The 288,358-nt window shown below is 46.0% G+C and overlaps 2 protein-coding genes across 3 annotated transcripts; one reads left to right on the top strand and one right to left on the bottom strand.

The window, feature by feature from the left end:
- Positions 1-6,824: 6,824 nt before the first annotated feature.
- Positions 6,825-66,885, bottom strand: LOC138246384 (DNA-directed RNA polymerases I, II, and III subunit RPABC5-like). Of its 2 annotated transcripts, none has more exons than XM_069200953.1 (3): positions 66,606-66,885; positions 10,782-10,886; positions 6,825-7,711 (listed from the first exon to the last, which is right to left on the bottom strand). In XM_069200953.1, the coding sequence occupies exons 2-3, from the start codon at positions 10,874-10,876 to the stop codon at positions 7,603-7,605; spliced, it is 204 nt and encodes a 67-aa protein (XP_069057054.1). In that variant the 5' UTR covers positions 10,877-10,886; positions 66,606-66,885; the 3' UTR covers positions 6,825-7,602. The 2 variants fall into 2 exon arrangements, with proteins under 2 accessions (XP_069057054.1, XP_069057055.1); XM_069200954.1 differs by lacking the exon at positions 66,606-66,885 and adding an exon at positions 66,309-66,475.
- A 61,065-nt stretch (positions 66,886-127,950) lies between these two features.
- Positions 127,951-284,773, top strand: LOC138246383 (tetraspanin-4-like). Its single transcript, XM_069200952.1, has 8 exons — positions 127,951-129,126; positions 212,121-212,199; positions 219,495-219,686; positions 222,137-222,211; positions 224,769-224,870; positions 264,890-265,018; positions 271,125-271,208; positions 282,625-284,773. Exons 2-8 carry the CDS (start codon positions 212,131-212,133, stop codon positions 282,691-282,693), a joined length of 720 nt encoding a protein of 239 aa, XP_069057053.1. The 5' UTR covers positions 127,951-129,126; positions 212,121-212,130; the 3' UTR covers positions 282,694-284,773.
- The last annotated feature ends 3,585 nt before the right edge of the window (positions 284,774-288,358 follow it).

Raw genomic sequence — 288,358 nt, 5'->3', positions numbered from 1 at the left:
ATCATCTTGACAAAGTGCTAGGCAGGACAGAAACCCCTAAAAACAAGTCTGGGGATCCACTGATTGTACTGTAGACTTAAACAGATATATCTGCATAGTGTCGTGGAACATTCAAGGGGTCCTAGACAAGATTAAATGTGAATCAGTCCTAAAATATGCTGGGTGCAAATATATTGATGCTACAATAAATCCATCTCCTTGGCAATAAAGCCCTCTGCCTTGCCAGTTATGGGTATAGTCCAGTATTTCATGCAGGGTTCACAAGAGGATCCAGAGGCACATGTGTCTTGATACAACACAGCATCCCATTTCAATTCGTCAGGGTCTGGTTGGACTGCCTCGGCAGGTACACTGTAGTCACAGACGCTTTATATGGGGAGCCTGTCACACTCTGTAGCATGAATGCTCCTTCTCTTGGACAGGCATTTGTTGATCAAGGTTTGTTTATGGGGGACCTCTTGAGGGGCTTGTCAGTGATGGAGGGAGGGCTGGAACGATGTTATGGACCCTCGAGCCAACAGGTGGCACACACATGGTACAGCAGAAATAGAGCAGAACCAGACTCTCCTCTACGAGATCAAAATTGTGGTATATAGATATATGGAGGGCTTTCCACCCGTCTGGATGGGGTACACTTGTTTTTCTGCAGCTGATGGGTTCTTTTCCTAGCTGGACTACTTGCACATCCCCACAACCTACATACACAGAATATCTGACATCGACAACTTAGCTAGAGAGCCGTCCGATCATTCCCCGATAGCTATTACACTCTGAGAGACCTTTAAGCCAGCACTTCAGGGGTGGATATTAATTACTGTGCAGGGGAAGGGCGTAACAGGATGCAAGGCCTAGTTGACTTTGAATCCCAGATACAGGATTTAGAAGAGCACGGGCGTCAAGCAGACAGACACGTGGCACAGCAGCGATTGGGGCTGGCACAACAGCAACATCAAGAACTACTTTTGGAAGAAGCTAAACAGACCTGGCTGAGTCCTCATTGGGTTGTGTCCAATACTCGCCTTGCCGAGGGCCTGTCTCTGTCTACTCGCCTGCTGCTATAGGCAGTACAGGTCTCAGATACATCTCAGTACAGCGCACGCTGCTGACGGAACCACCCCTGGACAGAGTTACATGCATTGCGCGCTGCCCCAGTCATAGGCTCAACTTGGCTTGTGGAGGTGGTGGCGTACCACTCCCCCACCCCCACTTAACCCTATTGTTGTGAACTAAATTGTTAATCTACTGGTTGTTGGGTAATTTTAGTGAAAATGTGATGGGCGGAGTATGCCTGATGGGATTGGGTCATCAGAGTGGGAGTGGGGTGGGTTCTGGGGAAGTTGTATAGCTCTGTTCTTCTCACTATGATTTGCAAAGGTCACAACAGGAAAAAAACTTATCTGGCGAGGCACTACCCCAGTCATTACACTGTAGCATCATACACTCATGTCTGGCCAGGGTAGGGTACACAACATGGAATCACATAGGTTCATCACTCATGAGTCCCTGAGGTGTGTAACGTACTGAAACTGGGAGACCCGCACAAGCACAGACAAGTATTAGCTTATCTTGACAGACAACATCCACATTGCCTTATTACAGAAGACGCACTCTGCACGAAAGACAGAAGGGACATTTGCAGCAAGATGGGCCATATGTAGACAGTTCTCTACATACTCCTCTTATGCGCGTGGGACAGCCATTGTTGTCCGTAGAGGGGTACCTTTCCGCTCCTGGGATTGCTCAGTGATGATCAAGGCCGATACACTATAATCTGCGATCTAATGCAAGTCTAATAGCCAATTGTTACGGCCCCAGAACAGATAATCATTCTTTCTAGGATAGGCTATGGGGGCTGATTGCGGACATTGGTCCCCTCCCTTATTCTGTGGGGAGAAGACTTCAATCTGGCCCTAAATGCAACAGTGGACAGTTTGGGCCGACTCAGTATGTTTTGCTGCCACCCTGCGTACATACTATTGATGCCATGGAGGAAAATCATTTAATAGATGCGTGGAGACTGACTAACCATGAGGCCCGAGAGGGCACATACTATTCAAGTGTACATAGTAGTTGGTACCGCATCGATTACTGGCTAGTCTCGAGAGGGGTGGGCCCTTGGATTCAGGAGACCAGTCACCTCACAAGAACGTACTCTGATCACTCACCTGTACTGCTGGTACTGAATATGCCCACTAATGCAGGAAGCACGCACACATGGAGACTCAATCCAGAGATACTACTCAATGCAACATTCGGAGAGGAACTAAAACAAGAAACTGCAGACTGAGTAGAAATGTTGATTCTGTCCCCAGTATTAGTCTAGTTTGGGAAGCTTTAAAAGCTACTATTAGAGGTACCTGTCTTGCCTAGAACTGTGGGGTTCAGCGCTCTCTTCACACTGACCTCCGGAACTTGGAGAAAAAGCTTAAAAGCCTTGAGCCTCTCTGGGATGGCCCAGTGGATCCTGCGGCACTGTCTGCCTTCAGGGAGAGTCTCTCAGAGTATAAGGAGGTGTCAGAAAGAGTGTCTCTACCGGGGTAAATATGTCAGGGATCGGGCCTGTCGGGGAAGGTGAAAGACCAGGCTGTTTCCTGGCTACTATAACACACAAAAACCCAGCAGCAAATGATGTTCTAGAAATTAAGACAGAGGGGGTTATACACAGAGACACGGCAAATACTGTCCATATTCACACTTTTGTTGCTTTATGGTTTGCGCAGGGCGTCACAACTAGACCTGACTCGATAACATAGTGCTAGGTAGGATAAGTGATGTGCAGTGTGAATTCCTAGCTGCAGACTTCACGGCGGATGAAATTTGAGAGGTGATTTGCAGGCAGGGAAGACCCCGGGGCCTGATGGCCCACCGGCAGACTTCTATAAATCTTATTCAAAGTTACTAATACCGGTCTTAAATAAGGTATACAATGAATCCAAAGAACTGGGCGAGTTGCCCAGCACGGATTCTTGCCCTACTGAAACCCGGCAAGCCCCCAGATGCATGGGACTCTTACAGACTGCTCTCTGGTCAATTGAGATACCAAAATATTGGCGAAAATGCTCGCCTATCGCCTCTCCTTGCTCCTCCCATTCCTGGTTAGACCAGTCTGGGTTTGTTCCGGGGAGATCCACCTCTCACAATTTGAGAACTTTGCAGTTATGCAGGATATAGATCTCGACTTGGATACAGTACTTTTAGACGCAACCAAGGCCTTCGACTCCCTGCAATGGGATTACCTGTTGCCAGTGCTGCACCTCATGGGCTTTCTGGCATGGATAGGCCTTTTATATACTAAGCCTACAGCGAGTTTGCGCATAAATGGTGCGCTGTCAGACTGAATACACATCTCTAGGGGCACCAGGCAGGGGTGTCTGCTATCGCTGCTACTCTTTGCGCTGGCAGTGGAGCCTCTGACTGCTAGACTCTAGCACAAATCACAGAGACTATGCGCTCCGCTACCCATCAGGGCATCTCTTGGTATCGCTATATGCAGACGATATGAGCCTGCATCGGAGAGAACCTCGGCTTAGCCTGAATGGAGTGCTCTGGGAGTATGCCTATTTTGGGGTTTTCTCTGGTATACAGATTAACTGGGGAAAGTTGCATATCTTCCCACGGGTGCCTCATACACAGCCCTTCACCCTTGACTACCCCCTACAACGGTGAGACACTTGAACTCTGTATCTGGGAGTAAATATAACGCTGGATAAGGAGGAGACCCTTAGGGCTAACTACGGGGTACCAATCTCTGATATTACGGATAGCATCACTAGATGGATATCCTGACCATTGTCATTGGTGGGCCAGATAGGTCTAATGAAGATGGTCATACTTCCCAAAATACTTTATTTTTGTTTTTTGGGGTAAAAAAAAAAAAAAAAAAAAAAAAAAAAACACATACCATACCGACCCAGGTGTGCCTTTTTTTTTCCCCCCAGGCACTATCCGATCAAATAGTACATTTGGAGTGGGCAGAGGGGAGGATCACATTGGTTGGGGCGTACATACCCTTCAGCTAGGGTGTATTTGAGGCCCCAAACTTTGAATTATATTATAGCGCCGCACAAACCCATTATGCTATACACTGGGTTAGACCCACCACATTGTTGCCTCACCTAGCCATGGCAGAGGGGTATATGAGCCCGCTTCCTTCAACAGCCTATTTGAGCACTGCACCACAATTTTCAGCTTTAGCGGACAACTGTGGCAAGCACTTCTGCAGCGTAGCATAGCCTAGCGCGACACACAGTGGCACCAATACTATACTCTCAACTATTCCCACTACCTTACAATCCTCTGCTGCTGGTCACTCAAGAGGTGGCTTGCTGAGCGCTCCTAAAGTGAGCAGGCTGTGTATGTTGGGGTGACTTGTACTTACAAGGCACACATAAAACAGAGGAGCATTTTATTTTTATTTTTTTAACGGAGGGTGAGCCAACTCCACTAGATACATTCCTGTACATCAGGATTAGGCACATCACTAAAGCTGTCGGCCCTGACTTCCCAGCAGAACCACGAACATTGAACACTACACACCCTACTGCATGCAGAAATGCCACCTGGTTTCTGCCCTTTACTGCGCCACACAAAAAGACCCCACCCCAGGATGCATCAGGGCTTGGGCCAGGTGGCAAGCTGAGCTTAAAACGGAATTGATGGATGCCATCTGGTCAGAATGTTGTGCACATACTGGTGAGGTAGCCTCCAGTAGCTGACTCCGCATTATACACTATAAGTATCTACACAGGGCTTACTACAGCCTGCACAAATTATATATATATGGGCTGGGAGAAGATGACAAATGACACCGCTGCAAGGCGGAGGGGGCTGACTTTCTCCACTTGGCATGGGAGTGTGGCTGTATCCAGGACTACTGGTGTGACAGAGAAAGCATGGAGAGAGATGACAGATCCAGTACTTACACTCACCACCACCCCCCTCCCCCCTTCGCTTACCCTGCTGGGATAGACACAACAAATTGAGACTTGCTACAGGAGGCTCGTGGCTCTGGCGCTTCCGCTAGCAAAGCGGAGAACTGGATGTAGAAGGGGGGGGGGGGAGAGGGCGAGCAACTAAATTTAAGGAATGGCTGTTTGATCTGGTCTACTTTAATGATCAAATTACATTGTTTGCGGATACCTTGTCTGCACAGTAGGCCCTGGGATATCTGGGAACCCCTGCGCGCCCATCTGTTCTCACATCCTGATGCCCACTTGCCTGATCGACCAGTCAGCTAATGAGCTGCGAACAATCCTCCAAGGGACCTCCCACAGGCGGCAGGCGTTATGCTGGTGGGTCGTTCCCAGAGATGATGCAGAGGCCAGGTATGCAGAAATCCACTGCAAGTCTATTTGTATGATCAAATAAATGCTAGACATTGATGATGCAGAGCGCATAGTGAGCAATATGTTGTGCAACAGGGGGAGCACTATAACGAGGCTGGTGAATCAATAGAAACAGACTGCACTCCTCAGTAACTAATGCTAAGTTTGTGAAATTTCCTTGTGACCAATGTATGTATACATTGTTCAGGCTATTACTGTTGCCCTCCCAATTTATGGCTTAAACTCGATGGACCTGTTCTTGCTTTGTTTTCTTCTTAAGAATCAATAAAAAAAGTATTTTTTTCTATAGCAGGCAGGATCGTTTCTAATTTTTTTTTTTTTAAAGAAAAAAGTGTCACTATCGCCTCATTTCAAGAAGCTGGGATTATCCCTTCCTTTACTATCCAGCGATGTATTGTGCAAGGTAGAGAAGACCACCAAATACTAGCAGACCCCAATATGCAGCCTGGCAAGTAATGTGGACTGGCAGCACAAAAAAAGTCTGTTTTCCACATTAACTGAGTTCAAAAGAGCTTCATTCTGTAAGTATTTGCATCCAGTTCTATTGTGGGACCATAATAAAGTCTGGCAGTCAGGTTTCAGCAGTTAAACATCAGAAAGATGAGTCCACACATCCCATTTAATGTACTCACTGCATCTTTTAATTGGCTAGCCATGAGCAGACTGGGCAAATGCAACAATGCACTAGCAGGTTCTCCAACATATTTTTGTTTCTTTTTAATCTAGAGAGAAAATTACCAATACATTACTTTTCGTCCACACTCTCACCATCCTCCCTTTACTGAAGGCAGAGCTCTGTTAAAAACTCCTCACCACTATGTTCCAAGGCCGCTCCTGCCCTATCCTCATACTGCCCAATAGCTAGTTGCAGGTCTTTACTTTAAATTTGATTCCCCAAGTCTTTACTTTATCACCTGTCACTTAATTTTACCATATTGCTAACTGTATCTTAAATCTAATTTTAAAGTTCATTATTACTAACCTTTATTGTAAAGGGAATTAGGTCATGCTTCTTTAATTAGCATTATTTACACCATTCTAACACCAACCTTAAAATAAAGCGAATTTTGTTATAGTATAATTCTAACCATGTCTGAATATATGCAATTAAAACAACTCAAAACCATACAGTAATCCCAATACAAAACCATATAAATAATTGTTTAAATCAAATTAAAACATATTGCTGTAAATTTCTTACACACTGTCCAATTTACGACCCTTATTCTAATCCCGGTCCTAACATTTTAAACGTAACTCTTTCTATTTATACTAACCCAAATTGTAAACGTTGGTGATTTTTTAAATTAAACATGAATAAATTGATACAAAAGCTTTCGAAACGCACCCTTTATATTTTTTAGTTAATAACAGTAATACAAGCCAGACATTAAACAAAAGTACATATGATATTTAGTGGTGTATTTTTATTTCAGTACTGTACTATGCTTGTATTAAAAGTCAGTCTCTGGACACCGGTTATGAGTTACAAGCAAACAAGCCTTTATTTCTTCCATTTCAGTGTTTTACATGCAATTACCAAGAGCACGGACCCACACTTCAGGAGGTGGAGGTAGGCGGTCACGCTGATCCTCACAAAGGGTGAATCGCTGTTTAAGTGTCCTCTATTTTAGTCATATGGTAAATTGTCTACTTGGACAGCAACACACTGATTTTTGGAACTCAAACTATTCTTTAAGGTTTCCCGGGGCTGCAGTCCTACAGTGTGCCTGCTTGGGTTCTTTCCACGTTGGGTGACAATATCAGCTGCTGACTAAAAGTTACTGCGAGAGGGTTGCCTACTGGCCAGAAAATACTAGTGGTGGTGGTTTGAATTTACTTCTCATTGAAGGCTGTGGAGAAGGGAGTACAGAGTGTGCTTGCGGGTTACTAGTTCACGGTGACCTGCAAACCAAAGTTACTTTTCACTGGGGTGAAAGGAGAGGTAATGGAGAGGAATTTTCTGTCATAGGGTGAGCCACCGCTGGAGGGGTACTGGGTTCACAGAGTGGGTTTCTCTTATGGATCTTAAGTCTCGGCATGGATGGAGGGATAACGTCTCAGGGGAATAAAACTACAAGGGTAGCTATAGAATATTTTTCCAAATTTGGCTGCAGCCCCAAAGGCTGGGAGGAGTGAAGTTACAGCTGCATGGTAGGGTACAGTAGCCGAGCGGAGCTTGGGGATATATTGCATCTACGGATGGTAAGGAGTTACTGCTGAGAAGTGATCTTCTCCATAAGACCTTGGAGTCCGATTACTTCTCTAGGGGTGCGTAGTTCAGAAGCTTCTCAATTAGGTCCACGTGCGACAAGAGCATCCGACGGCAGCAATACCGCTTCAAGCCCAAAGCATCCAGGGCATCTCTGAGGAGGGTAAGATGAAAAATGTAATCAGCACCTTCTGAGGAAAGAGTAATAATCAAGCAGCTGGATTACTTAATCTACCTGGGTGGTGCCAATTTCCAAATATATTCCATATAGCACATTACATATTTCATTTAGTAGCCAAAAAAAAAAAAACTGTATTCCGATTTTGCCTGTTAAAACATGATATTCGTGTTTTGTAGCTGTAAAAACACGAATTGATAGCCTGAAAAGGGTCAAAACAAGAGACCTTTACACAATTACATCAAATTAGGACACATAAAACAAAGACACGTGACCATGACCACAGATATTCCGCCGCACTTTCCAGAAAAATGCACCATTCACTGTCCCTATCCCATCCCTTGATTTACACCCCTTCTGGAATATACATTTTCTTCACCCTTTTCCACTAGTTTGTGGGATGTGTGTACCAGAGGTCACAATTGTGTTTAAATCTAGGTTCTGGACCCTCATTCACACCGTGGATGCTGTCTGTGTACAATATGATGTGGCGTTCAGGGAAATTCAGGGGAAGGCAATGGGGTTTCAAGACGAACAGACGACTAAATAAGGTCACAGAGGTTGCAGGGATCCGGGCATTTTGGGAGGCAGCGATCTGAATATTGCTACTTCATTTTCAGAAGCGCTAGGAGACAGTGCTGGGTTCTATAGAGGTTGCTTTGATCTGAAAGCCTGGCTGGTGGCCCAAGGTCACATAGCTCTAAAGCATCTTCTGAGCACAAGAGTGGTGTTACTGCTGCTTTCTGATCTTAAAAACAAAGCGCCATGGAATGTGTATTCTTGCAATAATCCATGCCCTGCACCTTTTACATCAGAGGAATGGGGTCGAACCTCGCACACCTACAGATCTTCTACAGGCATGCCCTCCACCACTCCCCCGTAAGAGGTCACCACATTATAGAAGCCGTTCTCAATCACATTCTCCTTCACATCACCTGGCAGCTAATGGGTGGGAGCAGACATTAGAACGCCTGTCCTTCAAACTAGAAGTAGCTCCTTACTATGGTTGTTTGAAATAATTTTGTCAGCATGCATATTTAATATGGGAAGCTTTCAAAAATGTGTTACAGTTTATGAACAATATAGGAATTCAGTGCAGACCCTGGGAATCTTCAACAGGATGGGGTGTAGAACTTCTCAAACTTCCCTTCCACATAACTGACAGTTGCCACCCGCATTAGACATGTCTAAACAGCTGCAGATGTTATGAATTTTTTTTATGTGATACAGAAGATGCTGTTTGCATGAAAGCCCCTTGAACTGCCCATCAACCTTCAGATCTAAGGGTAGGGAACCTGGTCACAATGCCTCTACGCTATGCTGTATTCCTGTGTAGAATTATGCACATTTTTCTCTCCCACGTCGGTCCAGCATCATTATTCTTATTTAGTCGTAACAGCCCTCTGACATCCAAGATAGGCCATGCCCTTTAATTACTCAGGGTCTGCATGAATAAAGCGCCAAAAGCTGTTTTACCCATTACTGGCCCGATGTTGTGAGTTTAATACCCATTACTGGTCTGATGGTGGGAGTTTAAATAAGGTGCCTGGGATGCAGAAACCTCGTATTGGGTTAGGGATGGGTAAGCAGAGGACACGCCTGAACAAGATGCCAGTGGTTGAGTAGGATCCTGTTTAAACCTTACCATATCTGAAGTCATAGGTGCACAGCTAGGATTTGAATTTTGAAGAGTGGCGACATTTCTTGGAGATGTCGGTCTTTTTGATTTGACTGAAGCAGCAAAAACAGTAAGGATAAAAGCCTTTTTTGTGTCTCATCCCACCAAATTTATTAGATCTTGGGGACTTCCTTAGCACGCTGTTCTCCCAGAAATATCAAGGTAAACTAATGGATGATCAAGGAAGTAATGAACACCCTTCGTAGACTCTCCATCGCCCCCCTGATACCCAGAGGTTTTGTCATCTCTCTGGCCCCACATGGGACTGAGCCGGGTAATTCCACACTCAACAAGCACTGGCAGAGACAATAGGTTCCATCTATGCGCTATCTATCGGCTTTGTCAATTTTTTTAATTTTTGTTTCTTTTTTTTTTTTTTTTTTTTTTAAGACATGTTGCACAGCGGTGTGAGCTTAAGGTAAATAAAAAGAGTGCTGTGACGCGGCCAGCATTGACTGTCATATTGCTTATTTTTAGCCATGTTGTACAGCAGCGCCTGCTGGTGTGCAGCATGTTAAAAAAACACGAGGGTGAAAGCCACACAACGGAGTTGCGCAGGAGGTGGATGGAAGCAGCAACAACTAGAAGGGGGAGGGGTGGCAGCACTAATGGACAGCGAAAGGAGGGGTGGAAGTCAAATAGTAAGTAATGTGGGGGGGTTCTAAGCCCATTTGAAAGCTTTTTCGTTAATTCATTTTGCCAACAGCACATACGTGCTATTCAGGTGAAACCTAAAAATAGAAGGGTTGTTGTGATCAATGGGCATTGGTTGGAACCGATGGGGTCAGTCAGTTTAGGCCCGCGTCAGGGGTTGGACCAATAGCAAAAGGGGAATTAAAGGGGTGTGGCCACCGTCACTTTTGCCGTGACGTAACATGATGGAAGCCGTGGTTCTCTCCTACTCAGTATGGTCCTCAGATGTCCCAAGCAGCAAGGGGTTGCCCCTCACCACACTCCGTGTACACTAGTCTGCAGTGGGCAGCCCTGGGTCTACTGTGACCTCAGCAGCCAAGTGCTGTGCCACACTGCAACGAATCCAGGAAAAACAAGCGTTCTGATACTGCAGTGCCACTAGCCGCTACCCAAAGCTGCGTTAAAGATGAACATTCACAGTGCAGTCCTGGGCCTGGGTAAGGCGATGCAAACAGGCACACCCATTCTAGAATGTAGAGACAACCCACTCAGCGACCACTTGAGACAGACATGCAGTGTTCCTGGCAGTGACGTACTGTCCCCGCTACTGACTGGTCATAGGTACCATGCCACAGTAGCCCAAGCCACAGCAAGCCGCTGTGACCGACTCTGGCCGATAGCAGTGCGGGGTGTGTGGGCTTTGTGTAGAGACAACACACGTCAAGCTGTACTTACCCCTCAGTGTACTCTGCCTGTAGAAGGCCCAGGTAAGCTTCCCATTTATTACCAACCACCTTTCCACAGGTGAAGCATCTCACGGGAATAATCATAGCGCTGCCACTGTGAAGAGAGGAGATGTGAGCAACAGGAGAACAGGGTGCGCGTGCCATTGTCTGCACCCCAAAATGTTCATCCCAGGACAGATAAAGTAGCCAGTGATTAGCATTGCTAGGCTGTGCTGCCGTGTATGGAAGACATTTCAAGCAACTCACATGTTGTAGCATAAAACAGTGCAGCACACAGTTAATTTACTTAAAAATAAAATACAGATTCATTAAACAGGTAGTTTATTATTGCTTTCCCCTCCAAAGTACGAATCGCCGTAGATTGGAGAGCATTACACTAGGGTGGGTTTTTCAGTTTGTATAAGCCACTAGCAAACGAAGTAAGAACAAATTGTATGTAAAAGCCCAGTCTGTGCGTTGTGTGTCTTAGAAGACATCTAGGCGCTATATAATCCAGCGCTTAAAGGTCATTTTGCAAAGCTGGTTGTGATACAGGAACAGGAAGCAACTCTTCTAGAAGAGTGGCTGAGACAAATCACAGAGGTTTCCCCTTTAGAAGGGATAAGGCTTTAAGTGTCTGAAAGAATCAAATTCGTCTTCAATGAATACAAATAAAAAAAAAAAAAAAAGCAGACCGAGTAACATGGCGTTCAGCAATATGTATGCACGCCGACGGAATAATACCCTAAAGCAGAGCCCGACAACCGTTCACAGATCCTTGTTACCGGGTCAGCTGCAGTACCCCAAAATACAGTGTATACCAGCTGCCCTTATAATCGCAACAGGGCTCACCTCAAAGCGAATAACCTTCGGCACTGCCACGGTGAACACTGGCCGGTGCACTTCCCAAGCACACAAGCTAATTAACCCTCAGGAAATATCCCAGCGCCTCTGGAGCAATCCTGCAGGCGCGTTTACTTACCGGAGAATCACAGTATTATTCTGGAAGCCGGAGGGATGGGAAGGGCATGGGTTAGGCTTGGTGGCCGGTGTCCCACCTCGTGGGCTCAGTCAGTGCACGGTCATCTTGTTTTTGGACCAACTGCGGGACCCTCGTCATGCCACACCTTCATCAGGCCAAAGACGTGAAGCCCTTACCACGTTCAGAATGGCAGGGGCGCGTTCACCCTACATCTCTACAGAAACAGGACGACCCCAGTAGCAGAGAGGAATAAACAAGCATTTGCAATGCACTAGGGTCTAGCATTTGTCCGAGTTACAGCTATTACCAGTTGTAAACTCCCAACCGGATTTTTCTTGCCACGTTGAAAGAAAAAAAAAACAGTTCACTCGTAATGAAACCTATCGGCAAAAGTGCAATTGTCTAGGTAACTGGCAAAAGTGCAATTAACTATGTAACAGGGTCGATATTATCCAAAGCGCTCGACTTCTGCCAAGCGAGATCGCGCTGCGAAAATAGAGAAAAAGTAGTCCACAAACCTGACGGGAAACAGCGAGCCACGCATGTTTTCAGTACTTGGCCGCTGCGTTCGAGGAGGGCTAACCACCAGAAAAGGCATGATGTATGCATGCATTCCACTAATGAGAGGAAGCAGATTTTAGCAGCAAGCCCACGAACTAATGAAAGACTGACGTGAACGGGGCTCCGAGCCCTTTTCTTACTCCTAAAGTGTCTTGCAGGTGCACATGATGCAGGCTCGACCCTAAAAAGGGAAACTACTTCCTATGGCTTTCAGCAAATGCCCCAGTCACGCTGAAGGCTCACAATTAGCCTCTCACGTACTCCACTTATTTCAAGGTGATAACACATGCTCCCGTGGACTTCTGCTCCACTGATGTGCCAAAGCCAGATACCAGTTGTGGTATATTGCTGTCTTTGTGAGTATCCAGCGCTGGTTTAAACTGGTTTAGATTGTAGAATGTGGAACTTGGAATGGTGAAGGTTGTAAGGAGTCAGGTGACAGTTGCGTGTGGCAGTTGTTCCTGGTCTCTGATGGGTGCGATGTCCTTAATAAACGCTCTACTCTGCTTGCCTGGATTGGCTGAAAACTTCTTACCTTCACATCTGGTGATCTTGTTACACCAGTCTGCTCAAAACACTTATTCCTCCATCTAACATGAACCTCTTACAGAGGCACCTTTCTTCTCCAGCAAACAGCTGCCTTACAGCTAATTATTAATTTATTTGCGGTTTTGCCTAAAGCCACAGCGGCAGGTGTCACTGCTTGGTGTAGACCTTGTCCATTACGATGAACCACTTTCCATTAATGTTACAGGAATTCAGGTGATCAATGGGAATGGCTACTGACCAGTGCTTAGAGCCAATGGCTACTTTTTGGATCAGCACTTACATTTCTGCTTCAGGCATCACCAAGAGCAAGAGAGACAAAAAAGAATATATATATATATATATATATATATATATATATATATATATATATATAAAAATATAATAAAGCAGTGTTTGAAATGACCCTCTACAGGATCACCCCCACACGTTTTGCCTTCCTCCTCCTAATTTTTGCTTGTTGGCCTTAGGACTGCTAACCAGTGCTAAAGTGCTTGTGCTCTCTCCCCCTAAAACATGGTTTTATTGGCATTTACCCGACTTGCATATTTAATTTACATGAAAGTCCCTTGTAGAGTGGTATACTATATAACCAGAGCCTGTAAAATAAACGCTACCAGTGGGCCTGCAGCACTTATTGTGCCACTCACTTAGGTAGCACCTTAAAACTTGTCCCACTGCCATGTCGACTTGGCACTTAATCCCTTGCCAAGCCTAAAACTCCCTCTTTATTACATATAAGTTACCCCTAAGGTAGGCCCTAGATAGCCCATAGGGCATGGTGCTGTGTAATTAAAAGGTTGGACATGCTCTTTAGTTTTACATGTCCTGGTAGTGAAAAACTCCTTAATTTGTTTTCTCACTACTGAGAGGCCTACACCCAAATAGGGTAACATTGGGAATTTCTTATTAAAATTAATAAGGTTTAATTCCTAAATCAGAGGTGGTAGATATATCCTGTTTAGTATCTATGAACTTGTAATGATAAACCTTTAATGGTAAAGTCAGATTTGTCATTACAAGTTTTAAAATGACACTTTTTAGAAAGTTTCCTGCCCTTAGCCCACTGTGGCTGCAGCCTGCTTTAGGTCAAATGACTGGGTGTAACCGATGGTTGAGACTTTGTGAATTCAACCCAGATAGTCACAAAATAGAAGGATTAGCAAAGCCTGAATGGGCCATAAACTGACTTGAGGAGGTGGGGTGGGGGGGGGGGGGGGGGAGGGGAAAAAACAGAGCTAATCACAGCCCCACTTGCAACTGAATAGGCTGGGCTCTCCCACTACACAATAAGCTTAACGACCCTGTATTGTCAGTGCAGCCAACAGGAGCCAGGGTAGAAGAGGAAGGAAATTCCCGGAACTTCAGAAAACCTTCTGTAAACTTCTCCCATCTTCTAGGAGCAGGTCACCAGGGTACAAAAAAAGTCTCTGAATACTGCCTGCTGCTGTGACCTGCTGTGCACTCTGCAAGACTGCTGCACCACCTGGAAGGACTGCTTTGCTGCCTGTAGCCTGCTTGGAAGTTTGAGGCCATCCGTGCATCACCACCTGCACCCAGGACTTCAGAAGTGACTCCAAGGACTAGTTTAGCTGGTCTCCTGTTCTGAGCCACAGGGACATAACAGGCTTCCACCATCTTATGCCTGCACCTGGTCCCAGCCTGAGTGAGGCTTGAACCCTCACGAGGTCTCCATCCACTCCTGGACCCTTGGTTGTGGTGCTAAAGGTGCCTAATTTCCAAAACTGAGGACATGCTATTTTGAATCTTAAACTTAAAAAAAAAAAAAAAGAAAAAGAAGAACTCTGGTTCTACTGATTGGATTTGCATGGTTTTGGTGTAAATAATGTATTAAAATTTTCTCTGTTTCTAAATTGGTTTGGGATTTTTATTGTGTTGTGTTTTCACTGTGTTGCTGTACTACATAAATGCTTAACACATTGCCTCTAAGTTTAGCCTGACTGCTTTTTGTGCCAAGTTACCCAGGATTAAGCACTGAATTCCTTCTTCTCTTAGGGCTCTCTTGACTGTCAGAAACAAAGCTCGCTTGTTTTGTACCTCCAGGGTAAAGTCTGGGAATAGTGTCACCTCCCCGTTTGCAACTTTAAATGGGCCCGATTCTCTGGCCCTCTGCAGCAGGGTGTCCCTGTCTCTGTAGTGTAACAGTTTAGCTATCACGGCCCGGGGGGGCCTACCCGGAGCAAGGGGTCTCGCTGGTACCCGGTGCGCCCGCTCCAGTGTGTAGAAAGGAGTCAGGCGCCCGGGCACCACTGTCGTACTGAACCACCTCTCCAGGAATTCAACAATGTTCGTCCCCTCCGGGAGGCCCACCATGCATACATTATTCCTTCTGTTCCTCCCCTCCGCGTCCTCAGCTCTCTTTTCGAGGCGCGTCACTCTGTCAACAAGGGAAGTCACTTCGGCCGCCAGGTCTTTCTGTTTTGGTGCGATGTCCGCCAGTGCGGTTTCTGTCTCTTTGACTCTAGACGAGTCTCCCCGCTGTGGCGGTGATGCCGGTTGGGGCCCGGGGGCCCAATTGAAGACACACCCCGTCGGGCGGCGGAGCGGCGCCACTCCTGGGCACAGGCGTGGCCACAGAGAGGGTCAGGGCCGGCACGAGGGAGACGGAGCAGCACGACGCCGAGGTGGCGGTGCGACCCGGGGGCATGCTGCGGGGCCGCTTGACTGGAGGAGGAGCTCTGGGCCCTGGCAAACACTGATGAAGCGGAAAGAGTAGCGGACAACGAACCCTGGTAAGCCCCTGTGGGCACTGATGAGATTGTGGCGGGACAGGTGGTCCATTTGAGGTGGGTGCCGGAGTGGAGCGGCCCGGGACCGCGCCGAGCCGAGACCCCTGGGAGCTGACCTGGAGACAGGGGCAGGAGGATCCAACTGACAGGATCAAGCCAGCGAAGCAAAAGGATCAATCGGTGGTGCTGGTGAGTGGCGGATCGCGCCCTGGGGGGGGAGCGATGGGTGGAATACCCAGCAGATGGAATTGCGGACTCCCCCGGGTGCCCGGGAGCGCCAGAGACCCCTAAACGAGCAGGATGGAGGACTGCATACAAGAGGAGAATAGCCCTAGAGGGGTGACTGAGGGTGCCTAAAAGTGACTTTGGCGCAATAAGGAGTGCAAGAGGGAGGCAATATCGGAGCCAGGAGGAAGGGGGAAAGATACGAGCCTACGACGCCCTAAAGGGCCCGGAGCTTAACACATTGCCTCTAAGTTTAGCCTGACTGCTTTTTGTGCCAAGTTACCCAGGATTAAGCACATGTTAAAATGAGTGGGGGCGTGGCCAAGGACCTGGAGATGGCGCACGCCTGAATTTCTCGCTCTGGAGGGGCCGGCGAGAAAACGGTCGGGAGCGTGCCTTCTCCGGGCCGATCAGGGTCTGAGCGGAGGGGCTGAGCCGACGGAAGTGGCCGGGCGTGATCGGGCCCCGGTGGCGAACCCGGAGGGTGGAATTGGTCCGTCGGCGAGATCAAGGGCAGGAGGCCTGGGTGGGTGGCCGAAGCCGCGGCCTTGCGGTGGGCCGCGACCCGATGCGGCGCGAGGGCGGATGGCCCAAAAACAGCGGGGGACTCTGGACGAGTCTCCCCGCGGCTGCGGGGGGCCGGTGGGGGCCCGGGAGCCCAAGTGAGGACGCGCCCAGTCGGGGTGCGGCGAAGCAGCGCTTCTGGATGCGGGCGGCCCCCTGAAAATACAGGGGCCGGCCCGTGATTGAGATTGTGGCCTCGCGCTGGGCTGCGGGCCGAAGCGGCTCGGGGGCGGTCGGCCCAAGGACAGCAGGGGACTCTAGACGAGTCTCCCCGCTGTGGCGGAGATGCTGGTTGGGGCCCGGGGGCCCAATTGAAGACACACCCCGTCGGGCGGCGGAGCGGCGCCACTCCTGGGCACAGGCGTGGCCACAGAGAGGGTCAGGGCCGGCACGAGGGAGACGGAGCAGCACGACGCCGAGGTGGCGGTGCGACCCGGGGGCATGCTGCGGGGCCGCTTGACTGGAGGAGGAGCTCTGGGCCCTGGCAAACACTGATGAAGCGGAAAGAGTAGCGGACAACGAACCCTGTTAAGCCCCTGTGGGCACTGATGAGATTGTGGCGGGACAGGTGGTCCATTTGAGGTGGGTGCCGGAGTGGAGCGGCCCGGGACCGCGCCGAGCCGAGACCCCTGGGAGCTGACCTGGAGACAGGGGCAGGAGGATCCAACTGACAGGATCAAGCCAGCGAAGCAAAAGGATCAATCGGTGATGCTGGTGAGTGGCGGATCGCGCCCTGGGGGGGAGCGATGGGTGGAATGCCCAGCAGATGGAATTGCGGACTCCCCCGGGTGCCCGGGAGTGCCAGAGACCCCTAAACGAGCAGGATGGAGGACTGCATACAAGAGGAGAATAGCCCTAGAGGGGTGACTGAGGGTGCCTAAAAGTGACTTTGGCGCAATAAGGAGTGCAAGAGGGAGGCAATATCGGAGCCAGGAGGAAGGGGGATAGATGCAAGCCTACGACGCACTAAAGGGCCCGGAGCTGAAGAGATTAGTGGCTAAACAGAAAGTGTCAGCGCGGAGCCCCCAGCGCCACAACCCGGAAACAGCGGGTCCCGATGGGGTGCAGGGATCCTGCTGAGGACTAACCGGGAACAAAGGTGCGGCCTAGGGAGAGTGGGGAGTGAAGACCCGGAGAGGAATTATAGACACCGTTGGGGCTGCTGTCGGGCCCCTGGGGTGCGGCCTTCCGCCGGTCCGATGTCCCCCAAGAGCCGCCACAAGAACAGAACCATGGACACCGCAGCTCCGGCCGAGAGCGGGGGACCGGGCCCACAGGACCACACGCAGGTCAAAGTCCAGGATACTCTAGATAAAATACTCGGGGCGATTGAGGACACAAAAGCAACGTTGCAGCGGGAGATCAGCCAAGTCGCGGTTGAGGTGAGCCTACTGAGAGCGGATCACCACAAACTGGTAGACAGAGTCAAAGAGACAGAAACCACACTGGCGGTCATCGCACCAAAACAGAAAGACCTGGCGGCCGAAGTGACTTCCCTTGTTGACAGAGTGACGCGCCTCGAAAAGAGAGCTGAGGACGCGGAGGGGAGGAACAGAAGGAATAATGTACGCGTGGTGGGCCTCCCGGAGGGGGCCGAGGGGACGAACATTGTTGAATTCCTGGAGAGGTGGTTCAGTACGACAGTGGTGCCCGGGCGCCTGACTCCTTTCTACACACTGGAGCGGGCGCACCGGGTACCAGCGAGACCCCTTGCTCCGGGTAGGCCCCCCCGGGCCGTGATAGCTAAACTGTTACACTACAGAGACAGGGACACCCTGCTGCAGAGGGCCAGAGAATCGGGCCCATTTAAAGTTTAAAACGGGGAGGTAACACTATTCCCGGACTTTACCCTGGAGGTACAAAACAAGCGAGCTTCGTTTCTGACAGTCAAGAGAGCCCTAAGAGAAGAAGGAATTCAGTACTCGCTACTCTACCCAGCCAGATTAAGAGTGATGCTGGAAGGGAAGACAACGTTCCTCCAGTCCCCTGAGGAGGCGTGGGAGTGGCTGGAGTCGCCAGGTGAGGGCCCGACTGGGGGCAGGGCTCGCCGAGCTCTGAAGGGACGGAAATCCAGAGACCGTCGACGACTGGCGCCAACGCAAACACAGAAGGAGAAAGGCAGGAAGGAAGCGCTGGAAGCAGCGGCACGCATGGGTGGTGAGGCGTCCCCCCAGGAAGGTTCTGGGGAGGAATCGGACAACACACTGGTGTAATCTGCGGGAGACCTGGAACACTCAGCCCGAGCCCCGAAGGTGACCCCACAAACGGCTCACGAACTTGGCTAACCTGGACCTGCAGAGGGCACCGGAGATAAGGCATGTCATGGGAACTAGCGGCCCCTCCAGACTTGGCTACCCCCCGGACCAGAACCTCATCTATCGAACAGAATGGCGAGTACTGCTGACAAGTGGTTGAACAAGTTGCACTGTTGCACAGTTTGCTGGGCAACCTACAGGTTAAGAGGCGCCCTGGGGATCGGGAGTTGGGATACACAGTTACAAGTTAATATGGCAAAGTGGGTGGCGGAACTAGTTTATGGCAAAGACATGAACATGCGAAAAAACAACTCCGAGGCCTGGGAGAGCCGGGGACAATGTCACCAGACTGATATTATGAAATGGCAGATTACAATCTCTTGACCTGGAACGTTAGGGGGATGGGCACACCAGATAAAAGGCACAAAATACTCTCCTATTTAAAGAGAAGGGGTGCACAGGTGGCATTACTGCAGGAGACCCACTTGGCGCCAGGGGAGGGAGAGAAGCTAAGACGCAGGTGGAGGGGGCAAGTGTTTGCATCGGAATACTCAGCCTATGCGAGAGGTGTATTGATATGGATCAGAGTGGGGGTCCCTTTCACAATGATCTCTTCCAACATAGACCGGGAGGGAAGATTCGTGATATTAGCGGGGAGGCTACACGGTATACCGATAGTCTTGAGTTGCATTTATGCCCCCAACCAAGACCAGGTACCCTTCATGACGGGCCTGTCGAGACACCTTACACGCCAATGCACCGGAGAACTATTAGTAGGGGGGGATTTTAACGCAGTGCTAGACACAAACATGGACAGGTCCACCCCGCCTCTACAGGGGGCAGCGACAATTAAAACAGCCAAAAGGTTAGGCGAGTGGTTGGACACGTGGGGGTTGACGGATGTCTGGCGAGTGCATCACCCAACTGCTAGAGATTACTCTTACTACTCGGGTCTCCACCGGGTGCACACTAGAATTGACAGAGTGGTCTGCACTGCAGGCCTGATAAATAATGACACGCTCAGAATATCTAGCCCGCACCCTGTCTGACCATAATCCCTTGCTAATAACGATGAGGGTGTTGGAGGATAGACCCCCAATACCGTCATGGAGACGGTCCCCCTCAGCACTTGAAGACCAGGCGTATAGGGAGGCCCTACACGGTCATCTAGCAGAATATATTGAGACGAACAGTGGGTCCACCTCCTCTAGGGCCTCGGAGAGGGAGGCACTCAAGGTGGTGACGAGGGGCTTCTGCTTGGGGCAATCAGTGGGGGTGAAGCGCACACTTGAAAAGGAACTGAATGCCCTGGAGAAGGATATGCATGAGGGGGAGTTGGGACAGGGGAAGGCAGCTCAGGAGAATGAAGAATATAACCGTGCCCGCAGGGAACACTCCCGGATTGAAGAACAGCTCAGGTACCACAATATGCAAAAATACTTAGCATCCCTGCAGGCGGAGGAGGGCAGATCGGGGAGACTGTTGGCATGGCTGGTCCGCCCAGGGGGGCAGGGTGAGCCTATCACATGTGTGCTAGATGGGGAGGGATCTCGCAGGCTCAGACCGGGCCCCATAAATGACGCATTCAGGGAATACTATACGCAATTGTACGGGAAACCCAGCGAACTGCGGACAGAGACCTTCGATAGGTACTTACAGCAAACTCCACTGCCAACAGAGTGCAGAGGAGAGAGATAGCCTGGGGGGGGGGGGGGGGGGGGGGGACCAGTGTCGGTGGAGGAAGTAAGCGAGGCCATTGCGCAGTTAGCACCTGGGAAGACCCCTGGGACAGACGGTCTCCCCATGGATTTTTATAAAAAATAAAAGTCCCTGCTGGCTCCCCAACTGACAGAGATGTATGCGGAGGCACTGCATCAAGGAGAGCTACCATGCACGCTGCGGGAAGCTTTGGTGGTGCCACTCCCCAAGACAAAAGTCAGGGAAGCTTCGGTGACAGACTTTAGGCCTTTATCAATGCTAAACAGCGATTTCAAGATTCTTAGCAAGATTATGGCGGATCGGCTGCTCCCCCTTATGACCAAGTTAGTGCACGCTGACCAGAACGGCTTTGTCCCTGGCCGCAGTACCTCCCTGAATCCGAGACGGGTTTTTACGGTTTTGCACATGCTCAAGGACCTGAAGCCGCCAACGGGGTCTTGCTCGCGGTAGACTTCGAGAAGGCCTTCGACTCTATCAGGTGGGACTATCTAAGGACTGTGATGCTTAAAATGGGGATGGGGGAGGAGTGGGTGAAATGGGTGGACCTGTTGTACTCATCCCCACTAGCAAGAGTTAAGACCGGAAGGACGATTTCCAATGCATACCCAGTATACCGGGGAACCAGGCAGGGCTGTCCCTTGTCCCCATTACGGTTTGCCCTGGCAATTGAGCCCCTGGCATCGCAGCTGCGGTATGAAGGCATGGGCAAGGGAATCATTTGGGGTCCGACTGAGCATATTGTTTTGCTGTCTGCTGATGGACGGGACAAGAGGACTCACGTGGGCATTGGGGATCCTGGAAGACTTCGGGGGCTTATCCGGACTTCGCCTTAATCGGAGGAAAACATTTGTGTTCCCCGTGCTGTCAGGCAGCGCGCGCCCTGATGCGTGCCCTGCGGATGTAAACTGGGCCCCGCGGACTTTTAAATACCTGGGCATACAAATATTTCACGAATTGAGCGACCTCAGGGACGGTAATCTTGGCAGGACACTCAGATCCCTGCGCTCCTTGGTGGGGTTCTGGAGATCATTGAAACTATCAATAATGGCCAGAGTGGCGCTCTCAAAAATGATCATGCTTCCACGCCTCCTCTACTACTTTGCTAACTTACCACTACAGATCCCCTCTGCATGGTTCCGAGAGTTGAACGCTCTGCTTAGAGAGCTGATATGGGATGAGGGTCGCAGGAGAACGGCGCTCTCAACTATCTGTAGACCGACACATCTGGGGGGCCTGGGCGCCCCTGACTTCGAGGCTTATTACTTGGCATCCCAGTTACAGTGGGTGGCCGGCTGGCTGGGGGGCAGGGGACAGCTGGACCTGTCTACTGCACACGGAGTAATAGACACAGCTCGGTTAGCAGCAAGTATGGCGGGCAGGAAGATTGCCCCCATAAGAGACAACATACTGTGCAATGTGGCAATGAAATGCTGGAAGCGGTGCACGAAAAGGACTGGAGTGGGGCCGCAATACTCTCCCGCACTGCTGCTGGCGGTCATCGCCCTGGACCCGGGAGTGGGGTGAGCGGGGGGGCTGGGATTGGGACCATGGACGAGAGCAGGGATGGTGACAATGGGGGGGCTATTCAAGGAAGGGGTGTTGAGGAGCTTCACTGATGTAGCAGAGGGGGGAGTGCCACGAGGACAATTTTTACTCTTCAGGAAGCTGGTGCACACCCTGAAAGATCATTGGGACACGATTAAGGCGGAACCCACTGTCCACGGGGTGTTGCACCTCCTGTTGACAGCAGGAGAGGAACCTCACCTGATTGCTAAAATCTACCGGGCCCAGATAGAGGCAGCGGTGGACCCCCTGCATTCCCTAAGAGAAAACTGGGTGAGGACAATTGGGCGGGACCTGTCTGAGTCAGAGTGGACCAGAGCACTAGCTTATCCCAGGATGATCTCACGCAACACGAGGCTGAGATACATCCAATACAACTACCTACACAGAACATACCTCACTCCTCAACGGCTGCACCGCATATATGGGGGGGCGCCCAGGACATGCCCCAGATGTGGGGATGGTGAGGCCGACTATGATCACATGATGTGGGGATGCTCGATACTCCAGAGGGGTTGGGGCGCGATGATGGCAGTCCTCACAGAGCTGTACGGGGCGAAGCTCCGGCCAGCCCCCGCCATGTGTCTATTGGGCCTTAGAGCTGGCGTCAAATGGAGTAGGGTTGAGGGTAGTTTCCTTGACTTGTCCCTAGCCCTCTATAAAAGACTGATTGTGAGGGGCTGGAAGTCACCCGGTTGCCCCTTTCTGTCTGAATGGAGAAGTGATGTCACAAGATGGTCCAGGGCTGAGCTGCATGTCCTTAAAGCCGAGGAGGCCAGGGGAGTTCGCCAGACCCCCATCGCTTCGGAGTGGGAAAACCTAGTGACAAACTGGGACGACCTAACGAAGAGACCGATAGCACCTGAGGGGGTGGGATGAACTAGCTGAAACGGCCAATGGATATGATTGCTGGGGAAGGTCCCTGGAACCAGGACGGGAGAAATACCAGATGCCCCGCCAGGCCAAACGTAGGGATGGATAGGACACAATAACTAAAAAGATAGAGGAGGGGGGGGGGAAGCGGAGTACTGGCCACCACTACATGATAAGAAACGCCCCGGCAATCCTCCCTTTAGAAATTAAGCAGATCCACCCATATAAGCCAATAAGTTTATTTACAGTTTGAAGTTGAGTTAAGTCTGTTATTAGGTCACCAAACACAAAAGGTAACAAGGGGCACTGAAAGAACTGACGCCCAAAAAACGGATTGATTAAAGAGCTGGAAACAATGATGTATAAATGTTAATTTGTAAGTAAAATGAACAGGTGATTGTGAAACACATTGCAAACAAAGCATAACAGAGACGTGGCTCAGTTAGTAGAAATGTACAATAAAGACAAAATGTTACAGAAAATAGACCTACATATGTAAAACAGCAAACAGTTAATAAAAACATATTTGAAAAAAAAAAAATGTTAAAATTAGTGATTTTTTGTGGTTCACTCTTCAGCGGACTGTGGCTGTTGCTTGACCAGGGCTCACACCCCAGTCAACCAACAACCCAATTTCTCACAAGCAGAACAACAAAGGAATAGAAAGACCAAAACACGTCAGAGACTGAAAGCAGGGACCTGCAAGTGGGAGATAAAGGGGCAGATAAAGAATATTGGACACACACAACTGTTAAGCAAACAAAGGTCTGAATTTAGCGAGTCCTTAGTCACCAGCAAGAGTACTCATTAGCCAACCCCTATTTTACATTCATATATAGATTTGTTGCCACCAAACAATGCCGGCTGTCCAACTAGGGGTGGTTTACAGGGGTAACTAAAGAAGAGTCCTCTCTCCCACTACTTTATGTGCTACAACCTAACCCAGAGATTGTCAGGGTTAATCTCCCAAATCTGACCTGTGGAGAAACAGAGGACATCAAGGGCTTACAAGGGAAACATAAGCTTGGAAGTGGGGCAGAAAGTGGTCAGGAACTTGAAGGGACACAAGAACTTAAAACTTGGGCAGCAGTTCCCTTTGATCCCTACTCAAACATTATTAAACTGCACCTAAGAGACAGTGTAGTTTCCAGTGTGGCTGAGACTACAGAGAGGGCGAATGTGATAGAAAAAGACAGTTCTCCATGTAACCAGCATGATTACACCTTTCATCAAACACAGCTACCAGATCTAGTGCTTTTTACAATGACTTTGGATCATCAAGGCTGCTGTGCAGCACCTCTTATTAAAGGAGCAGAGAATGAGGCCATGACTTGGGGAGTCCTCGCTTCCTAGACATTCTCAGGAATATTACCAGGGATATGGGGTCCATCATCCCAGCTCCCTGATGAACGTACTCACACTTAAGGAGACAGGCTTGCTGTTGCATGTGATGGTAAAATAGGTATAACTCAGTTTCAGATATAGGGACTTCCAGATTTTGGATCAGGATGCAGGACTCTAAATGAGCTTCAGGGTATCTTCTTCCTGCCCCTGTGGACCTCCAGATTTGCAGCTTCTTCCTCCAGTTACTCTACTACTAGAGCCCAACTACTGGAAAGCTTACATCACCCATATATAGTTGGGCATAATATCAATGGAAGTATTTTAACAAGCTTCACCTTCCACTGTACAAGTGCCTTGGCTGCCGTCAGCACTCCAAAGTTGCAGTCACTAACACCCACAATCCCCTCTGGTCAAGCTTGTCAAGGCTTTCCTACTCGCGCCCTAGGAGTTCCACTGAGAATGCCAACAGATCCACCATATCTGACCAGTTCAATATGCGAGCTCCTATAACTACAGCTTTGTTCAAGTTCAATTGTCAAAACAGTCCTCCCTGCTGAGCAGTTGCGATACAGAGGCTTGGTTGCGAAAGGCCTCTTTGCTGGCTCACAACCCTACTTCATGACTCTCAAAAATAAATATTTCCAAAGGATTTTCCTTTTAATCAGCGTATCGGGGCTTTAAGCATTTCAGAGAATGAGCACAGGTTATGAAAAATAGGCTTTTCATTAGGACATTCAGCACTACTGGTGGGCACAGAAAGGGATCTCTTCAATTAATGCTTCTAAAGGACTTGACAAATACCGTTTATCAAGTCAGATGCAGTACCCAGTCATACACTGGACAACAGTCTTATCTTTTTCTAAGAACATGAGCAGCAAACAAGACTATTCAGATCATCATCCACTCTGTAGCCTTTTAGATCCAGAACAGCGGCTCTGGTCCGTTTCTGGATACATTTACCTAGCCCAATATCAGAGTACTATGAGCCAGGGGCGTGGACAGGATCTTCACACCACGGGACGCTCCTGCCCTTCCCAACAAGTTGCATCAGGAGGCACAGGCAGTCGTGCCACATTCACGGCTTTTGCAGACTCCGATCGCCTGTTTGTTTCTTCTCCTTGAGACGGAAGCAGAGTCAGAATGAAACGCTAATGAGGGGCAGAGAGTGTACATGGAAGACTGAGAACAGAAACGACTCAGTCGAACAACAAAAGGAGCAGGCAGTTGTCTTGCCCCAGCTGTCAGCACAGTTAGGAGGCAGTCACCATCTGGGCTATGAGTGACAAAACACTGAATGATCTGCCCCTGCCATCCACTCCAATCAGTTGTGGGCGAGGCCTTTCCTTCTCCTGCCTCTGATCACCAGGGGTTCACAATATTGTCAAGACTTCTCCACTCTCAAGCATACATGAGTTCATCGCCTCATCCCATGTCATCTCAGACGCTGCTTCCAGTCCGGGACTTTTAACCACAAAGAGACGAGACAAAACTACATGCGATACTGGCCCTCAGGATTGGCATTTCTGTTCGGAAGGGCCGCCATGGATTTGGGTGAAGTAAAATTTCAGGTAGGGATAATGAAGACCTATTGAGGAAGGAGAGGTGTAGACACTGGTAGTTGGGGCGGAGGCACGTGTCCTGTGCCTGCGTAAGGAGGTCATTATTATGTTTAATAAGCATGGAAGCCTTGCAGGTTTTTACACCATTTAGGAAGGATTCTGGTTTAGATGTTGGACCATTCAGGATGGCTTTGGAGGATTGTGGAAAAATACAATGCATGACAGACTGAGAAAGCCTGTCTCAACGCGCTCTGTTGACTGTTCCTTAAGAAGCTCAGGTCCCAGCCGCTTAACTTAATTGAGGTAAGATTAAAAGACGAGGTAATCATTGTTTGGGAGAATGTAAGGATTCTCGCAGGTACCAGGAAAAGAGGGAGCTTGGTGAGATGGATGTTGTAGATACTGAGGAAAGGCTAGAGGCTGAATGGGCCTTTCAGCTGAGTTGTCGGAATGAAGTAACTATAGCAAGGAAGCTAATGCAGAAGTTGCTCAAGTGTATACGAGGTAGGACCACAGAAGGGATTTTTGGGTAAGAGGAGGCGAGGCAGCTGCTTTAAGAGGCCTCGTGCCTAGCCTTCGGCTAGATGATTAATCCACTTCTCCTCCCCCCTCAAGCATTCTCTCTCCAGCATCCAGGTAGAGTTTGGTGCCAAACTAGAGTCTTCGGAACAGAGGACGGTGGTGGTCAGAAGGACAAGGCCTTTTTGGGTAGTGAATCAGATGAATTGTTTCAGCTTTGCATTGGTACGAAGTAAGTTGTTGCCCAGATACAGGATTTGCACTTTGGGGGATGAAGTATGAGGAGAGAGCAAGTTTAAATGAGGACAGAGATACGTATATGGAATGAGACTTGTCACAAGTTGAGGCGGCACATTTGTATTGTTGCAGAAATGAATGAGAGATCAGATATTTGAAAAGAAGTTAAATAAAAAATCTGGAGACAGGTTGGAATGGCAAATTATGGGAGAACTGTGGAAATAGGAGAAGAGTGTGGGAACTGGGAGTGCAAGTTGGAAACATAAATGAGCATTTTAGAATGGTTTGAACTGGTTGTCATGTTTATGGTCTGGCTTAACAGCGCAGCGGTCAGCAGACAATTATGTGAGCATCACTACAGGGGATTTAGCTCTGTCCACATGTTGGAAATCAAGAGTGCATGTTTCAATCAGGCAGAAGTTGTGTGCTTCCACAAAAAAGTGCTTGGTCTCCAGCAGCTGTGATCATTTAGTTTTTGTTTATTGATCAAGCTCCCTAAGCTTCAGCTGTCAGGGGCACACACATAGAACTGGAGTGCTATTAAAGTGTCTTAGATAACTAGATAATGTATGTTTTCTCTGGCAGCAGCCAGATGGATAAGGGCAGTCATTTGCCTAGATAGATTTTTAGGTCTGGCTTGACAGTGCAGCTGTCACATGAACTTTTAATCTACACCAATATTATTTTACATTTCTTTGATTTTGCTTCCACACAATTACATATCCATTCCCATGCTATTTACTTCTAATGCTTCATATGACCATAGAACATTCCTTTAAAGCCAGTCCTATTGGAATTGTCAATGCTTGTTGGATGCTTTAAGCAGGGAGCTTGGTCGGCAGGAAGACATTTTATGGAAAGCTTTTCCTGTGTGCAGAAGGACAAAACCTCAATGTTAGTTGGGGTTGTTTAGGTTAAATTATGGTAGAAGGATTGGCTGTGTTCCTGGGTGGACAGGCCAGTTTGTGTGTGTGAGGGGGGGGGGGGGGTGCGGGGAATGGTGTAAACAGGATGAGGGGCCAACATGCTCAGAGGACCAGTATGTCTGAGAAGCATAGATTAACCTGTTAGGGTGGGCACGAGTAATTAGCAGAAATTAGCAGAAAACAGTAGGTCCTGGGGCTACTACGTAGCTGAGGAATGGTAGGACAAGTATGGGGCTAGATGGAAGTAGCAGAAGGACCAAAGGCAGTGGGCAGGCCACTAGGCACAAGTGGGTAGAATAATAGTGGTGGTTTATTAGGACACTTACTACTTTCTATGTAGCGTGTAAAGCAAACGGCCAGGGATATCATTTTATAATGCAGACCTATCCACACTGGAACATCAGGTTATATACTATTGCGGTCTCTGTTGTGGTTGCACTGTACTCCCCAGGATGCACCTGGTAGTGGTGGGGTGGTGGTTGTGTAACCAGAAGTAGCCCTAACCCATCCACCCATAAGCCATTTCAACAGGTGGTGCATCCAAGACTGCAAAACTATTTAGGTTTGAGCTTGTAAGGACAGTTCTAGATTTGTTATATTGAAGGTATGTTTGTTGGTTGGCATCCCACCCTTTTTGGCTGATTTAGTGTGATAGATAGGCCTAGGGGGATTGTGGTTTTAAATAATTTAGCTGTCAGTGTGAGGTGGCAGCAAGGGGTGTCGTCTTTGTGGAGGTAAGTTGATTCATTATTATTCGAGGTCGTTCAGGCTGAGGTGTTGCATGGCTGTCTGTGTTTCTGGGTGGACAGAGACCTGTTGGTAGAATTTTAAGTGAGGGATAAGCTCTCAAGACAAACTTTGTATTAAATAGATGTCTCACTAGTCTGTAAGCTAATATGGCCAGAATCATATAATATGGCAAAGGAATACCCATCACATTAAAGCTGTCACTTGCATGCTATTGAGGTGTCCATCATGGTTGCACTGACCCCGCCAAGGTGATAGGAACCAGCAATGTTACAGAGATGGTTGTGAACTAGAAACATGCTGGCAGACAGAAGTGTGGCTCTTTCTACCCAGCCCTAAGGAAAACGATTAAAAATACAAAGTTGCCAAGTGGCCTATTGGCCTGTGTGTCATGCCTTTGGCCAGTCCTAGCTTTTTATTCATTAGCATGTTGTTTTCCAGAACCTGCAATTTCACATTGTAAGGATAGACAAAAATAAAAAACTCACATCATGACAAACAGACTGAAATACTCAATGCCATCCAGGACCATAAAATTGGGAAAATGCTGGGCCCGGGTGGCTTTTCAGTCAAATCCCATTCATTTTGTGCACAAATCCTTATATATCAAATTCATGCCCTTTACAGACACCTTGGATACCATTTGAGGATTTGCCACTGAAGTTGTCTTCCACTAAGAGGGTAAGGATCATTTTGAAATCAAAAACTATCATCCCATCTCACTAATACATCTTGAATGCAAGAGCTATACTAGCTTCACGCCTAGAAAAGGTACTAAACCAGACCATACAGCCAGTTTAGTCGGAATTTCTTGAAGGTAGGAGGATAGCAAGCAATAATATAAGACTGTTTTGACACTTACTAAAGCATTGAACTCGCCACCCCCATAGTCGCACTTGACACAGAACAATCCTTCAACAAGATTTCTTGGACATTTTTTAGGGCTGTTCTCAAGTGTGATTTAGGAGAAGACTTTTGTAGGCTGACTCTGGCCCTCTACTCAAATCCCGAACTTAGTGTGCGTAAAAAGGGCACCCTCTCAAATTAATTAATCCTGAGGCAGGGTACAAGGCAAAGGTGTCCCCTCTTCCCCATTTGTATTTCTCTTATCAATTCAGCTCTTCTTAGAAGGAATTGGAGTCCATATTAAAATAACAGGAAATCCTTTCTCATCTGGGGCTCGCCGCTGAATGCAGGTGAGATGGGGGAGTAATTGTGACAAAGCCGAGGTCAGCACTGCTTCCAAACAGCCCAGTGCTATGTTTATTTGTGGCAGGCAGCCTCACCTTCTTTCCAAGGTACTTCTGCAAGCTGAGAACAAAAGGTTCAACCTTTGAATTTGACATGCAAAACTATTAGCTCCATATGCAACATTACCACTGGCTGCAGGAATCGTGTCTCGCCCAGGGCTGCTTGTCATTGCGAGTTAGACCTGCTGCTGGTCAGGGCTTTGCTCAGAAGTAGTAATGACATGCAGATACTGTGGAGTTAATTGATATTGATAATTATTTATAGAGCACTTGAATGCCCAAAGGCGTCTTGGCGCTAAAAAACTACCACTGACGTGATTCGGAAGGAGACAGACTAGATTAATCAACCATATCTTAAACCTCGTTGGCTGGATGGGAGAATGGCCAGGTTTTGAGCAGTTTTCTGAAGCCTAGAAGATCAGCTTGGCCTCTCACCTGAACAAGCAAAGTGTTCCAAAGATGAGCTGCAAAAATAAATCTTCTGCCGCCCCAACTTGATCTCCTAAATGTATATACCCTGATCATTCGACCACTGGAGGATCTTAATGATCTACTAGGGCTATAACAAGTATGATTTTCCTTAAAATATTCCAGAGCAGCTCCAAACAATGCTCTGTGCACAAGGTAGAGGGACTTAAACTTGACCCTTTTCCTCACTGGGAGCTAGTGTAGCTCTTTTAGAGTTTCAGAGACAGACTGAAATTTGTGTATCTTTTTCAAGATTCTTACTGCTGTGTTCTGAAGACATCGTAATTTATTTAAAGAATACCGATGAGCTCCTAAGTGTAGGGCATTACAGTAGTCCAATCTAGACAAGATCAATGCTGTAACCACTGTTTTCTGCAACTCAAAAGGAATATAAACCAGGATTCTCCTGATATTACTCAGCAAATAGAAACAGGAAGATGCTGATATGTTTATTTGTTCATTAAAAGACAAACGTGCATCAAATAAGATACCTAGGGTTCTTAAGGTAGATACTGGAGTTGGGGAAAATCCCAGAAATTGAGGTCATCAGTCCTGGTCCCATGAGTGCAGGTTATTTCCAAACCAAAGCACCTCAGTTTGTCGAATTGATCAAACTGTTTTGACTCATCATTGTACGATAGCCGTCATACATCTAAGAATTCTTAAGGCTGTCTCTTTTGTATTGTTAGCAATGAAAACAATGAGCCAGGTTTCATCGGCATATGCAATGGAGGGAAAGCCAAAGGAACGGATAAGTTCACTCAGAGAAGCCACGTAGATATTAAAAAGGGTTGGGCTTAAGGACGGGCCCTGTGGGACTCCACAAGGCAGAAGTAAAGGGAATTTTAGTACTCCCACAGCTACAAATTGTTCTCTTTGTAAAATAAAAGAGTGAAACAGCTGTAAAGCAGGTCCCCCTACTCTGATTTCTTCAGTCGCACTATAAGAATCTCATGATCAACAGTATCAAAAGCCGCCAACAGATCTAATAGAATCAATGGCTGCCTTCCCTCCGCTGTCCAGTATACTCCTCACTTGATGAGTAGCCACCACCAAGGTCAATTCTGTACTGTGATTGGGCCTAAAACCAAATTGTGCTGGGTCTAACACTCAGTTCTCTTCCACATATTTAGACAGGGTGACTTTTATATGTTTTTCTGGTAGCACTTCTGCTACCAGGGGAAGACAAGAGATGGGGCAATAGTTCTTCACATCTTTAGAATCCAAGTTAGGCTTTTCAGCAATGGGAGAACGGAAGCTTTCTTTCACGCCAAAGGAAAAGATCTTGCCTCCAAAATGGAGTTAAATAACAGTGTTAGAGGAGGAACCACCACTTCTTTAATCTCATGCATGATTTTTGGGGGACAAGGATCAAACGGGGCTCCGGATTTAGTCTGGCTAATAAGTTTGGGAACTCGGTCTTCTGTGAGTAAAGGAAGACGTACTAGGGAGCAAGGCTCTGACCGCCCCCACACACATTGGGACAGGCCAACCTTCATGTTATTATCCTTCAGCTTGCCATAAATATCCTCAACTTTTTTTTTTGTAAAAAAAAAAAACACCCGAGTTCATTACAGAACCCTTGATCAAAGCCAGAGATGGTGATTGGGGGTAGACTAGATTAGGAGCTCGAATGTTTTTAAAAGCTCTTTAGTGGAGTTCCTAGCCACCCATATTTTCTCAGAAAAGAATTTAGTTTTTCCAGACATAAGGTATTTATAGTCTTGAATACATTTTTTATATTTGACTCTTTCTCATTATACTCCTTCCTCCACAACTTTTCTTGTTTTCTACATTTACGTTTTCACTCCTTAAGCTCCTGAGAGAACCACAGGGTGGAGGGTCTTACCCTACGACTCCTAACTAATTTTACCGGAACATGCCCGGTAATCGCGGCTCTGATCCATTCTGCAAAGATCTCCGCTAAGTGTTTTTTCCCAAACTTTAATATTTATGGGGGATGTGGTCTTGTTTAGCGGATTGATCTGATGGGTCAGCTCCAAACTGATGTTCGCCACCATATGATCAGACCAAGAAATTGGTACAGTCTCATCGACCCTCAAACTTGGAATATTGGAGAAAATAACCTGCAAAATGTGACCCCCATTACGAGTGGAGGAATTCACCATTTGAGGGAGGTTAAAACAATTTAGAATATCCAAGAGTGCCTCCATCTCCTTGCTGGTCAAATTATCACAATTAAAATGTAAATCACCTAAAATTGTAAAATGTGAATACTGCATAACAGTTCTAGCGTTTCCGCCAATTTGTACAAAAAGCTTACTTTAGGACCCGGAGGTCTGAACACCAACAGACCATTAAAATAAGATTGGTTTGAAATTTTACACCTGAAAAACATTGCCTTTCCCTCGACTATTGAGATCAGTTCCCAGAGCAGCTCTAGGTAATCCCGAAAATATCCTAATAGAGTAGCCAACGAGAGAGCCTTCGCCAAGTCAGGGTCAGAACTCTCATCAGCCCAGGTTTCTGTTAGAAGTGCCATATCAGGAAAGTGCTCTTCCATATAGTTACCGAATTCAAATCTATGTGTGATGAGAAAGGGTGTATTTATTAAAGCACATTTAAGTCTTAATATGTTCCCTGTTGGCAATGGCAAAAGACAGGAAAGCTCTGTTTCTACTTCAGGTTCAGCTGGTCTAAACGAACTTAACCAAATACAGTGTGCGCAGTGCATAACATCTATGGCTGATTTAGGGGGGAGGAGGGGAAAGAGACTTACCCTTGTTTGCATCAAACAACTGGTCTCTGGAGTATTTAAAAGGCCCAGTTAGGGCCCGGACTTGGCACAGACAGGCTTGCCTTTGGCACTCCAGCGGCATGCCTGCTGCGCATTCGTATTGACAGTGTTGTTAAATACTGAGCCGAGGCACAAAAAAGACTAAAAGGCTAGACAAGATGGCGCCCAACAATGCCACCAGCACTAAACATGGCCGGAAGTGCCAAAACAGGAGGAAAGTCCCAAATACAAAAAGCGCATAGTGAATGAAACACAGCGCAATGTTAAAATCAACTACCTTTAACCCCTTTGCTGCCAGGCCTTTTCCCCCCTCCTGTGCCGAGCCTTTTTTTGGCTATTTGGGGCAGTTCGCGCTTAGGCCCTCATAACTTTTTATCCACATAAGCTAGCCAAGCCAAATTTGCGTCCTTTTTTTCCCAACATCCTAGGGATTCTAGAGGTACCCAGACTTTGTGGGTTCCCCTGAAGGAGGCCGAGAAATTAGCCAAAATACAGTGAAAATTTCGTTTTTTTTAAAAAAAATGTGAAAACGTGGCTGCAGAAGAAGGCTTGTGGTTTTTTCCCTGAAAATGGCATCAACAAAGGGTTTGCGGTGCTAAAATCACCAGCTTCCCAGCTTTCAGGAACAGGCAGACTTGAATCAGAAAACCCAATTTTTCAACACAAATTTGCCATTTTACTGGGACATACCCCATTTTTACAATTTTTTGTGCTTTCAGCCTCCTTCCAGTCAGTGACAGAAATGGGCGTGAAACCAATGCTGGATCCCAGAAACCTAAACATTTCTGAAAAGTAGACAAAATTCTGAATTCAGCAAGGGGTCATTTGTGTAGATCCTACAAGGGTTTCATACAGAAAATAACAACTGAAAAAGAAAAATATTGAAATTGAGGTGAAAAAAACATCAATTTATCTCTACGTTTTACTCTTTAACTTTTTCCTGCAATGTCAGATTTTCGAAAGCAATGTACCGTTACGTCTGCTGGACTCCTCTGGTTGCGGGGATATATAGGGCTTGTAGGTTCATCAAGAACCCTAGGTACCCAGAGCCAATAAATGAGCTGCACCCTGCAGTGTGTTTTCATTCTATACCGGGTATACAGCAATTCATTTGCTGAAATATAAAGAGTGAAAAATAGCTATCAAGAAAACCTTTGTATTTCCAAAATGGGCACAAGATAAGGTGTTGAGGAGCAGTGGTTATTTGCACATCTCTGAATTCCGGGGTGACCATACTAGATTGTGAATTACAGGGCATTTCTCAAATAGATGTCTTTTTTACACACTCTCTTATATTTGGAAGGAAAAAATTTAGAGAAATACAAGGGGCAATAACACTTGTTTTGCTAATCTATGTTCCCCCAAGTCTCCTGATAAAAATGATACCTCACTTGTGTGGGTAGGCCTAGCGCCCGTGACAGGAAATGCCCCAAAACACAACGTGGACACATCACATTTTTTTAAAGGAAACAGAGGTGTTTTTTGCAAATTACCTACCTGTAGATTTTGGCCTCTAGCTCACCTAGGGAAACCTACCAAACCTGTCCATTTTTGAAAACTAGAGACCTAGGGGAATCCAAGATGGGGTGACTTGTGGGGCTCTGACCAGGTTCTGTTACCCAGAATCCTTTGCAAACCTCAACATTTGGCTAAAAAAAAACACATTTTCCTCACATTTCGGTGACAGAAAGTTCTGGAATCTGAGAGGAGCCACAAATTTCCTTCCACCCAGCGCTCCCCCAAGTCTCCCGATAAAAATGATACCTCACTTGTGTGGGTAGGCCTAGCGCCCGTGACAGGAAATGCCCCAAAACACAACGTGGACACATCACATTTTTTCACAGAAAACAGAGTTGTTTTTTGCAAAGTGCCTACCTGTGGATTTAGGCCTCTAGCTCAGCCGGCCCCACGGGGGGCAGAAATGGCCTAAAATAAATTCCCCCCCCCCCCCCCCCTCCCCCGGAGCGACCCTTGCCTACGGGGTCGCTCCCCCTGCGTGACATTGGCACCAAAAAAAAAATCCCCAGTGCCTAGTGGTTTCTGCCACCCTTGGGGGTAGATTGGCATAGCAAAAATCGGGCAGAAATGGCCTAAATACAATTTTCCCCTCCAGGGGAGCGACCCTTGTCCAAGGGGTCGCTCCCCATCTGTAAAATGAAAAAAACAAAAAATCCCTGGTGCCTAGTGGTTTCTGCCCCCCTTGGGGGCAGACTGGCCTAATCAAAATAGGCTGATCTACCCCCCAGGGGGGCAGAAATGGCCTAAAATAATCCCCCACCCCCCCCAGGGGAGCGACCCTTGCCTAAGGGGTCGCTCCCCTTGCGTGAAATTCACGTAAAAAAAAAAAAAAAACTCCCTGGTGTCTAGTGGTTTCTGTCCCCCTTGGGGGCAGATTGGCCTCATCAAAATAGGCCAATCTGCCCCCAAGGGGGGCAGAAATGGCCTAAATATAATTTGCCCCCTAGGGGAGCGACCCTTGCCTAAGGGGTCGCTCCCCACACCTAAAACAAAAAAGTAAACAAGGGGGGCAGAAAAGGCCTTCCCAAAAAATGCCCCCCCTGGGAGCGACCTTGCCCATTTAAAAAAAAAAAAAACATCCCTGGTGTCTAGTGGGCGTTTCAAAAGCCGGATTGCAAGCAATCCGGCTTTTGAAACGCTTGGAGAGACTTCAAAGGGAAGGAAATACATTTCCTTCCCTTTGCAGCCTCTCCGGGCCTCCCCCACGTGATCGAAAGAGAAATGCAGAGCATTTCTCTTTCGATCGCACTGGAAGCTGACTTCCAGCGCGATGGGGGAGGCTCTGTGACAAACAGCGCTCGCGCACTGATGTCACGGGGGGTGGGGGTGGTCGGGGATGTTAGGGGAAGGGCTTCCCCTTCCATCCCTGCCTTTGGGGGGTTGAGGGGGAAGCACACAGAGGGAGCGAGAGCGCTACCTCTGGGCTGTGTGCCGAGGACGTAATGGTTACGTCCTCGGCACAGCAGCACTGTGCCGCAGGACGTAACCACTACGTCCTCGGCACAGAACCGGTTAACAAACAGCAAAGTGGTTGTTCCCACTCGCAACTTACAAACTACATCAGCATCTGTCAGGTGCAGGAAGCAAGAAAGATCAGACCAGCAGCGGCTCCTCCGCACTGGCGGAGGGGCTATGCTGCCCCACCCCCCCCACCAGCAGCAGCAGCTGCAAACCTTTTACAATAAAATGATAAAAAACTATGTTTATTATAATTTTATTGTAAAAGGGGCGGGCCATGGGGCGTGACAGGGACGGAGGGGGAGTGCACATTACTCCTCTCAGTGCACATTTATGTTTGGTTAGCCGTCTTGGGCTGTCCAAACACACATGCGCACTGGGCTCTCTCCAACTCGGTACTGTGTTGCCGGGTTGGAGACAGCAGGCAGAGGCTCCCACTCTGCCAGGGCACTCCGGCCAGTCCTAACGCTGCTTTCATGCTGGTAGCAGCATGAAAGCATTGTTAGGATTGGCCGCAGGGCAGGCTGGGATCCCGTGCCTGCTGTGAGGTCCGAGAAGCGGCACTTCGCAGTGGAAGAAGGTAAGTTTATATATATTTTTTTAATTATTAGTCCCCCTCCCCTCCCCCCCTCCCCCCTAACGAGCCTCGCCGCCCCAGATTCAGAAGCATAGCTGCCAGGTTGCCCAAGATCATATAAGACCCTTCAGCCAGTCATTGGTTTTAGCCAAAAAATGACATGACTGGGTAAAATAGCCACAACTGGGGAGGTATGTCAGGGCCTATACCCCACATGGCTGCTTCTGTGGTAACTATAGCCACGTGCCCTGCAGGATAACTCTGAAAATGGAGAGTTTACTTCTGCCACTGTGGCACAGGAATCAAATCTGTCAAAAATGCAGATGCGAAATGTACCATCTAAACTCTAAACCAGTTTAGTTTCCTGCTAAGCAGGCAGGGATTTTACGAGGAAATGTGCTGCAGAACAGGCGTGAATCGGAGGCGAAGGCTGCCATTAAGGGTTACAGGATTGCTGTATGAGTAGTTCACCCAGCGTGCATTTTTCTTTTCATTCTGATACTTGCTGTCACGTTTTTTTGTTCATAGGATAAACAAAAGTACAAGTCCCAGAACGGAAAGAAAAAAACCTGGAATTGATGCGTTACACATGGAACTGGGAAACGCCATAGCTCTGAAAAATATACAGGGATTAAAGGCTGTGGAAGATGCGAAGAAACCAACAGTGATTCAAAGGTGAAGGCGCTCCAAAGCAAGCATAGGTATATGCATCCAGTGAAAGGATTCCAGATGACTCCATGTCACTGAGAACACATTGCGCCAATCCTGGCGCTTCTTTGATAAGTTATTATCAGGCGTCTTAGTTTAATGGGGTCAATTGAAATAACCAGGACCTCAACTCCCAGAAAGCTGAAGGTTGTCAAACAGAAATTCTGGAGCACAGAGCTGGAATATACATATTTTTTTAGTTTACTGAAGTACAACCAGGGGCTAATGTATGGGGTCACTCAAAGCACAGTGACATCTGGGAAACACTTTGGATACTTCAAAGCAGGGAAAATGCTAAATATGGGGTACTTAGGGTAACCGGATTACTTCATATCACCAGGACACCACTTATAAATTCCTGGACTGTTATTTTAGGTATCAAATCAAATCAAATCATTAACATTTATAAAGCGCGCTACTCACCCGTGCGGGTCTCAAGGCGCTAGGGGGGAAAGGGGGGGTTATCGCTGCTCGAACAGCCAAGTCTTTAGGAGTCTCCGGAAAGCGGAGTGGTCCTGGGTGGTCCTGAGGCTGGTGGGGAGGGAGTTCCAGGTCTTGGCCGCCAGGAAGGAGAAAGATCTCCCACCCGCCGTGGAGCGGCGGGTGCGAGGGACGGCAGCAAGTGCGAGGCCAGCGGAGGGGGCGGGTGGGGACGTAGAAGCTGAGGCGTCTGTTGAGGTATTCCGGTCCCTTGTTGTGGAGGGCTTTGTGTGCGTGGGTGAGAAGACGGAAGGTGATCCTTTTGCTGACTGGGAGCCAATGCAGGTGTCTCAGGTGTGCGGAGATGTGGCTGTTGCGGGGTACGTCGAGGATGAGGCGGGCCGAGGCGTTTTGGATGCGTTGCAGGCGGTTTTGGAGTTTGGCGGTGGTCCCGGCGTAGAGGGTGTTGCCGTAGTCCAGGCGACTCGTGACAAGGGCGTGGGTCACGGTTTTTCTGGTGTCGGCGGGGATCCAGCGGAAGATCTTGCGGAGCATGCGGAGAGTGAGGAAGCAGGCGGAGGACACGGCGTTGACTTGCTTGGTCATGGTGAGAAGAGGGTCCAAGATGAAGCCGAGGTTGCGGGCGTGGTCTGCGGGGGTCGGTGCGGTGCCGAGGGCCGTGGGCCACCAGGAGTCGTCCCAGGCGGACGGGGTGTTGCCGAGGATGAGGACTTCCGTTTTTTCAGAGTTCAGCTTTAGGCGGCTGAGCCTCATCCAATCTGCGACGTCCTTCATACCCTCTTGTAGGTTGGTCTTGGCGCTGGCGGGGTCCTTGGTGAGGTAGAGTACAAGTTGGGTGTCGTCGGCGTAGGAGGTGATGATGATGTCGTGCTTGCGTACGATGTCGGCGAGGGGGCTCATGTAGACATTGAAGAGTGTCGGGCTGAGCGATGAGCCTTGAGGTACGCCGCAGATGATCTTGGTGGGTTCTGAGCGAAACGGAGGGAGGTAAACTCTTTGGGAGCGGTTAGCGAGGAAGGAGGCGATCCAGTCCAGGGCCTGGCCTTGGATCCCGGTGGAGCGTAGGCGGGTGATTAGGGTGCGGTGACAGACGGTGTCAAAGGCAGCCGAGAGGTCGAGGAGAATGAGGGCGACTGTTTCACCGTTGTCCATCAGGGTTCTGATGTCGTCTGTGACTGAGATGAGGGCGGTTTCCGTGCTGTGGTTGGTTCGGAATCCGGTTTGTGAAGGGTCGAGCAGGTTGTTGTCTTCCAGGAAGGTGGTCAGCTGTTTGTTGACGGTCTTTTCTATTACCTTGGCTGGGAAAGGTAGAAGAGAGATGGGGCGGAAGTTTTTCAGGTCGCTTGGGTCAGCCGTAGGTTTCTTTAGTAGGGCGTTGACTTCAGCGTGCTTCCAGCATTCGGGGAAGGTAGCAGAAGAAAAAGAAGAGTTGATGACGGTCTGGAGGTGCTGTCGTCGGCTTTGTTAAAGATGAAGTGCGGGCAGGGGTCCGAAGGGGCGCCGGAGTGGATAGAGTTCATGATGGATTTGGTTTCTTCCGTGTTGATGTGGGTCCAGTTGTTGAGGGTGATGTCCGGGGAAGCGGGTTCAGTGGTGTATGGTTGGGTCTGGTGTCCGAAGCTGTCGTGGAGGTCGCTGATCTTGCGATGGAAGAAAGTGGCGAGGGATTCGCACAAATCCTGTGAGGGCGTGACGGCGTTGGCGCTGGCGCTGGGGTTGGAGAACTCTTTGACGATGCTGAAGAGTTCTCTGCTGTTGTGGCTGTTTTTGTCTAGTCTGTCGGTGAAAAAGTTCCTTTTGGCAGTGCGGATCAGGTGGTGGTGTTCGCGTGTAGCGTTCTTGAGGGCGGTCATGTTGTCAGCGGTGTGGTCCTTGCGCCAGGCCTTCTCAAGGGCACGACAAGTTTTCTTTGATTCTTTGAGGGTGTCAGAGAACCAGAGAGGTTTTTTGGTGTTGGTCTGTCGATGCGTGCGTTTGAGGGGAGCAAGGTTGTCAGCGCAGTTGGAGATCCAGTTTGTGAGGTTGAGAGCTGCGTCGTTGGGGTCGGTGGTGAGGGTGGGTTGGTTGGCGGCGAGAGCGGAGAAGAGTTGCTCTTCAGGGATCTTGTTCCACTGTCGGTATCATTGTGGGCAGGTTGTTTTGGTCCAGTTAGCTCAATTAAGGCGAACCAAGACTACAACTCCCAGAATGCACTATGTTAATTCATAACCCAGAACCGGAAAACACATGGAGTGACGGATTAACCCAGCCACCCCAGGGGGGCTTCAAAGCAAAGGTGGGTTGCGATTGGGATGCTTCCAAGCAGGCAGGAGGTTATGCTTGCTTAAGGTTTCCAGGCAATTCCATGCTAATCACATCAGCATGTTCCAGTCCTGGGTTTTTATTTTTCAAGGCACGGTAAACGGAGAGTTAACATCAATCGAGTCCATCCGATACACAATACATTAGCGTGTTGTATTAAAGGTGGAACGCGATGTTCTCGGTCACAGGTAAGGTCTCCCCGTGCATAGGGTGCAGCAAAATAAACAGAGCCAGGCTGCTGTTACACAGCCAGGGCCCAGTTTTACCGGTTTTATGAAGCGGAAGCGGAAGCGGGACCAGGATATAATTCCGCGGCAGTAGTCAACCATGTACTACGGGTTCTCCAAGTCAGGAAGCGATCTGTCCAGAGAACGCGGGCGTGTCTGTTCACGGGGCTTAAGAGGTCGGGCACCTGCCCTGTGAGAGCCAATGGCGTGCCAGCAATGGCTCTAGTCACAGGTGGGAATAGTCCTCTGACCTCTCCAGGGGCTGTTGTTACTGGAGGCACACATCGCTCCCGTAGCTTTCTAGGCCGAGACTCCGTGAGCTAAAAACGAGGTGGTAGGGGCCTCCTAAACGAAGGGATGTGTAATACTGTCTCCAACAACATGAAGACAGGTGTGTGCAAAGTGAAGGTGCCCACTTTCACTCTTTGCACCTTTTTACAGAACGAGGGTTTACACCACTCACACAAGACGTTTACCCATGTAGTTACTCCCATTTACAGGGGGAAAGTTACACCAGGAGTAATAGTGTGCAAAAATCGAAATCGGTCACAATACTGTTTTTGCAGATTAACCCCCATTATTTACTCCAAAAGCAATAATCGGTCACAAAAGCAGGCCCATAAATATGCTCAAATGGTGCTTTTGTTCTGGTTATTACTCTGCATCATAGAATGAAGCTGGCAAGGAGGGTGGCACCCTCCTAATGAGTGTGCTGAAAGTTCTTCAAAAACTCATATTCAGTAGTATTTTTAAATTTATCCCAATTATGACTCCACCTCACCTCACCGAACACCTTCTTTCCAGACCTAATCTTTCTGTTAAATCAGTACAATACGGGAATTGAATCCTTGGTTCAATTCATCTGAACACATTTTACGGACACACTTCTTAGTGAGATGTTTTCACTAGCGACGAAGAGCGGCTGAGCAGGGGCCGAGCTACCATTGGTTCGGCAGGTACAGTGGCACCGAGGCCCAGAGTCCTGAGGGGCCCATTGAACCCTGATAATTGCTGTATTTACTATACCAACAGCAAGCAGAGGGGTATTTTCCCTTGCTTTCACCCTGGGCCCTTGGCATCCTTGCTACCTACTGTGGGTGAGCTGATAGTTTCGACCCACTTACCTCAAGAAATGACACATAAGCCGAAACTAAGGTTGCTATCTGGTCATTTTTTTGTTGGTCTGTATTTTTAAGTTCAGGCCACTAAAACTATTTGGAAAAGCAATGAAGCCCAATATTTTTTTCCTTCTGAAACATAAACCCAAAAGAGAAAACACATACAGAAATCATCACCCTGTCCAAGTAGGGTCCCTCACTCTAGTCAGGATAAGGGAGATACCCGCTTGGTAGCTTGGCACTAGCAGTCAGGCTTATCTCAGAAGCAATGTGTAAAGCATTTCAAAACACTACAAACGGACACCACACCAGTTTTAGAAAAATAGCCAATATTTATCTATATAAAAGAAGACCAAATACAATAAAAATCCAACATACAGTAATAAAAATATGAATTCTGCAAGATTTACTCAAAAATACAGTTCCTTGAAGTCGATAGCTCCCCCTGGGGCTATCCCGGTGTCGTGATCAACAAAACCAACAGTTCAGGGCGGCCGTGGTGTTGCAGGCTAGCTGCGGTGTCCAGAAGACCCACAAACAGTACCTTGGATTTGCAGGGCGTTGTGATCCTCGCGGTGAGCTCCGGAGAGCGGCGTCACTGACATCGTGGTGTCGGTTACCGGGGTCAGTGCAGGAGTCATCGGGCCCTTGAGGTCACACGCATTGCGGATCGAACTCCAGACTGATGAAGTCAGGTGGGCCGGCATGGATGGCATCGGGGCTGCAGTGCGAAGCGGGACGATGCGACGTGCGGTGCCCACAGGTCACGGTGCAGGCAGCAGCTCGGTGACGGCGTCCAGCGGCGTCGGTGAGACCAGGGCTGCGGTGTGAAGCGGGGCGGTGCGACGTGCGGTGTCCACAGGTCACGGTGCAGGCAGCGTCGTCGTCGTTGCTGAAGCACTGTCGTTGGAAGGCCCAGGCCAACGGTGCGGGATGGGACGGTGCTTCGTGACCCTCACGAGCGGTGTCCATGGGACACAGTGCAGGCAGGATGCCTGGTGCCGACACAGGATTCGATGATGCTGGCGTTGGTGGACCGGGACTGCGGTGTGGGACGGGACGGTGCTTCGTGTACCTCACGAGCAGTGTCCACAGGCCCTTGGCACTCTTTTCAGGCAGAAGCAGCAACTGCAGGCCAGCCCAGCAAAGCAACACAGCAAAGGAACAGTACTCCTCCTCCAGCTCTTCAGCTCTTCTCCTGGGCAGAGGTTCCTCTTGATTCCAGAAAGATTCTAAAAGTCTGGGGTTTTGGGTCTTCTTCTTATACCCAGTTCTGCCTTAGAAGTTGGCAAACTTCAAAGCAAAGTCTCAAGTGTTTGCAAGATCCTTCCTTGTCCAGGCCAGGCCCCAGATACTCACCAGGGGGTCTGAGACGGCATTGTGTGAGGGCAGGCACAGTCCTTTCAGGTGTGAGTGACCACTCCTCCCGTCCAGCACAGGTGGCTAATCAAGATATGCAGGCTATACCCCAGGCCCCTTTGTGTCACTGTCTAGAGGAGAGGTGTGAACAGCCCAACTGTCAAACTGACCTAAACAGGGAATCCACAAACAGGCAGAGTCACAGAATGGATTAGGCAAGACAATGACTACTTTCTAAAAGTGGCATTTTCAAACTAACAATCTAAAAACCAACTTCACTAAAAGATGTATTTTTAAATTGTGAGCTCAGAGACCCTAAACTCCACATTCTTATCTGCTCTCAAAGAGAATCTGCCATTTAAGGATATTTAAAGGCAGCCCCCATGTTAACCTATGAGAAACATAGGCCTTGCACAGGGAAAACCAAATTTGGCAGTATTTCACTGTTAGGACATATAAAACACACCGGTATATGTCCTTACCTTAAACATACACTGCACCCTGCCCATGGGGCTACCTAGGGCCTAACTTAGAGGTGCCTTACTTGTTTTTAAAGGGAAGGTTGAGGCCTGGCAAGTGGGTACACTTGCCAAGTCGAATTGGCTATTTAAAACTGCACACACAGACACTGCAATGGCAGGTCTGAGTCATGTTTGCAGGTCGTCTAATGTGGGTGGCACAACCAGTGCTGCAGGCCCACTAGTAGCATTTGATTTACAGGCCCTGGGCACCTCTAGTGCACTTTACTAGGGGCTTACCAGTAAATCAAATATGCCAATCATGGATACATCAATCAACAGTACAGCATATGCACTTTAGCACTGGTTAGCAGCGGTAAAGTGCCCAGAGTACTAAAGCCAACAAAAACAGGTAAAAAAAAAAATAGGAGGAAGGAGGCAAAAAGACTGGGGATGACCCTGCACAAAGGGCCATTTCCTACAAAAAGTATTTGAGAACTATGTAAATCTTTTTAGGATTTTCATTAGAGCAAACAATAATAATTGACATGTTACAAAAGAATGCTATGAATTTTCTTCAAATTCTTTTTACGTACCAGCTCTTAAGATTACCAGAATAGCAAAACTTAAACAAATGGCCGGTATTTTATTTCTAAAAAGAGATGGCAACCGTAGCGGATACAGAGTGGCTGTTTGTAAACATATTGTTTTCTTAGATTAAATTTACAAGGGAGATTCCGGATTCTCTACCCAAAATGTTATTTAAAAAAATATATTTTTGTTTACTAAAGTATGATGTTCCTCAATGCAGTTACTCATTGGATTAATTAGCATCGCTCTCTTTTTGACACTATAGTACTCAGTACGAGTAGCCCGGTAACAGTTGTGATATTTATTGCACCTGATTAAATTAAACTACATTGAGTTGGAAAAACCACCCAGATACAAGTATTTGTGGAATAACCTGAATTTTGTTTCTTAGCATACCAAAATATGCATGGGCTTTTTTCACCCATATATGTGCAAGTTTGACCTGCCGATATTTAGCTCAAAACTCATAATTACAATACGATTCCAATGTTAACTCTTGATAGAGAGTGTGAGGGCATTTTACTCCATGCAGAGTTTCACTTCCTCCTACCATTTGCATAAGGAACCAGAACATTTTCTCCTTTTCGGTGTCTGCATTATTTACTCAGTATATTCTATCATGTTGCTATGATCATGAGGTTACTGCTCCCTTTGAGAGCAGCCTAAAGCTCATGATATATTCCTATATATGCACTCACACCGAGATTGGCCTGATTGCTGCCAGTGACAACATCAAAGCCCCTCTCGGTGGAGGAGAAACGGCAGCCCTGATCCTCTTTGACCTCTCAGCAGCTTTCAACACTGTATCCCACCACACCCTCTTTATGAGACTGCATCGCATCGGAAGAACGCAGAGAATCCACCGACCACCTTTCACATCGGAACCCCAGGACATCATCTGCAGCATCCTCCAAGGGTTGTCCCATGTTGTTCAAAATCTACATGACCCCCTGGCCAACATTGCTGGATCCCACGGAATGAACCACATATCCTACACAGATGACACTCAGCTGATCCTCTCACTTTCAGAAGACCCCACCAGCAAAAAGTCCAGCTTCCGCAGGTGCATAACGGACATGGCCGAATGGATGAAAAACAACTGTCTAAAACTCAATACGGACAACACAGAAGTGCTGATCTTCAGAAACAACAATTCCCCATGAAACGACTCCTGGTGGCTGACAGAAGTTGGACCAACACCCACCCTGACAGACCATGCTCGCAACCACGGCATCATACCGGATAGCAAGCTCACCATGAAAAACTAGATTAATGCAGTCTCCTCCACCTGCTTCCTTAAGCTTAGCATGCTCTGTAAAATCTTCAAATGTCTCCCGGTCAACAACAGATGTATTGTCACTCAGGCTTTGGTCGCAAGCCGACTGGACTACAGAAATGCTTGCTACACAGGTATCACCACACACCTCCTGAAGAGACTGCAGACCATACAGAACTCTGTGACCAAACTCACCCTTGACCTCCCTAAATGGACCCACATCACCCCCCCCTACACACACACACAACTCAGGAAGCTCCACTGGATCCCCGCACAGAAGAGATGCCAATTCAAGATGATGGTCCACACCTTCAAAGCTTTTCACAATCAAGGACCAGCACACCTCAACCACTGCCTGAAATCCCACCAATCCTCCAGACATCTGCACTCTGCCTCTCTCTCCCTCACACACATCCCCTGCATCCAATGGAGCAACAGTGGAGGACGATCCTTCTCCTACCTCACAGAGAAATCCTGAAACAACCTCCCTCTTCACCTAAGGACCTCCTCCTCCCTTCTGAAATTCAAGAAAAAACTCAGTACCTGGCTGTCGACTGGTTTAAGCAGCTACACTCTCAGAGCCTGGATACCCTTGCAGATGACAAGTGGTGCTTTACAAATCCGGTTTGATTGATTAATTGAGCTGATTAGCTGTCCTTGCTGAAGCAGTGATCTTGTCGTAGCCTGCCAGTGAATACACTGCCCCCATCTTAGTGCCGGTCAAATAAACTATCTCACATGCAAATAATGTTGCTATTTTCTATCATTTTGCATCTTCAGATTGCATGTTATCTCAAAAAGCTTTCCCTGTATTGCCAAAAGCCTGCATGAAAAACTCTCTTTTCCTTTTCTTTCGAGGGACCCTCTCTTTACTTTCCATCCTCTGCATGCCTCCTCTTTCTTAACACAGCTTCCTTTAAATAATATGAATGCTTGCCTTAATCTTTATTTATTTATTATGTATTTCTGTCAATTGCCATCATTATATTCCAAAATTTTAAAAAATCACAACTTCTCCCTGTTTGAAAGTCTCACCTGCCACCAGTGCTTAATTTGTAAATAAAATGTGCCAGTGCCCAAAGCTCTCCTTTGAAACTTGCGGCTGCTGCAATTAAATGTGCAGACACAGAATACTGAGGCAGCGTAATCCTAAAGATATCTCAAGCCCCTTTAATTCATTTACAGCCACGCCTTGCCCCTTCAGCTCACTCTTGCAGCTTTCTGCTTTCTCCCTTTATGAACTTTGTCGTTTTACTCTTCCTCCTCTTTCCCATATGTGTCTTTTACTCACAGTAAAAGTCTGATGCAGAAAAATAAGTGCCAGCCCTCAAAAATAAGTGCCAGTGCCCCCTACTGCAAACCACCGGCTTAAATGAAGCACTGCCTGCCACTGACCAATACCAATTCTACTCTGTAATCCTACCAACAATCTGCATGAACTCGCATGCCATCCCCATACTAATCATCAAGCCTAACTCCTGTTAATTTAAACCAGCACAAAGATACTATAGTAAATGCATGGACTGGTTTTCTTGAGAGCATAAAACTCATCCCAGTAACCACTGGATAAACCACTATCCTTGGATTCCAGAGTATCGTGCTGTCCGAAGTAAAGCACTTCATTGCCTTGTCAGGGCCTCTATAAATGCAATCACAATACAGTACCTGAAAACAAGCAACTGAATCTTCTGGTAACACCGAACGTGAAACACTGCAAGCAAGGCATATATTCCATGAAGGGTCTTAAGAGTGGCTCTTTCAATACAAATTCACAAATCAGGTTTGTGCTGCGTTTTCGTACAGTAAATCCAGTGCTTGAACTTGAAGGTATTGTGAGTTAAATGGCAAGTCTAAGAAACTTTGGAACTGGAGGAGATATCCTTTAACATAATTCCACAGCAACTAATGCCCAGGTATGTTACTCTGCATTTTCTCAGACTAACATTTCAAACAGGACAGTAGTCTTTATCTGTCAATTTTATGAATTACTTTATCATACAGCATTTCCTAACAGACATTAATATTGTACAGTTTAATGGTTTCTGTGTTATGACTCTGGAAGAATGGAAGACTGAGTCAGTGTTGCCCCCTCCGTGAACTTCGAACCACTGCACAGGTGAGCGATGAGCATTACCTCTCTGAGCCATCGTGTTAGATGTCTTTCAGAAGCCGGTTTTCACAAACATAATGGTAAACACTATTGTGTTTTTAGAGACTACTGTGAAACCGCCACTTGAATCCTCTATCTTGCCACAGCTTCACTCTACTCCCAACGACCCTTCAAGCTCAGTCGAGGGCATCACCATGCTGTTTGACGACCACTAGTGTCAGAAGAAAGCTATCATTAGTGCTGGCTTGGGGCACAAGGGCCCAGTGGTCGGAGAGGACTATAAGGTCCCGCATTTGGCCATCCTATACTACGCAAGAAACTGACTGGTGTAGAGTCATCCACGGTTTTAATTCAGATTATTATATTTTACAGTTATTATTGTAGGTGGTGTCAGGGCTCAATAGGCAGTGCTCCACCTCAGGTTTAGGGCTAGTGCTACAGCTGGGAATATAATCTTCAGCAGACCTCTAAACAAATACCCTAATTTGCTACAAAGGCTGGCCTCTGTAAATTAGATCAGTCTAGTCCATACCATGTGACTAATTCTACCCCTGTTGAGCACCCTTTCAGAGCCACTGGCCTACAATGTGGCATCTGAGTGTGTCCACCTAGTGCAAGTGCATGGTATTATAACTGTCAAGTATTCACATGCCATGTTTCTGCACACTTTATCCAGTCTTCGATATGTAGCCAACAACTCTTGACATGATGGTACTTGTTTCCCTTGTCTTCTCAATAAGTATAGGCCTGCTTACATCTATGTTCCAGAATGCAAAGTGCTGTTGGTTACGCCAGGCCTGGCTGCGGGTGTTGTATATGCCATGAAGTCACTCGGCAACCTTAGATGCAGTTACAGGATCTAGTTCAATGACAGCTGTGATCACCACGAGCTGTGCAAGCACACATTACTGGTCACCTGGCTGCACCATCTGCCAGTAGTACGGTAATACTTACTCCATGTTACTACCAGGGATGCCATATTTCAGTCCTGGGCTTTCCTTTTACAAATATTTTCAGATATATTAGTCAAGTTGATGTGAACAAGATCACAGCTTCTAAAATGTGTTAGAATGAGTTAAATGAAATGCAAGCACACATTACTGGTCACCTGGCTGCACCATCTGCCAGTAGTACGGTAATACTTACTCCATGTTACTACCAGGGATGCCATATTTCAGTCCTGGGCTTTCCTTTTACAAATATTTTCAGATATATTAGTCAAGTTGATGTGAACAAGATCACAGCTTCTAAAATGTGTTAGAATGAGTTAAATGAAACCCATGTTCTGAACATGGAGCAAGTGGGACATCTTATCTTTCAGTCATGGCACAGACTGCCGACTCTCCTTGCAGCATAAGCTTGGCTATACGGATCTGGGGAAGAGTGAGGATCTCTAAAAATAGCGAATATATACTTCCTTAGACCTCTTGGTACTTTTTGTAGGGAGTTTCAACCATCCTGGATCATCCATCTGCACATGTGGAGACATAACTGCATTTCCCATCACCCATCTGCACAGGAAATTACATCCCCTTTTTCCAGCTGAAACAGTTTTTAAAGAAACTAAGCAAGAGGACTTCATTTCCCATCATCCACCTGTACAGGAAGTGACATCACTGGTTTTCCATCAAAACTGTCTTTAAAATAAGAAGCCAAGTAAGAGGACTCATTTCCCATCAGCACAGGAAGTGACATCACTGCATTGCCCATCATCCATCTACAAAGGAAGTGGCATCACTAGTTTCCTTCCAAAACCATCTTTAAAAGAAGACACCAAGCAAGAGGACTTCATTTCCATCTATATATGCATATAGATAGATGAAAAAATAACTCCTCTTGCAGGCTTCTTTTTTTACATTATGTTTCCGGGTAGCATATTTATAGTTACAATGGTGTTTCTATAGGATTTTTATTTTGGGTTGGTAATAACTTTGGTGCTGTTTTACAAATCTTCATGAAGCTTTCCACAAACGAGCTATTTTTTTGCTATGTCTCTTCATGGAAAACCCATCAAAACTGACTATTGGTGGCCTTCCTCTCTTGCCCCCTCCCCCTTTCACTCAAGGTGTCTATAAAAAATGTGGGCGTCTGGATTGACAGCACCTTGTCCTTCGAAACAGAGGCTAAATCAGTAGCAGGTACTATCTTCGGGCTCTTGATTGCACTTAAACCCATTTTTGATTTTGTTTTACCCCAACACTCAACATATAATTGTCCAGGCAGTATTCTTGTCTTGTCTAGACTACTGCAATTCTGGTTATCTGGGAGTCAATAAGTCAGTTACTAGAAGACTCCAGCTGGCCTGAAATGCTGCGGCCAATCTGTTATTTTCCCTTCTGAAATTCTGCTCTGTCTCTGGCCTTTTCTGGAAATTGCACTGGCTCCCTGTGGAAAAGCGCATTCACTTTAAGACCTTGTGTATCGCACACCAGATCTTCCACCCCTATGGGACCCCATCTAGTTTAACTTTATATCTCCATACCAGCACTAGCGCTCTTTACCTTCGGCCAATCTCAATCTGGCCACTGTTTCCCCAAGTCAGGAAAGCTAGAGCGGGAGGTCGCTCCTTTCATGCCAAGGCTCCTTCTCTCTGGAATTCACCCCCTTTCTCCATGAGGAACATCGAGAATCATCTGCACTTGAAAATTATGAAGACCTGACCTTTCAGCTAGGTTTGCAATATATAAATACTACATATATAGATAGATATATGCAAACACACAGAGGAGGTGTTCAGTGTTCCTTACAGAACAACATTATGTATAAGAGCATGAGGGGTAGTGCTTAATTTGAGCTGGTGGTTGCAGGTGGGGCCTAACGCCACTTTTATTTGGGGACCTTGACCAAGAGTAAGAGTGGGAAAAATGCACAAGGGGAAAATGAGTAAGAGAAAAAGGCAAAAAAAAATGTGACAAAGAGCCGAAGTGCGAGCCTGTATGAGTAAGATGAAGAGTCTGGGTGTGCCTGGTGGTGGATGAAAGAGGCACCCGGTAGAATCACGGCCATGCAGCCTTGGTATAAGCCGATCTTTGATAGTGCCGGCCACAGGCTGCTACACAAAACTCTGAGCCTGGCACTTATTTTTTTTACAAATTAAGCACTGAAGATGTGTGTTTCATACAAACAAATTATAATATTCAGAGGAACATAAAGCAGGGAAAGAATATGACATGCGAACTGAGGGTGGGAGAGCGACCCAAGAGCAGAAGGTGGTGTACCATGTGGAACTTAAGGCAAGTAACAGTGAGCTGAAAAGCAGGAAAGAGCACCATCCTCAAGGAGAAACTCCATACCCAGGACTTGCGCGCATCCTTGCAAAACAGGGCAGCACTGTGACAGAGACCTGAGAGCAAGGAGAAGTTGTTCTACGCCCTACGTCTCGTGTTGCGTAAGTGCAAGAGAGCAACAGTTGAAGGGGCAGCAGACTACACAGAGGGTCTGTGGCCATTAATTCTAAGGCGCAGATTGAGCTGATCACAAGCAGAAGCAAGCCAGAAGTATTTATTGTCATCGACAAAGAGGATGACAGTTCAAGTTTATTTCTGTACTGAGCCATCTGGGGGCCTAGCCTTGCATTTCATTTTCCCTTTCCAGCGCTGCGCGTGTAACAGCCAGGCAGATGTTCTGCGGCTCCGCCACTATGGTGGAGGAGGGTCGCCCCCCCCCCTGCAGCAGCTGCAAAACTTGAAAAATAAAACAACATTAAAGCATGTTTAATATTGTTTTATTTTTCTCCACAGCATCGGGGCTAGGGGGCGCGGCCATGGGGATGACAGGCACAAGGGGGAGTGGTAGTTGCACTGTTGTAAGTGCGCATGTGGGTTTGACTGGCTGTCTCTGGATGGCCAAACCCGTCATGCACACTGACCTGTCTCCAACCCGAGCTGTGTTGCCAGGTTGGAGACAGCAGGCACAGGCTCACAGTCTGTCTGGGAGTGCAAATCAAGGGTGCTCAGGCCAATCCTGATGCTGCTCTCATGCTTCTGCATGAGAGCAGCATCAGGATTGGCGGCAGGGCAGACTGGGAGCCTCTGCCTGCAGTAGAGCCAGAAGAGCGGTGACGCGACAGGCATTCAGTTAAGTTTTTTAAATATTTTTTTTGTTTTGGCCCACCCTCACCCCCACACCGCCACTTTGCCTGACGCCAGCCGAGACTGTGCAGGATTTCCTCTTAGGTTTGTGATTTTTCAGCATACAAAAGTTTGGTGTGCTTGATTGATTGATTGAAACACTTGTGCCAACCTATACATTGGATGTTCCTTTGTTTTTTTCCTTTGGCAAAATACTTAAGTCAGTGCCCGTGAGTGCATCTGTAATGTCGCTGTGGTTTCAGAATGTTCTTTATAGTTTGTACTGTTTTTGTGCTCAGTTTGTTATGGTTTGTGCTTGTTGGCAGAAACTGTGGCTTGCTTTTGAGTATGGCTCAGGTCCAGTACTTAAGGCGTTCATGTGAACGAAAAGTGGGCTTATTAGGACGGTAAAGGCTGAGTGTTCGGGGGCAGTGCAGACTCCTTACTTACAGCATCAGCGGCGTTCATCAGATTGTTTGCTTTTTTTTTATAACTTATGTTTTTTAGTACTTAGACTCCATGAATCATTTCTTGGCTTCTCCAAAATGACTGATAATAAGAGTGCCAATTGTGTTTCCCGTGAGCGCGATTTTGTGAGAAATATAATCGGAGATTTCTTACAATCCAAATCGGTCTTTTAGAAACAAGCACCTGACTTGTGACTAACTGGCGCTTTACAGGCCTGGTTTGTGACCGAGGCTGCTTCTTGCGGCCCTGCCAGCTCTCTTGGAGCATAGACCTGACGTGATTAATGCCACTGCCGCCCCACGAGCATTTCAGAAGCACAAGTCTGGTGTAGTATTGAAAGGAGGCAGAATGCAGAATGTTTCCCCCTTCTATATTCTGGATTCCAGATATCTATTTAGGTATTAGGAATGTTGGCGGTAAAGAAAATATTCAGAAGTTCTACCTTGTGTGGATATCATTATTGCAAAGCGTTAATGCATATTTTTGGCGACGAGGATGGGATTCGAACCCACGTGAAGTATCACCGTACTTGTTATTTTTATTTACTCTTTGCCTGCTATACCTGCGATTTTATGGGCGAGCGCAAAGCGCTCCGTCCATTCTGTAATCTCCACACCAGTCACTTACATTGGTTCGTGGGCTCGCCTTTTAAAATCCACTTGCTTTCATTTGTGAAAGGCATGCATACGTCATGCCCTTTCCGGTGTTTAGCCCACCTACACAGCACCGATAAAGTACTAAAAACATACGAGGCTCGATGTTTTCAGCCTGGGTCCGGACTACTTTATCTGTTTATTTGCCAAGCAGCGCGAAATAGCGCGATAGTGCTGCATTTTTTTTTGCTTTACAACGCTAATAGCTCTAACTCAAACAAATGCGCGACCCATTGCATTGAAAATGCTTGTTTTTCTTCCAGATTCACAGGCCAGTGCTGTGTGAACGACACTGATGGAGTCTGAAACATTGCAGCAGACCTCCCAAAAGAGCTGGCCGAACCTGGGCCTGATTGCTGATGCCATACCCTTCACAGGTATAGAGCTGACTGAAACTGACTGAGCCAATGCTCCGCCTGAGGAGTACCAGCAGGAGGACTGATCCTGTCCTAGCCCTGCAAGCCTATGAGAGGCACAGGCCTTAAAACTAGGGCCACTGGAATTATGCGTCAGTGTTGACTGAATGAAGCAGCTAGAAGAGGTATGTGGCGCATTCTGTGGCGTTATGCTGTCACAATGTTTTAGGGTTAATTAAGCTGTTACTCATGTTATTTCCCCATTACAGAAAAAAAAACAGATAATAGGTAATCAGTTAATTTTTGTAGTGTCCGGTACGATGTTGCACCATCTATTTGAATTTGAAAACACATTTTCCTTTATAAAATTCGCAAATTATGCAGCAGATCTTGGAATATGGGGCAAGTACGGCTATTTCCTATCTATGTGGAAAACCTTTTGTAATCTTCCAAGCCGAGCCTTTTAGAGAAACACCTGACATCTTACTGACTAATAACTTTTGACTGCTGCAGCCTTGCTGGTTTTACTTGGTTAATGTGAATGGGCTCTGCAATTGTTTGTAATGGGAGATGCAAGATGTGACCCATACTTCTATAATGGAATATTGCGAGTACTCTAGCCAGGCCTTGGAGGCACCATTTATGCTGCTTAGCTTAATGAATATGTTATATATGTTATAGTCCACCCTTGGGACCTTTATTACTACATATTTTGTTGACGAATTGGCCAGCAGCCCAGACGAGCAGTGGAACTTGATGATGTCAAGAACTCATGATGGACATGGACTAGCATATGAAGGGCAGCAACGCGCTCTGTGAGTACTCTTCTTTAAAATTTGGGGCATCTCTGTGTGAAAGATCAGTCAGTTGGCAGAAACTTTTGCGTTCATCTCGAGTTTCACCTGGAGTGTAGTCTGGGACTCACATATGATCAGGCCTGCCCAACACTCACCTTTCTCGCGCTCTGAAACCGAGTCAGCTGAGAGTTTCTCAAGTGCAGCGGAGTGTACTACTAGCGGGTGCAGGAATCAAGGGTCAGCACTCCAGTTGTTACAAGAACAACTCATCATGACTGTTCCATGTAGATGTTGACCCGTTTGAAGCACAACGAACACTCTGGCCAAGCGGTACGCCTGTGTAATGGTGACACATGCACAGTCCTCCACTAGAAGTTGAATAGGTCAGAGAGATGACCATGTCAAGGTTGTTTAGAAGGGTCTTTATCAGAGAAAGTGTCCTGAAGTGGTGGGTCACAGACAATGACACGTAGTTGTGGTCACAGAATATGAGCACATTTTTGATGGTGTTTGGTGAGAAGCACATAAGAGTGTCTATTAGCAACTTGCAAAAGAATGGCATGGTTGAGAGAGCTAACTGCATGGTCTAAGGTCCGATTAATTTGGTGGGGCGAAGCCCAAATGGACATCAATAAGGGTTAGCAAGACATGATTTGCAGATATCTTAATGAATATTGGTACATTCACAAAGCACTTTCAATTTAAGTTGATGGGGGGAGAGGCCAGTTCGAGGTTGGCTCTATTCTAGTTGAAGGAAGTCCTAGAAGGTAAAACATGGGTGGAGAATGTTGAGCGCGAGAGAGGATTGTTGGATGAGAAAGGGAGACGTGGTGGTGGTGACAGATGGAAGGATAGGCCAGCATATCCATTTGTAAACAGCCATTCATTGTCTGTAGAGCCAGTAGAGATTGGGTCAAACTGAAAAAAGGCCAGAGACAAAATAGAGGAGAGAGATGCACAGTACTGCACTAAAGGACTGTTATACGAACGGAGATCATTCGGGTAATGGCTGCAGTAGCGTAATACTGATGGCCGACAAGGAATGTTGTGGAACGATTGTGTGGATCCAAGACGGTGGGAGAGGGAGTGGTGATGGAAATGATGCAGTACAAAGTGGCAGAATTAACGAAGATGGCAGAGGAGGCCACCTATCGACTAAAGGATTTTTATTGGTTACCCTGCAAACCCGAGGTTGGGCTCTGTTGTTCATCCTGTAGTGCTGTTGTGCTGCGAAGCCGTGAGCAGTGCTGCAGGGCCCAGACTTGCATCTTTGCAGCTCATTTTTCTGCTATTTGTTTTTGTTTGGCCGTTTGCTTTGTTTTGTTTCTTTGGTTTGCTATCCTGTTTCTTTTGCTTCTGGGTAAGGGAAGGGGAGGCATTGATGGGTTAATGGGAAAGGGTTTGGGTTTGTTCAGCAGCAGCTGGTGACTTTTGAAAGCGGTGGGATGTAAAAGTTGGGTATGACTCTTATGTAGCGAGTAAAGCGAGCAAGCTTAATGGACAAACGTGGCGTCCTTGGTGGGTCCTCCTCCCGAGAAAAAAATGAAAACAGATTGGCAAATGGTTCTTGAGATAGCAAATGAATTTGATGAGAAAGCAAGGTTAATAAATTAGCTGACACAGTATAGTCTTGAAATATTAAACACATTATCTTACTGTATTAATTTGTTCAACATTTACTGTAATGTGCACATTTTACAGTGCAACAACTTCAGGCCTTTAAAGCGTGTGCTTGCTCAGTGTCTTGCACTGCATGTGGCATAAACTTTGTAAGAAAATGCTCTAACCATCCTTTTGGAAGCACACACAGCTGTTGGCTGCAAATCAGTCATACAGAATGTAAATGTGCACAGACATACCATTAAGTGGGACCCAAAAAGTGGGAGCTCTCTTAAAGGGAAAAAGTCAAATGCATTTCTGTGATTCCCATAGTATACCATCCGACGGGTATTTTTGGTTTGTCTCTGAGATGTTACTGCATCCAGATATATAACACAACATCCAACGTACACCTAAAACCTGTCAGTTCTATTGACTTTGTCAGCGGTTGTTAGCTGTTTAAGATAAATGAGTAACAAAAATGAATTGTTATTGATAATTAACATTGGAATTGTTTCAATTATGAAATTGCGAGACTGTGAATTAAATAGTATTGATGCCTGTGCAAGGAGTATTTGCCTTCAGGTATGTGTATGTTGTGTTAGATATGTATGCCATTTTTCTTTACACATCTCATCCATCTACGCAACTTCATTCTCCTCTCTTTCCTCTTTAGCAGCCTCTTTTCACTCTCCCCCAAATGTACTTCCTCGCATCCCCCTCACTTCAGCAGCCCCAAACATACACTGGACTCCCTCACATTAAGTACTTTATTTCCCTTTGCCTTTTAAATAGTTTGACATCTGTGTGTGTCCCCTTCACACACGTTTATACAGAATTTCAATTGAAACTGGAATACATGACCATCATTCTGAGTGCTGTGGAGAGAGGGCAACCCACTAAGGAGCACTTTGCTTTGCCTCAGTTTTGCCTTCAGAGCTCTCAATCAAAGCCCCTCATAAACATCTGGCACAACTCAAAGTATGCATTATACAAGGGTAATAAGATGCACAAAAACAAATACAGCAACACAACATGATGAAATACCTAACGCTCTTGTGGAATGCAAGATTAAGTAAAACCTGAAATAAAAGTGGAACTAAATCGCTAACATGCATGACCTTAACGTTTTTAACATTCATCATTCGTAAATCAATCCATGTTTTCCGCATTAATGTTAAGGGCATGAAGATAGGGCCAGTTTAAACGCCACAGAGCAGATACATTTCTTTACTAAAAGCATATATTTGTCCCTTTGCGCTTGACCCAGATATTTGGATCAAACTTGCAAGGGAACAAAAACCTTGCTCGTCTTTTGGATCAATTTCCTGGGGGAATAAATACAACAGCTCCACTTCTAAAGGGGCCAGCGACCTACAGCGGTGGCCTGGGGTGTCACACCGGGGAACGTTAGCATAACCAGGTGTCTCAGTACAAAATACATAATATAACATTAACATTATAACACTTACCATTACCAAGGAAAAGGCTCGAAATCACACATGTTTGCATCCGGTCTTACAGTGTGACGAATGGGAAAGGGTGGGATCTAAGCCTGTGAATGACAAACGTCTGGCCTCACGCAGGGATGTAGACTCCGACACCCCAGACTGTGACGCTGACAGCGTCTCTGGCCTACAGCGGATACCACCATAGACTACAATGCAATGAAGGGATTTAGACAGCTAAGCCCTGCATCGTACATCATAGTGCAGAAGGTTGATTCAATGCCCGGGCTCCGTCTCCTGCTTCAGAGAGAAAGGCAGAGCAGGGAGCCTAGGACAGATAGCCCAGACTTAAATGCATCTGTTTGTTAAGATATGATCGTATTTCAAGTTAAATCAATCTATTTAAAATTTGTTTAGAAAAACGTGTGGGAATTTCAGAGGGCTGCAGCCCCAGAGTCCTAATGGGGAAACGCCTCTGGGTTCGTTTATGCTTCAAGTCCCATGTTTGGCACCCTTTCTTTTTAAAATGGAATGTTTGTAGTGCTTCCAGCAAGTTTGGATGGCCTGGGAGAGACTCCACTTCTGTAGGATAACTTCGTAAATATGTATTACTTCCACCCCCAGATGACTGAATTATCATGATAACTATAGGCCTTAAATATGGCTGGTTCTGCACTGGGCCGTCTTTGACATTGCAGTCATTTCTTTTGCCACCACCTTGCTGTTTTAGCTACAACAGTGGGACTGTGAGGCTGTCTACCTGGTCCATTTGGTGTCGGGGAGCTGGGACTTTGGTGAACCTAGTTGGTGAATACGCCGAGTTGGGTCTCTGACTCCCTGACGCCACATGGTGGAGCAAACTCTCATTCAGAGAGAATCTGGAACTTGCCATCAGAACTAATGCGTCAAAGAACTTTTAAGCGTAGTGAGTTAGGGGGCTCTAATTGCGCAAAAATAAATTCTGTATTGGGTAAAAGGTGAGGCGACTCTACAGCTACTGCTATCCCATTATTTTAATTGCTTAAAGGATGGTGTTAGTAACTGACTGCAGAAGATACACATGAGGACTTCTGTGCACATCTCCTACATTCCCTTGAGCCCTGGAAGACTAAGTCCAAACAAGGCTAGGCAAGGTGCAGACAGCAGAGTAAGAAACCACGCTTGAAACCTGATATTTGGAGAACCTGAATCAACCTTCAAGTGTCTTGTCATAGGAGCAGACCCTTACACGGCTAGTCAGGAGGCCGATCTCCATCACTCAGCTTTGACCCCACTCCTCAGACTGGTGAGTTGTGCGAGGCCTGGAACCTTCCACACGCAGGCCCTACTGGCCTGCAAAAGCACTCTGTGTAGCCGCTTGATACTCTGATACCCTGTCTCTCTACCTCTAACTTTAATACAGAAGCACCACAAAAGACTGCCATATGAACTGTGATTTCTGCAGTGGTTGGTGTCCTGCACCATAATCCGCTGGTACCGTATATCATGACTGTACAGTACAACACAGCTGCACAACAATTGCCAGTGTTTAATACTCCAAGAAGAGTTCCACCTTGGTTGAAACAATTTGCAAGACTATTAAGGAGAACGATATTGTTCAACCCAACCCCCATGTGCTGTGCAGAATTCTGATTTACAGGAGGCCCTGCAAATGTCAACGCGACTCTGAACTCTTCTACCTCAGTTTTAAATCCACCTCTTCTCAGTATTGACCTGTCAAACACCCTTGAGATCACTGAACTTTTTGATTCCATTATTGGATCCGCAGGCACATTATAACAGACAGGTACAATCTTAAGAGACATAGGGGGTCATAATGACCCCCAGAGTGTCCCTGGAATGTCAATCACAAACTACTGGAAATATCTCAGATTTCAATAAAAAAGGAGGTAGAGGACAATTTACAATTTCACCCACCCCAACATTAAGCAATAGCTCTCATTCAGTCTATGGGCAAGACAACAGCTATGGCCTGTTAAGTCCCAGTTCTGTCCAAGACATGGCTGAGAGATTACCAACAAGACCTTCGATGCACTACTGTATCTCAAGTGCATGACAGCAGACCCCGAGAAGTTTGGAAACTTACAAGCTGACTCAGCAGATGCTGTTACGCCTGGACAGTAATTGAGCTGAGTAGAATCGCAGGCTCACTAGACAAATATTCAGTTGTTGAGTCAAAAGTAAAAAAAACTTGCCTGCTCTAGTCAGAAGCATTCCAGAGCACTCAAGAGAGGATTATGTCACTGCAGAGCTTAGGATATTGCCAATAAAACACCTGCGCTGTACATCAATTCCCTGGAAATGAGGAATCCCTGACAGCACAGGTTCAGCTCTTCCGGAGAATAAAACAGGCTACAGATGATCCAACAGCACTCATGTCCAGGCAAAGAAAGAGGGCCACCCTGTTGTTCCTTTGGCGCCAGAAGTTCTAATTCCGAATACCCAGGGAGTTAGAGTGCTAATTGATAAAGATTTTACCAGGGCAAGCAGTAATGAGCTGGCAAAAGAAGAGAAGACAGTGGTCATGTCAAGCCCTGTGGGTCTGTAGTCCCACTCACATGGCAAAACATTCATCAACAGCATTGTTCACTATGTTCCTGTAAAGCACCCAATTTCAGCTGACAAACCTTGCCAAAATATTGCCTTGGAGCTCTTTCGATCCTGATCCTTCAAACATTTCATCCTCTGGCTCTGCTCAGGCTTCCTTCTAAATCATCAAAAGCTAAACTCTCGGGTAATGGTGAAGGTGGCACCCCAGGGAGATAGCCTCCAGAACATACTGCATCAATACTTCTCCAAAGAGCTGGTCAGAGAGGGGTTTCCGTGAATTTTGCCAGGTTGTGTGGGCCCATAGATGGAAGCTTTGGATTTTGGTATCGATGTAAAACGCTTCTTCTGACAAAAATCAATGCTCCATTACTGAGGGATATTCAGACCTTTCCTGCACTTGGCCAAATTCAGCTTTTGACAAAACAAGAGGAAGACCTGTGGTTAGTAAGCAGAAGACTATTCAACTCAAAGGACCCAAGCTCCACCTCACTAACAGTGGGTCCAAGGTTTCAAATACGCCGGCATCTGCAAGGGGATTCCAGATGGAGAAAAGAACAAGATGTTCACAGAATCGATGAGTGGGCAAGTCCACTCCCTGCCTTCGAAACCCATATGTTGTCCTTAACAGTCGTACTAGAAGAGCAAAAATATTTTTCAGTAAAACTTCTACTTTCTACAGCACCACAAAGTGCACTTCAGAAGGGCTTAACACTGTAACTCTCAGATTGCCACATCACTTTCACTTGTTGCACGCTGCATAACAACTTTGACTGACCATGTATTTGAAACTAACCACACTCCTAGTCACATCTTAAGTTGGAATACTGCTGAGTGGTCTGATTTGTATTAAAACTTTCATCTGCATCCTTCAAGAAACGTGGGCAATTGATACACAATATAAAACGAATGCACTGCCTTTAACATCCCTGCAGTGAAGGAGAGACCCTCGAAGGGTCTGACAACTTGGGTACATATTAGTCTGAACTGGTCCATTAATGAAATAATCACAAATCACATAGACAGCCATCAAGTGTTGTTAGCTTTCAAATCTGGAAAGCAATTAATATTAATGTCTGTCAGTGTTTATAACACAGAAACCAAACATCGGGGTAGATTTAGCAATTTTATTTCATCTTGATCTTCTCTTTAGTCATTTTCGTATGCTACTCCTAGCAAGTGGAAGCCATCCCTGAAGATTGCAGGTGATTTGAAGAGATCCTTCGAACCAACAAGTAACTACAGGTAATCACAGAAGACATCTAGGTCTCGGGTGTTCCCAGGGCACAGGAGAGGTACATAAAGCACTGTACACCTATGATCCACCAGTTGGCAGATATAACCTTAACACATTGCCTGCAAGCATGTTACGGCAGAGCTAAATCAGATCCCCCAGACAACATACTTTTAATAACGGCTTGTATAAGAGTATTTTAGATTATATAATGGTAAACTTCTGTAGCTGCCATCTTATTCTTGATATGTCAGTAGTGGAATGCCCATAAAGTGGTAACCACCCTCTAACTGTCCATTTGTTCTTCCAAGCTCCTCAAGAAGCCCGAAGCCCTTCGTAGCAGTATTCATACTTATGTAATAAACAATATGAAAAACAAAGTTTGAAGTGGGACTGTGTGTAATTTCAATCTACCGTTAAACAAATTAGTGGCTTGGACATGACATATCTGCCATCACTTGATCCCCTTCAAAGTTTGAACCTGCACTTATCCATTTTCAATAGTATATGCAGCCAGCTTATCAAAGATCGCAGGCTCGAGAACTTTTTGATTTTGTACCTTGTCACCCCCTGCTCCCGTAGCACATGTCCTGGACTCTTGAGAAACCACTGAGAGGTCAGCAGAAGTGAAATCCTTCACACTAAATGAAATTCTCACAGTGGTTGACAAACAAAAGAGGGGCAAGGCCCTGAACCTGGCAAGGTTCCAGCCAATCTGTACAAATCAGATACCATTCTCTGGAGACATTATGTCAATGTTATGTTTAATGCAATACTAAGTGACAGGATATCCTCGTGGGTGATAGTGTGCTTTACAAATACACATAACACAACGGGTGGGGCCACTATTCCACTCTCATTCCATGGAGCAGAGATAATATCAGTATATAAAAAGTGAAATAGATATGATCCTGCAAATTGTCAGCCTATTAGACTACTGAACAATCAACAAAAATAATTATTTTCTGTAGTACTAGCCAGGCTTGAGGCCAGAGCTCAGTCTAATTGAATTCTGCCTCTAAAACAGACTTGGGTAAGGAAAAAATAGGCGCAGTAGACTAGGATTTCAGAATCCATCCAATCTTAGAAACGTTTATCAAATTAAAAATACTACCCCTGTATGTTGTATTTGGAGACCTCTGGTTCACTTTTGATAACGTTTCAAGGCATTTGTTGTGGAACTCTCTACATGACTAGGGCACCCCCTGCATCTGCTAAGCATCCTGATCCAACTCCGTGACAGGAACAAGGCCACCTTTAGATTGGAAACTGCTGGAGAAACCACACAATCCTACCCTCTGAATAAAGGTGTTTGCCAGGGCTGCTCCTTAGCTCCCCTTCTGCTCACTGTTTATTTGCTGGTGACACTCTCTTGGTCTGCAAGACGTCCAAGGGTCTACAGCTTCAATTATAAAGGTTTTGGCAAAGACAATGGTCTTCTCATTAATACAAACAACACCAAAGTTATGATTTTCAGCCCACACAAAGGTGGTAATTTCACTTTGGTTAATAAAAGCCTGGAGCAAGTGGAAGTGTTTTCATACCTGGGGATCAGTTGTGTCTTCTCAGATCTCCTAGAAGCTGCACACTACAAGATTGAGGAATGCCTTGGCACAGAGGGCATATGCAACAGCTCGCTTTGCAGTTCAGAATGGGGGGCATCTTATGTCCACTGCACTTGAAGTATACAAAGCCCAGTGGCAGAGTGCTTCTCTTTAGAATGACGAATTTGGAGGGCATTTAAACCTCACCCATATGAATATCTGTGAAAGAGAGTTTTTAAAGCGACTGTTGAGAATTCCCTCTAACACTCCTGCATAACCTTTATATTTGGACTTGGGACTCACCAACATTAGTCCTTGTTCTGAACTCTAACTATTGCGATAGGGGACAAGAGTCTGTAGTGCACCAGATATTAGTCATCTAAGGGTTGTTTTTTGGAAATGTATTGACTCATTTAAACAGCATAACCGTGGGATGGTGCAAATATATAATAGAAACACTGGGGCTAACCATCCTCACACCTTTAGGAATTCCTCAAAATGGTTACATTTGATAGCGCCTTAGAGGTCAAGATAGCATATAGCTTGTGGCATGAGGAGGAACACTCTGAACACCTGTATGGCAAACTGACTAAGACATTTTTTTTTAGTAAAAAAAAACCGAAATGTGAGTATTTTTTAGTTTACATTACACCAGTCTTCGCTGAAACTCTGTATCTTAAACACAGAATGAGTATTCTGCCTTGTAAACAGTTTTGTTTACAACTGAAAGAATCTATCTCCACAATCTCCCTCTTGTTAAAGTATATAAACTGCATTAAAGATGAGATACACTTTTCCTTTTTTTCGTCACTTGGATACTGCCATAATGTGCAAATGCTTGCTGCCCTTATAAAGAGCCATAGGTGTTCACAATACAAAGCCAGCATTGGAACTAGTAAATACTGTTGCACAAACTGGAACGGTGGTTGACATTTCTCGGATCTCTTTTCTGCTTGGCTCATCAGGCGTCAAATTGTCGTCTGTGCCATTGTCAATTATTTTCAATTATTTATGTGACTTCATAATTGTGCCACTTTTTATCTTTTGATGTTTTACGGGTAATACTTGAAATACACTAATATATTGATTGACGGTGAATGGAGAAAGTTAGGGAAAAAGCCTTAATAGAGAAAGACTTAAGAGAGCTGAGTCCTATACCGTAGCACTGTTCCCGCCGGACTGACCAGTGGGTCACAGACACTTGGTGAAAACCGGCCACGTAGTAGCAAATTATATAAGTAGATTCCATAACAGGGGCGACGGCTCTGAATGTTCACCAGGGACCAGTGAGCTAGAGAGAACATGATGCAAGCACCACCAGCTGCACTGTACCTTCCACAGCCCAACCTTGCACAGTGGGTTGTAAAATATTTGTACTGAGGCTCTGAGGATCTCATTGTATATTTACTATAGCGCTATGTACCATATGGATTATGTCACAACCGGCCCTCGTGGGGCAGTACCAGCAGCAAGGGTTGCACTTGTTCAAAAGGCCCACCACAGTGGTTTGCAGGAATGCCAACTAAATCACACCAACTTCTAGGTCGGAAGCAGAATGGCAGCTCATTGTTTTTCCTTTTTGTTGCCCCTTGAGACACTCCGACTGCTGCTGCTACTTGCATTCTTCTTGATGTTAATTCATTAGCAGTGAGATGCTCGCCTTTGCATTTGAAAGACAATATCTGCCCTCTCACATACTGAGATCTTAAACCTGTTATCCCCTACAAGAAAAAAGGCAGAAAGTCAGGAACTCATTTTCATTTTGCATTTCACAAAGTCTGCCAAATGGCACTGCAACATATAACATCAGTACTCCTGGCTTTCCAGCCAACAACATTTTGCATTGTGGGGCTTGTATTTTAGCTTTTAACATTTTCATTGTGGACTCAAAACCCCACCATGCAAAGTGCTGCTTGGTAAAACGTCATAATTGGCTGAAGGTGTTATACGGAGCCACTTGTCAGGCATGTTTTAACATTTAGCAACGTTCTCTGGTCCATTTCGAAAACTGTTCAAAATCAAAAGTAAACTCAGCTCTCATAGTTCATGGGGTCTGCTCTTTCTTGCACATCATACATTACAAACAGCATTGACAAAGCAAACTGTTTTGTCTTTTGCATAGTGTTACGTTTTATACCAAACGTCACAACATGATAAAGGTATAACAAGGGCAGAATAAGTAAAGGACAGATAGCACGAACAGAGAGAATGTGGTACAATTCAAGGACATAATGGACAGGTCCAGCACAGGTAGCTAACACACTGAAGAGAGGGTGAGATGAGTTAAAGGACTGTTGTATGCTCTCCGCAGACAGACATTGCAAACTACTGTAAGAAACAGCAAAAACCCTTATGGAATTACATAAATCTGTGTACTGTAGTATAATGAACCCTCACTTACCTAGTGTGGCATACTTCACCAGTGGGTTCCCACCTAGCACTGGGAAGCCTCCAAGAGAACTACCATTCACTGGCTGTACAGGCTCCAAGGTATGGGTTCCCTAGTTTGGGTGAGGTCGTGTCACTTAATGTCTACATTTATGCCCTCCCTTTGTTAAACTGTGAGACCTATACGTATATATTGGCGCTCAATGATTGCCCTGGGCACTTTTCTCCGGACTATAGGTATCTCGGATGTAATATTGTGAAAAGTCCCTGGTTCACAGAGTATGCTATTCCAGTGCACTCATATCCTCGGATTTGGGAACAGATGGAGCAGTGGAGACACCCCTTTTATGGAACTGGTACACCTGGGGCAGAAACAGTCAAGCTTCCCTCCTTTAGAGCAGCGATTCCCAACCTGTGGTCCGCGGACCCCCAGGGGTCCGTGACACATTCCCAGGGGGTCCGCAGGCCTGGGCCGGAGAAAGGCACTTCTCCAGCTGGGGCCTCTAACAGTAACACGTGCGTGTTTTTAATTGTGCAGCAATGTAAAAGCCCTTAAAATTCAGTGTACAACCAGCAGCTTTCCAGAGAACATGAAAGCGTCAAGATAACTCTGGTGATTAATGTACCTGTTGGAGCAAGATGGGAGTTTTGTCTAGTGGCAGTTTTGACTCATCTAAGGTAGGCCAGATGGTTAATATGCCTGCTGCAAAGAACAGTATTTTATGTGCTGCTAAAAAAAGGGTTTGCTTTCGTAGAAATAAATTCTTATTATTAAAGTCAACGCTAACCACTGTTATGTTCTGAAACCTGAGTTTGTGCTTTTCCAGACCAAGCCCTCTTAGAAAATGCCTGCCAGTGCTGATGACATGTAAATCCTGCACCTTGTAGTCCCCTGTAAAGTGCCCCAACACCCTACAGTGGTGTGAGAGGTGCTATATAACAAATTAATTACATGTGACGGAAAGGCTATGGCGATATGTGGTTTAACTTCCATTCCCCACCACATTTATGTGAAAAATGCTTTCTAAGATCTTATATACCTAAAAAATAAAAACAGAAATCGCCTGGGGGATGTCGAATCTGACCTGAGGATTCAGCCTTCCTAAACAAAACCAAATATTGAAAGGTTAGTTGCCAAGATGCAGCACCAACCTTCCCATTAAAATGTTTAGATATGTGCATATTTTTTCAATATAAAATAATTATATAATTAGCAATTAGAGTATTTGTTTGGTGTGCACTTGTTTATGTATTTTGTGTGAATTACTGTTTTAATGTTTGAAATTTAAATTGTACAAGTTGCTTGGGGGTCCCCGGCTTCTAGTATTGATTCAGTGGGGGTCCTCAGGAGTCGAAAGGTTGGGAACCACTGCTTTAGAGGACAGAATACAAGCCTCCCTATCACAGCACAGGGACACACAGGGCAGAAACAGAGCGCGTCTTGTTTTCTCGCAGACCAGGTATAGCATGCCAGTAGCAAATCAACATTCCCTGCCCCACAGTAGGCCTCAAGTAGAGTCAATAATTTCCTACATAACAGATCCAGCAGGGCAGACTCCCAGGCCGGGCACGGTTACGGCATTAGTGACACGTAGATGACAGGCAGGTCTCTGGAGCGGGTGCTTAGAGGACCGTGTGGGTGAATGAGTGAGTGACTATGAAAGCTCTGACACCATCCTGCTGTTTGTGTTGCTTCTTTGGTTTTCCATGTAGTAAGAAGTTGCTGTTCCCTAATAGGTCATTGGTCCTTGGAGATGCCCAGCCACGGCCTAAAGTAAATATGTGCCACACAGGCACACAGGTGCCAACCTTTCTGAATATGTTTTGAATGTGCATACACCACCCTCGGAGCTGCACCTGTAGAGGGCTAACTGCATTATGTCAGCACCTTTCGCAAAAGAGGATGTGAAAACGTTTAGCGGCTGGCCTCTTTCCCAATATTTTATTTATTGTGTTTATTGTGCTGTGAGAAATGGCTTACAGAAGGGGAATGCTGAGATCATCACATCCTCAGAGACACTGACCTCGAGGGCTGTTTGCTACTAAACTGGGCAGACGCCTCAGAAGTCCGGCCCAAATGTATCCAAACAGGCGCACTTTCCAGCAGCCCCAGCTTCTTACACGTTGGACGTACAAACACGTGCAAGCTTCTTGTTTTCTCCTTGTGCCAGGATCTTTTTTTCGCCCCCCAGTGCCACGGAGACTCGACGGCGAGACCACGCCACATAGCCTGACAGTATTGGCTTTTCACTCTGGCCTCCATCCTGCTCACTAGTGACGGCTCACTCTGCCAACTTCTCACACTCACTCCCCACTCGTGCGAGCTGCCCACACTCCCCACTGTTCACAGTGCCGCTCAAAAACCAGAAGCTGAGTTTCCGAACCCATCCAACACTTGGCCTCTCTGCCGAGGGGGCGATTTTGTGTGAACTGGAATTTGCTTACCTCGGGGGTAGTCTGCGTAAACACGCTTGGCTGTTTTGCTGGGAACTGGAACAACCCTAGAACTTCTGAGGGGTCCTGAAAGCGCCTACTCGTACCCTGTGCTTTGGAGCAGGACTGGCACGCCGACGGCAGGCACCAGCTCTAAACGCGGTCTGAGTGGCGCTCACGGAAGCCGGCACCTGTGACAAGGCCAGGTTATTTTTAGCCCCAGTGTGCCCGCTGCGGACATTCCTCCTGGGTATGCGTGCGACGGTGGACTGTGGAAAGATCCTGAACCTGCGGATGAGGAAGACGTACCTGTGCAGAGGGGGTCTCAGAGATCCACGTCTCTACCCGGGGAGCTGGTGTTGACAGCCTGGAAGCGCTGACGCAGCGGTGCCCGTGACGGTGCCAGCCGGGTGCTTGTTTGTGTAGTGCTCAGACTGGGCACTTGGGGGCAGCTGGAGATGCGCTGACTCACCCAGATCCGGCTTCCGGGCACCTCCCGCTCTCACCGGGCGCAGGGATCAGCCAGAGACGTGGAAGGACGGATCCAGGCGTTTCCCAGCACGTTGGTACCACCGCGCCGCTCTCACTGACTGCAGGGAGTAAACAAGACCTACCTCCGCCCGACGCTCACCTGCTGTTCCACCCTGTAAGCGCTGGAACTGGAAAAACTTCACACCGGGAGACCAGATTTTGGATGCCGAGGAGGGGCAACAAAAAGGGTGGGGTCGCGAGGGGCGGAGTCACGAAAAGCAGTCTGACTATCAACTTAGACATTTATTTAGGCTGAATCTTATAGTATCTTATGGGGTTAAGGCTCCTGCTGCAGAGAGCTTTGTGTGCTCAGTAAATGTCAGGGAATAATAATAATGGAAAGATAACTCTGGTGGTCAGTGTCCTTGCTGGAGAGATCTGTATTTTGTCTAGGCATAGGCTTGACTAAAGTAGTATACAGGGTTAATGTATCTCCTGCAAAGCACACTGTGTAGCATTGCAGATGACAGATTTTTATTTTATGTAGACAGGTAATTATGTTACTGCTTGTGACACAAAAATCATTTTGTTCATATATAGCAGTCTTTCTCGTATTGTACAGTGGAATATGAACCAGCATCAAGGACCTCTATTCAAAGTGCCTCCAAAGAGTAGTTTCTCTGAAGTACTTATGTGCTTGTGAAGTGATAAAACACTGTGCCTTCATTTCCCTCAATTGCCTTGATGTTTGGACTCCAGATAGCTCCCAGCCAGGATTATCCCCAAACAAAATCAGAACTTTGTTTTGATGACAGCTAAAATCGAAAATAATAAAATCCCCTTGCTGCTTGCACGCTGCTACTTCGAACAGAAAGAAGAAAACATGTGGGCGCTGCAGAATTGTATCCAAATGACTGTGGGACAAATTCAGCGCATTTCACTGTGGCCAGACGCATCTCTGGTTCAGCAAACCAACAAGATGATGGACATCTCTGGTTCAGCAAACCAACAAGATGATGGACGGAGTGCTGAAACTTTTCAAACACTCAACCCCAGTCACAGATCTGAGTTAAATCCATTCTTCTTTTGCTCACTATGCCACCCCAGTTAGGACCCAGACATATGCAAATCATTCTTGACCTTGCTCCCTATGGGGACAGTCCAACCCGAACTGCCGGCTAGGTCCTCACTGGACCAGAAACAAGCATCCTAGGACTAGTTTCGGGGTATTACCCCTCATCAGCCAGGCTAGCGTGAATCAAGTGACAAAGTGAGCAAGGGACCCACGTCCGGGCATACCCTGGCCACTTAGGGCAAACATAACAACACAGCAAGATGACGGACAGAGTGCTGAAACTTTTCAAACACTCATCCCCAGTCACAGATCTGGGTTAAATACATTGTTCTTTTGCTCACCATGCCACCCCAGTTTGGACCATGATATATGCAAATCAGTCTGGACCCTGCTTCCTCTGGGAAGAGTCCAGCCTGATCTCTGATTCAGCACTGAACCAACAAAATCTCCAGGCATATATCTATATGTGATTTGCTGAGCCACCATTGATGCCATTTGTGTGAGGTTAGGCTCACCTTAGCTGGAAAATGTAGTTGTATTTTAGGTATCATATTATTACCCACAACTTTTACTTTCTTTAGTAGACAAAGCTGGGACCAGGCCATCTTAGTTTTCATTGAAGGTGAGATTGGTGTCCAGGTTGAGCTTGAAGGATTTGGTATTGAGTGACAGTTGGACTTTGAATTCTTTCAGGTTCATGCAGTTGATCTATGTTTGCACTAGTTGTTGCTTGTTGTTCTTGGTGAACAACAGGAATCTCCTTTGGTGAGGTTACGCTTCAGATAGATCCTGAACATCCAAAGCAGGTTTTAGGGCATTGCAATCCGTACAAGGAGTTTGGGGCAGGCTTTGTGTTTAAAAATAACTTATGGGTGTAGAAGCACAGAACTTGCTTGTGCAACCAGCAGTTTCCAGGCAACAATAAAAATGTCAAGGTAACTCTGGTGATTAATGTTACTACTAGTATCCAAATTTTGTCTAGTGGTAGTTTTTACACATGATAAAGTAGCGCAGATGGACGATGTGCCTGCTGCAAACAACGTGCACCATGCAGTTCACAAAACTGTCAGTGAACTATGAGTAGCGCTTCAAAAAAGAAAAAGAAATGTATGTGAGAGAGGGCCTATGGAGAGGTAAGGGGCACTGTTGGAGAGTGGTTGTGTGGGAAATCGTGGAGTAGGAGGTCATGAGGGAGGGAGGTGGCCACCAAAAAACTCTCACACCAGGCACCACCAGTGCTAAAGCCGGCCCTGGGTGGGGGCCCCGCTTCCTGTATTTTGCCGAGGGACCACCCTCAAGTTTCAATACGCCACTTCACATCCCATCCTTAATCTCTACTTCTCATCCATTATCCCTACTTCTCATCCATCATACATTGTTCCTACTTCCTATTCATCATCCCTACTTCTCATCCATCATCCCCACTTCTCATCCATCATCCTTACTTCTCATCCATCATCCATGTTCTCATCTATTATCCCCACTTCTCATCCATCACACATCATCTCTTCATGTCATCCACCATCCTTACTTCTCAACCGTCATTCATACTTCTCATTCCTCACCCCTCAGTCATACTAACATACTTTCAATGTTGTGAAACACCCCTCCACGTTGATTGGTTTATAACTGCCAATCAGAGTTAAGAAGGAGAGCGGCATTCTATTGTTCTAGCCACTGAAAAAACAGCCTTTTCATTGCACATGCTGGTTAAGGACAGATGAGTGGACATACAACTGGTTTTTGTTTTCAGTGAATCCAAGGCTGTACAGCATTTCATTTTTTTATGTAAGGGCTTTTCCGTTTACACAGGCCTCTGTGGAAAGCTCTGATGGTTCAGGGAAGACAAATACCTCTGGTCTAGGCTATAGATCAACACCTGGAGAGATAGCTAAACAGTGAATTGGAAGCCTTTTCTGGTTTTAATTTTAATTCTAAGAACTCTGTCCAGGCCTTGGTCTTCCTGGTTTCCTACACAACTGAAGCCCAGGGGCCTGAAATCTGCAAACTGCTAGGAATTAAAAAAAGCAGCTCTCAGTGTTAAAGGCAACCTCAGACTTAGGGCCCGATTTAGAGTTTGGCGGAGGGAATTACTCCATCACAAACGTGACGGATATCCTGTCCGCTGTATTACGATTCCATTATAGCCTATGGGAATCGTAATACGGCAGGTGGGATATCTGTCACGTTTGTGACGAAGTAACCCGTCTGTCAAACTCTAAATCAGACTCTAAAACATTTTCTTTGTTACAAACAAAACTGAAACCCGAAAAGGTTTTAATGAACTGTATTACCCTGTCTCCAAGAGTTGATTTTAAACATTTCTTTGTTACATATTCAACTGAAACAAGAAGAGTTTTTCTGATGACCTGTAGACCCTTGTCTCCAAGCGCTGATTTATGGCCCAGGCCAGAGGCCATTTGTCTTCCCCAAACTATCAGAGCTTTCTGCATGGGCCCATTTAAAGCAAACACACTTACTTAAATACAATTGAATGCTGTACAGCCTTGGATTCACTGGAAGCAAATTGCACAGTGGCAATGAGACTGCTATTTTTTTCAGTGGCTAGACCAAGAGAATGCAGCCCTCTTGCTTAACTCTCATTGACTGTATCCAACTAATCAGAGTAAAGGTGCGTTTCACAAAACTGAAAGTGTGTTGGTATGACTGAAGGATGAGGAATGAGAAGTAGGGATGAAGGATGATGAATGAGGTATGGAAAGTATGGATGATGGGCAATGGACGAGAAGTAGGGAAGAGAACTAGGGTTGATGAATAATGGATGAGAAGTAGGGATGAGCAGTATGGATGATGGGTGAGAAGTAAGGAATATTGATGAGAAGTAGGGATGATGAATGTGGACGAGAAGCAGGGATACCAGATGATGCATGAGAAGTAAAGAAGATGCATGAGAAGTAGGAATGATGGATAATGGATGAGATGAAGATGTGATGAATGAGAAGTAGGAATTATGGATAAGTAGAAATGATGGATGAGAAGTAGGGATTATGGATGAGAAGTAGAAATGATGGATGAGAATTAGGGATGAGAAGGGGTTGTAGATGAGAACTATCGTCCCTGCTTCTCATCCCTACTTCTGATCCATCACCCCTACTTCTCATCCCTCCTTTTCAGACTTGCTTCTCATCAATCACCCCTACTTTTCATCAGTCATACCTGCATTTTATCCCTACTTCTTGCCCATCATCCCTACTTCTCATCCCTAATCTCTGCTTCTCATCCTTACTTCTCATCCCTCATCCCTGCTTCTTCTTCCTACTTCTCATCCCTACTTCTGAGAAGTAGTATGATGGATGAGAACTAGTGATGTTGAATTATGGATGGATGGATGAGACACGAGTAACCCTGGGGAACTCTGTAGGTGATCGAGATCTTCGGGGATCCAAAGATGCGTATGCAACCAAACTGGTGTTGTTTGAATAGGTAGGAAGAGAACTAGTGAAGTATGTTTCCCATGAATCCCATTCAGAAATTCAGGGTGTGGATAAGAATGGGGTGGTCAGCAGTGTTGAAGACAGGTGAGATGTTTAGTAGCATCAGGAGGCAGGGGCCACTGGTATCTTGAGGGGGGCCACATTCATGGCACACTTTAGTGGGGCTGTAAGTACAATTCAGTTCATAAGCACCCAACACCATAACATGCAGTTCAGGTAGTAGCACACCCCAAGCAAGAGGCGTGTCATTCTTCCTTGCCCTAATGCCTTGTGTTCTAAGTGTCTCATCTTCAGCTCTCAGCTGGTTGACTACATCAGTCATTCTGCAGCACTCTGGGTTGTATCAGACTTCCAAGCCATTGCTATTTTTCATTTGGTGACTACCACGACTAAATCTATAGACCTGCATACAGCTTGTGTGTTTGTAAGTCTTGGCATGATGCCTAGCGGGGAGGTTTGGGATCTGCAGAGATTGATTCTATGTTCCATCAAAGTTAGTTTCTCAGTCACATTTCTCCAGAAGGGCACTATCACCAGAAGGGCACTATCACAGTGCAAACCCTGTGACATAAATTAGTATTACCGTCATATTCAGCATATTTGCTAATCACCCCATTGTAAAACGTATGAAGGTGGGTGGGGGGCAAGTGTATCTGATGGATCTAGTCAAACTGTAGGAGTTTGACTCAAGCGTTTGTAGACATTCTCACAGCGTATCTCTTTGCTTGCTTATTAAGGTAGTCCTGTACCCATACTACCCTCCCATCTTATGTAGCCATCACTCAATAAAGTATGTACTTAGTGTGTCATGCAACTGGATCACTGCCTGTCTCCCTGTTTTCAATGTCAAAAGTACTTGCAACAATTTATGTTCTTTTTTTTTCTTAAATGTCCATACCATAATGGCTTACGTCCTGCAGACCTAGGCATACAGTAAACATATGTAAAATAAAATATATAAAATGTGTAACATTATAATGGCAACATACTGCCAGGTGATGTAGATGTCTGGAACATCAAAACAGTGCATTACTTGTGGTCAGAGCAGATGAGGATTCATCACAGGGCCAATCAAGGTAGACAGAGATACACTTATAGTTTTTTATGCTTTATTTGTTCAGAACATTATATCTTATTCAAAGATCTTTTTATTGCATTTTACTGAACATAACAACCAAACCTTTGGAAGTGGTAATCACAATGCAAAGGATTCCATCTGGCATTAAATGTTCACGTTAGAGCACACTGTGTTGTAGGATACATTGCTCATATAACGTTATATCTTACATTGGTAGTGAATGTAATTAATATTGAATCCAGATGTAAATAACATTCTAAGCTTTAAGATGGGAGCCAAAAATGGTCTAATATATCTTTATCAAACTAAGATGGCACTCATGCAATATAGGTCTCATGTCTAATGAGAACAAACACAAACTAGAATGTGGCAGCTATCTTTGAACTTTAGTATAACAAGACACTTACCACTCCTCAGTGGCTGCATTATTGTCTGCTCATATCCCTCTCAATTTGAAGAATGCTACATCTATCCTGTAAAACCCTCTTGTTGCTGGAGTACATCCATCAGCTTACGTATAGACCTGGAAATCCTATTCAAAGGCGGTATTGTTTGTGAGTGATTTTATTGAGCTAAAGTTATGTTCTTGACTTGGAGTGACAACCTCTAATTTCTTCTAAAGACTTTCAGCTATTTGATTTGGCTTTCTGAATGTATTGTGAACTACATTCAATATTGTTCAAGGTGGTTGAAGGATTAGTTTTGAACATATATATCATTATACTCAGAGGGGTTAGACCTTAGGGTAATATTCCCATTATATGTTGCAAAAGAACCATTTTCTACCCACATGCACAAATAGCTGCAGAATGTTACCCAACTTCAAAAGGTATATCACATTAGATAGTTCAGTTCAGGAAAATAAGTAGTAATGTTGTTTGTTTACTCTCTTCAGGACTTGAACGCATAAGACTAATCTATACTAAATTCCTGCAGATAGTGATACACAGTGATGTGTGTTTCACAATTTCTAGTCCCTTGAGAGTGACTTCTGCCCCAAAGTGAAACCATGAGGCTGACAGTATAGTAGTGGCCTCTGACTTAGAATCAAATTGAAAAACAGGAACGTGTTTGCATTGATTACATAGATTGCAGGTAATACACAAAGCATGGCCATCAACTTGTCCAAGGAGCACCCTTCAAGGCTTTTCCCCAGCCAAATCCACAAATGCCATTGGTCCCTGACAGCGCAGCCCTACGCCACATAAGACTGCCACCACCCATCTACGTAGCAGTATGGGTATCTGTCCATTCTACTGTTGCTCTCCTCAACATCCCTACCCCAGTCCGCCATCCTCCTTGCAGCCCGAGGTGTGGAGTATTATCCTTCAAGTTTAGATTTTGCCTCAAGTGGAGCATGTATCTTGGGTCATGACTGTCATGGTAGAAGTGTTGAGTATGTGTCAGCCACATAGCTGAGGGAAATTAGATCCTTGATCGATGGAACGTGCATGGGGCTGGGGCCTCTGCCCCAACACATCTGCACTTTGCGTTTGGCCAGCAGTAGTGCCAATGCCATTTAATGTCTCAATGAAGGCTTGAGCTCCTTGACATTGCCTAGCATCACAGTTAGCAGGCAGCAGATTTGTTCATGCTTTGTCATCGCATTCAGATTAGTTAATACCTCTATTCAGTATGCGACCACTCGTGAACAACTCCAGGCCAGACCAAATTTGCTTTACGGTTTGAGCATCTGCCACATATTGCATCTGCTTGCAGTCTAACTGTACACAGTTTTTCTGAGGTGTAACTTGCTCTTTGTATAAAGTGCAGTAACTTATGTTTGCTATGCAGGGACACCTTATAGGTATCACCTTCACCACTGTTTAAAATGGTAAATGTACACATGAGTAAATCTACAGATGGAAATGTACTCTTCCACTTTGGAGTACATTTATTACTTTTGGTGTTTCACCATTTATGAGTGTGTGGAGCCTAATTTGTGAGTGCAAAGGGACTACTAGTAACTTTTCACACACTGGCAGAGATCTCCACTATTGGGGATGAGATCTCATTATGGTAAAGTGCAGGGAAAAGTAAAAAAAAGTTAAAAAAAATACTAAAGGTATATTCATGATAAATATTAATGTAAATCAATTTTATAAATGTATTTTAAATGTAAATCAAAATAAAAAATGACATAGCACTATTCATTTCATTTTGAATTACATTTTGAATTATTTAAATATATTAAATTACATTTAAAATATCTTAAATATTTATTTTAAAAAAATCCCACTTAAAATAACATTTTTATATTTAGCTATTATGAATTAAACAATATTTGAAGTTATGTATAGAATTAAATTACATTTTTTTAATTAGTTACATTTATTTTTGTTATCTAAAAATGATAATACAATATTTTATAATGAAATAAACATGATTTTGTATGTATATATACGTTTTTTATTACATTAATTGTAAAAATGTTTTTGAAAAGTCAGTGAATTACTTTTTTTAACAATAGTTATTTTAAGGTATTATGTTGTATTGGAGGTTGTTCCATTACAAGTGGTTGGTCTTGTGTGTAGGTGTACTTGTGCAGAAATCACTGAAGTCGGACCAGAAAAGATAGGTGACCTCTGCAGAAATGCTAGGAGATTTCCACATGCAGGTTCGTGGATAGTATTTTATAGACCATGAGTAATACTATTGTACTACTAATAAACATACTACAAGATGCAGTTTGTGAATAGGTTCCTTTTGTTGTAGTGTAATATTGGATACCCAAGATAATGCAAGTATAGCATTTCATAGATAATAAGCTATGTCAAAGAACAGCAGCTATCTTTATCCAGTTATTCTCCTAAAAAGTAGACAAAGCGGATGCCCTAATAAGTGAATGGAATTGAAGACATACTTTGGTAATGTGTTGATGCTGTTTTGTGATACATTTTCATGTTGTATTCACCAGTATTGAGTTATTCAGTTGCAAATATTTATGTTTCCTAAAGAACTCAGGTTGCTGATGTTTGGGTAGGTGAGAATGTGAAATGTCCTCTTCTCCTTACCAAGCACAGCCTCCTATAGCCTAAATGTGCTTTCTATAAAACTATATTTTTTAGTACTTCGAGTAGTGGTGCCAGGACAATCAATATCAAACAACACTACATTTGGGTCCTGTAGAAAGTCTTGAAAGAATTCCATTTTATTCATAGTTTCCCACAGAATTACCTATGAAACTTGGGACACATGCTTTCTTGGTGCAGATGCTGCAGACAGAAGAGGAATTGATTCTAAGGTAGCTACATCAATAATACAAAATGGAGTGTTTGAGTAGGTAGAGCACTACTTTGTACAAGCCTCAGGTGGTCTGGATCAACTAACCAAGGCATAATATTCACCAATCTTTTAACAAGTAATTGCACCGGGGGGGCATTTGTCCAAAATCACCTGCTGCCTGCCTGCCCACCTCTCAGTTCCGTCACCTCCTTAAAAGTCAGGGTATCACTTTGTTTCCGAGGTAGAGTTTCATCTACTTGCAGAGTTGGAAATCCCTTTGCAGTGGTCGAGCTATCGCTGGTCAGCTATCTGAGCCATGATAGCACAAAGTCTTTTTTTGATAGCGTACAACATCACCCCTGTATGACATACCTCTACCCTTGCTTGCGTCTTAGCCAACCATCAGTACTGGAATATCAAGCAGACAAACATTGCACAGAAGATGCAGTGCTTCCTCACAAGTAACTTGCCCATAATCTTAACAGCTAGAGATCACCACGCAAAAAGGTAAAATAAATATGCAACAAAAACTACCACACGTCTTTCCCTCACAGAATAACTAAGGAAAGAAATGAAACCTAAAAAAAGCTGTAATACAATGCAATGCAGTCACAAAAAAGATAGATGTTATAGTGTAAAAGGCTCAAGAATAAAATATGCCCCTAATTTGTTATGCACATTCTTACTTATTGATCTCCTCTAGGGAACTTCAGAGTTGTCCACTTCTTTCCTCTCTCTTACTTCTTATTCACTTAGCCTTCTTCCTCATTTATTTTTTTCATTCTCCCTCTTTAATCCCTGAACGTTTCTTTCACTCTTCTCTGCTTTGGAACCAATACCTCCAATGCTCCTAGACTTTTCCACCGGCATGCATGAATCCTTCTCACTCACCTCATCGCTGATGTTCCGCTTGTACAACCTCTCCACCAACCTCTCCCCCTTATTCAAACTCTGTCGCGGCTCACGGGGATTCCTGGGGGTGGGGCGGCACGCACGGGGGTGGGGGAATTAATAACAATAAAAAAATAATACATTAAAAAAAACTTACCTCCGCTCCCGCTCCCACTCCTGCGCCACTCCTCTGCCGCACGCAGGCACAGGCTCCCAGCCTGCCTATGGCCAATCCTGACGCTGCTCAAAGCAGCATCAGGATTGGCTGGGAGCACCCAACCAGGGCACCCCCAGGCAGACTGGGAGACTGTGCAGGCTCTCTCCAGCCCTGCAACTCTGTTGCAGGGCTGGAGAGAGCCCTGTGTGCATGTGTGTTTGGCCGGACCGAGACAGCCAGCCAAACACACATGTGCTCTGAGGGGAGTGCACAGTGCACTCCCCTCTGCTCATGACCACCAATGCCGCACCCGTTTCACAAGAAAAGGATTTGCAGCGGTTGCTGCTGGCGGGGGGCAAAGCTCCTCTGCCCTTATGGAGGAGCCGTTCCTGTTCAAACTGCACTATAATCCATTGTCCACTATCACAGATGTTTTTCCCCAACATTTAATCTTTTATCACTGTAGAAATGTTCCTTAACTCCCCACAAAACCTAGAACATAGGTACCAACACCATTCCCTTTGTCCACTTTTCTTGAACAAAATGTTGTACTCCCTGCAGCAATGTTTCCGTGAATGTTTCACTCTTCCTAACTTATGCACTTTCCCACCAATTTCTAGCAGAGGCAACCTAACCTTCTTCCAACATCTCATTACAATTCTTATTGTGTGACAAATAAGGACACATGGATAAATAATCTGCTCTAGAATTCTTTGCATCTTGGGAGCTAAGTGACACACAGTGGATAGAATGTTTTGCATTTGGAATATAATAAATCCATAGAGCCTGCCGTAACGGGTAATATCGGCCATTAAAGGCCCGCTGCAGCGTTGAAGGACCAAGCCGAAGGTGAGGGCCTTTAACAAGGGAGCGGGACTTTAATTTCCAGTGTAGCCCAGCTATGAAGGGCTATAAGGATAACAGAACATTCTCCCACAAAAGGGCAGAATGTTCTAATAAATAAAACAAAGGCCTCATGGACCATGAGGGCAATTTAATTTTCACCGGGCTCGGTGAGGCCTTTGTTCACAGCTGCTACTGTGAACAAAGAGAACATCGGAATGTTCACGCTCCAGTAAAAGCCCAGAGCACTCCATTGTCTCCAGTGAAGCTCCCAGCATTCCACTGTTATAAATAATATTAGATTTTTTAGTTATACAATTGAGGTAATATATGAACCTGTCTCAAAATAGCCTTCCCTGTACCATTGTCCCTTAAAAGAAATAACAAGGGTTAAGAGTGTGCCAGTGCTTCTCTTTCAATAGCAGAATACCTATTCTCAGTACTAGGGAAAGGTCTGAAAGCCAACGTAATGGTAAATTGCCTTTTGCCAGTACCTAACCTTTCAGAACTAGCATTGATTGATGCAGTATTTCCTCATCCTTGTGGAAACATTAAAAGCATATGTGCTTCTAAATAGCAGATTCAAATGTTTTGAATGCCAATTGCTGATCAGATACTCAAACAAACTTAGAAGGTTTTTTTACTAACAATCTGAGCATGGCTGAAATAGTAGAGAAACTCTACACAAATCTTGACTAGTACTCACATATTCATTAATCAAAGTAGGTCGTCAGTAGGTCTTTGTTCTCTGGTGTACAGCATCCATTTTGGACATCCACATTCCTCATCCCTACTTCTCATACCTATTTCTCATCCATTATTGCTACTTCTCATTTATCACCCCTCACTTCTCTTCCCAAATTCTCTTCCATTAGTCCTATTTCTCATCCCTACTTCTCATTCATTATCCCTACTTCTCATCCCTAACCTCTGCTTCTCATCCCTATTTATCATCCATCATGCCTGCTTCTGATCCCTACTTCTGATCCCTCATCCCTGCTTCTCATCCCTACTTCTCATCCATCATCCCTACGTCTTATCCCTATTTCTCATCCATCATCCCTACTTCTCATCCCTCAACTTTGCTTCTCATCCCTATGTCTCATCCATCGTTCGTACTTCTCATCTGTCATTCATATGTATCACCCATCATTCCTACGTCTCACCCATCATCCCTACGTCTCACCCATCATCCCTACGTCTCATCCATCATCCCTACTTCTCATCCATCATCTCTACGTCTCAACCATCATTGAGGTAGGGATGATTGTTGAGATGTAGTGGTGAGAAGTAGGGATGATGGATGAGAAGTAAGGATGATGGATGAGAAGTAGGGATGAGAAGTGGGAATGATGGCTGAAAAGTAGGGGTGAGAAGTAGGAAAGATGGATAAGAAATTGGGATGAGAAGTAGGGGCGATGAATGAGAAGTAGGGGTGATGGATGAGAAGTAGGGTTAATGGATGAGGAGAATGGATTATAGATGAGATGTAAGGGTGAGAAGTAGGGATGAGGAATAAGAAATAGGTATGAGAAGTAGGGATGATGAATTAGAAGTAGGGATGAGGAGAGAGGAAGGAGGATGTCCTAAAATGAATGCAGTACTGATGGCTTTACTTGTCCTCCCCAATACAATTTTATAAATGTGCACAAGACAGGCTTTACAGCCTTTGCAGTAGTCACTGAAATCTTGAGGTGCAGCTGGTGCTATGTTGCCTTGATATTAGTGCTTCACTACACAGCAATGGCTGTGATATAAGACTTGAGTGACTACACCAAATACTATGTGTAGGAAATGCCTTGTACTGCACTTACCAGAATGCACTGGGAAAGGACAAGTAAAGCCAGCAGAGGCCTGGGGCAGGGGTGTTGCTCCATACACAAACAACTTCCGACTCATTCAGATGAAACTGAAGGTATAAATACCTCAATCATTCCCATTGTCATCAAATGCTCTGTTATTCTACATCCTTTGAGCCAATTCTGCAAGTCATTAACATTCCCTTTTACGTATGTTGAAGGATCAACCACTTCTCTGGAAAAAATTGATACTTTTCCTTACTTACTAAATACTGTTTCAACAATATAAAAAATAATACAACTACATATTAGTTTGCACTGATCTTTGCATGCATCTTCTTTTTACATCCTACCCTGTCTCTCCTCTACATCAAGTCCCATCTTCACCAACATAGTACTCCCCTGCATGTGCTGGAAAGAGAGACCCTCCCGTAGTATGCTCTATATCTGCGCACTCAGGCCTCTGGCATCTCAAATCTATTCTTTAGCCTCTCATTCTAGATTTTAATTTTAAATGCCAGGACACTCTAGGAACCATCTTTGGCTCATGTCGTCAACACTAAAAACATACACTAAAAAGGGCTGTGAGTCAACCGCCTTGGGAAATTGGTTTGTTTGGATCACCCCCTTTCAGCCATTGCTTGAAGAATGTGTAATTTACATTTTGGATCAAACCAGTCGAGTATGTCAGTGCCACTGCTTGCTATTGGCTGGTATATGTGTTAGTTTCCTAACTAAACAGTGCTTCCCATTGCAGTGCGTGGACATTGAAGAGAAGCATCCATACATAGCAATGCAGGCACATATATGCTCATAATAGTGTTTCCAATCTCCTGTTGATGTTGAACCACGAATATGATGTTGCACAGAAATGTAGTTTTACTACTGATTGTGATTTTTTGCTCTTAAAATTATTTCTTCATTCTTGCAGATTTCACACTGAAAGAAATTTTGCTTCTCAGTCTGATTTTGCACCTAGATGTGATTTTGCTCTGGATTTGTACATAAATGTGATTTGTACTCCTACACATTTCCCATGCTGTGTTACACCAAGAGTGATTTTGCACCTCAAGGTGCTCTCAACCAAATGTGACATCATATTGATGTGTACCCTTTAGACCTTAAGTGACATTTTCATGCCGCATTTGATCTCTGTACTAGGTTAAACAATAAACAAAAACTCCAGTTGTTTTTCAAGCAAGGTTCATTTTACACCTAAATGTGTTTGTGCACATAAATGTGATGTTTGCTTGTAAATGTATTTTTACAGCTGGAAATGTTTCAGCACCCCTGTTGATGTTGCACTATAGATGATTTTTCTGCTAAATGTGGTTTTGCATTTACTTCAGTTTTTGCACCTAAACTTGTTTCGACATTCCTGGTGATGTAGCACCTAAAAGTGAATTTGTACTTAATTGTGTTTGGCAACTAATTGTAATAGTGCACCTAAATGTAGTTTTTGTTCTACAGTGTATTTTCACAGTCTTGGTGATACTGCAATAAGGGTGATTATGTTCTTCAAAGTGCATATAAGGAGACAAGATGTATGATTCAGCTGTTACTGTAGTGAGTTCATGTAGCACTTAAGGTACCTTCCGTCATGATCGGGTAATACAGCAAGCCTTTAGACTTAAGTTTAAAGACTTCTTGAATTCTCATTCTTTTTTTAGAACTCGGGCCATATGCACAAAAAATAGAAATTGTGATTTCCTACTTGTGATTTTTACCGAATCACATTTCCTTATTGCTGAAAATTTACAATCTCCAGATAGTGATTTCTAATGGGTTTGCAAATAGACATACCTCATAACTATTAATGAGCTAGGTCGCAATTTACAACCCATTAGGAATTGCAGCCATCACAGGGATGGTGGCCTGCTGGGGTCAGCAGACCACCATATCTGCGATTGCTTTTTAGTAAAGCAATCTTTTTTTTAATGCAGCCCGTTTTAATTAAAGGAAAACAGGATGCATTTAAAAAAATAAAATGAAACGTTCATGTTTCATTTTTTAAGAGCAGACTGTGTCCCTTGGACTGCTGCCTGCTGTTATGTAATATCTGTTTCAACATTCAGAAACGAGAAAGGGGTCCCATGGGTATACCATCCCATGTACCACTACCCTTCAGTTGTCGGTAAGAATGAATGTTTTGCAACTGTAATTCGGTCTCAAACCATTCAATCCTAGCACTGCAATTCGGTATTTGGCAAATCATTTCACCCAACAGATTACCGCTGGACTTTCTAAAGAAATACACAGCACATTTGATGTCGGCGCTCCAGGGCATGTATACAAAGGCCCTTGCCCTCGGCAAACTTCCACATGACCTTCAAGCCATGACTATATTAGTGATCTTCAAACCTAGGAAACCACCGACCATTGCACATCCTATAGACCCACTTCTCTAACCAACACTGAGCTAAATGTACTGGCAAAACTACTGGCGAAGAGGTTAACAGTAATTAGAAAGGTGGTACACCCAGAAGAGAACAGGTTTATGCCACCTTGCAGCTCTTGTCATTGTTTGCAACGCCTCCACATAGAGATGGCCAGGTCTGTTGGGGACCGGACTGAAGGTCTTTAGTCTCCCTAGACTTGGAGAAGGCCTTAACTCTGTCAGATGGAAGTTTATGTTCCGGGTTCTAGAGTGAATCAACTTTGTTGCTCATTTTAGGTGCTGTACAGCGATACTATACTCTGGTCCATGAGCGACAGTATGGGTCAATGGAGTGTCTCCTCCTGTATTTGTCATTAAACGCGGCACGCAACAGGAATGTCCTCTCTTCCCCCTCCTGTTCGCTGTGGACACAGAACCCCTGGTTGAATGGATCAGAGGCGATGCTTAGCTATGCGGCATCTGCCGGTTGCAGGACGTAGAGGACAATATAGCGCTCTATGCCGATGACGCTGTAATATAAATGATATAAATAAATAATGTAACTCCTGAAACCTCCTGACCCCATCTGATGCACATGCTCCAGATTTACGCGGATGCATCAGGGTTACTGGTCAAAAATTCACCTACATACCTGTAAACGGGCCGCACGACGATATACGCCACACTACCACCTTTTAGTGGGAGGACCAACATTTCAAATACCTGGGTATGTACATAACTTTTGCCAGCCAGGCTTCATGAGATATCAACGTTGCACCCTGAATCACCCACGTGAACTGAATCTAGATACCTGGGAGCGCCTGCCCTTAAACCTGGTAGGTAGGGATGCCCTGTTCAAGATGATTTCTTTGCCTCGATTGCTCTATAAGCTTCAAAATTATCCATATGCCCTACCCCTGCTTCCTTCCCAAACCTACAAGCAGTGATAGTAGAACTTCTGTGGCGAGGGGGCCAACGGCAAATTGTTTTCCGCAAGACGTCCCTAAGATAGTGGGTTGGGTCAATTATACTACTGGGCCTGCCAAATTCTCCAGATTAATGACTGGCTGTCTTCACAGCCCATGGGGACCCAGCTGTGGCCGCAGACCTCCTTCATCTTGAGTGATACAATGTGTTGAGACTTCTGTGTAGATCCAATAACCGCACTGACCTTCCCCCGCGACAGAGACGTCCATAGCTTGCTGGCATCAGGTGCTGAGGGGCATGAGGTTCTGACAGGGGAAACGCCTCTGTGGTCAGGCACATGTCAAAAACACAGCTATCTTGGATGGATTCCGGGCATGGGTTTACATAGGAACCTCATGGCATTACATAGGAATTTCCTAACTCTGAAATATTTGGATGGGCAATTCAGTGCACAAATTCCAGTACCTCCAAGACAGGTACGAAATGCACAGGTCACAATTTTTGGTGCTACCTTCGAACAGCACCATTACAACCTACAGGCATTCCCAGACTTCGATCCTATAGAGACCCATGTCACAATGTCCTCTTTGGAACGGAAATGGATCTCAAAGTTATATAGAGCACTTTTGAACAACACCCCTGATCCCATGATGGCACTGAGGGAGCGCTGGGTGAGGATGCGGGCACCTTGGAGGTGGAAGACCGGGTGAAGACCAGGGTGATCCCACCCCCCAAGTCCTGGTGGTTTCTATGAGACTGCAAATGATTCAACTCAATTACCTCAATCGGGTATACTGTAGCCCATCACGACTGAGTAAAATGGAACGGAGCCTTGACTCACGCTGCCTCCGGTATGGGGCATCACAGGAACCTTTTTCGATACTGTCTGGGAGTGTCATTGGTCCAAGTTATATAATATTCTATCCATGGTGGTCGAACGTCCGGTCCAACCAGAGCCTAAAATGATGCTTTTGAGGCTGATGGACGATTAGGGGGGCGGGGGAGGAAAGATGTGCCAAGTTACTGGTGGCCATCAGCCTCTTACTCACCAGGAGAGACATTGCCTGGCATTGGAGGGCCAGGTGCCCCCCCACCCCGTGAGGGCCTGGAGTAATGGCACAGACTCCTGTGCCAAGGCAGAAGAATTTGTGTATAAATCGAGAGGTTGCCCTCAGAGCCATGGCAAAGTCTTGAGGCATAGATATCCTATTCCATGAACCTTGATAGGTGAAGATCTAATGATGGCCTCTTGTGTGCACATGCCTGATGAGGAATGTGAAAGGACAGCCTGCGCCAAGAGCGACCTGCTTAGAATGATGAAGCCAGCACTTTCTATGTTGTAAAAACAATACAAAGAGGAAAAAAATCATTTCACCTACATGAGCCGCCCTACTGACACAAGGGATAAAGGTAAGTATAAAACGCGGCGGTTTATATACTTTTAGTGAATAATAATACTGAATTTGTGCAACCCTTGAGAAAACTATAACTATGTTATTATTTGTGTTCTTTGTGTTTTACAGCCATCAGAAAAGGGCCCTGGAATTATATGAACAATGCTACCTCTCCTTAATCAGGAAGAAACCTGGCAAATGTTGGTAACAAGCTTTGATATGTTTTTTACTTTGTTTTTTAGGGGATGTATTTGGGAGTGAGCGAAGGTGTGCAAAGCGGATGGAAGCAGTTGGTGAGATCAAAGTGTGGGTAAAACTAGCTACGTGCGAGGGGTGTTTATGCTTTGAGCATTTATGTGCTACATCACAGAGATAGTGTCCAGTTATAAGGTGATGTGGATATCGGGTTCGTGGCTAAATCATCGTGATCTGGCCTCAGGAAAAATATGTTGCTAATCCCAGCTTTCATGTTAATCCCAGCTTTCATGCAATACTAAACTGTGTGATCTAGTGAAAATCACTCTGCTACCAGAGAACGTCCAATGTATGCGTCTGTTGCTCGACCGCCACCACTGCCGACTATGGGGCAGATTTAAGAAAAGTGGCGCTGCACTCGGTGCAGCGTCACTTTCCTAGAGCCCCTTAGCGCCCCACTACCGCCACCATGTGTGCGACGTATTTAAAATACGGCACGCTATGGCGCAGGGTAGGGGGCAATAGCATCAGAAATTCTGACACTATTGATGTACTGTTCAGGGTTAGCGCCACCCTGAACAGTACATAGGGGCCCATTGTAACCAATGGTGTGCTCCCTTTTAACGCCTGCTCTGAGCAGGCGTTAAAAATGCCGAAAATAATGTCACAAAGAAATCTTTCAGATTTCTTTGCGCCATTTTTTCGCTCCCCCTAATGGGGGAATGCCCCCCTTGCATACATTATGCCTGTGCATGGCATAATGTGGCGTAAGGGGTTACAAAGCGGCGTAACGCATGCATTGCGCCATTTTGTAAATCTGGTGCAGTGTTTTGCCATAATATCACCACATTAGCGTAAAAAAATGACACTAATGTGGCGATATTATGGCACAAGGAGCTCTTAAATCTGCCCCTTTGTGTCATTGCAAAGCACATTTTCCAAACACTAGTTCATCTTGTGACAGGTGTCCCTAGGGCTCTCATTTCTTGCTTCCATGTCTCTCAGTCTTCCTCTTAACTCCATTTCTGCTTCTCATTCTTTCAGCACCATTTCTACCTCTGTCATATCACTGGTACCATACCAATGTGCCCTCTTTCTCCTCATTTCAACATTTGGCATGCTATAGGTGTCTGCCCCGGTGACCTGGGTCAGGAACCTCAAGGCCTGTGTGCAACATGATTTTTGGTGATCCCCAGTTGAGCCAAGGTCCTGTTGAGCAGTAGAGGGCTGTCCAATCAGACACCCCTCTTTCACTTGGGTTCTCGAATGCAGAATGGAGGATTCAGTGCTCCATAAAAATGGCCGGTGTTTTCTTTCCAGGCCATCCACACTTTGATGGACTGATACCCGCGGATGGCACATGGCTTTCTGCTGTTGATGGCTTACGCCATCATACAAAAATATATATTTCCATATGCGAGGCTTTTTATGCAGGCGCTTCGGGCCTACTGTTCCAAAGAGCTGGGCCACTCTGAAAACCTTCACGCTGAAGAGCATTGGACATGGCTTGGTGCTAGCTGTGTCTTCAGATGCTAATCACCCTTCAGGGCTCTGACATCCATCCAAATGGACTTCAGGTGGTTCTCACTCCAGAGTGTGTTGGGTTCCTTCAGAATATACCGTGAAGTTACATTTCAACCTGGTAGAACTAAGGACCTTATTCCTGGTTCCTAAATTCTGGCATACGCTGAGCCTGGGAAGGTGGCTGCGCTTTGCACGTGTGTAGCTTGTACTCACTGCACTAGGTGCTTTGAAACAAACCTGAATGTACATAAACCCTGGTGTGCACCATCTCACTTGTTGCCATATTTTTTGCCAGTAATAATTTACAAAATGTATTCATGAATCAGACATTTCTGTCAGAAACTCAGTACATTGACAGCACATTAACTATATAAAGAGGTTGGGTAGCTGATTGATGATGACATAAATTAACTGTACATTGCAGGTCTTTACATTTCATTCATACATTTAGAATTGAAGGCCTAGCCACACAGCAGTGTATCCCACACTCACATTAATGAGTTCTTGTTCCTCAGTCGGTATTAAAAGTGCGATCTCTGAGCACTAAGATTGGCGACTGAGCTACGTGACTGTAGTTACTTCCTAAATACAGATGTCGGACATAATTATACCCCAAAAAGGGAATTGCAAATTACAGTGTCCATTTTAATATTTTGTACCCAATTCAAGTAAATTGACCGGTGTGCCCAAAAACAATACCACAGTGTATGCATTCCGCCCTCCCCCGAGGTGGGTGTATTTTCGGTGCTGCCTACCCAAGCAAGTTGTTTCTGCAAGTTTCTATGTGCGGACCACTCAGTGCTTAATTTGTGCTTGTTGTATCCGATGCGAAGCACCGCTTCTTTTTTTTAGGGCCGGCACTTATTTTTCTGCCTCAAGCATTTACTGCGAGCAAAAGACACGCATGGGAAAGACGGAGGAAGAGAAAAACGAAAAAACGTTTCAAAGATGAAAAGCAGAAAGCTGCAAGAGTGAACTGAAGGGGCAGGGAGTGGCTGTAAATGGGATAAAGAGGCCCGAGATGGCTTCAGCATTACGCCGCTTCAGTATTCTCTGCTCGCACATTCGATTGCAGCAGCCGCAAGTTTAAGAGGAGAGCTTTGGGCACCGGCATGTTTTTATTTAAAAATTAAGCACTGGGACCACTTCCTCCAATAATCAACTAAGTTGAGGGGTCCAAATAAGGTCCAGGAGAGCAATATCCATGGCACAAAATATATCTGGTTAGATTAAATCTAAAGGGAACACGCTTGCATAAGGAATAGATACCCTGAGTGTCTGCCCCTCCTGGACATACGGTGGATACCTGTGCATAAAGTGACTGTGAGTCAGAACACCTGCCACAGGGTGCTGTGCACTCCTTTATTTGGATCGATGGACCGGACATTCCAGGGCTGCTTTGTTTTCAGATTGCTTGCCCAGTGGAGACGAAATCTAGAATTTCCTGCACAAAAGTAAATACTGTCACAGACCAAGTAGTAGAAATGTCACTGGTCTATTACATTTGATCCTGAAGAAGTAGTAAACATCTATTTTAACCTGCCTCATTCCAACACAGCCATGCTGAAGTCTGCAAGTAGATATTGGCCCAGCTTGGAGTTTCAAAGTATGGGCCTGAGTTTTTACTACTTGACAAGAGGCGGATTTCTTCTCAAATATTCCTGCTCATTCATTTTGAGCGTTAGAGATGCGTGCCGGGTAATTTACTCGGTCGGTTGATCCAGTTAACCCAATCCCCTTGAACTTTGGTAAATGTGGTATTCAGTTTGAGTCTTGCCGAACTTTCCTTTCTGCCACAGGAACCTACACGAGTAATTTGCAAATGGATGTTTCCTTTTCCTTTGTCCCACATTTCTCTTAAGTGGCATTTGTGATGTAAGGCGGACATTGACTGAACGTTGACTATTTTTGTCCTTGTGATATTTATAAATCATCCATTTGATATGCTGGGTTTGCATAACTTGTGTTTCTAAATGGAGTGAATTCACAAGTGAAGTGTAATCGTTAACTATTTTCTGACAGTATTGTTCTTGATGTGAATTTTTCATTTATGATCGATTTTTTTTCCTCATTTCCCTGCCCATGTGTTTTTATGTCTGGGGTTTGACAGCATATACCTGCTTGTACCTGTATTCATAGACCGGGCTTTGGATCTGCCCCTGGCTGTCGTCTTCAGCCATTGGCTTGAGATTGTCAATCCCGCCTCGGCTAAACCCAGTGAAGTATTCATCTCTCTCCTAATGCTGTTTGTTATGTGTGTCCTCCCATGCCTTTTTACTGTTTGCAGTGACTATTTTACAGCTACAGTGCTCCCCGTCTGCCCCTGCTGGCTGTCTCCTGTGTGCCGTGGTCTAAATGTGCAGAAGCCCCATGTGGTCGCACATGAAGCCTAAAGTATTGGCTTTGTCAGTGCTTGTTTCTTTATTGCCACCCTGAGTCCCACAGAAGAGAAAAGTAATTATGCGGAAACTGAAGTATTTTAGTATTAACTTTACTTACCCCGTCCACTTGACTGACCTTTTATTGTTCCGAGTAAATTGTGTTGCTTCACGTTTTGTAGCATCTTACCACTCATTCCCTCACCACCTGTCAGTAGATGATTCACAGGTGCCATATGTAAGAACTCACATACCCTCCACTCATGATCACATGAACTCCTGTTAATGTGATCTACACAAAGAGACTGCAGGAAAGGCATGGGATGGTTTTCTAGAGAGCACAAGACTAATACCAATAGCCACTGAATGACCCACTGCTCTTGGATTGTGGAGCGGAGTGCTGCCCAGCGTGAAGGGCTTCAGTGCCTTGCCTAGGGCAGTAAGGCTACATAAATGTAATTACAATACAATATAATGTCAGAAGCTTTTATGTGGCCATGGACAAAAATGTTAGGGGGGCTCTTTGGCTTTTAATCCAATGAGCAGCTCTTAATTAGAGAAACGGATGCTTAGGAAAGGAGAAAAACAGTACTTGGCAGAGCCTTGTGGTGAAGCTACATCCGCTGTATCACAGTAAGAGGTCAGACCTGCTTCTTCTTACATAGATTCATGCTGTAAAAGGAGCATGTCTCGCTCCCCCAAAAAAAAACATGTGGTCTGGGGCAGCGGTTCCGCACCTGTGGTTCGCCAACCCCCAGGGATCCGTGACACATTCCCAGGGAGTCCGCAGGCCTGGGTCGGCAGGATGACATCTCTCCAGCTGGGGCCGCTCGCTGCATGTTTTTATATTTATTACTTCATTTGTGCAGCAGTTTGAAAAGCACTGCAAAGTTTCTTGTACATCCAGCAGCTTTCGGGAAAAATAAAAGCGTCAAGATAACTCTGATGATTAATGCACCTGCTGGAGACAGATGGGAGTTTTGTCTAGTAGCAGTTTTGACTCATCTAAGGTAGCGCAGATGGTTAATATGCCTGCTGCACAGAACGTTTATCATGCAAAGAACAGTATTTTATGTGCATAGCACAGTGGGTTACTGCCTTTGTCACAGAGATGCTTTTGTTACTGTGCAGTTCATAAATTACAATCATAATCTAGCACAGTGAGCTATGAACTGCCATCTAAGGGCTGCATGCAAACTGCATGGTACAGGTTAGAAAGTTATGTTTTTTTCCAAGTCTTTCATTATCCTTCTGCTGCTAAAAAAAGGTTTGCTTGCGTAGAAATAGAGTCTTATTATCAAAGTCAATGCTAACCACTGTGTTATGTTCGGAATCCTGACTTTGTGTTTCTCCAGAACAAGCACTCTCAGAAAATGCCTATCAGTGTCGATGACATGTGAATCCTACACCTTGTAGCCCCCTGTAAAGTGCTCCAACACCCTTCACTGGTCTGAGAGGTGCTATAGAACAAATGAATTACATGTGACAGAGAGGCCATGGAGAGATGAGAGGCCTTTATGGCTTTACTTACTTTCCCCACCACATATTTATGTGAGAAAGATTTCCCAGATCTTATGTATCTAAAACATAAAAACAGAAATCGCTTGGGAAATGTAGCATCTGACCCGAGGATTCAGCTTTCCTAAATAAAACCAAACGTTGAAAAGTTAGTCGCTGAGATGCAGCGCCAACCTACCCTTTAACATTTTCCGATTTTTGCATATTTTTTCATATAAAATAATTATGGCCCTCATTTCAACTTGGCCGCCTGCCAAGTTGAAACCGTTGTGCAGCCGCCAATGCGGCCGCACTCCCGCTGTGTCTATTTGGAGATCCCAGCTGAGCGGGGATCTCGGCCGCAACACAGGAGCCGGCTCCAAATGGAGGCGGCGGTGCGACAGGTGCAGTTGCTATGCAGACAGTGAAAAGCTCCATGGGGCCGTGGCAGGGGGCCCCACGAATCCCCTTTCCGCCAGCCTTTTCATGGCGGTTCATACCGCCATGAAAAGGCTGGCGGGAGGGGGACTCGTAATCCCCTGGGCAGCGGGGATTACAACCGCCGGGACCAATGTGGCAGAAAAACGCCAGTCTCGGCGGTGCGACCGCGGCGCTTCCGCCGCAGTCATAATCCCATGTGAAGCACCGCCAGCCTGTTGGTGGTGCTTCCGTCAAAACAGCCCTGGCGGTCTTTGATCGCTAGGGTTGTAATGAGGGCCTATATCTTTAGTAATTTGAGTATTTGTTTGGTGGGTACTTGTTTGTGTATTTTTTGTGAATCGCCATTTTAATGTTTGAAATTTAAATCGTACAAATTGCTTGGGGGTCCTCGGCTTCCAGTAGTGATCCAGTGGCGTCCTCAAGAGTCAAAAGTTCGGGAACCACTGGTCTGGGATAAAGATGCCATTCAGCCCTCCTCTTATAACAGCCACAGTGGAACTGTTTTTTACATGGATGACTAGATTCTCTATTCCCTGGTCATGACACAACTAATGGCTCGAAGCAGCTCATAATCACTGGGGACTGAACTTTATCTCCACCCCATGGCAGAGAATGCTTAGTGGCTCTGCCATGTAAGACCTGTGTAATGTGTCATGTCTAGGAACTCCCATCCTTGTGAATGTGAAAGTTGTGTGTGACATTTCCCTATACTAATCCACCACTAATCCTTTTTTGGATTCTGGAGTACCGTGCTACTTGCCAAAAAGTACTTTGACGCCTTGTCAGGGATAGTAAGCGCTATATAATTACAATTACAAATACTTGGACACATGAAGGACGGGGAACCCCAGCGTGGCGATTCCCCACTATGTAGTGCCAGGTCTTTAGGTACTCACATCTGCCTTTTAGAGTTTCCCTTCCACATACAATTCTTATCATCTTATTCTCGCTTCGATCTTCCCATTTTTCTCAACTGCTTGTCCAAAATCCCCATCCATTCATTCCCTTTCCATCACCTCTATCTCTGCAATATTCTCTCATTTGTACCACCCCCTATTTCCATCCTACCTCCACCTCATTACTTTTTTCATTATTTTCTCTGATACATCTTCTAGCTTCTTGTATGTAGTTGTCACTTTAATATTTTCCTGATCACCTCACACTTGTATCTGTCCAGGGGATTCTCCTCCGTTAGGGCGGAGGAGCATCACCCTCACCCCCCCACCAGCAGCAGGAGCTGCAAAACCTTTGAAAATAAAACCACGTTTATTATTGTTTTATTTTTAAAGGGACGGGACCATGGGGGTGACGAGCGTGAGGGGATTGCACAGAGCACTCCCCTCAGTGCGCACGTATGTTTTGCCGGCTGTCTCGGGCCGGCCAAACACACATGTGCACAAAGGCTCTCTCCAACTTGGCACTGTGTTGCCGAGTTGGAAAGAGCCAGTCCAGGTTCCGGTCTGCGTTGGAGTGCCCAGCTTTGAGCAGCGTCATGATTGGCCACAGAACAGGCTGGGAGTCTGCAGTGCAGTTGAGAGCGTTGGAGAGCGTCGGCGATGTCAGGGTAAGTTTTTTTTTTTTTAGGTATATTTTATTTTTATTTTATACACCCATCACCCCACATAACACATTTTTCATCTTTTTTCCAGCCCATCTCATCGTTTTATCACTTTTGCTGTTACATCTATTTTTTGGGCAGTTTATGTCGTTACCGACTCGCAAAATGCATTCAAGACTCGCAAATAGGAAGGGGTGTTCCCTTCCTATTTGCGAGTCGCATTGGGATGCAATACCATTTGCGACCGCGTACGTGGTCGCAAATGGCATCGCAGTTACCATCCACTTCAAGTGGATGGTAACCCAATCGCAAATTGGAAGGGGTCCCCATGGGACCCCTTCCAGTTTGTGATTGCACCCCAAAATATTTTTTCAGGGCAGGGAGTGGTCCAAGGGACCACTCCCTGCCCTGAAAAATCCGAAACTAAAGGTTTCGGTTTCTTTTGTAGTGCAGCTCGTTTTCCCTTAGGGAAAACGGGCTACACTTCAAAAAAAAAAACCTGCTTTATTGAAAAGCAGGTCGCTAACATGGAGGCCTGCGGACTACAGCAGGCCTCCATGTTAGCGAGTGCCCATACTCGCAATGGGGCCGCAATTTGCGACCCACCTCATGAATATTCATGAGGTGGGTCATTGTGACCCCATTGCGAGTTGCAGTCGGTGTCTGAGACACCGTACTGCATAGCAATTTGCGACTTGCAAATTGCGAGTCGCATGGACTCGCAATTTGCAAGTCGCAAATTGCTTTTTTGGTACATCTGGCCCCTTGTTTCTAACAGTCAGTGCACCCGTGAGCGGGAACTGTACAAGGCTCCTGCGCACAAACTGTGAAACTATATAATGAGCTGCGAGCCCCCCTCACGTTCACTCAACTAGTGAATGACGGGGAGTAGCTGTGCACTCTTACTCAACAAACAGCAGGTGCATTTTATCTCACAAGCAGGCACGTGTGCACAGCAGCCAAGTGATCCATGTCGCGTTTAGACAGTGCTTTGCTTTTCCAAAATTGCTTCACAATCTGGAATTTTTAAACCCATACTTATAATGCTAAAGCCAAGCTATGAGTCCCAAGAGTCCCTGGGTGCAGAGGGACTTCTGCTAAGAAGCCAGGAGTAGCTAGAAACGTCTCTGATGCACAGCGGCGTAGCCAGTGAGTCGTGGCCCTAGTGTAAGAAAGGGGATCCCTCTGGGCACTGTTTGAGCTGTGTAATCAGCAAGAATCAGGGTTCAGTGGAACTCGCGGCCTCTGGGCCCTGGTGCCACTGCACCTGCTGCATCCGTCGCAGCTGCGCCCCTGATCTGACATGGTGCGAGATGGACAGCGTGAATGTCTGTGAAGACACCTTTGTGAAACGTTTGAGGCATTCTTCCTCCAAGGGGACTCGACGTGCACCAGATGCATCTGAAGTATGGTCCTCACATCTGGTTTTGACCCTCAGGTCTAAGATACAGAATTCTGGGCAATCTTTGTAACTCGCCTCATGCTGGGAGCCTGGGATTGCAAAAGGGAAGTCATGATCTTGTATCTCACCTAAGCCAAGAGATTTCACTGAATTAAAAAAGCACGATGCCCCTGTTTTCACCGCTGGTTCTCTCCTCCTCCGTTTGCACTTGCTGCCCTTTTAAGTTGTTATTTTGTTTCTGCTCCGGACAGAGCCAGGCAACGCCAGCGTGCACTGAAGCAAAAAATACACACACGCGCATAGAAAACGGACAGATTACAGCTAGAAAGCTCCCGGGCCGAAGGGCCCCATCAGTTCTGGAGAGTTAGGGGGACCCGTGCACCGCGGGGGCTGCGTGGGTGCGTGTTATGCCCATTCTATTTCCACTGTTATTTTCGTGCCCATGGTGACCCTTTTATAGTTCAGATGTAAAATTGTTACTTGTAACTATACCTTCCCTTTTTCTTCACTGGATGTAGACATTTGAGGAAAGTCTTATTGTCAAATGTTTTTTTATTTTTTTGTTGGAAAATCTCCAGATGACATCACCATAGATGGTGTTGAAAAATTGTTTAAAAAAAATAAGAAATTGATTAGGTTTAAAGTTAATTATGCCTATTTTCTTGTCCTCTAATTTGCTGGAGAAATGATGCATTTACCCACACTACAATGATTCTGCAAACATTTTCATTTCCTATGCAAGAATTGTGAATAAAAACCCTCGACTTTGGGAGTGAGCCAGAAGAATTTCTTATTCTAATAGGGACCCTGCCCAATTCCCTTCTGATTTTGCTGCTCATTGCAAGTTAAAACATTTTGATTTTTTCATACCCCGTATAACTGAATCTACGGGCCTTCATTGCATTGCCTCTGGACCGCTTATTTGACTTTTGTAATAAAACCCTTTCACTTTTCATTGATCGAGAACTCAGTTCTGGATTGGACTCATTCAGTTCAAAACATTGCAATTCATGTTATTTTCGTTATTTTGATGTTTTGGCGGGGGGAAAGGGGCTTAATGCTGGGACACATTGCCTTATGAAATTCATGTTTAACACCATCTCTGATCCAGTAAATTGTGGGAGGGTTCATTGAGACAGAATTTTGGAGCATCTACATTTTGGGATACATTTTGCTTCCACAGGTCTGGTTCTCTTCTGGCTGTATTCGTAGTGTGAGGGGAACCCAAAAGCATCTTGCTGTGATAAAGCCTGTGAGGTAGCCCAGCTCACCCCCTTACAAGGAGGTGGCTCATCAAGGGCATTGCAGTGGATATTTGTGAGGGTGGAATGTGCGAGAGAGATATATCAAACCCTCCTTACAAGGTCTGATGAGCCACCCATAACTGGAGCTATCTGCCACCAATTATGTGCTGGTTGTGTGTGTGTGTGTGTGTGTGTGTGCGCATGCCCACAGTGATCATAGCCATGCCCATACCAGATCAGTGGAGCTCCCACCTTGCCCTCTTGCCTTTGTTTTGGTTGGAATACACATATCGTCAGGTCCAGGCATCCCTCTGGAACGCCCGTAACAGAGCCCTCCTCCTAGACGGAAGGAACGTCATATTTGCAGTTTCTTTTCTCGTGCCTGGGTGGAAGCTGGAAAGAACAAGGTTTTTCACCTCCGCCCAGCTCGACCACTGAGTGAAAACCAGTGAGTCAGTCCTTATCTGGACAAGTTGGTGCTAACATTTTGAATCACTGATACATCATTGGACAAGTGGCCTAAAATCAAATATATACCAGCCCTGCTGAGCCAGTATGTCAAAGATTCTCACTGCAATGTTTCTTGGTTGTGTGGTTGTGTGGTGCATGCTGCTCAGGCTGGGAAAGAGCCTTCAAAGGTTCTGCTGCTGTCCTGCTGCTCTTGCCTGCCTGTTTGTTAAACTGTTTGTGTGAATCCCACATGTAGCCAACGAAGATTTAGAGGATGCCACGCTGGCTGGCCTGAGGCTCACCAGCAAGAGTTTAACCAATGATGGATGTCGCTGTCATAGACAAGACAATTGAAGGTAAGCTGATCCGTAGCTGTGATTTTGCCTGATGCCTAGGCTCCCATGGGTTACTGCAAACTTACTATATAAAAAAGTGTGAATGTCCATCTCCTGCCATTTAAGCATTTCTAGCCTTAGCCTAGAGTAGAGTAGGACAGCCTTGGTCCTGGGTTCCAGAAGAACATTGCAATCCATTTAAGGCGCCTACCTGATCTTTCTGTGATGTGTCAAGGTCAAACAGCCAGCTGGCCATCGTGTCCCTGGTCCAAATCTCATCAATGGGTGTGCAAATACCATTTATGACTCTTTCATCCATCAGATCTGAGTTACAAATATATCGTTTGGGGCCCAGCAGACACTTTCTTTTCCGAAAAAGCCATTCCATAGGGATCTTAAAAGATGGGCTCGACTATCACCTACAACTTCTGAGTTTCAGTGATCCTTTATTTTAGGGGGACCTCTAACGGAGGGACAATAAGGTTGTCCTGCTGCTAAACTCCATTTCAATGTTTCAGTTTTGAGGTGACATATACCAGGCAAAAGAGGGCAGCACATTACTACCTAATTAATATTCAGTAAGCTGGTCATTTGGAGCTATTTGCAATGTGACCTTTTTGTACATAAGTAAACTGCAAACAGTATACCAAAGCACAAACCAGTTTGTGTACAAATTGCATGTCCCGGGTTGTAAGTGGGTAGGAGTACATCAAGCCCTTTGGCACTCATACATAACAATTGTTTATGCTGGGCCTGGCTGAACATTCTAGCCACCTGCCATTAAGTAGGCTTTGACTTCAAGCCACCCGATAGAACCCCAAAAGCCTTGTAGGTTCAACTTTACCAATAAGCCCAATAGTGCACAGAATGTTTTTTTTGTGATGTGTTCTTTCAATTGAACATTCTTTGTGGTTTCCTAAGTTTCGCCTACGAAGGGTTACAGATCTAAACGTATTCAGTTTGTTGATATCTGTGAAGATTTATTTAGTAGCTGCCCTACTTGTCCTGTCTGTAGACCGTCTGGACGAATCCATTTTCCAGGGAACCATTCATAAGCAGCAGCCAGAATGGTGTATCATATATTGCAATATGTTTGGTCAGAGTATCTGGGATAGTGTCTTTCACATATAGGGGGGCCTGACATTATGTTTCACTAGGACTAGTGAAACTAAAGGATGAAATAGCGTCAAAACCCTCTTTGGGTGGGTATTACATGTGTTTTTCTTTCAACTCTGACCTTTTGGATTTTGATGTGGTAGACATATTTAAATGTTTCACATTTCATTGCAGAGGCATCTGAGGTGTGATCTGGGGTTTTAGAGACTTTACAACGCATTTCCAAATATTTGCTTCGGTCTCTGTTCCTTGCTGAGCCTTTTTTGAAGTGTTTGTCTAGCTAGTCATGGGGTGTTCATGTTTTTGAGTTAATATCCTTGCGTCCAGATCAACTTCAATGTTCTGACTAACTTCCTTTATTCACCAACAGTCATTAGATATTGCGATTTCCAACTTGCAATTCTTAGCAATTCCTAGTGAGTCGCAAGTCAACCTACGTCATGAATACTAATGAAGTAGGTTGTAATTTGTGAACTACTATGAATTGCAGCCATCTCAGGGATGGTGGCCCGCTGGGGTCAGCAGATCACCGTGTCCATGATTGCTTTTTAATAAAGCAGACTTTTTGTTTTAAATGCATCCCATTTCCTTTAAAGGAAATAAGACCACAGCTAAAAATATTTTTTCCTTTTTTTGTTTGTTTAAGAGGAGGCAGTGGTCCACAGGTCCTCTTAAACAAATATTTTTTTATATATTCACAAAGGGGAGAGGGTCTCTTGGGGACCCCTTCCCATTTGAGAATGCATTACCACTGCTCTTCTGTAGTCGGTTAAGTATTAATGTTTTGTAACCGGAATTTGGTTGCAAAACATTAATACATACCATTCCGATTCGGTATTTGAAAGGGACACCCTAAGCACAGTCCTTACAAATACTGAATTTGTTTGTATTTGCAATCCAAAACTGCAATTCAATAACGTATTGCCAAATTGCAATTTTGGAATAATTCATAACAAAATGCCTTTTTGAGAATCAGGCCTTTTGCAAACACAAATCGGCTTGATATATCTGGCCCGAAGATCCTCCAAAAACAAAGAAGCTTATTTATTTTTTCTTTTTAGTTTAAGTGAAAGTAGAATGTTTTCATCCAGGGCGGATGAGGGAGAGATGTTATAGTTATGAATTGGATGATTTACAGTACAAGTTTTGTCTCCATGTGTGTGGTTATCATCAATGTTCTACCCCAGAGGTTTTAAGTCTTGGCTTTTCAACTTTCTGCCTTGTACTAGGGTAATCTGAGCTTTCCTATGGTTGTTGTTGAGAAGAATATTTCAAAGTGAATTTGTAGGTAGACTGATCAGTGACCATTATAGGGCAGACTATTGTGGTCTGAATTTGTTTGCGGATCAGTGGGCCAATAATGGGACTTTGCCTAGAGTGGGTTTGGTCCAGTATTTTTTTTAAATTGTTATTTTCCAGCAATAAATTCAAGGTTCTTGCCTCAGTGGTAGAGCTGCCCCCAAGAGAATACTGATATCTCCATACATGATGTGGTTGGAGTCAACGGCAGCGTGAATTCTTTGAGCTCTTCCAAAGAGCTATTATTAAGAACTAACTAGTTTAACACAGCACTTAATGGTCAGGTCATCATTCATTGAATGCTATGTGCATAATCATGCTGGTCGGTGGAGGTGTGCTGCGTTATTGTGAGACTGGCTGTGATTGTATCCTATGCCATGAATTCTCCTGGCATTACTTATTCTGATTGACTGTATGGTTCTTATGCTCGGTGATGTATCATTCATTTTTGTGTTAAAACTACTGCATGGCTGTTTGCCGGTGGATGTGTTATCTACAGGAGTAATCCATACGTTCCTTCTGATGCATGCATTTTCCATTTACATGAGGTGCTCGTCTGTTTTTAATCAAGGGGGGGGGACCGGGAGGTTAAATGGTCCAGTGTACAGTCTCCCAACTATAGTCATATAAATTAGAGTACACTGTTCCAAACTATTCTAACATCCTAGGAGACCTGAAGTCTCAGGAGCAAGAGCCCTTAAGCATCACAATGGATGGCTAGCATCATCATCGGGAAATGCTCCTCGCCAGGCCGGCGCTGCAACCCCTGACGGGCTCCCCGAAGGGGGCTCTAAGCCATACTGTTCTGATAGTGACTGGTGGGTTCGACTATCCAGGCATGGATGCCTACATACAGACACCAGCATAAGTTGAAGAGAACAGAAAGATATGTATAAAATTGGTTATTCATCACACATACACATCCTAATTTTAATCAGTACAAGGAGGATGAAGACCAAGATTAAAAAAATGAATCAAAGTAACAATAGAGTACGATGCTCAATTACTTTAAAAAACAACGAACCTACGGGGACTATAATTATTATAGTACCACTAAACCAGGGTCAACATGTTTCGCGTCTTTGCGGTCCAGCCGGATCCTTTGATGCTTCATCAGGATCAAAACCATAAGATTTAATCACCTCTTCTCCAAAAAATAATAACGAAAATGTGAAAACTCTCACTTAGGATTAAAAACCGTCACTTACATTGAAGTCAACTGGTTAAGTCAGGTCACCCATCCCCAAATTGAGACTGGGCTCCTTGGGACGCACGTTCTAAGGACTCACATTAACAATATTTATCAGTGGTCCTTCGCTATGGACCTACCCTCTGGACCGTCTGTTTTGACCTCCAACTTTTCCAGAAATGAGTCCTAACTGCATTGCCCTTTTCCGGCTATTTTATTAATTTTAATCATTGTGCTTAATTCAACCATGTTCGTTTTCAGACATGTTCCTCTCAGTGCAATCTTAAAACCTAATTTGATACAGACCACCGAGTCCATGCCCTGGTTCTCTCTGAAGTAATGATGGACATTCTTGTCTAGCTAGTTTTAAATGTAGAATCTAATAACATTTCTGATTGTAGGCCAAGTGAGTATCGAACTGTAGTCTGATAGAGCCCGAGATACTCAATTTGAGAACTTTTTCACACAACCTATTGGTGATCAGGAACATGTCTATTCTTTTATGTAGATGGTATACTTGGGAGTAAAAGAAGTATTCCCTCATTTTTGGGTTCATTTCCCTTCATGCTTCATGTAAATACCTTTGAGTTACCTATGTGTTAAAGTCTGCTGTAATCCTGCAGGACTGAGCTCTGGGTATTGGTGGTGATCACAAATACACAGCAATCCATGTCATTCTAGAATAAACACCCTCTGTTCTCGATGGGCAGAATGGCTCTCTCTACCACCCCAGGTATTGCCCAGATTATTGTACTTCTTCATGGACAACCGCTAAACAAGGCCTTCTTTCAAGGCTTGCAGAGCATGTCGATAGGATTGATATAGGAGGGCAGGACATCCAGGAGTACGTACTCATAAGGCACAATGGCCCCTCTCAGAAGTGGGGTTAGGAGCCCCACACTATAAGTTCTATTACCTAATGAGTAACTACAGTGCGTGATGAAATAGGTGAACATAGGCAGATAGACTGAGAGGGAAGCTCTGCAAATAAAGGGCCATATGTACTAAAGCATTTTGCCATAGACACAGAATGGGTAAAATCCTTTGGTACATCTGGCCCAAAGTCTCTACCCCATATGCAATTTGATGTGATTGGGGTTCCGAGCATATATACATGCCAGTGTGAATGAATCACCGTCACATTCCACCTGAGCATAGCTGCCGTCTGTGACCACATGATGGTGATGTATCATGTATGGCACTCCAGGAACTACCCATATCTTTTATTTGAGTTTGCAGATCCATTACAGGTCGCCTCGCTGTTGCTAGTGTTGATTAGGTATTGCCGACTCTATCCTCCAGTGTCCTTTGAGCTGCTTTCAGAAGCCCGACCTCATGTGCAACTGACTCTATCTTCGTTCCCAATATATTTCTTGTATCAATTATCGCTTGGAATCTCTTGTCAAATTTTACTTTGGGCTCATTTAATGTTGTTTCTACTAGTCTGAGCGGGTTTCCCATTTCCTTAGCATTCCGTTGTCTCATTGCATTATCTCCAGCTATCAGTGTTTTCATGCCCTTTGGTCTCACCATGCTTGTGTTCACAGACCTGGGCTATCACCATGTCAAGGCAGTTTCCAATTTCTGGTTGTGACCTGGTTATTGTTCTGCGCCATAAAAAGGGCGGTTTGCTCCTCCTATATTGTGTTTCCTGTCATTGAACTTTTTGCACTTCTGGTTAGATTTCCAAGTAGGGTAACGCACAGTCTAGTGCATGGAAAAGAGACCGCTTACCAGATCATTTCAAGTTAGTTTAGAGAAAATGTATGCAGTGCACTCTGCTCTCTGAGTACCTTCCTTCGGTCAATCTGTCTCCGGGTACTGGCCAGCATCTCCTAATAAACCGAACAACAGAGCCTTTTTTCTTTCATTTGAATAATTCTTACCATCAATGGTGCCTATATAGTTTTCAAATTACCTAGACCATTGTGGCCATTTGAGTATTGGTTTTCCAGGATTCTGCAGGAAAAGGTTAATTTGTAATGGAGGTAATTGGTTTGCCATCTCTTGAAAAGAGAACTAAATATCCTTTTGTAATTGAAAAGAATAATATATTGCACCTTGTCTTAAAGATAAAAATGCATTGTAGCAAGTAAGTAAAAAGTCACATCCAGAGAAGTCTGCTTATAATGGCTGCACACATTAAATATACAAAGAAAAATATTGTGAAATGCAAATTTGCAGCACAACTGTCAAATTGAGGTGCACCTACTAGTTTTTTATGCACGATCCGTGTCACACCCCAGAATTCTTTGTGGTACAACATAACGTAATGGCAGTCCCAGAATTCAATGCGGCAAATTGTCAGAGAAGGAATCACAATGCCCGCCAATTCCACATGGTGCTGGACGCTCACTCTAGCATGAATGATCCGTTGCAGGCAGTGACCATGCATGTTTCATGGATGACAGGTAAGAGCGATATGGAAATTTATAGTGCAGAGCAGGAATAACTTCCATTGCCCCCAGGCAATTAGTTGGACAACCATCTAGTCTAATTAAATACCAGCATTCTTATCCATGGTGTGCTGCGTCTTCTGTGAGCTAAAGCAATGATTATTTGTTCACCTCCTTGTCGCCAATTAATGTTGTATGGATTGTAGGAAAGTCACTCTCTTTGGCACGGTTACCCCCACTTTTTGCCTGTTTATCGGTGTTTTTATACTGCTTTCACTGGGATCTTGCTAACCAGGACCCTAGTGATTATGCCTTCTCCTCTAAATGTGGTTGCTTTGGTATCCTTTACACCCAACAATTGTCATACTGGTGTAGCCCTATATGTCCGTAGTATATTCTACTTGGGTACCCAGGGCATTGGTGCACCAGGGATCCACCATGGGCTGCAGCATGTATTGTACCACTGCATGAAAAGGTGCATGCACATTTTCACTGCTGGTCACTGCACCAGGTCACTGTAATTCACCTCTATAGTTGGCCCTCGTAGCCCAGAGGGCAGGGTGGAGGTTCCTCTGTGTTGGGCACCCCTGCATGTGCAGAGGTGCCCCTACAAACTTCAATTCCAATGCACTGGACTTTGTAAGTGCAGGGAAGCCATTTTACCCATGTACTGGCCTCAGGCCATTCACTACCTATGGTCCAGCAACATAATGGTAACTCTGAACCTAGGCATGTTTGGTGTCAAACATATTGGAATCATACCCCAATATTAATGCCAGTATTGGTGGCATGATTCCTTGCACTCCGGGGACTCCTTGGAGGACCCCGCAGTATTGCTTCTGCCAGTCTTTCAGGGTCTGCGGGCAGCCCATGATGCTTCACCCCCTCACACAGGTTTCTTCGCTCCTGCTCCTTGATCACCTTAAATAGGGGAAAACAGAACAAAGGATTTTCTGTGGGTGAGGGAGGCAACACCCTCTCCCTTGGAAATAGGTGTTACATGGCTGGGGAGGGGTAGTCTTCCCACGCCACCTGTTTGCTTTGAAGGGCACATTTGGTGCCCTCCTTGCATAATACACGGTTTGCACCAGTCCAGGGGCCCCTTGTCCTTCTCGCGTGAAAGCACTGTAGGAGGCTGGCCTGGCTTATAGTGGGTACCTTGTGGTACTAACACCTTGTGCCAGGTCCAGTTCTCCCTTATTAGTATATTAGAACTGTTCTAGCAGCTTAGGCTGATAGAGGTAGCTATAGCAGAGCAGCTTAGGCTGAACTAGGAGACATGCAAAGCTCCTACTATACCATTTATATCATATAGCACTATATCACAAGAAAACGCCATACTCAGAGTTACTAAAAATATAGGTACTTTATTTTAGTGATAATATGCCAAAAGTATCTCAGAGGATACACTCCCTTAGGAGGTAAGTAATATACACAAATTATATGGACACAACCAAAATCAGGTAAGTAAAACAGTTAGAAAAGTAGTGTAAACACTGTAGAACACAATAGAATGCAATAGGAGAAAATAGGCCTAGGGGCAACACCAACCATATACCCCAAAAGTGGAATGAGAACCACAAATGGACCCCAGGCTTAGTGTAGTGTGTAGAAGGTCGCTGGGAGTGTAAGAAAACACTAAGGGTGTCCAAGATATCCCACCCCAAGACCCTGAAAAGTAGGAGTAAATTTACCTTACTACCCCAGAAAGACAGTAAAGTCGAGATAGGGGATTCTGCAAAGACAACAACTGACTGCAAGGTACTGAAGACAGATTCCTGGACCTGAGGACTGCAAAGGAAGGGGACCAAGTCCAAGAGTCACGCAAGTGTCCAGGGGAGGCAGGAGCCCACTAAAGGAGAAGGCAGAACAAAGGATTTCTTAAGAGAGAGGGTGTTACACCCTCTCCCTTTGGAAATAGGTGTGAAGGGCCTGAGAGGAGTAGCCTCTCCTGGCCTCTGGAAATGCTTTGAAGGGCACAGATGGTGCCCTCCTTGCATAAGCCAGTCTACACCGGTTCAGGGATCCCCCCAGCCCTGCTCTGGTGCAAAACTGGACAAGGGGAAGGGGAGTGACCACTCCCCTGACCAGCACCTCCCAAGGGAGGTGCCCAGATCTCCTCCAGTGTGTCTCAGACCTCTGCCATCTTGGATGCACAAGTGTGAGGGTACAATGGACAGATCTGAGTGGCCAGTGCCAGCAGGTGATGTCAGAGACCCCTCCTGATAGGTGCTTACCTTTCTCTGTAGCCAATCCTCCTCTGAGGCCTATTTAGAGTCTCTCCTGCTGGTATCTCACCAGATAACGAATGCAAGAGCTCACCAGAGTTCCTCTGCACTTCCCTCTTCGACTTCTGCCAAGGCTCGACCGCTGACTGCTCCAGGACGCCTGCAAAACAGCAACAAAGTAGCAAGACGACTACCAGCAACATTGTAGCGCCTAATTCTGCCGGCTTTCTCGACTGTTTCAAGGTGGTGCATGCTCTGGAGGTAGCCTGCCTTCACCCTGCACCAGAAGCTCTGAAGAAATCTCCTGTGGGTCGACGGAATCTTCCCCCTGATAACGCAGGCACCAAAAGACTGCATCACCGGTCCTCCGGGTCCCCTCTCATCCTGACGAACGTGGTCCCTGGAACACAGTAACTCTGTCCAAGTGACTCCCACAGTCCAGTGACTCTTCAGTCCAAGTTTGGTGGAGGTAAGTCCTTGCCTCTCCACACTGGGCTGCAAACCTGTGTACTGCGTGATTTGCAGCTGCTCTGGCTCCTGTGCACTGTTCCAGGATTTCCTTTGTGCACAGCCTAGCCTGGGTCCCCAGCAGTCCATCCTGCAGTGCTCAACCCTCTGAGTTGGCCTCCGATGTCTTGGGACCCTCCTTTGTAACTTTGTGTGGACTCTGGTTCACTATTCTTCTAAGTGCCTGTTGGGTTACTTCTGCGGGTGCTGCCTGCTTCTGTGAGGGCTCTCTGAGTTGCTGAGTGCCCCCTCTGTCTCCTCCTCCAAAAGGAGACATCCTGGTCCTTCCTGGTCCTCAACAGCACCCAAAAACCTCTACTGCGACCTTTGCAGCTAGCAAGGCTTGTTTGCAGTATTTCTGCGTGGAAACACCTCTGCAAGCTTCATCGCGACGTGGGACATCTTTCATCCAAAGGAGAAGTTCCTAGTCCTCTTCTTTCTTTCAGAACTCCAAGCTTCTTCCATCCTTAGGCAGCTTCTTTGTACCTTTATCCTGGTACTGGAGTTGCTTCACACTCCTCCTAGATAAGTCTTGGCTACCACTAGAGAGCCCTGGCTTCCTAGACACTGTTCATCAACTAATGGGGTTTGGCTGGACCTGGTTTAAGGTGCAAACTCCATAGGTGTCCAGCACACTAGGCCTGCTTCCTACATGGATAATCCAGGAAATGCTAGAGACGTACAGGGTAGCAGACAGAGGCGTTTCATTGAAGAAGACATTCATACATAAGAGCCCGCAAAGTGTAGGCCGGAACCACTGGTCAGTGCTGCAGTCCAGTCCAGCGTTCAGGTGAAAAATGCCAGACTACACCACAGCACAACCATGGCAACAGAACCACGGATATCATTTGAAAGAACACATGTATAATACAAAGCAAAGCTAACAACTTCAAGCAATATAATGAATAAAAAGTAAACACCACACTACAACAGGTTGTCCCAGTGGGGGCAGATCACACTCCTGGGACAGCAAGAGAGGAGAGGTGAGGGGAGAAACCAGAGGCATGAAATAAAGGTGTGAGGACTGAGGGGAGGGATCAGGGCTGTGGGGAGAGGGAGGACCTGATGAAAGGAAATGAAGTGAGGAGAAAAAACTGTTGGGGAAAAAGAGAGAAATAGACTGTGTGGTGAAGTGGTAAGGCGCCTGTTTTGATTACATTTCTCCAGTATATCCGTGTAGCGTTGGGCTGTCCCGGTCTGTGCTGCCAGCACCGGGTGCGGAAGACGCCACCCTTTAGCACAAGCGCCTGTGTCCGAGCGAAAAGGGCATGAACACATCTACCAGTGCAAGGGCGACAGAGTCTGACCTGTCGGCGCACAGGGTGCACCACGTGTCACGCGCCCCCTTCACACGTCACCCCAGGAGCCGATGCCCCAGGTAGGGTGACCACCCGTCCGTAAATTTCACGGACTGTCCGTAATTTCGCCCTGCCGTCCGTTGTCCGTGAAGAAAGCGGTAACGGACGGCATTTGTCCGTAATTTTTGCCTTTCACCTAAAGGACAACGGAGGCAGGGCGAAATTACGGGCAGATCAGTCTCCCCAGCTGGGCTGGAAGGCAGGGAGTCTTCTGTGCTCTGAGGGAGGGAGGGACAGATAAGAATCAGACCTTCTTGCCAGGGGGTCCTTAAAGACATGCAAATGTGCCCAAAATCTGCAAATACAAAGGGGCTTGAAAACCTGCATTGACTTTACTAAAATGAGCCACTTGAAGTTTTCTGGAGGCAAAGATATTTCTTTTATAGAGGTATTGTAATGGTGTTCCAAGGTGAGCTATGGAGTGTGTGGTTTTAATGAAGTGTTATAACATTTTTTAGTACTAGGTATAAACTGTATATTATTCAAACCTGTATTTGAGAAGCACTTTTTTTTGTTTTAACTGAAATGTATTTGCGCAATTTGTAGCAGCCTTTATTATGATGTAATTGTATTTTTCACAGTTCTTTCAGGGTCCTCGGTACCTAATAGTACTAACAAACATTGGCAAAGCCAATAGGTCTCATCTACGAAAGAGTTATTGGCTTTGCAAATGTGTTTTAGCCATTAGCAATGTTGTACACCAGAGTATCTGCTGTTCAGCATGGCTTAAAGTTAGTGGCATAGTTGTGTGGAGTGGAGTAAAGTAGCATAGGAGCAGTGGCATAGAACGCAGTGGTGCAAAGTACAGTGCAGTGGGGTACAGTACAATTGTTTAGAGTGCGTTAGCGTAGAGTGCAGTGGTTTGGAGTGCAGTGGAATGGAGTGGCGTGGGACAGAGTACAGTGGCATAGAGTGCAGTGGAGTAGAGTGGTATACAATGGAGTAGCAGAGAGAGCAGTAGTGTAGAGTGGTGCAGTGGCATAGATTGCAGAGTAGACTCACGTTGCAGGGAGTGCAGTAGTGTAGAGTGGTGCAGAGTAGAGCAAAGAGCTGTAGAGTGGAGTGATGCAGAGTAGAGTGGCATAGAGTGCAGTGGCATAGAATGCAGTAGTACATAGTACATTGGTGTATAGTACAGTGGTGGAGAGTGCAACGCTGCAGAGTAGAGTGTCAGTGCAGTGGAGTGGAGTAGAGTGGCACAGAGAGCAGTGGCGTAGAGTACAGTGGTACAGAGTAGAGGGCAGTGGCATACAGTGCAGTTGTTTAGAGTGCATTGGCACAGAGTGCAGTGCCATAGAGTGGCAAGGGGTAGAGTTACATAGTTTGCAGTGGAGTAGTGTGGCATACAATAGAGTAGCAGAGAGTACAGTATTGCAGAGTGGTGCAGTGTCAGAGTGCAGAGTAGACTCATGTGGCATAGAGTGCAGTGGTGTAGAGTGGTGCAGAGTGGAGTATTGTAGAGTGGTGTAGAGTAGAGTATAGTGCCTAAAGTGCAGTGGCATAGAGTAGAGTTGCAGAGTTGAGTGTCAATGCAGTGGTGTAGAGTGGTACAGAGAACAGTGGCATAGAGTACAGTGGTGCAGAGTAAAGGGCAGTGGCATACAGTGCAGTTGTTTAGAGTGCACTGGTGTAGACTGCAGTTGCATAGGGTGGCACTGGGCAGAGTAGAGTGGCATAGAATGCAGTGGAATAGAGTATATTGGTGCAGAGTGCAGTAGTACAGAGCAGAGTGGTGTAGAGTATAGTGGCGGCCAGTGCAGTGTTGCAGAGTGTCAGCTTGCAGTGGTGTAGAGTGCATTGAACTAGAGTGCAGTGGTCAGAGTGGTATAGAGTACAGTGGCGTAGAATAGATTGTTTCAGAGTAGAGTGCAGTTGCATCGAGTGGAGAGGTGCAGGGTAGAGTGCAGTGGAATAGAATGCAGTGGCACAGAGTGCAGTGGCATAAAGTAGATTATTTCACAGTAGAGTGAGGTGGCTTAGAGTGGAGAGGTGCAGGTTAGAGTGGAGTTGCATAAAGTGGCATAGAGTGTGATGGCATAGAGTAAAGTGGTGTAGAGTGCTGTGTCATAGAGTGCAGAGGTGCAGGGCAGATTCGAGTGATGTACAGTGTATTGATGTAGAGTGCAGGGGCATAGAGTTGAGTGTTAAAGAGTAAAGTGCATTAGCATAGAGTGTATTAGCTTAGAGTGCAGTGGCGTACAGTGCAGTGTTGCAGAGTGGCATAGAGTAGTGTTGTGCGGACTAGATTGGTGTTGCCTAGACTGAAGTGGTATAGCGTGCAGAGGAGCAGAGCGCAGTGGTATAGAGAGGTGTAAAGTGCATTGGCATAGAGTAGAGTGGTACAGAGTAGAGTAGAGAGGCATAGTGTGAAGTAGCATAGAGTGCAGTGGCATAATGTGGAGTGGTTCCGAATGGAGAAGAGTGCAGTGGCATGGAGTGGAGTAAAGTAGAGTGATACAGAGTAGGGTGCAGTGGCGTGCAGAGCAGAGTGGAGTGCAGTATGGATGGTATGCTAACACACTGCCATTACAGACAACACATTTTTGATTGAAATGACAATTACATTTGCACAGATATACAGTTGTTCAAATCAAACTATACTGCGCACAGACGATGATGTGTGGAAATTGCATCACCTAATGCAATGATTTGTTTTAATCATGTAAAGGTATTTGTTTCCAGCACTGTTCAGAATTAACAAAAATGTGCTTGATTTGTACTTCTAATTCTGATATATTTAGAAGTTTATTTAAATGTTGTCATGTGATAGAAAAAACTCTTTCCTAACCCCAGTTCAGCAAGATTGTTGCATAAAACCTCTCACTTTGAAGTCAGAGGAAGGAAAGTAAACACTAAGTTCCCACCGAAGACAGAGCCTGACATTTGACTTTGTTCTTTGAATGCACAGCAAATATGATAAGAACAAGATTTACAGGCCTGTTTACAGAAAGGGAGCACTCAGCAGGATTCTGTAAATAAGGTTTTGGCAAGGGAAGGGACGAATTCAAGCTGCATAGCCTAAAACAAATAAAGCCACCAAATTGAAAGCAACAAATTGTGAGTTACAAACCACAAGGCCAATGGCAAGCAACGGGCAGAATGCATTCCAAAGGAAGCACTATGAATGTACTTAAAGTGACAGCCGTAGGATACTTTGTCGGGAAAGTCCAGTATTTCAGTCCTGTCCACATTTTGCAGAGGTTTGGCCGTATCAATCACCCACGTAGTATGACCAGAAGACCTGGAGTGGTTTCCATGTTGCAGGAAAGGTCTGTACACCCATTCTATCAGTTTGCCACCAGTTCCTATGGTGTAGAGCTTCTGGCACACCTCTTGTAGGGTTAGTGCAAGGAAGCAGACATGAATTAGGGCATTTAATGATTATTTAAGGTGGTTGTAAGTAAGGAGTTGACCGGGGTGAAGATGGTAGTCTGCCACAAGGGTTTGGAAATTTAGTAGCTCACTGTTCAGAAACAAAGTCCCCATTTTTAAGACACCTGCAACATGCAACTGATGGAGTTGCTCTGAGCACAGCCATCCTGTGCAAGTGGGAAGGCTTAGCAAAGGTAGTGCAGGAGCATAGGGTTTCTTCGTGTCAGAGAGTTTACAGGTTCTGGCAAGGCAAGAGAAAGCCGTGCATGATAACCCGGATGGTGATCTGTAGAATGGTCCGTAGGAAACAATGAGCAGTGCATTAAGCCTTTCTTAAAAGTCTTTACTGGTAAACCCCATCTCATGTAGGGAACTGGGCAGAAAGCCAGTGAGCCACCCATTGGACCTGTGCAGCTGAATAATAGCATTCTAAGTCCAGAAGACCTAATCCACCCGCAGTCACAGTTAGCTTTAGAGCGGAAAGAGCTCCCGGTGGGGCTGCAGCGACCAAATCAGATGTGTGGCCTGTCTGAAGAAGGAATGAAGGACGAGCAGGGGAAGGTTTGCAAAATAATACTATCATTGGGGTAGCACACCATCTTCGCTAGTGCCACATGGCCTCTACAGAAAGCAGAAGCGAAGACCAAAAAGCAAACTGGGCTTGGAGGGACCGTTCGCTCTGCCGAGATTTTCATCCTGGAAATCAGTGTAAGAATGGTAGATATTAATCATTAGGTATCAAAAGGTAACTGGTTCCCAGTTCAATCTGAGATCTAATTGTATATAAATGCAAAAACAGTGCCATATGTTAAAGAAACACTAATTACATTTTAAAATTTGTAAATTTTGTTTGTGCAATTTACATCCCAAATATTTTGAAGATTCTATGTGTACTTGACACTTAGGGATAACCCAGATCTCTAGTTTGGCTTTTACTCAATTTCAAAACCATATAAAGACATTGACAAAGCGGGCAATTGCCTTGCACAACCTTGCAAGGGGTCTGCCCCCTGCTCACCCTTCAGAAGCACTAACAGCGGACCATTGCACCAGAAGAGTTTGCATGGTGGATGGGTGTTGCTTGTTCAACCACTTGACAGTGTCCCTTCTGTTTCTCTCCGGTGTGCAGAGACAACTCCTCAGGCACCCAATACCTTCGAATAGTCTTGGTGGACCCAACTTGTCTGATTTTAGGAATTGTCCCACCTTGTTTCTTCTCTTCTTTATTTATCCAGGTTTTAGCAAGAACCCTTTGAATTACTTGCCGTGGATCTCCCATTTGCTCTCGATTTCATCCTCCTCTCTTATTATTATCTTTGATTGGTAGGTCGGGCTTGCATTTCTGAGATAAATGTAGAGTCCCAGACATACACTCTAGTGCAGTGAGACTACAGACAAGTTATGGGTACATCACATCCTGACATTAGGTGTGAGTCTGTCGCCCACACCATCTGCCCAGCCTCTTTAAAAAACAAATTAGGTTGAAAGTCCATGGGCAGTTTGGGTAAGCCAGATGTTTTTGTTCAATTTGTTTAAACTAGCATATGGTTAATTACCCTAATGTTTCCCAAACTGTTTGCCAGGGGTTTTAAAATGTTCAGAAACATAATCAAAATGTTGCTGTTACTTTCTCTTCAGGAAATATCGGGTAGATTTGGGTAGGGGTGATGGCTTGCTGCAGTACTGAAGGGCATTAATTTACTACTGAACAAGGACGTAATGTGACACCTGAATGTAGCATACCAGGAGGCAATCACAAAAAGACCACAGTGAATAAATACAGCTATGTTAAAAAAGAGTAAATAAATGCACTGACAACATAGTGAGGCATGGCCTCTCTTCCGTGTGTCTGTAAAACTGACGTTCTTGAATTTTTGTCCTGAATTTTGACCCTTTGTCCTGAATTTTTTACAGTCCTGTCCAGAATTTGCCCCAATGCCAGGTGGTCACCCTAGCCCCAGGGTGCATCAAAGGATGTCTGACGACCCCCTGAACAGCGGGGTTCAGCTCTTGTCTGGAGCCCCTACTAAACCAGTGCCCGTTTCTGGTGTGAAGACACCCCAGGGCGCCGGCTGCCGGCTCAGAAGTGGGGGGTGTTTTATGGGGGCAGACGTGCCTCACAAGCAGAAGTATAACCCTTTCCCCACCCACCCTTTTCCCCCACAGCCAGCCTTGGACCCAGCATCCTGCAGCCACGGGCCTTGTTGCCTGGGCTCCACCGAGCTGGACGCAGTGGGTGGGGTGCGGGGGGTGCGCAGGACATCAGTCCTGGATGAACGAGGGAGTGGGGCTGGTAGAGGGGCGGGAGTGCTAGGAGAGGGTAGGAAGACCGAAGGCCATGTTCTGCTGCAGGAAGAGGGCACCTGGAGTGTGCCAGGAGGCAGACATGCCCAGAGCCCGCTGCAGGAGGGTTTGGAGGTGGACCGGATAAGGTGAGAGAGCAGTCCAAGGAAGATACCCACCCTTGGGTGGGGTATGTGTGGCCTCACTCGTGTACAACAGTTTATACCAGGGTAGATGGGGGGAAGCAACCTCTGCCAGGCACCCTAGACATTCGCCTAGAGCGTCGCCCCTAAGCGACGGGGGAGTCGGGCAAACATTTTAATTGTGCAGACTATTTGTGCAGACGTTACTTTCGAAACACAGCAAAAACGGGTAGAAGATGCACTTTTTAGAACAAATGGTTCAGCGTCTTGATTGGGGTAAAAAGCGTTATATAAATTCTAATACGTAAGCATTCTTAAACAAAACAAAAAAAAATCTTAAATTTAAATTCTTATCTAATACGCTGCAGTCCCGATGATCATTTTCGCCTCCTCCCACACTTTGTTTTACATGTCCTGGGTGCCCACTTTCTCTTAATAAATGAAAATGTGATCCTGCGTTAGATCACCGAATTTTACGTAAATTTTACGTAAGTTCTTGGTTTCTGAGTATTTCAGAATGCTTTGTAGTGCTTAAAAATACAACTCTATTTTCTAGTTTGTTTTCGATAATCCCCCAAAGGATACATTTTTAATGAAAAGAGACGGGTCACCCCCTGATATATTTCTTATGCAACAAGGCTTCCGTGATACTCGTGATTGGTTCTCTTGTAATATATGAATTACAAATGTATAACATGTATATGAAGCCCAGGTTCGGAATCTCTTGATTAAAACTATATAGGACACCGTGTCTGGCATACTGTTTACACTCGTGTGACGCTTTTTCCTTAAATGTGACATCATGAGTCGGAGACACCCCCACTTCCGGTTCATAAAAGACACTGGTTTAACTGGAGCATCATAGGCGCTTTACCCAGGTGTGGGGGAGAGGGAAGCGGCCATCTTGTGGTCAGACTTAAGTGCTCCGGTGATTTCAGCATTATTGTCAAATTGCTCACCGAAAGGACCCTCCGGACCTTTCTGTTTGGGACAGGTATGCGGGTGCCTGGCTTCCCCTCTGCCTGACGCTACTCTAATATCTGTTGCGGTCTCCTCTTCATTTACGCGACCCTCCAGAGGTTGTCGGCTTCAAATGACAAAGGGAAACACTAAACTCATTTTAATTAGCTTGCATTTCCTCACTTCTTTGCGTTTTTCGTTTTTTTTCGTTATACGTTTGTTGGCTTCTATGCCTACTTGAAAAGGAAAAATTAAAGTGCAGGTACTCTGTGCCAGAGTACCTGATTGTTTCTGAGAAGTGCCGGTACTCTCCTATTAAAAGTATTACATTTTTCTTGAGATGTGCCGATACTCTCCCTCTCAGAATAAAAAAGTGCCGGTACTCAGTACCGGACAGTACCGGCCCATTTAAAGCACCGCTTCTATGACATATTTTAAGTATGTGCGTGTTTGTCCTTTGCATGCTGTCTCTCATGGCATCACATGGCAGGCCCCCCTCCTAATGGGCCTGGGGTGATTATCCCTCATTATTTTACAGGTAAGCAGTTACTTCCAATTGCAAACAGTTTTTCCCCAGGAAGCCTACATTTCATGATGTTCCTGGGTCGTATAGTTTAGGGTGGTGATGTGTGTTGGATCTGGGGCAGCAGCACTGGTCAGTACTTGCACAAGAGGCATTCCAGAGTCACTGGAATTATGTCACAGGAGAGGGACAATTTATGCACCAAGGGAAGGCACATTATGTGGCGTGATGCAGAATATTTTCTGATAGTATCACTTGATTATTTTGTCATTTTTACTTTTGTTAATACTGTCTACGCATAGGTTGCCCCTCACTTTAGCACCCAGTCATAGCAATAAGCAACGAGACGTCGAGCTTTGCAAAATACCTTTTTAATGCACAACAACTTGTTCCTCTGATTTTACTAAAGTTTGAACCCTTTTCAGAATTTCGGTACTTCGCACTGATTTTATTATTATTATTATTATTATTTTTTTTTTTTAACACCTGGAGTTTGTTCTGCACTGTACAATGAGTGCAAATGGCACTACACGGCATGCTAGAGGGCGTATAGGCAAGAGAGGAGGTGGACTAGCTATTATATTCAAACAGGCAATAAACCTCAGTAAAACAGACAACATCTCCATACAAGGTTGTGAAGCCCTCCTTACCAGATGCCACCCTACTCCAACTTCCGCCTATAACTTTCTCCTCCTTTACAGACCTCCACCTAACAACTCCACTTTCCCAGATGCTTTTCTTGACACAGTCTCAAACCTTATTACACTATACTCCAATCTATGCATTCTTGGGGATCTAAACATTTGGTTTGACAAACCCAATATGCCCCATCCAAAAGCTATCACCACTGGCCTACTCGCATTGAACCTACATCAGATTGTACACAATCCCACACACATCACTGGTCACATCCTAGATGTCATTTTTGCTAAGCCTGAACTCGTTACTATTCATAGCATCACACCAACCACCTGGTCAGACCACCATCTGATAACTTTCCGACAGACAACTCCACAAATCAACACACCCCACAACCACTTACATACATACACCTATCGACCATGGAGCACTGGACCATGGACCACTGGATCACTTAGAAACACAACTAACAGCAAACACAGATCTAGATACAATCAATTCTGTACCAAAACTTTATGAGTGGCTACAGAAAGCTTTTGATGTCCTAATACCACTCAGAAAAACTAAACATGACAAAAGAAAACCAACACCTTGGAGAAATTCAGAGCTTAAAAAGATAAAGCAACAAATCAGAAAGTTGCAGCGGACCTGGCTCAAAACAAACAACAGTCAAGACAAACTGCAGCTACACAAACTTAACAGGATATACAAATCATCAATCAAAAAAGCTAAAAAAAATACTACTCAGACAGAATTCTAAATGCTCAATCTACAACCAAGGAATTTTATAAAATTCTCAATGAATTTCGAAAACCTACATGCATGGAAGGAAATCATCCCACCACTCAAGATTTCACAAACAAATTGGCAACTCACTACACAACCAAGGCAGACACATTGGACTCCTATTTAAAACAGAAGAAAACCATCAGCACCAACCCCTTTACTAAAATACCCTTTAAGAATAAACAATCCCAACCTCTACAGTCCTTCAAACAAATATCCCAGGATGAATTTATGGATTTGGTCAAAACAAGCAGACCTTCTGGTTGCCCTTCTGACCCTTGCCCACCACAAATCTTCAAGAACATCCTGCTATCTACTTCTGCTGGCACACCTGTAAGAAGAATCATCAACAACTCTTTAACTTTAGGAACTTTTCCTACAGACCTGAAAAAGGCATACATACGACCATTATTAAAGAAAACAAACCTAGACTCGCAAGACCCCAACAACTACAGACCTATCACAAATGGACCTTTCCTGGGCAAATTGATAGAAAGAGCAGCATTCGCCCAGATGTCACAATTCATTGAAGACAATTCTATACTTTCAGACTTCCAAACTGGATTCCGCCCAGGAAGAAGCACTGAATCGGCACTCATGGCAATCTGGGACGATCTTAAAAACACAGTCGACCAAAATGGAGTTGCTGCACTACTTCTCTTGGACCTCTCAGCTGCCTTTGATACGGTTGACCATGACACCCTAACTCAAAGACTCCACGAAGCCGGCATACAAGGGATTGCTCTCGACTGGATTACTTCCTATCTCCAAAAAAGAGCAAATATCATCCACTCACCCCCCTTCTCATCCGAACCCTACCTCACAAAAACAGGGGTCCCCGAAGGGTCAATCATCTCACCTTTGCTTTTTAACATCTACATGATATCTTTACCAGAACTGATCAATGATTTCCATCTCACATGCTACAACTATGCAGATGACACACAAATACTACTTCAGTTAGAAGACCCCAAAAACATTGAAAACTCACAAATCTTCAGTTGCCTCAGAGCCATTGATCAGTGGATGACCTGGAGCCATCTCAAACTAAATACCTCCAAAACAGAAATACTCATATGTGGTGACTGGAAAAATTATGACCCTCTGTGCGTCTGGCCTGACGATCTCGGACCACCTCCTCAAATATCCAAGGAAGTTAAAAACCTAGGAATCACCATGGATTCCAAGCTAACTATGAATACCCAAGTAGACAAATTAGCATGCACAAGCTTCATCACCTTAAAGACTTTACGACGCATCTTCCCCCACCTCGGATTTCCACACAAGGTGCAAGCTACTATCTCACTTGTATTATCCAAACTGGATTATGCCAATAGCCTCTACCATGGATCATCTCTATCTGTTATGAAAAAACTACAACGTATCCAGAATTCCGCAGCCAGGCTACTACTACATATAAAGCCGCAAGCCCACATCTCCCCTGCCTTGAGAGCACTACACTGGTTACCCGTTGCCAGAAGATGCACTTTCAAGCTGCTTTGTATCACCCACAAAGCTATACATGGAACAGGACCGCTTTTTATCAGAAAGAAAATTACCAAATACATCCAACAAAGAACCCTCCGCTCAAGACTGGCACCCCGCCTTAGAACACCACCATACAAGAAAAAGACTGTAGGTGGTACATCCTTCTCCGTCCAAGCAGCCAAACTATGGAATTCATTACCCCCAACTATAAGAGCCACAGATAACTTTCTTGTTTTCAGAAAACTACTCAAGAGTTGGCTCTTTCCTTCATAACCACCTTTTTCAAACAACTATGAACTGCATATGCCTATGTGGATAAATATTTTTTCAGATTATATGTATATTTCTATTTATTTATAGTTTCTTTGGAAAATATATATTGCTACTGTCATAACAATAAAATACACACACACTCTTTTAAACCTGTCTAAGTATTTTTTACCCATGATTCTAATTATGTATTGTATGTGCATATGTGTGTGTATTCATGTGTGTGTGTATAAATATATATATATATTTGTATGTATGTGTATATGTTGTTTCTGTGCTTGGCATGTTTGTGGATCATTGCATGGCTCCTGGCTGTTGGGTTGTTATACTAGATATCTATGAATTTCTGCTCTCATTTTATCACACTTATCTACTCATCACTCTTATGTCATGTCTCTATCAAACTATCCTCCATTCTCACTCTGACTCATCCCAAATCCCTTCGACCACTTTCATCTCCTAAATATCTCTGCCTAAGCTCTTCCCTCCACCTCCACATCTAACTCACCAAACCTCACTCTACCTCTGTGACCTCCCACACAACCCTCCTAAATTCTCCTGCATTCATCTCACCCTGCTACTATCCTCTCCCTAACCCTTCCACATACTCTTCCCCCTCCACCCCCCTTTATTCATCCCAAGCCTTTGGATTGAGTAAATTAAGGATATACTCCCAATTAACACTTCTGGATTTCTTTCCTCCTCCACCCCTCCATTACTCCAGTCAGTCTAACTAACAAACTCTCATATCCGTGGCTCAAATTAACTCATAATAATACTAAAACTGTACTCATCATTAAATTATACTAATCCATCACTAATTCTTGTTGGGTTCCGGAGTAGCGTGCTACTCATCGAAAAGCGCTTCGACGCCTCGTCAGGGGTAGTAAGCGCTATATAAATACAATTACAATATAATACAATACAATATATTTGGTGGCCACTACCTCTAGTAACACAGGCCAGTTCCTGTGCAGGTGATGGTGGTTACGGGCCCTGTTTTGTGGTGCAATAATTGTGCAACCCCTACAGTGTCTTTCAATTTGATGTTGTGAGAAAAGGCCTCTTTTGTCATGGTCTCCAGCTGGTCCATAGTGCCCACTGATGACCTCGACATACCTGCAGAAGGAGACATTGGTAAATGTATTGCTTGATTTTATGCGCATTTTCAAAGTATTTTCTCCATTGATTCCTATGGTGCGTAATTACACACATAAAGACTATTTTTTATAAAAGCTTCAAAAATTCCTAACTTAAAAAGTACTTGCCCGATTTTGATGATCTCAGTCTTAAAATGTTTATAAAAGTCTGAAGTATTTTTGTAAATTGGTCTCAAGTTATTCTTTTGAGTGTGTGGTCTCATTTATTGATACTGTGAGTACAGCAAATGTTTTGCACTTCTCCAAGATTAGCCTAACTGCTCGACAAAGCTACCATAAAAATTAGAGCATTAGGTGGTCTAGTTTTTACCTCTGTAAACGAATGTGTGGTTGCCTGTATCTCCTGCACAGTGTGCCTAGCTTTGCACACTATATAGAGGGCCAATCTCCTACAGATGTCAAGCTCCTGATCACTCATCATCATGCATTGTGGCATCATTTGGTGCCCTGACTAAAATGTGGGCAGGCAACCACTTTACAGTCCATGACTGGTAGGTTTTAGGGTCGAGCCTGCGAGCGCATGCGCTAGAGCATGCATTTCGTTTGCAAGACTCTGTTGTGTGTATTACAGGGCTTGAAGCCCGCCTGTCGCTTACCATTTGTTGGCTTGCTTGACACTCTTCTTTACAACATTACAATTCGTCACTGCAGCCCAAATATAATTTTCAATCCTCTGCGTGGAGTAGGGACCAAGCACTGATTGATTCAACTTAATCAGTGCCTGTCTGCGACATGATTGAAGTACTAATTGTTCTTATTAACTTCCAGCGCCCTGCAAACAGAATGCTTGAGGCTGGCAAAAACGTGCCATGCAGGACAAACAAAATTGCAAAGTTTTATTTTTTATAGCTACTTTATTTTATTTTGCCAAGTTGTGTTTTCTTACTATGTACTCAGGTTTTATTTTGTTTTTGCTGGTGGGCGCTGTTCTCAGCGGGCGGAACGGAGAACCGGCGGATGACCATGGTGGTAACCGCCATGGTCATAATACAAGAAAAAAGACCGCCAGCCTGTTGGCGGTCTTACCGCCACTTCTCCGCCTTCCGCCAGGGTCATAATGACCCCCATAATGCCTTCCAGAAGAATAATAAAGCTCAGCGGAACATATCATACATGAGTTTCAGTACAACGTGCATGTTCCTTTCTTTCCAAAAATAAACAATAACCATGTATCCCTTGAAGCACTAGTGGTACCCACAGGATTCCTTGCAGAGAGCACTGCCAGCATAACACACCGCTTGTAGAAAAGTGCCCTCTTTCTTGGCATGGCTACTCCCATTTTCTGCCTGTTGTCAGTGTTTGACTGTGTCCACTGGGATCCTGCTAACCAGGACCCCAGTGGTTATGCTCTCTCCTGTAAAGATTGGTAACTGTCCTTTTTCTTCCCACATTTCGCATACTGGTCCTCCCATGTAAGTCCCTTGTATATGGTACCCAGATACCAGGGCATTGGAGTACCAGGGGATCCCTATGGGTTGCAGCAGTTATTCTGCCACCCATAGGGAGCCCATGCATAAGGTTCTGCAGGCCTGCCATTGCAGCCTGCATGACATAGGTGCATGCACCCGTTTTTACTACAGGTCACTGCACCAGGTCACTAAAATTCACCTCTATGGTAGGCCCTCTCAACCCATAGGGCAGGGTGCAGGTACCTGTGTGTGAGGGCACCCTTGCACTAGCAGAGGTGCCCCAAGGAATTCCATTTCCATTTTCCTAGTCTTTGTGGGTGAGGGGATGCTATTTACGCATGTACTGGACATAGGTCACTACCTATGTCCAGCTACATAATGGTAACTCTGAACATGGGCATGTTTGGTATCAAACATGTCGGAATCATAAGCCAATACTGTTGCAAGTATTAGAAGTATGATTCCATGCATTATATGGGCTCCTTGGAAGACCCCCAGCATTGCTACCACCAGTCTTAAAGGGTTTTCCAGGCAGCCCAAGCTGCTGCCTCTGCCGACAGGTTTCTGCCCTCCTGTTGCTTGATCTAATCAAGCCTAGGAAGGCAGAACAAAGGATTTCCTTTGGGAGAGGGAGGTAACACCCACTCCCTTTGGAACAAGGTGTGACTGGCTTGGGAGGGGTAGTCTTGGGATGGGTATGCTTTGAAGGGCACATTTGCTGCCCTCCGTGCATAAACCAGTGCACACCGGTTCAGGGACTCCCCAGTTCCTGCTCTGGCGCGAAACTGGACAATGGAAAGGGGAATGACCACTCCCCTGTCCATCAACATCCCAGGGGTGGTGCTCAGAGCTCCTTCAGAGGGTCCCTGGGATCTGCCATCTTGTTTCCATGGTTGGCAGGGACCTCTGGGAGCATCGTAGTGGCCAGGCCAGGCAGGTGACGTCACAGCCCCCTCCTGATAGGTGCTTACCTGGCTAGGTGACCAATCCCCCTTTCAGGGCTATTTAGGGTCTCTCTCTTGGGTGGGTCCTCAGCTTCGGCTTGCAAGATTCCAGCAGGATTCCTTCACTTTGACTTCTGGCCTTCGGAACTGCGACTGGACTCTCCAGGACCCGACAGTCTGCCTCCAAGAAGAAGAACTCTTCTGCAACATTGTTTCCAGGGCTCCTGCCAGCAACTGCAACATTTCTACTGGCTGTGCATCCACTGAGGGCGGCGTGTCTTCAGTCTGCACTAGAAGAAAGAAGGAATCGCCCTTGGAGGAAAGGAGTCACTCCCCTGCATCCGCAGGCCCCTGCTGCAACAACAACCGGCTGCGTGGATCTCCCTTCATCTTGAGGCACATGGATCCTGCATCACAGGTGGTGGTACGGAGTAGTCCTCTTGGTCCTCTCTGTCAGCTATCCAACTTTGGTAGAGGTAAGGTGTTACCTTCCCACGCAGGACAGTACCCCCGTGCACTGCATCTCTTGCAGCTGCCAAGGCTTGTTTGCATCTCCTGCAAGGGATCTTAAGGCAACGTGGAGCTCCAGTCCCCTGCACTCCTTCGTGCGACGCACATCCCTCTGCGTGGTTCTCCTGTGGCGTGGGATCACTTTCTGTAGTGCTGCGTGGGCTCCTTCTGCAACTTCTGTGTCCCCATCCTGTGGGACTCCTATGGGTGCTGCCTCCGCTCCTGTAGGCTCTCTGTATTGCTGAGGGTCCCCTCTGACTTCCCCTCCTGGGTTGAGTCCTCTTGGGCTTTGCTGGCCCCGACAGCTCCACTTTTCCACTAACCGCAAGTTTGCTTTTGCCAAGGCTTGATGGTGGAATTCCTGCACCAATTCCCATCTGCAATCTTCAATCTAGTGTGGAACATTTTCTGCATCCTTCAGGAACTCTTCTCCAGCTCCAGGGCTGCAGTGCTGACCTGATCTTCATCACTGTCGACCAACTCCTGCAAGTACAGCTGGGTGGGTAGTCGCTCCTCCTCCTCCTGGACTCCACTGTGACTCTTGGGCTTGGTCCCCGCTCTCCACTGGTCTTCCTCTCCAGGAATCCACTGCTGGTTTCCTGCAGTCTTGTTTGGATGTCTTTTCTTCCTTTTTCCTCCTTTTGGGTGGTTTGGGAAAATTCCAGTGATTTACTCCTGCTTTCCTGGTCTCTGGGGGGTACTGTGTTACTTACCTCTGTGGTTTTCTAGTACTCCCAGCTCCCCTCTACACATTCCACTTACCTAGGTGGGGGTCCCATGTTTGCATTCAATTTTTTTAGTATATGGTTTGGGCTCCCCCTAGGGTCACTATTGCTTATTGGTATTTGCACTGTTTTCTAACTTTTTATATGCCTATTGCTGTTTACTAGTGTATATATTTAGTGTATTATTTACCTCCTAATGGAGGGTTGACCTTCTAGTATTTTGTGGTATTGTCTGACCAAAAATAAAGTACCTTTATTTTTGTACAACTGAGTGCTTTCTTTCATGTGTGTTAGTGCTGTGTGACTACAGTGGTATTGCATGAGCTTTGCATGTCTCCTACATAAGCCTTGGCTGCTCATCCACAGCTACCTCTAGAGAGCTCTGGCTTCCTAGACACTGACTACACTAAACAAAGAGGGGATACCTGGACCTGGTGCAAGATGTATGTACCTTAGGTACCTACCACACACCAGGCCAGCTTCCTACACCACTGTTGAAGGCCATAGCTGCTAAGTGGCCCAGTGTTATATGTCGCACCATCCCTTATTCCCAGCTTATTAGCCAATGACATTTGTGTGCACATGATTACAATGTTAAATGAGATACTTCATGTCCCAGAGTGCAATGTTCTGTTGGTTAAAAAGCCATGTCTGGGGGAGATATCACACATGGCAGAGATAGGGCAACCTTCCAGCTATGGTAGAAAGTCAAACTAGGAAAGGCATGTAGCCATCAGTATAATTGCTTTATTATAATTTATGCCTCCCGAAGCCACTATTGATTCTTAAGGACATTTAGGGCCTGATTTAGAACTTGGTGGATGAAATACTATGTCACAAATGTGAAGGATATCCCGTTCGCTGTATTAGGATCCCCATAGGCTATAATGGGATCGTAATACAGCAGAAGGGATATCTGTTACGTTTGTAATGGAGTATTCCCCTCCACCAAGTTCTAAATCAGGCCCTTAATTTTTTTGTGAAGGGTGGACACTGGACTATCATAAACAGTCCCAGCACTGATCATTAATCTGACTGGCATGTGTGTAACTGTAAGAATAAGGTTTTGTCTGTAGTGATTTTCATTGATTGTCACACATCCAACCAGGCTTTGATAGAGTTCCGCAGCTGCTCCTCGTGCTCCATTGACCCCTGTTAATGACAGCAAAACTTGGAAAGATGGAGCCCAATATCCTTTCCTTGTAATTCAACAGACAGTGTAGCTCCTCCAACTGCGCCGATGCATGGTGACAGAGCACCTGCCGTCTGCAATGCAGCTGCTGGGCTGGAACATGTAATTCTCATAAACATGTTTTGTGTGTAAATCCGATTGTATCTTCAGTCATTGAAACTCTTGGTAATTGAGCTTGTGTGTCACACTGTTTCTAAGACTTAAAGCCACTCCACTCCCTGCTTTAAGGCCTCTGTCCAGTCAAAGATTGGAATATTCTTCGGCAAAAGTGGAGAGGTTTAGTTTAGCCATGCTTGAGTCAGTATTAGGATGCCTGTTATAGCAGAAGCTGGGTGTTCTGCATCTCATACCTTTACGCTGCGGCTGATCTATGGTTGTGCAATGTGCCCAGATCCTGTGCTCTTCAGGTGCTTCTGTTCCAGTTCAGATAGAACTTGGCTAGGGAGTTTGGGGTGGCTGTTCCTCCTTGAGTAGGATCAAGGCTGATTTGCATATGGCTGAGTCTAATCCGAGGTGGCATTATGGGCAGAAAAAATGACCGAGTTGGATGCAGCCTGAGTAATTACTCATCGCTAAGATTAATTCAAGCATTCCATTTATCATTCTTGTATATTTCAGATTGTGCAAAGGCAAAGAAAAACACATGAAATCTGCCATGAACAAGAGATTGAGAGCCTAATTTATATATTGGTGGTACGTATACTCCACTGCAATGGCGACGGAGTCTACATACTGCCAAGATAAAGGTCCACTCGCACAAATTTGATGCGGGAGGACCCTTGGACCTAATCACAGCAGAGACTACTCAAAAAGAAAACCCTGAAAATAAAAAAGAAAACAATCTGATGCAGGGTTTTGTCATGTTGACGGAGCCCTGCCCCAAACTGTAAGCAGCATTGCCAATTCTTTAGAAATGAACACCAGCTTGTCAGTCATTTTTAGGTCAAAGTTTCAAAACCTGTTGTATATTCTTTGTGGGCTTACAGCCCACCCACTACTTTTCATTTGTTTGTTTCAGTGTCCTGTAAAGATCCTTGCTTGCTAATGGTCAACCCTTCCTCTTTGTCCCTCCTTTTTAGGGTCGAGCCTGCGTGGCATGCGCTTGCTCATGCGTTTCGCAGGGAGACTCTTTTGTATTTATAAAAGGGCTCGGAGCCCTGTCAACTTCACATCAGTGTTTTTTATTGGTTGGTGGGCTTCCCTAATAAAATCTGCTTGCTTTCATTAGTCGAAGGCATGCATATGGCATGCCTTTTCCGGTGGCTAGCCCTCCTCCAGCGCAGCGACCAAGTACAGAAAACATGCGAGGTTCGCTGTTTTCGATCGGGCTCGTGGACTTTTTTTTCTCTAATTTACGAGCCCGATCTCGCTTGGCAGAAGTCGAGCTCTTTACGTACTTGATTTCACTTTTTCGGGTTATGTACATAAATGCACTTTTGCCCGATAGGTGAAAAGTCGGGTTAGGAGTTTACAACGCGATCAGCTCTAACATGAGCAAACGCGAGACCCGATGCATTGTAAATGCTTGTTGTCTCTTGTTTCCTCCCACTTCCCAAGTACTGTATCCTTACACTTTGGCTGTTGGTTCTCTGTTGTTTTGTGGGATTACATTTTTCTTTGATTCCTTTTGGTGTTACTGTCTGCTTGCACCTCCCCTTATGTTGCTTGTTTTTACTTATTTTTCATGCTTGTGTCTTCGGTGCATGTTCCGCGTCAGCGACCGCCTGTGCAAATACCCCCGCCCCACCTGCCTGTTGCAGCTTTAGGTTAAGTCTGATTCGGCCACTCCCTCCCCTGGTTTCCTTTTTTCCCATCATTGCTGGCCTGTTTTTGATACCCCCGGTTGTCTATGTTGCCTTTAGCCTCTCCCTCCCCTCCCCATGCTATCCATGATGTAAATTTCCTCCCCCGACCCCACTCCGTTATCTGTGTTGTCCACCTCCCTCTACCCTCCTCCTCTCACTTTTCTGTGCGCATGGACTGAGCCGTTTTAGATGGGCGCAAATTTCGGGTGCAGATGGTGTGCTACAGAATGTCACCTGACTCACACCATAGCCAAAGGGGACAGCCACCCTGAAGATATGGAGGCGGCAGATGGAGTTACGGATGCCAGAGTCACAGGTAAGGCATAATGTAGCAACTGGGCGGGAGCAGCGCACATACTTGATTGAAGGAATGGAAACGTAGCTCTGTCCACTTCCGGCTTGACAGCAACCACCTCCTCCTCTGAGAAAGACATGGTGTGATCCAAAACTGATGCACTCCGTGGGCGCACCATGCCTGATAGTGACACATACACCAGACATGCAGAGTCGACACCTCACTGCCACTACATTTTCTGGTTGGTTTCTAAATAAATCCAGGAAATGTGCTGAGCTGCAGTTAACAGAATATCATTACTCTGTATTTACTGTAACATATCTGTTCAAAGCAGAGCACCCTTCGAGTAAATGTGGAGGTAGGCGACCTCAAAAAGGCGTGACAGTAGGAGGGGAGCCAGAATACTGCATCTCCCTTTCGTTTGTGCTACTGTTCTGCCTCCTCCTGCTCCCCCCCGCCTTATCCATATCATCCCGGATTGTGTGGAAAAGTACTTCATGACGTGCAGGCAGGAACTTTTAAGAACAATGTGTTGCTGTCTCTTCCCTCTTGCAAGTATTTCCAACCCTCATCAACACACATACAACATCTCATTGACTTATGATTTGCACCATGCCATACATGTGATCTTTTACTAGACACACACTTCACTCTAATACACCACACAGTTCCTTGCTCACCATCATATGCAATCATATGCAGTTGCGCAAGCAGAGGGAAGCTTGCACTGCTGCTGCCTGTGATGTATAAGTGAGGAAACGTGGATTACTGCTGTTTCTGATATGTGTGCTTGAGGAAGCATAATTTGCATCTACCATATCTGTGCCTGTGCAGCACTGTGCACATAATGGAAGCTTGTACTACAGCTACAGTTTAGCGCTTGTTTTACATGGGTAAGCAAACTTGAACTGCTGCGTTGACCTGTAGGTGTTTTTTGTGTTAGTCAAGCTTGTGCTGCTGCAGACCATGCTGTACATGTGAGTATGACACTTGGTGACAATCTTTTTCACTGTGCACAAACCAGTAACATTTGCTTGTCACTGTTTGTCTCTGTCATCTTTTAAATAAAGCACAATACCAATGTTGGCTGCTTCAGAGTGTGCTAAGGGGCTAAATAAGCAGGCTTTATTTATATCCATCACTGTTAGCACACCATCGCCCACACTTATCTTGTCTGAAGATTGATATTCAACGCCTAATTTGGTAAACTTGGAGACTATGGAGAGGACCCCTTGGCAAGAATTAGCTGGGGCATCACATAACTTTTTACATTTCACCATGCAAGGCTCAAATCGAGGATAGTCAGAGTTATTTCTGCTGTTTGCCTGTGTCAAGTAGTCCCCTCGCTTATGTTTTGGTACTTGTGCCCTTCCATATTACACTGCCAAAGAAGTGCTTCCAATACAGTGCATGCACAACTAATTGTCCATTCATTGAAATAGAGGTCGCATTGAACCATCTTGTAGTGGTAACTGGGCCAGCTCTTAATGTTGAAAATGTAGGCTGCTAATGCGAGTGGCATACTCTTCAATAAAGCACAGATTACTATAAGTGGCTAAGACTAATTCAAGCACTTGATGCAACCTTTTTTGTAGGTCTAACTGCAAAAAGACAGTAAGTTGTAGTTCAGAGAGAGAGAGTGAGCTTTGGGTCCGCCCCTTTCAGCCATTGTTTTTCATGCTTTGCAATTGTTTGAAGAGCCTGTCCATCAAGCAGGTGGGTGGCATTTCAAGGATGGTTACAAGGCCCCATTTGTTTTCCCAGGAGCTTTGATGAAGGGGATCAAGTAATCCTTGACTGAAGAGTCGATATGAGAACTAGTGTGTGTTCTTTGATGTATTTACTTTTCTGACATATCGGCAATCTAATTCTTAAAATATGCTTTTTTGTTTATGAAATGCATGCTGCTTGGGTGATTTAGCATATCTAAACACACGGTGCTATTCAATAATTGCCCTTGTGCTTCCATTTGTTTTACTTTGCTATTGTGATACATGAAGTAAGGATGTGCTTGCACAGAGACTTATGTATGCAACAGAAATACAGGCCTGTTGTCGAAAGTATGTTAAAGTTCACCACTTACAATGCAAACTTCATCTTCTGGCTACTTTTCACAAAAGTCTGGCTTTGCCAGTGCCTATTTTGTTTTTCACAATGAGACCTTTTACAATGAGACGTGTATACCCATACTTGGGTCTAGGCTCCCTGTGCCACGTATCCCCAGTTGCACCTCACTGAGGAGGCTAAAAACATGATGGTGCGTTTCTTTGGAGAGGGGACATAGCCTCGCAGTCAGCTATTTAATTCTCTGACAGGGGTCACTTTTATTGTGGTGCCCGTGCATGTTCTCTATCCCTGTGCGACCCAGACCGTAGGCAGCCCACTAGCCAACCCTGTGATATTTACTGAACAGCAGAGAGTTGGAGTATACCTGCTACTTGCCACCAAATGGGTATTTGGACGCATAACGAACTGCACGCTGGAAATTCGGTGTTTTCACTTGCATACTAGTTGTTTGTGTCTCATCGTTTCAATTGGTTTCATTTGGCGATTTTTAATATGTGGATTTTCACTTGTTTTTTTATTGCTGGACTATAAATGTTCAACATGCTGCACAGCACCCACCCTGCTCTAAAACACAGTTTAAAGACATTGGCAAAGCCAATAGCTCTGGGTAAACACTTAGAAGGTCCCTAAAGCAAGACCTATTGGCTATGTGAATGCTTGTTTAAAATTTGGCAAGCAGCACATCCAGCAGGGCGACAGAGTATTTTACTCAGCCTATCTGAGGGAGAACCAGCCCACCCGCCTACATTAGGCCCTGAGTGGCAGGGGGCACCAGTTGCAGTCCGCAACAAAACAAAACACAACGCATAAAAAGGTCATCCCATTTAAATTAAATGAGATTACAATAGTTCTGGGAGGGTGCAAAGGTGAAGCGAAGCCCTAAAGGGTGACACCTCCGGCATGAGGGTGCGTTTAGGGGTCTGGTAACACCGAGGTGTCTGGCTGTCGGTTCTTGTCAGCGAGGCCCATGGCAACGGGGATCACGCCAGCAGACACTGGCTGACCACAGCCAGAACAACCAAACCAAAAACATCCATCAGCCCCCAAGGAAACTCTGCTGAATGTATAACCCAGAAGTGTAGGGAGGGGCGGGTAACAACTGCCAGGAACAAAAGAGAACAAGCAGGGGTCTGAAAATATAAACCCGCACCTCCTCCGTTGCAGGGCTCGCGCGCGCACTCGAGAGTCTGTGCACGTTCCAGACATCCGTCCCGCAGGGGCTTGTACAAAGCCTCTACACTGCCAGGCCACATACTTGCGGGGGTTGTGTTATGATGATAAACACTCCTTGTAGGCCTCATGCAGTGGAGGTACTTAGTGCCAGAGTGCCTGCTTAGTTCTGAGAAGAGCCGGTACTCTCCAATTAAAAGAATTACGTTTTTCTTGAGAAGTGAAGGTACTCTCCCTCTCAAAATAAAAAAAGAGGTGGTACTCCGTACCGGACAGTACCGGCCCATTTAAAGCACTGCATATATCAAAAGGATACCTGTGCAGTTTGCGTACATAGAAGTTAGTGCCCTCACTTCCTCGACCGTGGAGATTCACAGTAGTTTAATCCCCCCTTGGAGCTATAAACATATATTTATGCACAGCCTGCGACATGCAAACACTTCAAACGCATGATCCGAACAAACACCCTTCCAAGCACACACCCTGCGTGTAGCAAACGGCCAATGTAGGAAAGCGCGTCAGAGCCCCACAGAAGGGTAGTAAGAGCTGTATAAAGGTTAAAATACATATATATATATAAAACAGCCATTGCAGAACCTGTGCACAGTGTAAAAAATCCTAGTCCTAAACCATCCACAGAGGCTGCGAATACCACTCAAACTCCCACGTGCAGTAGACCGCATATATGAGCTGTGCATACTTCGTGTACCACCCTCGGGGAGTTAGTGCACAGACTATAAAACTATACGAATGCAAATCGTGTGCATGCACAGCTTAATGTCCCCCCAGCACAGCTTGAGCGCATATAGTTTATTGTTCGTGCAGAAAGTGCGCAGTGAGCCAACACAGCATAATTTATAGAGTATTCAGTGAGTAACTCCCATCCCGGAGAATTTACAGTAAAACCCTCCCGCCCCCCTTTTCCCGGTAGAATAAAGTCTAAGACTCCAGCTCTAGCACGCACCGCTGTAAGACTCCCCCACACCGCACCCCTCCCCCGCACAGCCAGGCAGAGGGATGCACACATTTTTCACATTATTCCTGCCCCGCCCATTTCCTCCTTTCCAGTCACATGAGCCCCGGACCCCCGAGTGGAACAACTTCAGGAGTCCGGAGCAGAGCGTAGGCGCGGGAGTGAGCGGGGCGGACAGCGGGACAGACCACTTTGGCTGAGGCACAGGGGCCGGCGAGGCTCGGGAGCGGAGAGGTACAGCTGCGGAGACTCGACAGCTGAGGGCCTGAGGCATAAGTGTTGGGTAGCGGAGTCTCGGGAGTCGACGGACAGAGATTGAGGGCTTCAGACTCGGTGCAAACACAAGCTCTTAAGGCGCAGGCCTATTGTACAGGGGCACTGTGGGACAGCGGGCATTTCCCAGAAGCCCTTTGGACACTGAAGAATAGAGACAGAACTTAGAGACTGGGACTGATACCCAGGGGCCTTGAGACAGGGCACATAGGCTGGTAACCAGGAGTACGCCTGTGACTTTCCAGGATTTCATCAGGTATTGTGCAGGGACGAGAGATTAACTCATCACCGAGAAGAGGACTTGGACATTTAAGGCACCCTGGAACTAACAGTGCCAGAAAAAGTCTGAGAATCTGTAGGTGGACTGAGCAGAGTACAAAGGGATCTTTGAGAATCTATTTACAGCTGGGCAGAGAAGAGTACAAAAGGATCTTTGAGACTTAACAGCTGGGCTGAGGAGAGTACAAAAGAATCTTTGAGACTACAGCTGGGCTGAGCAGAGGAGAGATAGATCTGGGGCTCGTCTGAGCAGAGGAGAGGAACATCTCTGAGAATCTACAGCTGGTCTGCCAAAGAGGACAATAGAATCTTAGACTCTACAGCTGGTCTGGGAAGAGGAGACTCTATTGTAGGTCTGAGTACCCCACATGGACTGAGAACTTAAGTGACTCTATAGTTGGCCACGCACAAGAGGACAGGAAAACCTCCACTGTTGCTGTCAAAGGTCAGGGGAATCCGTAAAACTCTATGCTGGCTCAGACCTAAGAGCAGAACCAGTGAGACTGTACCACAGGTCAGACCCAAAAGGACAGAGGAATCTGCTAGACTCTAGAGCTGGTCTGATCCAGGAGGTCAAGAGAATCTGTCAGAAAGCACCTGGTTTGACAAGCGGGCAGGATAACCTGAGAGATTTTGGAACTGGACTGAGGAGAGGCAAGCGGGTACTTTTTGTGCTAGTCATACCGAGGCTGCTCTGACCCGCAAGAAGGATCCTTTCGAAGTCCAGTTCATTGTCCGTAGGAAAGCCAAGAAAGGTGAGCTATGTGTCTCTATTTTCCAGAGTCTGTGGGGTGAATGACTCGGAGGAGTTTTAAAATGGAGGCCAGAGCTGGATGGCGTTGGAAAAGTAGAAGGGGTTTTCTTGATTTCTTGCATGGAAATGCTGCTGCAGGTTTATTAAACAAGCTGTGATGTATTTGCTCTTTGCCATAATTTGTCTACTGCAGTGGGCTCTAAGGGGGTACAGGTCAGTAGATTAAGAGTCCATGCTGCTGACATTTTGCCAAGAGCATCACAAAGTGCAAGTTTTAAACAATGTATACTGCTGTAGGTTATGCCCTCCAATCCTTAAATAATGTCCTTAGTGTTTCTGAAATTGCAGGGTTCTCAGTTATGTTAAACTCTGTGTAAGTGACTTAGGGCCTCATTACGACCCTGGCGGCTGGCGGTAAGCTGGCGGTAACACCGCCAACAGGCTGGCGGTGTACCGCGAGCATATTATGACCATGACGCATTAGCCACTGCCATACCGCCGGCCCCTCCAACATACTACCAGGCTTCCGCCTGGCGGTCATAATCCCCAGGGCAGCGGTGTAGGGATTATGAGTCCCCAACCGCCAGCTTGTCCACGGCGGTAAACACTGCCATGGAAAGGCTGGCGGTAAGGGGGACTAGGGGTGCCCCTGGGGGCCCCTGAACTGCCATGCAATTGGCATGGGCAGTGCAGGGCCCCCCAGGCACAGCCCTATCGCGCATTTCACTGCCCGAATTTCGGGCAGTGAAATGCGCGACGGGTGCAGCTGCACCCGCTGCACATCAACTTTGCCGCCGGCTCATAATACAGCCAGCGGCAATGGTGATGTGACTTTTCTGCTGGGCCAGCGGAAAAGTCATAATAGGGAGCCAGATATACCACCAGCACTGGCAGTATAGTGGTGCCCGCAGCTTCGGCGGTCTTTTGAAAAGACCGCCGAAGTTGTAATGAGGGCCTTAATGTTTATTTGCATCAAGGAACCCCCATACTTAAGGTGCTGCCACTGTTTGCTACAAAAGTCTAGTTAAAGGGTGGAGGTTATTGCGTTTTCACAGGAAAGCAAATGATAATTCAGCAGGCGTTTTGGTACCAGTGGAATCTCTTTAAAGGTAGGGATTTGCCAGGAAATATGAGCATCTTTAAAATGACTGGTCGGATTTACAATTTTTGTTGCTGACTCTGGGTACTGTGTATGCAGGGACCTGTATCTTGAAACAGGTTGGTTGTGGTAAAATGTTCCTTTTGCCTGATAGTCTTGGAGCTCTGGTAAGTTACTTGGAGACGGTAAGGCCTACCGTAAATCTTTAAGCTTAGTATGACCGTAAGCACCGGTAGCGGTGAAAAGATGCCTTGAATGGCCAACCTTCTATTAGTATTAAGGAACTAGGACTCACCAGAGAGTACCCACATGTAAGACATATGGTCTTCCCTGTCTTCCCAATCTCCATTCTGCGGGATAGATGACAGCCAAGGGTGGCAATGGAAGAAGACGAGGGCTCTGCCAGATAGTCACCAAAAGAACAAAGTTATCTATTAGTGCCAGCCTGTCATGCAGTGTCAGTGATTGCTGCAGGTTCAGTTGTGTGCCTGTCAATGTCACACTTCAGTGGAGTCCACCACAGCCTAGTCCCATGAGTACTCCTCGTCGATGGAGCAGCACAAGAAAGTAGCCCCTTGAATCTTGATGGCTGCTTGTGCCTCCCTGGTTTTCTGTCTCCTCCAGCTAGGTATGTGGCTGGCGGTCAGACATCCTCTAGCTTGGCATTAGCTGGCAAGTGGGCCAACAAAGTTCTGTCTTTCAAAAACCATCTCAAATTAGCACTGCAGGTGAAAAAGGGGGCCCATTGTGGGTTTGGAGCTAGACATCTTTCCAGCTTCAAGTCAGTGCCTCATGTTCTAGCGATCCCCTAGTGATAGTCATGCCCAGTTACTCAGTACTCACAGGATTGGGTCAGTGGCAGCACAGATGCTTGCCAGGATGCACAGCTCTTGCATCCTCAGGCTCCCAACAGCAGAGTGATCCTTTAGGTTACCTGTCCATAACAAGACTCCTGCATCTGACAGTGGAGCTGTTTCTCAGGTTACCCAGATATCACGGCTGGCTTCTGACAGCGTAGCAGTATCTCAGGTTAGAGAGATCCTGTAGGCCCACGTTTCCAGCTGCAGTAGCCAGTTTACTGAACTATTCCAGCCTGAGGGCCCTGACAACAAGCGCACAGATGTTAGAGGGTGAAGCTTTGGACAGCAGCCTCATCCCTCAGTATATAGAGATTGCACAGACCAGGGACTCCGACAGAAGAACTAAGGTTTCACGTGTCTACTCACATCTCATGTCAAGGCTGTTCTGAGGTTACACTGATTTTACAGACCGGGGTGTCTGAAAGCAAAGCTATTACTTAGGTTTATGGCCGCAGAGCTCCAGGTTACTGATTTGCAGAATATCTAGTATCTTAGGAGGTGTGTTCTACGTGAGTGTCAAGACTCGGGCGTAGAGGACTACCTGGGTGGCAAGCGGCGTCAGTAGTGACGAAGTGCGACTGATACACTCCCAAACACCCAGAGCAATAGATGTAAAAGGAAAGAGAATTTGCGATAAGTACATTGTACAAGTTTTAGCATATTGTGACGACTGTCATACAGTACATCCTGGACACTGTGTTTTTGTTTTATTTTAAAACAGACACACAAAGGGGCAACGTCGAGTTGTTTAAGTAACTGAAAAGTCGGGGCCGTGCGCTTCATCGCCACTGGTCCACGCTTTAAGATGTCCCTGGGGTCGGACTCAGTCTCCCTGCTTGCTTGGTGAACTATAGAACGGGTAGTACACGCTTACCAGAGCTGCTTTTCCTTCAAGTGTGATCTCGGTACATTTAGCTTTTTTGTTGTACTTAAGGAAGAATCTACTTTACTGTCAAAATAAAAAGTTCCAGTCAACAGTGCTTTCAGCAAAGCCTGTGTCTACAGTGCCTTCAGTGAAGGTCCGAGGAAATACACGATGGACTAATTGCAGCGTGCAGCCGCGTCCTGTACTTTCTGGACTGACAGCTGAGATCGGGGAGGGGGCTGTGGTGGTTGGAGGCGGAGTGTTTAGTAACAGGTCAAAGGTCTAGATAAAGCTCTTGGAAGAGGAGATACTTTATACTCTGATGTTCCGACTCTGGAACATACCAGACACATGTAGAGCGCCTATTTACTCAAAGAAGGCCTATTGGAACTATTGATTTATTTTTACCAAACTTAATGGGTCCCATTTTATTGATCTGGAAAGGATGATAGGCCGAGTTGATCAACTGTAATTCAAATCTGTTACCATGTTTCAAACACCGATCCCTGCGGTGGATGCATTCATTGACCCACTTAACCACTGCGCCCAGAAGAGCCTCACGGTGAGCCTTCAGGGTGCTGACAAGTTGCCACTCTGGTTATTTAAGTAGGCACTAGTTGAAAATACAAATGCGCCTGTAATTTGTCTCGCTGAATTCCTTGTCTGAGCGCTTTGAGGCTGCACAGATGTTAACGTGCTACAAGAAATGCAAAATAAGTGTGTAAATCAAAAACATGGAATTTTAACTGTCACACAGTGTGTCTCAAATCTTAGTGGGAGACGGTCTAATAGTTTTCTTGATAATGTTTGTAAATATTGCCCTTGCTTAGACTACTTTTAGACTACTTTTAGATACCCACTCGTAGTCCTCGCCTTCGTTTTTACGTGTAACTGGCAAGGGTTTGTTCTTGGTGTCAAGCGCAGACTGTAACCCTTGAGCTGTTTCTCGATAGAATGATCGAAGTTAGATGATGGTGACGTCTGTTGACTTCTGTTTCTGGAGCCTGGTGTGCTTTGACACTGTTGATCGTAGTTTCTCCACTTTTGCAACCCTCATGAGCTTGATTTGGGGCGCAGACTGGTTTTCTTTTTTTCTCTCTGGATATGTCCTCGGGCTCTTCCAGACAAAATGCTTGTGATGGTTGTTGTAGGATTATTCGAGAGAGTGGGCGACCTGTAGCAGATGCTACATCATATCAGATCTGAGAGTTACAAAACCCGGAGATGGGAATAACTATTGAGGGCCTCATCTAGAGTTTGGTGGAAACTGATAGATGTCTCTTTCCGCCACACTAGCGGCCACCTACCTCGTTTGAGTGATGGGTGGGGGGCTGAGGGGGGCACTGCCAGGTTTCTGGCGCGGTGGAAACCCTTTGTTAGCGGCCTCTCTGCCAGCGGGACGGTGGGTGCGCCCTCTTTAATGTGCTCTTTCCGCTCGCCAGGAGGGCAGAGCTCGCCAAGGAGGACAGGGTGGTAAGGAACAGGAAAAAATACTGTGTTTTCCACGTGCAGGAAGAAAACTCCCTTAACTATTTTTGTGTTATGGAAACAAAGACTTTCCTTGGTAGGTAGCTTCCGTACAACCAATGGAATGCAAACTGGGACGCCAAGATAGGCCAGCCAGCCACGCAATGCACCTTCCTCCAAAGTGACGTCATAGGGAGCACTTTCAGTAAAAGAATCCCAAGATCTTTGGTATTTTGGATCGTCTGCCAAGTTATTGGTGTGCAGGGGCGTTTCTTGATCGGTGGGAGGGGAGTGAGCTTCAGATTTTCCAACAATCGCGATGGCATATAATGTTTAAGTACATTATACGACATGCGTGGTGCATGAGAGTGGCCTAAGGGGCAGTGGAAAGCGAGAGGAATGTGGTTTGGTGGGGGTACTTAGAGAGAAAACACAATATTCTATAAAATAACCAATTTTTTTCAGAACTTTCCATCTGTGTGTGCGTTTTTTTTGTCCGTGTGTATGTAAACGTACCCAACTACTTATAAGAAAATACATTTATTAGGGAGGTGTAACACCCCAAGCACCACCCCCCTTGAAGCTACGCCCTGGTGTGGCAAACCAACTTCTATCCTCTAAATAGGTAATTTAGTCATTTTTAGGTCGCAGCCTACCATACAGCGCAGCTGCCCGGTTTGCTAAAGACATCTTAGTGACTTTTTCAGAAAGTTGACCTAGAAATGCGTTGCGCTTGTTGATTACCATTAGCTCTGTGGTTTGTAACTCACAATTTCTGGCTTTCCTTTTGCTGGCTTTATTTGCTTTAGGCTCGCCAGGTTCAGTTCACACCTCCTGCTGCCTAAATCCTGTTTTCTGTATCCTTCCACAAACTTGCTTTCTGTTAACAGGCCTTTAAATCTTGTTCTTATCTTGTCACATTTGCTGTGCATTGAAAGATCGAGGTCAAATGTCAGGTGCTGTCTTTCAAGGGCGATTTTGTTTACTTTTCTTTTCTCTGACTTCAAAGAGAGAGGATTTATGTGACAATCTTGCTGGATACTGGGGGTAAGAAAAGATTGTTTTTCTAGCACAGGACGTTTAAATGAAATGTGTTAAGAATTTCAGAATAGATCACAATTATGAACACCTAAATAAAGCACATTTTTTGTTATTTCTGAAGTGTGCTGGAAACAAACACTTTAATGTGATCAAAACAAATCATTTAACTAGGTGATGCAATTTCCACTCATTTTCGTTTGTGCACTGTATAGTTTTAATAGTAAAACTGTATTACTGTGCAAATGTAATGGTTATTTCAATTGAAAACGTGTCTGTAATGGCAGTGCGCTATCACACCATGAATACACCACTCCACTCTACACCACTGCACTCTAATCAGTACCACTCCACTTTACACTGTTCCACACCTCTACTCTCTGCAACACTACACTCCATGCCACTGTACTCTACGCCACTGCACTCTATACCAATATACTGTATGCCAATGCACTTTACAGTGTAACACTCAACTCTATGCCCCTGCACTCTACGCCAGTCCACTGTATGCCACCCTAATCTACTGTGTTGCTGCACTGTGCCACTGCATTCTACACTACTTTACTCCATTACACTCTGGCACTCTGTGCAACTGCACTCTACCCTGCACCACTCCACTCATGCCACTTCACTCTAGTCTGAAACAATCTATACTATGCCACTGCACTTTGTGCCACTCTACTCCACTCTGTGTCCCTCCACTCTGCCACTGCACTCTACGCCACTACACTCTACTCTTAACCACTACACTCTACACAACTGCATTCTGTCACTGCACTCTACGCCACTGCATTTTATTCTGCATCACTGCACTCTACGCCCCTGCTCTTCACGCCATTCTACCCCACTCCTCACCACTGCACTCATATACGCCAATGCACTGTATGCCATTGCACTCTATGGCACTATACTCCACTTTGCACCATTCTGTGCTGTTCTGCTCTGCACCACTCTACACCACTGCACTCTATAACACTCAACTCTTATATGCATTCTACGCCACACTATACCACTGCACTCTACACCACTCCACTCTGCGCCACTCTATTCTGCCCCCTCCACACTGTGCCAATCCACTCTGCACCAATGCACTCTATGTACCACTCTAATCTACACCACTCCTTTCCATGGCGCTGCATTGTATACCACGGAAGTCAGTGCCACTGTACTCAATGCCACTGCAGTGTATGCCACTGAAGTCAGTGCCACTGTACTCAATGCTACTGCAGTGTATGCCACTGAAGTCAATGCCACTGTACTCAATGCCACTCTACGAGACTCCACACTATGCTACTCCAGTACACAACACTCTCTGCCACTCCATTCCATAACACTCTACTCCATTCTTCACCATTCCACTGTACGGCACTCCACGTCACTCTCCTCCATGCCACTTACGTTTAGCAAACACATTGTCAAAGCCAGTAGCTCTTGCATAGGCGAGACCTATTGGCTTTGATAATGCTTGTTATTAATTCAAGAAATATTGGTAACATAGGAGTTCGAAGTAGCTTGGTTCAGTGCAGTGTTTTAGAGGGCTCAGAAGTGCCATAAGATTGCATGTAAGAACACTATCAACCTCTGTATAAAACAGCTTAACAATGTAAGAAGTGACTAATCAAAAACATACTCCAGCTTGCATCTCATTGTATGGAGATGGACATTCTGTTTGAATCGTTCCTTTCTTCACTTTATCTGCTCTGGGGATTGCCTGACTCAATAATGTCTTTCCTCTCCACCCAGCCTCTTAAGTAGTTCTCTTTGGGCAACTGACACTTTTTTCCAGTATCAAATTCCTCACCCTAAATGGGAGATGGACACCCTTAAGTGATAAATTCTAAGTCTGACAAGGAATTGTTGCAGAAGTATCAATGGTACAAAGAGGGGTAAAATCCCGAGGGAAAGTGATTGACGATCCACAAAGCAATTTCCCAGTTGGGTAGACAAGGCTTGGCAGGCCCCTTGCATCCTTCTCTCTCACCAATAACTGCCCATTCACCAGGATCACCCTCCAGCAAACTGCAGACCCTACTCGCCCACCTGCTCTTCCCTCACAGCCTCAAGATCCTTGTTTGTGTCTGCCATTGGGGTGGGCAAATCCCTTTCTTAAACTGTCCACTAGTTCCTAAGGGGCTGAAAAAAGGAGGTGAAGATTTTGAATCTGCCTGTAATGTCTTCACACAGAACTACATCTCCTGCTGGGGACATACCAATGGTAGTCGATCATGAAAGACATGTTTAACAGTCAAGAATGGCGATGTCCGGCAGGGGCTATTTAAAAGAAATGGTCTCGCTTTCGAACTATAGACTCTCTTTTTTGGTATCGCTTCAAAAGGTTACAGGTCTTTAAAAAAACAAAACTATTTTTGGGGGATTGTAGGACCCATCTACTAAAGACAGGGAAGACATCAGTCTATTCAAGAGGGTCAGTTTCTCTTCAGGAAGGCAGTGGCCTCTTTAAAAATGAAGGTTCTCTCTAAGAAAAAAAGTGTTACTTTTAGTGGGCCAGGCTGTCTTCGGGGGGGGGGGGGGCAGGGGTGGGGGGAAAGACACCGTGGAATAGGACAGTGCTCCCTTTAGGAGGGCATGGGTTTCTTTGTTGGGACAGAGCTCTCCTTTGAAGTACAGCTGCCTTTGGGAAGGCAGTAATCCCTTTAGGAGGATAGAACCATCTTTAGGAATGGGTGTATTTCTTTAGTACACCAGATCTATCCTTAGGGTGACGGATCTCTCTTTTTGAAGGTATGGATACCTTTAGAAGGACAGCTCTCTTCGGGAGGGCAGGAATCCTTTTAGGAGAACAAAGGCCTCTACTGAAGAAAAGAGCTCTCTTTGTGAGGACAAAGCTATGTTTAGGAGTGCATGGATGCTTTCAGGACCAGAGGGCCCACTGTGGGAGACTAGGAATACTTTGAGTAGCACACAATCCCCTTTGGTAGAACATTGCTCTCTTTAGGAGGGCTCGGATCTCTTTAGGAAGACAGAGCTTTCCATAGGAGAGCAAGTATCTCTTTAGAAGAACAGCAGTCTCTGTTGGAGAGGAAAGATCTCTTCTGGGCGACTGAGGTCTCTTCACAAAGGACAGGAATGTTCAGGAAACACATGGCTTTCTTCTGAAGAGCATGGCACTTTTTAGAATGACTAGGCTCTCTTTGGAAGACTGTCACTGGCACCTTCTAGAAGGTAGGGCTCTCTTCAAGAGCACTATTTTTTCAGCAGGGCAGTGCCTTTCGTAGAAGATGATGGTTTTAGTCACTAGGGCATGGCACAGCTTTCACTGGAAGGGCATAGCTGCCTTCTCAATGGCATCAGTATCTTCGGAAAGCTGTGACTCTTAAAAAGGGCATACAATTTTTCAGGAGAACAGTCTCTCTTGAGTTGTTGACCTTGCAAACTGTCCAAAGTAGTATCTGTAATTACGTGATGCCCCCCTGTAGATCTTGTCCATATACTTATATCCGGCTCCCACCCATTTACCTAGCCCACGGGTGCCCAGATTCCTTTAGCCGTCCTTCTTTACTGTGTACACTTATCTCCTGTTGGATCTCTGGATCCCACCTCCTTCATAGCCCTGTGCATAACTGCTGCTGATGCTGCCTGCAGCCAGTACATCTGGGATGATGTTTAATGCAGACTAATATTGATGCTCCAGCTGCCACATTAATCTGGAAGCCGCTAGCCTCTTGGCCAGTCTCACTGGAGCCGGAGCTAGCTGGGCTGCACAGGTCTGTGCCAGTGGGCTGCAGAGAAGAGAAAACACGGGGCCCGTAAAGTATCTTCAGTATCTGCTTTTTGAGTTAAGATGCTGATAAAAAGTTTCTTTTCTGTATGCTTTTTTTCATCCTAAGCCATCATGTGATATGTACATGTGGAAATTGTATTCCAAAATGTGTTTTGGAATGTAATGGCCTGATTTAGAACTTGGCGGACGAGTTACTCTGTCACTATGGGGACAGATTTCCCGTCCGCTGAAATATAAATCCCATAGGATATAATGGGATTTATATTTCGTTGGATGGGAAATCCATTGTGACAGAGTAACTCGTCCACCAAGTTTTAAATCAGGCCTTATGTCTTTCATTGACAAGACCCCATTTTCCTTTAGTAACAGAACTTCGCTTGACTATGGATCACTCTATCTCCATTTGTAACATTGACAAGTTGGTCTTCATCCAATAATTGTTTCAGCAGGGCCCACCAGGCTATCCCATCACATCCTTCTATTTTATGTTGAAGTTGGAGCAAGCGGGGAGGTACTACATTGTACTAGATCCAGCACATGCAGATTTCAGGAGACCAACATTCTAGTGCAGAATATCCCTTCACTTTATTGTGGGTGTGTAGATCTGCATTTAGGCACCAGTTTTGCTAAAAGTGGCCACATGGAATTATTTGGTTTGGTATCAGAATATCATGACCAAAATACTGTCTATATATTTGTTGGATATGGTATCGGCATATCATAACCAAAATATCGTCTGACAGAAATATTGTGTCCTTGATCTCAGTTACATCATTTACAGATCTAAAAATCAGTGACTGCTTTCAGGTGGTCACTGATAACAGCAGAATGATAGCAGACATGGGGGGTGCAGACCACTCTTTGCCAGTGCATATGTGACAATATTTCTGAGACTTAGGAGGAGAACTTAAAGGGAAAAATCACGAACATGTAATTTTCCTATTAAGGTGCACTGGAGTGAGAGAAGTCTTAAGTGGCAGACAGCTTAAAGAAGCTATAAGTTTAAATGTCTCCTATGTAAATCTCAAGTGTTGGCGACATGTATTCTGCTGCTTGTCTCGGTAGTGCGGGTGAATGCTGGGTACCCTGAAATGGTTCTGTGTTTTTGGAACACCATACTATTTTAGTTAAGATGTAACATTTTTGTTCGGGCCTTCTGCCCTAAGTTTGGGTTTCCCTCGCCCTGCGTGTAGTACAGTGCAACAATGCTCTCCAATTCCTTGTACTGCGTTGGTGTGTTAGAGAGGTGCAGCAGGCCTATGTTTTCTTTTTGAACCACTTATATATTCTATGCTTTTTATTTAGGGATATATAAAAATCCTGTAGAGTGAGAGTGTCAGGGTTTAGAGATGCATGCGTTCATACACTTTATACTTTAATGGTGCTGGAGGAGTACAGCAGTCCTCACTGTATTGTCACACCCATGACGTAACGGTGTCGCGATCACTACCATGTGGGTTAAACATTGAGGGGTGTTTTTTAATCAAACCCCTGACGATTGTCTGTAATGTAGTGACCCATGGGTCACGTGGTAACAATTGCATAAATTGGGTGCAGCCGGCGGGCATGGTCAGGTATGGCTCTGGATGGTAATACAGGAGCACACCCGAGCAGCTCAGGCCCTGTAATGCGCCACATAACTGTGCCGGAGTTTTATTGTCCCAACGTGCTTGCGTAATTACAGCAGCGCGATCTAGAAGTGTCCGAAGACAGTACACTCACCTACACTGTGCAGCTGCGGTGCCTCAGATGAGTAGAGGTGACCTCACCTCCCTCAGATGAGTAGACATGACCTCTCCTGGCTGCACCTGCCTCAGATGAGTAGACGTGACCTCTCCTGGTTGCACCTGCCTCAGATGAGTAGAGGTGGCCTCTCCTGGCTCACCTGCCTCAGATGAGTTGATATGACCTCTCCTGGCTGCACCTGCCTCAGATGAGTAGACGTGTCCTCTGCTGGCTGCACCTGCTTCAGGTGAGTAGACATGACCTCTCCTGGTTGCACCTGCCTCAGATGAGTAGAGACGGCCTCTCCTGGCTGGCACCAGTTTTGCTAAAAGTGGCCACATGGAATTATTTGGTTTGGTATCAGAATATCATGACCAAAATACTGTCTATATATTTGTTGGATATGGTATCGGCATATCATAACCAAAATATCGTCTGACAGAAATATTGTGTCCTTGATCTCAGTTACATCATTTACAGATCTAAAAATCAGTGACTGCTTTCAGGTGGTCACTGATAACAGCAGAATGATAGCAGAGATGGGGGGTGCAGACCACTCTTTGCCAGTGCATATGTGACAATATTTCTGAGACTTAGGAGGAGAACTTAAAGGGAAAAATCACGAACATGTAATTTTCCTATTAAGGTGCACTGGAGTGAGAGAAGTCTTAAGTGGCAGACAGCTTAAAGAACCTATAAGTTTAAATGTCTCTTATGTAAATCTCAAGTGTTGGCGACATGTATTCTGCTGCTTGTCTCGGTAGTGCGGGTGAATGCTGGGTACCCTGAAATGGTTCTATGTTTTTGGAACACCATACTATTTTAGTTAAGATGTAACATTTTTGTTCGGGCCTTCTGCCCTAAGTTTGGGTTTCCCTCGCCCTGCGTGTAGTACAGTGCAACAATCCTCTCCAATTCCTTGTACTGCATTGGTGTGTTAGAGAGGTGCAGCAGGCCTATGTTTTCTTTTTGAACCACTTATATATTCTATGCTTTTTATTTAGGGATATATAAAAATCCTGTAGAGTGAGAGTGTCAGGGTTTAGAGATGCATGCGTTCATACACTTTATACTTTAATGGTGCTGGAGGAGTACAGCAGTCCTCACTGTATTGTCACACCCATGACGTAACGGTGTCGCGATCACTACCATGTGGGTTAAACATTGAGGGGTGTTTTTTAATCAAACCCCTGACGATTGTCTGTAATGTAGTGACCCATGGGTCACGTGGTAACAATTGCATAAATTGGGTGCAGCCGGCGGGCATGGTCAGGTATGGCTCTGGATGGTAATACAGGAGCACACCCGAGCAGCTCAGGCCCTGTAATGCGCCACATAACTGTGCCGGAGTTTTATTGTCCCAACGTGCTTGCGTAATTACAGCAGCGCGATCTAGAAGTGTCCGAAGACAGTACACTCACCTACACTGTGCAGCTGCGGTGCCTCAGATGAGTAGAGGTGACCTCACCTCCCTCAGATGAGTAGACATGACCTCTCCTGGCTGCACCTGCCTCAGATGAGTAGACGTGACCTCTCCTGGCTGCACCTGCCTCAGATGAGTAGACGTGACCTCTCCTGGTTGCACCTGCCTCAGATGAGTAGAGGTGGCCTCTCCTGGCTCACCTGCCTCAGATGAGTTGACATGACCTCTCCTGGCTGCACCTGCCTCAGATGAGTAGACGTGTCCTCTGCTGGCTGCACCTGCTTCAGGTGAGTAGACATGACCTCTCCTGGTTGCACCTGCCTCAGATGAGTAGAGACGGCCTCTCCTGGCTGGCACCTGCCTCAGATGAGTAGAGCCAGCCTCTCCTGGCTGCACCTGCCTCAGATGAGTAGAGGTGACCTCTCTTGGTTGCTCCTGTCTCAGATGAGTAGAGGTGGCCTCTCCTGGCTGCATAAATAGAGGTGGCCTCTCCTGGCTGCCCCTGTCTCAGATGAGTAGAGGTGACCTCTCTTGGTTGCTCCTGTCTCAGATGAGTAGAGGTGGCCTCTCCTGGCTGCATGAGTAGAGGTGGCCTCTCCTGGCTGCACCTGCCTAAGATGAGCAGCAGTGACTTCCCCTGACTGCACCTGCATCAGATGAGTAGAGGTGACCTCTCTTGGCTGCTCCTGTCTCAAATGAGTAGAGGTGGCCTCTCCTGGCTGCACCTGCTTAAGACGAGTAGAGGTGGCCTCTCCTGGCTGCTCCTGTCTCAAATGAGTAGAGGTGGCCTCTCCTGGCTGCACCTGCTTAAGATGAGTAGAGGTGGACTCTCCTCACTGCACCTGCCTCAGATGAGTAAAGGGGACCTCTCTTGGCTGCTCCTGTCTCAGATGAGTAGAGGTGGCCTCTCCTGGCTGCACCTGCCTAAGATGAGTAGAGGTGGCCTCTCCTGGCTGCACCTGCCTAAGATGAGTAGAAGTGGCCTGTCCTGGCTGCATGAAAAGAGGTGGCCTCTCCTGGCTGCACCTGCCTAAGATGAGTAGCAGTGACTTCTCCTGGTTGCACCTGTATATTGCATATGTCTCTGAGACCATTTCAGCATATGCCACCTGTGTAAGGCTAGAGTATCTGAGAGGAGAATAGCAAAGTCTCCAATGCACTGTGTATGCACAAGCTATGAGTACAGCTGGGCTCTACTTCACAGTTACCTTTTGGGTCTCAGAGGTGAGTAGAGTAAGCCTCGTCTACTCTGTAGAGGTATGTAGTCTGCGAGGAGTCACCAGGCCTCTGCTGTACTCTAAGCATTGAGGGTGTCTGAGATGAGAACAGAAGTCTACGCTCGGAGTGCAGAATAGTTTGGTTGCTATCACCAGACACATCATCAGGAGTCCAGGAAAGGCCTACAGCAGTCTGCACTTTTAGGGGACACCAGAGGACTCTGAGGCATCCTGCACCCGTAAACATTTGGGTGTGCTGGAGATGAGTACAGAAGGCGTCTCCTGTGCTGCTATGTATTGAGAATGACTGAGAAGAGCATCGGGGGCCTCTCCTCTGCTGTTGTACGGTGTCTGACATGAGCCCAGAGGCCTCGCCTGCAGTCTATAAAGTGAGTGACCACGATGAGTCTAGAAGCCTCACCCTGGACAGTGGTGTCCTCTGCTGTTGTATGGTGTCTGACATGACCGCAGAGGTCTCTCCTGAACTACTGTCTGCGTTAGGTACAGAAGGCCTCGCCTGTATATTGTAGGCCTCTCCTTTACCGCTGACACCCTCTGCATTCAGTACACCGAGGGAGGCTGAGTGTAGAGGCCTCTGCTGTAGTGCATAGTGATGGTGTAAGAGATGAGCCCAGAGGTGCCTCCTGCTGCTGTACAGTGAGGGTGTCGGGCAGCGGCCAGTGCAGGTCTGTCCTGGAGCCTGTGCTCTGACATGAGCACAGGTACATGCCTCTGCCTTTCCAGTCAGGAGTGCTTGGACAAACTAGGTTTATAACGCAGGCTCTGTGACTCTCCGACTGCCTCTGGCACAGTATGCCTGGCCTCTACCGCGCTGCTCCTCATCTGTGTTGCAATAACTAGAGCTTGGAGCAGATCTGGGGACTCAGGGGGTTATTCTAACTTTGGAGGAGTGTTAATTCGTCCCAAAAGTGACGGTAAAGTGACGGATATACCACCAGCCGTATTACGAGTTCCATAGGATATAATGGACTCGTAATACGGCTGGTGGTAAATCCGTCACTTTTCCGTCACTTTTGGGACGGATTAACACCTCCTCCAAAGTTAGAATAACCCCCTCAGTGGCATAGGTGCCTCTCTCTAGTCTTACAGAAGAGTGATCCGAAAATGGCAGAGGACCAGACACGTACAGTATTCTGCTTCCGGAACACCCAGCGCCAAAAAACTAAACCCACTATTTTGGAAGATCTCAAGCACCCTAAACCACTTTCCTTTCACAATATACAGGATAGAGTGTCCATGGCCCTACATTAAGGGTATTGCAAGTCCCTCGAAGGTCTATGACCATGTAGAGGAATGAAGTCAAAGGCAGACTTCCTTTATAAAGTGGTGGAACTCCAAGGTGAATTGCGATATCATAATTTCTTTATAGTGTCACAAAACTCAAAAGTGACTTGCAATATCCTTAGAAAGTACTCCAGAGGGTGTTTCATTTCTTATAATACATGGGCACTTAATCACCTTACTAAAAAAAAACATAAACCCATGGTTCCTTACTCTATTATGTGAAAGAGAGAGTATGGTTTTAGACATGAAGAAAAAAGGCAAAATCTGTAATGCAGCATTAGACACATCAGAAATCAGTTTCGTGTAAGTCAGATTGAAAATATTATAGCTCAGAACCTGCAGAACTCTAAACAAAGATTCTGTTTTTCCTGTAATGACCTATAGGGGGTCATTCTGACCCCGGCGGTCCTTGACCGCTGGGGCCAGGGTCGGCGGGAGCACCGCCAACAGGCTGGCGGTGCCCCGCAGGGCATTCTGACCGCGGCGGTTTGGCCGCGGTCAGAACAGGAAAACCGGCGGTCTCCCGCCGGTTTTCCGCTGCCCTGCTGAATCCTACATGGCGGCGCAGCTTGCTGCGCCGCCATGGGGATTCAGACACCCCATACCGCCATCCTGTTCCTGGCGGTTCGCCGTCCAGGAACAGGATGGCGGTATGGGGTGTCGTGGGGCCCCTGGGGGCCCCAGCAGTGCCCATGCCAATGGCATGGGCACTGCAGGGGCCCCTGTAAGAGGGCCCCACAAAGAATTTCAGTGTCTGCTCAGCAGACACTGAAATTCGCGACGGGTGCAACTGCACCCGTCGCACCTTCCCACTCCTCCGGCTCCATTCGGAGCCGGCTTCCTCGTGGGGAGGGGTTTCCCGCTGAGCTGGCGGGCGGCCTTCTGGCGGTCGCCCGCTAGCCCAGCGGGAAACACAGAATAACCGCAGCCGTCTTCTGACCGCGGTGCGGTTTTCTGGAGGGGGGAACTCTGGCGGGCGGCCTCCGCCGCCCGCCAGAGTTAGAATGACCCCCATAGTGTGCTAAAAATAAACATGTTGCAAAAAACTCCTTATTGCTGATCACTGTATCCTGTGCCTCTACTTCTGCTTGCAGTGCCCACCGGTGCTTGCTCCTCACACTGCCACCCAGTGTCTCCTACTCTGCTAGCAGTGCCCACCGATGCTTGCTCCTCACACTGCCAACCAGTGCCTCCTACTCTAGTAGTAGTGACGACAGGTGCTTGCTCCTCACACTGCAACCAGTGACTCTACTTCTGCTAGCAGTGCCCACCAGTGCTTGCTCCTCACACTGCCGACCAGTGCCTCCTACTCTGCTAGCAGTGCCCACCGGTGCTTACTTCTCACACTGCCAACCAGTGCCTCTGTTAGCAGTGCAAACCGGTGCTTACTCCTCACACTGCCAACAAGTGCCTCTTCCTCTGCTGGCAGTGCTCACCGATGCTTGCTCCTCACACAGCAACCAGTGCCTTCTACTCCTCTAGCAGTGCCCACCGGTGCTTGCTCCTCACACTGCAACCAGTGACTCTACCTCCGATAGCAGTGCCCACCGGTGATTGCTTCTCACACTGCAACCAGTGCCTCTACCTCTTGTAGCATTGCCCACTGGTGCTTGCTCCTCACACTGCCAACCAGTGCCTCCTACTCTGCTAGCTTTGCCTACCGGTGCATGCTCCTCACACTGCACACCAGTGCCTCTGTCTCTGCTAGCAGTGTAAACTGGTGCTTGCTTCTCACACTGCAACCAGTGCGTCTACCTCTGCTAGCAGTGCCCACTGGTGCTTGCTCCTCACACTGCAACTGGTGCCTCCTTTTCCTCTAGAAGTGCCCACTGGTGCTTGCTCCTCACACTGCCAACCAGTGCCTCCTACTCTAGTAGCAGTGCCCACCGGTGCTTGCTCCTTACCCTGCCAACCAGTGCCTCCTACTCTACTAGCAGTGACCACTGGTGCTTGCTCCTCACACTGCAACCAGTGACTACCTCTGCTAGCAGTACCCACTGGTGCTTGCTCCTCACACTGCAACCTGTGCCTCTACCTCTGGTAGCAGTGCCCACAGGTGCTTGCTCCTCACACTGCAACCAGTGACGCTACCTCTGCTAGCAGTGCCCAACGGTGCTTGCTCCTCACACTGCCGACCAGTGCCTCCAACTGTGCTAGCAGTGCCAACCGCTGCTTACTTCTTACACTGCAACCAGTGCCTCTACCTCTGGTAGCATTGCTCACTGGTACTTGCTCCTCACACTTCAACCAGTGCCTCTGTCTCTGCTACCAGTGTAAACTGGTGCTTGCTTCTCACACTGCAACCAGTGCGTCTACCTCTGCTAGCAGTGCCCACTGGTGCTTGCTCCTCACACTGCAACCGGTGCCTCCTATTCTACTAGAAGGGCCCACTGGTGCTTGCTCCTCACACTGCCAACCAGTGCCTCCTACTCTAGTAGCAGTGCCCACCGGTGCTTGCTCCTCACCCTGCCAACCAGTACCTCCTACTCTACTAGCAGTGACCACTGGTGCTTGCTCCCCACACTACAACAAGTGACTCTACCTCTGCTAGCAGTACCCACTGGTGGTTGCTCCTCACACTGCAACCTGTGCCTCTATCTCTGGTAGCAGTGCCCACGGGTGCTTGCTCCTCACACTGCAACCAGTGACTCTACCTCTGCTAGCAGTGCCCAACGGTGCTTGCTCCTCACACTGCCGACCAGTGCCTCCAACTTGCTAGCAGTGCCCACCGGTGCTTGCTCCTCACACTGCAACCAGTGCCTCCTATTCTACTAAAAGTGCCCACCGGGGCTTGCTCCTCACACTGCAACCTTTGCCTCTACCTCTGGTGGCAGTGCCCACAGGTGCTTGCTCCTCACACTGCAACCAGTGACTCTATTTCTGCTAGCAGTGCCCACCAGTGCTTGCTCCTCACATTGCTGACCAGTGCCTCCTACTCTGCTAGCAGTGCCCACCGGTGCCTGCTTCTCACACTGCCAACCAGTGCCTCTGCTAGCAGTGCAAACTGGTGCTTACTCCTCACACTGCCAACCAGTGCCTCTTCCTCTGCTGGCAGTGCTCACCGGTGCTTGCACCTCACAAAGCAACCAGTGCCTTCTACTCCTCTAGCAGTGCCCAACGGTGCTTGCTCCTCACACTGCAACTAGTGACTCTACCTCTGATAGCAGTGCCCACCGGTGCTTGCTACACTGCAACCAGTGCCTCTACCTCTGGTAGAATTGCCCACAGGTGCTTGCTTCTCACACTGCAACCAGTGCCTCTACCTCTAGCAGTGCCCACTGGTTCTTGCTCCTCACACAGCAACTAGTGCCTCCTTGATCCTCACACTGCCGACCAGTGCCTCTGTCTCTGCTAGCAGTGTAAACTGGTGCTTGCTTCTCACACTGCAACCAGTGCGTCTACCTCTGCCAGCATTGCCCACTGGTGCTTGCTCCTCACACTGCAACCAGTGCCTCCTATTCTACTAGAAGTGCCCACTGGTGCTTGCTCCTCACACTGCCAACCAGTGCCTCCTACTCTAGTAGCAGTGCCCACCGGTGCTTGCTCCTCACCCTGCCAACCAGTGCCTCCTACTCTACTAGCAGTGACCACTGGTGCTTGCTCCTCACACTGCAACCAGTGACTGTACCTCTGCTAGCAGTACCCACTGGTGCTTGATCCTCACACTACAACCTGTGCCTCCACTGCTGGTAGCAGTGCCCACAGCTGCTTGCTCCTCACACTGCAACCAGTGACTCTACCTCTGCTAGCAGTGCCCAAAGGTGCTTGCTCCTCACACTGCCGACCAGTGCCTCCAACTGTGCTAGCAGTGCCCTCCGGTGCTTGCTCCTCACACTGCTAAACAGTGCCTCTGTCTCTGTTAGCAGTGTAAACTGGTGCTTACTCGACACACTGCCAACCAGTGCCTCTTCCTCTGCTGGCAGTGCCCACCGGTGCTTGCTCCTCACACATCAACCAGTGCCTTCTACTCTGCTAGCAGTGCCCATCGGTGCTTGCTCCTCACACTGCCACCAGTGACTCTACCTCTGCTAGCAGTGCCCACCGGTGCTTGCTCCTCACACTGCCAACCAGTGTCGCTCTCTGCTAGCAGTGTAAACTGGTGCTTGCTTCCCACACTGCAACCAGTGACTCTACCTCTGGTAGCAGTGCCCACTGGTGCTTGTTCCTCACACTGCAACCTGTCCCTCTACCTCTGGTAGCAGTGCCCACTGGTGCTTGTTCCTCACACTGCAACCTGTCCCTCTACCTCTGATAGCAGTGCCCACAGGTGCTTGCTCTCTTACACTGCAACCAGTGCCTGTGCCTCTGCTAGCAGTGCCCACCAGTGCTAGCTTCTCACACTGCAACCTGTGCCTCTACCTCTGGTAGTAGTGCCCACATGTGCTTCCTCCTCACACTGCAACCAGTGCCTCTGCTAGCAGTGCCCACCGGTGCCTGCTCCTCACACTGGAACCTGTACCTCTACCTCTGGTAGCAGTGCCTACTGGTGCTTGCTCCTCACACTGCAACCGGTGCCTCCTACTCTGCTAGCAGCGCCCACTGGTGCTTGCTCCTCACACTGCAACCAGTGCCCCTTCCTCTGCTAGCAGTGCCCACCTGTGCTTGCGCCTCACACTGCCACCAGTGGCCACTCTTTGGTTCCAAAGATAGCTACTTTGGGCAGCAGAGCCTTGAATAGCGGATCTGGGATGATGTGGCCAGAACAGAGCCTTTGTGCTGAAAGGGATGTAGAATTGAATTGCGCCCTCGCATCCCAGGAGGCTGGGAGATGCAGCCTGTATTGGCCTCTATAGCGAAGAGGCTGCTTTGTTATGTTTTCCTGTTTGTTGCAGGAACCGCCCCGAGCCGTTTCCCCTAAGACCGAAGGCCTCTGGTTGGAGTGTGAACCTTCGTTCTGCTTGGTAACTAGTCTGAGGCACTGCCTTAGATGGCTTTGTGGGCGAGCGTCAGTGCTTTAAATCTGAGGGATGCTTGTCCATCTTGACAGCGAAGAGTTTGCTCCAGCGCCTGAATTGGTAGCATGTAACATTTAACGAGATTGTTGAGGTTTCTACTAACCATGCTAAGCAGGGTTTTTCAAATAGGAAAGATTCATTTTATGTGAGGGTTTACGGTCTTAGTGAGAAGTAGAGTGATCACATATAACAGTTTGTAAACCACACGCAGTAGTAGGGCTGCCTATAGTATATTCCAATAAGCCTGATCGTATTCCATTTATTGGGAGAGGTCCAATAACAGAAACTCTACGGTGTATCATGGCGGTAGTTAGGGTACTAGTGTCAACATTTTTGACTCTAGTCCGGCACTTTGCAGGATTAGTGTCTAGAATTTTTACGCTAATCCTACAAAGCACCCAGAGTCCCATTGTAACCAGTGGAAGACTCCTTTTAACGCCTGCTCAGAGCAGGCATTAAAAGTGCTGAAAAAATGGTGCAAGGGAATCATTTAGATTTCCTTGTGCCATTCTTTTAGCCCCCGTAATGGGGGAACATCCCCTTTGCATACATTATGCCTGGTGCAGGCATAATGTATCGCAAAGGGTTACAAAGTGGTGCAATGCAGACATTGTGCCACTTTGTAAATCTGATGCTGTGTTTTTGGCTTTTTAACGCCACATTATCGTACAAAATGACACCAATGTGGTGTTGGAATGGCGCCAGGCCCTCTTAAATATGCCCCATAGTGCGTTAGATAAGTTGAAGAATAGAGTGGAAACAAAGATAGACAACATTTTAGATTTGGAAGTACTATACTGTGCTTAAGCCTAACAGTTTTAGTTCTTAAAAAAGCTAGTAATGACACACATTGGTTATCGTTTCCTAATTTATGCAGTTAAGGCTGATGTCCATCCCATTCATAGAGCAAATACATTGCTGGATATGTTATGAGCTACAGTACTCCAGAGTACCTTTGCTATCAGCAGTGTATAAACAACACCTCTCACCGTAATTCCATGACAAGCCCCCAACTTAAACTGCACTTCAGGTCTCGCCTACCAGTGATACACGTAGGTAATTGACCACCAAACTGTATAATGCCTCCCAGTCTGACTGTCCGCAGATGCACCCCAAAGCACTAGAGACTTGGAACGCTGCGCTAGATAAACCACTGGAAATAGCAGACTGGCAATTTTGCTGCTCGCAGCTACATACCCCTACATCTAACTGCAATCTGCATTTCATACATTTTAAGTTTCTATATCACTTGAACTACACACCAGCTAAAATGCTTAAATTTGGGCTAACGGAGGATGCTCTGTGTGTGGTGTAGGGGGCAGATGGCGGACTTCCTGCACTTGGCTTGGCAGTGTGACATCATATACAAATATTGGACTCAGGTTACGAAGGCGTTAACAGATATGATTTTCAAACAAATGCATTGTAAGCCTGGGATATGCTGCAGAGAGATATACTAGGAGGCGCGTGTCGCTCCCACCTCCAAACACCGGATACCAGATGTGACGTACCGTAAAACACAATTGGGACTGTATGCTGAGGAGCTACTGAAACCCTCACGCCCTAAAGGCATATGGTGTCCTTTAAAAACCTATTTACTTTCCACTCCAGATGAACTGTGATATCCACTATATATAGACCCTAGATGGGATTTTACATCATGTCCGACTCTATATATGGCATGCCATCTTTTCTGTATTCCATCAATTTCTGACTGGCATTGGTGACTGTAAAGTTGATGTCCGTTATGTCCCTCTGTGTTGTTGTTATGACTATCAAAATGCTATAAATACATTTAAAAAAACCAGCCATTTTGACATATATTTGTAGTATAACGCTAACATGCACCTGTGGGAGTAGTGTTTTGTTATATGTGACTGCTTAATTTGCTAAAATACAGCAGGCGTCCATGCTTGAGAGCACGTCTAAGAATTAAACAAATGTGGAAATAAACCAAAATAAAAACACCTGTCACTTTCTGGTCACCCATATTATGCGTCAGCAGTCCGTTCTTCCTCTGCTCCAGAACCTCACCATGCCATGTCTGATAGACTTTGGGATGTTGACTCAGCAACCTTTTCCTGTGTGTGAGGATGAAGGAACTGTTCCAAAGCAATGGTTTGAGTGGGTTAAAACCAATACCCTTACGTGGTTCTTTAGATAGCAAAACATAGGCATAGCAGGAGGATGTGCCTTTTCGTACTCATTGCTTAGTCCAGTGAATCCAACACATACAGCTTTTGAGTCTCTTCTTGAACTTCTCAAATATACGACTTGTTTGAAGGTGATAAATGGTTAGGAGAACTTATTTTCAACCTCATCCCACATCAAATCCCACTTTTACCTACATCGAATTAGGTAGAAGGAGGTGAAGTCTCTTCCTGTGTCAGAAGCCAACTGTTTGTGGAAGGGAACTTGAGAAAAGGGCTGAAACAGGACCCATAGGGTTGGTAGCACTCCTCAGTATACCTTGCTGCTTGAGTAAGAACCAGCAAGATGTACTTGCCTCTGGAGGATTGGTGGAATAAGCAATGTCAATTCTGATCATGTCAAATAGCACTAATGCCAGTGGTACCAGAGATGCCTTCATCTGCCCTTGCGACCTGCCATTTATCTAATAAGCTGGGCAGTCCCCACCAAACCTCCCAATTGATATGCCCATGCCTGGCAATAGAAAAGAACAAAAAAGAAAATCTTGGTTCTTCTTGGTTCATGGGCCAGTTGCATAGAAGGTTTCAGTCGGTCTGGGAAACTACCTGCCTCAATCTGGCACTCGGCTCCAGATCCAGAGATTTCACAAATTTAGTTCTTAAAGATCCCCAGCAGCAAGCACCACAGGCAAGCTTCCCAGCTAACAAGGAAGTCACATTTTGTGACAAGATAGACAGCTTGACAAGCTGTCTGACAAGTCTAAACAACATCCACCAGACTCCAACTTCTCAGATTGCTCCCTAACAGACTATCCATATGGCGTACCACCTACATTTTCGTGCTCTAAACATATTCACTTATAACCACTTTTGCATAGAAACACCTAAAAGCTGACCCTTTCACATGTAAGTGAACTCTTAAGGGCATGAAGTAATCTTAGAAGGGTTCATGGCTCTTTAATCTACTGTGACAGGGCTTGCTCCCATGTCATGAAGGTCAGTCTACAATAGGTTGTCAACAAAGATCATCTCTCAACATCTGAGGTGTTGGAAGGGATCTTTGACAACAGACATTGATTGTTCATCCATAGATACTAGATAGCACTGCATCAAAAGGATATTTGGTGCAATCCTCCTCTACCTAAAATAGGAAGCTGGATGTCTTTGGATTTATGGTTACTTCAACCCATTTCTCTTTATGGGGCTCATAACAATTGTAGCCACTGTCAAGGTTTGGTTTGGGTAATTTCAATACCTGGATTTCAGGCATGCAAGCATTTATATAGCACACAACAACAGATGTGTCCTGTTCCTAAGCGCTACCAACTGTTGTAAATAAAAGAAAGGAAATAGGGTGTAAAGCATTCAGATTTGTTTTGGATTCCTTATTATTGCAATACACACATTTCTAATCCTTTAAAGTATATGGACATTATTAACAAGGATTTTACTATGAGTATGATAGAAATCTGGCAGGGAAGTTGCAGATATACTGCAACGCTTTGCTGCACTGTTGGGATTACGAGTCAATTTGACAAAGTCATGCCTCTTCCCTTTTAGCCTTGATTGGCCAGACCCCGGCCTCACTCTCTCAGGTGTACTCATTTCCTGGCAGCCCAGGGCATTCCGATACTTGAGCATTAATATCTATCACGTGGTGGAAGACCTATATGACGGAAACCTTAAGCGGGCAGTGGCATCTATTTGTGCCCAAATTACTTTTTGGCAAACGCTGCCGCTCTCTATAATGGGGTGTGTAGCACTCCTGACGATGGTGGTCCTCCCCCGTATGCTTTACTACCTCTCCAATTTACCTTTATATATTCTGGCTAAATTCTTCAGGGAACTGGAATCCAGAATTAGGGAATTGTTTTGAAATAAAAGCCGCTGTAGAGTGGCACTGAGAAAATTGTACTCAGTGCTGGAAAAGGGTGGCTTGGTGGTACCAAACATGGAGCAGTACTATTTGGCCCCCCAGTTGCAGTGTGCTACCAGGTGATTTTCTGGACTCCAGCTATCATAAAGGGCAGCATTGACACCGCCTTGGTTGCTATCTGAGGTGTCTCATCTGTTTCACCCGAACACAGAAACTAGGGCACCAAATTAATTCCTAGTGAGTGCAACACATCACTGTTACCGCAGGAGCCTGCGCCTCACACATGCAGTCACCCCTTATGCACCAGCTCTGGTCCTCCTGGGCACACAAGCGTGGTGTGCAGTGCACGACTTCGACGGAACTGGAGCCCTGACATGCTGTTGGGCTGCATACACTAGGAGACTTATACACTGAGGCGCGCTAACCCAATTTGCTACACTAACAGAGGTGAGAGGTTTGTCGCCGGGGCAGTTCTTACTGTATAACTCCCTGATGGCATCCCTGACCCTGCGCTAGGGGGACATCTCCACCGAACTGCCAATGCACTTCTTGCTGCAGTACCTGCACGTTATGGGGCAGGGTAGACATATAGGTGGTCATTACATCCTCGGCGGTCTTTTAAGAAGATCGCCGAGGGACTGCCGTGCGGAAGACCGCCAGTAGTGGCGGTTTGCCGCTCGGCGTATTATGACCGTTGGCTGCTCTCCGTCGTTTTTCCGACGGAGAGCCGCCAACAGCCATACTTGCGGGCGGCGGGGAAGTGGAGGTTGCTCCACCTCCACCGCCACGCCAACAGAACACCGCCGAGCGGTGTTCTGTTGGCGGTGTGGTTTTGGCGGAGCCGCCCCCATGGCTCCCGTCCCCTCCCGGAGGATCGACGGAACAGGTAAGTCGATCAACCGTTAGGGGAGGGAGGTGGGGGTGTGTTGTGTGGGTGCATGGGGGTGTGCGTCTGTGTATGTAGGGGGGTGTGAGAGTGCGTGTATGCTTGCGGGGGTGTTGCTTGTTTCGGAAATGTGTGCGTGAATGTGGGTGTCTGACTGTGTGTGTGGATGTTGGCATGTATGTCGGTGTGTGTGCATGTATGTGTGTTGGTGGTGCCTGCGTGCGTGTCGGGTGTGTATGTGTAAGGTAATGTCGGGGGTCGGGGTGGGGAGGGGGGCCCTGCCACCATTGGGGGTTGGCAGGGGTGGTGGGGGGTGTAGGGGAGGGAGTCGGGGTGGGGATGGGGGGTGGGGGAGACCCCTATCAGTGCCAGGGAATGAATTCCCTGGCACTGATAGGGCTTACCGCCATGGATTTCATGGCGGTTCCTACCGCTGGAAATCCACGGTGGTAAGCCGGGTCACAATACCGGCGGCGGTATTGTCACGGCAACCGGGCTGGAGACCCAGGTCTCCAGCCCTGCGGTCGTCTCTGCCCTGGCGGGCGGAATGGGGAAGCGGCGGATGACCATGCATAATACTAAAAAAAAGACCACCAGCCTGTTGGCGGTCTTACTGCCGCTTTAACACCGTCCGCCAGGGTTGTAATGACCCCCATAGTACTTTGGCTCACAGATGCGCTCCAGACGCACACAGTGCACACCTGTTGCACACTGCGGGAGGCTGACCTGGCCAGGCCCTGTACAGATAAGGAATGGGAAGCTGCTCTGAAAAGCCACATCAACATTCCATGCAAAGCACGGTTCCATCTGATTCAATTTTATATAACCCATCTTACACTAGCAAAAATGAATCTGCATTTTTATCACACGGATGCAGCCTGCCCTCGCTGCGCATTGGTGGCAGCATACTTGTTACACATGTTATGGTCCTGTCCCTCATTATGCTCTTATTGATGTGCGGTGTCGGCACAACTGTCGATCTGCACGACACATCCACAGCTGACCACGTGGGAAGCATGTATCCTGGGCCTTTTCCCAAGAGCTAAAAAGCACAAGGCTTCCACGAGATTCCTGGATTTGGGCCTTCTGACGGCTAAGCGACTCATCACTAGGAGATGGAAGTCTGCAGAGCCCCCTTCGGTAGAAGCATGGAAGAGATCGTTTATGGTATGGGTGAAGGCAGAGGGGGTGGCGCAGGGGAGGGAGGATAGCTTGGAATTGAGTAAAATTTCCATGGCCTCTAGCTGGAATGAGATGTTGCTAGAGCTTCGGGACCAAGAGCAAGGGCTGATACGGGTGCTGGGAATGTGAAAACTGTGCTGTGGCAGAGGGTTGAGCTGGCTGAATGTGGTGGATCGATGTAGTTCCTTCCGGACGGCATGTTTGGCCTTCCACCCCTATTGGGGGCTGGGGGGGGGGCTCGGCAGAGCATGTTAAGAGGAAGACTGAGGCCTCACATTGGCGTGATGCGATCAAGTGACTGGCCGACGCGGAGATATGCGGGGGCGGTTGGGGACTGGATTCCACACAAGGTTATTGTTGTATATGTGATTTATGCTGAATCTTAACTTCTTTGATGTGCGGTGCACGACAGTCACCTGCCAAGTAGATGTACTGATATATTATGTCTCCTATGCTGACAAAAATCCTGCAGTTCGGATCAACAGATGCAAAATTCATTGTAAATTAACATGATCAAAACAAATGTTACACCATGGACAATTGTAACTCCCAAACTGCGGTTGATGAATATGATTTGTATTTCTAATTGTCCATATAAAAAAGAATTAAAAGATTCAAGCTAAAAAATGATAGAAATCTGGCAGATTTTCACACAACAACTCTCCTGGATAAGTTTCTGAATCATTCCTCGCTATTGTCCTAACAAGCCTATGTGTTATGTACTACACAAGGTATTTAATTCATTCACACTAGACCATTCATTTCATACTTGCAGTTTCAATTGTTTGCCTTTTTGCATTTCTCAAAGTAATATTTGTGAAAGTCAGATGTTTGGGTTTCCCAGAAAGTGTGTGACTTCCTGTCAACCTCTGCTGGTTTTTCCAGTTAAAATCATTTCTTTACTGCCAAGTAGAAGCAATTGTTAAAGTTTATAGTTAAAATCTTTGTTGTATGTTTCACTTGTGGAATTGTTTAGAATTCTGCAGGTATGAATACTGTTTTGAGTGGTTTTCTGTTCAAGTGTATCTCTATGCAGTTCTGTGTAGATGCAGCCTTTGTATAGTGCGATGCACCGTCACAGCAAGGTTGCCTCCAGCCTGTAGCACCCACAACAGAGGCACATAAAAGTGTGAACTATCTGCACCTGGCTATGAACAGCAATGAAAATAGTCATCAGGAAAGACAAAGGGGTGGTTTTACCTAAAATACAATTCTCCCTCTGAACAACAGAGACTGGAATCCCATTTACCCCTACCATCCACCAAGTAGTAATGACACAGGAAGGATCTAATCATATTTGTCCTCACTGTAGTGTCTAGGTCTCCTCCCTCCTGCATCTTGATACACATCCTCTGTCTGGGAAAACATGCCCAACAGGGGATTAGGTGACGAAGATTCTACTGCGCATTGAGGAGACATTCTCAGCCAGTGTGAAGTAACTCAGTTTTAGTGAGTTGAAACAGCATAAATAATGTCACTGCTCACAAATAGGACAGAATGCAGATGTGGAAAAGGAATCTTGTTTATTTAGTTACAGCGCTACAGAGAGCATGGTACACTTCAGACCAGCAACTCTGCTGAATGAAACATGCACACGATTTATATGTATGTATATATATATATATATGTTTAAGACACCATTGAAACGTGAGTCAGGAAACACAAAAATATCACAGTGGTTGTTCACATCCTTGAAAAGATGTGGCTATATATATTCCTGACAGATATACCACTTTTGGTCTTCTTAATTTTAGACTTCTTGTCTTTCCCTCATTAGTTTGAAACACAAATTTAGAAAAGGTCTAACCAGAGACTATCCAGGGTAAAAACACACAACTCAGCAACATTTCCTGCAGGCCTCAGATGTCCTCTTGAGCTATTACAAGACAGGAAAAAATAACTCTATTCAACTATTCCTGAGTGTCAGGAACAGTGGCAGTTAATGGTATGTGAACAGATAAGCATTTGTCGGAAATAGACTAGTGAGCAGGGATAAGTAAAACTTGGCTGGCACAGAATAATTAAGAACTGCATGAAACATAGAAATGACACATTCTCAGAGTGAGTGAAAAAACATTACTTTACAAAATAGTGACAGAAAATCTTTAAATGAGACCATTTATTTTTCTATACTAACTCACCATGTGGGGCAAACAGACCCTTTACCAAGGTTAGGATAGTGTAGACAATGTTTAAAAAAAGCTGTCTTAGGCTACACACACAATAGGCTCAGGATCTTAATGTTAAATGATGTGTACACTCTGAATCACAAGTTTAAGCTGTCTGCCCCGGATATGGTGTACTGGGTACACTGGTTGCATTCTCTGATAGCTTGCAACCTCAGAAAGCCTTTATACCTAAAACCCTGCGTGAAAAATTGACCTTGACAAACCTTCTTCCTGCAGAGTGACGCTCTTCTTTCTTTCCATCTTTCGCATACCTTCTAAATCTTTGTGGGCCCTCCTCTCAGTCTTTTTCCTGCCTACCTCAATCTTTATTATTGTAATTCGGAATTGGCTGATACCTCATTTCATATATCATAAAATCTCCTCTTTAAAACCCTATCTCTGTAATCTTCCTTTACCTAATCTCCAACAATCAATCTATCTCACCTACCATTCACCTGAAACCGCAGTGCCCCCACTAATGATCACGCCTACCTGGTATTAATATATCAGAAAGTAACTGGAATAAGTACACTCAATTTTTTCTTGAGAGAACATGACTAACCACAGTAACCACCAATAACCATTAGATTAACCACTAACTTTGAGTTCCAGAGTAGTGTGGTATTCGCCGTAAAGCACTTTAGCATCTCATCAGGGGTTGTAAGTGCTATATAAATACAATTACCTCCTTTTACTCTTGTGTTCCTTCTGAACTGATCCATTCTACCTAGGCTTCTGGGAATTACATTCACCACCTCTCAGGTTCTGAGCTGGTTGATGACCTTTGTCTCCAATGACTTTCAACAACTGAGAAAGTGTGAGCACCCGAGTACCCCAAAATGTAGACGTCCCAAAATGTACTGTACCACAGTTAGACCACCCACAATTACTGGATTGGGGACCGTGATAAAACCTCTATTTCATGAGGCAATGTATCCCTGTGTTAAGTGACCCCCCAAAGCATCAAAATCAATCAAAATACAATTAATTAAAAATTATTGAATTGAATGAGCCCAATCAATAACTGAGTTCTAGATCAATAACAAGTTAAAGGGTTTTATTACAAAATTTGAAAACAAGTGGTACTGAATCATTGCCACGAAGCCTGTCAATTGCAGAGCTATACAAAGTGTGCAAACATCAGGAACTATTCTAAGTGACAGTGGGCAGCAAAATCAGAAAGAATCAGACAGCATCTTTAGTAGAATAGGAAAGTCATACGGCCCACCCCCATCATTAATGCCTTATAATTCTTGCATATAAAATAAGAACTTTTGCAGAATCATCGTGGTGTGAGTGAATGTATCATTTCTTCAGCAAATCAGTGCGCAAGAAAAATAAATGCCACACTATCTTAAAACGTAAACCCTATTTAATTTTCTTGAATTATTCAGCATTCTCTATGGTAATACCATGTGGAGATACTTGAAAAAACAAACATTGACAATAAGACTTTCTTCGAATGAATAGATCCCAGTGAAGAAATGGAAGATGGTGTTACATTTTGCAAATTATATCCTAACTGTAGAAGGTGCATCGTGAGCGAAGCAATAACAGCAATAAAAATAAACTATTATGTTTTAAGCTTGATGGTGTGCTATGGAGCCTGTGGGAAGAGGATGTGCGCACAGTGGGGAGCACAGTTGAGTCACAGAGACAACTCCCATCTTAGTTAAAATGGCAAAATGGCAATTGCATAGAAATGTGGCCTAAATAAAATACTTTAGAAAATACACTTCTGCACATCATTGAAAACTTGGTTCAGAAGCTGCTGTGTCAATTCAGCCTGTGGCTGTGAAATTGTGTGTGAAAATGCATATTGCACATTGCTAATGGTGCACAAAAAAATAGATCAGCCCCACTTCTCAGCTTTGACTGTAGGTTTTATGGGTCAGTTATCTGCAAGTCAGTCAAGTGATGCGGCCGCTCTGCTGGAATAGCACTCAGAAATAACCAAGTTAAATAACTGGGTAAAGCGGTTAATTTATTTATTTTCAGCCATCAATTTAAACTTTTCAAAATGCCATGAGTGAATGTTTCCTCTGAAGTATAGAGCCTCTACTCACCATTCCTACACTTGTCACAGCATTGAGCTGAATCATCCTGAACCATGGAATCACCTGCTAGCAGACTCCTTATGCTCCCCATAATAATTGTTCATTATAGAGTTGCCCAGCAGCGGTGCTCTGTTCATTTGAACAGCTGCTTTTTTCATCATTATTTAGTTTTGCATGTCGTATGGTGAATTAAATGAGCTCATCTACACTAATGCATTCAGCCCAGCAACGTAGGGGCCCGAGAAGATGATATGCACCGGTGTGAGATATCTCCGTGCTGTAGACTAAAGTCTTAGTTTTGGGGGGTTTGGTGTGTTAGGCAAGCAATCCGAACCTCTCTCCAAGTAGGCTGCTTTCAAACTCGTTTCACATCAGAGTTGATCCCTCTCAAAATCCCTCTGCTAAGCAGTCACCACCTATGGTGACTACCTTACACAAGATCATTATGTACACACTACCCTGTCCTGAACTTCCCATTTACAAAGTTTTGAGCTCAGAAATATTAGTGTTGTTGGGTCGACTGAAACTAAATAACACTACAACTCCCACAATGCATGAGGCTTTCACAGAAAAGATCAGTGCTAGAAACAATGTCCGTAATGACCTGGGTGCAGGTGGTCACCCTATCACCTTAGTCATCTGCATGCTGGGCAAGGTGTATTTTTGCCCTTCTGCGGCCCCCATTGTTGTCAGAAAGAACAAATTGTATTTGTATGTAACCCAATTTAACCACCAAAAAGGTGCACCTTAATAGGTGGCTGTGTTCATAGTAGCTTTGCTTCACCAGGTTGCAGTTTATTCTGATTTCAAACTTAGCCGAGCCATTGGCATATGAAAAGGTCAGCTCTTGCATTTTCAATCTTATTTTTGAATAATTTAAAAGAAATAGCCTGCTCCCTGGCTGGTCCCATGCTAAGTTGCTCTAAGTTATCTCGGGCAAGATCTCACATAAACCATAGATGCACAAATGGTGAGAAAGGCCACATTTATTATGACAGGTTTGCAGAAAATAACAGTTGAATACAATATGTTAAACATGCCTCACTACCCAAAGTAAACAACCTGCCACCAGCTCCCTTATAGCTCCCCCAAAATTCCAAAAATTCCCACTCACATGCAGCACTTACATTTGATCCTTCCTATCTCACAGCCATTCTTAACACGGCCATCTCACCACCATTGCTGTCCTCCCTCTTCAAGTAATGGGCACACAAGCTTGTGACTCACCATCCCCCAAACTACAGCAAACCGTGGTAAGTTGTTTCCTGCCCTCCTTTTAACCTGAAAAGTCAGACATATTACTTGCTCCTGTAACAGTGAATATCATACTCTTACCCAACAGCTTTGCAACCAGTTTCTTCAACTGCAAAAAATAGTATGCATTTCCAAAAAAGGCATAGATGCACCCTCTCAATCTAGGCGATGCATCAAAACCTTTATCCCTGTACCTGCACACAAAAAAGTTGCATTGCCCTAGGCGCTTTACGTCTCGCTAAGTCCATGGGATTGTGTTAAAAGGCACCCCATCACACCCTTCTCGGAACAAACAGTCCACATGATGTATTTTCACTCCCAAAGGCGATTCAGCATTACCATGTCCTCTTTAATTTTCTTCCGCACAGAGAGGCCCAGCAGCTGCATTAGATCAATTTCTCCAAGATGTATTGTTAGCAAATCTGGATATCCTCTGCCCACAAATAGTTCTGCCAGTCGTGGGAGACTTTTGCAGCCCACTGAACCAAAGAATGACTCACAGTACACATGATGGTAGGCCTTGTACACAAACTAATATGAAGCATAACATAACCAAAGCCTACCATGCCTTAAAAGCCAGACAGTCCTTCACCCTATGAATGTACTGCTCACAACACCTAGCTTGCCATCTCCCAATCCTCTTCATGTTCTCAATCTGAACTCCCAGCCTTTTCACCTCAGATGCAGCACCAACCTGGAAAGAATGGGTGCCAGAAGCCTCGGCATTCAATCCCAAGTAAACCAAGGATTTTCTCAGTACTTCCAAAATATTGACTGCAGTCACACTCGCACTGTGAGCTTGGAAAAAAACGAATCTTCCACACAAATCTGGAAGTATCTCTTAATGCCAAAACTGGACATGCCTCTGCACTAGCTAGGACTTCAACACAACCCATCTCCCTACCCCTCTATTTTTTCTTTTTGGAATGCCTGTGCAATATTTTTGAAAATTGAATTCCCCATCACCACCTCTTCTCTCATTAAACCTTGCCTAAACCTTGAGCCTTACAAACCAGGCACACAGAAAGACCCAAAAAACATCCATAGCATGCTAAGCTTCACCATTTGAACTTAAAATGTATAATTCCAGCAAACTCTAACACTCGAGCAGCCTTGTCAACAAGTGAAAATAAATTGGTTCCCACAGCTTAGCTTTCCTTCAATTCACTTTGAACCAACCTGTGAGTATCATCCACCTCACCAAGTCCCTAGCCGATGAGTCATACCCCCGACATAATGTCCCACGAACAACAAACCTGCCAGTTTCCTAGCAATGGTTACAGCTGATAAGCATCTGTCAATTAAAGGTAATACACCTTCTAACAAAGACCTTAGCCTGGGTTCAGCATTTAGCACTTAAGCATTTTTAAAGTCTTCTAAAGTCTTGATGAAATTGTCTCATTGCGTGTCGAGGCTGTCATGCCTTTAATTTTACAAGAATGTTGTTTTAAATGCGGTCTGTGGCCCTTTTAAAATTATTTAATGAAGTTAGCGCGTAATTCTTCATTTTGGAAATAACCATACTGTGTAGCAAGATTGTAGGGCCCTTCCAGGGAGAAACATCAATGCTTTTTAAACAGGACGTACCACTAAGTTGACTTTTATTTACCAAACCACTTTCTCTTGTTGCCCATCCAATGTTAAGATAGGCAGTCACCTTGTACTGTGGCAGTTGTTGATGGGTCCCACTATTGGAGGACAGGCAAACTCACCAGCACTTTATGTTCAATGCACTTTAAAGGCCTGTTAGTTTACCCACTTTCCTCCCGATTTAGCCAAAATACTTACTGTACTGAAATCAAGGATGCACTAGTTGAGCTGCACCTGTTCGACTCGAGCCACTTCCTCGAATATAGCGCCCTTGTCTATTTCATGTCGCAGGGCTATTTAAGTGGCAAGCGTAAATGCATTGGTACTCTAATTGGGGGTTTCACCAACTGGCCATTAATCGCCAAGCTAGGCAAACACCTTCCACCTAGGTAGCCATTGAAGGGTTCATCATTGTGGGGTGGGCACATGTACTTGGATTTTACGATCCAACCTCTTTTAATGGCTTGTTAGCACTATCCCTTTCCTATCCTGAATTAGCCAAAGCATTTTTCTCATATTTATCAACAAAGTATAGGAAGGATTGTACTTGTTTATTTCAGCAACTTCCCTGCTGTTCCACATCATGCATGCAGCATGCCGAAGGGAAGGGCCTGGGACTGGTGCTTTGTCAGGATCAAAGAACTTCAATAAATAAAATAACTCACAAGTTGGTCATATGGCTAACTACAGCTGTTTGCACTGAAGACTTCTGATTGTACTGATTTATTGTACTTGAACTCAAAGTGACTCTAAGAATCAACTGTGAATTCTTACCGTAACCACTGTGTTTTAATTTGTATTATGTACTAGTACTTGTTATGGCTGTAGTGACTGAAAACCATAAAGTTTAAAGATAATACAAAACACATCAAGTCCTCATTATGCAGTTCTCTACTCTCTGTCATCCCCTCTCTTCCTACCTCCACTTTCTTGAAACTCCCACCAAGCCTGTCAGCATGACCGACTAGTATGAACTGACACAGACGGTTCAACAATCTTCAGGAATTTTATTTTCCCAGTGACCAAATGTGTTTTGTTCTCAATTTTGTATATCTTTAGTTCCTGGAGCCAAACTTCAAAACTTTTGACACTGCGAAGGAGGTAAAGCATCAGCAATGTCTTTGCTTGTTCCTGGGGCATATTTTGCTCTAAAATTAATATGTGGACAATATAACATTAACATCCTCAAGATACACAAAACCCTCACATCCTTTGCCTTCTGCCTGTTAATCAACTCCACCTCCATCATGTTAGCCACACTGAACAGTGTGCATCCCCACAATGGAAAAAATTCAAGAAAGGCGATGGATCTGCCCTGTCTCAACCAATGGCTTGGCAATTGTTCTGTACACTGACTGTTCCAGAACAAGCCACAACTCTGAGCTCCTGCTGCATCACAGAGAATCTGTAAATGCCAATTTGTTTACATTTTTGCAAAAGACATGCTTACTCCATAAATGGTGTCACGCTGACCAACTGTCATGAAGGCACTGTCATTCGCACTCTGTGGTGGGGCAAACCTCCCCCTGACATGGCAATGCCCCACCTTCAGCAAAACGTTCTGGTAACCCTAAACACTCCGCATGCAAAGTTGAGATGCCCCCAGTAAACACTATTTAGCTACAACGTCGGATGATGGCACACCACTTCTACCAACAAAACAATCTCCTACATTTTGCCTCCTGGCAACATTGCCTCCATCTTCAGTGTGTCCAGTTCAGTTTCAAGAAAATCAGAACTGCACTTGAGCCCTGTGTCTTCTCTAGTGCTAATAGCAAAATCATAACCCCAGTCCTGAAAAATGTCCAGCACACTTCCTCAATCACCCGAACCTCCCTTCACAACAAACTAGGAATCATCCTGATAATGTGGTCAGTTTTGTGACCAACTCTTAGTGACAAAATCCGTTGTAAAAAAATAGCGAAAAATTTAAAAAAGGGAGTAAAAATATGCACAATTCATGGGCAAAACTCTATCTACATATATTCTGCATCAGACTCCACCAGCAATTGAAAGGCCACCGGATTAACTGGTTTGATGTGAAAAGCTGACTTAGAGCCTGATTATGAGTTTGGCAGTCTCACCGCCATTCTGCGGTGGTCCCAAGCGCTCTGTGGACTTGGCGGTCATTTTTCATACGTGTCTATGCAGGTGTGTACATTTTGACAAAGTACGTCTAAAATGTACACATATGCATGATGTGAGATAATACCTTGTACAGTTACTTTTCCATTGCTGGGGTCATATGTGCCCATTCCAGTCAATGGAAGAAAAGTGCAAAAGGTACTTACCTGAATTTGGTCCGCCACAGGGTTGTTTTCTTCAGGGTCAAATTGCTGCTATAAAGTGTGGCCCTAGACGAAGGGATCCACGTCGGAGACAGGGGAAAGAAGGAAATGGGTGAACTTGCACCCCATTTCCTTCAATTCAGCTGTCTCGAAGCAAGCGGTCTTCCCACCACAGTTGGCTCAACGGAAGGGCACTTCTTAATCTGGACGGCAGGAACCGTCTGTACTGCCGTCTGACATCTGCTTTTCCCCAGCTGCCGTTGAGACGAATGGCTGGCAAGTTGTTAGGACTCCAGCGGTCTCTTGATCAGCAACCTGCCAACATCATAATTCAGTGGGTGGACTGATAACTAGGCGGATGGGGAATCCAACACCATTTCAACGGCAGTACCCTTTCCTCAAAACTCGTAATCAGGCCCTTAAAGTCACATTTTGCAATTTCATTCCAGCTCTACATTTTCTCACCAGCTTAGTAGCATCATCCACAGTGACATACTGCACTGTTGCATCTTCTGGAACAATGGAATTGCTCACTGATGCCTCCTCAAGGCACTATAAATGGTGAATCAGATGATTAGCCCCTGGGGTGTTCTCTGAGTACGTCTAAAATGTACACATATGCATGATGTGAGATAATACCTTGTACAGTTACTTTTCCATTGCTGGGGTCATATGTGCCCATTCCAGTCAATGGAAGAAAAGTGCAAAAGGTACTTACCTGAATTTGGTCCGCCACAGGGTTGTTTTCTTCAGGGTCAAATTGCTGCTATAAAGTGTGGCCCTAGACGAAGGGATCCACGTCGGAGAAAGGGGAAAGAAGGAAATGGGTGAACTTGCACCCCATTTCCTTCAATTCAGCTGTCTCGAAGCAAGTGGTCTTCCCGCCACAGTCGGCTCGACGGAAGGGCACTTCTTAATCTGGACGGCAGGAACCGTCTGTACTGCCGTCTGACATCTGCTTTTCCCCAGCTGCCGTTGAGACGAATGGCTGGCAAGTTGTTAGGACTCCAGCGGTCTCTTAATCAGCAACCTGCCAACATCATAATTCAGTGGGTGGACTGATAACTAGGCGGATGGGGAATCCAACACCATTTCGACGGCAGTACCCTTTCCTCCAAACTCGTAATCAGGCCCTTAAAGTCACATTTTGCAATTTCACTCCAGCTCTACATTTTCTCACCAGCTTAGTAGCATCATCCACAGTGACATACTGCACTGTTGCATCTTCTGGAACAATGGAATTGCTCACTGATGCCTCCTCAAGGCACTATATATGGTGAATCAGATGATTAGGCCCTGGGGTGTTCTCTGAGGGACACCATCGCATCTGGCAGTGGGCACTTAAAAAATGGGCCTGCAATCCTTTCTTTGCTTAATTTATCCCTTACCACCGATTGAAGCACCTTTGCTGATTTCAAATTTTTTGACCAATGCTCCTGCCTATGGACTTGATGTACCAATGTACATCTTACACTGAAACCCCATTTTAGCCTATTGGCCACATTCCTGTCTGGATAAGGTGCCAGCCATCCCAATATCCTTTTAGGTTTAACCAATGTAGGAGCTCATGTGTGAAGACTGGGGTTGTTGCCCCTTACCCCTGGACACTCTCCACTGTTTCACCACTGGCAGTTGCCCAAAACATTGTGTAAGTGATTATCTCCCCGCATAGCCTGGGCATTTATGCCAATAGTAGCAAAACTGGTAGAAGCACATTCCTCTGTTAAATCTCTGACATGACTCTTGTGGCACTCTAGCCTCTCCTCTTCCTTAGGCTCTCTCCTCTCCTCCCAAATCCACCGCCCAGGCCATCACCATGGATGGGTGACCCAGAAAGTGCTGGTACATATGGCCTGCCAGTGCCGGTTGTGTGGACACAGTCCACTGCAACCACAATTCTGAATAAACCTTCCCCCAGGGCTTCTCTGCAATGATGCTCAATTGTGCTCTGAATTCCTCATCATATCTATACCATGCTAAGCCCCCTAAATCCAATTGTGCATTCTGAATAATATCAACGTAGATGAACAAAGCTACAGCTCTAGCAGCATAACTCTTGCTGTGTACTCTAATGTAAATTAAACTCACTGATTTTTCTATATTTAAAGAGACCTGGCCAGCTCCCATTCTTCTTCCTTTGATTCTCTTTTGCTTGGATCTCCCTGTGTAATTTGTACACATCCACAAATTCTCCCTGCTACATCTTCTCCTTCATACTATTAGATAAATGGGCACCCAAAGACATTGTTATTCCCATGAAAGGCAACCTTTAACTTTCTTTGGTTCAGTATCTCTTACCCCTTCTTTTCTTCCTTCCCTTTCTGCTCCCCAAACTTGACCTTTTGACCCTCATCAGCAACTTTTCCAGTCTTATCTCCCCATAATACATCTGAAATCGTTGATTTCTCAATGCCCTTCTGACTGTTACCCCTTTGCCACTTGCTTGGCTCTGATAATAGCACCCCTAACATGAACCACTTATTACTTAATACCCTCTCTCCCCGATATCCCATACCATCGATCATTTCCCCCGCAAAGATACTTTCTCTCTTCTTTTGAATCCACATCCCCCGTTTTCGACCAACATCTTCTCTCTACACAGTGTGCTGGTGGTTTCTTGCTCCTGTCTACACCTGACCGAATTTCCTTTGCCAGTTAGTTGCTCCCACTCCCCAATTTTCTGCCCATTGTAAACTTCCCCTAACACTCTCCTGAATTGCACCATCTTCCAATTGATTGCTCTCATCCGAGTAATCCAGCAGCAACTTACCCTTCACTCTATTTCCACTCCCACCTGGACGTTCACCATCACACACACCCACGTCATACAGCAACCTTTCCTCTATAGTTTTGTACATGGGTGATCAGAAAGATTTAACTACCTGCACCGTCGGAGGGGTTACAGACAAGTTTCTCCTCTCTTCTTGCCAGCGTAATTGGGCTATAAGGGACCCAGTTGGTGACTGCAACCTTTCCCCGGCTTCTTTTGCTGGGATTCCAGGGTGGTTGACCCAGGACTACTCCATTATGAGGATGTACCTGATCCCTGCCACGAGCAAGGACCCCAAACTTAGGCCATTGGTACCACTCGGGGTGGATATTAACATTATTTTTTTGCAAGGTATGGATGCCTACAAATGGAAAATATGTGATAACAAGTCATCGCTCTTTGCCTTTTGTCTGATATTATTGGATTAGCAACCGTAGCCGAAAAAAATAATGGTTTTCATATTTTTGATAAATAGCATACAAATTCACCATGATATGTGGAAAAATAAATCTAATTCCACCAGATTGGTTAAATTGAATATAATATAAAAATAATTATGATTATTAATTGTAATAATTGCAGGATAGCCCTTAAAATAATAAAATTCCACTGTATTCCTCATATAGGTATATAGATCATATGCATAATTTTCACTTACAATTTCAAATAATAATAGTTGTTACATCTTACGCAGGCAATGTATTTCATGAGTGAACATAAACACAATTTTATCACTCACATTTGTCGTAATCATTGTCTTCTGAACAGGTGTCATCATTCTCTGTGTCTGATTTTCATAGACGGGAAGTCTGCACTTCAGTGCACTTGAGGTCATTTAGACAGCAGACACATGTTGGCAATTTGCAGTTCCTAATTTAGTTGCAAGCTAGTAGATATAACACACCATGAGGTGCTTGCTGCCCCGCCATCCAGTCCACGACCAGTTGCTCTGCTCACTCATGTTTTCCCATTTTCCACCCTCTCCCAATTGGACGTTTGATGTTTCTTCAGACAGTCCCTGCAAGGTGGAAGTTGATGACAGTCTATCTCACCCTTCATTGCACAGGTGATATCTCGTGTCATTCACATGGTGAACTGATGAACCTAAGATTTTGGTGCATACAACAAGCACGAAAATTGCTCCAATTTGTCCATTAGTTCTTCACAGAGATGCCATTTGTCTCCGAGCTGCAAAAATGTTTCCTGTGTATGTCTGTTGGCAGACAGGATTTTGAATGCACTTACGTTTCCTTTTCTCACAAATGCTCTTACTATGTCACATCCGGTAAACATTTGGAGACTTATCATAGCTTGAGAAAAGCTTTTCATCAAGAGTTCCTAATGTCAAGGTCTTGCATTCTTATTTTAGTAATACATTTCAGAAACAATTTAGACCTGATTCTGTCATGGAATCCCAAATACATAATAAACACATTGATGTTGTCTGAGCTTATCACTACTGCCTCATAATCCTCATTAGCAGCATGCAGCAACAAACAACCATCTGCTTCTTCGTGGGTACTGTTGAGATTGGGCATTCGTGGCTCCCTTCAGATGTGATTTTGCAGCATTTATCTTCACAGTTTGCGAACAGTGTTTTGCAAAATACTCTGGTTTCCTCCATTCGTTAACCAGAAATTCAATGAGAGTTGCTTTATTCCTTATGTGGCTTAGGAATTTCTTCCATTGTTTGACAGTCTGGGAAGGTGAGATGCTCTGTTACTGGTGCCCGGGTTCTTCCCCTTTGATTGTCCTTTTGCTGTTCTTAATAGACGTCTCATTGTACGTATCAAACACAACATTGATTCTTTGACTCCTATTTCCTTTCTGCAAAGCCATGGAAAGCCCCATCATCAACGTTTGATTCCTTTCCTTTTACTCTCTGAACAAGAACCTTAGCATCAATCAGCATGGTTGAATTTCCAGGTTATTCCTCAGCAGGGGTAATGTTTTTCTGCAAATATGTGGCTAAAACACATTGTTTGTATTTCACAGCAGACCTTCTGGAGTTGCTAAAAACCCATGGTAAAGGTCCTAAGGGATGAGAGAGTACATCTGCCATTATAAGGTTCCAATTCTGTGCTGTCACAATAATTCAACCACATAGTGCTTTGTCTGCTTTCATGATTGTCCTGCCATTGATGTTCACTGCCTTCTTCTTGGACAGGTTAGTGAAGGTTTTTAGCTTGTTCATTTTCATTTGGTCATGAAACTTCTTAATAGATGGATTATTCTCAAGTCGCTCAGGTTTGAAGTCTGTATAGCACTGTTCACCTACTTTTGCACCTTCATTATGTCAGATACTATGTCTTCAGATGCCTTTTTGGCAGTAACGAGAATAATGAGATCATGTGGCCTGGCAAATGGGTTTATCCGGCTTTGAACCAGAATAACGGCTATCGTAACAGTATCTTCATCCAGTTTGTGACTTATGTAGGTCTGTGTAAGAGCTGATCTGTAACAAACCATTTCCCTTATCTGACCCAAAAAGGTGCTTCTGTGTTCAGCCGTCATATAATATCTTCTCACAGCACCCCCTTGAGGTTGAACCTTATTGTATCACCTGGATTCTATGTGTTTTTGTTGACTGTTACCTCTATCACTTGATCGACCGGAATTCGTCCAAACAGATTAACATCTGACAGTTGAACTGAAAAACATCCATTGAGGAAGTTGTGGTGTATCTCTGGATGTCTCACTGCAAGTAATGTCTTTTTAGGCATAGTATACAGGAAGATAAGCTAGCATAGTTCATCCTGTCTTATGCAAAACACCATGGTATCATAGAGCGTATTGCGGTAAGATGTAAATGCCAGTTTCCTTCTGAGCAACACGCAGCAGAGCCAGCAAGACATTTTCAACAATATCCATATACGACATTGAAAATGGAGCGAGATTTCCATTGGCATGACCATGATGCTCCAGGAATACATCCCAAAGCTCTTTTACTTTGGCAAAGGCAGCATTCTGCAAAAGATTGTCTAATCTCTGTTGGCATAGGTCTTTTGCAAAGTCATTAACATCCTCAATGAACGAGTAGACTACCTGAAATGTTCTCTTCGTAATTCTTGTCCACCCAGGGGATAAATTCCAACCGAGCCAGTTTCAACATAGCTTCTTACACATAGTTGTGTGCTCAAACTGCACGATTGTACATACGACCTTCTAGTACTGATGATATTGATCCTCCTGCTATCATGTCTGCTTCAATGCAAAGGTCGCGAAGGCCAGCGTCTTGAAAGCGTTTTCCAAGAATGGACATGACATTGCAAATGGTGTCAAAGGTGCCCATTCGAAGAATGATTCTGTCGTACATTGCTTTATGTTTCCATACAATCTCAGTTGCTTTTGCGTAGAGAGTTTGAGCCATGACCACTACAGTTTTCACCAAATGCAGTGATCCCCTTATCAGTTCTGACTGTTTCAAAATTTCAGAAACAGTTGTCACCTCAGTTGCAGGGGCATTAGTGTTGGACAATCAGCTAATGGAATCCTGTGATACACTAACTAGGTCTCTAGTACTGATGTTAAATCCTGTCCAACTTGATATTATCTGTGCGAAGCTCACTTCTTGTCTTGTAACAACCCAGATGACATTCTTATTTTGTGCAAGCTCCAATTGAGCAACACATTCCGGCTCCGGTATGACTTTGGTACTTGTCATCAATGGCTGAGGCCCAACTCATTCACCAGAAACATACATAAACAATTCTTCAGTATTTGTGGGGGTCAGTGCTCTTTGCTTTGTTTCTCAATGCTTGGGAGAGGAGCTTCAAAAGGTTGTGGTCCAAACAACTTGGCCTGCACAGCTATACTGTTTACTTGATGAGTTGTCCCCTTACCAGTAAGAGTCTCTTTTAGCCTATCAATGTTATCCTGTGCTAAGTTAGTGAAGACATGAGGCTGAATGTCGGCTGGAAGAACAATTTACTCATTTAGGGTAGCAGCAAGGTTTTGAAGACACAATGCTGTATGATTTTCTTCCAGTTGTGAGTATGAAATCCCATGACCAAGTCTGGTTAGAGTGTGAATGATTTCAACATTGCTTGTCAGCATTTTTATGGCCTGTGGGTGCAACAATTGCTTCAGGGGGTTTCTGCTGGCCATTTGTGACTGCATATATAATGTCCTGAGTGAATGATTCCATAAGTAAGGAGGCTCTTTTGGACAGCTTTGAGTTTTCTGGATCTCTAGTCAGAATTCCTAATAGGAACCGTTTAAGGTAATCAAGCATGGTAAATTAATCTTTTTCAACGTCTGATGGATGATATGGCCATGGTATTGATGTTAAGTTTGTTTTAATCATTGTTCCGATGTGCGATGATGTTTGATTAATGATCTTGTTTATGTCTGTTGCCTTAACCTTTAAAACTGATAATTCTCTTTTCAAACTCTGGTTTTCTCTTACAACATCCTGTAACATGACACTATGGGATTGGGCCAATAATTTTCCTTGGTTGTCTGGGAATATGTGGAGGCTGTCACCAAACTCGGAGTCTAATTTTCTTCTAATATGCTTCTTGGTTGAGTCATCTATTCCATGTATTCCTCTGTGTGTCATGAGGGTTTCAAGCCTTTCAGTGAGAGTCGTCACACGTATTATCTCTTTGTTAGGTAAAATCACAGTTCTAATGTATTAAAATAGTTAATCGTATGCTTCATCTCTCATATTTTTGTAGTGATCATCGGTTGGAATGCTAGATGCATGATCTTCCTCCTTTGCTTTAACCCTTGTATAGTTTCTATAACAAGATGCATAATAATGAGCTTCTGCAGCCACTATGTCCCTACTACAGACTGCCAAGATCTTTGAATCACAATTAATGGTTGCACACTCTCGAAGCCTATTGTCAAATCTAAGCTCTGTGGCCTTGATTAGTTTTTCACACGTTGCAGCATTTTATCTTTCCTCAAAATATGCATTCTTCAGCATACAGGTTTGAATTTAATTATGTTCTTCTGTTTAAGCGGTGCACTCACTCGTTCCAACATCATCACTGACACTTGCTGGAGTATTCCGCTTCATGGTCTGTAATCCCTCGTCATAGTAAACAGGGTCCTGCACTTCCTGTCATGGGGTTCCATGGGTAACCGTGTTGCTTTCCACCTTTCTCGCAATGTCTAACGGTGGAATGTGATTCCTTACTTGAGTTGCCTCTAACAAAGTTTTCCATGCTAAGTAGTTCTGCGGTCTTGCCAGCGTAACTCCATGTTGAACATTTGACCACAAATAAATTTTACCCTGGGGATCAGAGGGACAGGATGTCCTTGTTTCAGTCTTCTTCATGATGCTGTACGGTCATTCACCACCAGCTCTGGAAAAAGAAATTAATTAAAAAAATTATAAATGTTACTTGGTGTACTTAATATAATTATAATCACTATTATAATTATAAATTTATATAATCACATTTACTGTAGTTGTATTTTTTATAATAAAGTTCACAATAATATAAATGATGAAACAAAAATTCCATTCACATCAAGGTATCTTGGGAGTGAAGTGGTAACTCACAAAAGGCAGAGTTATGACTTGCTATCACATATTTTCCATTTCTAGGTGTCCATACCGTGCCAATAAATCATATTAGAACCCATCCCCCCAAGTGGTACCAATAACATGGTTGGCTCAAGGCCTACAAGGCACTCCAACTCCATCTCCACTCACACCCCCTTTCTCCCTCTCCAGAATAAACACCCATTTATCCCTGCTCCCACTTCAGCAGGGACGGAGGGAGACAAGCCTTCAAGATTTGCTCCCCACCCCGCAACCCTTCTTGCTCCCCAATTGACTGACAAATGCCATGGAGCACTGTCGTTTATACAGGGGAGTTTACTTCTTTATATTGCTTAGTTTGGAGGATATTTGGATTAGCACTTGACCCTATATTCAAAATTATAAGCCTATTTTATCCTGTGCCGTTGATTGAGGGAGCAAAATCAGATTCTAAACAAATCACATTGAGTTTCATTTAAGTGTTGTTGTAACTCTTGTGGAAAGGCTTGCCGCTCATACTTGAATGACAGGAGAAATGTCAACTTAGTTAAATGCAGCAAAGGTGACAACCAGATGACTGCAATGGAGAGCAAAGTAGGTTTAGCAGTAAAAATGTGTCAATAAGTAATGTGAGAGCATTCTGAATGGACTGTAACACCTTGGCCTTTGTATCTGAGAGTAGAGCTTATCAGTGTGCCAGTCATAGCCACACATTATACTTTCTGTGTCCTCAAATGAACATCTCCATGTTTGATTTGGAGAGGTTTATTCTTAGGAGATTTAATATACTGTACTACTCCAAGGCGATTATTGTGTGCTGTAATCTGTTCTAGTCAGATAAAGAAGAACTGTCTCATCAGCATATTATCCTTCTAATTTTTCATTTGAGTAGCCAGAAAAAACATGGAATAAATAAGAATTTAGGGCCATATGTACGAAAGCTTTTTCCCATAGACACAAAATGGGTAAAATCCTTTGGTACATCTGGCCCTTAGTTTCTTAGTTCCTTTTAGTGTGCTGTCATGTCACCAAATACATGCATTGGTTTTAGTAGATTATTACTACCAAATAGCAGGATCATGTTTGTGTCAAAGCCTAATACTACGCATGTGTTTCTGCTGATGTTTTTAGATACTTAGTTGCAGTTTTATCCTGGGAAATACAACGTTTCTTAGATGAATGTGACATCTGACATCGATGGTTGGCTTTATACCACCCTAGAGCCAATGGGTAATGGAGATGTTGAACAGCATTCCGGTTGATGTGTGTAGGTGGCAAGAAAACTAGTTTGGTGTTTTAAGAGTGTATTCAAAATATGTTATAAGCACATGGAATAACTCTGAACAGTTCAAACGGCTGATAGGGATGCAGAATTGTTTCACTATGTGTCCAAGTTGTACAAAGTGGGTTGATAGGAAAATTGTTATAAGCGAGTTGGGTGCAGAGAGTAATGAAGGAGTTGAGTTGAGAGATGAATGTGATATTTCATGAGGGGAGTGGATCTGAATCAAAGATACAAGCTGAAAACATTAGTCTAAGTTTAGAGACTGGGTTGGGGTGGAAAGTGTCATTGGCAATGGTGTAATAGTTTTGGAAGAGGGATGGTGGAACCAGCAACAAGTTGTAAAGGTGGGGAGAAAGTGATGTTAACAATTTAGTTTAGGTGTAGATGGGCATTAACAAAAGTTCATGTGATGTTGAGGACAATTCAGATGGTTAGTTAGATTCAAAGACTACTGAGGCAAAAAAAGATAAGTATAAGAGTTCATAAGGTTTCAGCTAGATTTTGTTGGCTGAAGTTGGCTGGCTTTGGTTTCATTTTTCACATTTTGCACTTGTGGAAGGTATGGTGTTTTGTCTGTAATTTTGTAAAATGTGGTTTCTGTGTCTATCTCTATTTATCATTGACTTTTGTTTGTGTACTCCATGTCTCTATTGTGTTTCTGTACTATATGTGGGGTTCTGGTACTATGGTATTCAAGAGTTAGTGGTCTGGCTTTCGGCTGTACATTTTTTGGAATGTACTTTTGATGAATAAAGACTTTTGAACAAGGTGTTGCCTAATGGCATTACAGGCACTAATACAGCCATTGTCATCTTTGTTCCATCTCCTGCAGTATAAATCTTCTTAGGAGGGATGTAGGCATTACTGACAGATCCTTCCGTATCCGATTTCAAATGCCTTTTATTTATTTATAGCTCAACTTCATTTAACTCACTCTTTTAAGGGAAAAACGTTTCCTTACTAAATAGTCACCCTATCAAGTCAGTGTATTTTAATGGAAAGTTTACATTGTTCTTGCATCTTTTCCAGGTTGAGAGGTAATGCTCACAATTATGTTGGTGTTATTTTGAAATCTGGATCGGCCCAAATTAACACCGGTAATGCAACAGCAAAAACCTTTCATTATACAATGGTCAAAACTATTGGCTGTTTTGTTAAAGAATGTTTTATGTTGCTTGTGTTTTCCAGTTACCTGCTTTGCCCCCTAATCGTGGTGCTTCTTGAAGCTTGAGGTAGAAGGTTGCCTTTTCAAGTTAGTTTCATCGTCCTCACCAAGTGTGAGGAAGTAAGCGCTTAGTTGTCTTTGTATTTGTGGTAGAGTAGATAAAGTATCTCTCACTTCCTACTTCCTGTAGGTCTGTTGTGAGTTTGTCTTCAAACAGAGTTTCTGGTGCTAATGTGTAGTCTAAATGTCCATTCTGGGTCACTTAGTAAGTATTTATTGAGCATTGATTTGTCTTCCAGAACTATATACTATTCTAGTTTGCTGTATTTCCCTCACCGCACCCCCACCAGGCTGGGCAGTGGCCTTATTGTATGTTTTGAGTTCCTGGGAAATCTCTCTTTCCTTTAATCATTCTATTTAAGGTAGTGTTAGAGTGGCTGATAGTGGGACAGTAAACAAATGTGGATATTATTCTCCTAGTTTGCACAATTTCTCTGCATATGTAGCGCATGTTACAGTGCAAGAGACGCAGACTTTTTCTGAGTGTTTTTCCAGTACATGCATTGTGTGTTTAAAACATCCCTTGGGTTAGAACAGTGTAAAGCATGAAAATAGTTAAAGCAATGTTTTATTGTTGGGTAAAGTATTCTGGTTGCTTTTATGGAAAAGCATGCATAGGAAACTATTTATGGAGTGTGTTCTGGTTGAATGTCCAGAGTCACAAAGATGAATAAGAGTGCCTGGTTTGTTGATTGGCATTCTGCAATTTCGCATGTAGAGTAACATCATGTTTCCAGCCTGGCACTTTCTTTTGCAAATTATTAACCGGTGCTTCTGTCCAACTAGTAGAATTGAAGTATATCTAGACCACAACTCCCAGAATTCACTGAATTGAATGTAGACCAGGACGTGGTGTTCTGACAACATTGAACTATCAGGAAACTGCTGTGTATGACCTCATATCATCCCATCATTTTGTAAACACATAGAAAATGCTTAAAACACTTGAACTCGTTTTCAAAACTATCTCTACTGTCTGACTAACAATTAGAAGGTTGTGTAGAGAGCAGGGCCCCTAAAATGGTATGTTACGCAATCTTATATAGTGCATGCCTGTCAGCGACTTGGCTCCTTAGTGCTTTTTCGGTCACAGCCTACCAGACAGCATAGCTGTCTAGTTTGCTAACAACATCTTGGGGTCATTTGGAAAGCTTAATGGGAATGTATTCTGCCTGTTGGTTACTATTGACGTTTTGGTTTGTTACTCACATTTTCTTGCTTTGTATTTGCTGGCTTTATTTGTTTTAGGATGTCCAGTTTGAGTTTCTCCCTTCCTTTGCTCAAACCTTTTTTACAGTATCCCTCCCAGTGCTTCTTTTTTGTACACAGGCCTTTAAATCTTGTTCTTATCTTGTCACATTTGCTGTGTATTCAAAGACCAATGTCAAATGTCAGGCCCCATGTTCTGAGGGAGAGAAGATGTGTTGTCTGTAATGGCAGTGTAATACCACACATGCATACTTTACCTTACCCCACTCCACTTTATTCTGCAACACTCCATACCACTCCACTCTATTATCCACCACTCCTCACTACACCACTCAACACTGCTTCACTGCACTCTACTCTGCACCGTTCCACTCTACGCCACTTCAATCTAACCCTCTTTACTCAGCATCACTCTACGCCAGTGCACTCTACCTCACTCCACTCTACTCTGCACCACTGCACTCCTCACCACTGTGCTCTACACCACTCCACTCTGTGCCATTCTAATCTACTCTGTACCATCCTGCTCTGCACCACTACACTCTACTCTAACCACTGCTATCTGTGCCAATGTACTCTACCCCATTGTACTAAAAAACAATGCACTTTACACCACTGCACTCTACACCAATCTACTCTGCACCACTATACTCTACTGTGCAACACTTTACACCACTGCACTCTACACCATTGTACTCTGTCACTGTTCTACTTTGCACTGGTATACTCTACGCCACTCTAACCTGCACCACTCTACTCACTCTCTCATACACCACTGCACTCTACAACAGTCTACCCTACAACACTGCTCTCTCTGCCACTGAACTTTATGCCACTCTGCTCTACACCACTGCAGTCTACTCTGCACCACTATACACCACTTTATGGCAATGCACTCTACGCCACTACACTGTATGCCACTCTACTCTACATCATTCCTCTCTACGCCACTGCATTCTACCCTGCATCACTCCACTCTGCAATGCTCCACTCTACGCAACTGTAAGCTATGCCAATCCACTCTAAGCCACTCTAATCTATTCTGCACCACTGTACTGTACAATACTGCACTCTATGGTACTCCACTCGATACCACTACACTCTCCGCCTATGCACTCTACATCACTTTACTTAAAACAATACACTCTGCCACTCCACTGTATGCTACTATTCTGTCTGCCACTGCACTCTACCCCACTGAACTTTATGCCACTCTATTCTACTCTGCTTCACTGTACTCTGTGCCACTGCTCTGAACACCACTTTACACTGCACCATTGTACTCTACGCTACTGCATGCACTCAACAACAATGCATTCTGTGCCACTCTACACTGTACTCTGCAACACTGCACTAGCTATCACTGAACTTTATACCACTCTACTCTATGGCCATGATTTCTATCCACTGCATCACTGTACTCCACGCCACTGCACTCTACTCCACTCTAATCTACTGTGCATCACTGCACTCAATGCCTCTCCTCTCTGCACCACTTCACTCTATACCTCTGTGCTCTACTCCACACCACTCTGCTCTATGCCAATGCCCTCTACTGTACTGCACACCACTGCTCTCCTTGCCACCCTACTCTACACCACTCCAATTTAGGCCACTCCACTCTACTCTGCACTACTACTTTATCTTCGTGTGTTTCTCTGTTCCATGGAGCATGGACCAAGTATTGATCTATACTCGTTCATTTCTGTTTGAGTGTCCTTCCACTGCCTGCTTGCACTTTCTGGGCCTACTTTTTTCTTGTGTTACTTGTGCTCATGCCAGCCTCAAGTGCTATAGCCTCAAATGCACGTGCGAGGAGGTAGCCCTGCAAACCTACCTTAACCCTTATCTGGGCTTCTTCCAGTCTTGCATCTGCCGCAACTGCCTTCATCTACCTCGTTTTCCTCAATTCTTTCCCGGCACCTTGGGATGTCTTCTCCAGTTATCAATAGAAAGCCTACGAAGCCTCTCTGGAGGTTGCCCTGGCAGTGCTGCAGCCACAGTGTTTTTTTTACAGAAACAAATCGACCCCTTATTCTCCCAACTGCTCCCATGATTCATAGCGGGATGGCTCTTCCTGGTGAGCACCACCAGGCCTGCGCTGCATCCGTGCACACCATCCCTTTCTCTCATCTACAACAATGTGCAGCATGCCTTTACACTGCTAGGGATCGGATCGAACAGTGAACATCTGTTCTTTTTTGTGCTTTTAATAAACTGTCATGACAGGGTGAGGTTTTACAGCAGTTCACGCATCTGCAGGGAATTTACACCGCTTTCTTCCAAAAGCTGGAAATGTACATCAGCTCTGCTGGGAACATTCCTCAGCCTTGTGTGTTACATTAGGCTGAAGTCGTGTTCTGCCTTATCAGTTACAAAGGGATTATTTAGGCCAGCGGTCGGCAGCTGTGCAGACATCAAATGCATTATTGTGACCGAGTGACTTCTAGTCTTCCAAAGATTGGGTAAGCCCTGGCCGCCTCGAAGCCAGTTCCAAAGCACAGTGAATCACACGGAAGGTTTCTTGTTCCAAACTGATTGCAGCTGTAACAAACAACACACTGAGAACATTCTGGCAACATTCCTGTAACAGTGCGAAGAGATTGTCACCTAATGCTTTAAGGGGGTTAAACTTACATTTTCAATAGCTATTGGCCCCTTCTGAGCTAGAGCAATAGAAGCAGCACATGGACGAGGATAGGTCCAAGGCCTGGGATCCTCCCTAAGACAAGGACTGGGGCGGTAGGTTCACGGTCGCCTTCCTCTGCACTTGTGGCAGTTGTTTCTCTTTCCAAATACCAATCCCCTTGTGGGGAGCGAGTACAGGCTGCTGCCTTCGAAGGCCATTCTTCAGAAGCGTTCCTCATAGGGCCTACCGCTGTTATTTCTTCTAATGGTGCACGCCCTTCTGCAGAACGAGGTCTAAGACCTTTTTCGAACCGCCAAACTGTTATAGCAGAATGAAACCCACGATCTACGACAACTGTTTCCTATAATAACGGAGTAGGTCCTCTGCACAATAGGACCCACAACCAAGACACAAGACCTATCCAAGATGATTTTTTATTTAGTGTTGTACCTCGTTCTGCACAATGCGCGGGCTAACAGGACCTCTCCAAGTTGTTTCTTCTAAAGGTGCATGTTATTCTGCACAGACACAAGACCTGTCCAAGTTGTTTCTTTTGATGGTGCATGTCTTTGTGTGTAAGACTCGTAGCCTATCTCCTGTGTGTTCTCTTCTGTAGAACAGACCAGTAACCTACCCCAGGTGCAGGTCATCTTCCTATAAGAGAACTATGAAGCACTATCCCAGTTGTATCTTCCAAAGGCAGACTTCCTTTTGGAGGTAAGCTCTATCTCAAGTGTAGTTCTTTGAATGGTTTAAATACTTCAACAGAATAGGACCTGACCTTATCCTAATTGTTTCTTCTTTCTGTAATATAAGACCCTTGCCCTGTCTGAGACACAAGACCTTTCCTGATTTTTTTTCTTCTTTCAGTGGCATCAATTCTTCAGCAGAAAGGCAACCATGACTGAGCTCCTCCTAATGGGGTAGTGGCTCTTCCACAAGAGCTGCTACCTATCCTTTCTGAAATGTTGTTTCTCTTCCATTGGCATGGGTGCTTTGTGCTAAGGGGCTCAGGAACAGGGTAGGACAAGCCACGAACACCATCCACTCCGGCTCACCATCCGATCCCTGCCCTCACCACATCTTCAACAAAGCAAGCTCTGTCGTTGCACCCCCAACTCCGGAAGATCATCAACAGTTTCTTCGAATCTGCCACCTTCCCTGAAAGCTAGAAACATGCCGAGATCAACGCCATCCTCAAGAAACCTAAGGCGAATCCAAAGGACCTCAAGTACTTCCGGCCCATCTCCCTGCTCCCCTTCCCGGAATAAGTCATAGAGAAAATGATCAACAAACAACTGACCCGTTTCCTTGAGGAGAACAACACTTAAGACCCATCCCAATCCGGATCCGAAACTGCCCTCATCGCCACCACCGATGACATCAGAACCATACTGGACAATGGCGAAACCACAGCCCTCATCCTCCTGGACCTCTCAGCTGCGTTCGGCACCGTCTGCCACCACACCCTACGCACTTGCCTCAGCGACACAGGAATCCGCGTCAGAGCCCTGGACTGGATCACCTCCTTCCTGACCGGCAGAACTCAGAGAGTCCACCTCCCTCCATTCTGCTCTGAAGCCACCAAATTCATCTGCAGCGTACCCTGGGGTTCATCCCTCAGCCCGACCCTCTTCAACATCTACATGGCTCCACTCGCTAACATCACCTGACTCACAACCTCAACTCCATCTCATACGCCAATGACACTCAGCTGATCCTCTCCCTCACCAAGGACACTGCCAAGACCAACCTCCACGAAGGAATGAAGGCAATCACCGAATGGATGAAGAACAGCTGCCTTAAACTGAATTCTGACAAGACTGAGGTCCACATCTTTGGTTCCTCCCCCTCCGCATGGGACGGCTCCTGGTGGCCTGCCACACTGGGAACCGCATCGACATCCCCCGACCACGCACGCAACCTGGGATTCATCCTGGACTCTTCAGTATATATGACCCAGAAGTCAATGCCATCTCCTCCTCTTGCTTCAACACCCTCTGCATGCTTCAGAAGATCTACAGATGGATCCCCACTGAAACCAAAAGAACAGTCACCCAAACGCTCGTAAGCAGCAAACTGGACTACGGCAATGCCCTCGATGCAGGAACCACGGCCAAACTCCAGAAAAGACTTCAACCCATCCAGAACGCCTCCACACGCCTCATCCTGGACATCCCCTGCCACATCACAGCCCACCTGAGAGATCTGCATTGGCTCCCCCTCAACAAAAGAATCACCTTCAAACTTCTCACCCACGCTAACAAGGCACTGCACAACACCGGACCAGAATACCTCAACAGACGGCTCTCCTTCTACACCCCGACCCAACAGCTTTGCTCCGCTGACCTTGCCCTCGCCACTGTCCCATGCATCCACAGAACAACACTGGCGGCAGAACATTCTCGCACCTCGCCGCCAAGATGTGGAACACTCTTCCTACCCACCTGCATCAGACCAAGGACCTCCTTACCTTCAGGAGACATCTCAAGACTTGGCTGTTCGAGCAGTAGCAGCTCCCCCCCTCACTCAGCGCCTTGAGACCCTCACTGGTGAGTAGTGCGCTTTACAAATTCCCTGATTGATTGATTGATTGTGAGAGAGATTTCTCTCCACTCATCGACTAGGAAAAGGCATATTACAGCATGGAAGGAAGGAGGGTGTAGTGAAAGGAGGATGGGCCAGTAGGGGTTAGGGCTGTGGATTAGGCAGGGCTTCTAATCTGCCAGACAAATAAGGTGTATGTCGCCAACACCAGGTTAAACATTTGAAGAAAAGATTGAGTAGTACCAGGGGGTACAGGACTCCACATCCCAACAGAACTGATTCAGACGGGAAGCTTCCTATTTTTAAAACAAAAAAAAGTTTTAATTAACTTTCTCCAACTTAAAATTATCGTCCCCCCACAAACGCACTTGAATTCAAGTCAGTGGGGAATATAAATCCCCATATATATTTTCCTGTTTTTAAATGTTGGCCTATATGCTAGTGTTTTGTTAACTGTGGACATTTTTCCTCACCTTTTTTCTTGCTTTTTTCCCTTGCCTGTCGTCCTATTTTTCTTCTTCTTCATGATGACGGTCTTTTTAGGTTTCAGCTAGACAGCACATACACTGTCTCTAAGAGACATGTTGTTTACATAGTTGGTTTACAGCCCGCCCATAGCTTACCATTTATTCGTTTTAGCGTCACTTTCATTACTTCAGTTCATTGGGCGTCATGTCCTCTTCTTGTGTTTGACCATCCTCTGGAGCATGGATCAAGTACTTGTGCCCATCCACTGTCCCATTTTTAGAGCTACTTTCTTCATTGTGGTCAAGCACTCTATATGAGTTCTTGTGTTTTCAGTTTGTCTCCTGTATTCCCGTCCATGTTGTTTCTTTTCTCTCCCACCCACGCCCTTCCATGTTGCTTCTTTTCCATCCCACTGCCTAACCTGTACTTTACGCCACTGCGCTTTATGCCACTGCCCTCTTTTCTATGCCACTTCACTCTAAGCCATGGCACTGCACTTCATGCACTCTACTCTGCACCACTGCACTCTGCGAGTCTGCACTCTACTCTGCACCACTCTACACCACTCTACTCTGTAACATTCTACTTTACGCCACTGCACTCTTAGTCTGCTCTTCTCTGCACCACTCTAACCTACGCCACTCTACTCCGCACCACTGTACACCATTGTTCTTTACGCCACTCTACTGTACACCACTGAAATCTGCGCAGCTGTACTCTACTCATAACAATACACAGGACCCAACCCTTCTTCCCAATGACAAAACCTGGCTAAAAAGCAAGGAACAAATAATAATGGTTTCTCTGGACTCTTTTGTTAGCCAATTAACACAACTCTTTCTCTTGGCATATTGAATCTTTTATTCTCCAAAATAGATGTATTCATAAATTAACAAAGTAAGTGCAGACGGCGCAGTGCTCATAGGTGCAGTGGTGTGCAGTATTTACTTTATACATATATACAGATGTCATGTCTTAAAATTACATAGAAATCAACAGTTCCAATCTGTATGTATTAATTATTGTTCACAGCTGATTATATCCGAGACAATCACATTAAAATGTCGACCTTTCGACCCTATACACAATTTACATGGGTCTCTTAAGGACATACAATATGCCGCCTGGCACAACTCCTCCAGGTAGTGTGCCTCATACGTGTAATGGAGTAGTCACTGTAAGTGTGTCTCTGGGTCCAAACTTGTCAACACAAAGGAAATAAATTCCTAATCTGATCCGTGCGGTTGTCAACCTGCAACGTGAAGTGCTCAGTGTGTCTGCAGCCAAATGCTAAGCAGTCAGGAAGACCCTTCTAACTTGTAACTATAGTCGAAACATCAACATTTTAATGGGATTGTCTGGAATATTAATCAGCTGTGAACAGTAATCAATGAATACAGATTGAACTTCCGATTTCTATATAATTTAAATTTTAAGACATCTCGTTTGTATATGCGTATCACTGTAAATATTGTACACCACTCCACCTCTGAGTACTGCTCTGTCTACACTTACGTTATTAAAATAATATATTATACACCTACTTTAGAGAATAAAATAAGTCAATATGTCAAGAGAGAGAGTTATAGAGTAAGCTGGAGAAAAATAAGGTTAGCTTACCAATGTGGGTTTGTTATGTTATGTTACATTGATTTGTATAGCGCACTAATCACCCGAGAGGGTTTACAGGCACTTGGGCAGTTCTGTAGTTGTGTGATCCCCAACATTCTTACACAAAGAGCCAGGCCTTCCGCGTCTTGCAGAACTCAAGAAGTGAGGAGGAGGCTCTGATGTGTAGAGGGAGGTCGTTCTGTGTCCTGGGTGCGATGTAGGAGAATGAGCGACCTCCAGTTTTGCTTTTGTGGATGTGGGAAATGTATGCAAGTGAGAGAGAGGCAGATGGAAGGTGACTGGTGGTTTGGTGAGAGTGTGTGCGGCTGCTCAGGTATTCTGGTCCTTCTTTGTATGTGTGCATGAGCAGTTTGAATTGATTGTGGCTGTGAATGGGGAGCCAGTGAAGCTTCCTGAGATGCAGTGTGATGTGAGTGCGTTAAGGGGGGTTGAGTATGAGTCTTGAGGGGGTGTTCTGGATGGTCTAGAGTCTTTGTAAGAGTTGTTTGGAGATTCGGGCATAAGGAGTGTTGTCACAGTCCAGCTTACTGGTGATGAACGCATGTGTGGCAGTCTATCTGCTGTTCTGAGGCAACCCTTTGAAGATCTTTCACAGCATGTGTAGGATGTGGAAGCAGGAGGTGCACACTGCATTGACTTGAGCCTTCATATTGAACTAGTTGTCTAGGATGAACCCTAGGTTTCTTGTGTCTGTGGATGTTGGTGCTAGCTCAGAAGACCATGAGGTGAAGTCCAATGGGGAAGTCCTGTTGCCAAAGACCACTACTTTAATCTTGTCAGAGTTGAGCCTCAGGCAGTTGGTTCGCATTCAGTCTGCTACCATGGTCATGCAGTTGGTGAAGTTGGTTCTGGTGGTAGTTGTCTTGTTCGTCAGGGATAGGATGAGTTGGCACAGGAGATGACTGGGATGTCTTGTGGTCGGATGATGTTGGCAAGCAGTGTCATGTGTATGTTGAAAGAGTTTGGCTGAAAGATGATCCCTGTGAGACTCTGCCTATCAGTTTTTGGTCTCTGATGTTAAGAGTGGCAGCTTGATTATTTGGGTTCTTCCCATGAGGAAGGAACAGATCCATTTGAGAGTGGGTCCTTGTATGCTAATCTCATTGAGTCTTCTGATGCGGATCTTATGGGAGACAGTGTCAGAGGTCGCAGCGAAGTTGAGCAGAATGAGAGCCTCTGTTTCTTCTCGGTTTAGAATGATTCGAATGTCAGTGGCCACAATGAGTGCTGTTTTGTTGATGTGGTTCTTTCTGAATCCTGATTGAGTGTAGAAGATGGTGAAGGTCGAGGTAGGCTGTGAGTTACTTATTGATGGGCTTAATTTTTCTGGCTGGTTAGGTGAGCAGGGCGATGGGTCAAAAATTGCTCAGTTGTTTTGGGTTGGCTGTGGTTTTCTTCAGGAGGGTGTCGATTTCTACACGTTTTCATTCACCCGATAAAGCATAAGACATGATAGAGGTGTTGGTGATGTGGATCAGGGTGGTGCTGAGTGGTCATTTTCCAGTTTGTAGATGTAGTAGTGGCATGGGTCCATTGGGGGCCACTGAATGGGTGGTCCGCATCATTGCTACTGTGTCCTTTCTGCTTAGGTTGCCCATTTGGTCAGGGAGCCGTCTTGGTGGGTGGTGGGTAGATTAGCAATGCGCTCTTTGGGGTTGGGTTGGTCTGCAAAGTTGGATTGTGTGTTAGCATTGAAGACTATGGAAATTCATTGTATCCTGTGTGGAATGGTTAAAAAGTCAAACTACTAGTTACGACTTGTTATTTTAGCAGGACGTTGGGCAGGTTAGGATGACTTGTGAGAGTAACCAGACCATTTGGCTGTTGGAATTTTGGCCCCCTTGACAGGACTTCGGTCCTTCTGGAAAGTTTGCCAGATGGCAGCCTATCAGTTGGGGTGGTAAAGGCACTGCTTCTGAAGCTCCAGCCACAGCCTTTTCTGAAAAAAAAAAAAAATAATCCTCATTTGGTGGTAGTTTTCTCAGTGCATCTGGAAAAGATTGTATTTTCTTTTGGCACTGCTATAGGCATTAAAAAGGGCTGATGTGGTGTTATAAGGCTTGCTGTAAACACGGTGATCTTTTGACTCCAGGTTATCTGGCAACTACTAATCATGCTGTTCAGATGGTGGAGTGGGATATGTTTTTTTTCGGAAACACAGTGTTCTGCCACTTCTAAATGAGGTTGCAGGCACTGAGAGGTTGCCCAACAGGTGTATTCATTTTTGGTGGTAGTACGACGGAATGCCGACTGACTAAACAACGGGTGCCTAAACAACGAGGTCGGAACACCGACCTCGTTGTTACTACTAATGCCTTTACCACGAATGCCTTAACAACGATATTTCGACGTAAAGGCATTCCTGGTAATGTCATTAGTAACAGGCACCCATTGATCCTGCATGCCTCACCCCACCCCAAAACCTAAAACCCCCCCACCCCCTCCCCAAAACCAAAAACGCCCCACCCCCCAACCCCACCCCAAAACCTAAAACCCCCGACACCCCACCCCCTCCCCAAAACCAAAAACGCCCCACCCCAAAACCTAAAACCCCGACACCCCCTCCCCAAAACCTAAAACGCCCCATCCCCCCAACCCCACCCCAAAACCTAAAACCCCCAACCCCCCACCCCCTCCCCAAAACCAAAAACGCCCCACCCCCCAACCCCACCCCAAAACCTAAAACCCCCGACCCCCCGCCCCCTCCCCAAAACCTAAAACCCCCCACTTACCTGAGTCGTCGCCTCATCTGCGTCGTCCTCCTCAGCCGACTCCCTTGTTTGTACCTTAACCATGCATGTTCGTTGTTCAGGACATGCGTGGTTAAGGCACAAAATAACAAAGTCGTGGTTAAAGAAAGCGTTGTTCCGCTTTCGTTAACCAGGACTTTGTTATAAAAAAGTCGGCATAAAGGATATTTCCCATTTTTGGTGGATGCCCATTACTCCTAACCCCAAGTGAGGCCATTGGTCTTCTTTATGGAGCTCTACCCTTACCAACAGAAAGACTCAAGTCATTTTTCCCAGGTACATCAAGGGCACTCTGAAAAATTCTTCATTTTTTTGCGACACAGTTGTACTGTGGTGTTTCGTAATCGTCTTCTGCACTTTTTATTAAGTGAAATATGTACTCTCATTTCTAGCAAACGATACCTTATGTTCCTAAGCATGCGCACACCAACATTCACAACATTGTGGAAGCGCCAAATCTTAATAAGTTTGGTTGGAAGCTGTTCAAATCACAGAGTCAACTCCCTTTCAATTCTGACATGACACAGGTCTCTCTTTATGGCAAAGTTTATTGCTATCCTACTTCAAAGGGAGGGCCAGCTGGTGAGTCGGATGAAGGGGGGGCGTTCACACTATTCCAACAGAGCTTCACAAGCAGGCTCATCACTATTTGAGTACGCCTATGTAGGACAGGCCCATACAGGTGTGTGTACAGGATCACTGGATGCAATATAATGTAGAATTAAGATTTCCACAAAATAAGTTAAGATGTTTGGGCGTCATAAAAAATCTAATTATTTACATAAATAAGGTATTTTTTATTAGATCTTCAACATTTAACCTACAAGCGTATCATCAACAAGGAAAGTTGTGTTCAGCATGTTCCATTTATTGGAAAGTTACAGCTAACACGGTGGGGCCAGGCACACGCGGAGAAGGCCCTTTCTCTCTCCCTCACCATTTTAAATGTAATACTTTGGTGTCTTTTTACCCACATGCACAGAAGCTCTTTTCAAGGCACACTTTCCATACAAAACGTGCCTCTGTATTCAGATATCCCCAACTCGCTCATTTTAGAAGTGTAGTTTCCATAGTGTTGAAAGTACGATCAGTTTATGACACGTACATGAGATGTGGGAGCAATAATTACAGATCTCTGGCCTCCTTGTAGGTCAGCATGAGATGCAGAAATGCACAAGGTTTAAGGGGTCTATCCAAGGTCAGTCAGGATGTTTCTACCATTAGTTACAATAAAGAAGAAACAAGTTGATCTTGAGGCAGAAAATAGCCTCTGTTTACTTTAACCACACACTAGGAATAGCTCCACGGGACATTGCACAGGTGCTTTCCAGTTCCACGCGTTGTTGGAAGTGTCAGAGTGTCATACCTCTTGTATTGTAGCTCATAACAAATAACTATGTATATGGTGGTTGGGTTGGGATCAAACAGGACAGCCAGGACTCTCCACCGGCTGCTGAAATCGGATGATATTGTTGAGCATGGCTTGGCTCTAGCCGTCTGATGACCAGTTGATATTACCTGTGCGATTATCTTGCCAGCTGTAAGTGGTTTGCTTCCAGCTATATTCCAGTGTTTGTGGACCCCACAATCTCTCGCTGCTTTAATATGTGGTTCACTAGTGAAGCCTAGATCAACATTTTCAGAGGTTTGGGAGACGCTGATTACTGGATGATAATTGCTATTTTGAACTAACATCCCATTGATATTTGGACACAAGAATTATTTATATACAATATATATACTAAAAACATAACATCCATTTGCTCTTAGGTGACTATTCTCCCATGAAATTATGTAATACACTGTTTATGTTTTATCAGCTGAACATGTGTGGTCGTTATTGGGTTAATATATTAGAGGATTGCAATATGTTTTGTCTATTCAAGTTGTTCTACAGAGTACAGTGGGTTCGTTGCTGGTGATTTGAGCATTTTCATTAGTGTAACTACGTATCCATGTCCAGTATGATCCCCGCTGATCCTAGCAAGGCCTTCTTCCTTTCACTGTTACTCACCAACATGGCCACCATACCCTGATCAGTTTCCGTCTTAAGCTGAGCACTCGCCACGAGGCGCCTGTTACTCCGCTGGCCAGTGATGGCCATCTTTGAACTGTTGGCCACAGGAACAGCTGCAGCCTCTGGGTCGGCAGCAGAGCACTTCCGGGTGCAATAGGCCATCACTGTGATCCTCAACAATCATCTTTCTCAACACCATCATTAATCATCGTCACCTTGAATGTCTCCAGAATGTCTTCTATATTCTAATAGGTTAATAGGGAACCAACGAAGCACACTCTTATAAAAGGATTCAGCCCCTTCTGTCAGTTGGTCGTCCTCTTATTGGCTGGTTGTCCCATTAATCTATCCGAGACCCTTGTCCGTTGCCCTCTTGTACCTGATCCTAAGCGCCCAATAAATAAAACAGAAATCATATCAAGAATGTTTTAATTGTTCATCTGAATGATATCTGTCCTTGTTGGGTAGTCCGGTGTACAAGAATTAATTCAGTATTTCTATGGGCAGCTCCCTCTGTTTCTGAGATGGGCTAGCAGTTTTTCACTAGAGGCTAGACACCTGTATTTTTAGTTTATGCTTTGGATATTTTAGATTTGTGAGGCATCCTAAGAGATATACGAGCCCTGCCCTCCACAGGCAGCCAGTGCCCAGGATAAAGGACAGATATGATAATCTAGGCGAAAGGTTCGTCTCTGCCCCTCCTGCTATGCATTGCCTCAACCTGATGTCACGTTTTGCACTAAAGTATTCTGGTGCCCTTCCTCAATTCATAAACTTGTGATAGCCTTTTAGAATTACATTCTGTGCTTGTGCCTAGTTTGACCTCAGAAACAAATGCCATTTGTATGTGTGTTTTGCTAGAGTGTGCGGTTTTATTTCATAATATTGACTTTTTAATATCGATGTAAATTATACTGAATAAAAGTTTGTTTTGGCAAGTCACTCGTTTTTTAAAGGGTCTGTTCTGCCCATAGTTTACTTTTCTTGATAGACGGAGATTCTGTCTCCCTCATGTTTTTTGCACCTATTTTTTTCAAAAAAGGCTTTCATGTGCGTGTTTTCTTACAATTCTGGTATTTTCCGCCCCTCATTTTTAGCATCACTTGCAGTAGAAACTGTCCTTTATGTTTCTAACGTGAAATTGCAGCACTTCTCTGAGCATTTAACAATATTGACGTAAGAAAGGGATTGACGTTTTATGGTCTCGACCTGCAGGCGCTTTAGTTGTCTGTTATCAAAGGCCTATTGTTTGGTATACAATATACAGAGTGGGCTTCGGTCAGCTCCTTGCCCCTGAGCGTGTAACTTTCTTGCCTGTTTCATTTGCCTACTCCTTATTCTGTAACTTGCCTCTGCATCTTGTTTGATCCGCCTCTGGAGCATTTCCTATTTACCACGTTTCTTATGGGTTGACCTGTATAGTTCCACTGCAAGCCTGAGGGTGTTTTTTTTAATTCCATTGCAGTGCCTCGTTTTGTCGCTTCCCTCCCCGCTTTCAAGGTCACCACCCCCACATGTGTAATTTATTTATTATTATCTTGTCCTTTTTGGCATTGTGTGTGCAAGAGACCAGCATCTGCACACTTCTGCCAGGCTACTTGCCTGTCCACCTATTTGCAACATTGTGTGCATGCTTGATGTTTTTTTAATTTATCATTCTGAGCCGGCCAGCCGCCATCCTGAAGGGTGAAATAAATATAAAAGGTAGAAAGATGGCTGCTGAGTTTGCATGTGCTTGTACAGCGAACGTCTTTGAATGAGTTTTCTCATGTTTTAAGAAAAATAATTTAGAGGTGGCAGCCGTGCACGCTTGTTCACGAGGGGAAGCCATCTTTGTACACATTTTTCTTTTGCTTTCAGAAAAGTCCTTTAGAGGTGACTGACATACCTGTCTGCCCACTCCCTGCAACCATCTAGGGGGAAAAAGCACTAGAAAATAGTTTACACAGGCAAGGCCTATTGGTTTTGCCAATGTTTGTTGCAGGTTATTGAAATCACATCTGTTCTAATTTTCACTGGGCACCATGAGTGCCACTTCCCTTGATGTGGGCTTATTGCACTGTTAGTTTTAAGCGCCACTGGCTGCAGAACTATTTTCTGAATAGGTCCTCAAGGGCAGTGGTTTGCTCTGAATTACTATAATGGAATTACAAGTGTGTGCAGCATCTTCCTCGTCTACCTCATAGTCACCGTAGAATGTGTCATTATTAACTTCTTGGTCATCTTAGGATATAGAGTGCATGACATGAATCCCTTATACTTAATATTCACCTTGGGATATGCCCTCATTATGTGGCAAAGTTATTATTTCAACATGTTATAAACAGGTCTGTGAGGATTATGACTAGTCCTGGAGCACCTGGATAGGTGCAACAATTGGCTACAGATTATAACCCCCAGCAAACCTGGCCGACATTTGGAAAAAAAGTTTACCAATGCCTCTCAGTTTTGGAGTCAGACTGAGCTCAAGGTTTCCCTTCCAGAGTGATATGGGTGAGAAAAATACAGTTTAAAACAATAGACAAAAGTGGGTCGTCCAATCAAGATAAACTAAAAAACCACAGAAATAAGGTACTGAAAAAGCAAAAACTGATTAACCAACAACAAACAATAGTGCCAATATATGTAGCCACCCATCGCTCGCAGTCATATTAAGAATGTCTGAAAGGGATGCATGAAGAGTGAATAGAAAAAAAGAAAGATGCCTATGTGCCTTCGTCCACGTTCTGTGGGCAAGCTGTGTTTTCGAGCCCTGTTAATTTTACATCATGCAGCATTGCGTTGATCAGTTGGGGTTTCCTTGGCCATCTCCAGAGAAACAAGAATCAGAGGTTCCTGATGAAGCCACCCCACTTTAAAGGTCAGCTAGTGTTAGTGGTGGTTAACCATTCTGAAGGGCGCCACCTTCAGCCCTGTGATGTCTCCACGAAGTGCTACTTTTAGTTGTGATTCTTCCAGCAAAATAGCCTTTACTATATGGATAGGATGGTGGAGGGAATTCATCCAGTCCATTCTTCTCCAAATTTACCATCCATCTCCAAATCACGCTTCTAATTTCTGGGCAGTGTGGCTCTGGAGCTGAGTCGAGACAGGCCATCCTGCATGGTGTGTTGAAGGCAGATGCCACCGGGGGCTTTGAGGCATATTATCTGCCTAAATCTTTCCTGGAGCGACTGCCTCTTTTGGATTTGTTGTGGTGCTGCTTGGGGCTGGGCGTTTTGAGAAACTTTGAGTTTAAGTCTGATGTGTGTTCTTGTGCTGCGTAACCCTGAGATGAAAGTGGCAGTGCCAACACCGAGATGAGGCTGTGTCACTCTCCACTGAAGTCAACCCTGTGTCAGCTGAAGGTGGGTGATCTTACCCAGCTGCTAGAGGTCCTGCTGTTCCCAAACAGATACTGGCCTTTGTGGTACGCATTTTCCCCTGTAAGCACGTCATCTGCTTTGGGGAGAAATAGTAAATATGACGTTTCATGCTCACATGACAAATCTGTCTTCATTTGTGTAAGTCAAGGAGTCCATTTCCAATAGTCACATAGCAATAATTCACCAGGAGTTTTTCTCCGAACACAACAATTGTTTATATTTGAAATTACCATGGTTTCTATGGTGGTCCTGGTAAGTAGGGACACCAGCAGAAATGATATTGAAAGGTATTGCCTTACTTGGCAATCCCTCCAGCATCTTTTCTGTCAAAGTCTGGGCTACAGAAAGTGTGTTGCCAGTGTGTGGCAGGTGTGGCTGCTCCGCCATTGGGACACGACAAAGTTTACTCTCTAAACGTGGTGGGGTGAATAGAACTTATACCTACAAGCCCTCCTCAAAATGAGGTCATAAGCCTCGAATTTTTGTTACCATGAGAATTCAGGCTTCTTTCCAGGACTCTGACAGCAAGTAGCACTGTAGTACTTACGGGTAATGGGTGATGCCACAGGACAATGTCCACACGCTTTTCGATAATTGGCACTGTTTGGCACAACTGTTGCTGAACAAAGCAAACACATATGTTGACATTTGTTGACCAAACTGGCCCGGGAAAGGCAATCCGGATTTTGTTCTTACTCAGCAATTTCAAGAGACTTCAAGATTAGGCACATATACTTGTTTGTAGTGGAATAGCTCTGTAAATTCTGTGACTTCATCAGGCCCTAACTGGACCAAGAAATCTTTCAGAAGGTGTGAGGAAATACCTCTTTTTGCAGGATCACCCCCAGAGTGTTGGACTGATGCTGATTTTTCGACTCTGAACGTGCACTGAGCCCTGATAACCAGACCTCAGTGCCAGTGCTCTGACTCCTAAAAGTGTATATTTAATTGGCTTAAGTTAACTCACATTTAAGTCTCCAGGATATGGTACCAGGGATGCCCAGGGCCTCTAAGTTAAAGTGTCCCTCATGGACTGCAGAACTTGTGCCATCATGAGTGTGACAAAGTAAAACATGTCTCCCAGCCGGCCACTGCAGAGTCGTAGAGCAGTTTTAAACTTCTTACTCAACTTTGCCATTTAAGCTAATGACAAACTTCAGACCTGCCTTGTTAATTTATATAAATCTCCTGTAAGGTAGGCCTATCGAGTCCTGAGGCAGGGTGCTGTTTATTAAAAAGTAGGACATATATTTTCATGTCCTCACAGTAAAAACCCTGAATTGTCATGTTTACTGTGGAAAGACTAGTAGCCGCATTGGCAAGTACAGGGTTACACGCTGGCAACTCAGTTGTGCTAACTCCCAAATGTGACTACTCAAGTTGGTACTTCAAGGTGTCAAAGGAATTGTTGCATTGAACCCCACATGATGGCCAAGTCGAATTCAATGTAACTTTTGAGTAAAAAGTAACTTTAGAAAGTTTGCCAGTGTCCATTTGCAGATGCTGGTCACAAGGCAGCCTTCTGCCCTCCTAGGGAGAAATGTGAACAACTCCCAGGAAAGGACAAAATAGAGGCCTGCCATTGGAAGAGGTGTTAACTTCTCTCTGGCAGGAAGCCACACAGGTTGTGAGCCCCAAAAGGTGGGTTTCAAAGGGGAAACCTCCTTTCAAGGGCAAATGTTGGACACACACGAGAGGGACGGCTCTTATTTTCTAGTAGACAGATTGGCATCCGGGACAGAGAGGGGGAAAACAGTTGCCAAACTGGTTTTCCCATGGGCGTGTAGCCAAAAGGTAGCCATTCCTCTAGGTTCGCCTACCAAGTTCCACACACCAAGAGACGGGTTCTGCCATTTGGGAATGGGCGAAATATTGTACTCTGGAATAGGTAGATGCCACACATTGCAGGAGGTTGTCGTCAGGCAGTAGACCTGGTATCCCAATGACTGTATCCCCATAGACAATTTGTGGCATAAAAGGGGCACCCCTGGCACCCAGGCCTCAGATCATGTCTGTACTGGAGAGAGGATGGAAGAAGGGCTGCCCTGCTCTTCTTTGAGTCTGGCAAGGAGAGTCTGCATGCAAAAGTTGCTCCCCAGTCTCTGGACCTAGGAGAGTCATCAAAGTTCAGTTTGGTCACCCAAGACAGACCCTAGCTGCAGATAAAGGGAACTGCTGGTTTTGCTATCTCTGGAGACCAGTAGATCAGTGGCAACTGTTTTTTGGGCTGGACTTCACCTGAACATCAAGGGACATCGACCTCTGTGGCCAAAGTCGTCTCACCAACCGGAACAGCATCATTTCTCCCTTGCACCAGGGCCAATCTATTGATGCTTGTGGTGGAACTGGACTGAAGATTGGTTTGACTGCAAGGTAGTTGTCCGTCTAAGCCTTATTGACTCCTCTGACTTGTTCACTACTGAAGTTGGTTGCTTAAAGCGGACCGTAGTGCCCAAACACAATTTTTATTTAAAAAAATTCAGTTACTGCTAACTGTGGTAGTTGCCAAAACTGGTTTCCATTTTGAGTGAAAAGATGTGATTTACAATTTACTTAAACCCTCCAGTGGGTTTTGTTCATATTGGTGTCTAAAAGATCTTTTTTTATAAATTAGTTTCATATTTCCTTTTTGTCATGTTTCTTTATTTCTTTTTTTGAGTTTTTTTATAGTGCAAACTCAACTCAAAGGTATTGGAACCCTTTACACGAGCAGTTGTTACATTACACAAGGACACATTCATTTTTTTTAGACACAGGGAGATTGGATGATTTGCGCAGAATCATAGAATGTTGAGCCGATGCTGATACACAAAAGTGGTTTTTCAGTGCCAAAGTCAGCAGCTTTGGCCGCTATGCCACATCCTCTCCCTCTTTTTATTCAGTTGTTTTGGCACTTTTAAATAAATGACTTGTAGTAGTTTATTTGTTAAAGCCTGACTGCTCGAAGCCACAGCTACCCAGGGTTGAGCTAAAGTTTTGGAAACTAGTCTGACTGGACCCAAGACAGGTCTGTGAGTTTATTACACGGTGAGGTCACACAACCATTCCATATAATAAACTGCATTAACTCACACAAGGTGGGGAGGGATTCAAAAAATATTTCTACCCTCTATCGAAGCCATAACTACCATTTTTAAAGGTCAAACAGCAACATTGTTGAGGGAGGCTTCAGAGATAACTACAATGGGATGGAAAGAAGCTTCAACAGCAGCTTTTCCTGTTCCTTTCTAATCTTGTGTGCAAACAAAACCAGCGATCAGAAATGATTTGGAAACAGTGCCTAAAGTGGTACGAGAAGTGAAGTGTATAAAAGAGGTGCAGTCTAGGAAACGTAACTAAGAACTCCTGTGCCCTTGGTATCCTAGCTACACCTCAGTAAAAACTCTCTAAAAGAGGCGTTGCCCATGTAACTAAGGGCAGAACTTAATATGTGAAGCAGATTTTGTGCACGACAAATGAAAAAATTATGTCTTACTAGACAGTATTGGTAGAATCAAAAAGTAGCAAGGTATTTATTAATAAATGTATGAAGCGCCACTGTCCTGGACCAAAAAGCTAAAAAAATAAAATTAAATACTCAACAAGGCAAATTAAATGAACAGCACATCGATAGCTTCCCTTGGAGTGTGTTATGACGTGGCTCGCGGCTAGATGTGTGATCGATGCCGCGAGCCTAGAATGTTAGCGATGATTCTTTCTCCTGGCAGTTGCTTGCTGACATGGGAAGAAGACACCGCGTTAGAGGAGAGCTCGGTAAATAAAGCTTACCTGCTATACCACAACGCTGCCTCCCGCCTTCATTACATTTTTGGCGACGAGGTGTCAGCAAGCAGGTCGCTTTCCTCTTGACGCGGATGCCGCGAACGTCGCAAACATCGTTTTGCCGTGGGATCGCAGACGCGGCATAACGAGCGGCGTTATCACCAGCTACTGGCGTTTTATGTCTTTCCAGCGGTAGTTCCGTTCCTGGAATCCATCGACCGCCAAAATATTTAAAGTTTGCAGTCCGGCTTGGATTTGGAGATACGACTGCATCGGCCTCGGTCACGTGAGTGTTGCTGATTTGCTGTCATGACAACATCGCGTTGACATCACAGATGTCCTAGTAAACTGGTGGCGGCCATCTTAGAGAGTTGGGAATACTCTCTTTCAATTAGATTTTGCCCATGACGAACTGCTTCTTGTGGTGGCGGCCATCTAAGAGAGTTGGGAAAACTCCCCTTAAAATAGATTCTGGCCACGACGAACTGCTCATCATTGCACGTACAAGTGTCTTCTACGGTGATAGGCACACCTGTAACCTGCTGTTTGCTACATTGTTTTTATCCTGACAAATACCTGGAGGAAATTTTTTTTTTTTTGTGTTTCTTCTGAGCATACCTTCATACCAAATTTGTGTTTTATTAGAAACTAAGCACAGATTCACACAATGGATATGTCAACTGCTGCTGTGCACTCTCCACCTCTATTCTTGGTGCAACCTGGGAATCCGCCAATACTTTGGGAGGAGTGGATAGACATATTCGATAATTATCTTGAAGCCTTAGATGGGTTAGGATTCTCGTCCAGTAGAAAAAAAGCTATCTTACTTAGTTCCCTAGGCAATGAAGGTTAGCATGTCTTCAAGTACTTGCCTAAAGCTGTTGATCAGTCTGGTCAACCCATAGATGATGTATTTTTGGAAGCAAGGCGGAGACTAGAATTAAGGTTTGCCAAGACTGAGAATGTAGTCATGCAAAGATTTAAGTTTTACACACAACCTCAAAGGGATGGTGAATCGGTGGACGAGTTTGTCACTCGTTTAAGAGAGCTTTCTGTCAAATGCAGATTTGGGGCGATGACGGAGGAGTTGATTCGGGACCAGGTCATAGTACAGTGTAGGAGTAAGAAAATGCAGGAAAGATAGTGGGCAGCGAAGGACCCCAAGCTGAAGGATGCTATAGAAATTGCGAAGGTGGTTGAGGAGTCAGAGTTTTGTATGAAACAAATGGAGAGGAGAGAAGTTAAGGCTTCTGAAGAGGTATCTTCTGTTCAGGGTGATGTGGCCGTGACGAGTAAATCGTCCTGGGAAAGGCTTAGTGGATCTAAAAATGGGAAGTGCAACAAGTGTGGGAGCAGGTATCATACTTCTGAGTCCAAGAATTGCTTTGCCCTAGGGAAAGAGTGCCGAAGGTGCGGGCGCAAAGGGCATTTTGCGAGGGTGTGTAGGGAAAAAGAGCATACAAAGGGGAAGGTGGCCATGGTTGGTGATGCCTCAGGAGATGCGTCCGTAGGTGACAAATTCGGAAGGGTGTTGTGTGTTTCTGGGTTGGATGAGGCAGGGGTGAGAGCAGAAAGGATGCAGAGACCTAAAGCAGAGTTTACTGTCAAGAATGTGTCCGTAGAACTGATGGTGGATTCCGGCTCCTTATATACAATAGTTCCTAAGGATTTATTTCTCCAAATGTGGCCTTCAACAAGACTATTGCCAAAGGACATCAATCCTGGCAGGTATCAGGGTGAATGGATAGACATCATAGGTTATATGCTCACTGATACAGGGTTCAAGGGGAGAAAGGTCTTAGGCAAAGTGTATGTGGCAGAGTCTGGTCCGCTTATTTTGGGTTGGCAACACCAGTACGATCTTCGCATAGTCATCAATCCGTGTGCCCCTAGTCAGGTAGCTGCAATCAAAGATGTTTCTCTTGCCGGTATATTGAATGGGGCTAAAGGGGTATTCAGAGAGGAGATGGGAGAGTTGAGAGGATATGTTCACGAGATTAGGTTGAAGCCCGGTGCTGTTCCTGTGCAGCACAAGGTTAGAAAGGTTCCAGTCTCGGTAAGAGAGGGTGTAAAGGAGCTCTTGAATGAAATGCTAGACAGTGGGGTAATTGAACCAGTGGAGGCCTCAGCATGGTTGTCGCCTGTAGTGATTTCTAAGAAGAGAGATGGCAAGTTGAGATTCTGTGTAGATTTGAGAGGGTTAAACCAGAATATTGTTACAGACAATTTTCCCTTGCCAAACATTAATGAATTGGTTCTACTAATGAAGGATGCTAAATACTTTTCAAAATTGGACTTGAAGCACGCATACCATCAGATTAGACTTCATCCTGGTTCTAAGGGCCTCACTGCTTTCATCACCATGGAGGGCACGTTTCAGTTCACTCGGATGCCGTTCGGTCTGGCGTCTGCCGCCAGTGTTTTCCAAAGGATGATGAACCAAATTTTCAGAGGGTTGGACAATATCCTGTTTTTCCAAGATGACATTCTAATGTTTGGTGAAACTATTGAGAACCATAATATAACTCTGAAGATGCTACTGGACAGATTATTGCAATCTGGTTTGACTTTGCGCTGTGAAAAATGTCAATTTTTGATGACAGAGGTGGAGTATCTTGGTCACTCACTGTCGCAAGATGGTGTAAAGCCGAAGAAAGACCTGTTGGAGGCAATTAGGTCGGCTCCAGCTCCCAAAGACAAGGACCAATTGCGATCCTTTTTGGGATTGATTGAGTACTATTCCAAATTTTTCAAGAACTTCGCTAGCAAGACAGAGTGCCTAAAAGTACTTTTGCGCAAAGGGGCTAGTTTTGTCTGGGGAGGAGAGCAATGCCAATGTTTTCAGTTGATTAAGGATGATGTATGCAACGCTGGCATTCTAGTGCCTTTTGACACAAAGAGAAGAACAATAATCACGGTGGATGCAAGCGCTGTGGGCATTGGGGCAGTCTTATCTCAAATGCATGGGTCTGTGGAGAAGACGGTTGCCTTTGCTTCTCGGACTTTGTCTTCTGCTGAGAGACATTATGCTGTTATTGAGCTTGAAACTCTGGCTGCGGCATGGGGTGTGGAGTATTTTCGCACATATATATGGGGAAGTACCATCACATTGCGTTCTGATTTTGTCACCAGGTGGGACTGGTAAAGGGTCAGCGAGATTGGCTAGGTTGGCTTCCCGTTTGCAAGAATTTAATTACAAGATTGAGTACATTCCTGGTTGGAAGAATGTGCAAGCGGACTGTCTTTCTCGTCTGGCTCTTGAGTGGCAGACAGTAGATGGAGACAATGTATTAGAGCATGAACAAGAGGGAGCTGTTGCGTCTGTGGGTGAGGTTGTGCATTGGTGTAAAGGAGCTGTGAAAGAAACCGACTGGGATTTGGCTATGAAAGCAGATGAAGTCTTGTTGCGGGTCGTTGATTTAATAAGGAAAGGTGGGAGGAGAGACAGTACTCTTCCGGCATCTGTACGGCCTTTCAATAAGGTGGTGGATGAGCTTTCTGAAGTTGATGGGAGAATGATCCTGCGGGGTGAAAGGGTTGTTCCGCCTGTGGGGGTGCGCAAACGCTTGTTTGATATTGCACATGAGGGTCATCTTGGTCAAACGATTACCAAGAGAAGGTTGAGAATGGAATTTTGGTGGCCCGGTATGGATGATGATGTGGTGAGATGGGTAGAAAGATGTTCTGAGTGCATTCAGAGTGAGAAACGGTTGAGAGTGGGAGAGCAGTCGGTTAGTGGTAACATAACTGACCCTGGCAAACCTTGGCATAGTGTTTGCCTGGACTTTATTGGACCTTTGTCTGGCATCGGCAGGGGAAGGAAGTTTGCCTTGGTTATGGTGGATGTGTACTCCAAATGGCTTATCGTCAAGTTTTTGGGAGAGGTTACAACATCTGCTACCATAGGTGTACTGAGAGAAATTTTTGCTGAGGAGGGATTTCCATCGGTGTTGATTACCGATAATGGTACACAATTAACATCTGTGGAGATTAAAGGGTTTTTAGACTTGTGTGGCATAAGGCACGCCCGTACAGCGTTATACAATCCTCGTGCTAATGGTATTGTGGAACGAGCTAATCGCATGATTAAGGGTGGTCTGCAGTTGGCTGTGGTCAATGATTTGGATGCTGGTTCGGTGATCTCAGAATTAGTGTGGGGATATGGAACCACAGAAAACACAACGTCAGGCAGAGTACCGTTTGTTGATATGAGAGGTAGGAAACCTGTCAGCAAACTCAGACCTGCATGGATGGAGAGATTGTTGGGAGGTGGCGGCGCATTCAGTGGAGACCCAGCCAATGAGACAGGGGATGACAATGAGAGAATGAAACCAGGTGATTGGGTAAAAATCAAATCTGGTAGAGTGAGACAGGGGTTTAACAAATTCTTAGGTCCGTTTAGAGTTCATCAAGTTCACAGGTGGCATGTCTTGCTTGATAATGGCCAACGTTGGAATTTCAGGCGTGTCGCAAAATTTTCTTCTGCATTGGATGTTGGATGTGCAAGGAGGGGTGATGATTGTAGTGGTTATATGTTGATGAAAGATGAAGATGTGAACAGTCCTAGTGGTGGCGAGAGGGAACAGCTTGGTGGTGGAAGTGGTGATGCCGCGGTTGGCAGTAGTGAGGTGATTATTGATGCTCCTAATACCTGTTCAGATTCCATGGGAGCCTCTACTTGTGTTCCAAGTATTGTGTCACCTAGAACTGTTGGGTTTCCTAGGACTACTAGATGTAGGAGACCTCCAGGGTTCTTGAATGACTATGTAACATAAAGCATATTGCTAGGGTAATGACTCCGTGTATAGATTTTCTTTTGTTTTTACCTTGTTATCTCTTATTTTGTTATAGTTCTTTCCTGTTATTTATTTGTGGTTCTTTTTGTGGGTGTCAACGGTGGGGGATGTGTTATGACGTGGCTCGCGGCTAGATGTGTGATCGATGCCGTGAGCCTAGAATGTTAGCCATGATTCTTTCTCCTGGCAGTTGCTTGCTGACAGGGGAAGAAGACACCGCGTTAGAGGAGAGCTCGGTAATTAAAGCTTACCTGCTATACCACAACGCTGCCTCCAGCCTTCATTACAGAGAGTCAACTGTAAAAAGGGGATACCTTGGTTATTCATTTGTAATGAAATAGCACATTAGGTCATGGGAGTCCAAAGTTAATGACAGTATTTTGAAACTGTATGTTGTTGAGTCGCGCGCAAATTCCTGGGCCTGCCCACGATCCAAGTCCAGGTCCCAATCCAGGTTGCCGTCCTTAGGCAAGTCAAAGGCGACGTGTCATATTTAAAACTATCACTTTCAATAAATGCCTCTCATTGCATAATATAATCAGATATACTAAGTTAAATCCTTTGTTATGTCAAGCACTACACTGCCTTTTGTTTAGATTTGCGCTATAAAATACCATATATAAGAATACACTTTTTGAACCTTGATTTTCATGCTAAAAATTCTCATGGTTTGGGACGAGCATGGAATCATATGCCAAGCCATACACTTAGCTTGGCACTGCTCACTCTGTTAATATATTTGCTTTACCACTTCTGCTTAACGGCCATAGTAGCAGTGGCAGCTGCGGCAAATCTCAATGGGAGGGGTGAGTGGGGAGGGGGCATGGATGGACGAAAATTTTAAAACAAATAATAATACATATTTTTTTTTACCTTTTCCTGCCACAGCTGGCTGCCTCACTCCTCTTCCTATGGTGTTGGTGTCTCAGCACTGCCTGCGGCACCAGCACAGGCTTCCCACACAATTCTGCCACTGCTTTCATGCTATACCTAGCATGAAAACTGCACCAGGATTGTTCTGAGTGGCTTGTTCTGCCGCTCAGACACTACGTGGGAATCTGTGTTAGTTTCTCTAACCTGGCTGTGCAAGCCGGGTTGGAGAAACATAAGTGCGCATGTCAGTTTGGCCAGCCTGAGAGGGTTGGCCAAACTGACATGCACACTTAGTGCACTGATTCCACTCACCCTCCTCCACCTCCCATGGACCAGCCCTACCCCTCCCTGCACCTGTTGGCTGAACCTGCTGGCTGATCGAGCAGCTGAAAAATAAAACCATCACAAAACATTGTTTTATTTTTCAGCTGCTTAGCCAGGGGGGCGACACTCCTTCGCCATTGTGAATGAGCCGCCCCTGCTTAATAGGGGACATTTGCTTATATGCGTGGCCTATGTTCACAGGCCCTGTGCCACCTGGGGGAAAAAAAAGAAATGCTATTTTTAATTTCCTAAATTTAAAAATCTGTGATAGGATGCATACTGCCAAAAGCTTGTCAGCAGCAGTAGCACAAAGCAGTTTTTGATGCTGAGTCTGGGACGTTTAAGTTTCAGTTGATTTTGTCCATAAATTCTAAGATTTCTAGAGCCGCGCCCGGCCACTCTGGGGTTGCCTAGACACGGCGCCCCGCCCTTCCCAAGTTGAATCCGAATCCCTTCCCTGCTGCTCTGTCTGACAGTGAACTGAAACACATTGCCGCCTTTAGTAAGAGGATTTTCTCCTTTGCCATGCTGGAGCTGAGGTCTCTCAGTGTAGTTCGCTTGTCAGTGCGATATACTCTTGCTATTTGGGACATGATGAGCGACCTGAGGATTGGTGCACTGCTTTTTCCCAAATGTTCCACAATGGACTAGATGGGGTAAAATAAGTTTGCTTGCCAGGCTGGACACCTCAGATTGTGTCGCCGTGCTATGGGCACTAGTGTAGCGATTCAGCACCATATTTGATGTGTGCCATTGTTACATGCAGGCATCATTATGGACATGCTGTTTGATGGATTCTAGCTTTTTGAGGGTCACAGCGACAGAGTGATTGAAACGTAGCCAGATGGGCAACAGAGAGAGTCCTTGAGGCGGAGAGGGGTAGGGTGTGCTACTCACTGTAATTCTTGGTCATCAAGAAGGACAGTAGACTCAGACCAATTTTCGATCTTGAGGCCCTGAATATCATTCTTCGGAAAGACAAACTCAAGATCCTGACTCTGGCCGAGTTTCTGTCTGCCCTGCACCTGCGGCAATGAATAGTGTCCATGAACCCTCAAGAGATGTCCTTCCAAGTGCCCATCCTGCAGTCCCACAAGTATTTCATCCTTTTCGTTGTGGGGTTGCAACACTTCCAGTTCACAAACCTGCCTTTTAGCCTCATTTTGGCCTTCTGGGCAGGGGTGGCTCCTCCTTGAGGGCGAAGGAGCGTCGCCACTGCAAAACTTTTACCAAACAAAGATAATAAACTGTGTTTATTATCATTGTTTGGTAAAAGGACGGGGCCACTAGGTTGATGAGCAGTGAAGGGGAGTGCTGTTGCACTCCCCCTTTGAGCGCGTGTGTGTTTGGCTGGCCGTCTCGGGTCGGCCAAACACACATGCGCTTGGAGAGAGCCTGCACAGGCTTCCAGTCTGCCTGGGAGCGCCCTGGGTGGGCGCTCCCAGACAATCCTGATGCAGCTTTGAGCTGCGTCTGGATTGCACGCAGGGCAGGCTGGAAGCCTGTGCCTGCAGCAAGGAGAAGCAGGAGCGGTGCGCGACAGTGAAGGTACTTTTTTTTTTAATCCCCTCTCCCCAGCACGCCACCCTGCCCCTTCTACTTGCCTCGAGCCACTCCTGCTTCTGGGTGAAGGTGATTGCAGTGGTTGAGGCTCATCTTCGCGGGTTGAGGATACATGTATACCCTTGCTGGGACAACTGGCTGCTGAAGGCGGGCTTACCTCAGTCAGTCACTGACCACCAGTGGATGACTGTTTCCCTACTGTCTTCCCTGAGATTGTCTGTCAGATCTTCCCTGCAGTGAGTCCAGGACATTCAGGATATTATCCAGATGTTTCAAGCCCATTCTTATGGTCTGGGCCAGACAGTACTGAGGCTTCTTAGTCTTCTGGCCTTGTGCATGCTGCTGGCACCTCATGCCATTGCCACATGTAGGCTTTGGAACCTCCGGCTTTGGTGGGCTCAGCAGTGGTGATTCCATTTGGACAGCATCTGCATTTCAGAAGAGGCGGATCAGGACCTTTAGGAGTGGCTGAAGAATGTCAACCTGACTTGTGGCCGGCTGCTTTCCTTACCCCTTCTGAGGCTCATAGAGGTGAAGGACGCATCATCCCAAGGTTGCTGGGGGACAGGAGAGGGACCTAGGTGAGTTGAAAATCAGTGGCCTCTGGTCTCCAGTGAAGCAGAGACACCATATCAATCTGCTGGTGTTATGCACCATTTGGCTGGTGTAGGAGGCTGGCCTGGCTTGTAGTGGGTACCAAGGGGTACTTACACCTTGCACCAGGTCCAGTTATCCCTTATTAGTGTAGAGGGGTGTCTAGCAGCTTAGGCTGATAGAAAATGGTAGCTTAGCAGAGCAGCTTAGGCTGAACTAGGAGACGAGTGAAGCTCCTACAGTACCACTAGTGTCATATGCACAATATCATAAGAAAACACAATACACAGATATACTAAAAATAAAGGTACTTTATTTTTATGACAATATGCCAAAAGTATCTCAGTGAGTACCCCCAGTATAAGGATAGCAAATATACACAAGATATATGTACACAATACCAAATTATGCAGTAATAGCAATAGAAAACAGTGCAAACAATGTATAGTTACAATAGAATGCAATGGGGGCACATAGGCATAGGGGCAACACAAACCATATACTCTAGAAGTGGAATGCGAACCACGAAGGAACCCCAAACCTATGTGAGCTCGTAGAGGGTCGCTGGGACTGTAAGAAAACAGTGAGGGTTAGAAAAATATCCCACCCCAAGACCCTGAAAAGTGGGTGCAAAGTGCACCTAAGTTCCCCAAAGAGCACAGAAGTCGTGATAGGGGAATTCTGCCAGAAACAACAACACCAGCAATGCAACAACGATGGATTTCCTGACGAGAGTACCTGTGGAACAAGGGGACCAAGTCCAAGAGTCACGATCAAGTGGGGAGTGGGCAGATGCCCAAGAAATGCCAGCTGTGGGTGCAAAGAAGCTGCCACCGGATGGTAGAAGCTGTGGATTCTGCAAGAACGACAAGGGCTAGAAACTTCCCCTTTGGAGGATGGATGTCCCACGTCGTGAAGTTTCGTGCAGAAGTGTTTCCGTGCAGAAAGACCGCCAACAAGCCTTGCTAGCTGCAAAGGTCGCGGTTAGAGTTTTTGGATGCTGCTGTGGCCCAGGAGGGACCAGGATGTCGCCAATTGCGTGAGGGGACAGAGGGGGCGTCCAGCAAGACAAAGAGCCCACTCAGAAGCAAGCAGCACCCGCAGAAGTGCCGGAACAGGCACTATGAAGTGGAGTGAACCAGAGCTCACCCGAAGTTGCACAAGAGGGTCCCACGAAGCCGGAGGACAACTCAGGAGGTCGTGCAATGCAGGTTAGAGTGCCGGGGACCCAGGCTTGGCTGTGCACAAAGGAAATCCTCGGTGAGTGCACAGGAGCCGGAGTAGCTGCAAAACATGCGGTTCCCAGCAATGCAGTCTAGCGTGGGGAGGCAAGGACTTACCTCCACCAAACTTGGACTGAAGAGTCACTGGACTGTGGAGTCACTTGGACAGAGTTGCTGAGTTCAAGGGACCTCGCTCGTCGTGCTGAGAGGAGACCCAGAGGACTGGTGATGCAGTTCTTTGGTGCCTGCGGTTGCAGGGGGAAGATTCCGTCGACCGATGGGAGATTTCTTCGGAGCTTCTAGTGCAGAGAGGAGGCAGACTACCCCCACAGCATGCACCACCAGGAAAACAGTCGAGAAGGCGGCAGGATCAGCGTTACAAGGTCGCAGTAGTCGTCTTTGCTACTTTGTTGCAGTTTTGCAGGCTTCCAGCGCGGTCAGCAGTCGATTCCTTGGCAGAAGGTGAAGAGAGAGATGCAGAGGAACTCTGATGAGCTCTTGCATTCGTTATCTAAGGAATTCCCCAAAGCAGAGACCCTAAATAGCCAGAAAAGGAGGTTTGGCTACCTAGGAGAGAGGATAGGCTAGCAACACCTGAAGGAGCCTATCAGAAGGAGTCTCTGACGTCACCTGCTGGCCCTGGCCACTCAGAGCAGTCCAGTGTGCCAGCAGCACCTCTGTTTCCAAGATGGCAGAGGTCTGGAGCACACTGGAGGCGCTCTGGGCACCTCCCAGGGGAGGTGCAGGTCAGGGGAGTGGTCACTCCCCTTTCCTTTGTCCAGTTTCGCGCCAGAGCAGGGCTGGGGGATCCCTGAACCGGTGTAGACTGGCTTATGCAGAGATGGGCACCATCTGTGCCCATCAAAGCATTTCCAGAGGCTGGGGGAGGCTACTCCTCCCCAGCCCTGACACCTTATTCCAAAGGGAGAGGGTGTAACACCCTCTCTCTGAGGAAGTCCTTTGTTCTGCCTTCCTGGGCCAAGCCTGGCTGGACCCCAGGAGGGCAGAAACCTGTCTGAGGGGTTGGCAGCAGCAGCAGCTGCAGTGAAACCCCGGGAAAGGCAGTTTGGCAGTACCCGGGTCTGTGCTAGAGACCCGGGGAATCATGGGATTGTCTCCCCAATACCAGGATGGCATGGGGGGGGGCAATTCCATGATCTTAGACATGTTACATGGCCATATTCGGAGTTACCATTGTGAAGCTACACATAGGTAGTGACCTATGTGTAGTGCACGCGTGTAATGGTGTCCCCGCACTCACAAAGTCCGGGGAATTTGCCCTGAACAATGTGGGGGCACCTTGGCTAGTGCCAGGGTGCCCACACACTAAGTAACTTAGCACCCAACCTTTACCAGGTAAAGGTTAGACATATAGGTGACTTATAAGTTACTTAAGTGCAGTGTAAAATGGCTGTGAAATAACGTGGACGTTATTTCACTCAGGCTGCAGTGGCAGGCCTGTGTAAGAATTGTCAGAGCTCCCTATGGGTGGCAAAAGAAATGCTGCAGCCCATAGGGATCTCCTGGAACCCCAATACCCTGGGTACCTCAGTACCATATACTAGGGAATTATAAGGGTGTTCCAGTATGCCAATGTAAATTGGTAAAATTGGTCACTAGCCTGCTACTGACAATTTGTACAGAGAGAGCATAACCACTGAGGTTCTGGTTAGCAGTCCTCAGTGAGACAGTTAGGCATCACACAGGGAACACATACATATAGGCCACAACTTATGAGCACTGGGGTCCTGGCTAGCAGGGTCCCAGTGACACATAACAAACATACTGAAAACATAGGGTTTTCACTATGAGCACTGGGTCCTGGCTAGCAGGATCCCAGTGAGACAGTGAAAACACCCTGACATACACTCACAAACAGGCCAAAAGTGGGGGTAACAAGGCTAGAAAGAGGCTACGGCTCTCAAGACCTTCCTGATATCCATCAGAGGTAATCCTGTATAGGCTCTACTGGACAACACCACTGCCGTGAGGCATGGCAACAAGCAAGATGTTGTGGAGTCTAGTGTTCTTTGGCAGGAAGCACTCTAACTGTGAAAGTGGCTGAATCTTCAAGAGACTTCTCTGACAATCAACCACCCGGTGGGCTCCCTGGCGCCCGGGAGACGAGCTCAGCCAAAGACATGTAGCCACCGAGGAGCGTTGTCTGCACCCAGAAGTAGTGCACAGTGCCTTCACCTACTAGTGTGGATTTTCACTACCGCCAAGAACTCTTAGTTTCGCACAGTTTGCGCCCTAGAGTTTTCTCTTTAAGGCTCTTTATCTTACTCGAAGTACTACACTTATTTATGTGTTTCCACCTCTTCCTTTGCTTCCCTAAGTTCTGAAAAATGCCAAGTAGGACAGGGCTCAGGTCATCCTTCTAGCCCTGTACTTGGCTCGAAGGGCCAGGCACTCTGAACTGCTGAGCCTGAGGATCTGTCCTCCGCTCCATATTCCTCTGAGTGAAAACGCTGTGTCTCAGCTACGGAGCAGGGTTGTTCACCTGAACCACCAAAATCTACACTTCGTGATTTGAGATTGAGCAGAACCAGCAAAGTGATTTTCACCTGTGTGAGGAAGTGTGGTTGTCATCTTGGCACCACATCGCCCACAAAGTCGCCCAGTTCTGGACGCTGAGCGAAGTTTGTGCTTGGACTTTTAGCTCGAAATGCTAATAGTAACACTTTCTGAGGTACTTTTGTTTGGTCTGATATTGGACCAACAAGGTATTGCCTTGGGCACTTTTAAAGGTTATTTATTTGTTCATTCTGCTTTTTTGTGTTTGCCTGATCAGATCTCCTTATTTGTCACCTGTTATAATATGTTTCCTGAAAGTGCTTTCTCTCTCGCCTTTTGTTGTACCGTAACAGGACATTAATCTGATACTTATGTTCTTGATATGCAGACCATTTGAGCACATGCACAGCTGCTCTTTGAGGCTGGTGACGATGAAGAGTATCTTCCTCGTTGCGACTATTTTTGCAGTCTGTGTCAGCAAATTGCAAGCACTGTCAGTGCAACCACCATATACCACCTTCTTTCCGGACAAACTAGTGCCCTCGGACTTGGGGCAGTCCATCATGCCTTCCACTTTTTTCTCTCACCTACATCTCTCTAAGCAGAAGCATAGGCGAGACTTTGGCCTCAAGAGAGCCCTTAGCTTCTATATTGATCAAACTAAGGAGCACAAGGTGGACAGCAAACTCTTTGTTGGATACACTGGTGCAAAGAAGGGCCGTTCGGAAACAGACCCTTTAAGATGGATTGTTCTCTCTATAAAGGTGTGCTATGCCTTGGCCAAACAAGAGCTACCTTATGGCCTTATCAACCTGAGTCAAAGCCGCCACCAAAACTGGTGCTGAAGGTCTGCCAGATTGATATGTGGGCATGCATTTACATCTTCACCAGCCACTATTGTATTATCTCTACAGTCTACAGTGAGGGCTTCACAGCTTTAGGCTTTTCACGTTTACTGGGTTTGTGCCTGATTGTCAGCGGCGGTGTGTTAATACAGGAGAGGTGAGCAGCCATGCCTTTGTTGGTCTTTGAAATTGGGGGGTGGGAGGTGGGGAGGTTTCTCATTCGTGTCAAGATGTTCCAGAGCTTGGTATTCAGTATTAAGGTGCACTGTCCATTTGAGACTATCTGAGTACTTAGGAAGAAGTGTCGTCTTCCATCTTAGGTTCCTCGTTGGTTGGTAGGTTTTGAAGTTCATCTTACTAGAAGATGTGGCCTACACCCACCGATGAGCAGTGAAGGGGGCCTTGAAAAAATCAATTTAAAAGCAGGAAACCCGAGATGTTCTTTTTTAACTGGTATGATGCAGTAAGTGTTGGGTAGTGGAGTTGTAAATCGGCTGTAGCCTTCGTATAAGGAATGTTAGGATGCCCTCCGCCCTCGAAATATACCATTAGCATACTTTAGCTTTGATAATACCAATGTGATGGTGGCATATTCCCATTGAGGAAGGGGGGAAAGTGTCTGAGTCTCAACTATGTTTACAGAGAGTTTAAGTACCTGTTTTACTTGAGGTACTAGTGAGAGTTTCGTATCCGTGAGTACGAGGCTCCTTCCTTTGGTGGCAGTGGTAGGATGTGCTTTAAGCTACCTGTACTAAAGGCCACACGGCTGAGAGTTAGACCAATGTACACATATTAGTATTTCTGTTTTTATTCATTGAATTTAAGAAGGGTGCATTCTACTATTCATGTGACCTAGTAGCAGGATGTCCGGTGACTTTCTGAAAAGTTCCAGGCTTTCAGTTGCAGGCTGTTGTCTGATTTAGCATGGGATGACATGTTGTAGTTAAGATATTCTTATTTTGTACTTGGTTAGGTATATATTCATTTATCTGTATGTGAATTGCTTCAGTGTTTCTTCTAAGTTATTTGAGTATCCCATTGCCCAGCAAAAAAGAAATGTAAGTGTGGAGATTCATGGTCGAGAGAGCAGTTGGGTGCCATGATTTTTTTGAAGTATAATCTGGTGTGTTCCTTTGGTGGTTGCTGTACAGTTTGTAATGAAACAAGTGCTGTTTGTGAGTAATAGATTGTTTTATACTTGATGTACCTGTTCTATGTTGGACGTATGCAAAGAGTTCTGTCTAACGTTTTTTGTTTTCATATGTTTCTTTGAGGGTTTGTTTGTGTATGTTTCTTTGAAGTTGGTGCTGTTGTGAGCCACAAAATGGCCACCTATACAACATACTGGTGGCATGTCGGGTGTATGAATGATGTTCTATCTAATGCATTCTGTGTTATACAAATCCTGATGCAAGTTGGTGTGTGTTGTTTCTTCCTTATGTATTACCATTGTGAGCCACATCTTAGCCACCTCTATTCTACAATTTAGGAAAGAGTTGAAGACTCACCTCTTTACAAAACACTACATCACAATCCTTTAACTGTCGACAACCTTGCTTAACTCTTGTATCACTTGTTTACTTTACGCATGTCTTTTGCCCTGTACAGTGCTCTCTGTTGGCTAGGTTTGCACTATACAAAAACCATAAACATATATACCTCTGTGTATAACGTATTGTGTTAGATGTTGTCGCATCCTATGGGAACAGTGCAGACCGTAGAAAATATTTTGTTACTTGCCTGGACGGATATCCTCATGTTGCTTATGATACCAGCATTGTTCCATGAGGGCAGGTATTATTTAATCTTTAAGGCAATGCATTTAGTTTTAATTCAACAACCATAACATGCCACAGTTCATTGTGATAGTTTACAACTTTCACATGTTGTTTTGCTCATTTATTTTATGATGGGATACCTCATTTTTCATGGTGTAGCATCTTGCAGAGTAAATAAGTGTCCTAATTTCACAATAACCTTGAAAACAACCATTTGCAATGTAATAGATCACACATTTGCTTGAGTGAGAGCTATTGGCAATGTAAATTCATAACTGGACTTTTATTGCTGCATAAATTGGTCAACCTTGCCTCATAATTACATACTTTCCTGCAGTATAATTCCAGAGGCCCTGCATATAACTAAATCACTTCCATTAACCTTCTTCCTCTATCTGCAGCAAAAACTGAAAATGTTGCCATTTAGCATCCTAATTTAAATTTGTCATGCTAATTCCAATAGAATACCACTTTCACCACCCCACCATCAGAGTTTCTGACTGGCTAACACAAGTCCCCCAAAAAAGACCCCAGACAGCCACAGAGGAGAAATAAACTAGAAGGATCACCTAAACAAATCAAGATTGTTCAAACAGTTATAGTGTAATAAGGATGTTAAATTGGCCGTAATTATGGTCATAGTTGTAATTAGGAGATAATATTGAAACATATACAATTATGATTTAAACCTCTATCAGAAATAAACTTTTGGCACTAGTCTGTAATAAGCAAACAGCCCCCTAGAGGACACCATAACAAAAATATCATTTGTAAGAAACATCATTATAAAACCATATTGTTAGCCCCTATAGGGCATAACCCCATGAAAAAAACAGGAAAAGTAATGCAATGTAACCATATACTTAGCCCCTAGAGAGTGTTTTAGGGCTAGCAGGTCTATTGCAATGATATTACAAATAAGGTCTTTAAAGCAAAACTTCTCCTAGCTATAAATCAAAGTACAAGCCATGAGAAAGCTTAAGACATTGAATGGTGGGAGGGATTATTATTTTGGAGTCCCCACTAACATAGTGCGGGGACCCAGAGATGACGTAGACAGAAAGAGCACATTGTGGTCAATCTTTTGAAGGTGGTCCCATTGTCCTAGGACCACCACAGGCTGAGTTATGAGCAAACATGTTTTGTAAAAGTAATGCCCTGCAAAGCATTATGGGACAAGTTTCCGTGCCATGAATATTTTAATAAGTTGATATGACTATAATGCTTAGAATAGCCCCTAGAGGACACCACAATGAAAATAGCATTTGTAAGAAACATGGTTGTGTACCTATATGATAAGCCCCTACTTGGCATTACCACAAAAAAGAAAATGGCAATAAATAATACAAAAAAAATGGCAATAAACAATGCAGAGTAACCATATATGTAGCCCCTAGAGGGCATATAGCATTACATATTTTCCGGGGTAGCAGGCCTATAGCAATAATATTACAAACAAGGCCCTTAAAACGTAAGCTATTCGCAGCTGGGAAACAAAAGTTCCAGCCATGAGAATGCTTAAAAAGACAGTGAGTGGTGGGAGGGGTTATTATTTTGCGGTAGCCGCTTTTGCTTTGAGGATTTCTGTTTTATGTAAAGCATGTACCAATTTTTAAGTGTTTTAAGGGGAGAACCTCAAGAAATAACTCTGATTAGGTAACTGTGAACAATATGACCAGCGCTTCAATACAACCGATCAAGTTCACGCTGTTGTGCCTGTTCACGCTGTGAGTTCCATGGCCACCATGCAGCTTGAAGGGGTGAGAAAAAATAAATAGTTTGTCCATGCTGAAATGTATTGGCAGTCGTGCAATAATCCATGTAACAGGGGCAGTCTGCAAGGCGTGACAAAAACAGCATCAGGGTGGGACAAACAAAAAGCAATTACCAATGACATCAAGTGATTTTTGAAAGGCAAGCCCACCACAAATGAAAGTATGGGCATGAAATAGGCATGGTTAAAAGCCCACAATAATTACAACAGGTCAAAGCGCTTGGGCGCTCATCCTAAAAATGGGCCATTTTGTTTTCTGAACTGTCTAATGACTGTAGAAATTTAGGTAGCAAATTAGTCAATAAAAAGTAGAATGGGTAAAAAGATGATGCTTGGGAATTTATAAGTCAGCAAGCCTTTGATAGATAGGCAGTGATAATGATTCCTATTGTCTTTCTCTTCCAGAGCTGTGAAGATGGGGCTTTCCAGGGGATGTCTTCTCTGTATCAAGGTCCAGATGTTCATCTTCAACCTCATCTTTTGGGTGAGAAACTGTAATGTATATGTGTATCTTTGTTGTTGTTCATATACGCCATGTACCTCTTTGTATAGCCTAATATGTGTTTAGAGAAAGCCATGAATCTACTGAGGAGGACTCTCACAAATGCGACCAACCATGGAAGTAATGGATGAAAGGCAAGCCAGGATTCATACCCATAAAGAAACTGGCAGAATTTTAACTGCACTACCTCCAAAACCAAAGAGGAAATTAGCCTTTCAGGAGGAATTGGACACTACACAGCCGCCAGCTAAAGTGCCAAAAACAAAAGAGACACCTCCCCCTCCTCAATTTTCGCCTCCTCAGTCTCCTCCTCACTCTCCACATCTGCATATCTCTCCTACTACTAGTCCCTACACCTATGCAGTCACCATCACACTCATTTGATTCGCAGCAGGACAATGTGGATCCATGGGATCTTTATGATCCAGACCCCATTCCGGACAATAACCCAGATTGCTATCCCTCTAAGCCTTCACCACCAGAGGATAGTACAGGCTACACTCAAGTGATAGCTAGGGCGGCAAAATATCATAATGTCACCATGCACACTGAGTCATTAGAGGATGATTTCTTATTAAATACACTCTCCTCAACGCATGCAACATATCAGTTGCTCCCTATGCTCCCCGGCATACTAAAACATGCTTACCAAATATTTAGCGATCCTGTAAAGGCAAAAATAATTACTCCTAGAGTGGAGAAGAAATATAAGCCACCTCCTTCCGATCCTGTCTATATTACCCAGCAACTACCTCCAGACTCAGTAGTGGTAAGCGCTGCCAGAAAGAGGTCAAACTTGCAGTCGTCAGGTAATGCACCCCCACCAGTCAAAGAGAGTAGGAAGTTTGATGCTGCAGGGAAGAGGGTGGCATCTCAGGCAGCCAACCAATGGAGAATAGCCAACTCACAAGCGTTGTTGGCCAGATATGACAGGGCCCAATGGGTCGAGATGAAAGATATAATCCGTCATCTCCCCAAAGAACTGCAAAAGAGGGCACAGCAGATAGTGGAGGAAGGCCAAGCCATCAATAACAATCATATCAGGTCTGCCCTGGACTCAGCAGATACAGCGGCCAGAAGCATCAATACTGCTGTAATCATAAGGAGACATGCATGGCTTAAGTCCTCAGCAGTCAAACCTGAATTCCAACAGGCAGTGTTGAATATGCCATTCAACAAGAAACAACTTTTTGGCCCAGAGGTCGACACTGCTATAGAAAAAATGCGGAAGGATTCAGACACCGCAAAAGCCATGGGTACACTATACACCACACAATACAGGGGATCCTTTCGCAAACCCCAGTTTAGAGGTGGATTTAGAGCCCAAACTGCAGAGGCATCCACATCACAGCCAAAGCCGGCCTACCAACCTCAATACCGAGGTGGTTTCAAAAGCACTTATCGAGGCCAGTACCCCAGAGGCAGAGGAAAATATCAAACACCAAAACAAGCCTCACAACAAAGTAAACAGTGACTTGTGCCATTCCTTCCCAATTCACACCTCACCTGTGGGGGGGGAAGACTGCAAAAGTTCCACAACAATTGGCTAAACATTACCACAGACAACTGGGTATTATCAATTATCCGCAATGGCTATTGCCTAGAATTGATACAAACTCCACCAAACATTCCACCAAAACCACACAGGCTATCCACAGACCATACTCTGTTACAGGAAGAAGTCAAATCTCTATTACTCAAACAAGCAAAAGAAGCCGTGCCACAAAATCAAGTAGGGACAGGAGTTTACTCACTGTATTTCCTCATTCCCCCAAAAGATGGCACCCTAAGGCCAATATTAGATCTCAGAACCCTCAATCTTTACATCCTGTCAGAACACTTTAATATGGTAACCCTACAGGATGTTATCCCACTACTTCAGCAACACGATTTCATGGCAACATTAGACCTCAAGGATGCGTATTTTCATATACCCATCCATCCTGCGCACAGAAAATATCTCAGGTTTGACATTCAAGGAAAGCACTATCAGTTCAAGGTGTTACCCTTTGGAATAACAACAGCTCCAAGGGTATTCACGAAGTGCCTAGCGGTAGTCACAGCCTACCTAAGAAGACAACACATACATGTCTTTCCCAATCTAGACGATTGGCTGATAAAATCAAACAGTCAAACGCAGTGTGAAAACCATACGCATTATGTAATACAAACCCTGCACACGCTAGGGTTCTCAATAAATTACCAAAAGTCACAACTACAGCCTGCGCAAATACAACAGTATTTAGGGGCAGTACTAAATACTCAAAAAGCGATTGCAAGTCCAAATACCCAAAGAATACACGCATTCCAGAATATAATAACACAAATACAAACAAATCAACAGTACACTGTCAAATTTGTCATGAAAATATTATGGATGATGGCATCATGTATTGCAATTGTTCCACATGCAAGACTAAACATGTGGCCTTTGCAACAGTGCCTCGCACAACAATGGTCACAAGCACAGGGTCAACTTCAAGATCTAGTGTTGATAGACTGCCAAACATACATGTCCCTTTAGTGGTGGAATTCCACTAATCTGAACAAAGGGCGGCCATTTCAAGACCCTGTGCCTCAGACCATAATTATAACAGATGCATCAATGATTGGTTGGGGGGCTCACCTCAACAATCACAACGTCCAAGGACAATGGGATGCCCAACACAAACAGCTACATATAAATCACCTACAGCTGTTAGCTGTCTTCCTAGCACTCAAAGCTTTTCATCCTCTCCTCATTCACAAAAATGTCCTGATCAAAACAGACAACATGACCACCATGTATTACCTAAACAAACAGGGAGGGACACATTTGTCTCAATTCTCCCTCCTAACTCAAAAGATTTGGAAATGGGCAATACACAACCAAATTCACCTGGTAGCACAATACATTCCAGGGATACACAACCAATTAGCGGATGTTCTCAGCAGAAATCATCAACAAACACACGAGTGGGAGATTCACCCTCAAGTACTTAAAAAATACTTTCAATAATGGGGAACACCAGACATAGATCTGTTCGCCACCAGCGAAAACGCAAAATGCCAAAACTTTGCATCCAGATACCCACATCCCCTATCCAAGGACAATGCTCTATAGATCAATTGGTCAGGCATATTTGCTTACGCTTTTCGCCCTCTTCCACTTATTCAATTTCTATTTAACAAATTGCGTCAAAACACGCTCAATCTGATACTCATAGCGCCAACGTGGGCACGTCAACCGTGGTACACAACACTATTAGACCTGTCAGTAGTGCCACACTCCAAACTCTCAAACAGACCAGACCTGTTAACACAAAACAAAGGGCAGATCAGACACCCGAATCCCAACACACTCAATCTGGCGACTTGGCTCCTGAGGTCATAGAATTTGGGTATTTACAACTACCAACAGAATGTATGGAAGTAATTTAGCAAGCAAGAAAACCCACTACTAGACAGTGCTATGCGAACAAATGGAAAAGATTTGTATATTACTGTCAATCTAAACAAATTGCCTCTCTTTCAGCATCAATATAAGATATTGTATGCTATTTACTTCATTTACAAAAATCAAATTTAGCATTCTCTTCCATAAAAATACATCTCACTGCAATTTCCGCATATTTGCAAAATGTACAGCACAGCTCTCTATTTAGAATACCTGTTATCAAAGCCTTCATGGAAGGCTTAAAATGCATCATTCCACCCAGAACACCTCCAGTTCCTTCGTGGAACCTAAACATAGTGCTTACACGATTTATGGGCCTACCTTTTGAACCTATGCACTCGTGTCAAATACAATTTTTAACATGGAAGGTTGCCTTCCTAGTCGCAATTACATCATTGTGAAGAGTTAGCGAAATTCAAGCTTTCACTATTGAGGAATCGTTCATACACAAGCATAAAGCCGTACTACGAACTAACCCTAAATTTCTTCCTAAAGTAATATCACCTTTTTCATATCAATCAAACAGTGGAACTACCAGTCTTCTTCCCACAGCCAGATTCTGTGGCAGAAAGAGCTCTACATACAATAGACATTAAAAGAGCTCTAATGTACTATGTAGATAGAATAAAACCTTTCAAGAAAACTAAACAGTTATTTGTAGCTTTTCAAAAACCTCATACTGGTAATCCCATTTCAAAACAAGGTTTAGCACGATGGATAGTAAAATGCATCCAAACATGTTACCTTAAAGCTAAAAGACAACTTTTAGTTACTCCTAAGGCACATTCTACAAGAAAAAAAGGTGCTACAATGGGCTTTTTAGGGAACATACCAATGGCTGAAATATGTAAGGCAGCTACTTGGTCAACACCACATACATTTACTAAACACTATTGTGTAGATGTTTAAGCAACACAGCATGCCACAGTAGGTCAAGCTGTACTAAGAACATTATTTCAAACAACTTCAACTCCTACAGGCTGACCACCGTTTTTATGGGAGGACTAACTGCTTTGTAGTCTATGCACAGCATGTGTATCTGCAACTACACATGCCATCGAACGGAAAATGTCACTTACCCAGTGTACATCTGTTCGTGGCATGTTCCGCTGCAGATTCACATGCACCCTCCCACCTCCACAGGAGCCTATAGTCGTTTAAGTTAAACAATACTTGTACATATGTAGATATTTATATATATTTAACATTCCATTAACATGGACATCTCTTTTCTTTATACTCTATCACTCCTACCTTACCCTCTGCGGGGAAACAATCTAACATGGAGTCGATGCCCATGCGCAATGGAGCCGAAGAGGAGGAGTCACTCGATCCCGTATCCAGTATATCTATATACCTGTAGCGTGTATTTCTGAGCACATCTGTGTTTGTGCATAGCTGTGTTTATTTACACTGCATATCTGTGTGTATTCACATGTGTGTCCACTATATATACACACTTTATAACTAGGTATGTCTGCAAATGTGAACCCTGTGTATCTGCATAGTATACATTGTACATTTGGATATATGTATGTTTACAGTGCTTATCTGTATATGTCTGCATGTATGTAACGTGTATCTCTGTATTTCCTTGAGTGTAGAGCTTGCATTTGTGTTTGCCTACGTAATGTACCCTGTAAAACATGTGTAGCTGAATCTGTTCACTATATCTATGCATAATGGCTTGTATGTATTGTGTGTATGTGTGTGTAATAGTGCACGTATGTGTCTGGCTACCCTGTGTATCTATGTTCAAGTGCATATATATATACCTCGTATATTGGTCAATATCTGTGTCTGAACATTTACACTGCATGTGTGTCTCTTCTCCTGTGTGTGCTAATCCTGCATTAGTGCAGGTGTGCATTCCATTTATCTGTGTGTGTGTATTCTGCATATTGGTATTACTAAATACACGTTTTGCCTATATGTGTATATCTCTATTTCTTTGTGTATTCATCATGTGTATGTATTTGTTTAGAGTTTTAATAGAGTACTATGGGTCTGCTCCTGATTACACTCCTGAATTGGTGCGCTATTTAAATGCAGTGAAGTGAATTCCAGTTATGTTATGTTATTTGCACTGGAAAGTGCACTATGACCTGCAAGGGTATCCTGCTGCTGAGTAGGTTTGTGTACATAGCCCTGCCTATGGTAGGATAGTTAATTGAAGAGCCTGGTCTTTGGCTTAATGCAGAATTCAAGAAGAGAGAGGGCTTTGATGTGGAGTGGAAGGTCATTCCACCCTTTAGAAGTGATTTAAGAGAATGCCCATCTTCCTGATCTGGTTCTGTGTATGCTTAGAATGTGTGTGGGAGTAGGAGTCCTACGAAGTGGAGGTGTGTGGTTGGGTGATGAAAGGAGATGCGATTGTTCAGGTAGGTGAGGCCTAAGTTATGTAGTGCCTTGAATGTGTGTGTGAGAGGAGTTTGAAATGAGTGTGTTTGTGTTGAGCCAGATAAGCTCCCTGTTGCGTTGTGAGTTCTGTGTGTGAGGTTGAGGATGAATCTAGCAGCCAAGTGTAATCTAGTGAGTTGCTTGGTGATACCCGGCGTAGAAGGTGTTCCTGTAGTCCATCCAACTTGCTGGTGACTAGGACGTGAGTGACAGTTTTTCTCAGCATCTTCACGGTGTGGAATCAGGATGCAGTGATGGCATTGACTTGTGAGGTCATGTCCAGTTTGCTGTCAACGACCACCAATAATCAAGATGTCTGCCTTGGCACCATTTTGTTTCAAAAACATATGACCCAGGCAGATGTGTCTGTTTTAAAAATGAAAGTGGATTTGAGTGCCACTAGGGTACATTTCAAGGATCACTAGTGCTGCTGTATTAGCAATGCCAACGGGCACAGGTACATGTTGAGGACCAGGCATGAAAGGGATGGTGTGTGTCTGGGTATGTGTAAGTAAACTTTGTGTCTGTAAATAATGCACTTAGGATTGAGACACGGATATACATTAGTCGAATCCCGTGGTCTGACTTCTACTCTCACTAAGGCACATCAAAACACTTAAGGGATGTGATTTTTTAACACGTCCAACTAAAATTGTATTGAGCGCTGCAATGAGACTGGGCGCCATATTGTGGGCTTCAACTGATGCAAAATCAGAGCTTTAGATGAGAAGTTGCTAATGAAGCACGTATAATCACCTATGCCTGAGCTAATTGAGGGGGCCAAAACCTGAAACTCAGTTATAGAGAGGAAGATGACTAGTAACAATTAAGTTTTGAGAAAGTGTTACTTGAAGCGCAAAATGTGTTGGCTGTCACTATGTTGAATGATAGATTGACACCATGTCACTGGAAAGATAGCTGGTGCATTGTGGAGTGCACTGCTCGGTAGGTCTCCATCTCTTGTTCTTTACCCTTTAGTCTCCTGTTTCATTGTGTCTCTATTGTAGGCCCACATATGTGCCTATCTGCATATGTTTATTTGTGAACATGTAGTCCATTTGTGATCCTGTATTGGTTTGCTTGTGAATCCTTTTTGTTTGTGTCCTTGTCCTAGATAGTGTGTATGTTAGTAGTCTTTCTTTCCTGTTCATGTCTGTGCCATTTGCTGATTGGGTGTGTACAGTGTCCCATGTATGAGTGCATAGTATCTGATGCAGACAGACATATTCCAAAAGTGCCTCCGGTGTTACAGGAGCACCCCTTCATCATTGTAAGCTTCCTTCAGCCATGTTTCTTCAATGCTTTGGTATACTGGGAGTACATGCTTTCTAGGGAGGTGCTGGGTCTATTGTTGGTCGATAGCTGGCCCAGGTGTGAGCTGTGGACACTCTTCTATTAGTGTTATGCTGGACATACTAACTCTCTACTTGTCTTCCACTAGCTGGGTGGTTGTGGCATCCTGGGTGTCGGCGTGTGGCTGGCCGTCACACAAGGGAACTTTGCAACGCTGTCCTACACCTTCCCGTCCCTGTCTGCTGCCAGCCTCTTCATGGTGACTGGATCGGTGATCATGGTGGTGGGCTTTATCGGGTGTCTGGGTGCTGTGACGGAGCGTCGGTGTCTGCTGCTCTCGGTAAGACATTCATGTAATATTTTGCGCTGGAACATAAGTGGGATGGGGGATGCTTAGCTTCCAAAACCTCAGGAACCAGTGTGCCATTGTGATAACCACCATATGCTGTTGAAAAGTCAAGGTTAGGCCTTGCTAACCTTGCCTTGGAGCACTATCCTGGCTCCCCTTCTACCTTGTTGATCAGTCCAACACATTTCACCTGGCTATCAGTAGATACCCTCAGTAGTACTCTAGGTCTCACCGTTTTTGCTCTCTTTATCTGCTAGACTCAACCTTTCTTTGTGACATCATCACCATGGCTGACTTTTCCCCCCGGCTATTTGTATATGACTCAAGAATTTCATCTCCTTCCCCTCACTCATTGCTTCACTCCAAGTGCTCATTAACAAGCAGCCTCTCCAAAACATGCTGTCAGAAGACCTCCTTTGACCCGTGCTTTAGCCCACCAAGACTGCAGTCATATCTTCCCCCACATCCAGTGCTCTCAAAACTGGTCCATCTCTGATCTTCTTCCCCTTTTTCCAGTTTTCTCTCCTCTCTGCCCTCAGACTTGGAGTGCAGTAGGACAGTAAACTGTCTCTGTCTGCCTTTGTCACCTGGGTCACACCTCTGCTCAGGTCCCGCTGCTCAACATTTACAGAACTAGTCAATACCCTATGCTCTGCCACACTCCTCTTTTAATGTTGTAAACATCAGCAGTCTGGGTGTGTGGATAATCTACTTCCTGGGCCCTCATTAACTCTGAAGCCTTGAAAATGTTGTAAACTCTGCCCACCGCCTTGCCAGCCTTTCCCGATCACAACACCCCAGGATCCTGGCAGAGGGTATAAAAGATACCAATACTGGCGCCACATGCCCATTTACAGGGCAGTCCAAAGCATCACTTTTAATATGCGTTCCCCTGCCACATCCTCGCACACACTCAACACTGCCGTAATACCCTAAATACTCATTGCCACTTTGTCATCCTACTTTACGGACCTTCTTAGCCCTAACACCGGAACAGACTCAGTCCTGAAGACATTTAAAGTGTCATTCCAAAATGGCTTCCACCATCTCTTGGGCACCAAACTCCACATCACATCAGTCCTCCCCAGCAAATGCTGCTCTGACAAGGAACGCCATGGATACTGCAAGGATTAATGATGTATGTTGTGCTGTGCACCCTGTGCGGTCCTTGGAGTGATACTGTTGTCGCAATGCACAGCAGTGAAAGTTCCATGCACCATTTTTAAGGAAACGTCTATACAGTATTTCTGTTTGCGGTTCTAAACAGATAAATACAGACACAGAAGAAAAGGGATGGAGTACCTAGTGGCATACGTTTGATTGGCCACTAGGAGGAACGTGCTGTCGAAAGACAAGCTAGAAACACTAAATAAAGGAAAACTCTTTGTTAATATTAACTGAACTGAGCATTGGAAGAAAGTGTGGCTTGTAGATGTGCTGCTATTATGTTTGAAGTATGGGTGTGCGAAGTGGTCCTCACCAACTTCATGACTGTGTTGTAAAATGTCATCATCACCAACTTTGTGATGCAGCAGGGATTATTTAGAAAGGGACGCGTCAAGATTTGACAATGAAAGCATATTCTATTTTCTTGGTTGAAAATAAAGAAAAGGAAAAAGAGTGTAAATGCTGGCCTGGTTTAGCACACCTCATTTCTGCAGGTCTTGTGCTCACTCGGTGCCTCAGCATTTTGAAACTGACCCAGTCAAATGGCTCTTAAGATTTCAGGGGTTAAAACCTTGCACAGGAAAACATTTTTATTAGACCGACATAACATCTGCATCTGGTGTTTGGGCTCCGAACATGCAGCTATGGCTTGCAACTTTCATTTTTCGACGCATCGGGAGCGGGCGCCAGGCAGTTTTGGCCAGCATCGCAGTGGCAGATATTTGATGTATGGATGCTTTGGGAGGGAGGCGCTGCCGCAGAATAATTTTATCATGCCAATAAAGGATTGTATTCTCTCTGTCGAGGGAGGTCCATTGTTCCAGACCAAAATCATCAGGGAAACAGCCAGAGGGACATTGGTGCGCCCAGACAAAAAGGCATTCGCTGTTTTCTAAAAGGCTTGGGACGCTGAAGAAGCAGGCCTCACGCGACTGACTATGCCCAAACCCCGCCAGACTTTTGGGGTTTCCAGCCCGTAGGGGAATCATCTGATTAGGGCAGTCTCGCAGCATTTTCCGTGTGTTTAGTGTGACTTTTCATTTGTTATTTGTCATGATATTTCTTCTGGTGAGATTGCTCAGTAGGTTAACATCTCAACTGTCGACAGCTGTGTGACCACTTGGTGACGTGCTCCTGTGAGGGGGAGAGTTAGCTCTGCCTTTTTTCTAAAACAAGCAGCACACTCGTTCGAGTAATTGTCACTATGTATAAAATGTGCTTTGTAAATCATACATCGTTTTCTTGATTTCTCTCTCATTTCCTTGTCCTCACAGTTCTTCATCATTCTTCTGGTCATCTTCCTGTTTGAAGTCGTGGGGATGCTCCTCTTCATCACATTGAGGGACCAGGTACGAGACTCTTTCTCCAGCTACCCAATGCCACTTACCCGGAGCAGGGAAAATATTTTACCAAAATACTATATAATGTAGTTCATGTGGTCAGATGGGAAAATGATCATCACCTGTGTTCTGAGCAGAAAAAGTTTTGTGATGAGACAATTCCTTTTCTAAATACAGACTCCACTAATGATAATGCAGTGCCCAAGAACTCCTCGTACATACTAGAGAAACACAGTCATTTAACCGTTCTTCGCCACAGCCCAGACTAATATCAGGCCTCGCACTTAGGGCCAGAAGTACGAAGCATTTTTCAAGTCGCAAACGGCGAATCGGGCTATTTGTGACTTGAAAAATGCTATTTGGGATGTACAAAGCCCATACTGCGATTCGGTAACTTGTTACTGAATCACAGTTTGGGTTTTGCAATTCGGTATTAGGAAGGGGCGTGACAAGGGCATCCCTTCCTAATACCGAATCCAGATGGTATGTATCGCAAAAAAGTCGCAGTTGGCACCAGTTTCAAACTGGTGGTTACCCATTCGCAAACGGAAAGGGGTCCCTTTGTAAATGGCAGCGAAAATATTTTTTCAGAGCAGGCAGTGGTCCCACAGGCCACTGCCTGCTCTGAAAAAATGAAAAGAAAACTTTTCATTTTTGATTTTGAATTGCATCTCGTTTTCCTGTAAGGAAAATGGGCTGCATTTCAAAAAACAAAAACTGTTTTATTTAAAAGCAGTCACAGACATGGTGGTCTGCTGTCTCCAGCAGGCCACCATCCCTGTGAGGGCAGCCATTCCCAATGGGGTTGCAAATTGCAACCTACTTCATGAATATTCATGAGGTAGGTCATTTGCGACCCCATTGGGAATCGCAAACAGTGTCATTGACACTGTTGTAAATCAGGTTTTGCAAGTCGCTATGACTAGCAATTTGCGAGTCGCAAAAACTGAAGTTCGTACATGTGGCCCTTAGTACCTTTCCAGCTTAAAATTGGCTTTTTAGTCTGGTAGGAGCAGGGCTGAGTTTTTATTTCCTGGGGAGTTCACTGAAAGTAGCTCCAATGGAAAAGCATTAGGTAACTGATAACATCTTGTGGAAAATTAAAAATTCAGAAACAGACAAGCCAGGAATACAGTGTTATTCACTTTAAGCACAAATTATTTCTACAACACCATCAAACAAAGTATATGCGTACGATGATGAAGTAGAGGGAACATTTGAAAAATTCCAAGTCCTTTACATTTTTTTTTGAAGTCCTTTGATTAATTTGTAAGTTCAGAGAGGAACTATGAAAAGTGTAAAAAACCATAAAATCCTATTTGTATGGGCTGTCTGACCTTTAGAAGGGGTTTTCCTCAGAAATAAACCAAGGGTCAGCTGCTTCTTTGTTCAAGGCTGCGATGCTCAAGTCCCAGGCATCTAGAGAAACAAAAAGGTACTTGGTGGAGTACTTGAATTAATCTCAGCCACATGTAGGTACTTGGAGCTGCATTGCAGTCTATTATTTTCTTGCCCATATGTCATTCCAGGCACACACTAGTGAAATGCAAATCTGTCATGATCGTCCCCCAATAAAAATGGTCAGCTCGATCTGCCAGGCCAGGTCTCCTGTAGACGAGAAAACAAGTCATCCCAGACAATGTCTGGCCTCCTCCGTGAAGTGCAGCTTGAGTCCTTTGATGCACTGAGCACGGGACCCATGTCTGGGTACACCCATCGCAATTAGGGATCACAAAGAGGGAAACAACAAAAGAGTGGTGGGTCAGGAACAGTACAGCCTGAACTCGCAGGCTAGGTCCCCTATAGACAGACACATAAGCAACCCCAGGCTAGTTTCATCCTGTGGGGCCCCCCTCAGTGAGGTCAAGCTTGATTTCTGTGGTATAGTGAACACGTGACCCACGTCTGGGTATACCGGTCACACTTTGCCCATCATACTGAGAAAACAAGTGATGGACACATCTCTCATTCAAGGTAGCATAACTACCAGCTTTGTCAGACCAGTTGGGTTACCCACTGCACAAGTATATACTTGCAGTTGGTGGGGGGGGGGGTGCATTGTCAGACCTGTGTCCATGTTGAGGTGCAGTAATAGAAGAGGCTGAGGTCTGCTGGTGTATGCAGGTCTTGTAATTAAACAACAGGCAGTGTAACAGGTCATCATGGAGAGAAAGAAGCAGGGCTGCTCCTGGGCCCCAGTGCTAGAGTGAAAGGTGGTGCTGCACAATCAGGATGCATTCACCCTAAGGAGCTGGTTTTGGTATTCATCGGGGTCAGTTTCACATTAGGCACAATGGGCCAGATTCACAAAAAAAGTAAACCAAAAGTATAAACTTAGACCAAAAGTATAACTTTACTGTTAGTAAAGTTAGACTTTAGGTCTAAACCTAGACCTTTGGTCTACGTTTACTTTTGTGAGTCGGGCCCAGTATGGGGGGGCCTAGAGGTGCCTGCATGCAATGACTTCAGCTCGTCGATGGAGAATGGTTCAAGCATGTAAATCCATGAGAGATACCAACGCAGGAGGGTGGTAGTACAGATAAGTGATTTATTTCTTTTCTCACAGTTTAACCAGTACGCAGAAGACGATCTGAAGGAATCTCTTGTTCTCTATGGTACAGAGGGGAACCTTGGACTCACCAACGCCTGGGATATGGTGCAGATTAAGGTGAGTGGAGATACCTTTTATTAGCCCTTTCTTTCTTCCCTGCAGTGCCCGCTTTGCGAAAGCATATTGGTTTATAAAACTGAGGAAGTCTCAATGTGATTTTAAAAACCTTTTTACTGAGGAATTAGGGCCCTCCATCTAAGATATTTGCAGAAAATTATTGCAAAGTAGTGTTTAAGGCACCTTTGACCAATAGCATTAGTCATATCTGATTGTATTGAAAGCGAAATGTACTAAGATGGTTGAGTGTTGTCCATATTACAAAGTAAAGCGGGTATTTAAGTGTCTGGTGTCGAGTATTTCTAGTTTCTACATATCCAGTAAGATGTATTGCCCATTTCAATATGGAGCTCATTTATATATTTATTTAGCATAGCTACTTAAAACCAATGTATAATTAAAAGGAAGCCACGATGTGATTTTACAAGTGTAAAAAATACAAATTCATAAAAACTCTTATTAGGGTAATAAAATCGGTCAGTAAAACCTTAAATATCAAGCAATTGGGGAGATGACTCTCTATACAGCTCCCCCAAATTACAGTCATTGGAACACCAGCGGCTAACCGGCGGAAGTTGGATTCAAGGACCAGCCAGGCACACATAAGGAACTGGGACCTGCAACCGAAGCACATTCCCAAGGTCAATTTGGGAGGAATTTATTTAGCGAGATTTAGTCATTGGCTTGTGCCGACCCGTCTGCGATCCTTTTGGCTGCAGTTAAGATAGCGTACGGAGCTGCAGTTCAGTTGTGGGTCATCAGGGGCGAAACAAGCCAGCATGGCCTGCCTCCGATACGGATTCCCCTCTGACTGAGTTGCGCATTTAGTAGCTGTCTCTGTTCAACCAAAAGGTCTTTGCACATGCACTGTAAATGCAAAAGATCTTCCTTGGCTGTGCCACACAGGCGGCAGATCATCCTAGAGGCATCTCTTTGTCAAGGTGGCAAGTGTGGTGCGCACGGAAGCAGAGCCAAGCGGTATTTCAAGAAATGTTCCTTGAGTGTAGGTGAGTAGCCTAGGCAGAAATACCTTTGAAGGGCCAATATGTCATAAGTATTCAATGTCATCCAACCGTGGGCCCTGCTTGTTAGTGCGGCCTTATCCTCCGGCACCGGCAGAGAATTTATTGATTTCCACAGCAGCTTTTTAAGCACAGCATGGCTGGTGGAGAACTCCCAGAGCTGACACAGCCCAACACTATGCAAGCAGTTCGTGAGCCAAGACCTGGCCGGAGAAAAGTCTCTTTGTGCAGTTCTAGCCAAAGAAAATGATTAAGCGACTTAGAGGGGGCCCTCCGGATTTTATCCCACCTTACCATGAAGGCTCCTCGCCTGCAGTTGGTATTCCCATTAACTTTTAGCTAGTAAAAGATATTGACAGTTCCGTATTGCTAATAAGTGCATAGTAAAAGGTATTGAAAATGATTGTGGTTCATATGAGGAATTGTCAGTTGGAGGAGCAGCGATTTATCTAGAAAAGACCGTGCTTTGTTAGATTGGTTTCTCTGCTGATACTGCAATTCCAATGCACCAAATATATGGCCAATAAGGCTTCTCTAAAAGTCAGAGAAATTTAAACAAGTCTTAAAGGCATGCGGGGCACTGGCAAACAGGTTATCAGCCGATTGAGCCCAAGTGCCTTTGCCTTGTTCACAGGGCAGTTTGTATCGGTGGATCTACATATAGGCAGAATAAACTTCAGGCCTATATCCTCACTTCGTCCTTGAATGCACATTTACATTTGTATTCCGCATTTCACTCCCTGCCATTGTCGCAGTAGATCATTCTTGATTCGGGTTCCTAAGACTTGAAATCTACTGCCCAATGCTGCATCGGTAGATCACTAATCATAAAAAGTGTTTGAAGAAACCTTAATACTCTTTTCTGTTAGGTTCGTCCTTTATCTGTTAATTCTTGGGACCAATCCAAGATTACACTTGGTGAATGTAGCTCTGAGAAACGATCCACAGGTATTGCCACATTCAAATGGGCAGGGCAAGTATAGCCTCAGTCGCTTATACGTAGGACAGTGTCAGCCAGGCCTGGGATAGTGTCATCCGAAGACTAAAGCAACTCAGCAGCTCATTTCTACATTCTAGCATAGGTTTGGGCTGGACTTCTAGCTTGGAGTTTATTCTGCACCGTGCCTTAAGCCATGGAAGGCCAGCTGGTAAACAAATGTGGAGGGGTGGTGGTACTGCTGGACCTGTGGTTAACTTCTCCCTCCTCTTGCAAAGTAGAAACTGAATAAAGCGCTCCCATAGTAAGGAAAAGAGCCACAGAGCCAAGTGGCGTGGTCGGCCAGCGTTTGGCTAAATGTTACTACTTCTTAAGGCATCAGTGTTGCTTAACTTTCCTGCGTGCATGTACTATGTGAAAGCTGCCTAGAGTGTGAACTTATTCTAATGGTGTAATAAGTAAGGACTTATGTTGGCCCTGAAGCCTCCCCACCCCTCCCTCACCACCTCTACCAACCATACAAAGCAGAGGCTGGGCCAGGGGCTTGCTTAATGTTTGACTAGACCTGCTTTTACATTTTTCATAAGACAAAGTTGAAACTAGGTTTAATCCGAACTATTTGCATGTTCTGGCTGGTAGGTAGAGATAGACAAACACTAGGGAAACGGGCCTCTTAGGGGAAGGAGGTTAACCTGTCCTTGGGACTGACTACACCCAGGCCGACACACTGTGATCAGTGAGACTCAGGTGACCCACCATATCTAGAAGAGACCCACCCATGACCGTCAGGCTCTACCCAACTGCATTCAGCACAGTTTCTCATTTTGTTTTGTTCAATATAGTGTGCACTGAGCTCACAGTCAAGCCACCTTGGAGACATGCTAAGGTCTTCCAACAAGTGCACAGCTTCTAGATGGCTATCTGCAAGGCATCTTATGTTCCTGCCATTCTTCCTCCTGCACTCTTCCTCTCCCCCCTCTTCTGCAACACTCTTCCCCTGCATAATCCCTCCAGCTTTACTGCACCGCCCTGTGTAGGCCTCCAGCATTTGCTGTCCCACCCAATTGTACCCCTTTACATATATGAAAAAATTGAGTCGTGCTATACAGACCTTGAAATATTCAATTCATTCAGATGCATTCCTCCTTGTTAATGTTTTATACTTTTTTAATTAAGAGCATTTGTAGGTGGTGTCTCGGCTCTCGATGGGAGACGCTTATTTAGTTGTTCATTATTTATTCAATTGGTTTGACGTTTTATATAGCGCTGTGCACCCCCTTTTGTTTACTTCAGAACGTTGACTATTTTGTAGAAAGGATTCTTCAATCAGTGGCATAGCAAGGATGTCAGAGGCCTTAATGTGATAAGAAAAATGGGCTCCCATGCTGCTGGTTCGGTAGTGAAATGCAGCCATAATTGGGGTGCATAGAAGTCTTCAAATCACTGGGCCCAGTACCACAGCACCTGATACATCATTAATTGCTAAGCCACATCTCCCAGCAACAGTTAAAGGTTAGACATGTACTTTTGTCAACACATCTGTTCAGTCTGAAGGTTAGTTCTAAGCAAGTTTGAAAAGATAGTTAGGTTTTCAAGTGTTTCCAGCTTCCAGATGTGTGTTCAGAGTATTCAGCAGACTCAGGTCCCAGACTCTGAATGGACTTCTCCTTGTGTTTCAGCCATGGATTAAAGGCTTGTTGGTGTCATAAGTGTGCAGTCGCTGCACATAGACTCTGATTGGGTAGGTAATGGGAATCAAGATTGTAAAGATATTTAAGTTTTTGCCCAGAATACCTGTGGGCCTTTTCTGGGTCCATAGGATTTGTGACCAGACAGTGCCGAGGGCCTTAAACTTCAATCCTGGTGGTGACTACCAAGAGCCAGAAAAGCAATTTTAGGACTGATTATTCTGGGTGTGTTTGTGAAGGTTCAAGTATGTTGTGCTTACTAATGCAATTTGTTGATCCGTTTCTTTCCACTTCCTAACTCCACTCCTATAAATAATGTTGACCTCTACCCGTTGGTCAGTTTGGAATACTGGGAAGGTTTTTCAGAGGACCGTTTTGTGTCGATACCTTTGGCCATTGCGTTGACCTGATTGTAAATCACAACTGTGAATCAAAGAATATCCCCAGCTTTCCTGGTCTCTGAGGACCAGACAAAGTTCAGTGAATTGAGATAAGTTCCTCCCATTAGCAGAAGTTCAGTTTTAGATTTACTAGTGCAGAGGAAGCCACCATCATCCAATGGAACCTGCCAGAAGTGGATTTGGGTGTCATCGTTGTACATTTTTGCCAGAGGGCATATGCAGACATTGAAAAGCAGGCTTGAAAGTAGTGATCCCAGACCGATGGCGAGGGAGGCTCTGCTGAGCTGACCCTTATATTTGGCTACAGTTGAGAGGAAGGATTGGGTCCATGCCAAGGCAAATCAACCTGACTTTGAGTCTTTGCAGTACAATATTGAGGTCCACTCTGTCGTAGATAGTAGGGAGGGCGAAGTGTATTATGGCTGTTTTGTATTAACTTCATTTATGTACAGAAGGCGCTATCCACTAATGTTGGCCAAAGTAGATCAGGAGCACCTTGAGGGACGACTGATTGTGGAGACAATGATTTAATTCCTTATGCCCTTCACATTGCCCCTGATTTGTAATCTTCAACATTATAATTTGTTTAATTTGTGCAAACATTTTCAATTCCTCTCGCATAAAATTTGATACAATCGTTTCCGTACTTCCTACAGGCTCAGTGCCCTTTCTTTGTCTCGGGAGCTCATTTCTGGATCAGGAAATGTAATTGAGCAGGCACTTATTTGATCTCTTGCTTTAGTCCAGCTGACATTCGTTCTGGATTTAGAGCTGACAAGTACTAAGTCGGTGTGCCTGCTCACAAGCGATGCCTGCTAAGTCTGGTACAACTTTGTGCCCTTATTTGCAAACAATCCCTGATGTTCAGTGCCTCTGGCTCATGGCTTTCAAGTGAAGCGGCGATTTTCCTGGTGGAACTGCTTCTCATCTGGCTCTGAAGCGGTTCAGTCTACTGTTCACCTGAAACTGACTTGGAGGGTTGGAGATGTAAGCTGAGGGAGATATTTAAGTTACAATCTTTTCTTTCACCCGCATGAGCATAGCCCATACTCAAACCATATGCTTGAATGGACTGTAGAAGTCCAGAGGCACAATATAAACACTAGCCCTTCAGTTTATCACGGTTATGAAGAGCAGTGGCACCGCATTTACTGGGCCTCAAGGAAATCAGCCCTGGGAAATATTTTGATGTCACTGCCTCCCTGGACGAATGACATCCCTGTCTGCAAACAATTGTTGACTGCTCAAGAGTCAAGTCCAACTGTTCCAGGACTCTGATCCTGCAGTCACTCCCCAAAGGTCTGGGAGAAATGAAAGCCCATTCCAGTTAGATGTTTTAATCTCGGAATCTGACATTCATGCTTAAGCACTGGCATGGTTAACTTCATTGGAGCTTATAGTAGGTGAGTGGGACAAGGTTTTTGCAAGCCGTGGCAATCAACAGATGCTTTTTGCCATTCCCAGATGCCGGAAAGCTCTGGTGGTGAGAAAAGGAAGGCTCTGTGACCGGAGAGTTGTGCAGGCTGAATACCATTTGTCCCCTAAATTTGGATATCGTTTTATTGTAATTCCACAGTAAATACTTTTTTTTTTTTAAATATATTTTTATTGTTATATCAACAAACAGATAACACAGAAAAAGAAAAAAGATATGCAGTTAGTAGAATTACGGTACAGGTTGTAATATATTCTGCTCTCCCCCTGGTGGCCACGCTCGCCACTCCCCGGCCGGGGCCCACCCCTGCCCACCCGCTGGAGCCCCGCGCAGGCGCGCGCCAGCCCGGGGGGGGAGGGGGCTGGGCCAGAGCAGAGCGCCGTGTAATCCACCTAGAGGTGTGATAGTCTGCATGTATAGGGGGGGACAAAAGAGCGCAAGCGAGGAAGAGGGGGGGGGGAGGAACGGCAAGCACAGGCGGAGGGCTGTCGTCCCACATTTACGTTCCAGACGTGTATTTATTTGCTGATAGAGTAACTGTGCCTCATCTTGCGGCTGTGTCGCAATTCGTGTGTTGGAATACGGTTTTATGATATTTGTAGTAAAGTCTATTTGTTTTTAATGTGTTAGTTGTATCCTGCACTCGGGCATTGCTCCTTATGGGATTATTCATGGGGGTTGCTCGTCGTCTTTACTTTCTATAGCTATCACGAAGGAATTCCAAGTGTTTAGGCTCTTGGCCAGGATCCCTTTATCTCGGAGAAGCTGTAGCGTTTGCGCCTCGGCCCTGGGCCAGCGCAGTAGTTCAGAGCGCCATTGGTCAATGCTCGGGGCGGCCGGGGCTTTCCAGTGCATAGCTATGAGGCGTCTGTACTTCACCAGTGCTAGGGGTATGCATCTGAGCATGTGTTTCCGTCTTTTGGGACACAGGCCTATTCCCAGTAGGCATAGCTCAGGTGTGGGGGGCAGTGTAACAGCTGTCCATTCGGTCAGCATTGTTATTATGTCGTTCCATACGTTTCGAACTGGGGGGCAGTCCCAGGTCATATGGAAGAAGGTGGCGTCGATGTTTCCGCATCTGGGGCATGTCTGCTGCGACTGAGGGAACATGCGCGTTATGCGGTGGGGTGAAAGGTACGTTTGATGCAGATAATTGAACTGGGTGTAACGGAACCGCGGGTTACGTGATACCTCGCGTATCATTTTCATAGCCTGGTTCCATGCAGGCTGTGAGAGAGGTTCTGCCAGCACACAGTCCCATCTGTTTTTTGCCTGTTCTTGACTGTGTTCCAGGTGTGTGGTTAGGATTATGTATGCTCTTGACACTTTCATTGGGGCAACTATGTTTTCTAACAGGTCGTGTAGTATGGGGGAGACAATTGGTTCAGAGTTTCCGCATTTCCAGTGAGAGCAAAGCACCTGTCGCACTGCCCCAAATGTTATAAAACTACCTTGACTCAAGTTGTATTTGTCAGTCAGGGCCTTGTAGGTTAGGAGGTAACCATCGTTGTATATGTCGCCGACTGTGCATATGCCCTTGTCGTGCCATCCTCCCATGCCCACCTTGGTAGATATCGTGGCAATTTTTTGAATGGCCAATAGTGGGACCCTGGGCGAGTACTGTGGTGCTTTGTCACCGGTTAGAGCGTGTCGGCCCCATATCCAGTGCGCGGTTTTTAATAGGATGTTGCGCGGGTGTTTGGAGCACTCGCGATTCATGAGGTATTGCAGTACTCCCGTGTTTCCCAAGCTCGTGAGAATCCCCCTTGTTTCTGCGCTGTCGGGGCGTCCGAGCCAAGTGAATAGCCATTGCAAGTGAGCGGCTGCGTAATATAATTCGAATCCGGGTGCCCCTAGTCTACCCTTTGTAAGTGGCTGGTATATTTTAGTTAACGCCACGCGCCGCCGACCATTGCATCAGATTAGAGCTGTTAGTAAGCTATTCAGGGGTTTAAAGAAGGAGGCAGGTAAAGCCAGTGGGAGGGCCATGAAAAAGTATAACAGACGGGGTAGTATTATCATCTTTGCTATGGCCACTCTGCCCATGGGCGAGAGTGGAAGTGAGCACCAGAAGGGCAATGAGTCCCTGATGGATCTGATTGCTTGCCCGAGGTTGCCGTCTCTGAGGTCCCGCATGTCGTGGTATATGTTTATTCCCAGGTATTTAAAAGTGGTGTAGCACCATTTCAGGTCGCCCGGATTAGAGGGCAGCCTGTGTGCTTCGGGGACTGGACGCATTTGAAATACACCCGATTTCGACCAGTTAACCTGTAGCCCGGCCACTGAGCCAAATTTATGTAGTAGCTTCAGCAATTCGGGCAATGATTCAGTGTGATCTCGGAGAAAGATAAGTGCATCGTCTGCGTACAGTGACACTATGCGGTGTTCATGATCATCGCGGACGCCCCACGCTGAAGCCACTGCGCGCAGACGGGCCGCCAGTGGTTCGATGGCACTAGCAAATAAGAGTGGGGACAATGGGTATCCGTGTCTGGTTCCTCTTTCTATGCTGAAAGATTGGGAGATCGTGTCACCTGTTTTAACCCTCGCTGAGGGGCTAGTGTAAAGTACGTTTACCCAATCGATATATGTCCTTCCGAATCCCATGCGATGGAGTGTTTCCATCAGGAAAGGCCACCCCAGCGAAACGCTTTTTCTATGTCTAGTGACACTGCTACCTGGTGATGTTCGCCCACTGGTGCGTTTGCCATCAGACGTAATAAATTCCGTGTATTACTATAGGTATTACGTCCAGGTATGAAGCCAGACTGGTCTCGGTGGACCAATTCCGGTATGCATGGGAGTAAGCGATTGGCTAAGATTTTACCGAGTAGTTTGCAGTCTGTATTCAGTAGCGATAGAGGCCTATATGAGCGTACATGTAGTGGGTCACGGCCGGTTTTGGGCAGTACCGCAATTAACGCCTCGCGGCACGTGTCGGGCAGCTGGCCACGTTTCAGGGCCTCAGTTAGAATTGCAAGATATGGGGTTAATGTTTGAGCCGGGAATGTGCTGTAATATTCAATAGGTAAGCCGTCACTACCGGGTGCCTTGCCATGTGGCAGTTGTTGTAAAGCCCGTTTTACTTCTGTTATATCTATTGGTCTATCTAGTTCCACTGCCTGGGTGGCAGTTAGGCAGTTTAAGCTGATACCGTCGAAAAACTCGCTTAATAGTACTGCAGAGGGTGGAGGTGGAGCTGTGTAGAGTGTGCTATAATACTCCCTAAATGCACTATTAATATCTCCTTGGGTGTTTACTATTATTCCCGTGTCGAGGCGGATAGCCCCTATGGTGGCCTTGCGGCGTTCGTTGCTTGTGAGCCATGACAGGAGTTTGCCTGATCTATCCCCTTCCGCATGTGTGCGGGCCATATAGTAACGATAGTCGAAGTGCCTGAGCCGATTGTCTACTTTGTTCCATTGCGTACGCACTCTAGTTAGCTCCGCCTGCATGATTGTGCCCCTTGCAAAGTTGCACTCAGAGGAGTGAAGTTTACTTTCTAGATCACGAAGCTCATGTGTTAGTGTTTGACGTACTCCTACTGTCGTTGATATGCACGCTCCTCTTATGACTGCCTTGTGTGCGTCCCACTCGTTTGCTCTAGTGTTCGTTGTCCCATTCCACAGTAAATACTAAACAACTTAAAGTATTCTGTGCAGAATTACATTTTATGTGGTGCTTTTTCAAAGGCTATGATACATTTTTTTTTTTTTTATTAAATATATTTTTATTAACACTTCGCTGTCTTACATTTGCAGTTCCATTTGTGGTAACATCATATACTTATCATACATATCAATCAGATAATCCGCATTTGTGTTATACATTACATGTACTTTGTTACACACCTTCTTAGCACTGTTATCAGACTCTTTGCATTCATTAAAACTAGTATCCTAACATCCTTGCTTTAACGGGTTATGTTCCTTGTGGTTCAGTGTTACCATTTAACTTGTGTGACCCTATAACAGAATTAAATCAATTCTAACCTATAAACTAAAAGAAAAAATCCACTTAATGGCATTTCGTGGGTGGGTCTTGCGGCTGATAAAGAGGGTCATTCCTAGGGCGCGTCAGTGCACGGGGGACGGCCAGCAACCCACTCTGCCCCCCACCAACAATGATGTAGTAATTTGTGTCTCGCCTGATACTTCACTATATTGCTTGGTGCAGCCTGCTGGTGTATTCGTCAATACCCCGGCCTCAACATTGGGAGCCCTCCCCAGGGGCCAAGCCTGTTGAATGTGTTAATCGGCTCCTACTTCTATCTCGGGGCCTATCGGTCTCTTCATTAAGTTATCCCAGCTCGTCACTAAATCCTCCCAGTCTGAAGCAATGGGGGTCTGGCGGATGCCCCTGGCTTCCTCAACCTTCAGGACCTGCAGTTCAGCCCTATTCCATCTCACACCGTCGCCTTTCCATTCAGTCAGTGAGGGGTGGCTAAAGGCCTTCCAACCCCTCATGATCAGTCTTTTGTAAAGGGCCAGGGTCAGGTCCAGGAAACGACCCCTAACCTTCCCCCGCAGTGCATCCGTCTTGAGGCCCAACAAGCATAAAGCAGGGGTGGGCAGCAGTTCCATCCCAAATAGTATTGACAGTATCGTCATCATCCCCCTCCAACCAGTCTGAAGTACCGGGCATCCCCACACCAAGTGGTCAAAGTCCGCTTCCCCACCCCCACATCTGGGGCATGTCCTAGGGGTCCCCCCATATATGCGGAACAATCGATGTGGGGTGAGGTACGTCCTATGTAAATAGTTGTATTAAATGTATCTTAACCGCGTGTTACGTGATATCATTCGGGGATAAGCCAGAGTTCTGCTCCATTCTACCTCAGATAAGTCCCGCCCGATCGTGTTCTCCCATCTTTCTCTCAAGGAATGCAGGGGGTCTAGCGCGGCCTCAGCCTGGGCCCGGTATATTTTAGTGATCAAATGAGGTTCCTCTCCTGACGTCAACAGGAGGTTTAACACCCTGTGGATAGTGGGTTCCGTGTTAATCGTGACCCAGTGGTCCTTCAGGGTATGCACTAGCTTCCTATAGAGTAAAAGCTGTCCCTGAGGAACACCCCGCTTGTTAGGTCAGTGAAACTCTTCAGCACTCCCTCACTGAAAAGCCCCCCAATTGTCTCCACTCCTGCTCTTATCCAAGGACCCAGCCCCAGACCCCCCGCCTCCTTTCCTCCCGGGTCCAGAGCAAGGACCGATAACGGCAAAGCTGGGGAGTATGGTGGGCCAACTCCGACCCTTCTCGCACACCTTTTCCAGCATGTCATCGCAACACTATACATTATGTGGACCCCTAATGGGGCAATCTTCCTGTCTGCCATATGCGCTACAATCCGAGCTGTGTCAATTACACCGTGGGCAGTGCACAGGCCGAGCGTCCCCTGCCCACCAGCCAACCAGCCACCCACTGTAATTGGGATGCGAGGTAATATGCCTCAAAGCCAGGGGCACCCAGCCCACCCATGTGGGTCGGTCTGCAGATGGTCGTTAGTGCTGTGCGTCTGCGTCCGTCGTCCCATATTAGCTCCCTGAGCAAAATGTTAAATTTGCGAAACCACGCCGGGGGGATCAGTAGTGGTAGGTTAGCAAAGTAATAAAGGAGGCGAGGAAGCATAATCATTTTGGACAGTGCCACTCTGGCCATTATTGTTAATTTCAATGAGCGCCAGAACCCAACCGAGGACCGCAGGGAGCGGAGTGTCCTACCGAGATTACCATCCCGGAGATCACTCAGCTCATGAAATATTTGAATGCCCAAATATCTGAAGGTCTGTGGGGCCCAGTTCACGTCCAACGGGCATGCTCCGGGCGCACGCAGCCGGGCAGCATGGGGAACACAAATGTTTTGCCGCGGTTCAGGCGAAGCCCTGACACCACCCGAAGTCCTCTAGGACCCCCAGAGCCCATGGGAGTCCGTCCGTCCCATCCCTCAGATAAATTAATATATCGTCGGCGTATAGAGAGACAATGTGTTCAGTTGGTCCCCATTCAATCCCCCTACCCACACCTTCCCTTCGCAGCTGGGCCGCTAGGGGCTCAATTGCCAGGGCAAATAACAGCGGGGACAGGGGGCACCCCGTCTAGTTCCCAGAAATACAGGGTATGCACTAGAAATTGTTCTGCCCGTTTTCACTCTTGCTAGTGGGGACGAATACAACAGGTCCACCCATTTAACCCAACTCTCCCCAAGTCCCATTCTTAACATCACGGCCCTTAGGTAGTCCCACCTAATCGAGTCGAAAGCCTTCTCGAAGTCCACTGCCAACAAGACCCTCGCCAGCGGCTTCAACTCACCAGGCATGTGCAAAATAGCGAAGATTCGCCTTAGGTTCAGGGAGGTGCTGCGACCGGGGACAAAGCCGTTCTGGTCAGTGTGTACCAGTGTGGTCATGAGGGGGAGCAATCGGCTAGCCATGACCTTACTAAGGATCTTAAAGTCACTATTTAGCATCGACAAAGGACGGAAGTCAGTCACCGATGCTTCCCTGTTGTTTGTCTTGGGGAGTGGCACCACCAAGGCCTCCCGTAATGTGCACGGCAGCTCTCCACGACGCAGTGCCTCCGCGTACATCTCCACCAGTTGGGGAACCAATAATGGTTTATATTTTTTGTAAAAATCCATGGGAAGTCCATCTGTACCAGGGGTCTTCCCAGGGGCCAATTGTGCTATGGCCTCACTTATCTCCTCCGCTGTCACTGATCCCCCCAGGCTGTCCCTCCCTTCTGGATTCAGTATCGGCAGTGGGATTCGATCTAGGAAGTTATCAAAGGCCTCCGTCTCCAAGTTACCAGGTCTCCCATACAGATGTGTATAATAATCCCTAAATGCATCATTTATGGGGCCCGGTCTGAGTCTACGAAGCCCCCCTTTGTCCAGTACGCTTGTGATGGGCTCCCTGTCTCCGCTCGGGCGCACCAGCCACGCCAGCAGTCTCCCCAATCTACCCTCCTCTGATTGTAGGGAAGCCAAATATTTTTGCATGCTGTGACACCTAAGCCGCTCCCCAATACGGGAATGTTCTCCATGGGCACGGTTATATTTCTCATTTTCTTGAGCTACTGGCCCCTGTCTCAATTCCCCCTCATGTATGTCCCTCTCCAGGCGGTCAGTTCCCTCTCAAGTGTGCGCCTCACCCCCACTGACTGCCCCAGACAAAAGCCCCTCGTCACCACCTTGAGTGTCTCCCATTCCGTGGCCCTAGAAGGGGTAGATCCACTATTGGTCTCACTGTATTCTACCAGGTGGCAACGCAGGGCATCCCTGTACGCCTGATCTTCAAGCGCCGCGGGGGCCAGTCTCCACGACGATATGGGAGGCCTGTCATCCGACACTCTCAATGACAACAACAAGGGATTATGGTCCGATAGAGTGCGGGCAAGGTATTCAGAGTGGGTCACACTGCGGGCCAGGCCTGCCGTACAAACCACCCTGTCAATTCTGGTGTGCACCCGGTGGAGGCCCGAGTAAAACGAGTAGTCTCTAACATCTGGGTGTTGCTCTCGCCAGACGTCCACCAGCCCCCAAGTGCTCAGCCATTCACCTAGTCTTTGGGCTGTCTTAATGGGCACTGCCACCTGTCCGTGTTTATGTCTAGTACTGAATTGAAGTCCCCTCCTATTAGTAATTCTCCAGTGCGTTGGCGGGTAAGGTGGCTTGATAAACCTGCCATGAAGGAGACCTGGTCCTGATTAGGGGCATAAATGCAAATCAAAACCACCGGGGTACCGTGCAGCCTCCCCTCCATTATCACAAATCTGCCCTCCTGGTCTATGTTGGAAGAGTCAATCGTTAGGGGGACCCCTGCTCTGACCCATATCAACACACCTCTTGCATAAGCCGAGTACTCCGTGGCAAACACCTGCCCCCTCCACCTACGTCTCAGTTTCTCTCCCTCCCCTGGTGCCAGGTGGGTCTCCTGTAGCATTGCCACCTGTACGCCCCTTCTCTTTTAGTAGGAGAGAATTCTATGTCTTTTAGCCGGCGTGCCCATCCCCCTGACATTCCAGGTTAAGAAATTGTAGTCTGCCATCTTAGTCGTTCAGTCTGGTAAAAATGTACCTGGCGCGCCCAGGACTCGGACTGGCCCCTTCGCATGTTCAGACCCTTTCCATGGTCGGTCTTCCCCGCCCACTTTGCCATCTTAACTTGTAACTCTATACCCCAACTCCCACTCCCCAGGGCGCCTCCGGAACTGTAGGTTGCCCAGAAAACTGTGCAACAGTGCAACTTGTTCAAATGCATAACTGCAGTACTCGCCAGCCTGGTTGGACAAGCGAGATTCTAGTCAGGGGGGGGGGGGTGGCCAGGTCCAGAGGGGCCACTCGTTCACTCGTTGTGCCATGTCTCCGGGCGCTCCTGCAGTCCTGAATTAACTGAGTTCATCAGCCGTTTGTGGGGGTCACCCTCGGGGCCCAGGCTGAGCACCCCGAGTCCCCGGCAGAGGACACCAGTGTGTCGTCCGACTCCCCCTCAGAGCCCTCCTGGGGGGACACCTCTCCGCCCACACGGGCTGCCGCGTCAAGGGCGGCCCTCCTGCCCCTCTCTTTCTGTGTTTGTGTTGGCGCCAGTCGCGGTCGATCCCTGGGTCTCCGTCCCCTCTGGGCCCGGCGACCCTTGCTCCCAGCCGGGTCCTCTCGTGTGGGTCGCACCGTTTGGGATCCATGCTTTTCGAGCCACTCCCATGCCTCCTCCGGGGACTGGAGAAAAGTGGTCTTCCCCTCCATCATCACTCTTAACCAGGTTGGATAAAGTAGCGAATACTGGATCCCTTCGTCACGTAGGGCCCTTTTACCTGCCAAGAATGAAGCTCGTTTGTTCTGGACGTCCAGTGTGAAGTCCGGGTATAGCGTCACCTCACCATTCACTACTTTAAACGATCCCATCTCTCTGGCCTTCTGCAAGAGGATGTCTCTATCCCTGTAGTGCAGAAGTTTGGCAATCACAGCACGGGGAGGTCTGCCAGGGGCAAGAGGTCTTGACGGCACCCGGTGCGCATGCTCCAGCGTGTAGAAGGGGGTCAGGCACCCAGGAGCGACCATCTCACTCAACCATCTCTCCAGAAATTCAACCATGTTCGCTCCCTCGGCCCCCTCGGGGAGGCCCACTACACGCACGTTGTTCCTCCTGTTTCTCCCCTCCGCATCCTCAGCTCTTTGTTCAAGTCGTGTCACTCTGTTCACAAGGGAGGTCACCTCGGCCGCCACATCTTTCTGCTTTGGCACGACATCCGCCAGTGCGGATTCCGTTTCTTTGACTCTGTCTACCAGTTTATGGTGATCTGCTCTCAGAAGACCCACCTCAACCGCAACTTGATTGATGTCGCGCTGCAGTGTTGTCTTTGTGTCTTCTATCGCCCCAAGTATCTTGTCTAGGGTATATTGGACTTTGACTTGTGACTGTTCCTGCAGGTCCGTCTCTTTGATCCCCGGTGGCGCCGCGGGATCCATGGTTCTGCTCTTGTGTCGGCCCTTGGGGGGGCATCGGTCGGGCAAGGGGTCGCACCCCAGAGGCCCAGAAAGCAGCCCGAGTGTTATCGTATGCTCTTCTCCTTCCGTGTCCCCACGCTCTGGTCCCCACGGGTCTCACCGCGGCTCCCGGGCGGCCCCAAGCCAGGCCCCAGGCGCCCCACCAGCTATCCCCAGTTTCCAGTTACGGGACCGGGGGGTTCCACTTTGTCGGTCCGTGGCTGACGGCCACTCACTTCAGCCCCGGTCGACTCACTCGTTCCTTCGCTCGTTGCGCGTCCAGGGCCACGCTCCACCACTCTGGCCCAGAGGTGAGCCGCAGCCGCGGCTCGGTCACCACCCCTCACGAGGTAGCTACACCCTCTTCAGTGGTTCCTCTATGACGACAGCATCACATCTGGGCGTACTCCACTACCACAAGCTCAGTTTCTTCAGGCGCCCATCCACAGTGTACTCACTCAGGGGTCGTCGGTGCTCCAAGGCACCCAGGGCCTCAATGGTCTTCCCCCGCCAGGCAGTCAATCCATTGTTCCTTTGTGAGGTGTGCTTCCTCAATCGCCAGCTCCACTTGCTATTTCACTTCTGCTCGAGCTCACCAGGGGGGCGGCCTCCCCTCGCTTCCAGTTCAGTCTTCAGTAATCACTGCACTGTGCTGTCGCGGGCCAGCTCCTGTCCCAGGCCGGGCCAAGTCCCCACCTCCTGCGCTGGCCTCCTTCAGCCCTTCAGAGGCCCAGAGGGGCCAACGGGGGTCCCCAAACAACAGGGACCACCGCCGTTCTTTTTGTTCTTGGGGTCACCTGCCCCTCGCTATTGGCGTGTCAGACGGCCCCCTCCCAACACGGGGGCCGCGCCGCCAATCCTTCTCTGCCGTGCCCTGCCTGGGCTAGGCGTGTTCATTCCATTCGCGGGCCGGCCCCAGCACTATTCAGCGCCGCGCCTGCCTCTCCGGCTTCACTGCAGCTGTTCTTCTCGGGGTGGAGCCCCCCCAGGGCGCACGGGCCCCCGCTGGCTGCCTCGGTTCCCCTCCTGCAGCAGGGAGACCCGGGCAAGGTCCCCCGCTGCACTCGGGCCGTCCACTCTACCACTGCGTCAATCAGGTCCGGTGCTCTCGTCCGCGGTCTCCAGATCCGCAGCGGGGGCCCAACAACATCAAGGGCCGGCCCCCAGCACAGCGCCCAGAATTAAGTGTCGGCTGGCCCGGACTAGGTCCATCTACGGCGTTTTATGCCATCGGCCCCTCCGGAGCGATCGAGTCAGACGTGCGCCATCGCCGGAACCTTGTCCACGCCCCCTAAAGGCTATGATACTATGGGCCAGATGTAGGAACCGGTTTGCATGTCGCAAACTGTGAAAAACGCAGTTTGCGCCATGCAAAACGGCCATCGCGATGCTGATTCACATTTTGCGAGTCGGTACCGACTCGCAAAATGTGAATCCGACTCGCAAATAGGAAGGGGTGTTCCCTTCCTATTTGCGACTTGCACCGCGATGCAGAATTGATTTGTGACTGCGAAAGCGGTCGCAAAGCAATTCGCAGTTAACACCCACTTGAAGTGGGTGGTAACTCATTCGCAAACAGGAAGGGGTCCACATGAGACCCCTTCCCCTTTGTGAATGTCGCTAAAAATAATTTTTCAGAGCAGGCAGTGGTCCAATGGACCACTGCCTACTCTGAAAAAATGAAACCAAATGGTTTCATTCTTTTTTTGTATTGCAACTCGTTTTCCTTTAAGGAAAACGGGCTGCAATAAAAAAAAAAAAAAATGCTTTATTAAAAAAGCAGTCACAGACATGGAGGTCTGCTGTCTTCAGCAGGCCACCATCCCTGCATGGACTCGCTATGGGGTCGCAAAATGCGACCCACCTCATTAATATTCATGAGGTGGGTCTTTGCGACCCAATAGCGAGTCACAGAAGGTGTCTGAGACACATTTCTGCATACAATTTTGCGAGTTGCAAATTGCGAGTCGGTCTGACTCGCAATTTGCAACTCGCAAAATTTTCTTTTGCTGCATCTGGCCCTTAGTGTCAGGTAGGCTCGTGCCATTCTGGGCAACTTTAGCCAGTCCTGGCTTTTAAGCACACCAGACTTTGCATGCTTATGTTTTTGAGCTCATATTTACAACTTTAAAATCAATAATGCTTGCCTCAGAATGCCGCATGCTTTGTGAAAATAGCCTAGATAGTTGTCTAATCCACACTTGACAGATTGGATAGCTAAATCATAGAGGTTCAAACCAGCGTTGAGGTTTAGCGAGTGGATAAGCCTGCAGCCTCCGTAACTTTACCAATTTGTTATCGCTCTTCAAACAAAATTTACATTTAGCTTGTGCTTGTTATCACTTCCAGTACTGAAACGCTCTGCATTCTGAAGATGTGAATATCCAGTTGCTTCTCCATGACATGTAACTAACTGCCCATGAATCCACTTCGGGTGATCTCACTTCTGGCACTTGTTAGGAGGTTGAAGGTCGTGCCTTGTATCTGAACGCCCTGGGAAAATTTGGAAGTTGGTTCCCTGATCAAGAGTATACATTTGAGATCCTGATAGTGCTATTGGGATCAGCGTATCACAAAAGGATTCTACTGAGAGGATGAGTAATACTACAGGAGTGATACTTCACATCAAATGTCTATGTGAATCTGCCCTGAAATGTCCAACTCCCTGTTAGGAAAACTACAAAGAGAGCTCTATTATTTCTAATTGTGCTAATTGTATTGGAATATTGTCTGAATATCACCATTTTAGAAGTTTTAGGGCCAATTCTTAAAAGCATCTAAGAGTACATGAAGTAGCTCTACTAGGGTACCACTTCACATGTTCATAAATGCCTTTGTGAATGGGTTCCATGGAAAAGTGCGATTGTTAAGCTCATTCAAAAATAAAAAAGAGGCAACAGAAAGGATCTTGCAACCCTGTAGGGTTAATGTCACTCCTGGATAACATTTGCAAAGTATTTGCAAAAACTGGCGATGTTATGACTTGAAAGCTGGGTAGATGCCAGCAAAATAAGACAGTAGGAACGGATTGGATTTTGCACATAGAACAATGGATCATTGTGTCTCTTTGATAGATGGCTCAGAAGACCCCTCATGCAGCTGGGAACAGCAACACATCTCCACTATCTTAGCTAGCCTGGTTTAGAGCATTCCTCCTGTCCAGTTCTTTGCTGGGCTTTCCAGACTGGTAGGTAGAGGTCAGGCTGGTCACCACTGGGTAAGATGCTGCCTTAATTAGTAATCTAGGCCCAGTACAACACAACAAAGAATGGATGGTTTTGTTACTGTGAGGAAAACCAGTCTAGCAGAGAAAGGATGTGTGGCTTCCACCAGGTCAACAAACACCTACAGTTTTGTGGCAAGGACCCCGGAACAGAGAAGATGAAGGGTATTATGTATACATAGGATGAGGCAACCAGCAGAAGCGCCATCATCATTTGCACATTTACTCACTTTATTGTGGACCCTCATACAGCAAGAATGCCACATACTACACATACTCAAGGAAAGAGAGGGAAGCAAGTTATGGGGACTGCTTGGATTTTACAGGGAAGAGACTGGTAAATGTTCTCCTCCCTGGGATACAGAACTAAAAGCTTGCACCTTTTGACGAATACTGAGTTCTCCTAACTGCTGGTCACCCTATAGCCTGGTTTGAGGGGGTAGTACCCGCCCAACCACAGGTGATTGCACTCTTTGGTTGGTCCTTTTTACAGAGGAGCTGAGATGTAGGAAATAGAATGAAACGTCTACAACATGCTCACAGGTTGGTGAGGTCCCTGGGTGGAGTGTACGACAGGCAAGAAGAATGACCTGTGGAGTTTGGGATGGTTTTTCCAGTCCACGCCAGAACTCCTGTTCATGGACTACTATGGATCCCGCAGAGGAACGTCCACGAGCTCCAGCGCTTTTGCTATCCCAATCTCTTGTGTAGTTTGTGTATACTATTGGGTCACTTCTTTTAGGCTCTTCGATTTTATAATGGTCTTTTTCATATTCTGTTATTGTTCTTCCTTTTTGGGTTTGAGAAGCCAGCTACATCGTCACAAAACCACTTAGCCTTAACCGTTGCCCCCGAATTAGTAATTATTACTAGTAATTAATTTCTCTCCTTGTGTAGCAAAGTAATCATCCACCTCCAACATTTTCTCTGACTCAACCTCACTAATGTTGATTTATAGTCTGGTTGCACTTGTGTTTGAGTTTTTTGTTCACATTATTTCCCTTAAAAAGCTGTTTTCTAGATTGATAACCTCCCATGCACTTTAAAGCGTGCACAAACAGAGCACAAAACAGGGATAAGGCGCTTCCTTTTAATGCCTAAACTTTAATTGTGAAACAGTGATCGACGCGGGCCATGGATATAAACATGTAATCAATTAGACACGTCGCTTTCCAACTAACATCGCCGGTTGATTCTGACAAAATCCCCATATAAGGAAATGCATTGTAATACATGAAGCATTTTAATAACTTACAGCTTTTCTTTGCGTTCATCGCTAACTCAGCACACACTGCTTCAATAATGACAATTTGTTTATTCTTCAGGAACAATTATAGCATTAATATTGTCTCCCAGTATTATTATTAAATCTAGAACTGTAGTTTTAATCCAGATGAGATCTCTTTCAAGCATTTCTGTTGCTTTAAAGTTTTTTTTTATCTTTAGCCGAAGTGAGCTGTATGTTGATAAACACAACGTGATTTCTAGAAATTCCCCTGAAGTGGACTGTATTAGCACAGCTAAACTGCAGAACGAGTTTCTTAGTCAAATTTCCTTTGTCAATCGAAGGACGCACCGATGGCCAGATGTTGTAATGAGATTCCAAAAGCAAGGTGGAAAAAGGTTTTGTTTATTCTTAGTAAAGTTCCCAGCAACGGAGAGGCTGGTTGACAGGAGCAAGCATAGAGAAGCAACTGACTCGTAAATCAAACAATGCATTCCAAATAGACTACAAAGGAATGATCTCGTGCCCAGACGCACGCACGAGGAAATAAAACAAAAGGAAATTAAACAAACTTGGATAAATATAACATTCCTATGAACTGTTTAAAACATGCCTACTTTACAAACTACTACATATCTCCTCTCTTCAATATTATAATAAAAATAATTAATAAATAAATAACTTAGCACAAAACAAAATCAGCATATTTTTTGGGTAGTACAGATACTCTTTTAGGAAGATCTACACTATCATTGTTGACTCTTTCATGGACATAATCTTTGACTTGTACATTATCCTGCTGATTGACATTTGGCACAATAGGCACAAAAGTGGAATCAATAATCTCAAAGTCCTCATTGCAATCAATAGGAGTCTCCTCATTACCCACAATACCAGGTGTCAACTGAGATCTTAATGTGTTACTGTCACGTTCAAAATCTGAAAGAGAAAAGTATTGCGATTTATCCATACAAATGTTCTTCATCACCCCTGAGGACAAATCCATATATGAATTAGGATCATGTTTTTCAGTACTATTAGTGACTTTAGCAACTCTGCTTAGACTCCACCATGAATCATTATTCAACTTGACTGAGGTTTTTCCCACACATACAACCTTGAATGCTTTTGAAAACTTTGACTCACCCTTTCTCACTCGATAAGGAAGTTTGATCCTGACAAAATCCCCAATTTTCACCTTAGTATTATCAATATTATTTTTGTCTAATTCTCCCTTATTTTTCTTCTCAACTTTTCTTTTAGCCTCAAAATACATTTTTCTAAGGTCAATAATGGGTAATTCTTTTCTCAACCAAGAAGGGGATAAAGTGGTGCGTGGAACACGCCCTTTGAGCATGGAAAATGGTGAAAACCCAGTTGTCAAATTGGGGGACGAATGATATGCCCAAATCTTTTCTTCAACAAATTCTTTGACATTAAACCTATTGATTATGGCCGATTGTACAGCCTCCACAATAACCTATTAAATCTTTCCACAAGGCCATTCATATTTGGAGCATAAAGCGAAGTTTTTAAATGCAAAATATTATTGACTTTCATGAATTCCTGAAACTTAAAGGATGTGAACTGTTTACCATTGTCGGTGACAATGCTAGATGGTAACCCCTCCTTAAAAAAACATTATTTTAAAAATCTTATAACACTGTCAGTGGTGGGTTGGACAATCCATTTGACCTCTGCCCATTTAGAAAAGTAATCAATAAGTACAATGATATACATCTTGCACCTAGCTAGATTATCATATGGTCCCAAAATATCCAATGCTACTTTGTTCCATGGTCTTGATGGAAACTCAGATTTAACAGGTACACATTTACTGGTGACAAGAGTCTTATCAGAATTAGAGCAAATGACACATTGTTTGACAAATCCTGAAATTTGCCTATCCATATAAGGCCACCAAAACATTTCTCTTATTTTATTTTTAGTTAAGGTTTCCCCTAAGTGTCCTGCGTGAGCTAACTTAATAATATTGGGGCGAAGCGCCTTAGGGGGAAATCACACAATCATCTTTAAAGATTAAATCCCCTGATACTGAAATTGAATTTCTGACCTTCCAACATATCTGCATAGATGGTGACAACACCTTTTCACGAGGCCATTCTGTGTTACAAAATTTTTGAATGTTTTGTAATTCTTCATCCTCACTACAACTCTTACACCAGGCATCCTTGGAAAACACATCCTTACATAGGGGTAAAATATCATCTATAGTAGCAACCACACATTCTTCTAATGTCTCAGGAAACAATTTAACAGAATTGTCAGGTAATCTGGATAGACAGTCAGCCACACAATTGAGAATTCCTTGAATATGTACTGCTCTGAAATTATACTCATATATTTTTGATAAAATCCTGACTAGACGAGAAGATGCTCTACCAGTACCGTTACTGTTTAGCAATGCTAATAAGGGTTTGTGATCTGTTTTAATGGTAAATTCTCTGCCCCACAAATAAGTTTTAAAATGTTCCACTGCCCATGTGCATGCTAAAGCTTCTCTCTCAATAGTTGAATACTTAGATTCAGAAACTGAAAGAGGTCTTGAAGCGAAAGCCACAGTATTTTCTGTGACATGATTTTTCTGAGTAAGTATTGCCCCTAACCCTTCAGAGCTGGCATCAACGTAAACAGCACAACATAAATTTTGATTGAACTGAGACAATGGTGCCGCCTCAATAATGCTTTTTTAAAGTTTATCATACGCCTCCTGATGTTCACTCAACCATGTAAATTTTACTCCTTTCTTAAGTAAATTTCTTAAAGGTAACGCTATTTGGGAAAAATGAAACACAAACCGAGAGTAAAATTCACACAAGCCCAGGTAAGATCTTAATTGATCTTTATCAGAGGATATACCCATCTCTTTTATAGCTTGTAACAAACAAGCTTTAGGAGCTATACCCTTCGAAGATATGGTGTGTCCTAAATACTCTACCTCCTGCGTTAAAAATTTACATTTTTCCATTTGTAGTGTCATCCCTTTTTCTTGTAAAACTGACAGTACTTTTGACAATCTCATATTATGAGAATCAATGGTATCAGCAAAAATTAGGATGTCGTCTTGAAAAGCCATAACTCCATCCATGTTTGTAAATAGCCTATGCATAAGCTTTTGGAATACGGATGCAGCGGATGCCAACCCAAACGGCATGCGGGTATATCTGAAAGCCCCTTCTGGAGTTATAAATGTAGTTAAATGTCTGCATTCCTCATCAAGAGTAATCTGATGATATGCTGATTTGAGATCAAGAGATGTAAAGAATTTTGCTCCACCCAAAAGTGCAAAAAGTTCTTGAATCTTTGGTAGAGGATGGCAATCAACAATAATTTGTTTATTTAATGATCTCAAATCTGCACATAATCTCAAAGACCCACTCTTTTTTTTAACTAAAACTATGGGAGAAACCCATTCAGAGGAGTCTACTGGTTCAATGACACCATCCTTAAGTAATTGATCATGCAAAATACTAAGTTCTTTCCTGACACTAAGTGGAACATCTCTCAACTTGTGTCTGACTGGTAATGCTCCCACTTTCAGTTTAATGTTATGTGTGAATCCTTTAACAGTACCCAATTCTTTTCTAAAGACATTTTTGTACTCTGAAATAATCACTTCAATACCTTGCTGTATGGTCATGCAATACACCGGAACATCAGCAGATGGATCCAAAACCATTCCAAGATTACCTTGATGTCTCCATCCCAAAACATGCTGTCCTTTGTCAACTACATAAATTTTACCTAAAATATTGTGATCATGACAAGAAATAGAAGCTACAAAGTAACCTAAAATATTAATTATTGTCTGACTGTAACCATAAGCCTTAATGTCATTGCTCTCCAACTTCCGTCCAGACCAGTTTTTGTTGAAAAATGCCTCAGATATGATAGAAAAAGGTGATCCAGAATCCACTAGCATTATAGTTGAGAATCCATCAATGATAACTTCGCACTTTGGAGGACGATATATCTGGTTGTCAATATCAGTGTTAAAAATATTATGTTGCTTAGACTTATCTTCTGTAATCATCAAGACTACGCTTTCAACATCTTGGATACAATGTTCAGTCTCTAATTGTTTTCCAACAATCGAATTGACATTCCTTTGAGATCTGCAAACTGTCGAAAAATGTCCAGTTTTACCACATTTGAAACACTCTTTAAATAAGGCAGGACAGGTTGATTTGTTGGTATGCAAATTTGATCCACATCGCATACATTTTAATTTGTTTAGATTATTTTTGTTGTACCCTTTGCTGTACTTATTTTTGTTGACATTGCGTATGGCAGCTACTTCAAGATGATTATCTTTGTCATCATTTAATGTCTTACACGATCGTATTGACCTTTCAATACCTTTAACAACTTCTATTACTTCTTTGAGTGATGGATTTTTGTGTCTCAGAAGTTGTTCTTGAATTTTTTTGTTATAACAGTGCATAATAACTTGATCCCGAATATATTGATCAGTAATGACACCAAAATCACAAGTTGAAACCAAAATGCGAAGAGCAGCCACATATCCTTCAACAGGTTCTGTGGAAAATTGGTGCCGTGAATAAAAGTTAAAACGTTCTGTAACTACATTTGGTTCAACTGTGAAATGTAATTGTAATCTGTCCAAAGCTTCAGAAAAAACATCATAATCATTTATATCAGTTCCTTCAGGTGGTTTATGTGGAGGTAAATGATCAAATATTTCCTGAGCTTCTGTGCCAATAACGTTTAATAGAAGCCCTTTTTTTCTAGTCGCAGAAAACGAATTTCCATCAATGGCAATCATAAAATTATTAAATAAACCATGCCATTTGCTCCACTTCATGGGTACATCCCCTGGATTTTGTTGTAGTGGCGGAGGTGGATTACAACACTGTTGCATTGTTAAATACAAATAAATGTATATAACTATATATATATATATATATATTTAAATAATCAAATCAGAAACAAAACAAAAAAAATAGGAGCTGGTACTCAGTTTTTGACAGATTAATAATGAAATTAGGTTGCTGGCATGTTGAGCAAAACAAAACTCAAGTCAGGTTATGTGTGACTAATTTGAAGAATACAATGAAAAGAAAACAAAATGGGGTCACATAAGTTAAGTTCCAGCTGAAGACTGGCTGTTAAATAGGTGCTGCCAGGGCTCAGAATTTGAAATGTAAACAGTAGCTTAGAAGGAAAGCTACAAGCGGAGAACAGCCTTAATTGCTGACCCAGGCTGAGCAAGTCAATAAATCAGGGAGATAGCTGAAGATAACAAACATCCATTTCCTACCGACTGACGACTGACGAAGAGAAGCCAAAGTCCCGTAGTTGTAGTGAAAAAATGATTTCAATCAACTCGTAATTTTTCTCTGATGTGACAGGCACTGCTGGGAACACTCCTCGCCAAAATGTTGTAATGAGATTCCAAAAGCAAGGTGGAAAAAGGTTTTGTTTATTCTTAGTAAAGTTCCCAGCAACGGAGAGGCTGGTTGACAGGAGCAAGCATAGAGAAGCAACTGACTCGTAAATCAAACAATGCATTCCAAATAGAATACAAAGGAATGATCTCGTGCACAGACGCACGCACGAGGAAATAAAACAAAAGGAAATGAAACAAACGTGGATAAATATAGCATTCCTATGAACTGTTTAAAACATGCCTACTTTACAAACTACTACACCAGATTTTGTCATTAGCTGTCAGCTGCTCAATTTTTACAAACCACACCACCTCCAGCTGTGAGCATGTATTTTGAAGCACAACTATTGCATATTGTTCAAGAAAATGTAATATGTTGGGTCCTTTATCAACCTAGAGAGACCTGTATTCCAAGAGAATGCGTGCTAACTAGATTCATCTGCAACTTATGGTCTGTAAACCCCGGTATGGATGGACGCGCATATGGAGTTTGAGTGTGGAGGGGACTCACTTCTACACATTTATTGTCACTCCTCCAATTCCCTCTTCGTACCTTACCTTCATCTGTTATCATGATCATTCACATATTCTCCTTCGTGGGTCTGTTTTCCAGCTTTTACTTCTCTGGCCCTCTCTTATGTATGATCAAGGTACGTGCTGACCCGCAACAGAACTAGCCTTGAGATGTCCTCGGGAGCCAGCCCGGGTCTCGTGTTATCCTCTCCACGTCTGGAAGATCCTCTAGAAGCAGAACCACTGTAGTGCATACTTTGTTTGGCGTGGATGAATTTCTGTGTAAAAATCAGTTCCCATGATTTCTTCCTCAACCAGTTTTGTGATTGGAGTCTGTAGGGGCTAATAAAGGACCATTCTAGACTTTTATGACGAGACATCGATACTTTAGGCACATCCAGTGACTTTATTTCTTCATATAGTCAGAGTGCAAAGTGTAAATCAAAACTTCTGCATTAGACCTAATAACACGATTATCAGAGCTCAGTCTTTTCAAGATTTTTTTTTGTCATTCCTTTTGGTGTTGCAACCATAGCTCGGCTGTCTGCGCAATAAACGTCTTTTAATCCCCTCCTGGGTATCACTTTCAACCCTTGGCCTAGTTCTGAATTAAATCACTGGATTTTATAGTTATTCAAAACAGCTCTTGCCTCTGGTTTGTTTTCTCGCCTTAACTAAACTTTGCATAATTAGGTCTTTCGCCTTTCAACAGTGGCGCTTATCCTCATTGAAATAGCAACTCAACATTGGCCAGAATCCTTTACACAGTGGCACCTTATTTACCACTGAAGAACAATGAGGACTGCGTGCATTTTGTAGAGTAGTCTATGCATTAATCAGAGATGTCCCTTCAATAATATTCTGTGAAAGAGAACACGTTAAAAGAAGCCCATGGAAGTATAATACATGTTTAATGCCAAAAATAATTCAAGAGGAAAAATTGTCTAAATGCGGATTTGCAACGCAGCGGACCAACGCTTCTTTGTCTGAAGTGCTGGAGCACAGAATGGTAAATTTGCTTTACCTTTTCACTTTTTTTATACTGCTCATCATGAGAAGAAAGTGACTGTCCTTAAAAAGAAGAGACAGTGGTGTATAGTGCAAAGCTGACTTCCCCGAATCCGCGGTCTCTCACTTTTATACGCCACATTCAAAACGAGGCTGCTTTTACTTAACACCCAGGCTAAATGTGCCATTTACAGTTCTGAAATATAAATTGGCAGTATGTTTAAAATGTGTGTTAGTGTAGAATAGGAAAAAGGCTTTGGTAGTACTTCAAGCAGGTATTTAAATAAATTCACGAGTTATTGCAAGCTGATAATAATGAGTTCTTAAATCTCACCCTGGACATATAATTTCTGGGGCTCCATTATTGGTAACTTCTTTGACTTTAAGTTTTGTATGTTCCACAAGCATAGGTTCAAATAAACAGAGAGAACTCATACCTTCGTCACTGGGAAAGGACGTGCTTGCAGTGGAATTTAATTTCCGACTGTAGCAATGAATCAGAGTCGGTTTTCACCCCCAGAGACCTCTCACTCCTGGTCCTAAATGTAGATTAGCGCAAACCTTCCAATGACGGTGTTACGGTGCTTTGTCAAGGGTATGCGGCACAATACAGATGCAATTGTAAATTACTTAAGTGCAACTTTGCTCTCTTGTAACCATGCAAAGGGCTTTCAACAGCATATCTTGCTTAAAAATCAGATGCCTCCATTACTGCTGTATGGGGCCAGACATGTCCCAAAAATAATATGCCAGACATGCATCTTAGAATTGAGCTATCCCTGGCACGTTCTGTGGTAGTGTAGAGCCTAAGGCCCATATTTATACTTTTTGACGCTAAACTGCGCTAACGCAGTTTAGCGTCAAAAAGTTTTGCGCCGGCTAACGCCATTCTGAAGCGCCATGCGGGCGCCGTATTTATTGAATGGCGTTAGCCGGCGCAAGCAGACCGGCGCTGCCTGGTGTGCGCGAGAAAAACCACGTACACCAGGCAGCGCCGGCGTAGGGGGAAAATGGCGCATGGGCGTCTTAAAATGGGGCAAGTCAGGTTACGTCGAAAAAATCATCGTAACCCGACTTGCGCCATTTATTTTCGACGCCCATCCCCCATCAACATGACTCCTATCATTGTAAAGATAGGAGTCATGCCCCCTTGCCCAATGGCCATGCCCAGGGGACTTCTGTCCCCTGGGCATGGTCATTGGGCATAGTGGCATGTAGGGGGGCACAAATCAGGCCCCCTATGCCAAAAAAAATTATTTAAAAAAAAAAAAAAATACTTACCTGAACTTACCAGAATGTCCCTGGGGTGGGTCCCTCCAGCCTTGGGTGTCCTCCTGGGGTGGGCAAGGGTGGCAGGGGGGGTCCCTGGGGGCAGGGGAGGGCACTCTGGGCTCATTTTGAGCCCACTTGTCCCTTAACGCCATGCCTGACCCAGGCGTTAAAAAGCGGCGCAAATGCGCCGTTTTTAGCCACGCCCACTCCCGGGCGTCTCTTTTGCCCGGGAGTATAAATACCACGTAAAGGCCTGGGAGTCATTTTTTAGACGGGAACGCCTCCCTTGCATATCATTAACGCAAGGAAGGGGTTCACGCTAAAAAATGACGCACATTCCGGGAACTTTGGCGCTATACGCCTCTAACGCCATAGTATAAATATGGCGTTAGTTGGCGTTAGTTTAGCGTCGAATTTGCGTCGAAAAAAACGACGCAAATTCAGCGCAAACGGAGTATAAATACGGCCCTAAGCTTCTCATGGTCTGTAGGCCTTCAATGGTGCAGGGTTATACAAAGCATGCATGTTAGAAATGGGGTCTCTAGTTGGCAGTCAGTTTACAAGTAGGGACCCTCACTCTAGTCAGGGTAAGCAAGATACCCAGCTCAGATAACCCCTGCTTACCCCCTTGGTAGCTTAGCACGAGCAGTCAGGCTTATCTCAGAAGTAATGTGTAAAGAATTTGCTCAAAACACACAGTAATACAGTGAAAACACTACAAAAGGACACCACACCAGTTTTAGAAAATAGCAAATATGTATCCGTGTAAAACAAGACCAAATCCGATAAAAATCCAACATACAGTAATAAAAATATGAATTCTGCAAGATTTACTCAAAAATACAGTTCCTCGAAGTCGATAGCTCCACCTGGGGCAATCACGGCATTGTGATCAACAAAACCAACAGTTCAGGCCGGCTGCGGCGTTGCGGGCAAGCTACGGTGTCGGTAAGGCCCGCAAACAGTACCTTCGATTTGCAGGGCATCGTGATCCTCACGGTGAGCTCCGGAGAGCAACGTCGCTGATGTAGCGGTGTCAGTTCCGGAGTGGGTGCGGGAGTCGTCGGGCCCCTGAGGTCACATTAGTTGCGGATCGAACTCCAGGCTGATGAAGTCAGGTGCGCCGGAGTGGATGGCATCGGGGCTGCGGTGCGAAGCGGGACGATACGACGTGCGGTGCCCACAGGTCATGGTGCAGGCAGCGGCTCGGTGACGGCGTCCAGCGGCGTCAGTGAGACCAGGGCTGCGACGTGCGGTGTCCACAAGTCACAGTGCAGGCAGCAGTGTCATTGCTGAAGCGCTGTCGTCGGTAGGCCCAGGCCAGCGGTGCGGGATGGGACGGTGCTTCATGACCCTCACGAGCGGTGTCCACAGGCCACGGTGCAGGCAGGATGCCTGGTGACGACACAGGAGTCGATGATGCTGGCGCCAGTGGACCGGGGCTGCGGTGTGGGACAGGACGGTGCTTCCTGTACCTCACGAGTGGTGGCCACAGGGCAGGCAGCGGCGCCGGTGTCAACAGGAGCGTCGTCGTCGGGGATGCCCAGCCTGCGGTGTGAGCAGGCGATGCCAGAGTGCGGGGCCCACAGCTCGCGGTGCAAGCAGCGGCTCAGTGAGGTCGCCCGATGACGGTTTTGGTGAGACCAGGGTCGCTGTGCGATGTGGAGCAATGGACTCCCTGCGGCATCGGCAGGTCACGGTGCAGGACAGCGACGTAGTTGGCGGCGTCACAGTGGTTTCTCCTCTTGAGCAGCACAAAACACACAGTTCCCAGTGCTACAGGTCGAGGAAACTGAAGTCTTTGGTGTCCCTGAGACTTCCAACAGGAGGCAAGCTCTACTTCAAGCCCTTGGAGAACTTTCTCAAGCAGGACACACAGCACATTTTACCCTTTGCACTCTTTTTAGGCAGAAGCAGCAACTGCAGGCCAGTCCAGCAAAGCAACACAGCAAAGGGACAGTACTCCTCCTTCAGCTCTTCATCTCGTCTCCTGGGCAGAAGTTCCTTGGCAGAGGTTCCTTTTGATTCCGAAAGATTCTAAAAGTCTGGGGTTTTGGGTCTTCTTCTTATACCCAGGTCTGCCTTTGAAGTTGGCAAACTTCAAAGAAGTCTCAAGAGTTTGCAAGATCCTTCCTTGTCCAGGCCAGGCCCCAGACACTCACCAGGGGGTCGGAGACGGCATAATGTGAGGGCAGGCACAGTCCTTTCAGGTGTGAGTGACGTCTCCTCTCCTCCCCTCCAGCACAGATGGCTAATCAAGATATGCAGGCTACACCCCAGCCCCCTTTGTGTCCCTTTCTAGAGGAGAGGTGTGAACAGTCCAACTGTCAACCTGACCCAGACGGGGAATCCACAAACAGGCAGAGTCACAGAATGGATTAAGCAAGAAAATGCCTACTATTTTTTTTTATAAAAGTGGCATTTTCAAACTAACAATCTAAAAACCAACTTCACTAAAAGATGCATTCTTAAATTGTGAGCTCAGAGACCCTAAACTCCAAATTTGTATCTGCTCTCAAAGAGAATCTGCGCTTTAAGGATATTTAAAGGCAGCCCCCATGTTAACCTTTGAGAGAGATAGACCTTGCACAGTGAAAACTGAATTTGGCATTATTTCACTGTTAGGACATATAAAGCACACTAGTATATGCCCTACCTTATACATACACTGCACCCTGCCCCTGGGTCTACCTAGGGCCTACCTTAGGGGTTCCTGACATGTAGTGGAAGGGAAGGTTTAGGCCTGGCAAGTGGGTACATTTGCCAAGTCGAATTGGCAGTTTAATCTGCACACACAGAGACTGCAGTGACAGGGCTACTAATGTGGGTGGCACAACAAGTGCTGCAGGCCCACTAGTAGCATTTGATTTACAGGCCCTGGGCACCTCTATTGCCCTTTACTAGGGACATACCAGTGAATAAATCATGGATAAACCAATCAACAGTACACTTTACACAGAGAGCATATGCCCTTTAGCACTGGTTAGCAGTGGTAAAGTGCCCAGAGTCCTAAAGCCAACAAAAACAGGTCCGAAAAAATAGGAGGAAGGAGGCAAAAAGACTGGGGATGACCCTGCAAAAAGGGCCATTTCCAACAATCCACATTAAAAAATAAATGAAAGGAAAATGTATTTAAAACAAAACAATCTGTTTATGAATTATTCAAGGTCTTCAGGGCAAGACTCTGCAGAACAGAGCTGGGTATATCAGGAGGCCCCGGGCCAGAGCCTACTTTGCCCATGGCTTAACACATCTCTGGTGCAATCTCTTCAAGAGTCTCTTCTCCCTGCTGCACACAGATATCTCCAGCGATTCATTCACTCCATGGTTGTGGCATTCAGGAAAGCCTGCCGTTGGTTGGTTATGTGTAACTGTAGTCTGGCAGTGAGGTTCTGTGTATTCAAGGCATGCTAAAGTGCAGTGTGTTCAACTGGCCTTGATGCATGCATGGTTGGAGAAAGGGGTGGCAGGAGGCTGGAAGGAGAATGGAGCAGGGTGCAATGCAGCATAGGGGCAAAGAAGAGAGGGAGTGTGTGAACTGGTAGTAGGGGGACAGAGCAGGATGCAATGCTGCATTGGGGCAAAGAAGAGAGGGAGCGTGGGAACTGGTAGTAGGGGGAAGGAGCAGGGTGCATGCAGCATAGGGGCAAAGAAGAGGGGAGCGTGGGAACTGGTAGTAAGGGGACGGAGCAGGGTGCATGCAACATAGGGGCAAAGAAGAGAGGGAGCGTGGGAACTGGTAGTAGGGGGACAGCGCAGGGTGCAATGCAGCATAGGGGCGAAGAAGAGAGGGAGCGTGGGAACTGATAGTAGGGGGACAGAGCAGGGTGCATGCAGCATAGGGGCAAAGAAGAGAGGGAGCGTGGGAACTGGTGGTAGGCGACGGAGCAGGGTGCAATGCAGCATAGGGGCAAAGAAGAGAGGGAGCGTGGTAACTGTGAGAAAGTAGCCTCTTTCTAGCCTTGTTACCCCCACTTTTGGCCTGTTTGTGAGTGTATGTCAGGGTGTTTTCACTGTCTCACTGGGATCCTGCCAGCCAGGGCCCAGTGCTCATAGTGAAAACCCTATGTTTTCAGTATGTTTGTTATGTGTCACTGGGACCCTGCTAGTCAGGACCCCAGTGCTCCTAAGTTTGTGGCCTATATGTGTGTGTTCCCTGTGTAGTGCCTAACTGTCTCACTGAGGCTCTGCTAACCAGAACCTCAGTGGTTATGCTCTCTCATTTCTTTCCAAATTGTCACTAACAGGCTAGTGACCATTTTTACCAATTTACATTGGCTTACTGGAACACCCTTATAATTCCCTAGTATATGGTACTGAGGTACCCAGGGTATTGGGGTTCCAGGAGATCCCTATGGGCTGCAGCATTTCTTTTGCCACCCATAGGGAGCTCTGACAATTCTTACACAGGCCTGCCACTGCAGCCTGAGTGAAATAACGTCCACGTTATTTCACAGCCATTTTACACTGCACTTAAGTAACTTATAAGTCACCTATATGTCTAACCTTTACCCGGTAAAGGTTAGGTGCAAAGTTACTTAGTGTGAGGGCACCCTGGCACTAGCCAAGGTGCCCCCACATTGTTCAGGGCCAATTCCCCGGACTTTGTGAGTGCGGGGACACCATTACACGCGTGCACTACATATAGGTCACTACCTATATGTAGCTTCACAATGGTAACTCCGAATATGGCCATGTAACATGTCTATGATCATGGAATTGCCCCCTCTATACCATCCTGGCATAGTTGGCACAATCCCATGATCCCAGTGGTCTGTAGCACAGACCCTGGTACTGCCAAACTGCCCTTCCTGGGGTTTCACTGAAGCTTCTGCTGCTGCCAACCCCTCAGACAGGCATCTGCCCTCCTGGGGTCCAGCCAGGCCTGGCCCAGGATGGCAGAACAAAGGACTTCCTCTGAGAGAGGGTGTTACACCCTCTCCCTTTGGAAAATGGTGTGAAGGCGGGGGAGGAGTAGCCTCCCCCAGCCTCTGGAAATGCTTTGTTGGGCACAGATGTGCCCAATTCTGCATAAGCCAGTCTACACCGGTTCAGGGGACCCCTTAGCCCTGCTCTGGCGCGAAACTGGACAAAGGAAAGGGGAGTGACCACTCCCCTGACCTGTACCTCCCCTGGGAGGTGCCCAGAGCTCCTCCAGTGTGCTCCAGACCTCTGCCATCTTGGAAACAGAGGTGCTGCTGGCACACTGGACTGCTCTGAGTGGCCAGTGCCACCAGGTGACGTCAGAGACTCCTTCTGATAGGCTCCTTCAGGTGTTAGTAGCCTATCCTCTCTCCTAGGTAGCCAAACCCTCTTTTCTGGCTATTTAGGGTCTCTGTCTCTGGGGAAACTTTAGATAACGAGTGCAAGAGCTCATCCGAGTTCCTCTGCATCTCTCTCTTCACCTTCTGCCAAGGAATCGACTGCTGACCGCGCTGGAAGCCTGCAAAACTGCAACATAGTAGCAAAGACGACTACTGCAACTCTGTAACGCTGATCCTGCCGCCTTCTCGACTGTTTTCCTGGTGGTGCATGCTGTGGGAGTAGTCTGCCTCCTCTCTGCACTAGAAGCTCCGAAGAAATCTCCCGTGGGTCGACGGAATCTTCCCCCTGCAACCGCAGGCACCAAAAAGCTGCATTACCGGTCCCTTGGGTCTCCTCTCAGCACGACGAGCGAGGTCCCTCGAATCCAGCAACTCTGTCCAAGTGACCCCCACAGTCCAGTGACTCTTCAGTCCAAGTTTGGTGGAGGTAAGTCCTTGCCTCACCTTGCTAGACTGCATTGCTGGGAACCGCGACTTTTGCAGCTACTCCGGCCTCCGTGCACTTCCAGTGGAAATCCTTTGTGCACAGTCCAGCCTGAGTCCACGGCACTCTAACCTGCATTGCACGACCTCCTAAGTTGTTCTCCGGCGACGTGGGACTTCTTTGTGCGACTTCGGGTGAGCACCGTTTCACGCATCCTCGCAGTGCCTGTTTCTGGCACTTCTCCGGGTGCTACCTGCTGCTGAGAGGGCTCCTTGTCTTGCTCGACGTCCCCTCTACCTCCTGGTCCAATTTGCAACCTCCTGGTCCCGCCTGGGCCATAGCAGCGTCCAAAAACGCTAACCGCACGATTTGCAGCTAGCAAGGCTTGTTGCCGTTCTTTCGGCGGGAAAACACTTCTGCACGACTCTCCACGGCGAGAGGGATCCGTCCACCAAAGGGGAAGTCTCTAGCCCTTTTCGTTCCTGCAGAAACCTCTGCTTCTTCTGTCCAGTAGAAGCTTCTTTGCACCCACAGCTGGCATTTCCTGGGCATATGCCCATCTCCGACTTGCTAGTGACATTTGGACTTGGTCCCCTTGTTCCACAGGTACCCTAGATTGGAAATCCATCGTTGTTGCATTGTTAGTTTGTGTCTTTCCTGCATTATTCCTCTATCACGACTTCTTTGTCCTTGGGGGAACTTTAGTGCACTTTGCACTCACTTTTCAGGGTCTTGGGGAGGGTTATTTTTCTAACTCTCACTATTTTCTAATAGTCCCAGCGACCCTCTACAAGGTCACATAGGTTTGGGGTCCATTCGTGGTTCGCATTCCACTTTTGGAGTATATGGTTTGTGTTGCCCCTATCCCTATGTGTCCCCATTGCATCCTATTGTAACTATACATTGTTTGCACTGTTTTCTAAGACTATACTGCATATTTTTGGTATTGTGTACATATATCTTGTGTATATTTCCTATCCTCTCACTGAGGGTACACTCTAAGATACTTTGGCATATTGTCATAAAAATAAAGTACCTTTATTTTTAGTATAACTGTGTATTGTGTTTTCTTATGATATTGTGCATATGACACTAAGTGGTACTGTAGTAGCTTCACACGTCTCCTAGTTCAGCCTAAGCTGCTCTGCTAAGCTACCATTATCTATCAGCCTAAGCTGCTAGACACCCTATACACTAATAAGGGATAACTGGGCCTGGTGCAAGGTGCAAGTACCCCTTGGTACTCACTACAAGCCAGTCCAGCCTCCTACAGTAACTGGTTGTAGGGGGACGGAGCAGGATGCAGTGCAGCATAGGGGCAAAGAAGAGGGGAGCGTGGGAACTGGTAGTAGGGGACGGAGCAGGGTGCATGCAGCAAAGGGGAATTGGACAAAGAAGAGACGGAGTGTGGGAACTGGTAGTAGAGGGACGGAGCAGGGTGCAATGCAGCAAAGGGGAATTGGGCAAAGAAGAGAGGGAGTGTGGGAACTGGTAGTAGGGGGACAGCGCAGGGTGCAATGCAGCATGGGGGTGAAGAAGAGAAGGAGCGTGGGAACTGATAGTAGGGGGGCGGAGCAGGTTGGATGCAGCATAGGGGCAAAGAAGAGAGGGAGCGTGGGAACTGGTGGTAGGCGACAGAGCAGGGTGCAGTGCAACATAGGGGCAAAGAAGAGAGGGAGCGTGGGAACTGGTGGTAGGGAGACAGAGCAGGGTGCAATGCAGCATGGGGGCAAAGAAGAGAGGCAGCGTGGGAACTGGTAGTAGGAGGACGGAGCAGGGTGCAATGCAGCATAGGGGCAAAGAAGAGAGGGAGCGTGGGAACTGGTAGTAGAGGGTCGGAGCAGGGTGCAATGCAGCAAAGGGGAATTGGGCAAAAAAGAGAGGGAGCGTGGGAACTGGTGGTAGGGGGACGGAGCAGGATGCAATGCAGAATAGGGGCAAAGAAGAGGGGAGCGTGGGAACTGGTAGTAGGGGACGAGCAGGGTGCATGCAGCAAAGGGGAATTGGACAAAGAAGAGAGGGAGCGTGGGAACTGGTGGTAGGGGGACGGAGCAGGATGCAATGCAGCATAGGGGCAAAGAGAGGGAGGGTGAGAACTGGTGGTAGGGGTACGGAGCAGGGTGCAATGCAGCATAGGGGCAAAGAAGAGAGGGAGCGTGGGAACTGGTGGTAGGGGACGGAGCAGGATGCAATGCAGCAATGGGCCAAAGAAGAGAAGGAGCGTGGGAACTGGTAGTAGGGGGACAGAGCAGGGTGCAGTGCAACATAGGGGCAAAGAAGAGAGGGAGCGTGGGAACTGGTGGTAGGGAGACAGAGCAGGGTGCAATGCAGCATGGGGGCAAAGAAGAGAGGGAGCGTGGGAACTGGTGGTAGGGAGACAGAGCAGGGTGCAATGCAGCATGGGGGCAAAGAAGAGAGGGAGCGTGGGAACTGGTAGTAGGGGGACGGAGCAGGGTGCAATGCAGCATAGGGGCAAAGAAGAGAGGGAGCGTGGGAACTGGTAGTAGGAGGACAGAGCAGGGCGCAGGCAGCATAAGGGCAAAGAAGAGAGGGAGCATGGGAACTGGTAGTAGGGGGACGAGCAGGGTGCATGCAGTATAGGGGCAAAGAAGTGGGAGCGTGGGAACTGGTAGTAGGGGGAAGGAGCAGGGTGCATGCAGCATAGGGGCAAAGAAGAGGGGAACGTGGGAACTGGTAGTAAGGGGACGGAGCAGGGTGCATGCAACATAGGGGCAAAGAAGAGAGGGAGCGTGGGAACTGGTAGTAGGGGGACAGCGCTGGGTGCATTGCAGCATAGGGGCGAAGAAGAGAGGGAGCGTGGGAACTGATAGTAGGGAGACGGAGAAGGGTGCATGCAGCATAGGGGCAAAGAAGAGAGGGAGTGTGGGAACTGGTGGTAGGCGACGGAGCAGAGTGCAATGCAGCATAGGGGCAAAGAAGAGAGGGAGCGTGGGAACTGGTTGTAGGGGGACGGAGCAGGATGCAATGCAGCATAGGGGCAAAGAAGAGGGGAGCGTGGGAACTGGTAGTACGGGACGGAGCAGGGTGCATGCAGCAAAGGGGAATTGGACAAAGAAGAGACTGAGCGTGGGAACTAGTAGTAGAGGGACGGAGCTGGGTGCAATGCAGCAAAGGGGAATTGGGCAAAGAAGAGAGGGAGTGTGGGAACTGGTAGTAGGGGGCCAGCGCAGGGTGCAATGCAGCATGGGGATGAAGAAGAGAGGGAGCGTGGGAACTGATAGTAGGGGGACGGAGCAGGGTGGATGCAGCATAGGGGCAAAGAAGAGAGGGAGCATGGGAACTGGTGGTAGGCGACGGAGCAGGGTGCAATGCAGCATAGGGGCAAAGAAGAGAGGGAGCGTGGGAACTGGTTGTAGGGGGACGGAGCAGGATGCAATGCAGCATAGGGGCTAAGAAGAGGGAGCATGGGAACTGGTAGTAGGGGGACGGAGCAGGGTGCATGCAGCAAAGGGGAATTGGACAAAGAAGAGAGGGAGCGTAGGAACTGGTAGTAGAGGGTCGGAGCAGGGTGCAATGCAGCAAAGGGGAATTGGGCAAAAAAGAGAGGGAGCGTGGGAACTGGTGGTAGGGGGACGGAGCAGGATGCAATGCAGCATAGGGGCAAAGAAGAGGGGAGTGTGGGAACTGGTAGTAGGGGACGGAGCAGGGTGCATGCAGCAAAGGGGAATTGGACAAAGAAGAGAGGGAGCGTGGGAACTGGTGGTAGGGGGACGGAGCAGGATGCAATGCAGCATAGGGGCAAAGAAGAGAGGGAGGGAGGGAACTGGTGGTAGGGGTACGGAGCAGGGTGCAATGCAGCATAGGGACAAAGAAGAGAGGGAGCGTGGGAACTGGTAGTAGGAGGACGGAGCAGGGTGCATGCAGCATAGGGGCAAAGAAGAGAGGAAGCGTGGGAACTTCTAGCAGGGGGACGGAACAGGGTGCATGCAGCATAGGGGCAAAGAAGAGAGGAGCGTGGGAACTGGTAGTAAGGGGAAAGAGCAGGGTGCATGCAGCATAGGGGCAAAGAAGAGAGGGAGCGTGGGAACTGGTGGTAGGAGGACGGAGCAGGGTGCAATGCAGCATAGGGGCAAAGAAGAGACGGAGCGTGGGAACTGGTAGTAGGGGGACGGAGCAGGGTGCAGTGCAACATAGGGGCAAAGAAGAGAGGGAGCGTGGGAACTGGTGGTAGGGAAACAGAGCAGGGTGCAATGCAGCATAGGGGCAAAGAAGAGAGGGAGCGTGGGAACTGGTAGTAGGGGGACGGAGCAGGGGGCAATGCAGCATAGGGGCAAAGAAGAGAGGAAGCGTGGGAACTGGTAGTAGGGGGACGGAGTAGGGTGCAGTGCACCATAGGGGCAAAGAAGAGAGGGAGCGTGGGAACTGGTGGTAGGGAGACAGAGCAGGGTGCAATGCAGCATAGGGGCAAAGAAGAGAGGGAGCGTGGGAACTGGTAGTAGGAGGACAGAGCAGGGTGCAATGCAGCATAGGGGCAAAGAAGAGAGGGAGCGTGGGAACTGGTAGTAGGGGGACGGAGCAGGGGGCAATGCAGCATAGGGGCAAAGAAGAGAGGCAGCGTGGGAAGTGGTAGTAGGAGGACCGAGCAGGGCGCATGCAGCATAAGGGCAAAGAAGAGAGGGAGCGTGGGAACTGGTAGTAGGGGGACGAGCAGGGCGCATGCAGCATAGGGGCAAAGAAGTGGGGAGCGTGGGAACTGGTAGTAAGGGGACGGAGCAGGGTGCATGAATCATAGGGGCCAAGAAGAGAGGGAGCGTGGAAACTGGTGGTAGGAGGACGGCGCAGGGTGCAATGCAGCATAGCGGCAAAGAAGAGAGGGAGAGTGGGAACTGGTGGTAGGGGGACGGAGCAGGGTGCAATGCAGCATAGGGGCAAAGAAGAGATGGAGCGTGGGAACTGGTGGTAGGAGGACGGAGCAGGGTGCAATGCAGCATAGGGGCAAAGAAGAGAGGGAGCGTGGGAACTGGTGGTAGGAGGACGGAGCAGGGTGCAATGCAGCATAGGGGCAAAGAAGAGTGGGAGTGTTGGAACTGGTGGTAGGGGGACGGAGCAGCTTGCAATGCAGCATAGGGGCAAAGAAGAGAGGGAGCGTGGGAACTGGTGGTAGGGGGACGGAGCAGGGTGCAATGCAGCATAGGGGCAAAGAAGAGAGGGAGCGTGGGAACTGGTAGTAGGAGGACGGAGCAGGGTGCATGCAGCATAGGGGCAAAGAAGAGAGGAAGCGTGGGAACCTTTAGCAGGGGGACGAAACAGGGTGCATGCAGCATAGGGTCAAAGAAGAGAGGAGCGTGGGAACTGGTAGTAAGGGGACAGAGCAGGGTGCATGCAGCATAGGGGCAAAGAAGAGAGGGAGCGTGGGAACTGGTGGTAGGGGGACGGAGCAGGGTGCAATGCAGCATGGGGCAAAGAAGAGAGTAAGCGTGGGAACTCGTGGTAGGGGGCGGAGCATGGTGCAATGCAGCATAGGGGCAAAGAAGAGAGGGAGTGTGGGAACTGATGGTAGGGGGGCGGAGCAGGGTGCAATGCAGCATAGGGGCGAAGAAGAGAGGGAGCGTGGGAACTGGTGGTAGGGGGATGGAGCAGGGTGCATGCAGCACAGGGGCGAAGAAGAGAGGGAGCGTGGGAATTGGTGGTAGGGGGGCGGAGCAGGGTGCAATGCAGCATAGGGGCAAAGAAGAGAGGGAGCGTGGGAACTGGTGGTAGGGGGATGGAGCAGGGTGCAATGCAGCATAGGGGCGAAGAAGAGAGGGAGCGTGGGAACTGGTGGTAGGGGGACGGAGCAGGGTGCATGCAGCATAGGGGCAAAGAAGAGAGGGAGCGTGGGAACTGATGGTAGGGGGATGGAGCAGGGTGGAAAAGAAGGTGCACCAAAGCAAACACCAACAAGCAACTTAGATCAATGCAGTAGAGAATTTGCCCCAGACCTAGTGTACAAAAGGCTAAGTTGCTTCAGTGCCATAATGATAGGATGCCTGGGCAATTGTTATTGTTGACGAAAAATGAAGAAATCAGGCACTCTGTATAAATGCCCGTACTCTCGACCACAGTGTGAACATCAAAGCGGACCATCCGAGCTCCAGAAGGAATCCCAGGTGCCTCATATAGAGACAGACAAGTTACAAGCACGAACTTTCGTACACAGAAAACTCCGAGTGAAAGCATGCAATATGCAATACACAGCCGAGGTCAGGCATCCATATGTAGGTCAGGCGGAGGGGGGAGTGTCTGTAGGACCAATGGTGAGTAGAGAAGGCCTTTGTATGTGCCAGTATGTGCGCGTTGTGCGTGCTTCAAAGGGTCAGGCGAGATATTTTAGCCATACATGTGATATCTTTCTCCAGTCTCGCTATTAGAAGAAGTGGCTACATCAGGGGCTGAGTTACCTCAGGTGCAGCAGGTGCAGTGCACCGGGGCCCAGAGCCCGGAGGGGCACACTGAACCTTGATAGCTGCTGTATTTTCCAAACCCAACAGCAGCCAAAAGGGGCATTTTCTTGCTAGCACCAAGGCCTATGGCATTCTTGCTACGTTACTGAGCTGAATGTTGTGAAATGATGTAATGCTTTCCTTAGCTCTGTTTTGGCTTCCGGCTCTCACTGTCCTCGCCTCTCTTGTTTATTTAGTTCCACTGCTGTGGGGTCAGAGGTTACGCAGATTGGGAAGATGAGACTGGTAAAATCTCCGTGCCCAAGTCCTGCTGCATGGAACTCACCGACACGTGCACGTCAGACAGTGAAGCCTGGTGGAAGAGAGTGAGTATGATAAATTGTATCCTGGCACTGAGGACACTGTCAGTCACTGACGTACTGAGTGAGAGAACACTGCCGCGCACTGCACTCACTGTTACCCTCACTCTTACACACAGCATTTACTGCCCCAAGCAGCACTGAATTTGAGATAATTCTAACCATCATCATGGTCACAGCGCCGAAAGCTGTATATGAAGGTGACAGTCACACACTGCACTTACTGTCACTCACCACTGCACTAACTGCTGCACACTGAAAGATATTCATAAAGCTGACAATGACTCACTGCACTTATCCTCACTTCCCACTGAAATGGCTGCAGCACCCAGTGCTGAAAGATATACATAACGGAGACAGCCATGCACTGCACTTCGTCTGCTTTAAGTATATCTTTCAGTGTGCAGCAGTCAGTGCAGTGCAGAGTGACTGTCTCACACTTCACTTAACGTCACTCTTTACTCCACCGACTGCTGCAACCATTACTGGGAGATACGTATACACAAAGCTGAAAGCCATGCCCTGCACTTAACATCACTCTGTACTGCACTGACTGGACACAATGTTATTCATAAAGCTGACAGTCACACACTGCATTTACCAATACTCTCTACTACACCGACTGCTGCACCCAGTACTGAGAGATAGGTATACACAAAGATGTCAGCCATGCCCTGCACTTAACATCACTCTGTACTGAACTGACTGGAGACAGTGATATTCATAAAGCTGACAGTCACACACTGCACTTAACATCACTCTTCACTGCACCGACTGCAAACAATGACATTCATAAAGGTGACAGTCACACACTGCACTTACCATAACTGTTTACTACACTGACTCCTTCATCCAGTACTGAAAGGTACACATAAAAAGGAAAGTCAAGCACTGCACTTACCGTCACTCTTCGCTGCACTGACTGGACACAATGTTATTCATAAAGCTGACAGTCACACACTGCACTTAACATCACTCTTCACTGCACCGACTGCACACAATGACATTCATAAAGGTGACAGTCACACACTGCACTTAACATCACTCTTCACTGCACCGACTGCACACAATGACATTCATAAAGGTGACAGTCACACACTGCACTTACCATCACTGTTTACTACACTGACTCCTGCATCCAGTACTGAAAGGTACACATAAGAAGGAAAGTCAAGCACTGCACTTACCGTCACTCTTCGCTGCACTGAGTACTGGACACTGAGATGTACATAAAGCTGTCAGTCACTGCACTTACTGTCACTCTTCACTGCAATGACTGAGCACCCAGTACAGCGAGATATACGCAAAGCTGACAGCCACACTTCACAGCCATCACTCTTCACAGCTCTGTCTGTGGTGCACACTGAAAGACATAAAGATGAGTCACACACACTGCACTTACCATCACTGTTCACTGCACTGACTGCTGTGCACACTGAAGGATATACATAAAGCTGACAGTCACACACTGCACTTACCATCACGCTTCGCTGCACTGACTCCTGCACCCAGTACTGAAAGATACACGTAATGAGGACAGCCATGCACTGCACTTAGCGTGACTCTTCACTGCACTGACTGCTGAACACTCAGATGTACAAAAAGCTGTCAGTCACTGCACTTACTGTCACTCTTCACTGAACTGACTTAGCACCCAGTACAGTAAGATATACACAAAGCTGACAGTCACACTTCCCAGCCATCACTCTTCACAGCACTGTCTGTTGTGCACACCACTGGCCATCATTTTCTCATATTGAGCTGACACATATTGCACTGGCTGTTACAACCTGAACTGGTTTTTGGACACTGAACGTATTGTCACACACTGCAATATGACCTGCGCTGTACTTGCAGTTGAAACCTACACTGAAAGACACACACCTTACTGTCACCCCTACCGCGGACTGTCACATACTACAGTGATTGACACTGCACTGCCTCACTTTACATCGTCTGCCACACTGTGCATTGGCCTTTGCACATTTCACTGTCACATATGGCACACACTTGTAACTGCTGCATACTGAAAACATCATACACTGACCTGCCGCCTACTTCACTGACTGTTGCTTGTGACCCACAGAGTTGAGACTCTTGCACACTGTTGTAATTGCTGCATACTAAAATTGCACACTGCCTTGACTATCACCTACTTCACTGACTGTGGCATATGACCCACAGAGTTGAGACTCTTGCACACTGCTGTAATTGCTGCATACTACAATTGCACACTGCCTTGACTATCACCTAGTTCATTGACTGTGGCATGTGACACAGAGTTGTGACTCTTGTACACTGCTGTAATTGCTTCATAGTGCAAACATCCCACACTATATATGGCACATAGTTGTGATTCTTGCACACTGCTGTAAATGCTGTGTACTGCAGATATCACACTTTCTCACCTATTTCACTGACTGTTGCATGTGACCCAGAGTTGTGACTCTTGCACACTGTTGTAACTGCTGCATACTGCAAACATCACACACTGCCCTGCCACCTACTTCACTGACTTTTGCATGTGACCCACAGAGCAGTGGTGGTTAGTGACATCTGAAAGTGGTGAGGCGAATCAGCAACAGCAGGTCTCAGGGCTCGCGGCGAATGCATACATGCCAAGGAAACTGTGTTAACAACAAAAGTACTTACTGACATCAGCTTCCGGGACCACCATCCGGTTGGTGTCTTCGGAGAAGGCACTGTTGACCTCTGCTCATATGTATTGCACACTGACTTGTGTAAAGACTGAAGTGGCCACTGCCGCCTCCCCGACGCTGACTTCAGCTTACTCCGCAGTGACAGCTTGCTGACTTGTCCACCTGTCATTGGATTACAGAGGTTGGTGGGGGAGAGAAAACATAACCCCATCTGCAGAGACAGTACGAATGGCTTTATTCGATATCCCAGCATGTGCATTGCTGTGCTGAAGCAGTAGCCATGCTCAGACCTTCAGGGTTCGTCTACTCGCCTGCTTCAGAATGTCAAAGTGCCAAAAGTGTCGGAGCTCGGTCAGGGAGACGCTCTGTGCTCATCACAGGCACACAGACAGAGGCGCTTATATCTCCAGCTGCTCTCGCCGTTATTGCCGGCTGCAGTCAAGTGAAAAACTATTACGAATCCAGGGCTTTTTCAGCCTTTGGGGCTGAGGGGCCACGCCCCCTCACCTTTTGCCCCTCATGAAGACTGCCTGTTAGTCTGTGCTAAGGTCAGCCTAAAAGACACTCTTCATTTTCAGATCAGGCAGCCAGGAGCAAGACATGCGCAATTTGCGCAGGCTTCTGGCTGCCTGAGATGAACTTTGCTGGGCTGAAGAGGTCACAGCTCCTACGGGCGTGACCTCCTCAGCTCAGCAAAGGTGCCTTGAAGCCCCCCCTCCTCGGTGACGACGGAAGCGTCACCCAATGATTCTGACCTGGGAGCTTCAGGTTTAGGTCCTGAAGCACCCAGGGCGAGTGTCAATCAGTGACACCTTGTCACAGAGTGGAGTGGGGTCAGCAGTCTCACTGACCCCATCCCACTCTGTGACAAAGTTGGGACTGCTGCCTAAGGTCATCCAATGAGGTAAGACAGCAGTCCGAACCCTCCTGGGACCATAGAGGCTGAGCTGAAGGTACGTGTCTGTATGTGTTTTTAAATGAATGGCGCGTGTATGTTTGAATGTCTGATAATGAGTGTTGTGAATGGATGTGCATGTGCGCGCATGTTTGTGAATGAATGAGTGCGAGTGAGTATGTGCGTCCCGCCAACCCCCCTCCGTCCTAAAATTACCGGCCGCCAGTGGGCTTTTTCATTTACTCCACCACCCATGTTCAGCTGCCATGCGCTGATTTGGGATGTTTGCTTGCAGGCAATTTCTTAAATAATCAAAAATACGATTATATACAAAAATAAACAAAACACTTTAGTTTCTTACTGGAAGGGTCCCGCAACAAGCAGGCATGTGCTAAGACACACTCCCCACAACTGTTCCCAGAACACACCACAGAGGTAGGTGACATCAGTGAAGTGAGGAAGAGCCTTAGAGCCAACAAATCTAATCAATACAGGAGCTGCTCTCATGCAGATTTCAGCATGGGAGTAGCACCATGTTTGGTCGGCGCAGAATAAAACAACACTTCTTTTTTGACCAGGAGACAAATATACAATGGAACCACGCATGCCTGAACAACGCGGTCAGAACAACGATCGAGTTGTTACCATGAATACCTTTACCATGCATGCCTTAACAACCATTTTTCGTTGTAAAAGCATGCCTGGTAAAAGCATGCGTGGAACGGCATGCATGATTCCAACATGCTACCTCCCACCCGCCCCTAAAACAATCCTACCCCGACCCCCTACCACCACCCCTAAAAACAATCCTACCTCAACCCCCACCCCTGCCCCTAAAAACTGAAACTACCCCGACCCACCCGCCGCTAAAAACTAAAACTACCAACCCTCACCCCACCCCTAAAAACTAAAACTACCCTGAGACCCCACCCCTAAAACTACCGCAACCCCCGACCCCGCACCTAAAAACTAAAACTACCCGACCCACTGCCCCTAAAACCACCACAGCCCCTCAACTCCACCCCTAAAACTTAAACTACACCTACCCTGCCCCTAAAAACTAAAACTACCCTGACCCCCATCCCCCTCACCTAAAACTACTGCGACTCCACACCCCCGCCCCTAAAAACTAAAACTACCACGACCTCGCCCCTAAAACTACTGCAACGTCCCCATCCACACCCCTAAAACTGAAACTAATATGACCCCTCCACCTCCAAAACCTGAAATTACCCCGACCCCCCAGTCCGCCCCTAAAAAATTAAAACTACCTGACCTCCCAGCCTTGCCCCATAACACTAAAACTACCCCCAACCCACCCCACTTACCTGACCGCATCCTGTCCAGATCCTGAGTCTGTTTTCCTCTGCCTTAACCTTGCATGTTTGTTGTTCCAGACATGCATGGTTAAGGCAGAGAAAAACAGAGTCGTTGTTCACCAAAGCGTTCCTTTTTCGTGGACAACGCAGCTCATTGTTCAGGAGTCATTGTTTAGGCTGTTTCCCCTAGGAGCCTGTGTATGCATTCTGCCTAGCTGCTGTGTAACTCACAGATTGCTGTGTGTGAAGTGCGCACGTCAGGCTGGCCGTCACAAGACAGCCGCCCTGTTCAACATGCGCACTTTATGCTTTAGGCAACTGTCTGCAAGTCGGATGGCCCCGCCCCTGCCGTCATACTCAAAGTGCACAGTGCACTTAAATGGTAATGACCATTACCATTTATTTGCTGCAGCTGCGCTGCTGTGGTCACAGCAGGCAGGGCGGCGCTTCCCTGCCCTAAAGAAGAAACAGCTACTGCCACAGAGTGGAGACTCTTGCACACTGCTGCAATTGCTGCGTACTGCAAACATCACACACTGCCGTGACTGTCACCTACTTCACTGACTGTTATAATATGGCACGCACAGTTGCGATTCCTGCACACTGTTGTAACTGCTAACTGCTAGTATTGCAAACATCACACACTGCCTTGCAACCTACTTCACTGACGGTTGCATGTAACCCACAGAGTTGTGACTCTTGCACACTGTTGCATATTGCAATCACACACTGCTTTGACTGTCACCTACTTCACTGACTGTGGCATGTGTCCCACAGAGTTGCATCTCTTGCACAGTTGTAATTGCTGTGTACTGCAAACAGCACACGCTGCTCTGATGTGAAAACAGCTATGACTGTCATTTGCGACATCGACTGTTGTACTTTGCACTGTCATACAGTGTGCAGACTCAAGCGTAGGACACTGACTTTGCACACTGTTGGGGTTACTTCACGAGGGTGAGGGTCTGGATATGGGGAACGTTTCCTCACACGGATAGTCAGGATGACATGATTGGATATGAAGGACTGAGGGAATTGCCTCCTCACAAGGATGGCAGGAGGAAGGGTGATTAGATAGGAGAGGGTGGATTGTTTATATATGAGATGTGGTGGTTGCCTCCTCACAGGGACAGGAGGGGCTGGGGTTATTGGAGATGAGGGTCTGTGTTTTTTTTCCCCTCACAGGGATAAAAGGGGCTGGGTGTCCTAGTAATGATACTTCTCCTTGCCTCCTCCAGGGATGTTACTCCATTGTGCAGAACTACGTCAACGAGAATATCTCCTTCGTTTGGATCTTTGCTGTCTGCATCATCGTAATACAGGTGAGATCCACAGGCATACAGCTGGGAGTGGGGTTGGTTTGAGGGGCGATGGTGGTTCTGAGGACAGTGTTTTCCAGAACTTAAATCTTCCCTGTATGATTGTGTCCTGTGATAACATGGATGTCTGGGCATTTGATTCTATCCTCTGTTGACAGGTGTGCTTCATGTGCCGTGTCATTGTCGAAGTGTATATGTGATTTTCCTTTTCCTTGACAGATGTGTGATTTCTCTTTACTGTGCCAGTTGTGTCTCTAGGTGATTCTGCCTGTGGCGATTTTTACAGCAGACACCCTAAAGGTGATGAGACTAATGTTTTCAATAAGTTTAAAGATTGGCAGTCGCTCGGGTAGCATTCCAACTCATCATTATTTTGCCCACTGTGCCACCTCAGGTTCGACCCAGCCATATGCCAATTAGTCTTGACCCTACTCCAGTGGGAATAGCCCAGCCTGAACAGCCGGCCCAGGTCCTCCCTGAATCTCAACACAAGCAACCAAAGGCCGTTTTTGCCCTGATTGGGACTCATCAGTCAGGTGTTGTTTGTTTCCAGTGGCGCAGTGAGCATGGGACTCAAGCGTGGGTATACCCTTGGTGCTTAGGATGGTACACCAAAAACACACAATTGGGACAGGAGGAATGCTTGCAATAAGTCTAACCACTGGCCTTCGGGTGCTTGTGTTTCGATTCCAAGAGGACCTGGCTTGGGATTGTGGGCAAAAGATTGGTGGGTTTGAATGCTACCCGAGCAATTGCCAGTCGTTAGACAAACTTCAAGCATCCTCCCATCACCTCTTGTGTGTTTGATGTGAGGTTTTTACTTCATGCCCCTGGGCAGTCACAGATTACTGGGTAGTATTCTCTGGGGCTATTGCTGATTTCCACTACTGTGGTGTTGCGCCACCAGTGCTGTTGCACTCCAGTGTTACAATCAACATCATTCCCTTTGGTGACTTAAATCTCCACGGGCAGCAAAGCACAGAAGTCAAGAGACCTTGTTGAGGTAGTCTCATAACTTCATAGAACATTACTTTTAATAATGGTCAAGTAAAAAAGAACACTTATACTTATTAGAAACAGTGAAAACCAGTTGGTGCTTACATCTTCCTTGGTCATGAGAAGACCCCAAAGGCAGTACACTTTAATATTTTTATTCTTTAGCGCTGTCCAAGCACAAATACATAAAAAGTGCAGGAACCCTCCTTTAAGAGTGCACACTTCTCCAGATTGATTAGTTACAAAGCAAAATAGTGACTCTGCACGTCCTCCGTAAAGCCTGATCGAACATTTGGGATAACAGTTGGATATCAAAATAAACATGGTAAGCATAGCTAACTGTGCTGTGGAATGTTCTGGTAAGACCCCTGCTGGAATATACCTGTCACATACCTAAGAGTACAAGGCTGGGAGTAACTTCTGATATCTAAGCTGAGCGACTTTGCCAATACCGCCCTTGCATCCTCCATCTCTACTTCATACACCAGTGACTTGAGCCACTTAAGCAAGTCATCTCCGTTCCCAGCATCTCTGTACATGTATTCTTTCAGCTTATAAGTAACCTGGAGCTTCACTGGTTGGAGCAGACAGACCCAGTCTCCTTGGGTTACAGATTTCCGTGATTAGGGTCCTCTGTTTTCTAATTGTCTATGGTGTCAGGCCTGAAAACAATGTGCCCTGTTCCCTTGGTATTTCAGATGTCTTTTAGCTCTCACTCCTGTCAAGAAACTCTCCTTTCCTCTCCAGACACTTTAAAGGCAGTGTTGGGCCATTGCTGGAGAGAGGTACTACAAAACACAAGACAACAAAAAGGGGCCTCTAGGAGGATAGATCAAAACGCTTTCATCATCAACAATAACACAACTTGTTATTGGCCAGATTGTTACCTTCCAACATGTACTACTGCAAAAAAATTATATATGTTGCAAGGTAACAATTTAGCCAATAACAATTTGAGTGTTATTTTTGATGATCGAAGTATTTTATTCTATGGCACTTGGATCTTCTACCACGTTGAGTTCCAGCTGTTTGACTACCATCTTGTTATGTAGTGCCCGGGATCCTGGCCATCCACCGTAAGACCCAGAATTCTAATTTGGTTCTGTCTTGCCAAGTGATCCATTTTCCTTTCTGAACTGTTCGTTTTCCTGTGCTGGAGATTTTTGGCTTCTTGCTTACCTGCTAACAACCACCACCTGTTTAATCTTCATGTCGCCCATCCTTTTCTCCAGTGTGGTCACTCTTGCGGGATGTTTGTTAAACTCACCACACCTCATAGCAATCAACTTTTCAACGTATCCTAGAGCTGCTGTTGCGGGGTCCCTCCTTCAGACAATGCTGAACCATCAGAGGTCGGTCTCCCCCTGTGAGACTGAAGAAACCAATTTCCGTTCCCTCTGGTTGCCACCATATCGTCCCTGTTACGCTTCCGGCAAGCTCCCTTGTCATGTATTTTCTGAGTCCTGCTTCACTACTATCTCAGTTTGCATTAGTCAATGCATTGTGTTTGCTCCAAAATGCTGCGTTGCTTTGCAGCGAGCGTGGTCCCTTGTTTGCAGTGAAGTGCCCGCCCCTGTGCTTACAGTGCCCGAAGAGCTGTGTGTCCCTTTTTTGTTTCAGTCTAGATGGTTTAAAATGTTCTCCTTAACTTTACTTCTCTCTGTCTGGTGGTTGTGGGCTGAGGGCCTGGCCCAGCTGTTGATTTGTGCCCGTGGTTGCCTGTGGGCATTCTGTTAGAAAACCAAGAAATGTTCCATTCTCTCCCACAGGCTTTGGTCCCCAGGGCTGCCTGTTCTTGTAGGTGCTGTATTAGGGTGACCAGAATTTTAGAGCCAAAAACTTAGACTTTTCACAAAAATAGAAGAAGGACTACAATGTTACTTCAACCAAGAGCATAGCATAGAATTACAACAAAGGCACTAAGAACATTAAAAAATGAAAATTATTAAAGCCAGTATAACGCCTGTTAATTAAATTGCTTTCTCCTAACATCTGATGACTATCACTACCTTGTTAAACACAAAAAAATCACCTCACTGTTTTCAGGCGGGCCTCTCTAAAAACCGGGGCATGGGCTACATTTCCCGAAATCTGTCGGGACAGCTGGTGAAAATCCGGGACGCCTGGTCCTATGCACACTGTGTGCTGTCAGTCTTCCTTCAAGGCCTCCCCTCGTTTAGTCTCGCCCACGAGCCACCCTCTGTATGTCTCTGTTGCTCCCTCCCCTTAGCCCGCTCGCTCCCAACGTCACGTTTGTATTGTTTCATATACTTACAATCTGGGATTACAGCTAATTGGAACCCTTACCTTTAAGAACCTAGGTCAGCAGTTTAACCACTAGTCCAGCTCTTTTCACTTCTTGAACTTCTACCTGTCATTTCTTCGCAAACCCTCACCCCTACCCCCTCTTGCTTCGCTCACACCGACTCCAAGCGGTCTGCACACCAATAGCGCTTCATTGTCCCAAAATGGCGGCCGGGTTGGTTCCGCGGTCAGCAGCCAGTCATACTGTCACAGCACCGTGAACTGTGACTTGGTGTGCCTTTCACTTAGGACGTGTTTATGTACCAGGGATCTCGTAGAGGAGGAAACATGGGATTTCGAAATAGACAATTCCACACACAATTCCCGAGCACAGCCGCCATCAACCTCCATCAATGGATCCTCGACTGCGCCAACACCCTTGCCCCTCTCAAGAAACCCACCGCCATCCAAGGAAAGAAAAAACCGGCCTGGTTCACAGACGATCTAACCACCTCCAAAAGCATCTGCCAGAAGCTCAAAAAGAAATGGATCCAAGAACGCACTCCCGACAACCTCGTCGCCCTCAAAAACGCCAACCGCGAACACCACCAACGGATCCGCATCGCCAAGCGCGCCCACTTCACCGAACGCATCAACAACAACGCCCACGACTGCAAAGAACTCTTCGGCATCGTGAAGGAACTCTCCAATCCAAAAGCCAACTCCAACGACATCCCGCCCTCCCAGAAACTCTGCGACGACCTCTCCACCTTCTTCCACCAGAAAATCGCTACCATCCACGACAGCTTCAACACCGGTCCACCGCCAGACCCCACCCCCGACGTCTCCTCCCGCGACTGCCGCCTCACCGCCTGGACCCACGTGGACGAGGCAGAAACCATAACAACCATGAACACCATCCACTCAGGCTCCCCCACGGACCCCTGCCCCCATCATGTTTTCAACTCAGCCAACGCCACCATCGCCCCCGAACTCCGCAAGATCATCAACCTCTCCTTCACTTCTGCCACCTTCCCGGACAGCTGGAAACACGCAGAAATCCAACCCCTCCTCAAAAAACCCAAGGCCGACCCCAACGACCTCAAAAACTTCCGTCCGATCTCTCTCCTCCCTTTTCCAGCGAAAGTCATCGAGAAGATCGTCAACACTCAGCTCACCCACTTCCTCGAAGACAATTCCATCCTGGACCCCTCACAATCCGGATTCAGACGAAACCACAGCACTGAGACTGCTCTCCTCGCCGCCACAGATGACATCAGACATCAAATGGACAACGGCGAAACCTCAGCCCTCATCCTCCTCGACCTATCAGCCGCCTTTGACACCGTCTGCCACCGCACCCTACTGACCCGCCTCCAGGAAGCCGGCATCCAAGACAAAGCCCTCCACTGGATCTCATCCTTCCTCTCCGACAGAACGCAGAGAGTCCGTCTCTCCCCTTTCCGCTCCAAAGCCACCAACCTCATCTGCGGCGTCCCCCAAGGATCCTCCCTCAGCCCTACGTTGTTCAACGTCTACATGGCCCCCCTCGCTCAACTGGCCCGCCAACATCATCTCAGCATCATCTCTTACGCCGACGACACCCAGCTCGTCCTCTCCCTGACCAAAGACCCGCTCACCGCCAAAACAAACCTCCACGAGGGACTAAAATCCATCGCCGATTGGATGAACAACAGTCGCCTGAAACTCAACTCCGACAAGACGGAAGTCCTCATCCTCGGGCGCACTCCCTCGGCCTGGAACGACTCATGGTGGCCCTCCGTCCTCGGACCCCCGCCCACCCCTACCAGCCACGCAAGAAACCTCGGCTTCATCCTGGACTCCACCCTCACCATGTCCAAACAGGTCAGCGCCGTCTCCTCCTCCTGTTTCAACACCCTTCGAATGCTCCGCAGAATCTTCAAGTGGATTCCAACAGAAACCAGACGGTGACCCAGGCCCTCGTCAGCAGCAGACTTGACTACGGCAACGCACTCTACACAGGCATCCCAACCAAAGACATCAGACGACTCCAACGCATCCAAAATGCCTCCGCCCGACTGATCCTCGACATACCCCGCCGAAATCACATCTCCCCTCACCTAAAGGAACTCCACTGGCTCCCGGTAGACAAGAGGATCACCTTTAAACTCCTGACCCACGCTCACAAGGCACTTCACAACACCGGACCCTCCTACCTCAACACCAGACTGAACTTCTACACTCCAACACGTCAACTCCGATCCGCCAACCTCGCCCTCGCCATCGTACCCCACATCCGGCGGCAGATCCTTCTCCTTCCTCGCCGCCAAGACCTGGAACTCTCTCCCCACATCTCTTCGCCAGACCCAGGACCTCCTCGCATTCAGAAGGCTCCTCAAGACCTGGCTCTTCGACCGCTAAATCAGCAGCGCTCCCCCCCCCCTCCCCCCTCTCAGCACCTCGAAACCCTGACGGGTACATAGCGCGCTTTATAAATACTATGATTGATTGATTGATTGATTAACTCTCAAATATGGAAAGCATGCAGTTTAACTTTCGACCAAACTGAGTAAGTGTTTCCCCTGAACACATATTTGTGTTTGTAATCTCTCTGTGCCATGGATCACAACAACACAAAGTGTGTGGCTTGCACGTGTTGCATGCCTTTGACACATGTCACATTATGGAAAGACGACAGTAGGGGCCGGTGTACGAAATGGCACTATAGGACATAGGTTTTTTGTGGACTTTCCGAGGAGCTCGAGGCCGCGTTTCTAGTGCTGACAGAAGGCATCGGGGCGATGGGAGTGCTGTCTGGAGAAATTCCAACTATCAATCTTCACTTAGAAATAGGAGATTTTGAAATACACAAGTGAAAACAATAAAAAAAAGTTCAAACAGTGGGGGAGCATGTCCGAGGGGGATCACTCCAGAAGAGAAAGGTGGCAACATGACCGTCTGAGTTCTGTGAGGAAAGAAGAAACCCACCAGAGAGCAGTCCCCACTATCCCCACTTCTTCCAGGCGTCTCTGCAGCTGTGTATGAGGGACTGTATCAAGAGGCGCTGGCAGATCTAATAGTATCAGGACGGCTCTCTTCCCCTCTCCAACGTGATCTTGATCGACTCAGAAACCTCTAACAGTGCGGTTTCTGTGCTATGTTGTGGCCTGCAGCCAGACTGAAGAAGCGTAAGGTAGATTAGCAGCTTTTTAAATCCAGCAGGACTGCAAGAGACTGACTCCTTCCATCCCGTACTCTCTCTCCCACTCTGCTGAAGGGCAGGTCAAAACTCAGAAAAATAAGCACTCTTGAATACTCCAGTTGGTAATGCACTGCATCAACCATGCACCAAGACGTCCATATGGCCCCCTGCAGAGTAGGTACATTATAATACACTACAACATGAATGCACCCTGTTAGAAATGAGGTCTATAGTTGGCAGTCACTTTGCACCCTGTCCAAGTAGGGACCCTCACTCAGGTCAGGGTAAGGAAGATACACAGCTCAGATAATCCCTGCTCGCCCCCTTGTTATCATGTCTTAAGCAGCCAGGCTTATCTCATAGGCAATGTGTAAAGTATTTGCCTGAATATACACAGTAACACAAGTTTAGAAAAATAACCAATATTTATCTAAATCAAACAAGACCAAAACGACAAAAATCCAGATACACAAGCAAATAAATGAATTTTTAAATTAAAAAGAGTCTTAATCCAACACATTGCAGTGTAGGTCTGAAACATGTTTACAGGGCTACTCATGCGGGTGGTACAATCAGTGCTGCAGGCCCACTAGTAGCATTTGATTTACAGGCCCTGGGCACCTCTAGTGCACTTTACTAGGTACTTAATAGTAAATCAAATATGCCAATCAGGGATAACCAATAATAATCACAATTTACACTGGGAGCACTTTAGCACCGGTCAGCAGTGGTAAAGTGCTCAGAGTACCAAAAACCAGCAGAAACAAAATCCAGCACACAGTCCAAAATACAGGAAGCAGAGGCAAAAAGACATGGGAAACCACACTAAGGATGCTAGGTCTAACACACCTCTAGAAAGTGGCCAGAAACATCTATGTCCAGTATCTGGTTAAAATAGAGCAAGTTCCCCCTCTCCCCACTCCTTCCACCCACTCCCGCTACCAGCCCCTGATGATATAAGAGTGTAGGTTGCATTGGGTCAGCCGGACCTAGCTGCTTGGGGTGGCCATCAGCCTGCGTCGTTTTTTCCGGAGACCTATACCTCTGGTGACCCATGCCAGCATGAGGAGACGCACCCTAGCACCCGCTGTTCAGCCAGTAGAGCCAGCACAGCTGAGACTCGCACTCACTCACCAGGATGGCTTCACTGCCTACTATTGGCAGTGGTAGTGCCCATCATCCTGGTCTCCTTGCTTGCCTCTCCCAGAGGGTCCTGGCCAGTATGTCACTCAAATAATGAGGAAACTAAAAAATATACCTCAATTGTACACAAGCATTGGCAAAGCCAACAGATCTGTCGTTAGTGGCCAGGCTTCTGGCAATTCTTGTTTTGACATGATTTTTTTTATTTATTTTTTGCGAATATGCCAAGCCCTCATTAATCTGAAAAAAAAATTGCTACAGGCAAAAAAATATTTTGGTCTCAAAACAAAACACATATTGCCAAGGTACTCCCTAGCACTGAAGGGGACTATTTAAAATACTGGCCTTGCCCTTAAAAAAATGCACAGAAGGGAACTACTTAAAATGTCAATTAGAGAAAGAAGGATAGAAAGGAAGGAAGAAAGAAAGGAAGACAGAAGATACCTCAATACAAAACAGTTTCAAATGGACCCAATCTGTTATGCTGTCGGATAGCAGCAATCAGCAGTCAGGAAAGCAAAACACTCCAAAAGGAACTTACAACAGCATTTTCAGGAGATGAGATCTAATAAAGATGAAATGTGCATCAGAAACATCCTGGTTCCACATCGGCCTCTAAACACAAAGGCAATACTAAAGTAATTATAAAGTAAAAGCACAAATACTGGCACTAAAGGGAACCAGCTTGTGTTCGGATGTGCTCTTAGTAAGAAAGCAAAATGCAGTCACTTACAGTGAAGTTAATTAGTGGTTTAAGGAGGCTGACCCACTGCCCCATACTATATACTGTAATGGGCAGAAGCAAAATGTGAATGGCACAACAACAAACCAAAGGATGAAGAGAGCTGGCTGAGAGTCGCTAAATGTAAATATATTATTCATAGTTTAGTAAAATCAAAAGGTCTTGAATAACACCAGACCTAAAAAGAAAATGAATATCATATTTTGTTTAAAGTATTGTATTGCACCAGTTATTCTCAGCATAGGCTAGAGTCCCCTCCACCCGGCTGTGCTCTAACCCGTCAATTTTGTGTGACACTTCCTATTACATTTCCTCCCTGGGATGAAACCAAAGACAACTTACTTCCAACCCCACACTGTGTGCTACCCTTGTAGGCAAGCTCTTCAATGCCCCACATAGGGGTAGTAAGCCCTATATAAATGCTTCAATATAGTCCAATACTATGGCGCTGTAAACTTGGCTAAGCACCATCCCTTCAGCACTTGACTATCTTTGGTAGCGATAGGGAACAGTCATAGGCTTTTTTGGAGGTAGCGGGGGACTGTGTAAACTCAGCCCAGCAATCACCCAGCAGTGCAATAACTGAATGTCTAACCCACTGCTTGAGTTTGGTAAAAGAAAAATACTTTAATATACACACTTAAAACGTATACTTCATAGCACCTAAAAAAGTCACTATTCTTGCGCTACTGTTTCTTATATTCTACCCCACCTCGCCCCTCTGAGGTGCCCCCCCTGTTCATTTGGTAGGTCTCCCCCTAGCATTTGAGTGTCTCAAAGGATAGGTGCAGATTCCACTTCTAGTGCTCAGTTTTCAAGCAAGTCTCTGCTATTGTATTCTCACTATAGCGCACACACCAGAGTCTCTTTCAGGCATCTGGCAGGGACCTGCAGCATGCATCTTGCTTCACTCTCACTTGTGGGAGGGGACGTGCTGCCTGACAACTCGACACCCAGTCCTGGGGAAGGTGGCAACAGGACAACAGCAGGAACCATCAGCCAACAGGTAGGCGGTGACCTTGGCAATTGTGGATCTTTTTCTCAGTCATCGTTGAGTTGCAGTAGATGGGTTGCCAAGGTCAAAGGCCACAGCGGCACAAGGGTAGCCAAACGGGGAGGGGCTCTTGTTTGCAGTAGCAGGGCCCATTTTAGGCATCGACTTGGATGGTGACATGGTCTGCCCAGGCACAGCTTCTTGATGACAATGCATTCCATCTCTGCCACAAACGTCTTGATGGCAGCAACAACCTCCGATTGCATTTTCCTCCTGGAACACTTTCATGGAGAGGTCCCTGCCCTCAAGACTTGGGGTATGTAGATCGCTCTCCCTGGTCTTCCGTGGGCCAGTAGACCCATACAGCATCAGGAGTCAAGCTGTTCTAGCACTTCAGAAAGGCAGGGTTGTCAGGCGCATTCCCTCTCTCGGCACAGCAGCAGGGTGGGCTCAAGTGGCTTCAAGCCAGAGATTCCGCTTCTTCCATTAAGGTCAGACTTCAAGTGATGTTCCCTCACCTTACGGAACCTGACTGTCAGACAGACACCAGCTCCGGGTGCACAGCAATCCTCAAAGTACTCTGTGGAGCCCCCTTTCTTGTTTGAAGAGAACTTGAAACAGTAGGGGGTCAGTAGCACCCACATTTCTACAGGTTAAGCAGACAAGGGATGTGGATTCTAAGTCTGCACTTTCAGAACTGGTTTGGGATGGTTCTCTTTTTGTCTGTCCTCTCTCCTGGCACAGCCTTTGTGCACCCCACCTTCTAATAATTAGCAGAGTAATCAACAGCCCCTCTCAGCAAAAGGTCTAACTGAATTTTTAAAGGAGTCCTATCTCCTCTCCCCACTTCACTGTCTAGGTCTCCTCCCTTGAACCTCAAAAATGTCAGCAACACGCTTCCATTCTCTGTGAAAACAACTGCACTTTCATCTTGTGCACAGAAACAGGCCCGTGGCTTTCAAAATGGAACTCACAAGCCTTTGTTACTCTGGATCCCTCATACATACACTATGTGCTACACAGGCCACACACAGACACACACACGCATAACACCACTTGGTATGATGGCGTAAGGACCTGGGTTAGCGCATATATCCGAACTTTACACAAGTGGGCCTCCATTCCAGTGAAATGGATAAAACTACTGATTCACAAAATATGGTGTGTGCCACCACCAATCTGCATGCTAAACCCATGACATGGATGGTAGTCTACTGTCTGTCAAATGAGGGCATACTTAGTGTGGACCAGGTCAGAGAAGCTCATTCATGCCAATGGACAGTCCTAGGCCTTTGGGCACACACTACGTTAACGTGAGGCTAAGTTCAAAATCAAAACCGCTACTTAAACCAGATACTCATGCCTGGCTCTCCAGACGGGGGGGCATGATTGTACACCATGCAGGGGACATTCCTGTCCCATCCATCACCATGCAGAGTAAGTGCAGCTGGCTCTTAAGCAGCATGTGCCTTATATGGACCCAAGGGACTGTGTTTGGGTAGGGAGTGTCTCGCTGGGCTGGAGAATTGAGTGTTTGAGAATCCCTTTGTGTCCCCGAAGAGCTGCCTTCGCTAGAAAGACCCCTTCATTTCTCGTTCCAACCCTCTTTGTGCAGGTGAATCCTTGAATGGATACTAGAGGGGATTCACGGGAAGCCAGTTCTGTTCTTCTATACATCCTTCAATGATGGCAGTTTATGGAGGTAGCCCTTCTCATTCTCACAGCAGCTCTCTCCTGGCTTTGGAAATCAGAGGCATATGAATTTGCCCTGCATGATATGTATGCTTGATTCTGACATCAGTTGGTGCCGAGTGTGTGATTGTGACCTTCCTCCAGGGATGTGAAGAGAGGAAGAGAGAGACAGCGATGGATGGGTTAGGGTGAATCCATTCTGACCTGGGGTGATCCGTGCACGTTGTTATTCTGACAATGGGATAAACAAGGTTGTGATTCTTACACGGGATAAATAAGGTGTAGGTGTGCAATTATGACTTTCTATTCTTGGGTCACACATGACTGATTATGTTGTGGTTATGAATGTATGATTCTAATCAGAAATTACATGTACTACATATGTACTGATTACCCTCTAACCTCTCCTATTTGACTCTTGCAGGTCCTGGGACTTGTATTTTCCATGCTCATGTACTGCCAGGTGCTGAAAGCTGAGAAGAATTATGATTGAAGTCACCAGATGTTCCCATCCATTTCAGTGGAGCCAAGGCAATAGCAGTGCTACCCCTCCTGAACTGAACTTAGGCGCTAGCTGCTTGCCATTTTTAACTGAGCTCAGGCACCCATCTTCTGTTCATCATCTGAGCTCAGGCACCAGCTGCTCGCCTACCCCCAGCTGAGCTCATGCGCCATCAGTCCACCCATCATGTGAGTTCAGGCTATAGCCAGACGTCCATTAGACACCCACCTGTTCTCAAATCACCCCAGGTGCTACCTGGCTACCCATTTGTAGAATTACTGAGGCAACCGTGGCCCGCTATGTTCATCTGAACTCAAGCACTGGCTGGCTGTCTATCTTCAGCAATCTGAGGCACCATCTGGCTTGCTTCCTGAACCACGTTCAGATACCAGTTGACTGCCCATCTTCAGCGGAGAACTGGAACCAGTTACCCTCAGTTGAGATACCAAGGATACCTAACCTCATTCCATCTCTAAATGATGTCTTGTGTACCCAGGATTGACCCATAACCATAGTCACTACTCTCATTCCAGTACTAACTTCTTATTCACTAATGCACTAACCTCCCACTCACCATAGTATGATCTCTAACTCCCACGAGGTCTGACCTCTTCATACAGGGCCAGCCTGTGGCAAAGTAGGACTCAAACTGCCTCCTACTCACAGCAAAATATCTCACCTAAGCAAGAGAAAGGACTTCCTGCCACAGCACTAACCATTCACCCAGTAGAAGTGACCTCTGCCTGCAGAGCATGGCTTGCCTCGAATTCACTTTAAGAATGATTTAACTAAAACCAGAGACATGCTCTTTCTCTCAGGACTGACCTTGTCCACACTATAGAACTGGCCTTTTGCCCATCCTAAGACTGACCTCGAACTCACACAAGGTCTGACTGTAACTGTATAGACTGACTGCTTGCTGAGTACACCACGGAGCGCTCACCTGCCCTTTTTCTCCAACAAATTAGCTTTGTTTAGTTCCCCATTCAAAGCAGTTGTTTACCTCTCTCTAACTTTTCATACAGCTGTCTTTCTTTTTCCCTAGGGTCCTACCTTCAATCGGATTTATTCTCCTGTAATCTCCTCTCCTTCCTCCTCTTTCTGTTCCCCTCTTCCCCCGACCTCCTTTGTTTTTACTCTTGTTCTACACTCCCTCTCCTCTTCTGTCACACTCTCTCGAGAAGGAGGCATCTTCAGTGTTTCTGTGCCTGGGGTCATGCACCGGCTCCGTGCGCGTGCTTTGTTCTCTTCCGCAGTTTATCTGGGCCGCTCCCCGCCTCCTGGCCCCGAAGGGACGCCCTTTGTTGGGCCTTGGCGTTTCCTGGCATTGCGTGTGCTTTCCTGGTATTGTTGTGAAGCTCTGCTTCTGTCATCGAGTCTTCCTGCTTGTCTGATGTCCGAAGCGCTTGCTTTATTTCGGCTTTCCATGCTTTAGTCCTCGCCTCATCCGGTCTACAGACCCTACCCACTTGGGCTGTGATTATGAGTCAGAGGCAACACAATTCCCATGTGGAATTCTATCCCATCTGATCACGACTGGGTCAGTATTCCCACACCTGGTTTTTGCCGGGGGTGCCCTCGTAATGTCGGCCGTAAATTCCTGCCAGCAAAATGCTTGAGGCCTCGAAATCCGGCCCGCCTGGCATTTTTTCTCCTGCAAAGGGAGCATGGCACGTGGGAAGCATGCAATGCCCCCCCCCCCCTGCCAGAACCGTTCTTCTCCTGTCCCCTCTCTGTCTTGCTAGACCCCGAAGAGAAGTCCCTTTAAACATTTACCGCTTGTCTGAGCTGGCGATAAATGTGTTGGAATAAGGAATACCTTTCAGAATACCGCATTGCGGTAATTCTGCCTGCAGTTATTCCCCATTCAGAGGGGTTTCGCTTGTGAGTGCACGGAACGGGCAGAATGTTACTGCACGAAGGAGTAAATACATACGCTGACTTTGCACCCTGTCAGTACCTCGCAACTCGTAATTGGGCCCCCGGTGTACAGAGAGCTGCAGAAACTGTTTTTTTTTTTCAAACTTGTAATTGTGTGCAGTATCAATAATAAATGTACTGATTCAAGTCATTTTCTGGCCTCCAGTCTTTACTTTTCAGCCTCTCGCTATCAGTATTTTCCCTCAACTCGTTTTTTTATTCTCCATTTAAATGTCCAGTTGCGTCAGAAAAAGTGATTAACTGAACCATGAAAAACCTTAGCTGGCAGCGCCACTTTCTGCAGTACCATTTTCAGCCACTCACTGTGCGTCGCATCCCTTGCCGCAGCACCCGCATCAGCCACGAGGCTGTAAAGCTGTCAGCAACCAATAGGATAGCAGCAGCGCCTGCTTCAGTACGAGAGACACGCCTCTTCCTGCATGCCCTCAACTACTACTGGTTGCAGCACTTGCCACAATACCACCACCAGCAACACCATGGAAGTGCTCCATCTGTAAAACATAAACATGGAAGGACCCTCGTGTTGAAGGTCCAGCACCAACCAACCATCCACAGCTTCAACCGACAAAGCTAACAACGCAGTCAACAATCAAAACCAACCCTTGCACATAGAGCATCCTAAATAATTAGTGGGTGCCACCACTTACATGACTGAACACTTGTTAGAGCCGCACACACATCAGATGTTTCCCACTTAAGCCACTCTTAATGCACACGAAGGGGCTTATTTACAAGCCCCTTGCGCCGCCGGTGCGTCACTTTTTCCCCATATAAAAACTGACATACCTACGGCATAAGGGGCTTGTAAATAAGTCCCTAAATGTATAGGCCTTAGGCCAGCAGTTCCCAAACTTTTGACTTCTGTGGAACTCAACTTTATCATAACCGGAACCCAGGGACCCCCACTGAATTATTATTGGAATCCGGAGACCCCCCACTGAGTAATTACTAAAAGCTGGGGACCTAATCTGTTAATAATATTTAATTTTCTAAGAAGTCACAGCCTCCCTGAGGAGGCTTCGCGGACTCCCAGGGGTCCCCGGACCACAGGTTGGGAACCACTGCCTTTGGCAAAACAGGGTCCTCCTGTGGATGGGGGCCTCCTTAGCTACAGGGGCCTGCCTCAACTATAAGATGGCAATAGTGATAGACACCATATCAAACAGCAACTAGTATGAGATGTTGGCATCACAACAGCCACAGAATGGTAGTGCCACCTGCTGCAGTGTGAACAACTGTGCAGTCAAAGAATGGGAACTTTAACTGTCCAAATACCACGAGCCAGAGTAGAGGAGGACAAACCACTTCCTGCAATGCAAGCAACAGCCAAGGGATGACCCCCTCAGCTATAATACTAGTAATAAGCACAGAAAAGCGAGGCCACCTGCTGCAATGGCTTGAGTATGGAATTGCTTTGTGCTACAATGCAAGCAACATCCAAGGGATGACACCATCAGCTACAATGCTAGCAATACGCACAGAAAGGCAATGGCTTGAATAGTGCTTTGCTTTTGCAACATCAAGCAAAACTAATACCTGGCACACTGTGCAGAGCTCCTTGCAGCCATGATATTATTCTATTACTATCTATTTCAAATTGCTATGCAGATCAACATCGATACTAGGAATAGAATGGTAGTGTCATTGACTATCAACAGCACTATGGTACATTGTAACCTCACTAGGGGTATGATGCATATTACAAATACTAGATTACCATACGGTATCTGCTGCATTACTTGCAAAATGCTACCAGTTGCAACACCAGAAAGAGCTGTACAAAGGGATGGTCACCTGTATTAATACCCACAGTGGCTGCAATAAGTGTAATCTTTGCCGCTTCAGCAAACACTGGAGTCTGGTACTCTGAGATACTGTCTGTGAGTACATGCCCTCTGCTTCCATTGCCTCCTCAGGAGGATCTGTTTTCCCAACTCAAGAGCAGAATTTTACACCTGAACTTCCACAATCTACATGTGCTTGCGTGGAAACACAGCAGACTCAACTAAGAGGTTTCAGTGTTACTCTGAAGCGGTGGATGTCATTCCGACTGCTTGCAGCCCTTCTACTAAGTCTATATATTCAGGATGTTGGGCTAAATTTGTCACCTGGCATGAGGAGAAGCAAGTCGACCCCTGCCAGTTAAAACTGAGCATCGTAAGGTTCCAAGGGCGAGATGTATAAAGAAAAAAAAAAGTGGTTTGCGATTTCGTGATAGCGAAGTCTTGCGATTTGCTATTAGGAAATCCCAAACTGGACTGTACAACAGTGTGTTTAACACTGTTAGCGATTCCGAATGGGTCGCAAGAGACCTGCCTCATTAATATTCGAGGCAAGCCGCAGTTGGGAATGGCCACAATCGAAGGCATGGTGGCCTGTTGGGGGCAGCAGACCATCATGTCTGTGATTGCTTTTGAATACGGCATTTAAAAAAAAAAAATGCAGTCAGGATTTCCTTAAAGGAAAACAGGATGCGTTTTAAAAAAAAAAAGAAAAGTTTTCTTTTCATTTTTTAAGAGAAGGCAGTGGTCCATTCTCAAAGGGAAAAGGGTGCCCTGGGTCCCCTTCCAGTTTGCGAATGGGTTACCACCAATTTTAAGTTGGTGGTAACTGTGAATGTTTTGCGACCGCATTCACAGTCGCAAAACATTCTTACATGGCCCTGCGACTCGGGACGTCCTTGGCACGCCCCTTCCTAATAGCGATTCACAATCCCTATTTTGCGAGTCAGTAACAAGTTACCTACTCTCAAAATAGGGATGGTACATGGCCAGAAGCCTTTTACCAGTCACAAACTGCCCAATGGGCTGTTTGCGACCAGCAAAAATGCTTCATACATCTGGTCCCAAGTTAGTTTTTGCCCCTTGCCAGGTCAACTGAATATTGTTAGGCATGCTCTGTGTCTGAAGGCATGAAAAAATGGGGGATAATTGACGTTAGCTTGCAGGGGTGTTGGCTATATGTTGCTCTGTGTTTTCATGTCCAACAGTGGGTTTGGCGTCTCAACGGAGGCCAAACGCACCATCTTGCGGCACGCCAAAACAATTGCAGAAGTTATCCAGATCTGGTACGGTGTCAAGGGAGATTGCCTATTGAAGAATCTGTGTTGAGATAGAGTATCCACCAGTAAATGCATTACTGAGGATAAGTAAGTAACTTATTCTTTTAGTACCACAATCTGGGGTATTCATGTCCATAGTAGCATTACCCCCTATTGTTATACCAGAAATAGCCAGAGGTTAGCAGTGCCGTATAATAAAACAATTGCAAATTATTATGGTTACAATGACATTCAAAAACATATTTGGGGGAAAATATTATTAAACCTTTGTTGACTCCTAATGACATAAGCTCTAGTATACTGGTTCGATTGGAAAATTATGGGGTTTATTTTTTATTTAAGTGAAACTAGTTTTAAGGTGGGATTCGTCAGCACCCATTGGCTGTACAACATACAAGATGAGGTATTTGAAGATTTCAAGGGGACAAAACCTGTTTATTGATGCAATATATTGGCAGTATGAGTTGTTCGGGATCATAACAATGTACAAAATGGAGGAGGTGTGGAAAACAGCTCATGGAAACTATTGCAATAACGTTTACACCTTTTTTTCCAGTTTTAAAGCAGAACCTTGGATGCAAAAACATGGAGGACACCTAACAAGAATGCAGGTTGTGGGGGCAAGGTTTTGTGCTCTTATTTATCTAGGCCTTC

Source organism: Pleurodeles waltl, chromosome 7 (genome assembly GCF_031143425.1).
Source record: "Pleurodeles waltl isolate 20211129_DDA chromosome 7, aPleWal1.hap1.20221129, whole genome shotgun sequence".
Lineage (NCBI taxonomy): Eukaryota > Metazoa > Chordata > Amphibia > Caudata > Salamandridae > Pleurodeles > Pleurodeles waltl.
The sequence above is the reverse complement of the archived record's forward strand: the minus strand, read 5'-3'. Positions and strand labels throughout refer to the sequence as shown.

Bases quoted from the DNA above. Each gene is read 5' to 3' on its own strand.
- LOC138246384 (XM_069200953.1), bottom strand. From the start codon at position 10,876: ATGATTATTCCCGTGAGATGCTTCACCTGTGGAAAGGTGGTTGGTAAT. The intron at 7,712-10,781 runs GTAAGTACAGCT...TACCCTCCTCAG, and splicing joins CAGGCAGAGTACACTGAGGG to AGATGCCCTGGATGCTTTGG.
- LOC138246383 (XM_069200952.1), top strand. From the start codon at position 212,131: ATGGGGCTTTCCAGGGGATGTCTTCTCTGTATCAAGGTCCAGATGTTC. The intron at 212,200-219,494 runs GTGAGAAACTGT...GTCTTCCACTAG, and splicing joins TCTTCAACCTCATCTTTTGG to CTGGGTGGTTGTGGCATCCT. The intron at 271,209-282,624 runs GTGAGATCCACA...TGACTCTTGCAG, and splicing joins TCTGCATCATCGTAATACAG to GTCCTGGGACTTGTATTTTC.